Genomic DNA, 223605 nt, shown 5'->3' on the forward strand with positions numbered 1-223605 from the left:
TGCTAGTGGGTGTTTCTGGGCGGGGAGAGAGGGTAGTCAGGGGCATGGCCAATTGAACAAGTGTGCAGGAACCCTTCCAGTTTGAAGGAAGGCGGTTCCTCAAGCGTTTTCCTCCACAGTACCAGAAGAGGTCACTGCGGGCCCACTCCAGCTGTGTGGCGTTGTGCCAGTTGGTAACATTGATGTTTCTAGAACACCAGGAGGACGGTATCGAACCCATCTCTCTGTGAGATGAGTTACCTTTTTTAGTCAGACACGTGTAATTTCCCTTTACTGGAGTAAATATAGGGGGCAGCGTGTTGTTTGGCGCCGGGGGAAAGAGATGACTGAGAGTAGAACAGTTGGCGGGACTGGCTTCCATGTGTAAGCCATACATGCAATCAAAACCGGGTCGATCCGAGTCTATCAGTAGGGGGCCGGGGGTGGTGGTTTAAGGTGGGCCGGGGCTGACTGCAGACTATACAATTAGTGAGGTTTTGGGAACGGGCGGTAAAGTGGACCCATTTTAGCCATATGTTTTCATCAGTGTATCCAGTCTCTATTTCTACCACATCTTCAACGGTACTGGCGTCGTAATATTGTACCGCAGGGGAGCTGGGTGGGGATGGTAGTGGTGAGGTGGATTCAGGGGGAGAGCTCGTGGAGTCATCAGACAGGGAAGGGGAAGGCTGAGTTCTAGGGGAGGAGGAACGGACGTTTATCCTAACGATGCCCATTGGGTCAGCTCCTGTCATGTCTACTCCTAAAACAAAATAATAAGGACTTGTTGGTGCGGCTCTTTTAGTCAATTTGCTATAGTGGAGATGTTTAAGAGTCATTAAGAGACTATTGTCGGGGGAACCGGCAGGCGTGATCCTCCAGGTGAGGGTGATGTTTCTTTGGAGCTGTCCTAAGGGGTTTTGTGCATTGTATCTGTGGGTGTAACCCTTGGGGCCTGTGTTCCACAAAACGTGTTATCAAAGGTTTATCATTTTGCATTCATCTCTAAACCATTGTTTTTTATATATGATATCAGGAACCATATGAACATGTGATGTACAATGCCGAAAAGTAATTTTTCATTTCTAAGCATGTGATTGCTTCTAATATCAATGTGTGTGTGTCAGTGACATTTGGTGTGTCACTTTCATGTGTGTGTGGTGTGGGTGCGATACCATGTATCTCAGGCGTCGAATGAATCAGAGTTTCCACCGCTCTCTCCTGGCCCCCCCCTCATCAAATCTGCCTGAGCAGCTGCACCTCGTTCCTCCGGACACTCCCTCGCCCAATGTCCCCTCTTTCCACACCTGTAGCAGGTGTCTGCTGTTCTGTTCGTGGAGGAATACAGGGCGGAGGTGAACGGCTGGGGCTGAAGCCACTTCAGGTCTCTGAAGAGGGGCACAGTCGAGATCGTGGTCCACTCTGACACACTGAGGCACTGTAGGATACAAAGAAAACTTTTTCTGTGCAGATTTATCTGTTCGTTCACATTCATTGGCCATTTTATCACATTCATTCCCTTGGGTAGCACACTGCATTTGTAATGACAAAGAAACAGTTGCAGGTGTATGCTTTTTATGTAGATGCAATGAAGAGATGTGTGTGTGTGTGAAGAGTTGAACTGTGTGAGTGTGTGTGTGTGAACTATGTGTTGTGAGAACTACGTGTGTGGACTGAGGGAATATTAAAATCCCAGGAGATAAGACACAGACACATGCTGAAGGCCTCTTCGAGGTCTTGTTGGGGGAGATGAGCACAGTCTCAGATTTGTGGCTCTGATGTCATTTTGGCAGTTTACACAAGCAGAAATAGTATGCATAAGCAGAGATAATATTTAGTGTGGTATAATGATAAAATGTTTCCATTACATTCCTCCCTTTTGATCATAAAATGATCACAACATCAGATACAAAATTTACTTGCAAAATGTCAGCACATATTATATCTAAGGGTGAAAATCTCAAGTAAAATTCTTAAGTAGTCTTTATCTTCCAATTCTAAAAACAAAGAAAATTTAATAAATAAAGAATTTCTGTGTGGAAATTGCTTCTTCACTCCAAATTCGATCTCTATTCAGTTAAGGATATATCATTTCACAGTACCAATTTTGCTTGGATATGTGTAACAGTGCAAGGAACCCTCTAATTTTGTGCACTATAAAAAATATTATGGTTGGCGGTCTCGATAGCAAATTTAGTTGGATTATATTGTCATAACTCTAAAACCATTTTAGGAAAAATTATATTATAACATAATCATGCAAGTTCACCTTTTCAAAGAGCAATGAACATTATTCAGTCTGACATTTGAATTTGAATTTTAAAATATCCTTGTTTGAATAAAACATAAAGAAAACAAATAAAACAAACATCTAATAAAGACATAAAAAAACATAAAGAAAATAAATAAAACAAACATCTAATAAAACAATAAAAAACATAAAGAAAATAAACAACTCCAACTAAAATACCAGATAAGATGGACTCTCTAGTCCCATTAACGAAAATTGCTCTTGAATACATAAAAACATTTGACACAGGATATATGTTACCAGCTCAGTAAACTGCTTCTCTAATTGAATTGTTAAAATACAAAACATTCATATTGTACAATTACAAATTGTTGGGACAATTACTAACCGAACTTTTTACCTTCACAACCTTGGGATAAGAACAGTTTAATAATCTTATCAAATAGGAGCACTAAAATTGATTAAACAAAAGATGTGCTCAAACATAAAGTTAAACTGGGAATTAAATATCTGAATTCATTACAAAGTATTATATAGAATTTGTCACAAAAAAGTCAACAGTCCTGTCTTAATTATCTATGGAGTTAGAGCAACAGAAACACATTTATTAGAATTATAAGAATTCACTGCCTGATTACTAGAAATCACACTTGTAACCGAAATCATGGAAAGCAGTAGGGATTTGTCTCAGGTAGGAAAAAAACAAAACATTGATGGCCTCACCCACAGGGGTGAAGTCCTGCTATCTCCATCGTCATTTACATTATCTGCGTGTTTCTCTTTGCTCATATGGAACTCAGAGGTGCGTAGCTGAGTTTAAAGTAGAGTATACAAGCTTATATTTGGAAATAATCAAGACAAGACATACAGATAGACCCTCCTTTTGTGGTCAACGTATTACTTTAAGATTTTGAGGAGGAGTCGGCCAAATCAGTGGCTACTTCTCGTAAAGACCGAGAAGGTGGGTCAGTGGGTGCACAATGTGTGAGGTGGTGCCAAATTGCTCCTGTTTTTTCCTTTTAATCGGATCGCATGTGAGGTACACTCTGTTACCTCCCAAGGTCCTGTCCACCTAGGGTCAGGCCACTTTCTCTTGTGAACTTTGACCCTTACCCAATCACCCGGTCTTACTGGAACAGGAGTCTCCGTGGGGGTCTTGTCAGAACATCCAGCAGCCGCCTAGACCTTTGCAGACAAAACTTCAGTAAGATTAGTTAAAGCTTTCATGTAGTCAGTCAATTTCTCCTGACATACATCCAACCCGGGTCCATAACCAGTGTCTCGAGGAGGCCCTGGCATGGGCCGTCCTGTGAGAAGCTCATGTGGGGATAGATGGGTGACACCATTGGATGAACTTCTTATTGACATGAGCGCCAAGGGCAGTGCTTCAACCCACGACGAGTGAGGTGTTGTGACATGCTAGTGCTGTGACATGTTGCTGTAATGTGTGTGTATCTGTGTGGGTCGGGGTTGGTCGTGTTGGTATGTCAGGGGTGTGTATCTCTAACTGTAAAAAGTTCCCGTCGTCATTTGTCTCTTAGTGGAAAAAATTAAAAATAAATAAAAACACAAGCCAATCCAATGCTGTCAAACCAGTTGTAACCCGAGCTGTAATGTCCCTTGGTCTCCCCCAGGTGGCAGGCGTACACCGCTAGTTGTACGTTCTTTTATCCTTCACCAGATGGCGACCTCGCTCTATTTTTCTTATTTCGTTATTTATTCTGTCTCTGTCAGCCGGGTGACCTTCCTCTTGTTATCTCCTCCTAATTTGGTTCTCACTCGTTTTCCACACACACACTTTCATTCACATTTGTATCAAACTTAGTGCTGTGTCACCATAGTTCCTTTACATGAAGTTCATATTAGGACTACTCGGATCAGTTCCATTACCCACACATATTAGTTACCTTAAGTTCTTTAATCAATCTCCAAATCGCTATTGTTTAGTATTTAATAAATACCCACACATTCAGACCTCTTAAATCTTATATTTTTTATGTTGTCAGTTTTTTGGTCTCTGTCAGTCTTTTTATTCTAGTCAGTTACTTCATCTGTCAGTCCTCGTAACACGTTATGGTCCCGGCATCTTTTAATTTGTGCCCGATTCAAGCAACGGTGTGTCTGGCTAGTTAAGCTCCTCACTCGTCAGTGCCGGTAGCCCCTTCCTCCAGTTCACACCCTAATCCCAGATTAGGTTGCACGGATGCAATCTATTGCATGAATCGTCTGTCTTTTCTCCAATCTGAATTAGTTTTAAGGGTTCGTGCGTCACAGGGTGTGGCGCCCGTCCCGCGCAGGTCCTAGACCTCGCTTTGATCTTGTTTCTTCTGAGCCAAGACAGGGTCCCGGACCCCACACAAGGTCCCTGACCTTTCACAGGGTCCCAGACCTCTGTTTATTTTACATAGCCCCTCATTGCTTCCATAAAACACAGAACGGTATAGTTTACCTCCTTTTCTCCTCTCCGCACACTCACAATCTATATCAATGCCTATATAACTAATGCAGAATTTGTTTTAACAGGTTTCTGCTTACCTTTTAGTTTGGCGCCTTGTGAGTATGTAGAGAATCGATCGGAGCGGCCTCGACTTTGGGTTCTGGCCTTTCTGGTCAAAAGTTCCCTACAGGATCACGTCGGGGTCACCATATTTGTCGTGTTCTTTTTTCCTTAGGTAGAGATGGTAGAGTCGGTCTGGTTCAAAAAAGTATTTATTTAGAAGCAATGAACAGCTACTACATAGCTATGGGCACTCAACGTACAACCCGCAAGCCGCCTAATACCGCCAGGGAAGTCAAGAGTCGCCCCGAGCGGACGGTGGGTGCAATATTTATAATAATAGGTAGAACTTCAGCAGGAGGGGGAGTCACGTGGCTAGTGCACAGGCTGGTCCCAGCCTCAAGGCACTGGAATTCGCCAATGATGAGGAGCCGCTCCCAGTTTCGTCCCTCCTTTGACAGTAGCTGGGACAAATCTTCACATTCTGACAGTGTTTGGTTTGGTGTTTTAAAACAAGCCTTGAATCGGCTGACAGCTTGTGAGCTTTCAGTATGGCATGCGCATTTTCTAGACAAAACAACGCCTTTGCTATCTGTCCTTCAGACCCTAGTGGCCGCTGCTTGAATTCTTTCTAAGGGTATGTCACAGTTTTTTAAGAAAACAGTGCATTCATCTATGTGTGATTTTTGAAATAAAGCTAATGGAGTTTATGCTGTAATATAGTAAGTTAGGTATGAGAACAAGTTAAAGTACAGTGTATTGTCTGCCACAGATGTACAGTCTTCTCAAACAGGCATTATCAGACAGGTGCAAGACTGAACTGCGATGTGACGCACACACACACACACCAATCAACTTCAAGATTAAAACCAGCCAGCAACGGCTACTATCAGTCACTATGTGAAGGCCACACATTTTCCCACCTATTCAGATTCAGCCCAAACTGCCCCTGCCCCCACCCCTGTCTAACATACTGCACTTGTTTAGTTCAGTTTCATTGCCATCTTCACAGACACATATTCAAAGAAGAACATAGATTTTAGTCTTAACAATATTCAAAGGAAAACATAGATTTTAGTCTTAACACTCCTAAAATGAATGTTGGATATCTCATAATGATTGGAGCAACAGGTCTATCAACAGTGATAGAGAGATGCACTGTACAATTGCTATTTTTCATGATGTGGTTGAAGGGGATTTTTTAAGATTCATTTTTGTTGTTACCACACTGCCTGATAAATCTTATGGGTAAAGATTTGATGTGTTCATTGAGTAGTATGTTAAATTTAAACACCGCAGGGCATTAGAGGTAACTGGAGTCCAAATAACATCTGCATTTGTTAGATAGAGAAAGGGGGATTTGACACTAGCATATCAATGGGATGTCTAGACTCTTTTCTACTCTCTGGAAGTAACACCCTCTTGCGAAAGGCAGAGGCAGAGAGACTTCAGACAAATGTGAACATAGATGTTATTTACTCAGAGAAGCAAACTATTAAGTAAGAGCTAACTAAGTTTAAAAAGGTTATAGAGGATGTGAATTAAAGAAAGGATAAAGTAAGTTGGTTGTATTGAGATAGTAAACACTGTGTTGTCTTAGTAGGTTTGATAGACTCATTCGCTAGAGGTTTGTTAAAAATATCAACTTTTGATTATAATACTACTGGAGGGGAAAAGACATTTAATACCAATAAGATATTTTTAAAGAGGGTTAAAGGTTAATCGCAAACGATTTTCCATAGTGATAAATGAAATTAGGAATGTTGAACTCATTCCTGAATGTGGTAAATCTTTTGATAAAAAGTATTACGATTTTTAGTTTTGGTGTAAACATTAATGATATTCCTGAGTTGAAACAGGTACTGTCATGTTTGTGGACCGGGCACAAATATGTTTTGGGTCTGATCAAGGGATAAGACCCAAATAGAAAAGAATATCTGAATCCTCGTATGGAATATGTAAAGATTGTCTGTTAACACACTATTTTTTTTCCTGTAAGGAAAAACAAAGGAAGCAGAGCTTCAAACAATGTTTTAGAGTTTCGACAACTGCTGAGAGAGCTGTGATATTTGATGTGTGATATGTGACGCTGTGATATATGACTTTACTGGTGCCAATATGCTGATAGGATGATTTTGCTTGAGCAAAATACCTCCCACCTTTTAACAACCAGGTGGCTCAGATATGGGACAGTATTGCCTTAGATGATAGACATCACTATTTAGAGATGCAATGTTTTTAACTATGCGACTCTCTTCCCTACATCGGTAGGGAGAGCCAAATGATTGCGTAGCAGTTTTTCTTAACTAAAGAGAAAAAAGTTTTTTCTCCTAGTTTAGAATTAGATTTTAAGAGATAACCAGCTAATTATGCAGGAGTGATAGTTGTTTGGTGATAAGTTCAGCATCAAAGGATGCAGCAACTGAGATAACCAAGTGGGTTTACGACTGTGTGATACAATAGAGGCTAAACCACTCCCATCACACTATTGTGCATTGACTGAAGAATGCAAATATGCTAGGGACAAGAGTGTTAAGAGCAACACTAATAGCAGGTTTGCATGGGGGTGGCATGTGATTTTGGCCGAGTTGATTGAATAGGAGATTCATGAACCTATTTCACTTCACACTCATCTGTGTGCTGATAGATGCTGTGTTATTATGCAAACTGTATGCAGTCTGCAAATGAGGAGAGCGTATTAAAGATTTTTAATGATTGACTTAATGTAGGTTATAGGAGCTATAAACAAGGGTCAATCGCAATTAAATAATTTTTTTTAAGTATAAAGATTTAATTTAATAAATTAAGGAGTAAACTGTTGGTGGATAACAATTTGTTTGGTGGCTGACAGACTTATGATGTGGGTCACATGGATGATATTGTTTAACTTATGTATGTTTCTTCATTAGTTTGAATTGACACATGACTGTAGTCAGTGTGTCAAAAGGGAGGAATATAGATATAGATGTATTGGGTGTACAAAAACAACACTCTAAACAAAACTCAATAAAACTTTTTTTTTATCTGAGTCGTGTAATTGAATTACAATGAAAATAGGTAAAGAAATCCAGATTCCACAAAGTAAACAATCCACCACCAAACGAACAGTTGATCATTTATAGAGGGAATTGGATAAAGATTAAATTGAATTGAGTAAGTTAGATAAATAAATAAATACTGTCTTGTTCTTGTTGACATGTATGCTATGCAAGTAGAAGCTTTCCCCACATCTAGACAGGATTCTTCAGCAGTGGCGCAGACACTGCTCGGAGAACTCATTCCACATTGGGAAATTCCGAAAAGATGTCCACTGATAATGGTACACCATTTGTAAGCACAGCTTTAAGGATGCTGGTGAGTATGGGTATCGACACGAGGCAACATCGTGCCTATCATCCCGCCAGTGGCGGGCAGTGGAAAGAAACAAACAGTGGAAGGAGACAACAGCACATTGAAAAACGAACTGGTAGATATTGTGTAAACCTGTCCCCTGTACTCTTTAAAATCCACAGGCAGGTGATGGACTCCCTACCGAAATCCATAGAAAGGAAACTGCATGATCTAAAACCAGGAGACTGGATTGTGTTGAAGGACGTGAGAAGGAAACCAGGAGAGCACGTCGATGGAACGAGTGCAAACCAAGTGCCTCTCACCACACAGACGGAAGTGAAGGTCAACCTGGAGACATGCAAGCCATTGAAGGAGGATTTCCGGAGCCACGAGTGGATTCTACAGGACGGAGCGTGCGTTGTGTCAGTGTGCGAGCCTTCAGCCTTCAATTGTTTCGTGTTTGCAAGCAAGGAGAGGTGTGGAAATGATTAGGGCCACACATCTCTAATCTCAAGAAGAGGCAACACTTTGAAGAGGGGGTTGGCGAGGGGCACTGCTGATACAATAGCGCCGAAGGGGGAAAACAACGACACCTGATGGGACGACTGGGATGCAGTTCGAGGGAAAAGATGGTTTCCCTGTTCATGAACACCGTCATCGTCGTCCTGCCACCAATAATATGGCATGTGAAACCTTGGCAGGAAGAAAACCACGAAATATAACCTGAGCATCAAAGTCAGAACAAAAGGAGAACTCATGTTCGACTTCCCTGATGAACTGACAAAGCCTGGAGAATGCATGGTTTGAGACCATGAAAACATCAGAGACCCAAGCTCACTTACAGATTCAACTCATTGTGTGCAATCAAGAGATGAGAGTTCCACAGTGTGAGTGTCTCCAGATGACAGGTTTTGGAGGACTTGCCCCGGGGGGGAGCACTGTGAAGAACACACACAAACAGATGAGTTTGCTCTGGAGATGGAAGATTAACATCTTTAGAGGGGGGCTGGGTTTTCAACTCTTTCTCCCACTATCTAGGGTCAGGAATGACTCTGCATCACAGGATGGCTTTGAGAAAAGATGCTAGCCAAGAAGGTGTTTGTCACATAATCAGGACGAATTGTGGCACATACACAGTGAACATTTTTGACAATATGATGCATATCGTTTCAAATTTTTAAATGACCTATTGTCCAGAGAAAGAACAAGGACACTCAGATTCCTGAAGGGCGGAATTGATGGTCACGCCTACTTTTGAATGATTGCAAAATATGTTATTGAAGTTTGTTGAAACCTATTTGAATTTTCATGTGTGTACTAGTGTTGTTGAACTGTTGTATTGTCTTTTGAGTTTAAGACTATGGTTATTTCCTTAATCAAGTCTATGATTGGACGATATGTTCAACTTCCTGAAACTCATCTATCCGGGATGTTTCCCTTCCAGGATGATGAGATGGTATAAAGATGTATAAAGGATATTGAGCCTTTTAGGCTCAAAGGGGGAATTGTAATGGCAGATTTTGCATTTGTGTAATGTTTAATAGAAGAACAGATATGTATTTAGAAGAAGTAGATAACAAATGTGTTTCTGTGACTTACAAAAGTTGCAGAGGGGACTATAAGTGTTTATGGCCCCCACATGTGTGTCTTAGCAAATGCTTCACTGCAGGGGTTACTTAGTGTGTCTGATAGAGATGGGTGAGGGGAACTCTGCATTGTATACAGGACTGGAGTCTTTTGATGTTGTAGATCTAGATAGGGGATCTCGGAGACAGATTGTCTCACACCAGAAGGGCACACCAGGGGTCTGAGACGGAGATCTGAGACAGGAACTCTGCCCAACCTGGTCAGACATCAAGAGGCTGAAGAATACCTTTTGGCTCCTCGCGGGGAGGGGCTTCTGATTGTATAAGTGAAGTGATTCTCCTGTGCTCTGTGCTCATTCTATACACGTCACACTAGGTGGCTGTGTGGGGTGAGCCCACCTGCAGGTGTTTTGGTTGAACTTTCCTAGAGACAATGTTATGTGTGTATTATTATACAATAGAGTATGATTATTAAACAGAAACTGCCACCACAGACGTTGGTAGAGCTTGGAGGGCGAGGAGGTTTCCTTGGTGAGATGAGCTGGAAGCTGCACCTTTGTGCTCCTCTCGAAGAGTTGGATGGGAAGAGAAGATGTGAGCTGGAGAAGAGGCTCCACAGCCTTCCCTCCTGTAGAAGGATTGTAGGAAGAGGCAGGAACTGGCTCGACAGCCTTCTCTCCTTGGAGGGAGTGTAGAAAGAGAGTCAGAAGAGGGGCAAACCTGACTTTATATTGGCCCGGTGACCTCACAGGTCATGGGGTCCAGAGTGACCAATGGGAGTTGAAACCTGTGTCCCTGGGGGGGGTTTCCACCCCTCTGTGTGAAGTTGATGCCCTCTGGGACATTGAGTTCCTTGCTCTGGTTTTTAATGGCCCCTGGGAGACGGAGTCCTGGAGGGACATGCTGCTTCAGGCTTTGATGGCACATGTAGGCCGAAGTGTGGTTTCACACAAAACCATGGCCCAACACAGTAGTGCTGAACACTACGGAAGTCTTCCACACTGTTGGCTGTGTGGCGTTGACACAAATTCCAGCTCACGCATGGGAGAGCGAGCGGTCGCGCCCGAGCAACTGCTGCAGCCTCCCAGTCCCAACGATCCAGACAAATGGCCAAGGCCATGTAGGGAGACTTCCAGTGTCTTGTTACGACACAAAACCCAGGAAGCTCAATCGAGTCGCTCAAGCATGACGTTTCTGACTTAGAGGAACCATAACAAAACGCACGAATGTTTTTTTCCCCGAGTTTTGGGGTTGGTAGACATGCCAGATACCCACATTAACGTGTAGAAGCACTAACAAAGTGGAATTTGCATGCTATGTCCCCTTTAAGAAGCTGCATGAACAACCGTGCCCGTAATAAAAACGTAGAAGAAGAAGTGGGAACGGGAGGTTGTTATGAAATGTCTGTAGGAAGATTGCGAACAGAAAAGACGGAAAATACTTATAAATTGACCACCGGAAATCCAAAGGAACGGCACAGGCTTCATCTGAGAAGTGAAAGTGAGGCATCGTGAAATGGGACATGAGACAGAAATGAGGATAAACACCGTGTTGCCTCCAGTATTGAAAACTACTGAGAGTTTCTGACGCTGAAGTCTCCAGTTTTCTGTTGAACAGGTAATTTGCCACATCAATATAAATTCAATCTATTGTTTAATAGATTAGTTTTATTACTATGCACCATAAATACAATGTGTGTAGTCAGGCTGATGCTGTTATAGTAACATTTACATTGTTACAGTAGATTCATATTGTTAACTATTCATGCCAAAGATCATTGTAGTACCTGTAGTACCTGAGACATCCTAGGGGTATTTATTTGTTTAGTGAACTTCCCACCACCTCAGGATGTAAAATAATATATTTCAGGAGAAGACAACTGTCATGTATCACTTATTTTCTTACTGTTCTTTTACAGTTTCTGACCCTGATACATCAACTTCAATGAAAGAAAAAACTTTTTCAGATCCGGCTTTGATTAGCAATGGAGTTTTCACTGGAACACAGGCAAGTCAATGCATTGCAAAAAATTGCAATGTTTATTATCTGATGTTTTATAAACAAAAAGTTTTTATCTTCCATTCTTTCTTATTCTCTCTCCTTTCTGACTGCCATTTTACCATATCTATTTAAAAAAGTAAGTATTATAGTATTTGTTTGTTTCCACAGTTTGCATTTGCAATTGATCACTCACATGCACAGTCAATGTTCAAAGTTGTTAACATATATTAGATATTGAATGGTTGAAAACTGGGATTTCAGTTTCAGAAGACTACAATTTTTTAAAATAAAAATATGCATTTTTTAAAATAAAAATATGCATTTTTTTAAATAAAAATATGCATTTTTTTAAATATGCATAAAAGATGATTTTTTTATTAGTTTTTTTGTCATTCTTGTGGAATACAAACCCTGCAAGTCATACTCCTATTAGCATTGCTTTTGCAAAACTGGATATAAATTTCAAATATTATATTAATAAGTATTGTAACTGTTTTCAACAGGACCACAAATCCATGCAACTCTTGATGTGGAATGATCCAGATGGGAGGTCGCTATTCGTCCTTGAAAAGCAAAGCTGAATTATGGTGCCTTTCACGCACACCAACCTGTGTAAAAAAAATCAGTTTATGTATATAATATATATACAAAATAAATACAGCAAATATGTTTAACGTCCCTTTTATTATTGCATTTTCATTAGTGTAAACTCAATTGAACAAATATTTATTGTGGAAAATATGAATATATTCATTAAAAAATAAACAATTTCAAAGCAAATGTGTGACAATAGTAATAGAAAAACAATTAAATTAAAAAGTTACAACAGAAGTAATAGTAACCCTAATTATATCGTTATGCACCTAAATGCAGGGGTGTGAATACTTGTGGTACTGTATGAAAATTCCAGAGGGACAAATACAGCAGCTGGGGATAACAAGACCCAAATCCTGTCCTAAAGAGCCATGTTGCCAATAAATGAAATGCTGATATGCTGCGGTAACAGTGTTGTCATCCCCACGCTCTCTTCTAATATGGTCCAACACCGTAACATCCCCCTGGTACTGCCTGTGAATATGTAAACAACTTCTAGGCAGTACTGGGAGAAGTATGGTGGTAGACTCACAGTTTTCAGGATCCTGTCCACAGCATTTCCTCTGGCTGTCTGAAAGGTGTGTCCCTACAGTTCATAAGAACACCATGGCACTCCAGCAGAAGCCGGGTCACCATGTCTGCCGCTGTTGGCCCCTGTGCTGCTCCATGCTCTTCAATAAGTGTCTGAAAACATAAACAAAAGAGAAACTCAGATAAGGCTTTATTATTAGCTCTATATTATGTTGGTTATATGATAATGTCAGTTATTAGGGGTTGTAGGCTGTAATGTTTTGTATCCCATTTATGTAAAACAACAAAATATTCCTGTAACATACAGTATTCATGTAATTATTATTCAGTGGTGTTAAGTCAGTAACTGACATGCACTGCACAGCTTGTTACAGTTACATTAGTCAGTAAGATGTTAACACAGAGCTGTGGTATAAAAACACTGTGTTGTATTGATCTTGTTGATATCAAACAGAACACGGAGTAATAGAATAAAAACACAAACCTGTGTAGCTTCAGTCTGTTCCCTCTGGTTCATTCTCTCCTCCTCACTGCAGCAGCTGCAGGATCTCCCCCTCTTCTCTCGCTCACCTCAGTACAGCTCTCAGGTGTTTCAGTGTGTAAACGGAGAAGACAGGCGTCTCATGCTGATGCCGTCTCCCTGTTATCACGCTAAACGACTCTGTTTGCTAACGTTAGACCCTACATCAGTAATAAAGCACTACCACAGCGTGGTAACATATTTTCTACATGTAAACTACTGTTTACATACGAAATACACAGGTGACATTAGTAAATATATCGATCTATAGACAGGTGTAAAGTAACGGAGTTAAAGTACTCAGTTACAGTACTAAAGTAGTTTTTGGGAGGATCTATACTTTACTTGAGTATTTATATTCATCAGGACTTCCACTTTTAATCCACTACATTTTAAAGAAAAAATATATACTTTTACTCCGTTACATCGACATTGGACACCTCGTTACAAATTAAAATCTGAATATAAGTCCAATACTATTTGAACCTCAGTGCATAAAGGCTGCCTATCCGCAGCGCATCGCGGAGGTGCACGCAGAGCACAGGAACGCGGGAGCAGGCGCTGCACATCTGCGGCGGGAGCGAGCATTCAGCAGAGGATCGCGCTGAGCGAAGTCCGAGCAGTGTGTGGCGCAGAAGTAATTGAGAGCGGTCAGAGACTGGTATTGTTCAATGTTACGCACAACAGTTGATTGACATGTAGGTTTAGCCAATAGGAAGCCCCTATGTTGGTATGTTGTGGACCAATAGGATGAGGCTGTGAATGTGGGGTGCGGGGTCAGACACGGAGGTGGGGACCCGAATAAAGATGTCAACGTTAGTACACAGTCTGTCTCACGTGCATTATTAAGCAAACTCGACATGGTGTCAGAAGTGCTGTGTAGCTAAAGCAGGACATGTAAAAGGTCTACTACTGTAGGGGCGTAGGTAAAAGTTCGGAAGAAGTGTTCGGTGAAGTTAGATGAGTGATAACGAGCAGGACCGGGAAGCAGCTAACCTTAGCATGGCGGCTAACGCTCCCAGCGCTATGTTTAACATCCAGCCGCCGGAGCCCTTTGACTTTTCCAAGCCGAGCGACTGGACAAAATGGATTCGGAGATTTGAGAGATTCCGTCAGGCAAGCAACCTGTCTGCAAGCTCCGAAGACAACCAGGTTAACACCTTGATATACTGCATGGGAGACGAAGCAGATGACGTCTTGAGAGGCTTAAAACTAAGTGCTGCAGACCAGCATGAATACACAAAAGTGAGAGACGGATTTGAGTCTTTCTTCATTGTTAGAAAGAACATTGTATATGAGCACGCACGTTTTAACATGCGTAAACAGGAGGCAAATGAAACAGTTGACATTTTTGTAACTGCCCTACATGCATTAGCAGAGCACTGCAACTATGGGACATTGCATGACGAGCTAATCAGAGATAGGATAGTAGTGGGACTGGCTCTCCGAACGCATGCAAATGGAGAAGGATTTAAACCTGGAAAAAGCCATTAACATGGCAAGACAATCAGAGGAGATAAAAAAGCAACAAAACACACTGAGGAGTGATGCCAGTAGTGTAGTGCAGATGGATGCCGCAACTGTGGACAGAGTGTTTGAAGGCAGAAAGCAAAGAGAAAAGCCCAAGTTCAACAAATACAAAAGTGATGGAGCAAAGCCACACTTCAGCAGCCAAAGTAGAAATCCACATAGCTCCCAGTGCTACAAATGTGGTGGCCCACCCCATCCTAGACACGAGTGCCCTGCCAACGATGCAAAGTGTCATTCATGTGGAAAAAAAGGTAACTTTCAGCGTGTCTGTCGTGCAAGCGAAAACGTGGACGGTATTGAGATGGAGGAGGAGGATGAAAGTTTCTTCCTGGGTTCTGTGACGTCCGACAAAGCTGCATGGACCGCTAACATAGGAATAATGAACACCACAATCAAACTCGACACCGGAGCGGATGTCACAGCATATTTTCCGGTGCACAGCAACCTGTTCTCCAGAAAGCAGAGAGACCCTTGCTGGGTCCGGGACGGATCCCGCTGGATGTGTCAGGGTTCGCCAGACTGCAGCTGAGGAGTGGAGTCAAGCAGACCATGCAGAAGGGTTAGGGTTAGGTATGTGGTCAAAAATCTGAGCACGCCCTTGCTTGGATTTCCAGCCATCACAGCCCTTGGCCTGCTCAAACGTGTTGACAGCATAGATTTGGACTCTCTCAAGTCGACTTACCCTAGACTGTGCAGCGGGTTAGGTGAGGTGAAACGGGCAGAACGGGCGGTCCAGACGGTGAAAAATCTTCTTAAAAAAGCAGATGACCCCTACCTGGCTCTACTCGCTTATAGAGCCACTCCTCTTCAGAATGGATACAGCCCGGCTCAGCTTCTCATGGGCCGATGTTTACGCACCACGTTGCCAACTGTTCCCTCTCATCTGGACCCTACACTGCCTGACAGCAGCGCACTGGCTCGGAAGGAAAAGGAGAAGAGGATGTCAGATGCTGCACACTACAACAGGCGTCACCGTACAAAAATGCTCAGTGACTTGTCACCAGGAGAACGTGTATGGGTCACCGACGCTAAGACGTCTGGAACTGTGATCCAGAACCACTCTACTCCGAGGTCGTATTTGGTGGATCTACCTCAGGGGGTGGTGAGACGCAACCGCCTGCATCTGATACCTCTACAGACGCCTACACTAGAGAGGACTCCACCACAGCAGCACATGTCAGAGCAGGCTCCCATGTCACCTGCCGTGACACCTCCAGTCTCACCTGCAGAGACTCCCACTCTCAGATCTACGTCTGGGAGAGGCATCATTGAGCCCGCTAGGCTTAACTTGTGAACTGAAAAGAAGTGAAAGAAATTTCTGAAATATATGTTGACTTATTGTTGTGTTATGGTGTCATGGTTATGTGAAAGCTTAGTTGAAGCTAATAGGTGTAGTTAAAACACTTTATGTTACAACGTGAGAATTCAGGGAACAGCAGTTGTTTAATTAATGCACTTGTTTCATACAAGTTCCAATGCTCACTAAAGTGCCTAACATTGTTTTCCTTGCATGGTTCGAATGGTCTAAGGCAGGGGTATTCAACTAAAATTTAAAGAGGTCCAGTTAGAAGCAAAGGTCCGGAAGATCATAATGTCTAACTATTTAGTTTGATATATATTTAAGTAGCCTAGTAGTTGTATCAACATCTGCATGTACTAAATACCTGACTGTCAAATCAAATGAATTCAGTACGATTCAAAAACTTTTTGACAATATTTATTGTCACGTAACAAAGAACTGAACATATATGTATGATTGCAGATATGTATAATGTTCTCTCATTAACTAAATAAAAGTAAGGCTGCATTTCAAAATAAGACAAAATAAATAAAATGTGAAAATTGTGCATGTTCAAATAAAGGGCTTAACTTCAGAAAAATAAAATAAAGGGAGCAAAAGCTTGAATTTCCCTTTTTCTGTTTCACATCTTGACTCAAAAGTCTCAACCAATTTTACAGATAATAAATCTCAACACATCTTAACAATTGAACAGTTTTAGAATCACTTTCTTCCCCTCTTATATCCAACTCCCCCACTTTGTTCGTCTGTTTCTCTCCCTTTCTCCGTCTCACTCCTGTTTCTCAACTTTCTCCGTCTCACTCCTGTTTCTCTCCCTTTCTCCGTCTCACTCCTGTTTCTCAACTTTCTCCGGCTCACTCCTCTGTTTCTCAACTTTCTCCGGCTCACTCCTCTGTTTCTCTCCCTTTCTCCGTCTCACTCCTGTTTCTCAACTTTCTGTCTCACTCCTCTGTTTCTCTCCCTTCCTCCGTCTCACTCCTCTGTTTCTCTCCCTTTCTCCGTCTCACTCCTGTTTCTCAACTTTCTCCGTCTCACTCCTCTGTTTCTCTCCCTTTCTCCGTCTCACTCCTGTTTCTCAACTTTCTGTCTCACTCCTCTGTTTCTCTCCCTTCCTCCGTCTCACTCCTCTGTTTCTCTCCCTTTCTCCGTCTCACTCCTGTTTCTCCACTTTCTCTGTCTCACTCCTCTGTTTCTCTCCCTTTCTCCGTCTCACTCCTGTTTCTCTCCCTTCCTCCGTCTCACTCCTCTGTTTCTCTCCCTTTCTCCGTCTCACTCCTGTTTCTCTCCCTTTCTCCGTCTCACTCCTCTGTTTCTCTCCCTTTCTCCGTCTCACTCCTCTGTTTCTCAACCCTCTCCGTCTCACTCCTCTGTATCTCTCCCTTTCTCCGGCTCACTCCTCTGTTTCTCTCCCTGTATCTCTATCTTTCTTTTTCTTTCTACCATCTTTTCATGTGTAACTTGCCTCTAACTCTCTCATCTGTCCGCACTGTAGAGTCGCAATGTTTACCGCCTGGAATGCACAGACTTGATTGGCTGAGTGGTATCACATGGGATGGCTTAACTCGCATGCAATTGGTCTGTGCGTTTCCTCATCCGCTAAACCACTACCGTAAAGACTACAAACGCTGCGCCGGTTACAAATAGAAGCGCCCCGTCAGGTTTTAAATCATAACCTTCTGTTTTGGCTGTAGGTCCGGGTCCGTACGGGACGGCTTCTGGGTCCGGACCCGGACCGCGGTCCGCCTGTTAGTGACCTCTGGTCTAATGGAAACAACAGTTTACTCTTTGTTATCTTAAAAGGGAAGATGTGGTATTGTTCAATGTTACGCACAACAGTTGATTGACATGCAGGTTTAGCCAATAGGAAGCCCCTATGTTGGTATGTTGTGGACCAATAGGATGAGGCTGTGAATGTGGGGTGCGGGGTCAGACACGGAGGTGGGGACCCGAATAAAGATGTCAACGTTAGTACACAGTCTGTCTCACGCGCATTATTAAGCAAACTCGACAGAGACTGCTGTCTGTTTGTGCGTGTGCGTCCGTGAAAACCGTGAGTGTGCACTGTGTGTTATTAGTTGCTTCAGTTAAGTAGGTTAGAGTTCGTTATTAGTTAACATGCACTGCTGGGGCTGCACAGTCAGTGCAAGTGCAGCGCATTATCTGCGTCATTGTATTTCTGGGTTCCTTTTCTACTGTTTTATATTTATATCGGTGGGTTCCTCGCTAATATGTATATACGGGTAGATAAGGATATATATTGTTCATACGGATATGTGTGTAGTCTGCATGCATGTGCGTTTACGTAGTGTGTATGTTCAGCCTTCATGTTCTTTTGATTCTATAGTTGGCACTGTCTATCCCTTCCATAATTCTTATCATCGTTGTATTTTGTATCATTTCTTCTTGTAGAACCCCACGCATTCCCACCCATATTCTGCCCTGCCTTTCAAAGGCATATGTGGTACTGAGCTGTTGCAAAATTAAAGGACATTAAGAGAGAGAAGTCGACAGAGCCGTGTTTTAGCAAACACCGCCGGAGCGGAGCTGGAATCAGAACCGGCTAAAAAGAACAAGTTCCTCATATACAGTCCTTACATCCAACCCTCACCAACACTCATCTGGGGTTCAAAATTTGCAAAATTATACAGTATATGTATATTTTTTGTTATAGTTTTTCAGTCACCTGAAATAAAGATTGTTTTGTTTGTGTGTAGGCCTACTATGAAAAGCACTTTGCATTGTTAATTGTGGTACTTGTACTTTTACGTTTGATACTTAAGTACATTTCAACACCACATACTTTTGATACTTACTATGAGCTACTTTAAGAATTTGACTCAAGTCATTTTCTTACAGGTGACTTTAACTTTTATCGGAGTCACTTTCAGGTAAGATATCTGTACTTTTACTCAAGTATGGCTTTCAAGTACTTTATACACCACTGTCTATAGACTCCTCATCACTGGAGAGAAGACAGCTCAGTGAGGTCGTCTGGCGTTTTGACGCATTAGGGCAACCATAGCTCTCCTCACGCTCAGGAAGGGAGGGGTGAGTGAGGAGCACTCAGTTTGATATGATGTTACCTGCCCTTTACACACTGAACATAGTAATTGTAATTAAATTTCCTGCGGATTTGAAAACCTCAGTTAATTATAGGTGCATCATGTATATTATGCATAATGTCATCTAGACCGACCTTGCATCACACACATTTCCTTGTGGCCCAGTTGTCAATTCCCGGGAACTTGTAATGTGTTTGAACCAACTCAGATGAATCAGAGGCTTTTAAACTTTAACACCAATATCTCATAAGCTCCGATTCACTGTCCTCCACAATCCCCAAAATTTAATATTATGATTACAAACATGTATTAAATCTTTTCCCCTGATTAATCATGACAACCACAGTCAATCAGACTTATCAAGCCCAGGTGATCAGAACAGTAGAAAGACGACATGAGTGACCTTGATTCATCAGACAGGACAGGTTGTTCTGCTTTTAAATAGTATTAAGTTAAAATGTTAAATTACATTACATTTAATTAAAAGGGTCATCATGGTGGATTTGCTGACATGACCTCTGGAGGATGGCGGGACAATTTGGTCCAGACACCTTCCAGAGTTTGCCTTTCACAAATGCACATGCACACGAATGCAATAGGAGATTCTCCGCACATATGCGCTCACAACATAAATCTCCGGAGCATTCAGCTGAGGGGTGGCGCAGCATAAAGAGGCAGGATGTAACAGATTAATTCTGCAGCAGAGATCACGTGTTTCTGTTGATAGCACATCAACACCAGCATCGGGTCTTGACATCATTTTAGGTGCCTTCTACATGTATGGCACCTCTTTTTCATGAGGAGATGTTTATTTTATTTTTGTTTGTTTTCTGCGTCTGTTGCATGTTGTAAATGTCATCAACACACCCACTTGCTCACAGTGAATCCTTCGGAGGATCTTCTGCTGTGTTGTCACATCGGCTCTTCCAGACTTTCCGCTGACTTGTCTCACATTATCTCGTGTAAACTGTCAAAACGTAGTCTACTTATTCCAGAAGTCTGTCTGTCTGTCTTTGGCTCGCATCTATTGAGGACCATTCATCTCATCGGCTTAACGCTTGATATGTGTATTGTTAAAGGCCCAAGAAGATGCTGTGTCAAATTTGGTGCAATTTGGCCTTGTGATATGTTCAATATTAATAAACTTTGTATAAACAGGAAACTAGCATTCTGTAGCAGCAGCACCTGGGACTCATCAATTCTTCATGACAGCAATGATAACTGATTCTATAGTCCAGGGCTCTTTGTACTGAGTCTTGCTTCACTGAACTTGTGTGTGTTATAATGTAACACACACACACACACATTACCTCATCTCTACTCCAGAAACACTTATTTCATCATTACATTATCATACACATCAATTAAACTGCATTGTGTTTTTTCTGTATGTCCTTTCATTATGTACATATATCTGTGTCTTTTATATATCTTGTATAGCACTTTTATTGTCACTATTTCACACACAAAAAAACATGACATGTCAAGTGGTTTTCACGCATGGGTACACCCACTAAAGTGCAGCCCCTGCGGCATGTTTTACCAAAATGCATGGAAGTCATTGGGCATATGTATCATGCCCAGTTTTAGAACATAGGACAAGATGGTAAATATCCCTTTTATGTTTGAAGGTCTTCTGTGCAATAGATGTTAGCAGGTGTAAGTGGCCACCAGCGGATGTTAGGGACATAACTTCAGTTGTGCACCTTATCGTCATCAAGTATTTTGGCCTTGTAATCAATGATGCAGGTCGAACTTGATGGTATGATGAGGCTAAAGGTAAATCTGACTGGCTACTGGCTTGTATGGCAGAACTATTAAAGCCATGTGGCCCGCTCAGTAGATCAGAAATCATTACCTCTATGCCTTTTTAAACTAAACACTGAATATCCCTTGTATGTTCTACCATACTAATTAATGCCTACCACCAGTTGATGTTAGCGGATGTTATGGACATAATGCATGTTGCTTTTCCATTTTTGAGTTAATTTATTTGCAGTGGTGCTTTAGCCTGCTCTGAAGCAGCAGCAGCAGCAGCAGCTAAAGAGGTAATGGCTTTTTAGTTTTGTTATTATTATTATTTTGTTGGTTTATTTTTTGCAAAGGTCTTTATGTTCAACAAGACTGCTTGATATACAATATGTCTACTCAGATACTCTATCATAACTGACAATAATCCATCAATTAATTTACCTTGCATTATACTTCAAACTGTTTATTCTAATCAATGCTGTAAATACCCTTATCTTTCTGATGTTCTCCTCTACACGTGGCATCTATTGCATGTCTGTCCGTCCTGGGAGAGGGATCCTCACATGTGGCTCTCTCTGAGGTTTCTACATTTTTTTTTTGTAGTTCTTCCTTACTCTTGTTGTGGGTCAAGGGCAGAGGACGTCACACCTTGTTAAAGCCCTATGAGACAAATTGTGATTTGTGAATATTGGCTACACATATAACATTTGATTGATTGATTGATTGATTTGATGTCTTCAGACATCCTCTTCTAAGGCAGGCCGACCACAGGTTGATCAGACCTGAGTGCATGTCCCTAGCATCTTGGATCTTTCCTCCTGATCCAGAGCCGTTGGCTGCAGCGTTCTGAAGTATGTGATGTTTATTTTATGGTCTGGGGCAGGGTTTGTCCTTGGATCCCCAGATCATTGAGCAACCTAATGGTGGATGGCAAGGAAACCCCTACAGCCAACCTCCACAGGGCAGACTATTGCTTTCCAACCACGTTGCTCTGCCTTAAATGCCATATCTGCATACCGCAGCCTTTTCCTCTCATTTGCTTCATCAACAGCATCCTCCCAGTTCCAGGGTACTGTCAATGCTATTAAGTAGACGCGCAGGGTGTTGGACCAGAGTGTCAGGTCTGGTCTTAAGGTGGTAGTGACAATATGTGATGGGACTGTAAGCCGCAGGCCGGCGTCCAAAAACATATCCCAGTTCCGGGCTTGCTTCTCAATTGAGAGGGCCTCCTCCACTGACCATTACTGGTCAGTGGAGGAGGCCCTCTCAATTGAGAAGTGGCTTACGCATCTTTCAGATCCAGTTTTGTGCGGTTAAAAATGAGGCCCCTTATATGCTTAATTCTGCACAATTTGAAATCTCAGCATTTCCATCTTCCTTTCTCAGACTTTTATAGTTTATAGTTAAATGGACTATATTACTAGTATCATGCTAAATAGAACATTATTGTCAAGTTTATTTAAGTATTTCCTAAAGTATAAAACTAAGCTTAAAAATAGAATTTAAATTTTCTAACCCCTACATTGAGAAAATGCTTATCTTAATAATAAAAGACAACTGACCCAAGACTTCACTACTTGCTGTGGCTGAGGGGTGGCTCATAGAAAAGGTGCTGCACATTATTAATGTGTCTGTGAATGGGTGAATGGCACACTGTAAAGCGCTTTTACCATTTACTCATCTTTTATTTGCAGAAATTAAAATTAAATCAGATGGTCATCATCAGAACAATATTTCACATGTAATGTCTTCAAAAGCTATTGCAGTTTTGGAAACTTAAATGTCATTGTGGCAAAGGACCATGCCACAGGGCTCTCCCACACACAGCCAGAGACGGTTTGGTTGCTTTTCAGAATTTATTCCCTTCATACACACGTGATGAAACATAAAGTCCAAACCAAACATAAATCTCAGCACTTTCTGCTGGCGCCTCGGCTTTGCAGCTCTGTCTCTCAGTGTCTCTCCATGAGACTCAGTCCTGAGTGTCTTTTGTGTGTCTCTATGAGGCAGCTCCACTGCTGCCTTTTAAACCTGAGGATCAATCAGCTAACTGCTCTCACCTGTGCTGATTGATCCTCTGGTACAGGTGAAGGTGCTCTCCCAGCCACCTCCACAGTCATGTTTGAAATTATAGCTTTCATCCCATCAACCTTATTTATTAATTTATGAATGGCTCATGTTAAGCTTTGCCTGGTACACTACTTCTGATACATGTAATGTGATGTCATGATGCTGATTAATTTGTGATACTGATTAATTCAGTTACAATACAAATCTACTCTAAGCCAATTTGCTAACTGATTGCCTTTAGTCTAAACAACTGATAATAGGCTAACTAAACCATTAAAATATAATATTTCCATAAATTATGCAAAATGTAATGTTTCCAAACTTAGTATTGCAGTATTACCAGCAGGAGACATTAGATGTGTGACTTGATTTTGGTGAGAATACACAGTATTACAGTGAAGTTATTGAAACCCTAACCCTTTTGTAACATCTCTTTTCGGTTCTGCACTTTGTAGACGGTCCCTGCGCACTCGTCTCACAGCCGGCTGTACATAGAGACCAGTGTTCTGTGTCCAGCTCGGAGGACCGCTCATATTGATGTTGTCTACCTTACTACAGTGGGAAAGAGGCGGCGTTTGTGTTTTTACAACGTTTCGTTTATGACTTATTGATCCGAGTAATCTGACTTCCGGGTCACAGAAATCAAACAAATTAAACACAAAATCAGGTTCGGCACATGACCCGTTTTTCATTTCCTATTTTGGACCTGAGCAAAAAATCCAAACTATGAAAAACCAACCATTATTCGTTTTTTGGTATCACATTCAAAAATGAATAACGAAATAATGACTTGTTTTTTTATCTCCCGATTTTGGTTTTATAATTGAATATGAAAAGAAGGAATGATACAAGGATTCACGGACATAAGAAAACGGTCAGTTTTTCGTCTCTGTCTTCTAGTCATTTTATTTTTTGGTTATACTCAATAGAAGATAAAATCTAAAAAATGTTTTACTTCCGCTCAATCCCATTTGACCAGGAAAAATAAAAAAAATCCAATAACCACTCGTTATTGGTTTTTGAATACCCATTTCTGAACGGAAAATCCAATGACCGAAAGATACACGGACCCCCACACCCTGGCCAAGAACAGCTGTATTTTCTATCTTTCCCACAGAACATAAACGCATCATCAGATTCCCCCGTCTTCACGCCAGCGGCTTTACCTGTTCACACAGGTTAGGCACACAGGTACCTGCTCACACGAGTGTAGCGTTCACTAGTAAGTATGCGGAAGCAACATGTTTTTTATGAGATTAATGCTTAATTTGGAAATAGACAGCTTTTGCAGTGAATAGCGGAGGTGTAATGGAGGTCTAACGCTCATGACAGGGACACAGCTGCATGAATTATCCTGTATCACCGAGGTGTTGAAAGAAGTTTTCGCCTGTGAAAGAACTGTGCAACAACCTCCGACATGTTCTTCAAGACTCCCGAGGTAAGCACACTCTATTCATCTCCATTCATTTTACAAGTAAAACATATGACATGTTATTTTGGATTGTGGAGGTTAACAAACAGACCAGTTTACTTTACAAACTCATGTCAAACAGAAACGAGTTTTTACTCTTCTGTGTTTACCCTACAAACTTCGTGTGTGTGTGTGTGTGTGTGTGTGTGTGTGTGTGTGTGTGTGTGTGTGTGTGTGTGTGTGTGTGTGTGTGTGTGTGTGTGTGTGTGTGTGTGTGTGTGTGTGTGTGTGTGTGTGTGTGTGTGTGTTTATGATGATGTTAGATCATGACTCCGGATCGTTCCGTCACTTTAACCCTGGTGTCCTGACTGTGCGCGTCACGTTAAGTCTCGTGTTTTGTAGCAGGTTTTATGTGTCTCATAAACTGTAAAAGGGAATCAAAGAAACACAAAGTAAACATCTGTCCTGTACGTGTCCTAATAACTTGTGATCAGTTATTGTTAAAGTGTAAAGTGAGCGCAGGTCAGAGGGAGTGAGGAGGAAATAGAAAAGGGGCACAGGACTACCGGACCTTTAATGTGCGTCTGTTCTGATCCTGGAGCAGCGGTGTTATAATTATTCAGTGGAGTCCACGTCGCGATGCATCTAAGAGAAATGTCCACAGCTCTAGTGCTCAGCACTGTGCAGGACTAAGCATTCACGCCTCAGTTATTACAGCCCAGGTAAAAAAAAATGTTAAACTTCGTTACTCTGGCCGACTCGCCACAGAATAGTGTGTATGTTGTGGCTTCCTCCTCCGACGCCTTAAATTTCTGCTGTTGTGAGATTCTTGTGTTTTTTACCTTTTGGGGCCGTCTCTTATAACTTCAACTGTTCAGCACACGCTCTCTTCATGACAATCGGATGTCCTTATATGGAGAAATAGAGGCGTGGCAGTATGTTAATTGCAGAGTGACACGCGCGTGTCAATTTAGAATGATTCATATTCACAAACATATGCATGGTGGTAAGAACAAAATCTTCTGGTGCGCACGTGTCATGAATCCGGTGGCGATTTTGCTCGCGCACTTAGTAAGAACATTTCTGCGCACATGTTAGTAAATGTGGCCCAGTGTGTCTTGTGCTATAAACATTCTCAGCAATATTCAACAGTAATATTAGTATTTTCAGATGAGAGGAATTCACCGATCTCCCTTTGCAGCTCAAAAACAACATTCAGCACCGCCCCACATTAATGCCAGTGCACGTTGGAGTGAAGCAGTAACCCCTTGAACCTTGCGCCCATCTCGTTACACAAAATAGCGAACAGCCGGTGTTTTAAGGGCCGGGCTTTTATGAAATTCACTACTTGTATAATGTCCTTTAGTATCTGATGATAGTAAATTATGCCTTCAAGGCCCGCTCAGGAACGCCGGCTTGATGCTTGAACGTAGCCGACTGCATCACTAGGTGCTCTTCTTTTCTTTTAAAAAAGTCTACTGATTTATTAGCTTCTGCTGGGTGCTCTTGTCTCAGGTGTGGTTGAAGTTTAGATGGCTTTAAAGACTTGTTAGTGAGTTGGCGAGTCTCGATGCAGAGAACACAATTGGGCACATCACGGCTGTTCTTACTTGCCGCAGTAAAGCCATACTTTATGTATGATGGCTCATCCCGCCGAGTTTTAGATGCCAATGTGGTATTCCGTGGTTGTGGCTCATTTGCAGCTGAGTCATCTTCAGTCTGGTCGTCTGATGGTCTTTTTCTTTTAAACAATGTGTCCATTTTAGCCTTTAGCAGGAGGTAGCTAGCTAGTTTTCAGGCGCACAGCAACATTCTCATGTAGAGGCTGCTCGATTCTGATTGGCTTGAATGGTGTGTTTTTTATTTTTTATTAATATTACTGGCATTAGAAAAAAAAAAGATTGGCATCGAAGGACACATAGATTTCGATATTCAGTGATTAATAACATCTAAAAAACGTATATTAAATTTGTATTGGCACATTGTCCCACCTTTTTCCCCTTAAATTTTCCGTGACCCCCACTTTGAAAAACAGTGCTATGGAGCCACTTGTTACCCCTTGTTTTAACTCTGACGATGCAGTTTTAATTAACTGGCGGTATTTGTTTACATTTCAGCATACCAGAATGAATTACAGATGTTCAATTGACAACACTTGAACCCTAACCCCGAATCTTTGAACCTTCCACATATGTTTTGTTTCCTGTGTCACACATGTTAATTTTCGGCAATAGGAACTCCAGCAAGAATTAAAGTTATAAGCCAAATGCCTTTCACGGTGAGCTGTATTAATACAATGATTGTAAATTGTAAACTATTTGACACAGAAATGGTTTGACCACTGACGTCAATCATGTCAGGCCAAGATTGATCGGAGAATTGTATATTGTCATGATCTGTAAATAGGTCCGAAGTGGCATACATCAAGCTTAAAATACTCCACAAAGTATTCATTGTAGACATTTATTAAAGTCTGAAAGCCTGATTTTCAGAGTCGAGCTAAACCAAAGCTCTTGTAACTGGTGTTTGTGTTCTATGTGACAACTTAGCAGTGTGAAGTTGATCAGCAGCTTTTATCTCTCTACCCTGTTGCTTTATTTTGTTCTTGTTTGGAATGTAAGTCTGTTTACACATAGTTTTTTTACTGTATTTTGTCGAGCTGTGATGTTGGAATGTTGCAATTTGTGTTGTGATGAGTAGATGTTTGAGAAGATCATCAAAAGAAGCACATCATGTCATAGATCAAACTCTGTCTAAACAAATGTGAAGGATGTAGCTCACAGTAAATTTAAGATGCATGTCGAGAATAGCAAAACAATGCTATACAACTGCATACACAATCCGTTAAACACAAAATTACTTAATAGAGTGATTTGGCATATTTGGACAGTGGACTGTAGGTACTCCTTTAAATAATACTACAAGAGTTGACTGACAGAGGTTCAGTGGATAAAGCTCCCACAAAGCACACACACTCTTCTGACAGGAGAGAAAAAAGAAATACAAGGTAGTTCAATAACTTAGACGTTGAATAAGTGCTCCGGACGGGCCTATCCATTGTACGTTTGTCATGTTGACAATACATCCGACACAGTCGGCACATTGTCTGCTAACTATAACAAACAATGAGCAGAGAGTACATGAAAGCTTAATACATCCAATTAAAGAAGGTTCACTTACTTCACTCACAAAGATGCGTGAGCTTCCATCTTGTTGATGCGAGTGATGTTTTCACATTACCAGTGACATGACATGTGTTTGGTGTATGCATGGTAATGACCTCTATGTACACTCTTTAGCATAAAACAAAAGCAGTTTGCACAGAGCTGTATCAAGGACAATAAAGTATAAATTAATTAATACATGATTAAATGCAGAAATAAATAATTGAATTCATAGATAAATTTAAAAAATAAATACAGTTTGCAATGAAAAAGGCTATTTCTGTATTTCGACATTTAATTTATTTTTGTATCCATATGTTAATTAAATAGTTGGGCTTAACTCAGTTGAAAGCCTGATTGGTATTTGCGGTGTGATCATCGGTTCTAATACTGTCTTGTGTTGGCCAGTACACAGGAGCTTGACACAAAAGATGCCTTGACTTTATTTCTGGCGCGCGCAGCCTTGCACCGGTGACCCTACCGTGACTCTTAACATCAATCGGTGCGTGCAACGACCAGTCCATCAAGCATAAACATAGCCCAACCAGCCTTTATGATGAAGAAGAATACACTTGAAGATACCGGCTTAGCTCATGCTTCAGTGCTTTCAACACAATCCAGCCATCACTACTCAGGGGAAAGCTGGAAGGAGCTGGAGTGGAACGCCACTAGGCTGCATGGACCATCGACTACCTCACCGACCACAGACCACAGTGTGTGAGGCTTTGTGACTGTGTGTCAGATGTGGTAGTTTGCAGCACAGGAGCCCCACAAGGAACAGTGCTTTCTCGTTTCCTGTTAACCATATATACAGTGGGGCAAAAAAGTATTTAGTCAGCCACCAATTGTGCAAGTTCTCCCACTTAAAAATATGAGAGATGCCTGTAATTTTCATCATAGGTACACTTCAACTATGAGAGACAGAATGGGGGGAAAGAATCCAGGAAATCACATTGTAGGATTTTTAATGAATTAATTGGTAAATTCCTCGGTAAAATAAGTATTTGGTCACCTACAAACAAGCAAGATTTCTGGCTCTCACAGACCTGTAACTTCTTCAAGAGGCTCCTCTGTCCTCCATTCGTTACCTGTATTAATGGCACCTGTTTGAACTCGTTATCAGTATAAAAGACACCTGTCCACAACCTCAAACAGTCACAATCCAAACTCCACTATGGCCAAGACCAAAGAGCTGTCAAAGGACACCAGAAACAAAATTGTAGACCTGCACCAGGCTGGGAAGACTGAATCTGCAATAGGTAAGCAGCTTGGTGTGAAGAAATCAACTGTGGGAGCAATTATTAGAAAATGGAAGACATACAAGACCACTGATAATCTCCCTCGATCTGGGGCTCCACGCAAGATCTCACCCCGTGGGGTCAAAATGATCACAAGAACGGTGAACAAAAATCCCAGAACCACACGGGGGGACCTAGTGAATGACCTGCAGAGAGCTGGGACCAAAGTAACAAAGGCTACCATCAGTAACACACTACGCCGCCAGGGACTCAAATCCTGCAGTGCCAGACGTGTCCCCCTGCTTAAGCCAGTACATGTCCAGGCCTGTCTGAAGTTTGCTAGAGAGCATTTGGATGATCCAGAAGAGGATTGGGAGAATGTCATATGGTCAGATGAAACCAAAATATAACTTTTTGGTAAAACTCAACTCGTCGTGTTTGGAGGAGAAAGAATGACGAGTTGCATCCAAAGAACACCATACCTACTGTGAAGCATGGGGGTGGAAACATCATGCTTTGGGGCTGTTTTTCTGCAAGGGGACCAGGACGACTGATCCGTGTAAAGGAAAGAATGAATGGGGCCATGTATCGTGAGATTTTGAGTGAAAACCTCCTTCCATCAGCAAGGGCATTGAAGATGAAACGTGGCTGGGTCTTTCAGCATGACAATGATCCCAAACACACCGCCCGGGCAACGAAGGAGTGGCTTCGTAAGAAGCATTTCAAGGTCCTGGAGTGGCCTAGCCAGTCTCCAGATCTCAACCCCATAGAAAATCTGTGGAGGGAGTTGAAAGTCCGTGTTGCCCAGCGGCATGCCAAAAATGCCCAAAACATCACTGCTCTAGAGGAGATCTGCATGGAGGAATGGGCCAAAATACCAGCAACAGTGTGTGAAAAGCTTGTGAAGACTTACAGAAAACGTTTGACCTCTGTCATTGCCAACAAAGGGTATATAACAAAGTATTGAGATGAACTTTTGTTATTGACCAAATACTTATTTTCCACCATAATTTGCAAATAAATTCTTTAAAAAGCCTACAATGTGATTTCCTGGATTTTTTTTTCTCATTTGGTCTCTCATAGTTGAGGTATACCTATGATGAAAATTACAGGCCTCTCTCATCTTTTTAAGTGGGAGAACTTGCACAATTGGTGGCTGAGTAAATACTTTTTTGCCCCACTGTATATATATCAGACTTCAGACACATCACTAACAGCTGTCCTCTCCAGAAGTTCTCTGATGACACATGGTGATAGACCTTCGCAGGAAGTCACCCCAGACCACAAGGGGGAATGTCCAGGATGTGGGCATTGAGATCGTGAAGGACTACAGATACTGTACCTGGGTGTTTACCTCAACAACAAACTGGACTGGTCCACAAACACAGATGTCCTGTACAAGAGGGGCCATCTGTCGCTCCATCTGCTGAGGAGACTGAGGTCCTTCGGAGTGTGCAGGACACTATTTAGGACGTTCTATGACACTGTGGTGGCTTCCGCAGTGTTCTACGCCATTGTCTGCTGGTGGTGCAGATGCACTGAGAGGGACAGGAAAATACTTAATAAACTGGTTAGGAGAGCCAGCTCGGACTTGGACTGCCCTCTGGATCCCACTGAGAAGGGTGTGAGGAGGATGCTAGCAAAGCTGAATTCAATCATGGACAACAAGCTCTTTCAGCAGCAGACTGATCCACCCACAGTGCAAGAAGGAACGCTCCTTCATTTCAACTGCTGTCAGACTCTACAACACCACCCGGAATGTAAAATAAATGCTGCTCTGGTCATGTTACTTACTCTTTTTTGCACTATTTTTAAGAGAAAGCTAATTTTTGTTTATGTACAAATGTTTTTATTCTAATCTAATCTACTATAATCCAGTTGTAGTTTATACAGCTGATGGTGGATCAAAATGGTGGATCCTGATTGTGGTGGCAGCTGATCGTGGACTTTTTTTCAACAAGGCTTGATATAAAATATGCCTACTCACATACTCTAACATTACTGACAATAACTCATTACATTACATTTCATTTTGCTGACGCTTTTATCCCAAGCGACTTACAATAAGTGCATTTAACCATGAGGGTACAAACCCAGAACAACAAGAATCAAGAAAGTACAATTTTCTTCAAGAAAGTCAAACTACAAAGGGCTATAAGTAAGTGCCATATAAGTGCTACTAAAGTCTTTTTTTTTTGTTGTTTATTTTTTTATCCAAAGTATAGTCGGAAGAGATGTTTTTAGTCTGCGGTGGAAGATGTGTAGACTTTCTGCTGTACTGATGTCATTGGGGAGCTTGTTCCACCATTTAGGAGCCAGGACAGCAAACAGTCGTGATTTTGATGAGTGTTTGAGTGTTTGATCAGTGAGGGAGCAACAAGCCGATTGGCAGATGCAGAGTGGAGTGGATGGGCTGGGGTGTAACGTTTGACCATGTCCTGGATGTAGACTGGACCCGATCCGTTCGCAGCTCGCTACGCAAGTACGCAGTAGTGAGTGAATTTAGGTTGGTTAAAGACCAGTCGAGCTGCTGCATTCTGGATGAGCTGCAGAGGTCGGATGGCACTAGCAGGTAGACCTGCCAGGAGGGAGTTGCAATAGTCTAGGCGTGAGATGACCAGAGCCTGGACAAGAACCTGCACCGCCTTCTGAGTGAGAAGGGGACATATTCTCCTGATGTTGTGCAGCATGTATCAACAGGAACAGGTTTTTGCAGTAATGTTGGCAGTAACAGACAGTTGACTGTATGTACCCACCTGAATGACATGTACAATGAGCAAAGAACAGGCATGGGAGTTGTGTTCTTATAACCCCCCCCCCCCCCCCCCCCCCCCCCCCCCAATTGGGTATTTATTACCTTATTACCTTATTACCTCCTGATGGTTTATTAGGGTGGGAGACATCCTCTTCATGTCTCTGTGGTAGACCCCTGGAGTGACACCCCAAATGTGAGATCCCAACCATTTGCTCAGAGACACCATAAAGTTAAAGCTTCAAGAGGCCATAAATTCAAAGTCCCTGAGCAATAATCGTAAACCTAAAGTTAAACCTCGTTAAAGTTGCCTTTTCAGATAAACAATCTGGTCAATCTTCCACATACTTGTCTGTTCATGCAATCATCACATTCACAAATGCTAAATTTCCATTACAGACGCCAGTAGTGAGAGGACAAGGATCAGACACAGATCCTCTCCAAGTTACCCGGTAAGTGCAGTCGTTGAGGTAGGATGAGAGCGGGGAGAGAGTGGAGGCTGAGACACCCAGATCCTGAAGGGAGGAAATAAGGATCTGGTGGTTCACTGTGTCAAATGCAGCAGAAAGGTCTAGAAGGATGAGGACAGAGGAGAGAGAGGCTGCTCTTGCAGTGTGAAGTTGCTCAGAGACAGCAAGGAGGGCAGTCTCAGTTGAGTGGCCTGCCTTGAAACCAGACTGGTGAGGATCAAGAAGGTTGTTATGGTGAAGAGAGTTAGGGGAACAGCCAGTTGACAGGGAAGTGTTGATAAGATGGGTGAGAAAAGGAAGAAGGTCGGGAGCAATAGACTGGAGATTGTGAGATGGGGTCAAGGAGGCAGGTGGTTGGGCGGGCGGGGGGTTACAAAGGTAAGAACTTGATTGGGAGACAGGGGTGTGAAAGAGGAAAGCGAAGGGGATGAAGAGGAAGTTGATGGAAATGTAGTTCCAGAAGGTGGATTTGAAAATGAGGAGCGTATGTTATCTATCTTTTTTGTAAAGTAGTTGACAAAGTGGCTTGGTAGAAGGGTGGAAGGAGGAGGGGGACCGGGGGGGTCAAGGAGGTGGGAAAAGATGGAGAACAGCTATTTGGGGTTTGAAAATGAGGATTGAATTCTAGTTTGGTAAAAAAGAGCTTTTGGCTGCAGAAATAGAGGCTCAGAAATAGGAGAAAAGAGATTGATAAGTGAGCAGGTCATCAGGGTGTTTCGATTTTTGCCATTTTCTTTCTGATGCTCGCATAGTGGCTCTGTCGGCGCACATCGAGTCAGACAACCACGGAGCTGGGGAGGACTTGTGGACCTGTCGTGATGTAGGAGGACAGAGAGAATCAAGAGAGGAAGACAGAGTAGAAGGAGAGTCTCCTTAGAGTTAGGATGCATGAGTGAGAAATAATCAGTTGAAGGGAGGGCTGATAAAACACAGGAGGCCAGAGAGGAGGGAGAGAGGGAATGAATGTTGCGACGGACAGGTACAGAGTCTGTTGATGTGGTAGGGTTGTCAGATAGTGAGAGTGGGAGAGAGTGAGAAATATAGAAGTGGTCAGAGACATGAAGTGGGGTTACAGTGAGGTTAGATGTAGAGCAGTTTTTGGTGAAAATATAGTCAAGGTGGTTACCGGCTGTGTGAGTAGGAGGGAAAGGACTGAGTGAGAGAGCAAAGGAAGAAATAAAAGTAATAGGTCAGATGACTTCTCTGTCTGGATGTTGATAAAGGCATTTTGTACATCCTTCTATCTGAGCGATCCTAATCTCTTATCTACAGCAAGTATAACATTTTCCAAACAAATAAGGAATAAAGAAAAACAAATTCCTTTTCACAATGTTACTGTATTTTCTCAAAGTTTTAAACTTTAACACTAAACTACAGACGTGTGTAATGTGTGTCACCCACTTGATAGAACACAGCACATTTTTTATGTGTAAACCATATTCCCAAGAGTGCATAAACATCTTTAACTGCTACAACTGAATGCAACACAATCAGTCCTTAAAACAGCTTCCAATAAAAAAACACCAATAGATGTTCCACACTGGTTAAATGAAAATAATTCTGACTTGCAATTTGTAGGAAGTAAAGCAGGACCCAATGTCAGGAGAGCCCACCAAACATCCACTACTGTTAGAATCTGAAAAGAATACAAGTTTAAAAGAAAACAATTATTCTCCGGACAAAAATAGACAGTGTTTGACTGTGCCAAAGGGCTCTGAAATGCAAAAGTAAAAATGGCTTGCTTCCTCACCATTATATTTCAGTGTAAAAAATTATAATAAAAAGTTGCCAAATCCTAACAAAGGGAAAAAAATTGCCCTTTTGTTGCAAATACATTAGTTAAAGTGGAATCTGCTAATCTGTCAAGGCACTTTAATGCAAGAAGTACATTTTGTAACACATGAAACAATCTTCTGAAAGCAGCTAGTTAAATATCCCCTGGTTTACTGCTGGCATGTATTTTATAATGGCACTGAAATTAAAGGATAACAATGGCTTGGTTTTTCACTACAACATTTCACAGTAAGGAAAGTGCAAAAATCCAAACACACCAAAATCCTTATATAGGGGGAAAATAGACCTTTTGTAGCAGCTTCATTAGTTTAAGAGAAATCTGCAAATCTGACAAGGCACTTTAATGCAAGAGGTACATTTGGGAACACATGACCCCGGGAGAAACAATCTTCTGAAAAACAACAACATACAATATGTAAATACTGCAAAAAGCATACATAAAGGATGTGCAAGAGAGTTGCATAAGTGCATGTCCAAAATCCAGGATAAATGCAGTTAAAGAGCAACAATGGTCCATGTCAACAGCTGACTCACAGTCTGTTTTTGAGAGTGTGTTGTCGTCCAGCTCCATCACAACTTTCTGGAGCACATTTCGAAAGTGTACTTTAGTTCAGGAGGATAGTTCAGGTTCATCGCATACATTAGGCCAAATAACATGGCAGCAGCTAATGCAACGTTGTTCAGATCATGCAATATCTGCTGGCCTTCCAGGACAATCCCTATGTCCTCTGGTTGACTGGTGGCATAATGTTCGACAACGTATATTCCCACCGTGGTCTCCTCAATGGCTCCTTTGATGATAGCTCTGTCCTCTGCCTGCAGAGTGCACAGTCACAAAAAAAATACAATGAATATATACAGTGGAAATATTATTATAATTGTTTTACTTCAAGATCACTACCATATTGATATCTGATCAACTGGCTGGCTATTCCATATTGTTTCAATAACTACATATTTTAGTGCTCAACAAAATATCAAGATAAAATATATTATATATAAAAAATATATATATTATACTCACCACAAACTCTCTCACTACATTTACTGAGTCCTCAGTCCTTCTTTGATATCATGGATTTCAAGCAGTAAGCCAGCTCGACCGGGACAATAGCCTCAAATACATCATGAGCAACATCAGGAGGAAACCCAGAGACAACGTGAAAACGAGACAGATTTTGGGTTAAAACACACTCTCTTTTAACTCCAAAGCAATGGGCATTATTCTCAAGAGCTGCTTTCAAATTATCCGCATAAACCTCTTTAGTTCTTAGGCTAAAAGCACCAGATGCAACACAGTCAGACCTAATATCACAACCTTTTTGCAGTGCAAAACCGACAAAAGAAATCACCTGAAAAACTTTCAGTGAAGCCTGCAATACTGTGCGCCCCCAAGTTATCAGCAACAACACTCTGCACTGTACCTCTAAGAGACTTGCCTAACAAAGGGACATACACACCAAGGTCCCCCAGACATTTAAGATCTTGCAGAAAAGCTTCTAACACTTTGTCATAACCATATATTTTTACATTAACACTTTTGCAAAGTACTGCAAGAAAAATAGATGATAAAGATGAGTGAGAGCCAGGTGGCAGATTACCTAGTACCCAATAAGCACCACAAAGCTTATGTTTCTTCCGAGAGGTGCCTAGAGGTTGCGCGAGGCTCAATGTCAACTCGCTGATCAGATACTAGGAGTGGAGAGAAGGAGAGAGAACACGTATTCCCCTGTTATTGTCATTGGGAATTTAATAAGGGCAACTTAACTCACGAACTCCCCAAATACAAACAGTTAGTTAAATGCCCGACCAGAGGGGAGAATACTCTGGACCACTGCTACAGTAGCATCAGCAGGGCTTATCATGCAGTTTCCCGCGCTGCTCTGGGTCTATCCGACCACGCTCTTATTCATCTGATCCCGGCTTACAGACAGAAACTCAAACTTTCTAAACCTGCTGTGCTGAGATCTAAGAACTGGAGCAGCAGAGAAGCTGTGGAGGAGCTGCGTGATTGCCTGGACAACACAGACTGGGACATTTTTAGAACTTCTTCCAGCAGCCTGGATGAATTTACAGATGCTGTGACGTCATACATCAGCTTCTGTGAGGACAGATGTATTCTGTCGTGTTCTTTTTTCCTTAGGTAGAGATGGTAGAGTCGGTCTGGTTCAAAAAAGTATTTATTTAGAAGCAATGAACAGCTACTACATAGCTATGGGCACTCAACGTACAACCCGCAAGCCGCCTAATACCGCCAGGGAAGTCAAGAGTCGCCCCGAGCGGATGGTGGGTGCAATATTTATAATAATAGGTAGAACTTCAGCAGGAGGGGGAGTCACGTGGCTAGTGCACAGGCTGGTCCCAGCCTCAAGGCACTGGAATTCGCCAATGATGAGAAGCCGCTCCAGTTTCGTCCCTCCTTTGACAGTCGCTGGGACCAATCTTCACATTCTGACAGTGTTTGGTTTGGTGTTTTAAAACAAGCCTTGAATCGGCTGACAGCTTGTGAGCTTTCAGTATGGCATGCACATGTTCCTATCTGTCCTTCAGACCCTAGTGGCCGCTGCTTGAATTCTTTCTAAGGGTATGTCAGTATTTTTTAAGAAAACAGTGCATTCATCTATGTGTGATTTTTGGAATAAAGCTAATGGAGTTTATGCTGTAATATTGTAAGTTAGGTATTAGAACAAGTTAAAGTACAGTTTATTGTCTGCCACAGATGTACAGTCTTCTCAGACAGGCATTATCAGACAGGTGCAAGACTGAACTGCGATGTGACACACACACCCACACACAACAATCAACTTCAAGATTAAAACCCGCCAGCAACAGCTACTATCAGTCACTATGTGAAGGCCGCACATTTTCCCACCTATTCAGATTCAGCCCAAACTGCCCCTGCCCCCACCCCTGTCTAACATACTGCACTTGTTTAGTTCAGTTTCATTGCCATCTTCACAGACACATATTCAAAGAAGAACATAGATTTTAGTCTTAACAATATTCAAAGGAAAACATCGATTTTAGTCTTAACAAATCCCTCCTTTCACACCATTTCATGGTGTGAACAACTTACTGGGGATTATCCACGAACTCCCCAACCTCCATCACATCCAATGCAAACTCATCACTATCATCATCACCACTCAACAAAAGCAACTGATAGGGTGGGGGAGGGGGCTTGGTTTCCTTGGTCAGCGCCGTGGTGATGAGTCGGTTTAGCAAGGTCCTAAAGCAAGGGATGCAGCAGCAGCCACAGGTGACTAGGATAGCTGAAAAGATAGCTAGGGAGAGGAGGCAGGATGCAATTAGCCCTTTCCATTTGCCGAATGCAGTGTTCATCCAATTATCTAGGGGGTTGTTAATTCCAGAGTCTGCGGCCATGTCCTGTGCCATGGTGCGTAAGGCGGAGAGGGCCCTGGTCACCGAGCCATCAGGGGCAGTATTGTTGGGATAAATGTACAACAAGAACTTCCTATCATAGTGCACACCCCACCCTTTTCTGCCAGTAGGAGGTCTAGGGCCATTCGGTTCTGTGTGACCATAAGGGACGTAGGGGCGAGCTGTTCGGATAGGCCTGTTATGGCGTCTCGAGTAAGGTTGGTAAGGCGTTGGAAATTGAAATGGACGTAGTTAATGCGATCCACGTTTTTGTTGGGAGTTACCCATATCCAGATAGACACAAATCCCGCTGCAACTTGATCCACTAATTTATATTGGTCTGGAACACCCCGAGGAAACCCTATGGTGTCTATGTATGTGGGTGAGTCCCTCTTTAAGTCAAAATGCGTTGTTCTTCGTCGACGGGTGCTAGTGGGTGTTTCTGGGCGGGGAGAGAGGGTAGTCAGGGGCATGGCCAATTGAACAAGTGTGCAGGAAACCTTCCAGTTTGAAGGAAGGCGGTTCCTCAAGCGTTTTCCTCCACAGTACCAGAAGAGGTCACTGCGGGCCCACTCCAGCTGTGTGGCGTTGTGCCAGTTGGTAACATTGATGTTTCTAGAACACCAGGAGGACGGTATCGAACCCATCTCTCTGTGAGATGAGTTACCTTTTTTAGTCAGACACGTGTAATTTCCCTTTACTGGAGTAAATATAGGGGGCAGCGTGTTGTTTGGCGCCGGGGGAAAGAGATGACTGAGAGTAGAACAGTTGGCGGGACTGGCTTCCATGTGTAAGCCATACATGCAATCAAAACCGGGTCGATCCGAGTCTATCAGTAGGGGGCCGGGGGTGGGGGTTTAAGGTGGGCCGGGGCTGACTGCAGACTATACAATTAGTGAGGTTTTGGGAACGGGCGGTAAAGTGGACCCATTTTAGCCATATGTTTTCATCAGTGTATCCAGTCTCTATTTCTACCACATCTTCAACGGTACTGGCGTCGTAATATTGTACCGCAGGGGAGCTGGGTGGGGATGGTAGTGGTGAGGTGGATTCAGGGGGAGAGCTCGTGGAGTCATCAGACAGGGAAGGGGAAGGCTGAGTTCTAGGGGAGGAGGAACGGACGTTTATCCTAACGATGCCCATTGGGTCAGCTCCTGTCATGTCTACTCCTAAAACAAAATAATAAGGACTTGTTGGTGCGGCTCTTTTAGTCAATTTGCTATAGTGGAGATGTTTAAGAGTCATTAAGAGACTATTGTCGGGGGAACCGGCAGGCGTGATCCTCCAGGTGAGGGTGATGTTTCTTTGGTGCTGTCCTAAGGGGTTTTGTGCATTGTATCTGTGGGTGTAACCCTTGGGGCCTGTGTTCCACAAAACGTGTTATCAAAGGTTTATCATTTTGCATTCATCTCTAAACCATTGTTTTTTATATATGATATCAGGAACCATATGAACATGTGATGTACAATGCCGAAAAGTAATTTTTCATTTCTAAGCATGTGATTGCTTCTAATATCAATGTGTGTGTGTCAGTGACATTTGGTGTGTCACTTTCATGTGTGTGTGGTGTGGGTGCGATACCATGTATCTCAGGCGTCGAATGAATCAGAGTTTCCACCGCTCTCTCCTGGCCCCCCCCTCATCAAATCTGCCTGAGCAGCTGCACCTCGTTCCTCCGGACACTCCCTCGCCCAATGTCCCCTCTTTCCACACCTGTAGCAGGTGTCTGCTGTTCTGTTCGTGGAGGAATACAGGGCGGAGGTGAACGGCTGGGGCTGAAGCCACTTCAGGTCTCTGAAGAGGGGCACAGTCGAGATCGTGGTCCACTCTGACACACTGAGGCACTGTAGGATACAAAGAAAACTTTTTCTGTGCAGATTTATCTGTTCGTTCACATTCATTGGCCATTTTATCACATTCATTCCCTTGGGTAGCACACTGCATTTGTAATGACAAAGAAACAGTTGCAGGTGTATGCTTTTTATGTAGATGCAATGAAGAGATGTGTGTGTGTGTGAAGAGTTGAACTGTGTGAGTGTGTGTGTGTGAACTATGTGTTGTGAGAACTACGTGTGTGGACTGAGGGAATATTAAAATCCCAGGAGATAAGACACAGACACATGCTGAAGGCCTCTTCGAGGTCTTGTTGGGGGAGATGAGCACAGTCTCAGATTTGTGGCTCTGATGTCATTTTGGCAGTTTACACAAGCAGAAATAGTATGCATAAGCAGAGATAATATTTAGTGTGGTATAATGATAAAATGTTTCCATTACATTCCTCCCTTTTGATCATAAAATGATCACAACATCAGATACAAAATTTACTTGCAAAATGTCAGCACATATTATATCTAAGGGTGAAAATCTCAAGTAAAATTCTTAAGTAGTCTTTATCTTCCAATTCTAAAAACAAAGAAAATTAAATAAATAAAGAATTTCTGTGTGGAAATTGCTTCTTCACTCCAAATTCGATCTCTATTCAGTTAAGGATATATCATTTCACAGTACCAATTTTGCTTGGATATGTGTAACAGTGCAAGGAACCCTCTAATTTTGTGCACTATAAAAAATATTATGGTTGGCGGTCTCGATAGCAAATTTAGTTGGATTATATTGTCATAACTCTAAAACCATTTTAGGAAAAATTATATTATAACATAATCATGCAAGTTCACCTTTTCAAAGAGCAATGAACATTATTCAGTCTGACATTTGAATTTGAATTTTAAAATATCCTTGTTTGAATAAAACATAAAGAAAACAAATAAAACAAACATCTAATAAAGACATAAAAAAACATAAAGAAAATAAATAAAACAAACATCTAATAAAACAATAAAAAACATAAAGAAAATAAACAACTCCAACTAAAATACCAGATAAGATGGACTCTCTAGTCCCATTAACGAAAATTGCTCTTGAATACATAAAAACATTTGACACAGGATATATGTTACCAGCTCAGTAAACTGCTTCTCTAATTGAATTGTTAAAATACAAAACATTCATATTGTACAATTACAAATTGTTGGGACAATTACTAACCGAACTTTTTACCTTCACAACCTTGGGATAAGAACAGTTTAATAATCTTATCAAATAGGAGCACTAAAATTGATTAAACAAAAGATGTGCTCAAACATAAAGTTAAACTGGGAATTAAATATCTGAATTCATTACAAAGTATTATATAGAATTTGTCACAAAAAAGTCAACAGTTATCTATGGAGTTAGAGCAACAGAAACACATTTATTAGAATTATAAGAATTCACTGCCTGATTACTAGAAATCACACTTGTAACCGAAATCATGGAAAGCAGTAGGGATTTGTCTCAGGTAGGAAAAAAACAAAACATTGATGGCCTCACCCACAGGGGTGAAGTCCTGCTATCTCCATCGTCATTTACATTATCTGCGTGTTTCTCTTTGCTCATATGGAACTCAGAGGTGCGTAGCTGAGTTTAAAGTAGAGTATACAAGCTTATATTTGGAAATAATCAAGACAAGACATACAGATAGACCCTCCTTTTGTGGTCAACGTATTACTTTAAGATTTTGAGGAGGAGTCGGCCAAATCAGTGGCTACTTCTCGTAAAGACCGAGAAGGTGGGTCAGTGGGTGCACAATGTGTGAGGTGGTGCCAAATTGCTCCTGTTTTTTCCTTTTAATCGGATCGCATGTGAGGTACACTCTGTTACCTCCCAAGGTCCTGTCCACCTAGGGTCAGGCCACTTTCTCTTGTGAACTTTGACCCTTACCCAATCACCCGGTCTTACTGGAACAGGAGTCTCCGTGGGGGTCTTGTCAGAACATCCAGCAGCCGCCTAGACCTTTGCAGACAAAACTTCAGTAAGATTAGTTAAAGCTTTCATGTAGTCAGTCAATTTCTCCTGACATACATCCAACCCGGGTCCATAACCAGTGTCTCGAGGAGGCCCTGGCATGGGCCGTCCTGTGAGAAGCTCATGTGGGGATAGATGGGTGACACCATTGGATGAACTTCTTATTGACATGAGCGCCAAGGGCAGTGCTTCAACCCACGACGAGTGAGGTGTTGTGATATGCTAGTGCTGTGACATGTTGCTGTAATGTGTGTGTATCTGTGTGGGTCGGGGTTGGTCGTGTTGGTATGTCAGGGGTGTGTATCTCTAACTGTAAAAAGTTCCCGTCGTCATTTGTCTCTTAGTGGAAAAAATTAAAAATTAAAATTAAAAAATAAAAAATAAAAACACAAGCCAATCCAATGCTGTCAAACCAGTTGTAACCCGAGCTGTAATGTCCCTTGGTCTCCCCCAGGTGGCAGGCGTACACCGCTAGTTGTACGTTCTTTTATCCTTCACCAGATGGCGACCTCGTTCTATTTTTCTTATTTCGTTATTTATTCTGTCTCTGTCAGCCGGGTGACCTTCCTCTTGTTATCTCCTCCTAATTTGGTTCTCACTCGTTTTCCACACACACACTTTCATTCACATTTGTATCAAACTTAGTGCTGTGTCACCATAGTTCCTTTACATGAAGTTCATATTAGGACTACTCGGATCAGTTCCATTACCCACACATATTAGTTACCTTAAGTTCTTTAATCAATCTCCAAATCGCTATTGTTTAGTATTTAATAAATACCCACACATTCAGACCTCTTAAATCTTATATTTTTTATGTTGTCAGTTTTTTGGTCTCTGTCAGTCTTTTTATTCTAGTCAGTTACTTCATCTGTCAGTCCTCGTAACACGTTATGGTCCCGGCATCTTTTAATTTGTGCCCGATTCAAGCAACGGTGTGTCTGGCTAGTTAAGCTCCTCACTCGTCAGTGCCGGTAGCCCCTTCCTCCAGTTCACACCCTAATCCCAGATTAGGTTGCACGGATGCAATCTATTGCATGAATCGTCTGTCTTTTCTCCAATCTGAATTAGTTTTAAGGGTTCGTGCGTCACAGGGTGTGGCGCCCGTCCCGTGCAGGTCCTAGACCTCGCTTTGATCTTGTTTCTTCTGAGCCAAGACAGGGTCCCGGACCCCACACAAGGTCCCTGACCTTTCACAGGGTCCCAGACCTCTGTTTATTTTACATAGCCCCTCATTGCTTCCATAAAACACAGAACGGTATAGTTTACCTCCTTTTCTCCTCTCCGCACACTCACAATCTATATCAATGTCTATATAACTAATGCAGAATTTGTTTTAACAGGTTTCTGCTTACCTTTTAAGTTGGCGCCTTGTGAGTATGTAGAGAATCGATCGGAGCGGCCTCGACTTTGGGTTCCGGCCTTTCTGGTCAAAAGTTCCCTACAGGATCACGTCGGGGTCACCATATTTGTCGTGTTCTTTTTTCCTTAGGTAGAGATGGTAGAGTCGGTCTGGTTCAAGAAAGTATTTATTTAGAAGCAATGAACAGCTACTACATAGCTATGGGCACTCAACGTACAACCCGCAAGCCGCCTAATACCGCCAGGGAAGTCAAGAGTCGCCCCGAGCGGATGGTGGGTGCAATATTTATAATAATAGGTAGAACTTCAGCAGGAGGGGGAGTCACGTGGCTAGTGCACAGGCTGGTCCCAGCCTCAAGGCACTGGAATTCGCCAATGATGAGAAGCCGCTCCAGTTTCGTCCCTCCTTTGACAGTCGCTGGGACCAATCTTCACATTCTGACAGTGTTTGGTTTGGTGTTTTAAAACAAGCCTTGAATCGGCTGACAGCTTGTGAGCTTTCAGTATGGCATGCACATGTTCCTATCTGTCCTTCAGACCCTAGTGGCCGCTGCTTGAATTCTTTCTAAGGGTATGTCAGTATTTTTTAAGAAAACAGTGCATTCATCTATGTGTGATTTTTGGAATAAAGCTAATGGAGTTTATGCTGTAATATTGTAAGTTAGGTATTAGAACAAGTTAAAGTACAGTTTATTGTCTGCCACAGATGTACAGTCTTCTCAGACAGGCATTATCAGACAGGTGCAAGACTGAACTGCGATGTGACACACACACCCACACACAACAATCAACTTCAAGATTAAAACCAGCCAGCAACGGCTACTATCAGTCACTATGTGAAGGCCGCACATTTTCCCACCTATTCAGATTCAGCCCAAACTGCCCCTGCCCCCACCCCTGTCTAACATACTGCACTTGTTTAGTTCAGTTTCATTGCCATCTTCACAGACACATATTCAAAGAAGAACATAGATTTTAGTCTTAACAATATTCAAAGGAAAACATCGATTTTAGTCTTAACAATTCCAACACGCACCAGGGTGAGTTACAACAACGACAAGCCCTGGTTCACTGCAAAACTCAAACAGCTTCGTTTGGAGAAAGAGGTGGCCTTCAAGACTGGGGACAAGGATAGGTTCAGACTGGCTAAATACTCGTCTGGCAAGGAGGTTAAGGAGGCCAAACGACAGTATTCCAAGAAGCTGGAACAACAATTTGCAGCCAACGACTCCTCGTCAGTCTGGAAAGGCCTTCGGATGATCACCGGCTGCAAAACCAAATCCCCCCACTCTGTGGAAGACCTTCAACTTGCAAACGACCTGAATGACTTCTACTGCAGATTCGACAGACAATGGACCAGTTCTAACCCTACCCCACATTCCGAACCCCCCCCCCACAGCTATCACACCTCTTCTTCCCAGCCTGGACAAAGACACTACCCCCCCCCCCCCCACACACACACACACACACACACACAAAATGGTCCCAGACTGCCCCCTCCTCCCCATCACACCTCTCTCCATTCAGGAGAGAGATGTCAACAAACTACTGAAGAGACTGAACCCCCGCAAGGCAGCTGGATAAACTTGAATGCCTATTGGATTTAAGCATATCAGGTGATGTGTATTTGTGTAATGAGGGAGGGTGTGGCCTAAGGAGATCAACACCCTATATCAAGGAGTGCATAATTATTAGGCAGCTTCTTTTCCTCAGGCAAAATGGGCCAAAAAAAAGATTTTACTGACTCTGAAAAGTCAAAAATTGTAAAAAGTATTTCAGAGGGATGCAGCACTCTTGAAATTGCTAAGATATTGGGGCGTGATCACAGAACCATCAAACGTTTTGTTGCAAATAGTCAACAGGGTCGCAAGAAATGTGTTGAGAAAAAAAGACGCAAATTAACTCCCAAAGATTTGAGAAGAATCAAACGTGAAGCTACCAGGAACCCATTATCCTCCAGTGCTGTCATATTCCAGAACTGCAACCTACCTGGAGTGCCCAGAAGTACAAGGTGTTCAGTGCTCAGAGACATGGCCAAGGTAAGGAAGGCTGAAACCCGACCACCACTGAACAAGACACATAAGTTGAAACGTCAAGACTGGGCCAAGAAATATCTGAAGATAGATTTTTCAAAGGTTTTATGGACTGATGAGAGTGACTTGACGGACCAGATGGATGGGCCCGTGGCTGGATCAGTAACGGGCACAGAGCTCCACTTCGACTCAGATGTCAGCAAGGTGGAGGTGGGGTACTGGTATGGGCTGGTATTATTAAAGATGAGCTAGTTGGACCTTTCGGGGTTGAAGATGGACTCAAAATCAATTCCCAAACCTACTGCCAGTTTTTAGAAGACACTTTCTTCAAGCAGTGGTACAGGAAAAAGTCTGCATCTTTCAAGAAGACCATGATTTTTATGCAGGACAATGCTCCATCGCATGCATCAAGGTACTCCACTGCGTGGCTAGCCAGTAAAGGCCTTAAAGATGAAAGAATAATGACATGGCCCCCTTCCTCACCTGACCTAAACCCTATTGAGAACTTGTGGGCCCTTCTTAAACGGATTTACGGTGAAGGAAAACAGTACACCTCTCTGAACAGTGTCTGGGAGTCTGTGGTTGCTGCTGCACAAAAAGTTGATCGTCAACAGATCAAGAAACTGACAGAATCCATGAATGGAAGGCGTATTACTGTTATTGAAAAGAAGGGTGGCTATATTGGTCACTGATTTTTTTTTTAATGTCAGAAATGTTTATTTGTAAATGTTGAGTTGTTTGTTTATTATTCTCACTTTAACAGATGAAAATAAACAAGTGAGATGGGAAAAATTTCGTTTTTCATTTAGTTGCATAATAATTCTGCACACTAATAGTTGCCCAATAATTGTGCACACATAGATATTCTCCTAAGAAAGCCAAAACCTCACTTTTACTTTCTTAAATATTCAGGTTTGAGGTTTATTAACATTTTGGATTGACCGAGAGCACTGTAGTTGTTCATTAATAAAAAGAATCCTCAAAAATGCAACTTGCCTAATAATTGTGCACACAGTGTAGAGTGTGTCTGCGACTCTTATGAGACTTAAGGGTTCCATAAATACTGGTTTGAAAACTACAGCCAACAAACATGAAAGAGACTTTTTCATTTCCCCTCAGATGTGTGTTGATATGAACAAAGTACTCCCTTTCATAAGATAAATTCTTGCATTTACAAACGTGACAGCTGAAAGTAGCTAATTATTTTTGAGTCTGACTAACTTGTGTGGAATGCACTCTACTTTTTTTTTTTAATACTTTATTTACAATTTTCAGAAACATAAAGTGTTGACAGGACATAATTCAAAAACAAAAACAAAACATAGGGTAAAAACACATACCAAAAACAAACAAACAAACAGAAATTAAAAAAAAACAAGCTGCCAGACAGATTACTCAATTACATATATGGTCTTTTGGGAATGTTCTCACAATAGCCTCATCTCAGAGATAGGGCCAAGTAACATGAACAAGTGAACAGAGTAATATACTACATCAACTGATGTAGCCAGGTAGGTCAGAGTTGCTGTGGAGTTAAAGATATGTTGCACTGTGCCAAAGCAGGTCCCCATGTTCTCTCAAACCTTTTCTGTGTGTTGCCTTTGTGGAGACGCAGATTTTCCATTTGAATAACAGACAACATCTCCTTGAGCCAGTGTGTAAAGCAGGGTGGAGAAGTAGACTTCCAAGTCAAAAGAATAAGTTTCTTAGCGACCACCATCCCTAGATGTAGAGCAGTTTGTGTATCATAAGGAAGCTTAAGAGTCTCTGCAGAGCATCCAAGGATGGCCAGATCGTAGTTTGGCTGAATGTCTCCAGAATAGGCTTTTGAGAGCCACTGAAAAATTGTATTCCAAAAATTATACAGAGTAGGGCAAAACCAAAAAAGGTGCGCCAGTGAACCCTCAGCAGCGCCACATTTATCACATTGAGAAGAGACCGATGGGAAAATACGGTTTAGCTTTGTTTTTGAGTAGTGCAGTCTATGCAACACCTTGTACTGGATTAATCTGTAACGTGAATTTATAGAAGAATTAATCCGAGTCATTGCCACTTCCCAGAGCTCAGCTGATATATCTGAATTCAGGTCCCTAGCCCAGGCCTCCCTAATGAGGTCAGAAGAAACCTGATCAGCCAGACATTCTACAAATTTTGATACTAGATGCTTGGAGTCAGGAGGGAGCAAGAGAATTGAGTAAAAAGGAGAGGGTGAGTGGTGGTGGGGGACTTAAAGTCTTGACACTCTTCCTGAACGTAGTGCCTGGCTTGAAGATATCTAAAAAGATGTGAGTTTGGAAGATTAAACTTAGTTCTTAGTTGACTAAATGAAGCGAATTGGCCATCAATATACAAATCTAGGAAAGTTCTGATTCCCCTCTCTCTCCAAACTGCAAAAACCCCATCCAGTTGTCCAGGCTTGAATGTGTGGTTTTGGCAAATTGGTGCATGTATGGAGCCACTAGGGGCCCGGCGAGCCATTTTTATCTGGTTTAATATTCGCAAAGAATTCTTTAGGGTAAAGTTCTGTCGGATTGACTTGTCTATGAGGGTAGGGCTGGAAAACAAAAGTGCAGGAAGTGAGGAATTCTTAACAGCAGAGGCCTCAAGTTGTAGCCACAAAGGGTCCTTCTCTGCCTCTGCACCACTGCAATTCCAGTAAGTAAGAGCTCTGGAGTTAGCTGCCCAGTAGTATTGTTTCAGAATTGGCAAACCGAGACCACCTTTTTTAGTGGGCTTCTGTAGGTGAGGCTTGGATATCCTGTGTGATTTGTAACCCCATATGAAAGAGCCTATGATAGAATCGAGCTTCTTAAAAAAGGATGCATTTAAATATATGGGCAGGTTCTGAAAAAGATATAGAAACCTAGGTAAGCTTACCATTTTGACTGCGTTTACCCGTCCTATCATGGATAAGGGCAATATTCTCCAGGACTCAATATTTTCTTTGAGTTTTTCTATTGATTCTGTAAAGTTGCATTTAAAAATATGTTTTGGATCTCTCGTGAGCTTAAGGCCAAGATACGTGAAACGATCTTTCACTACACGGAAAGGCAGTTTTTCCAAAAAGTCGTTGGTGAATTTATCTACCAAAGGCATAAATTTGCTCTTTTTCCAATTTATGGTATAACCAGAAATACTCCCAAAGGAGTTTATATATTCAAGAAGGATGGGAATGGAGGATGCTGGGTTGCCAAGACAGACGAGAAGGTCATCAGCATACAGGGTCACACGGGTCTCAATACCTCCCAGTTTGATACCTTTAATGTCTTGATGTCCTCTAATTCCAATCGCCAGGGGCTCCAGCGCTATGTTAAATAGCAAGGGGGACAATGGGTCCCCTTGGCGAACACCACATTGCAAAGTGAACGGTTTGGATCTGTCCCCATTTGTAAGGATGAAGGATTTTGGATCTTTATATAATATTTTGACCCATTCTATGAATGTATCCCCAAATCCAAACTTCCTGAGAGTCTCAATTAGATAGGGCCACTCTATCATGTCAAACGCCTTGTGCGCATCTAAAGATAGTATAGCAGGGTTATCCTCTTTGTCATGAACAGCGTACATAACATTTAAAATTTTGCGGACATTACAAAAGGAGTACCTGTCTGGAACAAAACCTGTTTGGTCTGGGTGGATTATGCTTGCTATATGGTTTCCCAGCCTTTTTGCTAATACTTTTGTCATTATTTTCAAATCACAATTTAGCAGGGCAATGGGCCTGTAATTGCCAGGATCCGTTTCATCTTTATCTTTTTTTAATAGGACACAAATGTTTGCTTCGCTCAAGGAGGCTGGGAGCCTCTTGTTTTTAAAAGTATCGCAAATCATTCTCATTAATATAGGTGTGAGAGCATTTTGAAAAGCCTTGTAGAACTCTGGCCCAAACCCATCCGGTCCGGCCGCCTTTCCAGAAGGGAATGCTTTTATTGCCTCCTGTACCTCAGATGACGAGAAATCCAAGTCCAAATTTTCCCTGAAGGCGGCATCCAATTGTGGGAATTGAAGCGGTTCGAAGAAACGATCTAAGTCTTCCTGTGTAGCTGTCGATTTGGACGTGTAAATATCTGAGTAAAACTCCTGAAATCGATTGTTGATATCCTTCAAGTCAGTAAGCATCAGGCCAGATTTAGATTTAATTTTATAGATGGCTCGTTTCGCTTGTTCTCCCTTTAATTGTCTTGCCAATAACGTTTGTGGTTTGTCGCCAAACTCAAAGTGTCTCTGTTTAAGTTTGAGAAGTGTTTTACCAATCTGTTCCCCCAGAATGGAATTGTAGTCATATTTCAATTTATGAATATTATTATAATCTGTTTGGAGCAAAGAGCTTTTATAAACCTGTTCAGCAACCAGCAATTCTCCATCAATCTCCTCCAATCTATTTCTCCTAGCCCTTTTCAATGTAGCTTCATAAGAAATAATGTGGCCTCTAATATAAGCTTTAAGTGTTTCCCACAATGTTGAGTCACTCACCTCCCCGTTGTCATTGGTCTCAAGAAACTGTGAAATATTCGTTATGTGTTTTTTAAATGCTTGGTCTTGGAGTAAGAGGGGATTGAAACGCCAGGTATAGGCTTGTCTGGGGAGGGACATTCGGAGGTTCAACTCAACCGGACTATGGTCTGATATTATTATATTGTGATATTTGACATTGTCAGTATTGGAGATCAGTCTAGAGTCGACTAGAAAGTAGTCAATCCGTGTATAGGACTTGTGTACATTAGAATAAAAGGAATAATCACGATCAGATGGATGTTTCAGTCGCCAAATATCCACCACCTTCTTTGACATCATCAAATTATTGAGAGTTTTAACAGCCACAATATTGGGGGGAGGAGCTGAGGATAGTCTGTCCAGATATGGGTCAAGATAACAATTAAAGTCACCTCCGATCATTATATGGCTCAAGTCATTATCAGGAATTAAATTGAACAATTTACGTTCATTTATATATCCAGTTAGGATTAAAAACCTGCCATTTGGATCAATTATGGATGACTGAAAACGGAAAGGTATAGTCTTACGGAAAAGGATGGCCACGCCTCTAGCCTTAGATGTGAAAGGAGAATGATAGACCTGTGAGATCCAGTTGGCCCTCAGTTTCCTGTGCTGAGTGGCTTTAACATGCGTTTCTTGTAAGAAAATGATGTCGGATTTCATTGTCTTTAAGTGTGCAAATACTTTACCACGCTTAACCGGGTGACCTAAACCACGAACGTTCCAGGAGAGCAAGGATATAGAATCAAGCATATTACTCATTTATGATACCTTCAAAACAGGACATTGAATATCGACCAACAAAATAATAATTACGTTATAAGCGAACACAAACTTAGCACTCAGCCTGGCAGGCAGCATCAACAAACAAAAAATACAATTAACAGTTAACAAGTACATGAACAAAACCCCCACCCAATGCTTCCCCAAACGAAGCAGAGTTACCCTCATCCACATCTGGGACCACCGGCTGAAAAAGCAGGGAGAAATTCTCCAAAACACAGCCCCTCGTTGGCACACACGGTACAGAACAGATTAAACATTAAGAAAAGAAAAACAATCGCCGTTGTAACAATTCAGTGACCATGGAACGTACTCTACGTTTGCATTTCGCATAGTAGCCTTTCAAAGTTTTTGCTCAATGAAGTTCTTCGCTTCAGCCGGGTCGTTAAATACCTTCACTTGCCCCTGATGATGAACGTGGAGTTTGGCAGTGAACCGCAGCGAGTGCCGGATCTCCTTCTCTCTCAGCAGCTGTTGTACTGCACGGAAGCCCCGCCGTTGCTCCATCACCTCCGCTGTATAGTCGGGAAAAATCAAGATTCGGTTTCCTTCGTATTCCATTGACTGCTGTCTCCCGAGCCGCAGAATCTTTTCCTTCTCCTGTGCGAGGTGCACCCGTGCTATTATCGTGCGGGGTCGAGAGCCTTCTGATGGTCTGGGCTGTGGTGTGCGGTGCGCCCTGTCGATGACTACCGAAGTTGTTAGCGAAGTTAGCGAAGTTGTCTTCCCCCAGCAACTTGGGAATCAGATTGGAGACAAATTCGGTTGGCCTCCCTTTCTCTTCACCTTCTGGGATGCCAACAATCTTAATGTTTTGGCGCCTGGACCTCCCTTCTAGATCACACAGCTTGGCCCTTAGTGTTTTGTTTTCCCGCTGTAACTCAGTGACTGAAGTTTCCACGGCGTGAATGCGCTGCTCGTGGTCTGCGGCTTGATTCTCGGTGGCGGACAGCCTCTCCGTGAGCACTTGCTGGGCAGACAAAAGACTCTGGAAACTCTGTTCGAACTTGTCGAACCGTTCGTTAAAGGACTGCAGGAGCTTGTTTGACAGTTTTTGCCAGATAGGTGGGAGCTCATCCTCCTCCTCGAGCAGTGACATGTCTCTGGGTTTCTTGCTAGCGAGGTCACGGCTAGCGGTAGCTCCGGCTCGTGCAGTTTTAAGTGACATTTTAACGTCCGTTTTCGGTGGAGGAAAAGATAAACTGACTGCGAAGATTCTTAGAGCAAAAACGTAGAGTCTAGCATTAAAGAGGCGATTATATCAGTAGAACTGTGTGAGCCTCGAGAAAACACGTCTACACTGCACTCATCTCACTAGCGCCCCCTGCACTCTACTTTGATGTACAATTAAAGCATTCCAAGTCTTAAATGTGCATGGACATTTTGAATATGTACAAGGATAGCGAATGGTGCGCCCAAAATGTGGATGATTGAGTTTATAATGGTTAAGTAGTGCAGACCTACTTGCAACAGCAACTGAACACCCCTTACGCCGGGTTCACACAGGACGTGGAAGCGCAGCGCCACGGCGCGCCGCGCCAAGGAAAGCCAGGCGCCTCCTTTCCGCCCCCCTGTTGCACAATTGTGCCGTTCACATAGGCTCCGATGCGCCACGCAGCGCCAAGGGCGCCTCGCGCCCTGCACCGATGGTTTCGGCATCGAGTCTATTTTTTCCGCTTGCCGCGAGCGTATCGTGCCAGGAAACACACTGAAAAATGATTTTAAACGATATAAATGGCATATTTTATATGACATAAATTATCAAATATGCATTCCCATACTTTGTATTCCCCTTCTGTTGTCCTGGAGTTTTAATTTTCACAATTTTCACAATCACATAATTAAATGTCCCCCTCTGCCCATCCACTACAGTCATATAGATAGAAAGAGAGAGACAGAGAGAGAGACACAGAGAGGGGGTGGGGTGGGGGTGGCTATAGGGTTGCGTAGTCACTTGTGACTACCTCATTTACCCCCAACACCCGACATTGCACGGAGCAAACAGCGGAGAAATTCTTGAAGATGGATGACATAAAGTTGATAATTGAAGTGGAGAAGTACAGGGAGGATCGCAGGATGACCGGCGCGGAGAAATGCGTGTCCTGTGTGAACTGCCAGGCGGCTGCGCTCCGCGTCCTGTGTGAACCCGGCTTTACACTGCCACATTCACTGGAGAGAGGGAGAGAAAGAGAGAGAGAAAACATTTAAACACACACACACACATTATCTTATATTAATTTGACCTAATAAATCAGAAAATATGTAAACTCCTGCAATGTTAGCAGACAGTATGCAAAATGTTATAGATTAATATTCAGAAATTGACAGCAACATTGTCATACCAAGGTATTTTGAATGTCTTCAAAATCAGGTTTACATAAGTCCAGTCAATCAATAATAGCATTTGAATACTCACCATTTACTACAGAGCCTGTGGGACAATGCTCAAAGGAACCGTCAACCGTCTCTGCACCAATTACCTATCAAGGAAAAATACATTTTAAAATGATTTTACTATTCACACTAGGGCTGCACAAAAACATGCGATATGCGATAGTGTTGTTTAATAACTCAATGACGATATGACTTGCAATAAATAAGCATCAACAGTCCCGGGAGAAGGCGCACAGCCCGGCCACAGCGCCACCAAGTCCGTGGCAGACACCATGGAGCCATACACAGCTCCACTAAGTCCACTTACAGTGTTAATTTGGAGTCTTTCATACATGTTTGGAACGTGACATTTTTTTTCAATTTTCAATTTCTACATTTTTAACAGTTTTTAGCGGCTCTGCTCCCCTGTGTCTTTGTCATTCGTGTTGTGCGCTATGCCAACAGCGTCAAACCAAACGGAGCGACACCATCTTCTCCGACTCTACATACATTTACTAAATGTTACGGACTTAATCTGTATACATTTTCACACTATAAAAACACATATATATTGATGCACATATTTCAAGAAATATTAACACACATATATGAGTGTCACGGCATTAGCCTAGCTAACGCCAGTAAATGGTAACGTTAGCTATCCTTTGAACACTCAAATCAACATGGATTTATACATATTGCTCAACATTACTGGCAAATAAACCCTTTGAATTTACTTTAAAAAATCATGGAAAGTATTTCCACATGATTAAATGGGTTTCTTTCAGTATCAAGCAATTCTGTTGGTCTAACATAATGTTCTTAGGTTGGGTTAGTGCAATTTCTTACAGTTGATTCAATTTAGTTAGTTGAATTAGATCCAACTTGATTTAATAGTTAGTTGAATTAGGTATAACTTAATTTAATAGAGTTGATCCAACTGATATCAAATTAATTAAATTTAAACTATTAAATGGAGTTAATTTATCTCCAAAAAATTAAGTTGGCCCAACAGAATTGCTTAGTGCTAAAAGAAAGCCATTAAATCACATGGAAATACTTTCCATGATCTAATTAAATCAATTCAAATAGCTGTTAAGTGTAAACAATGTGAACAGTAACAAAACAAAATTATATGTTTTAAAGGATGGAAACAAGAAAAGACAAACTGTGGATGAGGCAATCAAATTGTATTTCTTCAAAAACACAATGTTTAACACTTTCAGGTGCTTGTAAACAACATTAAAAAAATACTTTCTCTTAAAATCAACACATTGCTTCCCTTATTATTCAAAGTGCAAACAGAAAGACATTGTTAACACTTTCAGGTGCTCATAAATATAAAAATATACTTTTCTTTTTTGAGAAATTGAAAAACGTCCAAACAGAATGGATCTTAGTACTAACAACATAAAGAAGCAAATCTACAAAAGTATTCAGTGATTATCTGAACAGTAAAGTGGTGTTAAGAAATGGGGCGCTGCCTAGTAGCCATCACATATTACAGGATTCCATTAGAATTATCGTGGCCGAGGGAGCGGTCAGAGATTGAAAGTTTTGGAAAGTTCTGACTCAACAAATTTCTAAATTGTTTTAAAATGAACGGGGAACCCCCCCGACCCTATTTGAGCCGATCAAGGCTTAAGATTGATCTGTACCCCACTCAATCAGGACTGACAAGGTCGCAGACCAGATTTTTCTGTCGATTGTTGGGAGGGGCCAATAGGGCGTACAATAACCTTGCAGTGTGAGGCCAGCATTAGACTCCCATTCCCCTTGAAACATTTCACACTCCACTTAAACATCAGTACAACATATTTAGAATGTTAACAGTGAACAATTACATTATCAGAAACGGAGGTTCAATGAATTCTAGAGCCTGCTCAGTGTCAAGACTGGAAAATTGAGAACATTTTAAACAAAACACCGCTTCACTTATTTTTAAGTGCCAACAAAATGCTACTTTACCTTGGTAAAAAAACATAACATTTCACAGTTAGGCACATTTTGACATATGGGCAATCAAAAACATTGTTGAAGAAAAAAAATAAACTTTAGAGAATCATTGAAAACCTTCTTACACTCTGAGTATTTTAACTTCAATTATGTTTTGATTGAACAAGATTTTTACTCATCGTCAGTCACCTATATAAAGCAATCACCAGGTGTTTTTCCTAAGGTGAGGATGAGCTAAGTCATGTACCTTGTGTGGTTATTAACGGGAAAGCAATGTTTTGAGAGCTTGCACTTTTGTGGAAAGTTTGTTTCCATCTTGTTTCATAATGATCTTCTGCAGAGCTTCAAAGGTGTATTTTAGCTCTCTGGGGTAGCTCAGGTTTAAAGCATAAACGAGTGCAAGCAACATTGCCACTGCAAAAGGCACATACCTCAATTCATCCAACACCTTTACACCCTCCAGAATAATTCCGACATCATCTGGGTCCTCACTGGGCCCTGCACTGTGGTGTCAAATGACGAAGATTCCAAAGACCGTCTCTGCCAGACTGCTTTCATCATCGCTCTGTAATTAATAAAAAAAGAAATTAATAAGAGAAATAATATTTCATTATGTGCATTATATTCCATATTTTATAGCACGTGTCATTTTTACACTATTAATGTAAAACAGCTATCACCAACTATCTTCAAATAAACTAAGTAAATACATTCCAAATGTTTTTAGAGCTGATATTTTGAAAGTTTTAAGGGCAATGTGAATTCAAAGGAAAATTAACCATGATCATCCTCATAGTGAAGATTAAGTTAAATCAACATACTTTTGTCGTGTTCTTTGATCCTTAGGTATGAGAAGAGTCGGTCTTGGTTTGGTTCAAAAAGTATTTATTTAGAAGCAATGAAAAGGTACAGCATAGCTATGGGCACTCAATGCACAGCCTCGGCTTTAGTCAGTAGCTCGGGGTAGTCAAGAGTCGCCCCGAACGGACGACAGGTGCAATATTTATAATAGTTGGTAGAAGGCGTGGTCCCAGCATCTTGGAACTGGAATCCACCAATGATGAGGAGCCGCTCCCAGGTTCGTCCCTCCTTTGATAGTAACTGGGCAAATCTATACATTCTGACAGTGTTAAGTTTTGTGTATTAAAAACAAGCCTTTATCCGGCTGAAGCTTTATGAGTCTTTAGTAGTTTTGCAGATATGGTGTTGTTGGAGTGAGAAACATTGTGTTTCTGTTTTATCGGCTGTATGTTCTGTGTGCGTAAGCATGCGTATTCATCAGACAAGACAATGCCTTTCCTATCTGGCCTTCAGAAGCTGGGGCAGCTGCTTGATTTCTTTCTAAGGCATATGTCACAGTGCCTTAATGAGCACAGTGCATTCATGTATGTGTGATGTTGAATAAAGCTAAAGGAATACTCTAATATATATAAAGGTTTATGTATGAGAACAAGTTTAAGTACAGTGTTATTGTATGCCACGGATTACAGTCCTAACACATAACAAAACATTAATTCTTTCTGTTAAGGTACAAACATGGTGCGTGTAAAATCGATCCTTTTCGGGGCTATAGTGTCTAATTATATTATTAAAATCCTAACAAATCCCTCCTTTCACACCATTTTATGGTGTGAACAACTTACTGGGGATCATCCACGAACTCCCCAACCTCCATCTCATCCAATGCAAACTCATCACTATCATCATCATCATCATCATCATCACCACTCAACAAAGGCAACTGATAGGGTGGGGGATGGGGCATGTTTTCCTTGGTCAGAGCCGTGGTGGTGAGTCTGTTGAGCAAGGTCCTAAAGCAAGGGATGCAGCAGCAGCCACAGGTGACTAGGATAGCTGCAAAGATAGCTAGGGAGAGGAGGCAGGATGCAATCAGCCCTTTCCATTTGCCGAATGCAGTGTTCATCCAATTATCTAGGGGGTTGTTAATTCCAGAGTCTGCGGCCATGTTCTGTGCCATGGTGCGTAAGGCGGAGAGAGCCCTGGTCACAAGCCATCAGGGGCTGTATTGCTGGGGATAAATGTACAACAAGAACTTCCTATCATAGTGCACACACCACCCTTGGTGCCAGTAGGAGGTCTAGGGCCATTCGGTTCTGTGTGACCATAAGGTTGGTGAGGCGTTGGAGATTGAAATGGACGTAGTTAATGCGATCCACGTTTTTGTTGGGAGTTACCCATATCCAGATAGACTCAAATCCCGCTGCAATTTGATCCGCTAATTTATATTGGTCTGGAACACCCCGAGGAAACCCTATGGCATCTATGTATGTGGGTGAGTCCCTATTTAAGTCAAAATGCGTTGTTCTTCGTCGGCGGGTGCTAGTGGGTTGTCCTGGGCGGGGAGAGAGGATAGTCAGGGGCATGGCCAATTGAACAAGTGTGCAGGAACCCTTCCAGTTTGAAGGAAGGCGGTTCCTCAAACGTTTTCCTCCACAGTACCAGAAGAGGTCACTGCAGGCCCACTCCAGCTGTGTGGCGTTGTGCCAGTCGGTAACATTGATGTTTCTAGAACACCAGGAGGACGGTATTGAACCCATCTCTCTGTGAGATGAGTTACCTTCTTTAGTCAGACACGTGTAATTTCCCTTTACTGAAGTAAATATAGGGGGCAGCGTGTTGTTTGGCGCCGGGGGAAAGAGATGACTGAGAGTAGAACAGTTGGCGGGACTGGCTTCCATGTGTAAGCCATACATGCAATCAAAACCGGGTCGATCCGAGTCTATCAGTAGGGGGGCCGGGGTGGTGGTTAAGGTGGGCCGGGGCTGACTGCAGACTATACAATTAGTGAGGTTTTGGGAACGGGCGGTAAAGTGGACCCATTTTAGCCATATGTTTTCATCAGTGTATCCAGTCTCTATTTCTACCACATCTTCAACGGTACTGGCGTCGTAATATTGTACCGCAGGGGAGCTGGGTGGGGATGGTAGTGGTGAGGTGGATTCAGGGGGAGAGTTCGTGGAGCTAGTAGTAGAGTTATCAGACGGGGAAGGGGAAGGCTGAGTTCTAGGGGAGGAGGAACAGACGTCTACCCTAACGATGCCCATGGGGTCAGCTCCTGTCATGTCTACTCCTAAAACAAAATAATAAGGCAGTGCGGCTTTTTTAGTCAATTTGTTATAGTGGAGATGTTTAAGAGTCTTTAAGAGACTATTGTCGGGGGAGCCGGCAGACGTGATCCTCCGGGTGAGGGTGATGTTTCTTTGGAGCTGTCCTAAGGGGTTTTGTGCATTGTATCTGTGGGTGTAACCTCTGGGGCCTGTGTTCCACAAAACGTGTTATCAAAGGTTTATCATTTTGCATTCATCTCTAAACCATTGTTTTTTATATGTGATATCAGGAACCATATGAACATGTGATGTATAATGCAGAAAAGTAATTTTCCATTTCTAAGCATGTGATTGCTTCTAATATCAATGTGTGTGTGTCAGTGACATTTGGTGTGTCACTTTCATGTATGTGTGGTGTGGGTGCGATACCATGTATCTCAGGCGTCGAATGAATCAGAGTTTCCACCGCTCTCTCCTGGCCCCCCTCCTCAAATCTGCCTGAGCAGCTGCACCTCGTTCCTCCGGACACTCCCTCGCCCAATGTCCCCTCTTTCCACACCTGTAGCAGGTGTCTGCTGTTCTGTTCGTGGAGGAATACAGGGCGGAGGTGAACGGCTGGGGCTGAAGCCACTTCAGGTCTCTGAAGAGGGGCACAGTCGAGATCGTGGTCCACTCTGACACACTGAGGCACTGTGGGATACAAAGAAAACTTTTTCTGTGCAGATTTATCTGTTCGTTCACATTCATTGGCCATTTTATCACATTCATTCCCTTGGGTAGCACACTGCATTTGTAATGACAAAGAAACAGTTGCAGGTGTATGCTTTTTATGTAGATGCAATGAAGAGATGTGTGTGTGTGTGAAGAGTTGAACTGTGTGAGTGTGTGTGTGTGAACTATGTGTTGTGAGAACTACGTGTGTGGACTGAGGGAATATTAAAATCCCAGGAGATAAGACACAGACACATGCTGAAGGCCTCTTCGAGGTCTTGTTGGGGGAGATGAGCACAGTCTCAGATTTGTGGCTCTGATGTCATTTTGGCAGTTACACAAGCAGAATAGTATGCATAAGCAGAGATAATATTTAGTGTGGTATAATGGTAAAAGATTTTCATTACATTCCTCCTTTTTGATCATAAAATGATCACAACATCAGATACAAAATTTACTTGCAAAATGTCAGCACAAATTATATCTAAGGGTGAAAATCTCAAGTAAAATTCTTAAGTAGTCTTTATCTTCCAATTCTAAAAACAAAGAAAATTAAATAAATAAATAATTTCTGTGTGGAAATTGCTTCTTCACTCCAAATTCGATCTCTATTCAGTTAAGGATATATCATTTCACAGTACCAATTTTGCTTGGATATGTGCAAGGAACCCTCTAATTTTGTGCACTAAAAAAAATATTATGGTTGGCGGTCTCGATAGCAAATTTTGTTGGATTATATATTGTCATAACTCTAAAACCATTTTAGGAAAAATTATATTATAACATAATCATGCAAGTTCACCTTTTCAAAGAGCAATGAACATTATTCAGTCTGATATTTGAATTTTGAAATATTAAAATATCCTTGTTGAATAAAACATAAACAAAACAAATAAAACAAACATCTAATAAAACAATGAAAAAAAACATAAATAAAATAAACAACTCCAACTAAAATACCAGATAAGATGGACTCTCTAGTCCCATTAACGAGAATTGCTCTTGAATACATAAAAACATTTGACACAGGATATATGTTACCAGCTCAGTAAACTGCTTCTCTAATTGAATTGTTAAAATACAAAACATTCATTTTGTACAATTACAAAATTATTGGGACAATTACTAACTGAACTTTTTACCTTCACAACCTTGGGATAAGAACAGTTTAATAATCTTATCAAATAGGAGCACTAAAATTGATTAAACAAAAGATGTGCTCAAATATAAAGTTAAACTGGGAATTAAATATTTGAATTCATTACAAAGTATTATATAGAATTCGTCACAAAAAAATCAACAGTCCTGTAAATCATTTAGAATGTCTTAATTATCTATGGAGTTAAAGCAACAGAAACACAATTACTAGAATTATAAAAATTCACTGCCTGATTACTAGAAATCACACTTGTAACCGAAATCATGGAAAGCAGTAGGGATTTGTCTCAGGTAGAAAAAAAATTTGATGGCCTCACCCACAGGGGTGAAGTCCTGCTATCTCCATCGTCATTTACATTATCTGCGTGTTTCTCTTTGCTCATATGGAACTCAGAGGTGCGTAGCTGAGTTTAAAGTAGAGTATACAAGCTTATATTTGGAAATAATCAAGACAAGACATACAGATAGATCCTCCTTTTGTGGTCAACGTATTACTTTAAGATTTTGAGGAGGAGTCGGCCAAATCAGTGGCTACTTCTCGTAAAGACCGAGAAGGTGGGTCAGTGGGTACACAATGTGTGAGGTGGTGCCAAATTGCTCCTGTTTTTCCTTTTACTCGGATCGCATGTGAGGTACACTCTGTTACCTCCCAAGGTCCTGTCCACCTAGGGTCGGGCCACTTTCTCTTGTGAACCTTGACCCTAACCCAATCACCCGGTTTTACTGGAACAGGAGTATCCGTGGGGGTCTCGTCAGAACGTCCGGCAGCCGCCTGGACCTGTGCAGACAACTTCAGTAAAGTTAGTTAAGGCTTTCATGTAGTCAGTCAATTTCTCCTGACATACATCCAACCCGGGTCCATACCCAGGGTCTCGAGGAGGCCCTGGCATGGGCCGTCCTGTGAGAAGCTCATGTGGGGATAGTTGACACCATGTGACACCATTGGATGAACTTCTTATTGACATGAGCGCCAAGGGCAGTGCTTCAACCCACGACGAGTGAGGTGTTGTGACATGCTAGTGCTGTGACATGTTGCTGTAATGTGTGTGTATCTGTGTGGGTCGGGGTTGGTCGTGTTGGTATGTCAGGGGTGTGTATCTCTAACTGTAAAAAGTTCCCGTCGTCATTTGTCTCTTAGTGGAAAAAATTAAAAATTTAAATTAAAAATTAAAAAATAAAAAATAAAAAATAAAAACAAAAAACACAAGCCAATCCAATGATGTCAAACCAGTTGTAACCTGAGCTGTAATGTCCTTTGGTCTCCCCCAGGTGGCGTCCTTGTTTTATCCCTAGCTGTAATACCCTTTATCAGCCCCCAGATGGCAGGCGTACACCGCTAGTTGTACTTTCTTTTATCCGCCACCAGATGGTGACCTCACTCTATTTTTCTTATTTCCTTATTTATTCTGTCTCTGTCAGCCGGGTGACCTTCCTCTTGTTATCTCCTCCTAATTTGGTTCTCTCTCGTTTTCCACACACACACTTTCATTCACACTTGTATCAGACTTAGTGCTGTGTCACCATAGTTCCTTTACATGAAGTTCATATTAGGACTACTCAGATCAGTTCCATTACCCACACGTATTAGTTACCTTAAGTTCTTTAATCAATCTCCAAAACGCTATTGTTTAGTATTTAGTAAATACCCACACATTCAGACCTCTTAAATCTTATATTTTTTATATTGTCAGTTTTTTGGTCTCTGTCAGTCTTTTTATTCTAGTCAGTCTTTTCATCTGTCAGTCCTCGCAATATGTTATGGCCTCGGCGTCTTTTTAATTTGTGCCCGATTCAAGCAACGGTGTGTCTGGCTAGTTAAGCTCCTCACTCGTCAGTGCCGGTAGCCCCTTCCTCCAGTTCACACCCTAATCCCAGATTTGGTTGCACGGATGCAATCTATTGCATGAATCGTCTGTCTTTTCTCCAATCTGAATTAGTTTTAAGGGTTCGTGCGTCACAGACTTTTTAAGTGTGGCGCCCGTCCCACGCAGGTCCCAGACCTCGCTTTTTATCTTGTTTCTTTTGTGCCAAGACAGGGTCCCAGACCCCTCACAAGGTCCCAGACCTTTCATATGGTCCCAGCCCTTTCACAGGGTCCCAGACCTCTGTTTAGTACTTTTATTTTACATACCCTTTCATTGCTTCCATAAAACACCGAACTTTATTATTTTACCTCCTTTCTCCTCTCCGCACACTCACAATCTATATCAATGCCTATATAACTAATGCAGAATTTGTTTTAACAGGTTTCTGCTTACCTTTTAGTTTGGCGCCCGTGAGTATGTGGAGAATCGATCGGAGCGGCCTCGACCTTTGGGTCTCCGGTCTTTCTGGTCAAAACTTCTCTTCAGGATCACGTCGGGGTCACCAATTTTTGTCGTGTTCTTTGATCCTTAGGTATGAGAAGAGTCGGTCTTGGTTTGGTTCAAAAAGTATTTATTTAGAAGCAATGAAAAGGTACAGCATAGCTATGGGCACTCAATGCACAACTTCAGCTTTAGTCAGTAGCTCGGGGTAGTCAAGAGTCGCCCCGAACGGACGACAGGTGCAATATTTATAATAGTTGGTAGAAGGCGTGGTCCCAGCATCTTGGAACTGGAATCCACCAATGATGAGGAGCCGCTCCCAGGTTCGTCCCTCCTTTGATAGTAACTGGGCAAATCTTCACATTCTGACAGTGTTAAGTTTTGTGTATTAAAAACAAGCCTTTATCCGGCTGAAGCTTTTTGAGTCTTTAGTAGTTTTGCAGATACGGTGTTGTTGGAGCTTGAATAAAGCTAAAGGAATACTGTAATATATATAAAGGTTTATGTATGAGAACAAGTTTAAGTACAGTGTATTGTATGCCACGGATTACAGTCCTAACACATAACAAAACATTAATTCTTTCTGTTAAGGTACAAACATGGTGCGTGTAAAATCGATCCTTTTCGGGGCTATAGTGTCTAATTATATTATTAAAATCCTAACAATACCAGGTACTCTCTCACCAGCTTCTCTGGATCTTCATTCAAGTAGACACAAAGACCTTTCAGTATGCATTCTCTTTTGACATCAATGCTGTCAGTCTAAGTATGCAGATTAGAGAGAATATGAGAAAAAATTAAGAAAAAACACATTCGGAAAACCATCTTGACCAACCAGTATAGTTGCTTTCACACACCTGATGCAAGATTCACAGGTCATCACAACATGAAAAGATGTAGATATGTATGCAGTAATTATTATAAATAAATAATTTTAACTCTTTGACCCCCCTCACATATTTAACATATTGGAGACAAATCTTTACTATGTCTTCATACAATATACATTCTCTTTTAAAGCATTGTACAGTTAGAGAAATATATTTACTACATACAATAATTAAAGCCTAGTAGTACTACTTGTCCATGTGCACAAACCCACCAATTATACCAACTGTATTTTTTTTCATATTTATCAAATTCTATGGGATTTTTTTGGCAGTTCATCTGCCTCAAACATTGCCTCCTATCAGGGATTATTATATCTCATACCTGGACTTCCAGGATAAGTGTGAGAAATGAATTTGTTTCATTCATTGTTTTTAATTTTTCAAGCTGAAGCAAGCATACACCTTTTCTCAACTAAATGCATGCATCCGTTTAATGTTAAATTTACAAATGTACAAGAGGTTATTTGAGTGTCTCTCAGTCACTTTTCCATTATTATACCTCAGTCATGGGTACCATGATGCTTCTGATCTGTCTCCCTTGAACTCCGCCTTTCTTGGTTAGGTCTGCAGAGTTAGCATCCAGCTCAGAGAAGAACCTTGACTCTAAATGGATTGTTGTGATTCTCTTCAATTCCACACACACCTACAAATTGAGAAAAAGAAAAAAAAAAGACAAAATTAAGTTTGGCTATTTTGATTTCACTGGTACATGTTTGATTTAGCAGGTCAGACAAGGGGATGTTCCTTCACACAGTCATTTACTTACCTCACGCACATGGAAGAGAGCCGGCCACCTCATTTTGAAATCAGCTGTCATTGGTGCCTCCCAAACTACTTCTTGCCTCCTGTAAGCAAAGGTTTTGTCCATCATTTTCGCCACATTCTCCTCATTGTTTCTTTTCTTCACTTCTGAGAGGAGGGCCACTCTTAGTCCTTCTTGTGTCTCGGCTGTTTCACCAGACGGATATGCAGGGCAGTAATTCGCTTCTGCTTTTTTTGGCCTCTTCACACCATAGGCAGGACTGCATTTGCCATCAGGTTTGTGGGGAAGGGCATTTACTGTGACTTCTGGGCAGCCAAGCCGCCTGAGCTTTGTTCGGTAGTTACCAAGTTTATATTTCAAGCTCGTCTTCCAGCCGCCAAATCCAGTGACTGAGCCTGGCTCTTTCAAACATGGATGTGCTGATACAAGAGCTTCAGCTACCTCCTCAAACTCACGGTCGGAGAGGTACACTTTGTACTTGACAATAGTTTCAGTTAAGCCATCAAGAATGGCTTTTAGTTGGGTATCAGGACTTAACAAAGTTCCAGTTTCTTTGAAAGCAGTGTTGGCCCTTTCCAGCTGCAGCTCAGCATCATAGGAGAACCGAGGAACATTGAAGATAATGGGCCATCCAGAGGATCTGCAGGAAGTGGACTCCAGTGAAGACAGTATTTCTGCATCATGTGAGCTACCAGAAGAAAGGGACGAGGAGTCATCTGGAGATCGAAAGGTGGCAGCAGCAGCTGGGTAGGGAGGGGGCAGAGAGCCATCATGCTGGACAGATGCAAAGGAATCAAATATGACCTTGAGGGTACTTTTGTCCTGGACATTTGACATTGAGAGCAAGTTGGTGAATTCATTCCCAAACTCATAATCCATGAATTGAAGCCTGGAGTCCCCTTCTACTCCACACTGCTGCTTTATTTGGTGTGCGAGGTCACTGATAGACTCTGGTATCCCACCTGGAAGGATCAATCTCTGGGAATTATTTTCTCCCAGAATGATTCAGAGCTTCACTAGATCAGCCATTTCACCAAAGTCTGCAAATGAGGAAAGAGAAGATAAGCCTAAAATTGGTCAGAACTTGAACAAAGCCATTTGACATTTAATATAAAGATTAACATACCTTATGTGATAATATGTCTTTTTAATGTCCCCAATCTGAGAGGTCCAACAAAGTAGTCGGTCAAAGGGCAGTCATCAGCCAGTTCACGAAGCTCAATCAAAACCGTTTCTCTAGCTGGACATGCACTCAGCTCAAAGGCTCTGAAATATTCCCTGTACCATCCAAAAAGCCTTCTTACAATGAAACACAGTTTCTCCTGCACAACACAAATCTGAACTATCTCTCCGAAATCAGGCAGGCAACTTGAGCGACTATCATTCCATTTCTGAAATTTACACCTTTGCTTGACACACACTTAGTAAGGTGGACTTCAGTCGTACCAGGGAATTTCTGCTCAATAGTCAACTACTACTTGTTTCAAAACATCAACAGAAAAGGTTGAGACATTTGTTACTTCTAGGGCAGTTTTTTCGAAACTAGACGATCTCAAATGATGTGAAATCATGAGCTGATGCTTAACAGCTAGCGAGAGGGGCACATATTTAAAGCAATTGGTGTGTTGTGCAACCTGCTTAAAAAAACTGTGCTTAGCCTCAAATCGCATGGTCCAGTGTCCCACAAGAGGACCAAACATCCTGATCAGCTGGGGATAGTGCTCCAAATAATGATGTTTTGGAAGGAGCTGCAGGTCAGGGAACAGTTCTTGGTATTTTTGTCTGTGCTCTGAAATTTTGCCCTCAAGATAGGCAATGGACTCATCAGTATGTGCTGGAACAATGACAAGCTCTACAATGTCTTTCAAGTCCAACAGTATTTGCTGAGCCATTTCACCCTCAGGCACAAGATGCCCAATTATGAATGGGAGTAGTTGCAAAAGAGCCCAGTTTTCACGAGCATTGCCACCAATTGTTTTCCTTGTTGAAAACGTGTGGGATCACATGTGGCTTGTTGGTCTTGTCTCCCCACTTGTAAGGGAAATGCAAGATGGACTGGTTGAAGGCTTCAAGACTAAAATATTTTTGGGATATCAGCAATGCCAAGCACCGTGCAAGCTCTACCGGCACCATGCCCTCGAAAACATCATGCATAACATCTGGGGGATAACCTGTGAGAACACTGAAGTGGGAAAGAGTTTTGGTGATAACACAATGGCTTTTCACTCCGAAACAACTTGCACTGTTCTCCTGAGCTGATTTCACATGAGAGTCATGGAGTTCCCTTGTTCGGAGACTAAATGCACCCAACTTTACATCGTTTGTTTGGATGTCTTTTCTTGTTCCTGTGCAAAATCGACAGATATACCCACCAGAAAAGCTCTCATTGAAACCAGCTAAACTGTGAGCACCCAGGTTATCTGCTGCAACAACCTGAATCGTTCCTTTAAAACATCTTCCGAGCAACGGAATGAAAACTCCTTCTTCCTCCAGAGTTTTCATATCTCGAAGCAGAGGATGTAAGACATTGTCAAAACCATGCTTTTTCACATCATCAGATTTATACAGGACTGCCAAGTAAATTGAGGAAAGTGATGAATGTGAACCTGGAGGCAAATTACTCAAGCTCCAGTAGATTCCACAAAGCTTATGTTTCCTGCGTGAAGTACCCAGGGGATTGTAGATCTCAAAGTCATCTACATATAAAGTTATCAAGATTCTCAACTCATCCCCGGACAGAAACTGTTCTCCTGGAAGTGAGAACCATCCTGAGATGATTTGTAAGTTTGCTGCTCAGTATGCTGCCTATTAGTCTGCTGTGCTTTGTGGTTTTCAACTACCCTGTCCACAACATCGCTTCTATCAAAGAGCTGCTGCAAAGACTTCAGTACAGGCACATATTGAAAACTTTGTTTTTCCTTGGCATCAAATATGTACTCAATGGGCTCTACAACCTTAAAGTGTTTTTTATAATACTGGTTGCGAAGATAAGATGTGCTCAGGGGCCCATCTTTCCCTATGGCTTTGAGCAAGGGGTTAGATGGGCACAGAGCAGTGGCTACTTCAGTTAACACATCTATATCAGTTGTGGTACTATGTTTCTGAAATACACTCAAGAACGTTAATGGAGAGAGGCAATGTTGCTGAACTTGACAAGTAATGCAGTTCCTCTAAAAACTCATCCACTTTTCTGCTTGGCACATGTGCAAAATGCTCCAACTTGAGCAATGCTGCAGGTAAATTTTGCTCAGTTACTTCAGGGAAGTTCTTGTTTAAATCCACATCACTACTTGAACATGCAGGGTCTGCTTCAACTGCAGAGTCATTTAGATGATATGCATCTTCCTCTGGACTATCAGAGGAAACTGGATTGGTTGTAACTACACCTGGCCTGAAATTTTTCAAGGTATGTGGGTTGTGCTTTCTGTTTTTGTGAGAGTGAAAGGTTCCATATACATTTGTTTTAAAACTGCAACCAATAAACATACAACAGTTTCATTGCTCTTCAAATGAGTGCCAATGTTTATGAAATAATCTCTTTCAGTAGATAGACTGCTGCAAGTGCAAAACATACATCTGAATGTTGACAGTTCCAGCAGCTCCTGGGAATTTTGTTTAGGATGGACTCTACTTAAATGAATATGCATAGCATTCCATGTCTTAAAAGTACATGGGCAGTTTGTGTGTGGGCACGGGTAGCACTGCCTTTGACTCTAAGGTCTAAGATGTTTCAGTAGGACATATCTAGAAGATGTAGATTTTCTACACAGCTTACAATTCCACATTTACCCCACATCAAATTTTTGACGATGGACCTGCAGTCTAAATGACCTACAAATTGACAAAGGTATCTGCTGCTCTAGCTAACAAAAAAACACAAGGGAATTTGGTAGATATACTTTAGCTGGACCCTTACAGACGTCAAAAAGTAAAATAAAAAATAAACTTTATGATGGCCCCCTTTACCTGCATTCACAGACAGGTTGGACAACAGACACAGGAGCAGTCGGACAGGACGCTCTTGTGTACAGTACAGCACACTTTGGCATTCACAAATTTCTGTAATAAATTTAGAGAGATTGATCAGTTAACATGAAGTTATTAAATAATTAGAAAAACACATCGCGCACATAAACACACACACACAGGCGAGAGCTAGATGCAGAGGTCGAAAAGGGTGAGTGTAAGGAGGAGATAGGGAGAAATGGAAACAGACGAAGGGAGGAAGAGAGAGACAAAAGGCTAATGCAAAGCAGAAGAAAATATAAATACTTAAACATACTACATAGACATTTTAATTTACCAGGCAAGTAACTGTTCCTGTGTAGTTATTATAATTATATCAGCAGGTTGAATAACAGAGCAGGAGCTGGCAACAATGATCCATCTGATTCACCATTAAAACAGAGAAGAAAAAGAGAAGAGCTGATGTTTAGTTTTGCGGACAACATTTCACAGTGTCATATTCTCTGGTTAAAAGTGTTCAGATGCATTAGTTTATTTTTTTGCTAATGGATCATAGAGGCTGGAAAGACAAACCGGAAAAAACATGTCATTATACAGATGTAGACAAATTCCAGTATAAAGAACACAATGTTGCTAGAAAACGCAACGTTTGTGGACGTCCCGCTTCACGTGTCTGCATGAATGAGTCACGTGTTCCGCCATGCTCGACTCGTATTTATATCAACTCGTTAAATAGTCACACTGTCCCAATGCACTAACGTTACTCACTATTTCTGCCAGCAAATGTTCCTTCGTGATAAAATAAGCCGAGTGTTGCTGTAATGGAGCTCTGCTCACATGTACCGGTAGATTCTGATACTCTGATAATAAAACATCAGAGTATCAACATTGCAATTTTCAATTCATTAACTTGCCTGTGTTCCAGTGGAAACTCCATTGCTAAACAAAGCCGGATCTTCAAGTTTTTTTTTTATTAAGTTGATGTATCAGGGTCAGAAAGCTGTAAAAGAACAGTAAGAAAATAAGTGATACATGACAGTTGTCTTCTCCTGTAATAAATTATTTTACATCCTGAGGTGGTGGGAAGTTCACTAAACAAAATGAATACATCTAGGATGTCTCAACAAGTACTACAATGATCTTTGGCATGAATAGTTAACAATATGAATCTACTGTAACAATGTAAATGTTACTATAACAGCATCAGCCTGAATACACACATTGTATTTCTGGTGCATAGTAATAAAACTAATCTATCAAACAACAGATTGAATTTATATTGATGTGGCAAATTACCTGTTCAACAGAAAACTGGAGACTTAAGTGTCAGAAACTCTTTGTCTCTCAGTAGTTTTCCATCCTGGAGACAATACGGTGTTCATCCTCATTTCTGTCTCATTTCCCCTTTCAAGACGCCTCACTTTAACTTTCACTTTCACTTCTCAGATGAAGCCTGTGCCATTCCTTTGGATTTTCCGTCTTTCGATTTTCCGTCTTTTCTGTTCGCAAACTTCCTACAGACCTTTCATAACAACCTCCCGGTACCACTTCTTCTTCTCCGTTTTTTTACGGCCACGGTTGTTCATGCAGCTTATTCAGTAAACAAAAGCATACTCAGTGTCTACACTCCAGACCAGCTGACCCGTTTGTGCCTTCCGGGCATCTGTAGCAATATAACGATCCAAAATGGCGATGGGGGGACCCTCTCGAATGGAGATATTACGAATTCATAATACTTTTTCTATTGAAATAAAACGCTACGGTTTTTATTTTAGTCTCACTACAGAGTTAATATAACTTAGATATGAGGATTATTATGAGGGTGGCATTTGCAAGAGAACACAAAAATTGGTATCAGATGACAGCAGGTTCACACTGAGCACATGTGACAGGCGTGAAAGAGTCTGGAGACGCCGTGGTGAACATTATACTACCTGTAACATCATCCAGCATGACCGGTTTGGTGGTGGGTCAGTGATGGTCTGGGGAGGCATATCCTTGGAGGGTCGCACAGACCTCCATGTCATAGCCAACGGCACCTTGACTGCTTTCAGACCGCACGCTGGTGCAGTGAGTTCCTCCTGGTGCAGGACAATGCCCGGCCTCATGTGGCCAGAGGCAGTTCCTGGATGCCGAAGGCATTGATGCCATTGACTGGCCCTCACGTTTCCCTGACCTAAATCCAATGGAGAGCCTATGGGACGTTATGTATCGGTGCATCCAATGCCGCCAGATACAATCACAGACTTTCGAGGAGCTCACTGATGCCCTGATCCGGGTCTGGGAGGAAATCCTCCGGGACAACATATGCTGACTCATCAGGAGCATGCCCAGACGTTCTTGGGAGTGCATACAGGCACGCCGAGGCATTACACAACTACTAAGTCACATTATGAGTTGCCATGATCAAATTCACGTAAGTTGGATCAGCCTGGGATTTCAATTTTGTACTTTGATTTTCAGTGTGGCTTTGAATCCAGCCCTCAATGGGTTAATGATTTTGGTCTCCATTGACCGTTGTGACCTCATTTTCTTCTCAACTAATTATACAATGTACATTACTGTGTATACATGTATATATATATAAAATGTCCCTCTCTAGCCCTCTTGTGGTGGTGAGTATGTCTTCTTCCTCAAGCTCGGGTCCTCTACAGGACTTTTGCATTTTCTTAGCTGTTCTTAGGACTGCACTCATCTGCACATAAACTTCAGATGTGGGTCAGTTTGGGGGTCAAAGCCCCTAATGCTCTACTACCACGGGGACCATATATATATATATATATAATTATTTATTTTCATATTGTGGAGGGATACCAGATTACTGAGTCAAGTCAACTCAATTCAGTTTTTGTGAATAGCACCAAATCATAACCAATGTATCTCAAGGATCTTTTCATTTAGACACCATGCTCTCTATAGACCATACTCTTATAGTATTATTTAGAGACACAACTAGTCCCCCATGAGCAGCTCTGGTGGGCTTTGTAACTTAGGAATTACATTCTAATTTCTTAAATTCTATTGTGGATTTTACATGGAGCCAATGAAAAGAAGCTATTAAAGGAGTTATACAATGCCTATAAAAAGTATTCACCCCCCTTGGATGTTTCACCCTTTTGTTGCTTTTATACATGAAATCATGGTCAATATAATTTGGCTTTTTTGACAAGAATTTGCAAAAAAAGCTTCTTTCATGTCAAAGTGAAAACAGATTTTTACAAACTAATGTCAATTAATTAAAAATATATAGTGTAAAATAAGTGTTTGCATAAATATTCACCCCCTTTAAAGTGACTGACCTAATTCAACAGAGGTCCAGCTAGTTGATGCCAGCAGTGTCACAATTAGTGAAATGGAGATCACCTGAGTGTAGTTGATGTGTGTCAAGTGATTGTAGTATAAAAACACCTGTGTCTGGGTGGTCCAGTCTCTGGTTCATCAGGATTCCTGCTACAATTGCAACATGAAGACAAAAGAACACTCCAAGCAACTCAGAGAAAAGATCATTGAAAAGTATAAGTCAGGAGATGGCTACAAAAAGATTTCCAACTCACTGGACATCCCACAGAGTTCAGTTAAATCCATCATTAAGAAATGGAAGGAGTATGGCACTTGTTTAAATCTGCCTAGAGCTGGCCGTCCTCACAAACTGAGTGACCGGGCAAGAAGAAGACTGCTGAGGGAGGCCACCAAGACACCTACGACCACTCTGAAGGAGTTAAAAGCTTCAGTGGCTCAGATGGGAGAGACTGTACATACAACAACTGTTGCCCGGGTTCTTCACCAGTCGAAGCTGTATGGGAGAGTGGCAAAGAGAAAGCCACTGTTGAAAAAAGCTCATATGAAATCTCCCCTGGAGTTCGCCCAAAGGCATGTGGGAGACTCCAAGGTCAATTGGAAGAAGGTTCTTTGGTCTGATGAGACAAAAATTTAGCTTTTTGGCCATCAGACTAGACTCTATGTTTGGCGAACACCAAACACTGCACATCACCACAAACACACCATCTCCACCGTGAAGCATGGTGGTGGCAGCATCATGCTCTGGGGATGTTTCTCAGCAGCAGGCCCTGGAAGGCTTGTAAAGGTAGAGGGGAACATGAATGCAGAAAAATATCGCCAAATCCTGGAGGATAATCTGACTCAGTCTGCAAGAGAACTACGACTTGGGAGAAGATTTATTTTCCAGCAAGACAACGACCCCAAGCATACAGCAAAAGCTACACAGAAATGGTTCAAAGACAACAAGGTGAATGTTCTGGAGTGGCCAAGTCAAAGCCAAGATCTCAATCCAATCGAGAATTTGTGGCTGGAATTGAAAAGAGCTGTTCACGCCCGATCCCCGAGCAACCTGACAGAGCTTGAGCTGTTTTGCAAGGAAGAATGGAGAAAAATTGCAGTGTCCAGATGTGCCAGCCTGATTGAGACATATCCACACAGACTCAGTGCTGTGATTGCAGCCAAAGGTGCATCTACCAAATACTGACCTGAAGGGGGTGAATATTTATGCAATCATTTACTTTAACTTATATATTTTTAATTAAGTGACATTATTTTGTAAAAATCTGTTTTCACTTTGATATTAAAGAGGTTTTTTTTGCAAATTCTTGTCAAAAAAGCCAAATTATATTGACCATGATTTCATGTATAAAAGCAACAAAAGGGTGAAACATCCAAGGGCGGTGAATACTTTTTATAGGCATTGTATGATCACTTTTTGTTGTTCTTGTAAGTAGTCGTGCTGCAGCATTTTTGATCAGCTTGAGAGTCCTTAGAGACTTGGTGGGGCAGCCTGATAATAAAGAGTCACAATTATTCAGCATCGAAGTAATAAATACATGGACAAATTTGTTTGCATCTGTTTTGACCGGATGTGCTTGATTTTTGCAACGTTATGTAGGTGTTTTATGTGGAAGTTACATCGCATATCCTCATTAAGTATAACTTTATCTATACTAACTACTGTATATTATTTGATAATGTGTTCCTGAGGTGTTTGTGGCCAAGTAGAATTCATGAGACTTACATTGTTATTTCTGCAGCTTTGTATTGGACATTGTGAATTTACTGGAAGATGGGACTTCTTTGGTGATAGAACACCAGATGTAGATATGCCATCGAGAATGATGCAAAGAAGACATGGAGCATTTGGTTGAAAATATTTATGCAGTGACTCCCCAAAGCATATTTTCTAATACATTTATAGTGACAAGTATTGTCAATTACCATGATATTTAAAAAGGAACCATCTATGTAATGTTATTAATACAAATATTATATTACCATGTTTGCCTATATAATCCAGTGCCTCTTAAATAATTTCCGTCAGGGTTATGGTTATTAATGGCAGATGTTAGGCCTTGTTGATGTTTTGTTTAAGCACAAGTTTGTATAAGTTCAAGAAGAATTTGACTGAGAGCATTATTATTTTCAAATCTTCTGTAAATATTGTGATAATATCATTATTTTGGCAATAGGAACTATATGTTGTCTGATATCCAAACAGCCATACATCATAAATCCTTTAATTGAATGATAAAATCATATTTTTATGTGTACTATTTCCAATGATATATAATTGTATTCATCCATATTCTTTAATTAAATTGGAATCATTCATTTTAAGCCATTTAGGCAACATCTTTTCTGTAATCTTTAATTTTTGTCTATCTTATTTCTCCCCTTCTCCTGTGTATAAATCACACTTAGAAAATATGTTATGAGAAATCACATGTTTATCTTGTCCTATAATCTTTCAAGTAGGCTACATTGAATTGCATTATAAAAGTAAAAAAAATCTGTTTAGTTCCATTTATATGGCACTTACATATAGCACTTGTAGTTTGGCTTTTTTGAAGCAAATTGTACTTACTTGATTCTTGTTGTTCTTGGTTTGTACCTTCATGGTTGAATGCACTTATGGTAAGTCGCTTTGTATAATAGCGTCATTATAGGATTTCATTTTTGCATCTGTCTCATGTTAGAAGCGTCATCAACCCCGCAACTCGCTTGCAGTGAATCCAGCAGGGGATTCCCTGCTGTGTTCACACATTGACTTCTTCTGGATTTGTACGGACTTTATACTAGGAGGTCAAGCAGATAAAGTCCATCGAAATTACTGAGTGTCTCCCTCAGACATTTGCGTTCACACATACACCTCCTCCGTAGAAAATACAGAGGATCTGCAGAGTCCAGTGCATGTCTGAAAGCAGCTATAGACACAACGAAATGCTTTTCCTGTACGGTATGTGTAGTTATAATGTTTACCTTATGTGCGTTTCAGGAAGGCTTTGAGCTATGGGACAGACAAAAGGATGGAACTGAGCCTTTACTTTCTTCAATGGTAAGAATCTACAGATTTTCTCTTTCCCCTTCTAATGCATTAACAAGATATCTAAAGACAGACAGAAAGCATTAAACAGTCTGAAGACAGACCGTAAACACACTAAACACTGACAGTTATAGATTTTGAACTAAGGGCAGACTAAAACCAGACCACTTATAGAATGATGGCAGACTAAAGCCACACATTGAACACATTGTAAACGGACTGAAGACAGACAATGTGTTGACTATAGAAGGACTCGGGACAACCTGAAAAAAGATTGTGGATTCTTGTTTACAGACTATGAACCAACTAAAGACAGACAGTGGACAGACTAGGGTCAGTGTAAACAGACTGAAGACAAAGAGTGGAGAAATGGGGTACAGTTGAAAACAGACTTTGGATAGACTGACGACAAACTGAAGTTATTATCTGAACTAAACAAATTAAGGAAAAACGGACAGAACACTGAAAACCAACAATGGTTCCTTTATTCCTCTACATGACACTGTGGTCTGGGTGAGACAAAATGTTTTTTAATTCATTATCAGGGATCAACTTTTCCAGGAAGCTGACCTGTGAGACGACTTTCTTGCCTACATGTGTATTGAAATTACCAGAGTCCCCCCCCACCCCGCCGATGTCGACAGAAATATCACCTTAGCATAGGGGGTGAGGAGATTAGCTATTGGGATTCTGGTTGAAAGGATCACTTTGTATTGTAAATTAGCCTTTCCAGGACTCCCTAAATTGCATTCACCTTTTGTCCTCACGCAGACCCTTTGTTCGACTCAATCCACAATCTATTGTTTTAGTTTTACCTCGATGTGATGGCATAAAAGTCTCTCCTAATTGACAAGTAGATAGAATTGTGTTGCCTTCCTTCGATGCTGTCTCCACTGCGCAGTGAATAAAACTAATTTGAACCAGTGGGGGAGCACCTATCTCCGGCAGTAAACACGGAATCTGCTGAAGAGCCTTATCATCGCTTTCTCTGATACGTCCACATATAGCCAACGTCACAGTGCAGATCGTCAGCATAATGCACACCTAACAGCTAATCTGGCACGCCCCAAACTAAGATATCGGAAGCCGATCTGAGAAGACTTCGGTTAGCAAAATTGGCATGTCGAGGAGAGGCTGTATTCTGTGTGAAGGGAAGTTTTCTCTGTATTTACTTCAAACAATGATAAATTGAAGCGACAGAGAGTGATTAAAATATATTTTTCAACACTTAACAATACTAGCCCAACCTGTTATTTTGGTCACCTCACTTCACTGAGTACTGCTTCCTGAATAGCTTGCAGGTCACTCCTGGCTTTTACAATCATTTAGTCCTGAAAAATATGTCAGTTCAAACTTGGGCCAATCTGGACATACTGGAGTTACAGGGGAGTCTGGAACTTAACATTTCAAAAACCAAGGATATGGTCATCGATTTCAGAAAACTTGCACACACACGAAGACACTTTTATCAAAGGTCAGACTGGGGAATGTGTGGAATCGTATAAATACCTTTGGACTATTGTTGAGTCCAAACTGAACTTTGAAGCAAACAGTGAAGCTTTGTGCAAAAAGGGTTACCAGCGTTTGTACTGTTTAAGGAAAATGTCCTATTTTAATATTGACAAAACCATGCTGACACTTTTTTATCATGCTTTTATTGAGTCTGTTTTATCTTTTTCTTTGGGGTCATGGTTTGGTAACCTGTCTTTACACCAGACAGCTACAGAGGATAGCCAGCTCCATTACCAATGATGACTCGCATCCTCTACATGGGGAATTTTAACTTCTACCCTCTGATTGAAGGTTTACAGCCCCAAGGGGTAAAACAAAACGGCACAGAAATAGTTTTGTTCCATCTGCAATTGTTCACTTGAAAGGGTTATCGCCACATTTGCACTATTGTCCCTATCCAGTTTTCTATTGATAGCAATGCATTTGAGCACTTTTCATCATGGTTTTTGTGGTCTTGTCTTCTGTCTGTGTGTTTATAATTTTGTACTGTTTTGGATGGATGCCTTCTCTTTTTATTGCTGCAAAACAAATCTACCTATGGGTACAAATAAAGTAACCTAAACCTTATCACAACCTGTAAATATGCTTTATTACAGGGGTGGTGAACCTTTTTGCCAATCGAGGGCCATTTTAATTATGTGTGCTTTGTGGTCCACACACCACTAGGCAATGCATTACACATATTACTATTCTGTATACTGCTTATAATTATTATGTGTATGTAACACATAATAAGTATGTAACTATCTGGGGGGGTATTTTTTAAATCCAGCCTCTCATAGAGGGAAAGATGACTCTGTTACCAGAAAACCCAAAAGGAGGCTGGATTTTCAAAATAATAGACACACAGACTCCTCTATTCACCTCTCTCTCTCTCTGTCTTTCTGGGTTTCTCAAAAATACTTCCTCAAACAAATCCTCACTTCTTGTGGTGCCATGCATGGCTTGCAAAGACAGCAATTCATACCTTGTGTCAAACTCAGCAATAATCCCACAGACAAAAATGGCTAGTTGAGTGGTATTTGTTATGTCTGTTGTTTCATTGCAGGCCAGAGAGAAAAACTGAAAATATTTTTTCTATATCTTCTGCTATATTAGAAATCCGTTCTTTAGCATGTTAAGAGCTGTCATGACGCTCAACATTAGCCTTTTTCATTACAGCGAGCGCATCTCCACAAACTAGGCACACTGGCTTGCCTTTCACTTCCAAAAATTTATAATCGTTTGTCCATTTCTCTTGGAAAGGGAAAAAGTAATTGTCATGTTAGTTAGTTTATATTTTATTTATTTTTGTATCTATGAATTTCCTCGCGGGCCAGATTAAACTGTATTGCGGGCCGCATACGGCCCGGAGGCCCGGTTGCTCCCCACTCCTGCTTTATTACCTGTTAGACTTGAAACAAATAATTTGTATGGCCCATATTCACAAATCACAATTTGTCTCATAGGGTTTTAACAAGGTGGGACATCCTCTGCCCTTAAACCTCAACAAGAGTAAGGAACAACTACAAAAAAAAAAATTTAACAGGGGAAAAAGAAGGTAGAAACCTCAGAGAGGGCCACATGTGAGGGATCCCTCTCCCAGGACGGACAGAAGTGCAATAGATGCCACGTGTAATGGAGAACATCAGAAAGATAAGGCTATTTACAGCATTGATTAGAAAACACACTTTGTAGCATAATGGAAGGTAAATGAATTGATGGATTATTTCTACACAAATTAAAACACAATGTTAATTATGTGGTGTGGGTGTGTGTGTGAGTGAGTGAGTGAGTGAGTGAGTGAGTGAGTGAGTGAGAGAGAGAGAGAGAGAGAGAGAGAGAGAGAGAGAGAGAGAGAGAGAGAGGAGTGCTCGCTCCGTGTGCATCTAGCCGGGCATGGCGCACTCTGACTCGGCCAGTGGAGCTCGTCTAATCTTGAGCCGCCTGGCTGTCACTCACTCACTCGGCTTGTGGAGAGGAGCGCTTGCTCCGTGTGCGTCTAGCTGGCAGGAACAAATATTTAATATTAATATAAAAAATATGGTGGTCTGAGCCATCAACACAGCTGGTAAAATAACCTGGCCAAAGGAGGAGATAGAGACCACTGATATCAAGACAAGGAAGCTCCTAACAAAGTATGGAGGATTTCACCCCAAGTCCTGGTTAGCCCGCTCTATCTGACCATTAGTTTGTGGGTGGTATCCGGAAGAGAGACTTGCCTTGGCCCCCAGCACCCGACAAAAGGCCTTCCGCACTTGAGATGAGAACCCGGTCTGATCCGATGTCCAAGGGGATTCAATGCAACCAGAAAACATGGAGGGTGAGGAGATCTGCAGTTTCTGTGGCTGAGGGCAGTTTAGGGAGGACAAAATGGACAGCCTTGGAAAACCAGTCAACAATGGTTAATATTGTGGTGTTACCTTGTGAAGGTGGCAGACCAATAACAAAGTCCACAGCTATGTGAGACCAGGGTCTGCTGGGGACAGGTAAGGGGGCGCAGGAGGCCGGCTGGAGGCTGATGGGAAGCCTTGCTGCAGGCACAGACGGAGCAGGCGGACACAAATGCACGGCTGTCTTGAGACATGGACCGGACCAGAATCTCTGCCGGACGAAGGTGAGGGTGCGATGAAAGCCTGGGTGACAGGCGAGTTTGGAGGACTGCCCCCACTGGATGACCCTGGGACCTGGCTGACTCAGGCACAAAGAGAGTGTTAGGTTGGCCGTTACCTGGGTCAGAGTGTGAGCGTTGGGCCTCCCTTACCAGGGTTTCCACCTCCCATGTGGCTGCTCCAACCACACAGGAGGGGGGAAGGATGGTCTCAGGCTCAATGTTTGACTTCTCCAGGATGGTAAGCGTGTAGTTGAAGCGGCCTAGAAACGGGGCCCAGCGAGGCTGGCAAGAATTCTAAAGAAATACTTAAAGATTTTGAGGGCTCCATTCATTTAGGTGCACCAGCACATAATTTACGTGCACCCCAAGGTTTTTCACTGCACCTTTTGGCCCGCAATAATACACTTGTTATACATTTTCTTGACAGTTCCATATTATTGGTAATTTATTAACTAGGGCTGGGTATCACCACTGATTTCCTAAATTGATTTGATTCCGATTTACAAGGTTTCGTTTCGATTTCAGATTAGATTAAACAACGATTCAGTTCATGATATTTCATTGTATTTTGCCTGGATATAAAGTAAGGCTTCAAACTGAACAAGGAAACCTTTGACTTAGTGCATTATTAAAAATATTCAGGTAGGCCTGTCACAATAACAAATTTTGTTGAACTGTACTTTATTTAGTTATAATAAATAACGATAAATTACATTATTTTCATCATTGTAAAACCATTTTAAACCACTGACAATCAAAATGTAATAGCATAATCATGCAAGTACACCCTTTCAAATAGCAATAAAGTTGATTTTAAAGAATATTCAGTCTGACATTTGAATTAGAATTAAAAATATTAAAATATCCTTAATAAATAAAACATAAACCGCACACAACCAAAACAATATATAAAACAAACTCTCTGGCTCTGTTAACAAAAATTGCTCTTGAATAACAATTAAACATTTGGCAAAGGTTATATGTTACCAGCTCGGTAAACCAGATGGGATGATTAAGAAGAGCTTTTAGCCTTGTATTGTATAAGGTTAGCCAGCGTTTCCTCTAGGATCTTGTGTGTGTACATGTCTCACGAACCAAAATGGTTGCACTCTGGAGCCCAGCTTCATGTGTTGTTCAGTCATAAGTGTACATTAATCACTGGCAGTGTTTTGTGTTTGAACAGCCCACCCACAGGACATTTGATTACGTACTAGTTGCCCACAAGGAGGACGATGACACCCATCAAAAAGCTCAGAGACAAAGGGCCTTCATCGAGCAGCTTGAGAAGAAAAGCATCACCGTTACTGTGAGTCTTTTAAAAATACTGTGACTTGACATGCTATTTAATATTATAAATGACTGTAAGAATCGAAGATAACCAATTCATGTGTTGTGTGTCTTTATCTGTTAGAGGATTGTTCATGATGACAAAGTATTTTTCGGCTTGCGTGCTCCAAGTGAGATGTTTGAAGACTACCAGTATCTCCTAAAGGTCTCTGACTCTTGCAACTGGTGTGGAGATGTGAGCAGGGCTGTCACCCAGGCTACCAGGTAACAATTGTATATGTAAGATATAGATAAATGCTCAATGAGCACTTCATTAGGAACCCCACAGTAACACTAGGTAGTTCCTGTCTATTCTGGATTCCACCAGATGTTGGATACATTCTTTTGAGATTTAACATAACATAATTTCTGCAGATTTGTCAACTGCACATTTAAGCTGAACTCATTGTCATGAAACCAGTTTGAGTTGTCAGTTCCTTTGTGACATGGAGCATTATCAAGCTGAAAGAAGCCATTGGAATATGGTAAATTGTGGCCCAAAAGTGCTCATGTCTTGTGTCAACAAGACAAGTTCGTAAATGGTTTCATGTAGTTTTTCCTTACACTTGTTGAGGGTTAAGGGCAGAGGATGTCACACCTTGTTAAAGCCCTATGAGACAAATTGTGATTTGTGAATATGGGCTATACAAATAAAATTTGATTGATTGATTGATACCAAATTCTAATCCTTCTATCTGCAGCCTCACTTGAAATCCAGATTCAACAGACCATGCTACATTGTCCTGTCTTCAATTGTTAAACTTTAGTGAGCCTGTGTCCACTGCAGCCTCAGATTTCTGTTCTCAGCTGACATAAGTGGAACCTATGTTCTTACCATTACTTCCATGGCTGCAGCATGACTGTATGCCAGGATCAGGTGCCCCAACTGCTTAGGTAGGCCTGGACACCTTAGGCCTGCCCATAACGCTGATGCTGCCTCATACTATTTTCAACTCACTATAACGTGTTTGAAGTATATGAATATAGACTTTTCTAAAATCCTCATAATTCCATTCAGAGGCGGGAAATATGGATCCAGCCGAAATGTGTTTCACAAAAAATGTCTAGTTTTGTTCCTCAGGCAGCAATGTTTGCATTGTAACACGTGAAAAGTGACAAATATTTAGACATTTTTTGACATAAAAGCAGAATGTATAGAATATAGTGAGCATACAATGCAGGTGAGAAATAGAGAAGTCTGACAGTTGAGGCTGTGCATTTGGGCATTGAAAAAGGCTTTGTCAGTAGTATTCAGCACCATAGAAGCCCAACACACTTGGGTTTTGTCTGAAAAGACCAAAACCATGAGGTTGGAAGGGGAGCAAAGATATACAGACAAATGTTGGAAAAAAGAATGTAGATGGATGGTGTTACATACGTGTTACATACAGTGGGTTGCTGATGAACTCTTCTTCTTTTGGCGGCTGTGGCTTAGCAGGTAGAGTGGGTGAGCGGTGATTCGAGCCCTGGCACCTCCATTTCATGTGCCAAAGTGTCCTTGTGCAAGACACTGAACCCCAAATTGCGTCTGATGGTTGTGCCAGCTGTTTGTGAGTGATGGGAAGTGCTGCACAGATGTGCTGTATGAATGTGTGTAGGAATGGCTGAAGTGCTCAGCAAGACTCTTGTTGAGGGTTAAGGGCAAAGGATGTCACACCCTGTTAAAGCCCTATGAGACAAATTGTGATTTGTGAATATGGGCTATACAAATAAAATTTGATTGATTGATTGATTGATAGAAAAGCACAACATAAAAACTTTTTAATGTTTCTACAGAATCAGAATTGTCCATTTCATTCTTCATCAGACCTTTATCAACACAGGGGGTGAGTGTGATATAATCTGTGGCTATGTTAACCACTGGCAAATATAACAATATTTCATACATGCAGACTTTTAGGTAACCATGAATATTTTTAAATAATGAAGAGATTTGACACACGATGTGATATAGAACATTATTGCCATGCTGTGTTTTCTTCTCTCAGAGAACTTGAAGGAGCTGCTGATGAAAGATGTTTTTGAAACTATATTCTGCCTTCACGAGGTGAGTTAACCTTTAAGAAAATTGCTGCTGTCCCAATGTCCCAACGTGACTCCTTTATTGAGTCAAAAGTGTTGCTCAATGCTCGACTACCAAGTATCTGAACATGAGACCAGATAAAGAACCAAACTCATCTTGGTGAAATGTTTGTGCCAAAGATGCTCAGTGTACACTACAAAGAAAAGCAAGTCTGAGCATAAAATATGACATGTTGATTAAATAATTAATTAAAAACATTACTAATATTTAATATTATCTGACATAACAGCTAGCACCCGCTAAATCTGACACACAAGCTACTTCATCCAAATATAGATTTTCATTATTCACGTTTGTGCCATCAAAATGAACACACAAAATATTTACAGACTGAAAAAAAAATCATGATCAGATTTTGGCATGGTGATGTGAAACTTCTTTGTTCATCATTATATCCTGTAGGCTGTACTTTGATTTTCTTTTCCATTATTCTCAGAGAAAGAAGCAGCAACAACTGAAGAGAGAGTGGGCTCGATGGTCGGGTCTGTTTACAGGACAACCAGTTAACGACATCAAGTCAGTGAATCAATGGCAATATTATATTTCCTGTTTTGGCAGGGTGGGGCATGCAGTTTTCTTGACTTTGATGGGAGACCCACATTGTCACCATTAAATAATGCGTCTCTAAGGTGTTTAGGGCCAAGTATTAGAACCTCTGTTTTATCTGAGTTTAATTGAGTAAAATTGGGCCGAGTACAGAACCCTGTGGAACACCGTGGTTAACTTTGATGTGCACAGATGACTCATCATTAATTTGCACAAATTGGAATCGATCTGAAAAATAGGATTGGAACAAGTTTAGGGCGGTTCCTTTAATGCCAATTAACTGTTCTAGTCTCTGTAATAAAATTTGATAATCGATAGGGTCGAATGCTGCACTAAGATCTAACAGGACGAGGACAGACACTCTCATGATTATTCTCCCCTTTGTTTCATACAGGGTAAATCAAAGACAAAAGTTTAGTGTAAACTAATATGTCCCTTGCAAAGGTCACCTGCCGAGTTGTGCATTTAAATAGTCCTTGTTTTGGGGGGAGAACCCCACGCCCTGCAAATTATGCATGTTTCCAAGTTTGTTACCATAATAACTAGTCTACCAATGTTGCACTATTTCATTCATATGAAAAGTGACAGAATTACTTTTATGTAGAATGAAAAATAATGTTTTTTTGCTGCCTTTTGTGAGTCATTTCTGGATCACTTGGCCATCTCAGGAAATCTGTGTTCATCTTCCATCTGATAGAAAAAGTGTGAGTGGTTGCTGTCCTCAGCCCCTCAGAATTAGGGCAAAAGAGGGGGAAACTTCAACTTTATCAGTGAGTAATGTACCAGTCTCTGGTCTGTTGATGTATTTGTTTGTGTGTGTTTTCCCCTCCAGATGTTACTTTGGAGAGAAGGTGGCTCTGTACTACCTGTGGCTAGGCTGGTACACCAAGCTGCTGGTTCCAGCTGCTGCTCTGGGTGTTGTGGTGTTCCTATATGGACTTGCCTTTTTCAACACCAACCCTCTCATGTGAGTTAGCTACATAGATGTAAGAATATGTGGTTAATGGTCCTGAACTGTAGAAAACTGTATTTGTAAAGGTCCTTTTAAAGGCATTTAAAAATGTGTTACTTTAAGTTTGTCTAGTGGTAGTATCAAAGAATACCTGGCCTATTTGATGAGCAACCCTCTAATCTTGATCTGTGTGTGTCTTCAGTAAGGAAGTGTGTAACTCCAGCATCATCATGTGTCCTCGCTGTGACAACAGGTGTAAGGTGTGGCAACTGTCAGACACCTGCGGCTATGCTAAGGTGAACTGATCTCTTTTCCGACATTCTAGTCTGGTCATCTGTTCTCTTCAATCAGTTCTGTAAGTTCACAGTAGAATGAGGCAACGGCAGGTGGCTTAAGAGAACACCTATATACAGTCTATTGCAGGGGCTGCCAACCCATCAACCTTTGGGAAGTTTAAAGTAGATCACAAAGCATTAGGAACCAAATAATACATACATATGTACATATCAAGTGTGTGTGTGTGTGTGGCTAAATGATAAATGGTCTGTATTTATATAGCGCTATTCTAGTCTCGATGACCACTCAAAGCGCTTTACAGTACAGTTTGCCATTCACACATTCATACAGTGTATCTATGGGCAGCACTTATTTTTCTATGAGGGGCAATTCGGGGTTCAGCGTCTTGCCCAAGGACACTTCGGCCTGCAAATGGGAAAGACTGGCATCAAACCGCCGACCTTCTGGTTGGAGCTTGACCACTCTACCCCCCAGGAAATGACTCAAGCTAAATTTCATTTCATTTAAAAAAAATATATATACTTTGTTTAACAAAAATAGCTACTGATTCAACAGAAACTAAAATGTCAAACACCTAGATTAATTACACTAGTAATGACATAAAATGTACACTTATGCAGGGTAATGAGGACAGGCTTACCAATGCTGGCAGGGCATGGTAAGCCTGCCCTGCCCTAACCCTAACCCTCCCAAAAATGTGAAGGGTCCATAAGGCCCACAGCACCTGTCGAACAAGAAGAAAAGAGAGTTAAAAAACAGCATAAGTTCTAGACGCCAAAAATCAATATTGAAAATGAAATCACAAAAGAATACATATCCAGGAAAATGCTAAATTACCAAATTCAATAAACAAAATTAACAATACAAATCAAAGCAAGATAATGTCAATGTACACAAACCAAGAAAAAAATTAATTGAAGACAAATTAATACAGCTAACTATTTAATAACAGTTCGTGTCCTTTAAGGGTTGATCCATAGAAATCAAAAGAGCCAAAGAGCCAAAAAAGGCACATAAACAGATTTAGTAGATGATAATGAAATAAATAGCTAACGTTTTTAAGGATAAACTCACACATACCACCTTGACACCCTCACGGAGAACCGGATGGTGAGAGCCTCAAAGGCCGTGAGTGGAGACCATTATGCACATGATTAAGGAGGAGAAACGGCAGAGTGCATTACCTGTACGGAGAGGATCGTGTACCATGAAGGCTGCCACACCAAACAAAGGCTCTGCCATGCCGAAAAAACGTCACGACTAACAAAAGGCTCTTCCACACCATGCTGCAGCCACCACGGGAGATGAGTGGAAACGGAAGGGATAGACAGACTGACGTATGGCCACACCTGTATATAAAATGGCGCATGGCGCTGTTGGGACATGGTTTTTGTGAGACCAAAGTTCGGCCTATATGTGCAGTCAAAAGCCTGAAGCCGCATGTCCCTTTGTTCCGGAGAAAACCAGACCCTCCGGAACTCAGTCTCCCAAGGGGCATCAACGTCACACAGAGGTGTGAAAAAAACCCCAGGGACACTCTGGGCCCCATGACCTGTGAGGTCACCGGGCCAATTTAAGGCCTGTTCCCCATTTCTTCTATCTCTTTCTACAATCCTTCCGAGGGGAGAAGGCTGTCTAGCCTCTTTCCATCCGCCTCTTCAAGAGGAGCACACCGCTCTTTCCCTGCAACTTCATGGAGGAGAGTTGCAGCTTCCAGCTCATCTCACCAAGGAAACCTCCTCGCAATCCAAGCTCTAAAAACCTCTAAGCAGCGACGCGATGTCCTGCAGGAGAACTTCAACCAGCAACTGAGCTGCACAGCTCAACAGAACCACGAAGGCAGGAGCCACACAACCAGCCAGACGACGTCACAGGACTGCGAACTGTACAGCAACTTCTCCTTTCCCCTTTCCACGGATGGGTAACACAACTGGGCTTAATAATTATACTAGGCTAAGCAAAGACTGTTTATTCGATTCTGTGTGATGTTTATAAGTTTGATTTGTGGGGTTGTAATATTTTGGTTATAAGTTATTGGAAAGTAATGTTAGTTTGTTATGCTCTTCACAGTCTCTCGTTGCATCCACTCTAGTAACTTTCTCTAATTTGGCACATACACAGACACATGCATATCCCTTCACCTAATTAGCTCTGACCCCCGCTACATGTCGTAAACATTCCAATGGGGGGAGGGTGTTATCTTTTTGGAGTTCATTCCACAAGCAGGGTAGCCAAATGCTGTCCCCTAATATTCAGCACGCCATCCAGTCCTCCACACTTGCGTGTTTCCAAACACCCCCACTGCGAAATCCCCCTCTTCCTCTATTGTACCCTCTTAGGATATCACTTCCCATTCTAACCCCCCCTTCTGTTCTCCTCCTGTACTCCCCTTTAGCACATCCCCTGGCCACTGTTGGTCACCACCAACAAACCTCCCCCTCTCCTACACAACACTCTGACTCTCCCGTTTGGTTTGGTGGGCCTACGGCTACCCAGCCTACAACCTTTCCAAATAATCCCAATGAGTTTAAGACCAGAAAATGTCTTGGATTGATTATTTAAACATCAGAAGTCTACTCCAGCACCAATAACTAGATCAAACATTAGTCCCTCTCACAGTGTGTGTGTGTGTGTGTTGGCATTCATACCAAATCTTATTTTTGTTTCCATTTTACATTCTGTCACTGTGCCTCAATGTTTTGAATTCATCGGCCTTAATGTACCCAGGGCTATTGATCATTGAATTCAGTTAATTTCCCTGTGTACCAACTCTGAAATAATAGTTGATGTATAATGCTTCTAAAGGAGGTCTCTTCCTGTCTCATTTTATACCCATTAATAAATGGGCCTATCAGGCCTAATTTGAAGAACCCCTTAAAATAAATTCTGATTGATATCATTTTTTCTAATAGGAGTGACAAAATCCTTGCAAGTGGTGTTTTTGAAATAGGAAAATTAAATTAAAGAAATTTCAATGAACAAGCTTGCGTTAATGACCATTTTTTTACAAAAATGTTCCTCTCTGTTGTTAATAATCATAATAATAAAATGTAATAATCATACCTACCCATGTCAAGTCTGCTGATACCTCATATGTGATCCAGGTGACATCTGTGGTGGAGACCCTTGTACGAATACTGACCATCCTTTTATTCATTTTAAAATGCATCCTCTTGATATCATGCCTCTCAGTTAACTTTAGATTCTCGTGAAGATACATTTTTTTCTTTGTCTTTCTGCTCTGTTAATTGCTGAGCAGATAACTCACATTTCCAACCTTTCTCTTTCTACTGGTGTTGTACTTAGAGCTTGGAAAAACTGCTTTTGTGGTCCCTTTTCCCAAGGTGGAAATAAATAATTATAGACCAATATCCAAATTGTCTCGCTTAGCTAAAATTCTAGAGTCAGGTCTATGCACAGCACAATTTCTGCAATCCCATTAGTCATGAACGACATTGTCATAGCATTAGATGTGAAAAAACATGTTCATCCAGAGATTTTATCAGTAACAAAGGGTGTACCTCAATTCTCGATTCTTTTCACAATCTATATTAATAAAAATGTTTCATCCCTAACCTATTGCCACACATTTATATGTGAATGACGCAATATTGTATTGTATTGCAGGTTCAGCTGAGTTAGCTGTGGAGAACCTGCAACAGTCCTTAAATATTCAGCATATAACACTTGCTGATCCTAAACTTGTTTTTAATTAACATAAAACTACATTTATGTTATTCTATTGAGCAAGAGATTTGTATTAAAAAGACCTATGCATCTCTACTGTATCAAGCTCAAACATGTCAGAATACAACATTTTTGATATATGGATAGACGACAAAGTTACCTCCAAATATCATATTGACAATCTTGTCAACAGGCTACGACACAAAAATCGTTTCTTATACAGAAATATTGCTAACTTTCCTATTTGCTGTCGGTAAAGGATTGTTTAAGCTTTGTTTTTTTCTGATTTCGACGATGTGATTTAAATGCATGTCTCTGCCTCTAAACTCAAGCCTTTGGATGCTGTTTATCGTTCTGCTCTGCTCTGTTTATCACTGGAGATGTTAATAGCACTCATCATGGAAACCTGTATAAAAAAGTTAAATGTGAGATGGTGAGATGTGATAAGCATATGTTTTATACGTATATGCAAGGCACTTTTTAGGACGTTACCAGCTTCTTTCTCTTAAATGCTACATTGGTCCTTCGGGCAATATCAACCCATTCAAATGAATGGCTTTCATTGCAGGCCCCTCGCTGTTGTTCAGAGCTTGGCAGAAATGCTTTTAGTGTCTTTGTGGCCACTGCTTAGTACTGTCTTAAAAATTAGTACCCCCTTGGGGAATTTAAATCCATGGTTGATAGCCATTTAGTTTTATCTTCATTGTGTTTTACTTGATTCAAACTGCTTTATGGTCTGTATTTTTATGCATCATATTTATATACTGTGTTGATTTATTCACTACATCTGTATTTTGTTGTATACTGTCACTCGACATCATTGAAAATGAGGTCCTCCCTCAATGATTCTTCGAGCATAAATAAAGGTTAATTTAATAACAAAAGCAGTCATTGGAAACATCTACACGAATGTTGTTCAGAGTAAGGTGCAGGTGGACATGGATATATAATAATGTAACTAGTTGAACTGGGTTTTGTGATATTCATTTTGGGTCTATGAGGTAGACAATGAGTCTTTCAAACTTTAATATTTGTCTTGGTGCAACCAGGATTCAGTCTCACAGAATAAATCGGATTGATGATCAGGTGTAAAAGGTTTTGAGATGTTACAACCAATACCATCTCTTAATGTAATTAGGTGTATCAACAAGAATGTGATATGTATATTATGGGACTGCATCATTAACATGATATATAGTGATTTTTAAAATTTGATGAGCCACCAAGGATTAGAGTTAAGGCCAGCTAGGTATGGATCCTAGTGATGGAGAAAGTCATAAAAAATAAAATACTAAAAAATAAAATCTAAATACACCTGAAGGTCTCTAAAAAAACTCTAAAAAATTGAGTTCAGAGTAACCTAATATTTAATACTCCAGATTTAATCTTTTTATTTTTGGGATCCGTCGTATTGATTGTTCTCGTCGTATTGAAGCATGTAAGACTGCAGCAATTATTGTGAACAATAATTGAAAATTATGTCCTCGGTACACCCTGCTTCTTGCACAGTGTACTGAGATTGGCTCTAGCCCACTTCAAAGGATAAATGCATTAAAGATTAACACAATCAACATCGTACATAGATTAATCATTTATCATCATATGATATCAATGAAGTCATTATGAAATGTCATTATTGCTACATAAAAAACTTGCCATTGCCTGATTGGGGTATACACAGCGTGTGCAGGGTATGCATTGCCACTCTGATGCTTTTCATTTATATTATGTTTATATCCACACAGGTCAGTCATCTATTTGACAATGACGGCACTGTGGCGTTTGCTATGTTCATGGCAATCTGGGGTAAGTCCTCTGCTCCAATTTGAGTTATTCTGATATCTAATATGTTGTAATGGCATGTCCAATGTTATGAATGGTTATGAATGACACAATACAATGTGATCTTTTGTTACTCTTCAACTGTTTTATATCTGTGTTTTCAGCTACTCTGTTCCTGGAGCTTTGGAAGAGACATAGAGCCAGACATGTTTCTCAGTGGAATGTCCATGACTGGTGTGAAGATGAGGTACTGTACCTCTTTTTTCTCACAGATACTGTATCTTTGTTTAAAGACAAATTTGTATCTGAGAAGAGATACTGTTTTGTTATCTGTAGTGTTACCTGAGATCTAGGATACCTCAGCCTACGAATATAATGACAGACTTCCAAAAATCTGAAACAGTTTTAAAGATGATCGTTGAACCTAAGTCTCTTAGAAGCATACCATCAATTAAAGAAAAACATTTTGTGAAACTATTACTATGAATTGGTAATGTGAACTCAAAACCACAAGCAGTAAAAATATCCATAAATTGCCTCTGTGGGTTTAATAATCAAGATTCAAGAGTTTATTGTCATATGCACAACGATAACATTAAGCAGTCGCTTGCAATGAAATGCTTGGGTCACAGGCTCTCTTATAACAATGCTCAATCAAAATTTAAGATTTAAAATAGAATATACATATCTAAAATATATATATACACCTAAAGAAAAAAGAAAAACAATAGTGCAAGTGTGTGCAATAGTGCAAATATGCAATAGTGCAAATATGCTAAGGTGCAGAGTTATGACAGATTGGAGGAGTTTAAAAGTCTTATGGCCTGGGGGATGAAACTGTCTCTGAGCCTGGTGGTGCGGGCCCGGATGCTGCGGTACCGTCGGCCAGACGGCAGCAGGCAGAACAGTTTATGGCTGGGGTGATAGGGATCTTTAATGATCCGGTTGGCCTTCTTCCTACACCGCTGGGTGTAGAGGTCATCCATGGATGGTAGCTCCGTCCTGGTGATGTGCTGGGCAGACTTCACCACCTTCTGTAAAGCCTTATGGTTGAGGGCGGTGCAGCTGCCGTACCAGGCGGTGATGCAGCCAGTCAGGATGCTCTCTATGGTGCACCTGTAGAAGTTGCAGAGAATCCTGGCTTCCATGTTGAGCCTCCGCAGCCTGCGGAGGAAGAAGAGCCGCTGTCTGGCCGTCTTCCTGATGGAGTCTGTGTGGTTGGTCCAGGTCAGGTCATCACTGATGTGGACCCCGAGGAACCTGAAGCTGCTGACTCGCTCCACCGTAGTCCCGTTGATGGAGAGGGGGGCGTGTTCTACTCCTTGTCTCTTCCTGTAGTCCACGATCAGCTCCTTCATTTTGCTGACGTTGAGGTGGAGGTTGTTGTCCTGGCACCAAGATGTCAGGGCTCTGACCTCCTCTCTGTAGGCCTTCTCATCGTCGCCGGTGATCAGGCCTATGACAGTCGTGTCATCAGCAAACTTAATGATGGTGTTGGAGCTGTGGGTGGCCATGCAGTCATGCGTGAACAGGGAGTACAGGAGAGGACTGAGCACACAGCCCTGGGGGGCACCGGTGTTTAGAGTCAGGGTGGAGGATGTGGTGCTGCCTATCCGCACCACCTGTGGTCTGCCCGTCAGGACGTTCAGAATCCAGTCACGGAGGGCGATGTTGAGCCCAAGGTCTCTGAGCTTGGTGACGAGCTTCAGGGGCACGATGGTATTGAATGCTGAACTGTAGTCAATGAACAGCATTCTCACATATGTGTCCCTCTGGTCCAGGTGGGAGAGGGCAGTGTGAAGGGTGAGGGAGATGGCATCTGCAGTCGACCTGTTTTTTGGGGGACAGGGACAATGATGGTCTCCTTGAAACATGCGGGGACTACAGACTGGAGCAGTGACAGGTTGAAAATGTCTGTGAAAACATTTGCCAGCTGATCTGCACACACCTTGAGAGCTCGGCCAGGAATGCCATCAGGTCCAGGTGCCTTGCGTGTGTTGATCCGGTTAAGTGATCTCCACACATCTGCCCTGGATATTACTGGGGGGCAGCGGTCCTCCTGGGCCTCTTGGATCTCCACAGCTGGGGAGTTGCTCTCAAAGCGTGCATAAAAGGTGTTCAGATCCTCTGGGAGAGATGCAGACACCACATCCGCACTGCTGGTCTTTGCTTTGTAGTCAGAGATGGTTTTGAGTCCAGCCCACATGTCCCTTGTGTTGGAGCCCTTGTAGTGAGACTCCACCTTGTCCCTGTAAAGTCTCTTGGCACTGCTAATAGCACTCCGGAGCGTGTACCTGGACTTCCTGTACTCCTCCAGATCACCTGAGATGTAGGCATCAGTCCGTGCTTTGAGTTTTGCATGGACGTCACCATTAATCCAGGGCTTCTGGTTTGGGAATGTTTGTACAGTAATCCTGGGTACGACGTCATCGATGCATTTGCTGATGTAGCAGATGACCGCGTCCGTGTACGTGTTGATGTTGTCATCCTGGAACACGCACCACTCCGTAATGCTGAAACAGTCCCGTAGAGCCGAGTCTGATTGGTCGGTCCACCGCTGAATGGTCCGAGTCACCGGTCTGTCACGTTTGAGTTTCTGCCTATAGGAAGGCAGCAGCAGAACTGAGACGTGATCCGATTTGCCGAATGGGGGGCGGGGGAGGGCCTTATACGCATCCCGGAAGGGAGTGTAAACATGGTCGAGCGGGTTCACTCCCCGCGTAGGACAGCTGATGTGTTAGTGGTATCGCGGCAGGACTTTCCTCATCTTGGCGTTGTTAAAATCACCGGCCACAATAAACGCAGCCTCGGGCCGTGATGTCTCTGCCCTGTCGATAACCGCATGCAGCTCGTCCAGTGCCTGATTAGTGTCGGCATGTGGCGGAATGTACACCGCTGTAATAACGACCGATGTAAACTCCCTCGGGATGTAATAAGGTCGGCATCTGATCATGAGGTGCTCCAGGTCCGGAGAACAGTCCGAAGAAATAATCTCCTCATCTGAGCACCACAGATTGTTCACCATGCAGCAGACACCTCCTCCCTTGCTCTTCCCCGAGTTTGTTGTCCGGTCCTGGCGGTGAATGGAGACCCCCTCGGGAACAATGGCGGAGTCATTGGGGGTGAATATTTGTGCAATCATTTACTTTACCTTATATATTTTTAATTAATTGACATTATTTAGTAAAAAAAATTTTTCACTTTGATATTAAAGAGTTTTTTTGCAAATTCTTGTCAAAAAAGCCAAATTATATTGACCATGATTTCATGTATAAAAGCAACAAAAGGGTGAAACATCCAAGAGGGGTGAATACTTTTTATAGGCATTGTACCTCTGCACCACTGAGTGAAACTATCCTGATTTGCATTTGTAAAGCTCACAGCATTGTCATTTTCATGTGAAAGCATCCCCTAGGCCTAGGAGCAGGGGGGTCACCTGCAAACATTCTCAGGCTTGTAAAACTGCCAGAAACTGGAACCCCGCGTCAATTCCTGGCAGTTTTCTGTGCTGCCTGCAGATTCCTGTGAACAGCCGTTAACCTGAAATTCAGGAAAACAGGAAATGATGCAATTTGCTTACCGTAGCACTTCAGCACGTCCAGAGGGATGTGAGAGTATAATGTGGCATTATGAAATAGAAGTCCCATGAAATAAATAAATGTGGCATTATGAAATATAAGTCCCATGAAATAATTAAATGTGGCATTTTTGAAATAAAAGTGACATTTTGAAAAACATCATTTTGAAATAAGTAATTGTATATATATATTTATTTAAGTAAATGGATTCAGTTATATATTTATATTATGCTATGTTTATATATTTATTGCCATATATTTTTATTTAAGGGTTTATTTTATAGCCTTATTTATTTATTTATTAAATATTTACTCAAACGTCATTCCATAAGATTGCTAATAAGAAGCTTAAACATAAGTGGAAGTCGCAATAGGCAAAAGCGAGGAATGGTGACTGAGTTGAGTGGAACAAAAAATATACATGTGCTCTTCTTACAAGAAACACATAGTTCACTTGATAATGAAGTAGAGTGGGGAATGACCTGGGTATTTATTTATAAAACAGTGCGTAGGGTTCATACTCATAAGTGTAAGTTCGCTCAAATCCGATTTATAAAACTGTGCGGACGCACACCTGAACGCAATGTTCAAATTATATATCACAGTCCACCTGGAAACGGTCATACGTGGAGCTGCCTCCAAGTCATTCAACCATAAATGGTCAATGCTAAGCACCTCATGAATATTAACTTTTCCTGCTGACCAATGGGTTTCCACGGTGAATCATGGGGTCAAGCGATGAGAAGAGGAAGCAAAACATTCTGACACCGACTTCACCTCCACCTCACTGACAAACATGTTGATGAGTGATTTTATGGTTCAGCAGTGATGTCATTAGTAAAGAAAGTATACTGATACACTGCTGCTGATGATGATGATGATAATACAACGAGTGAGAGGGAGTATGATAGAAAGAACAGTGCCTGAAATAAAAAATAAAATAAAATTCAAACATCTAGCCAAAAAAATAATCACTTCACGCTGTCATACTGTGAGGCAATGCCTGTTGGTATTTTAATCATCCAAAACAGCAGGATTATTAAATTCAGAGCAGCTGTGATGTCCTCAATCTATATAATTTAACAGAATTATTATTATATACTTGTTTTGTACTGGGATTGTGAAATACTGGACTCAATTCAGCACAAAGATCAAAGATCTATAGAATCTATATCAGGTGATCAGTCATCATCATGGGACAAAAACTCCTTCCGATCGCTGAACATTCGTTTCCTCCTCATCCTTCCATTCGTGGTAGGATGACACTCTTATTTTTGTGAGTGATCTCCAGCGCGCTCTGTGCGCCTAATGGCACAGTCACATTCACTGCAGCAATATCACAAACACTCGTCCTTGATGATACACGCACAGTGTTAGAATATATTAAAAACTATTAATGACTTTGTTCTGCTGTTTAATGGTACCTGAATGTAATTTTCTGTAATTTGTTTTATATATTTTCAATTGAAGGTTCTTATTAAGCAAGCACAAATAACGCTGTTGGTTTTAATGTTAATGATGAAGTGGATCAATAATCTTCTTCAGTTCACGTCTGCATCGGCAATTTGCCATCTCCAAAATGTTTGTATGCTGGGGTCAGAGTTTGCGTGGAAGTGCGCAAATTCTCCTTTCAAGTTTGTTTATATAAATAACGTTTGCCTGTAATGTAGAAGAGGGCAGAATCCAAATATTTCAGGCAACAATTTGAGATATATCTTTTGTTTTCATAAAAGTGTATGCTCAAAACTCTAGTGTTTGTCGTTTGAGTTTGTTTAAAAAACTTGATGTTTTGCAGTTCAATAGTAGCTCCATTACAGTAGTGGGGATACTGGAACTGCACCCACATCCTGCAGTAGACAGAAACTCAGGAGAGCCTCATCCAGCGTCAGCCTCATTTCTGTCCAGTGTTGTCGCACAAAATGACCTCACTGATGTTTTGAGAAAACTCAATCCAACATCCAGACAATAAACATGGGTTAGAGCTGTTCAGGGTAATGTGAGGGCTGCCAGGTTAGATAGGATTGATCTGAACCAAACATATAACAACTGGTTATTTAGATCTACTATATTACTTGTTGGTTTCTCACATGACCATCTGGTAATAGTAGATTTACCGAATCTGCTATTAAAGATTTCTGTCAAGGAAGATTTTGAAAGCTTAGCTTGATGGTGGGAGGTGAGAAAAACACAGATTTAAATTTTCTGTCAGCAATACACAAAATGCTTACGCATCTGCATCCCGGCCAACACACCCACAAGAGGCACTCACTTGGGACTCAATGGGAAGGATGTTAGAGCATGTCCCTTCGTCAATTGGGTGGCACTGGAGAATGCTTGCTGATTATGTCTCACGATTCAGCTCCAAGGTCTGGAGTCGGCTCTGAAAAAATTCAGGTCAGCTTCCCTGACTAATTTTGAGGTGGATCAAACGAAACAGCTAGGCGTAGCATGTCAAAGTATAAAACATGATACTTCCTTTCACAGCTAGGGGCCCTGTAACTAATATAGTATATTTGTATAAAGATGTGTTCAGGGACACCAAAATGTAAAACATTACATTTCCTGTTACAGTTAGGGGGCACTATGACTAATATAAAATATTATCATATGGATCTTTTCAGGGTGGGACCTTTGTTGTATGTGTGAAGTTAGAAGCAAATTAGACAATATACATTGACGTTATAAGCACTTCCTCTTTTCAGGCGAATTATCGAAAATTTGCGCCACCTCACGGCCATGCCCCCAGATGAAAACTCTCTGAAAATATAACTTTTAATCATAAAGTCACTAGCATGACATATACCAAATGTGAAGTTGATCGGATGAAATCTGTAGGAGTAGGATTTTTTAGATGCCAAAAATCAAGCCAAATTTGCATTTTCAATCCAAAATGGCCAACTTCCTTTTGGGTGTGGCCAAGGGTAGCGAGAGGATTTTTTGTGCATCTTGGCATAACAAACATTTATGCTAATTTACATTTCTTTAGGCGAAAGTAAATGACGAGAAAGCCCCTCGCTGAAAATTTGTACCAGGCATTATCGAGACATTTTTGGTTGCACTGTTTCTGAGCACCTGACCTGAGGGGCCTGTGAAATTTGGTGAGTTTTCGAGTATGTTGAGTTTCCCCAAAAATGTGTGTATGGACGCTGTTGTACATTAGTCTGACGTACTGTGTCCCTGAACGCACCATTATGGACAATTTGTTTTTAATAACAGACATTATTGATATATCTAAGTTCCACATGTTAGACCTTGGCCTTCTTTCTATAGATCAGAAGATGGTTTTTGATAGGATTGATCACTGTTATTTGTTTAAAACACGTAAAGGTTTTGGAGAGCTCTCATGAGAGCTGGACTCAGTAATATAGTATATTTATGATCAGGAGGACAGTGGAATACGCCTGCCACTTTGACTCAGGAGACTAAGTTTAAGTCTCTTTGCCTAATGGAGCAGCACTCTGTGGAGGATCAACCAACTATGGGGCAGGCTTTCCCATCTTTAACTATTCATGGAGGGGCAGGAAGAAGACAACAGGGCTCTTCTGTCTTTTAAAACACCCGTTCTGAAGGACTTCTCGAGAACATCAAGGAAAGACTTGTAAGCAGTCGCTGTAAAGGTCCTAAAGAGAACATCATTAACCGGTGTACAGGAATAAAGGTGGTTGGAGGTCTCTGTACAAATCCCCAATAGAGAAACGCACGGCGGATCTGCAGTGGAGGGTGATACATGGGGCTGTGGCTACGAACAGACATATGGCACATATAGACCCTAGGGCAGGGAATCACTGTACAGTGCAGATGTTTGTCCTTGGTTAGCTTCCCGATAGGCCAGGCTCTCTCTCAAACCAGCACCAAGCATCAGGCACACACACAATTATTTGGGAGGCATTTTGTAGTTCTTTCTTCTCTTGCTGTAGTTTTTCCACCTGTTTCTCCAAGCTAGCCAGCCTATCACTGTTGGTGTGGGCTTCCTCCTTACCAGTGAGACAAGGTTCACATTTGTCAAGTTTTTTGCAAAGCGCATCCAGAGATTCGTTTATGGGTGCGAGGGAAGTTTGCATTTCGAAGGAGATGGCAGTGCAGTAATTCCTTAGCTCAGATTGAAGTGTGGAAATAGACAAGACCCACTCTGTCTCAGGGGCCAGATTGTCCCTGTTAATAGCTAACATGTTAGCTTGAGTCATAGTTTACCCTTTCTGCATAACTGCTTTGTTTTTCTCTGACATATCTGGGACTGTAGCTGTCTTAAATCTTGCTTACTTCACTCCAGTTCAAAGTTCTTACGGGTGGTGGTGTATTATGGACATATACACGTCATCTATTGCACTTCTGTTGGTCCTGGGAGAGGGATCCCTCACATGTGACTCTCTCTGAGGTTTCTATGTTCTTTTCCCCTGTTAATAGGATTTTTTGGTAGTTATTCCTTACTCTTGTTGAGGGTTAAGGACAGAGGATGTTGTACCCTCATGGTTGACATGGTTTTCTATGCTACTATAATTTTTTGTATATATTTAGACAAATATATAACATATATACTAACACACACACACACACACACACACACCTACACCTACACACACACAATAACCGGTGACAAGGACTTAGTTTCAGTGTACCTACAATTCCCTCCTTTCACATTTGAGGGAGGGCTGTCTGTATCATGTATTGATAAAGATCTATCAGCAAACAACAAACTAGTAGAATGAAAACTTATAAGGAGCCTACAATCAAAATGATGCAGTTACTGTGGCAGGACACTACAGGCAAAACCATTGTTTTTTCATGTACTGGTAAATTTTGAGATTTGGGTCTATTTTGCTTCCATTTCACATGTTTATTTTATCCTCTGTCTGTTTGTATCAGTAGATTTCTCCAAGATAACAAGATAATCTGCATTTAAACATAACAAGTAAAATAGCCATTAAAAGTCATCACTGGGAAAGTTCTGTATCACCACTCAGCTCCACACAAGCGAAGAAAAACCACCACACCTGGGACAGGAGCTGGGAGTTGGGAGGTGCTGCCTGTCTGACGACACAGTGATGACTGGGTGCTCACTAGAGATGTGCACCTTGAATAGCCTCACGATTCGATCACGATTCAGCAGTTAACGATTCAAATGCACCTCGATGCATTTCAATGTATCACATCCACAATTGCCTATATTACTGCACATAGCTGCTTTTTCACAAGTGAATGTCAGTTAATAAAATCTTTCAGATATGAACAAAATTTTTATTTAAAAAGTGTTTTAAAGGGGACATAGCATGCAAATTCCACCTTGTTAGTGCTTCTACACGTTAATGTGGGTATCTGGCATGTCTACCAACCCAAAAACTCTGGGGAAAAAACACTCGCGCGTTTTGTTATGGTTCCTCTAAGTCAGAAACGTCATGCTTGAGCGACTCGATTGAGCTTCCTGGGTTTTGTGTCGTAACAAGGAACTGGAAGTCTCCCTACATGGTCTTGGCCCACCCCCCACCTCATCCCCCCCCGTCCCCCCACACTCATTACGCCGGGTTTACACCGGAGGCAGCGAGGCTGCGAGGCAGCGCAGCGCCGTTCCCAAGCGCGCAGCCGCCTGGCTGTTCACACGGGACGAGCATTTCTCCGCTGGTCAGCCCGCAATTCACTCACATGTGGCATTTGTCTGGATCGTTGGGACTGGGAGGCTGCAGCAGCTGCTCGGGCGCGACCGCTCGCTCTCCCATGCGTGAGCTGGAATTTGTGTCAGCGCCACACAGCCAGCAGTGTGGAAGACTTCCGCAGTGTTCAGCACTACTGTACGCCGGGTTACAGTAGTTACGCCGGGTTAACACCGGACGCGGAAGTGCCGCTGCGAGGCAGCGCAGCGCCGTTCTCAAGCGCGCAGCCGCCTGGCTGTTCACACGGGACGTGCATTTCTCCGCGCTGGTCAGCCCCATAGACTGTATATATAAGGTCAGCCCGCGATTCTGCTTTCTCCGCTTGTTGTTGTACCCGTTGAATGTCGGGGTTCAGGGGTAAATGATGGTCTTCATAGCCCCCCCCCCCACCCCTCTCTTTCTCTCTCTATCTATCTGCTTGTGTGCTTGTAGTGGATGGGCAGAGGGGGACATTTAATTATGTGATTGGGAAAATTAAAACTCCAGGACAACAGAAGGGGAATACAAAGTATGGGATGCATATTTGATAATTTATATCATATAAAATATGTAATTTATATCGTTTAAAATCATGGGGGGAGAGGGGGAGGGGGGAGCTGGCTCATTAGCATTTAAAGGAACAGGCACTCAAAACAGGTCACTCTGTGGAGGGCTGTTTTATACAGGGTAAAAAGGGTGCTGTTTTAAATGATCCTTGTGGTATTTTGACCAAAGTATGTTACAGACATTTCATTAAGACCCCAAGGAACCATATCAACTTGTGGTAAAATGGGCATGCTATGTCCCCTTTAAAAGCTATTATAGACTATTACTGTTATTACACGTGTGCTGTAATTTACAAAGTAAGGTTTGAAATTCAAAAATCAGACGACAACAGTAAGTCGATGACAGTGGTCAGTGCTCTCCACACTGATTTGAAATTCATTCAGTTTAGACTTGTGTGCTGCACCTAAGGCTTTAAAGGACAAACTCTGATTATAGCCTTTACTGTTTAAGGTTGCCTAAACCTGGCCCCCCTTGGCTGCACCACTGTACTGAGGTGCGTTACTCAGCTGGTCAACAAGTGACTCTGCTCCTCTGATGTTTTGCAATCACTCACTCTTAGAACTGATCTTTATAAAAAACTACTTAATTTATATTTATGTTGCTGGATAAATGGTGCGTCGCTTCTTCTGCAACAATGAAGTTAAAACACATCACTGTGTCTTAACCCTGATGTCCTGGTTGTATGCGTCACATTACGTCTCACGTTGTGTAGCAGATTCAAATATGTGTCTCAAACTCTAGAGCGAATCAAACCAACACAAAGTAAACATCAGTCCTGTACGTGTCCTCATAACTTGTGATCAGTGATGGTGTTTATTGTTAAAATGTAAAATTAACGCAGGTCAGCGGGGTTGTGAGAAGGAGGCAGACTCCAACACATACAGGATGACCAGACCTTGAGTGTGCGTCTGTCCTTGTCCTGAAGCAGCGGTGGTTATAATTATTCAGTGGTGGGACATCACTAAAAACAACATCAATAGATTATGTTCTGTCTCTGCATCGATGCAGAGTCGTCCGTGTCGCGATTCATCTAGGAATCAAGAAATGTCCACAACTCTAGTGCTCACTACTGTGCAGGAATCATGAAGGGAGGGAGGGTAGAGAGGCATCATAACTCAACAAAGTCTAATCTACCGACCTGATATTTAGATTTTTTATTCAATCAATATATTTGTTTGACAGGGAAGCTGTGCGCAAACAGAATTTAATTATATATTAATTTATAATGCTGACCTAGTTGATTAGACATTTGCTGTTCACTCTTGATGACTGATAAGTGTCTTATTTTTTATGTTTTAATGACGGTTTTATTGATGGTTTTTACAAGCTCTCAGTTTTCTGTTGTTATTTGTATGAATTTAATGTATTTATGTATTTAATGTCTTTCTTTCTTGTGCATGTGTTTCTTGTGAGTTTTTTATTTTTGCCGGGCTGCAAAACAAATGCAAGACAATAAAGTGGAAATTCGACCAACCCAGGGGCATAAAAGGTGCCCCCCTGCACTCCAAAATCTCATTCCCCTTAACAGATAACGCCTGCTCTAGTTCTCCTTGTAAAGTGCAGACATGATGTATGTATAGGATTGCTACAGGTCATTGTTGTGCTGAACTCTGGAACAAGTACCCATCTTTATTTGGCTGCATTCACTCTTCCGTGTGATCACTCTCCAGATTAAACATTTACTACATCAAAAATGCAAAAAAATGTCGAAATAAAAACTGATCTAAAGCATGTTTTCACTCATTATGGATTACTGTGTGCTAACTAGTGGGCAAATATGGCATTTTTATCCATTTATTATCCAATATACTACACAGTGAAGTAAAAGGGTCTGTTTACTCCACTGAAGCCACTGTGTTTTAATGTAATGTATTACATGACTGTACATTTGTGTTCAAGTTTCAGTTTTCTTGTTTTTAAATGGTAAGAAGATTGCAATTATGCTGCGTTTTTCTAGGCATAACGACAACTAAAAGCTTTGTATAGTATGATTCACATTCACTTAACTGCATATTCACACAGTGATTCTGTACTTCTGTAATGCTTCTTTGTCTTTAATACTTCACACACAATTAGCACTGCTGTCAGGGTCTGTCCACTCAGCAACAGCAACCCCCATGGTTTTTATTTTTAGAATAATTGTTCCTGTTTACATTTTCATACATTTAATTATGTAATGTAATATCTAATTATAAAGATACAAAACTGATAAGAAATATCGATTTTGACAATGCATGAAATGTCAACATCAATATCTTGAGTAAATGGTACATTGCCTGTATGTAGTGCTTTTCCAGTTTGATCAACCACTCAAAGTGCTTTACAGCACAGGCCACATCCACCCATTCACACACACAGCACTTTTATAGACATGGCTTTTTCTATCACTCCCCAGTCATAAACTGTGTGTGTGTGTGTCTGTGTGTGTATTTGTGTTAACAGGAAGAGCTGATTCTGGAAATAGTCAACAATCCAAACTGTACGCCCAAACAGTTCAGACACTCCTACCTGCGCAGCACTTTGGTCCTCATCCTGGTAACTCTAATGGTAAGACACATTTGCACACACAAACTGTGACAGCCATGTCTCTATGCTGTCCAGGATATCTGAATACTGCCATAGATTAACTCACTCTACACAAACCTCCAGCATTCAATTTACTTCTGTTTTATTGAGCACATCCACTATGAAGAGAGCAATCCAAATAAGAGGTTGCATGGAGAACACACACATCCACTGCCAACAATCACCCATCCTGTTAAGTGGGCATCAATTCCATCAGGTCAAGAGAGGGACTTGATGGAATTGAAACCAACAAACAAAAGAAAGTAAACATTCTCATTAAAGCTGTAAGTACCACAACTCAAAAGCTTCTTGATTTGTCATTGGGATAGTTTAGATGTCTTGTCACACCCAGGCCAAACAACCCCCTCAGATTCCACATTTTTGGCCTTGGTGTGTGTACCAAATTTTGTGAGTTTTCAAACATACTAGATCCCTAGAAAACAGCTTCCTGTTTCATAGTAAATAATATGTTGGCATTGCAACAATGTTCAATGTTTTTAAAAATGTATTTATATGTTTTACTCTGGAGCATCATCATTGTTTTAGGAGTGCGTGCGTGCGTGCGTGCGTGCGTGCGTGCGTGCGTGCGTGCGTGCGCCGGGTACCGGATTATTGCACACGGATTGTTAATGTCACATCACTTTTCACATGTATCTACACCATAGAAGCAGTAAAGACAGCAAGGAAACTGCGACAGCAAAAAGACAAGACCTTACAAAATTAGAGAGTAATCTAAGAGTGTCCACAATGTGTAGGCAGTCAGTAACTGTGGAGAGAAAAAAACTCCTTTAAATTGGGATAAACCTCTCCCATGGAAGTCACTAAAAGTGGGACAGTCTGAAACCCTACCCAGATGCCATCCTATCTGGACCTGGCCCTAGAACCGATAATTATGAATTCCTTAAATTTTGACAGACCATTTCTATTTTAACCGGTTTAGCAGCCCAGGAAACTCACAGACCAATTGTACATCATATCCCGTGACACCACGCACCCAATCCAAATATATCAATTCCAAGACCAGGAACAGTTGTGTACCATCAGCAGCTCTCAGCTCTGACAGACTAGTCGTTATAATGAAAACAACGAGAGTGATTATTATGGATGTACAGATGTTATTAATGATAACAGCAACAAATCATATAATATTAATAGTTGTTGTTGTCTGAATCCTGACACTCTGTAGTCAGAAATACCTGCAGAAGGAGACAGAGAGAAAGAGACAGACAGAGAGAGAAAGCGAAAGAGTGAGGGAGACTGTGGGAGGGAAAAAACAAAAAAATTGTGACAAGTAGTAAAATAAATATATGTAGGGGCAGAGAGACAGAAATAATTGCTCAGTGCATGATGGGAGTTCCCCCAGCAGTCTAGGTCTATAGCAGCATAACTAAGGTATGGTTCAGGACTCATTTGATCAAGCCCTATCTATAGGCTTTAACAAAAAGGGAAGTTTTAAGTCTAACGTTATATGTAGAACTAAACTCCTAACTGTTTCAAAGAGTCATAAAACTGGCACAATATATAACTGGAACTAAGCTCACTAGGGACCATTTACAAAACCTGCTCTCTGCCGGGCCACACAATTATAAGTGACTCATCTCACACAGGTCAATCAACTTGATAAGGGCAGTTGATATCGACTTAATGAAACAGAGTGTGGAACCTGCTCCATTACAATGCATTAAAAAAGTGAGCATACCACATATCACCATAAAGAGACAGGTTGTCTCTTTTCAGTGTCCTGAGAAAATACAGCTACTTCTATGCTTTCTTTAACAGAGCAGTGGCATTCAGGGTCCATGTGAGGTCCTGGGAGATTTGTGTGCCTAGAATTTTGAAATGACTCTCTCTCCATTATACTGCTAGTAATGGAGCAGGTTCCACACTCGGTTTCCTTAAGTTGATTATCAACTCCTGCCATCATCAACTTTTAGTGGTACACTATTCTGTCAATCTGCAGACTTCATCTCTGTAGGCAGGATCATCACCATTGTGTATCAGCACAATCACAGTGGTGTCATCTACAAACTTTACAATATTGTTTGTGTTGTGGGTTGCATATTGGTCTGTGAGCGTTTGGTCAGAAAGTCCTTTCCATCGCCTGGTCCAGCCGTTTGGTCTCCATTCTGCTGGGGAAGTCCAAAAGGAGCATCCTTACATACAGTGGGGCAAAAACGTATTTAGTCAGCCACCAATTGTGCAAGTTCTTCCACTTAAAAAGATGAGAGATGCCTGTAATTTTCATCATAGGTACACTTCAACTATGAGAGACAGAATGGGGGGAAAGAATCCAGGAAATCACATTGTAGGATTTTTAATGAATTAATTGGTAAATTCCTCGGTAAAATAAGTATTTGGTCACCTACAAACAAGCAGGATTTGTGGCTCTCACAGACCTGTAACTTCTTCAAGAGGCTCCTCTGTCCTCCACTCCTTACCTGTATTAATGGCACCTGTTTGAACTCGTTATCAGTATAAAAGACACCTGTCCACAACCTCAAACAGTCACAATCCAAACTCCACTATGGCCAAGACCAAAGAGCTGTCAAAGGACACCAGAAACAAAATTGTAGACCTGCACCAGGCTGGGAAGACTGAATCTGCAATAGGTAAGCAGCTTGGTGTGAAGAAATCAACTGTGGGAGCAATTATTAGAAAATGGAAGACATACAAGACCACTGATAATCTCCCTCGATCTGGGGCTCCACGCAAGATCTCACCCCGTGGGGTCAAAATGATCACAAGAACGGTGAACAAAAATCCCAGAACCACACGGGGGGACCTAGTGAATGACCTGCAGAGAGCTGGGACCAAAGTAACAAAGGCTACCATCAGTAACACACTACGCCGCCAGGGACTCAAATCCTGCAGTGCCAGACGTGTCCCCCTGCTTAAGCCAGTACATGTTGAGAGCATTTGGATGATCCAGAAGAGGATTGGGAGAATGTCATATGGTCAGATGAAACCAAAATAGAACTTTTTGGTAAAAACTCAACTCGTCGTGTTTGGAGGAGAAAGAATGCCGAGTTGCATCCAAAGAACACCATACCTACTGTGAAGCATGGGGGTGGAAACATCATGCTTTGGGGCTGTTTTTCTGCAAGGGGACCAGGACGACTGATCCGTGTAAAGGAAAGAATGAATGGGGCCATGTATCGTGAGATTTTGAGTGAAAACCTCCTTCCATCAGCAAGGGCATTGAAGATGAAACGTGGCTGGGTCTTTCAGCATGACAATGATCCCAAACACACCGCCCGGTCAACGAAGGAGTGGCTTCGTAAGAAGCATTTCAAGGTCCTGGAGTGGCCTAGCCAGTCTCCAGATCTCAACCCCATAGAAAATCTGTGGAGGGAGTTGAAAGTCTGTGTTGCCCAGCGACATGCCAAAAATGCCCAAAACATCACTGCTCTAGAGGAGATCTGCATGGAGGAATGGGCCAAAATGCCAGCAACAGTGTGTGAAAAGCTTGTGAAGACTTACAGAAAACGTTTGACTTCTGTCATTGCCAACAAAGGGTATATAACAAAGTATTGAGATGAACTTTTGTTATTGACCAAATACTTATTTTCCACCATAATTTGCAAATAAATTCTTTAAAAATCCTACAATGTGATTTCCTGGATTTTTTTTTTCTCATTTTGTCTCTCATAGTTGAGGTATACCTATGATGAAAATTACAGGCCTCTCTCATCTTTTTAAGTGGGAGAACTTGCACAATTGGTGGCTGACTAAATACTTTTTTGCCCCACTGTATGTCCCATGGAGCTCCAGATGGGAGATGGGGGTGTGCAGAGGTGTGTTGATGATGTCCCCTGTCCACTCTAAGCTGTTGCCTTAATAGGCGAACTGTCACTGGTCCAGGGTGGGTGGATGTGCTGATTTATATGACGTTAGTACCATCCTCTCAAAGCTTCATTACAGTGGGGGTGAGAGCTACAAGTCAGTGAGGCTGTATGTGCGTTCAAAACAGTCCTGGAGTTAAGAGGAAGCCCCCTCAGACCATGCTTTCATGATTCTCACACAAGGCTCTATTTTCCTAGTGAGTGGTTTGTATGCACGGATGATAGATGATCAGACAACCCTTTGTGGTGGAGGGAGACTATATCCTTCCCTTCCCCGTGCTGTAGACATGATCCATTTTGTTTAGGCCTCTCATTGGATATGTTACTTGTTGGTGGAATTTAGGGAGGACAGGGCAGTGGTGTGATGTCAGAGCAAGCAAATCAAGCAGTGCTTGACCTTTTAAATCAAAAAACTTATAAATAAGATGAAATAAGAAGTCCTTTAAGTGGAGGCAATGTCTCTAACATGTGATCCCAGAACAGTATTGTTACCCTGTTCACACCTGGTATTAACATGGGTTTTTTGTGATTGTGGTAATTGACGTTGCCACCGAGGTCTACCCACAGCGGCTAGAGACGAACCACTCACTCTTTAGCATTTATAAATAGCTATTATTATAATAATAATAATGATAGTTGAGTAGTGTTTGATCTGGATCCAGCAGCTGTGGAGTCAGAGATACCCGCAGAATTAGGAGAGTGCTCAGTGCATAATGGGAGTTCCCAGTCGTTTAGGCCTATATCAGCAAGTTAAGGGATGGTTCAGGGCTAATCTGAACCAGCCTTAATTTAAAGTTTATCAAAGAGGAAAGTCTAACCATAAATGTAGAGATGGTATCTGCCTCCCGGACCTGCCCCCATTCTACTCTTGAGCTGCTTGCAGACATGCACTGGACTCCAGACATCCATCTTTTTTAAATGTGCTAGTCAAATGACATGTCCTGGTCAAACATAACTTCCTAACAGTTCCTTACAGTAGAGCTGCAGGCCAGGCTAATGCCATCCAAGGCAACTATCTGGTCAGATAATGTTTTTCTGAGGTACAATTTTCATTTTGTCAGTTTTGTCTGAATTTAGTTGTAAAGATTATCGGTCTTCCAGGCCTTTATGTCTTGAACACATTCCTGTAAAAGAGTCCTATATTCAGTTGTGTTAAATGCAGAACTAAGATCCAGCAGGGCGAGAATAGAGACAAGTCCATTGTCTGAGACAATGAAAAGGTCGTTGGTGACCTTTAACGTTTTATGATGGATTATAAATTCTGACAGAAAGTCTTTCAATCAAGCCATATCTGTGCAAATAATTACATAACAGGTTACCACTTTGTGGGCATGGTGGTGGCTCAGAGGGCACCTCCACCTGCACCAGGGGATTAATAAAAACAGCTGAGGGCTGTTTGGCTGATTAATCCTCTGGTTTAAAGGCTACCAGAGAGGAGACACACATGGGAAAGACACAGGAGACACAGTGTCAAATGTTGTATGTAATGAGGCTGCTGTACTATTAACAAAATCAATAACTTGTGTGGAAGTATAGTTGTGATAACTGTTGTGTACTGTGATGTACTGACACATGGCAATGGAGTAAATAGGCTATCAAAGAAATTCTTTGATAGTTTGTGATGTTTTTGTTCAACTTCAGTGTAGTTGGAAATTGTGAATTCAACAAAAAATGGACTTGGGATTGTGGAGAAATATTCAATTATCAAATTTTCAGTGTCTATTCCATATGTAAGAACAATATCAAGAGTGTGATTAAACAGTGGGTGGGTTTATTTACATGTTGAATAAAACCAATTGAATCTATTATTTTATTAAATGCTGAATTAAGGCTATCATTCGCAACATCTACATGAATGATGAAATCACCTACTGTTTTGACTTTATCTGTGGTATTAGGACTAACTTAGATAAAAAGTCTTCCTAAAAAATGTATGGGTGCACATAGATATATAATAACTACCATAACTGTTTTTTGTCATTTCTGGCTCGGGTGTATGAAGCTAAGAATGATGCTTTCAAAGGAAATTTCAATGGTTGGGTGCCAGAAAGTTTCTATAGGGTTTTAAGGATCTAACTGCCCTAAAAGAAGTGCTGGGACTGCAACTCTGCCTCCTGGTATCAATTCTGGACTGTCATAGTTTTGGCTGTCTAAGAAAATCAGTCAGATTTCTGGATATGAGAGTTGCTCCATCCAAATTGGGATGAATGATGCCTCTCCTAATCAGACCACATATGAAGCTCACATTGTTTTCTGAACACCCCATTGACAGCTGGCAGTGAAAGGATGACAGTGCCTGTACATCTCATCACTGGTCAGATTAGGCAGGGGCCCGAGGAAAACTAATTTTTTTGCATAGATAAACACCACTCAATAATATTTCTTGTGACGACCGTCTGACGTGAATAACAACTTTACCATAACTGCATTTATCCTTAGCCAGCAGTTTAATATATCATTCTACCGTTCTGGCCCCAGGAATGTATTTATCCATGGTCGCCGGTGTCGGAAATTTAGCATTCATCAAAACAGAACTGCCGATAACCTAGGTTGGCCTCTCAGTATGTCTTTCTTCTCTCGACTCTTGCACTAGTGTTTTAGAAAATTCAGCTCTTTATGGGTGTTTGATGCCTAATCTCTCTGCGCCAACGCTGATGATCAGGGTGCACATCAACTGGAGTCTCTGATCCACTTCCCTGATCAAATCTCTGGATCTTGAGTTTCGCTACCTGCTCCTGCATTTGCCACCAGCTACACTCCGTCAATCAGATCTTGGGATCCTAATTAACAGTTTGCGCTATCTACTCCTGCTGCTCCCACTCCCGTCACTTCTGCCTAGCATCACTATGCTTTAACTCAACAATTATATCCAGTCAGATTCTTGCACTGGACTGCCAAGATCCCAGTTTACAGTCCTGAACTTCATTATAGAGCATCACATCTCACCCATCTGATCTCAGGATCCTGAGTTGCAGGCAGTTATGCCGGCTACCTACTCCTGCTAGCATCACTTTTCACTTTCCTTAGCCTCTTAGCTAAGCTAACAAAACATCATGCCATCTATGCCTTGTGACTGTGCTTTACTTAAGAAAGCAAATATAAACATGGTAACCTTAAGGAGGACATCCACCGGCTTTCGGATGAACTGCGGAACAGAGACTCAGACTCTTAAGCAGTTTTATTGAAGAATAGAACAATATACTCCAGGCATACATGCCTGACACAGTTCTCTGGGACCCCTCCACCTGTCCCAAGCTTTTATCCTGCTCTACTCCAAACCACCAGTCGTCTTGGGCTGAACACATAGTCCGCTGTCATAAGAGGGGCTCTGGTGGGGCAGAATCAACTTAATCCCAAAATTAAACTGGCCCCCATTTTCTCTTGCATTATTAACAGCTGGCAAATTTTTCTTAAGCATTCTCATCTCTCTCTTCTGTGCCCCATATACCTGAAACCGAACATCTGGTGAACTCCTTTATTGACCTGGATTCAGTTGCCCCAATCAGATCAGTCTCAAAACTGCCTCCATGGTTTAATGACACCACCCATGCTTATTTCAAAACTGCTCTTGTTGAACCACTCAAACCCCACCTCGACCCTTCCACTCAATAAATACAGACCTGTTTATGTGACGGTTCTGTACAAAGCTGGGACTCAGTTGCAAAAGGAAGCACGGGAGACAAAAAATAAAGTACAAAATAAAACTTTACTTTAGCAATCCAGAGGTCATACATGGGTAGGCAGTCAGAGAAGCAAACAAGTCCATTCAGGGAAAAGGCACAAAATCCAAAGTCGGTAATCCAGGCAGAGTCCAAAACCAGGTAAGCAAACACACAGAACTTAACGCTGGAGAGCATGAACACACGAAGGAGACAATGACAATCTGGCAGAGGGTGAGGGGAAACACAGGGTATAAATAGAGAAAGCTTAATGACAAACAAGGTACAGGTGTGTGGGGAAACCAACAGGAAGTAGAACTAGACCCTAGACACAAGAACCCAGACAACAAAATAAAACAGGAAGTGAATACAAACAGACAGACTGAACAGATTATTACAGTTTATGACCGGCTCAGTCTCATCCCCCTTTAAACATGCGGTGAACTAGCACCATTTACCAAATGCTAGAAATCACGGTGTGGTCTGAGCTTCATACCCCACATAAAGAAGGTTGTACAATTGTGCTTTTATCATTTAAGAAACATAGCCAAGGTTATGTCTTTTATTTCACATTGTTGGAGATAAAAAGTCCAGCAGAGGGCCAGATTCTAAGTTCAGACTTCTATTCCAATACGTAAACTGGAGACCCAATAGTGTTCAAAATAATTCACTGGAGATGATCAAAGTAAAAAAATAATGGTGTAATACGTCTGTATCCCCATACGTCTGTATCCCCATACACTAGATATGGGGAATCATCAGGATTTCCAGACTGTTTTCTTGACTCCATTATGTTTAGGAGACTTTAGACTGCATTTTGTAAAACTGAGTATATGTTACCACACTAGATACATTTGTAGTACAGGGTATATTGTATTTTTACCACAGAGCATATTTATTAAGAGCATTCCACAAACAGAGTAAATATTAAACAAACATTTTCCACAACATTTCCCAGCTAATTATAAACTTTAAAGAGTAGAACATATTGTTCTAGCGAACTGCTACCAGAGGTTTCTGTTGGCCAGTGACAACAGTAGTCACCGTGACGATGGCTAATGCAACTCACAGGTTCAAACATGTGCATCTAAAATCATGTTGGCAACATGGATGCTGTATTAATAATTTTTGAAGTGAACAAGAAGCAATCTTACAAAGTGGAATAACATTTAAAACACACGCAGTGGGCCATTTCATTTATGGTTTGAGCAAGCTATAGTAAAAACATTTTAACTAACTATGGAGCCAGTCTTGCTATACTTCACACAATAAATTCCCTTTAACACAAGTGAATATGGTTCAAACATTCAGTGTATTTGAGTATATATTTTTGGTGTGATGTTCAATACTTGATAATAATGCAGGATAATAATAATAAATTTTATTTAAAGGCACCTTTCAGAGCACTCAAGGTCACCTTACACGGCAGATAAAAAACTCAACAACATAAGAAACAATGTATCAAAAACATCAATAAAACATATAAAATTAAATGAACAGTGAATAAAAAATGAAAGACAATCAAACTGAAAAAGCCTGTTTACAAGTGATTTAAAAATGGAGACTGAGTCAGTGTTGGGAATGTCTGGTGGGAGGGAGTTCCAGAGGCGGGGGGCAGAGCGGCTGAAGGATCTAGAGCCCATGGTTGACAAACGGGCAGGTTGTACAGTGAGGTGAATGGAAGAAGAAGATCTGAGGGTGCGGGAGGGTGTGTCGATGTGCAGGAGTTCAGAAAAGTATGGTGGCCTTAAAGGTGAGGAGCAGAATCTTAAAAACAATGCGGTATTTGACCGGGAGCCAATGAAGCTGCTGAATAGATGAGGATAGATGTGTTGAAATCAGTGCTCATAATGTAGAGGACAGTGCTTACACAAACACGTTGTGTCAAATTGTAGGGTGCTGCGTGTATATATCATTGTGAGAGGACTTACCGTGGTGTCAGTAGTGATCAATGTGTTAGAGTATAGGTACTTTATGATTCTTTTGCATGCAAGCTAGTTCCACGCAGCCATCTGTAACTGTCGAGGACGTTGATGCAGACCCTCAAGCTGTGGGCCAGAAGGTCATTATCGCACTCCAATTCATCCACTTTGATTAGGAGCTGCCTGATTAGGAGCCGCCTGTGCTGTTGACGTCTTCTGATTCATCCTTGCTTGGTAGCAGGCCTAATCGTCCTCTCCCTTATGGAACGGTACTCATGGGCCTCTGCTGGTGAGGAGTTGGATATCAGCACACGGAACTCCTGTGTATTTAGAGCGGAGGGGCCATTTAGGCCAAAAACACGGTGTAAATGACCTCGTTTTGAGTTGATGTTATGTTTTTCGGTTTTATTAGGTCTGAATAAGGACTCACCATTGACTTTAATTGTATTGGATTCTGCCCTAACAAAGTTTACCCCTGAAACTCCAGAAGTGTTTTGTGAACTCAAACACTTCGGGGTAAACTATCCCTTTAAAGCTTCTTCTGGTCCTCCTTACTTGTGGAGCTGGGGGTCCAAATACTGTTACTTGTTGCCCTGTCAGCATAATAGGTGTACATATTGGTTCTGGGTCGCTGCTCGTGTGGTCGACCGGCCAACTCATAGAGCAATATTTTGTAACCTACATTGTTTTTAACATTTGTTTATTGTTTTTTCATACTTAATGTGTGTTCCTCATCTTGTTGTGTAAACACAGGATAGAGTGTGTGTGTTTTTATAACTTTTGTCCGCCTACTTTTAACTAACCGCAACTTTCTTACGCTCGTCTACATCCAGCTCAGCGTTTCTCTCTCTCTTTGTTTACTACAACTGTGACTGCAGGATTACAGCACATTGCATTCTATGTAATGAAACACTGGTGCTCTACAGTTGTCGTGAGGGAGGAACTGTGCACTCCGGACATCGAGCTCCTGGCACTCTCTCTTAGCCCCTTCTATCTCCCAAGAGAATTTCCACAGCTTTTTCTCATTCTGGTCTACATACACCCCAGAGCCAGTGCAGCGCTCCCACCCTCGGCTCTGCCCACCACCACACAATTCTGCTTGCCCCAGCATACACTCCGGTCATAAGTAGGGCAAAGAAGGTGACTAAAACCATTAAGCAGGGGGAGCAGTGACAGCATTTCAACATTACATGGATTCTTCGAAACCACTGACTGGAACACCCTCGTAGCCCCCTCCAACAACATCAATGTGCAAGTGGACTCTGTTTCATCATACATCTCCTGTGTATACAGCATCATCCCCAGCAAAACGATCACTTTCTTCTCAAACAATAATACCAAAGATCTCAAAGACATCGTCAACAGGAAGAAAACAGTCTTCTTCACTGGCACCGGAACGGAAAAAAGGAGGTCAACAAAGAGGTCAAACGTGCCATCAAATCTGCCAAATGGAATGACAATTTACATACAGAGCAGGTAAAGACGTTGATGATGCAAAAAATGTCATCATGGACACTGTTGTGTAAAATCTGCTGGTCAATGGTCAACTCATCAGTGAAGAAAGTGTTCAGGAGCCATTTGATGTCTTATGCTGAAATATTTATTGAAGCTTGGCAAGGAGAAAATCTGAATCCATCAATACAACATCTGTGCATGATGTCTGTTTTTCTTGTGGTCCCACTTTAAACCCCTACTGATCATTTAATCTATGGGTCTGCTAGTTCCTAAACAATTCAATGTATTTTCTAGTTCTGGATTTTCTAGTGCCTGCCTACGCAGTCTCATATTTATGGTGTCTAGGGAGTGACACTGTGGACCTTTGCCAAGCTCTCGCACTTATCCAAAAACGATAGCCACATGCACTATGCCTTAGCGAGAGTAGACAGTGTCTTCTGAAAATTCCATAACAGACACTGTGCACAACGTCTGGAGCACCCCGACACCTAAGTCAGACTCCTCTTTGCAGACTTCTCCTCTGCATTTAACACCCTGCATTCTCATATCCTGGCTGACAAACCTTCCTCCCGCTTCCATCTAGACATCCAACTCATCCTGTGGATACTACACTTTCTCACCAACAGATCGCACAGAATCCTAGTCAACAACATCCTATACGATTTCCGTTTCAACTCCACTGGCTCCCCTCAGGGCTGTGTGCTCTCACCACTGCTCTTCAACCTCTACACTGATGACTGCAGATCCACACAGACCAACTGTCACCTGGTTAAATATGCAGATGACACAGTTCTCCTGTCACTGCTATCAGGCCCCTTAAAGCACCACGAACCAATTCTGCAGGAGTTTGTGGAGTGGTGTGACAGCTCTTGCTTGGAACTGAACCTCAGCAAAACCAAAGAGATGGTTGTCACCTTTTCAAACAGGCTGAGGGAACTAGCAACAGTAGCCACCACCAGAATCCACGGGGACCCAATAGAGCGTGTTGAAGTGTACAAGTACCTGGGCACCATCTTTGACTGCCAACTGAAATTCTCTTCCAACGCCAAGGAGATTCTCAGAAGATGTGAGCAGCGTCAATACCTCCTAAGGAAGCTCATTTCCTTCAGTGTCAGTAGGGACATCCTCCAGACTTTCTATTACTCTATCATTGAGAGAATCATCACATTCTCTATCACCTGCTGGTTTCACTCCACCAGCCTCCAGAACAGGAACAGGTTGCAGAGAACCATCACAGTCTGCTCTAAGATCATCAGGTTTCCACTGAGATCACTCACCAACATCTATGAGAAGCAGACACGGAGGTTAGCATATCAGATTCTCTTCGACCCAGGACATGCTGTCTTCTCAGCATTTAAATGGCTCCCCTCAGGACATCGGCTTCGCTGCCCTGGGTGCAGGACTCAGAGGAGAAGGGCAACCTTTGCTCCCAGGGCTGTTCAACTCCTCAACTCCAAACACCCCCCAACCCCCACCCAAACACACACACTGAAGTCACATACTCTTTTTGCACTCCCCCCACCCTCACACTCTCAGGCTACTGAACTTTTTTCACATAAAGCTATCATACACTAACTCGTCTGCTTTAAATTTACTATATTTATTGATCGAGTATATATCTGCTGTATATATATTTATTTATAAGCTAAAATAATTATTCATCTGCTGCTAATATCCTGTACATATATTCTTCATATCAGTATTCACCTTAATCAATCAATCAATCAAATTGAATTTGTATAGCCTATATTCACAAATCACAATTTGTCTCATAGTGCTTTAACAAGGTGTGACATCCTCTGCCCTTAACCCTCAACAAGAGTAAGGAAAAACTACTTTAAAAAAAACTTTTAACAGGGTAAAAAGAACGTAGAAACCTCAGAGAGAGCCACATGTGAGGATCCCTCTCCCAGGATGGACAGAAGTGCAATAGATGTCAAGTGTAAAGGAAAACATCAGAAAGATAAGGGTATTTACAGCATTGATTAGAATAAACACTTTGTAGGAAGGTAAATTAATTGATGGATTATTGCCAGTAATGGTAGAGTATCTGAGGAGACATATTGTATATCAAGCAGTCTTGTTGTAATCATAGTCCATGGTCAGCAGCCACAACGATCAGGATCCACCATGTGGCGGCTGTGGCTGAGGGGTAGAGCGGTCGTCCTCCAACTTGAAGGTCGGCAGTTCGATCCCCAGTCTTCCCCGTCTGCATGCTGAAGTGTCCTTGGGTCCCCGAATTGCCCCTTATAGAACCAAAAAGTGCTGCTAATAGATGCACTGTATGAATGTGTGTGTGAATGGGTGAATGTATAACTGTACTGTAAACAGCTTTGAGTGGTCATCAAGACTAGAAAAGCTCTATATAAATACAAAACCATGAACCATTTACCACGATCGGATGCCAACATAATCCACAATCATTGTCCACTGCTGCCATCAGGATCCACCATCAGCTGCCACCTCGATCGTGGTCCACCACCACTATCAGATGCCAACACGATACAGGATCTGCCATTATTATCACGATCAGCCAGCACGATACAGGATCCGCCATTACGATCATGATCTCTGATACGCAATTCATGATGTGGCCGCAGCCCTGGATCTGTGGACGAAAAGGCAAAGGGACTCCGGGGAAGAAGTCAAGTCTGTAACATGTATTGATGAGATATTAATTTCTTTGATGTGATAAGGAGGGGGGAGAGGAAGGAGAAGCTGGGAAGAGAAGCTCTGTGTGTCATGTGTCCCCCGACATTCTAGACCTATAGCAGTATAACTAAGAGCAGGTCTAAGACGAGCCTGGACCAGCTCTAACTATAAGCTTTATCAAAAAGGAAGGTTTTAAGCCTACTCTTAAATGTACAGATGCTGTCTGCCTCCCGAACTGAAAGTGGGAGATGATTCCATAGGAGAGGGGCTTGATAGCTGAAAGCTCTGGTTCCTACTCTACTTTTAGAGACTTTAGGGACGACAAGTAAGCCTGAATTGTGGGAGCGCAGTGTTCTAGTGGGTTGATAAGGTACTATCAGCTCTTTAATGTATAATGGTGCCATATTATTCAGGGCCTTGAAGGTGAGGAGGAGAATTTTAAATTATATTCTAGATTTAACCGGAAGCCAGTGTAGTGAAGCTAATATAGGAGAAATGTGGTCTCTTTTCCTGGTTCTTGTCAGGACACGTGCTGCAGCATTTTGGACAAGCTGCAGAGTCTTTAACGACTTACTGCTGGAGCCTGATAATAAGGAATTACAATAATCAAGTCTGGATGTAACAAAGGCGTGGACTAGTTTTTCTGCATCTTTTTGAGAAAGGACATGTCTGAGATTTAAAGGACAAATCAGGATCGAAGATCACTCCCAAGTTCCTGACTGTTTCATTGGAAGCAAGGGCAATGTCGTCTAGCACAGCTATATCATTAGATAATGTATCTCTATGGTGTTTAGGGCCAAGTATTTGAACCTCTGTTTTATCTGAGTTTAAAAAGAGAAAATTGTGGGTCATCCAGGTTTTTATGTCCTTGAGACATGCTTGGAGTTTAGTTAATTGATTATTGAGTTGAATTCTAAGCCATTTTGGCTTTAGTGGCCATTTTGACCATTTTAGACATGTTTACTTTGACGAACTTGTCCTAGGGCTTTCATCAGATCAACTTCAAATTCTGTGAATGTCATCTCAACAAGATGGAGATATAAACTACCTCGGTATATACGATTTCATCACACGGTGTGACCGTGGCGTGGCGTAAAATTTTGAGGATTCGCCAAAAATGAGGGATTTATTATAACTCCTCTGTGCATTGTTCTATCAGCCTCAAACCTCATTCACACATTCACAGTCCCGCCCCTAACAGCTCCATTTGTCAATATTAACTTTGGGTCATAGCGCCACCTGCTGGCGACAGGAAGTGACATGTTTCATACTTAATAAGTATCAAATGCATGAAATAAATAATGCATGAAAAGGGAGATTCTGTCACAGCACAGTAAATTGCATTGGACATGCAGGTTAACGACATAAATTGAATTGGGGTTCCAGTTTCTGGCAGTTTTACAAGCCTGAGAAGCTTGGCAGTTGACCCCCCTGCTCCTAGGTCAAGGGGAGGCTTTCATATCCGGAAATACGAATGTGATCTCCATCCCAAGATATTTAAAGCCCTTGTGGACAATTCTAAATGGGAAATGTGATGCAGGGATAACAGAGGCTGTTTGATTGAGAGGAAACAGTTAGCTTTTTTCTAAATTGATTTTATAGCCTGAGAGTTTCCCAAATTGAGCTAAGGTGTTGAGAATGGAGGGAACAGATTTCAAAGGGTCTTAAACAAATAAGAGAATATTGTCAGCGTAAAGAGATAATTTGTGCAGAAAGTCCCCACGCCCAGGAAGACTTTGGATTGTCAAAGGGCACTGGCCAGGGGTTCAACGGCGATGGCGAACAGTAGAGGGGATAGATTGCAGCCCTGGTGTGTGCCTCTGCCAAGAGGGAAATACTCAGATTTCTGTCCATTAGTAATATTACCATTTCAGGGGGGTGGGAAGGGGGAGAGTAAACGATATGGAAAAGCCTTCTAAGATTTGAGCTCGATTGCCTATTTAAAATGACGGCAAAGAACGATTTGGTGCATTACCGCCTCCAGCTGGAGTCTGGAGTGTGGACACATAGACTGTGAGTGTGTGTTTGTTTAATGAAGAAGCTGCAGTAAGGACCGTGCCCGTAAAAACAACGTAGAAGAAGAAGTGGGATCGGAAGGTTGTTATGAAAGGTCGGTAGGAAGTTTGCGAACAGAAAATACGTTGAATGGAGAAAAATACTACAGAAAAACCAAAGGAGCGGACGTCATCTGAGAAGTGAAATTTTTTGTTTTTCAAACCTATATTTATTGTTTTTTACAGAGAAACAGAACAGGACAGTAAGACAAGAGATAAACATATGTATAAATCAAACAATAGCAATGAGAACACATTGCATCAAACCCCCCCACCCCCCTCCCATACTGGTTGAAAAGGGTAATAATAATAGTAAAATTAAAATTCTTGATACTGGTAGCTAACAAAATTATGGGAGTGTTAATATATATATATTTTCATCATTTGAGACCACAAAATTGTCGACCCATTCTGGTGAGGACATTTAAAGCATGTATGGCGAATATTGGGGTTAAAGTGATTCAACCTGGCTGGAGTGATGTACTGCCGAGTCAGCCATTTGTATTGTAGGAGTTTGGAATGTGTGTTTACAGTTTGGGTTTTAACCGAGGAGATAAGATTTGTATTCCAGGCTCATAAAATATTCTTTGAAGAATCTTTGGACCCGCTAACAAACAAGTTGTATAGCATGGACACCTGTCTCCTGGCTTCTAAATACTTAACAGTGATGTCTTCAAAGATTGCATAGGGGGAAGTGTCAAACTATTATACTGCTTGGACATAATATAACTTCTGGTCTGGAGATACTCGAAAAAGTGCTTTTTAGGAATACCATATTTGGTTTTTAGATCTTCAAATGAAATTTCTTATCGTTGTATAAATCAGAAAGTTTAGTTATACCTTTGGAGGACCAAAGTTTGAAACCCGGGTCTGCTCTGCCTTGGTGAAAGTCATCATTACCGAAAATTGGCTAGAATTGAGATAATTGCTTTGTCTCACCCAAATATGCAAGGTCATTATGCCAAATCATTATCGTATTTTTCAAAAAGGTTTTTTGGGTATTTTAAAGTAGCTTTTTCTTATCTGCTGATTATATATACAAATTTAATGGCACTGCCATCGCCTAGGATTCCACACTGACCCACGCTGGGGCTAGTCACTCACAAAGTTAAACATACCTGCCCTAATTTGCGCTGCCCAAAAATACCATAAGAGATTTGGTAATTGTAGTCCACCTATCTAGAAATGGTAAATACAGCAAGGAAAGTCTCAGTGTTGTGCGTTTGTTGTTCTAAACAAAATTTAAGAAGGTTTTCTTAAGCAATTGAAAAAAGGAGGGAGGTGGAGAGAGTGGAATTGACTGGAAGAGATATAAAAATGTACTTTATATTTTCATTTTAAGAATATTATTGTGTTCAATTAGGGATATGGGTAGTTTGGTCCATCTATTTATTATCAATCATCAATCAAATTTTATTTGTATAGCCCATATTCACAAATCACAATTTGTCTCATAGGGCTTTAACAAGGTGTGACATCCTCTGCCCTCAACCCTCAACAAGAGTAAGGAAAAACTACTTAAAAACCCCTTTAACAGGGTAAAAAGAAGGTAGAAACCTCAGAGAGAGCCACATGTGAGGGATCCCTCTCCCAGGACGGACAGAAGTACAATAGATGTCAAGTGTAAAGGAGAACATCACCAAGATAAAGGTTTTAGCAGCATTGATAAGGGTAAACATTTTGAAGCATAACTGAAGGTCAGTGAATTGGTGGATTAATGTCATTAATGGTCGAGTATCTGAGGAGAAATACTATGTATCGAGCAGTCCTGCTGCAATCATATTAGCTGTATAACTGCATCTACGAGGGGGTTATTGCTGGCTGCGATACTTTCATCAATAGTAGGGGTAATTTTGTTAGTTTCGATACAACAAATGGAGTATGGATTGGGGGATTATGCCTCTCATTTTCTGTCAGGAACATTATCACTGATTTATCATTGTTTATTTTATAACCTGAAAAGGTGCCAACGGTTCCTATCATGTCCAGTTTGGAGCAGAATTAAATTATGTCATCCGCGTACAATGCTTTTCGATGTTCTATGTTTCCTACTTTAATTCCTGTTATATCAGCATGCTTGCGAATTGCCATGGCTAGTGGCTCAATAGTCAGGACAAACAGTAGAGGGGAGAGGGGGTATCCCTGCCTCGTTCCTCCGTTAAGTTTAAAGGGCGCTGAGATAATGCGATTGGTTAGTATTTCAGCTTGTGGGTTGGAATACAGAAGCTGAGCCCTTCTGAGAAATCTCCCATCTATACCAAATCTCTTCAGGACGTCAAAGAGGTATTGCCACTCTATCCTGTTGAAGGCCTTCTTTGCATCCAACGACAAGACAGAGTGGTCAGGGAGGCCACACTTTTCAAAGAGAATATTAACCGCCCTTCGTGTATTGTGGAATCCCTGTCGTCCCTGCACAAATCCATTCTGGTCCGAATGAACCATCTGGGGTAGAACTGTATCCAATCTCCTCGCCAGAGCTATACATAGAATTTTAGGTCATTATTTAGAAGAGAAATTGGTTGGTATTTTTCCGGGTTTCAGTAGCAATGAAATTATTGCTGTGTTAAGCGAAGGGGAGAGAGATCCCTTATCAAATTATTCTTTGTCCATATCAAGCAGGGGTGGTACTAATTTAGATTTGAAAATTGTATATATTTCAATTGGAATTGCATCTGGTCCATGTGTTTTGCCTCCCTTCAAGCTAGATATAGCCTCAGATATTTCTTGGGTCCCAAGGTTATGGTCCAATCGGTCTAAGGATTCTTTATCTAGGCTGTCAAATTGAGTGTGTCCCAAAAACTTTTTTGCATATTTGGGGCTGAATCTATATATTCAGAGCTATATAAGTTCTGATAGAAGCATTGAAAAGTGTAAATTATTTCCCCTGGGTCTGAAGCTAGCTCCCTTTTATGTGTTATAATAGATTTTATTGCCCTCTTAGCCTGAGTCTGCTTAATTTGCCAGGCCAGCAGCTTACCAGCCCTCTCCCCCTGTTCATAATACAATTGTCTCAATCTCATCAAGCTTTTATTTTGCTTATTCGTGGACAAAACATTATATTTTGCTCCCAGTTTGTGAAGTTCCATAATTAGTAGACGACAGGGATCTAGAAAATGTTTTGTCTAGTTTCCTTAATTGTTTTTTCAAGTTTATTCATTTCTAATCTATGAGATTTATGTTTAAAGCTTGTAAAACTTATCATTTGGCCTCTCAGAAAGGCTTTAAAGGCTTCCCACCTCACAGAGGCAGACGTCTGATCAGTATTTTTCTCAAAATAATAATCTATTTGTGTTTCAATGTACTCTATAAAGCTTGGGTCCCTAAGCCAAAATAACTGTAATCGCCATCTACGGGGATATGATGACATGTGAGGTTGAGGCGTGATCTGAGGTTAGTATGCTATCATACCAACATTTGGACATTTTTGGAATCAAATCGGCTTAGACCAAATAATAATCAATTCAAGAAAAACTCTGATAAGTACTGGACTAACAGGAAAATGTTCGCTGACTGGAGTGTTTACTTCTCCACACATCTACCAGATGAAATTCTTTCATACACTGAAGTAGTTCTTTCCTAGTCCAAGAGTGAGAGGTGTCAACCCCGTTGGATCTATCCAGTTCTGGTTGGAGTATACTATGATAAATTGGCCCGCCGGAGCAGCCAACCTCAGGAAAAGTATTTCTCGAATATATATTAACCAGATTTAGTTTTACAGAAAGGATTTTGCATTCAATAATGAGATATCTGCCAAATCGGTCCTAAGTCACATTTATAAACTGAAAGGGCACGGTTTTGTGTATGAGAGTTATTTCCCGACGTGAGTTTGAGCTGAAAGAGGCTGAAAACAAGGCAGTAGTGTAGGCAGTAAAACCAAGCAGAATCAAAATTTAACGTGAACTATAATTACGTAGTGCCACAAAGAACAGCAGTTATAAAACAACAGAGTTACTCATGTGACCAACGTGGTGTCGATTAGGGATGAGCAAGTACACAATTATCTGTATCTGTTCAACCAACTAAATTATCTGTATCCGAATCCGTACTCGGAAGTGGGCGTGGCCTAACCGAAAGTTGGTATTTTAAGCCTGACATGGATATGGGTTGATCAGAAGTTGCTATATTTAGGCCCAATCCATTTCACCCCTTGGCCCTACCCCTTTGTTGTCTCAATACCTGTTCGGACGGAGGGGTAGTAGGGCCAAGTGGTAGGGCTCTATACCCCTCCAAACGGAGATTTTTCAGACCCTCACTCCAAACGTAGGGGTACCCAGAATGCCTTGAGAATCACCGGCAAGCTGGGAAAGAGACCCACAAATTTAGAATTTTCTCCATTAATAAGGATTTTAAAATTACGATAATGATTGGTTTAATATCAATTCAATGTATTATGGTCACTTTTTTCACAACAACCTTAATACAAAAGATTGCGATCGCACTAGCGTTAGCATACTAGTGATCTTTTTTTTGCATGATAGTCCCGTATTTTCACATAGTTTGAAGACACACGATGCACTTGATTGATCCTGCGTATAGCAGCGATGTTACTGAACTTAACTGCTCCTCTAATAGCAAAGCATCCTGGCAGGTTAGCATACAGACCACTGCTAGCAAACTGAAGCTGTGTGCTTTTGATTCATATGGGAAATAATGCAGAGCATCCAAGCTTTTCAATCTCAAATGTCATTGATTCACTTGCATTAGCATAGATGTTAGTTGGATATTATAGGTTTGTCACTTTAGTAACTGCTATCATTAGCAAAGGGTTATTTAAGATCTCAACAATGTTATTAAAATGATATCCCCGGCAAAACTGTCTCGTCTGTGTACATCGACGACTTCAGATGACATGTCGGGTTTCCTCGACGACTACTGATGATGTAACGGCTTCTTGAAGGGCTGTCCCAATTCTTAGGGGAAGATTTCCACCAGTACCCCTTGTGACTCTGTTTCAAGCGGCAAGATAACCCTCAAAAACAAGGGGTAGGGGTAGGGCCAAGGGGTGAAATGGGATTGGGCCTTATTGTTTATTAGAAAACTATTTACAGAACAGCCTTAGAATTGAGATGAGTGATTTATAAGTTTTTTATAAACTTCAGTGAATAAACTTCAGTGAATCAATGAACACAACACATGCAGTATAAAGAAGTATCAAGTAAAAAATAATAAAATCAATTTTAACAGTGTGATGTTTGTGTGTGTGACTGATCACAGGGCTTTTTTCACTACCTGTCGTAGTGTTTTTTTTGGGGGGGGGTGTGCTGTAACTTTTATTTCTACACAATGTTAATTATGTGGTGTGGGTGGGTGTGTGGTGAGTGAGTGAGTGAGTGAGAGAAAGGAGCGCTCGGTATATGTGCGTCTAGCCGGGCTGGGTGCACTCTGACTCGGTCATAGATAACAATGTTACAAATTAGCATCACTGTGGACAGAGTTGTTGTGACAACGACAAGATTGTGTTGCGTGGCGCTGCTGGCGGTGAACTTTTTATAGGCTCTGTGTAGGGGAAGAGCTCTGTGTGTGGCTGGCCTATCAAGGCATGATGTGGACACAGCTATCCAATGAGGATTTTCATTGATCACGAGTAACGATATTGACACATTTTACTCGTATGGTACTCGTGCTCGTAAAAGTACATTATCTGTACCGGATACTCGTTTCATCCGAGTATTCGGCTCAACCCTAGTCATTAGTGACTTTTGCGAGGGCTGTCTTCGTGCTATGATGAACTCTAAACCCTGATTGAAAGCTCAACTTAAATATTCAGGATCTCTCCCTCGTCTCTCGCTCACCTCAGTACAGCTCTGTTTCAGTGTGTAAACGGAATAAACACGTGTCTCCTGCTAACTCCATCTCCCTGTTATCAGGCTATACGAGTCTGTTTGCTACCGTTAGCCCGCATTAGCATTGTTAGCCCACATTAGCATTAAGCTAATTCAGCTAGCTACCGTCATAATGCACTACCACAGCGTGGTAACATATTTTCAACATGTAGATTATCAACTACTGTTTGCATACGAAATACACAGGTAATATTAGGAAATATATATCGATCTATATCATCCTCGTCACTGGAGATAAGTCGGCTCGTTGAGGTCGTCCGGTGTTTTGATGCATGAGGGCCACTGAGCTTTCCTCACGCTCAGGAAGGAAGGGGGGAGTGAGGAGTACTGAGGTTGATGCGATGTTACCAGGATGTTACACACTGAACCTTTAAAAGTCTCCCATAGGGTAGAGAGGGAAATTTCTGGAGAGGCATTGGTTTCACGAAAGAAATTAAATTGAGAAGAAGCGAAACAAATTCTTCATTAGCTAGGAGGAGGGGGTTAAGTCTCCAATTGCGTGATTGTCTATGGCAGTTGGGTAATGCTACATGAAACAAAACTGCACCATGATCTGATATTGTGATGCTGTGATAAGAGCATCACAATATCAGTGCTAACGTTTCCCAGTAATCTATTATCTAAAAGAAAATACTCAACGCGTGTATGAATGAGTGTATGAAAGATGGGTATTTGACAAAAAGGAAAATGCTTTTTTATTATTAAATTTAAATCTCCAAATATCAGAAACACCATTCTGAGCAATGCAATCATTGACAACTTGGCAGATTTGGTGAGGGATCGGTCCTTGTTTGATTATCTGTCTAAAACAGTCGCCTCCTATTATCAAATTGTAATTGCCGGCAACCTGGCCACTTGTAAAGTTTAGCTACTACCAGATGAAAGCAAATACAGTAGGCAAAACAGCGGCAGTAATAACAGAGGAGTGTTAAATATACATATAAAACAGCAGACATAGCTGTGGTTTGGTCTGTGTGTATATGTTGTGCATGTCCCTGTGCCTGTATCTGTCTAGTTGCGTGTGTGTGTGTAGGTGTAACCGGTCTGTCCTTTATGTCGTATGCTCTGCGTTGTGTATCAGTTTATGAAGTCGAAGACCGGGACTTGATTTTCGGCACAGGACTTTTATTGCTGTTCAGAGTTTCAGCAGAAGAAAAGAAACAGCATTGGTCATTTGTCTTCAGTACATGCCGCTCTCGGCCAGCTCCAGTGCATTCTTAGTACATTTACAAATCTTGCCTAATAAAAACAAAAAGGCCTATATCAGAAATAATAAATGCAAAAATACATAAGTATTCATAAAAATAAATAGCAAAACTATAATTTACAATTGTCTTTGAATGTATCACATTCACTCATACCACAGTCACACATCATGAAAAGATTCACATTTTCTATTTACAACAAGAGTCCTATGCAACAAAACATACCTGTTCAGAGTTTCAGCAGAAGAAAAGAAACAGCATTGGTCATTTGTCTTCAGTACATGCCTAACATAAAAAAATATACGATTCAACAGGCATACTTCAGGACACAAAATGGCGAATGCCAACGCACATGCACAGAAACACATGTTTGCTAGCTCGCTAAAACACTCTGAACTAACTCACAAATGAAAATGAACCAAAAATAAATGAAACGACTCGACTGCTATGATATTACAAGCAAATGAATCATTCTAAACACTTACATATGTCTTCAGCTTAGAAATTTACACATTAGTGTCGCTCTGTACAAAATACGTACCGCTCTCGGCCAGCTCCAGTGCATTCTGGCGAGAGCCGGGAAAATAAACACAATGTCCGCCCACGACCAATAGAGGGCGCCAAACCCATGTAAAACACCCAATACAATAAACAGCAATAATTAACAAAAACTGAGGGATTTTTGGTGGAATGCAATATTAGTTTTAATACCTGCTACATTCACCCCTCCTGAATTACACCAAAATCCTGATTGCGTACCTAACAGGATAAAACATGTACAACAGAGACAACTGACATCCTGTCAAAACTGGAACGGGTCCACCTAAAGAGTACAATCTTTATCTTCAGCTGTATAAGCTACCTGGTAACCAGGTTCAGAGAAATAAAAAGGGTGATCAAATCTCTCATAGAACAGTATGGTGCCTTGTACACCAAACCACCCGACCTACTGAGTCCCAAAGCGTACATGTTAGAAAATAAACACATTAATTACAGTATCTCAAACCAATAAGATAAACTGAAAAAAAAATAAACAAAACAACCCCTCTAAAACAGGGTAAGAAGAGACTGTGATCTCTTACTGATGGAATCTGCCAACCCCCTAAAGGTGAATGGCGTCTGAGCCATTGTGTCTACCAAACGGTTAACTCTCTTAACAACTCTGCCAGCACGTGTCCTAACTACACCTTGTGTGTCTAGTGGTGTGTATGCTTGGCTATTTTGGTTGTGTTCGATGTCAACTGTCGGTACTGCAAGAAAACTGTCACTATCTGTGGCAACGTCAACATCAGTCTGTAGTCTGAGAGAGTTGCGAGTGTCGCCGTCTTTGTGACTTATTTCTCCACTCCCAACTTCAGCATCTTCCTGACATGGTTGATTGATGTGTGTTTCATCACCAACCCAGGATTTGCGACTGCTGGCATCCCCTGTTCCACTCAGCACCCAAGCACTCGTCCTATCCTCTGAATCCTCCTCCCCCAAAGAGCTGACAAGACCCACTGAATTAGACTGCTCTTCAGAATCATCAAATGAGCTCTGAGCTTCAGTCATATCTCCCTCAGCAGATTCAATGGGCAGGAAACTGATATCAAGGATAAGATTGCGATGCACTACTCTTGTGTTCCCCTCATCATCTTCCAGCTTGTATATATGAGTCTGTGGGTTTTTGTCTATGACAGTATATACTGTCGCCGCCCACTTGTCTGCAAGCTTCTTCTTTGCTCTCTCACCTTTGTTGGCGAGGAGTACTCTGTCACCCTTGTTCAGGTAAGTTCCTTTGACTTTTTGATTGTAACCCCTGGCCTGTTTTTCCTGCTCTTTGATGCAATGTTTTTGCGCAATAGTTACTGCCTCTTGGAGATGGGACATGAGTGTATTCACATAGCTGCTGTAGTCAACAACCACAGGGTCCTGTAACACTTGTTTGAACATGACATCAACAGGGAGTCTCGGAACACGGCCGAACATGAGATGGAAGGGAGCATATCCAGTCGTCTCATGCACCGTTGCATTATATGCAAAAGTTAGAGTCTGTATTTGTTGGGGCCACTTGGCCTTCTCTCTCAATGGCAACGAACGAAGCATATTACCCAGAGTCCTGTTGAATCTCTCAGTTCCTCCATTCCCCATTGGGTGGTATGCCGTAGTGTGCGACTTGGAGACTCCTGATAACCCGAGTAGTTCCGCTATCAGCTCACTTTCAAAATTGGCCCCTTGATCTGTGTGGATGCGCTCTGGAAATCCATAGACACAAAAGATGTTATCCCATAACCTTTTAGCAACCTGCTTTGCTATCTGATTTTCGCATGGAAATGCGTGGGCCAACTTTGTGAAGTGATCTGTCAAAACGAGAACATCCACTGAACACTGTTTGCTGTCTTCTGTGCTCCAAAAATCCAAACACACTAACTCCATAGGAGCTGAGGTCCTGATACTTGCGAGAGGAGCTCTGGCGGATGGATCAGGTGTCTTAGCCAGGATGCACCTCTGACAGCATTTGACGTAATCTTTTATCTGATGCTCCATCCTAGGCCAAAAGAATCGCTGTCTTGTCAGCTGAATTGTTCTTGCCTGTCCCTGATATCCAGCTAAATCATGCACACCCCGCAAGGCCTTTTCTACCAGACATCGAGGTAAAACAAACTGGTGTCTCTTTTGTTTACTTAAGGGATCCTTGGTAACACGGTAAAGCACTCCATCAAGAACTTTAAGTCTCTCCCACTGCTTGATGAGCACCAAGGCCCCTGTGTCTAAACCGACTCTCTCCCTCCTTGAGGGTCTCCTTTTCCGACTCAGAAACGGCAGAACTTTTGAGATGCTAGGGTCCAGCTCTTGGCTTTGTTGGAGCTCCTCCAGGGAGAAGGTAGGTAACAGGTCGTGTCCTGGTGGTACGAGGTGCTGAACAGACTGGACTAACTGAGCTGCTCTACACTCTGTGGCAGCATCCCATTGGTCATGAGCATCAAGAAGTGCTTTCACAACTCTGTTACATGAGAGTGGGAGAGGATGAGACTGATCTGCATACCCTGGTGTGGATCTCTTTGTCTGGAAACACTGTACCTTTAGACGAAAGGCATCTTGAACCCCATCTTCCCCAACTTCATCAGATTCAGTAAGTAGACTGTCATAACACTCTGTGATAAGCCTCTGACCAACTGTCCTAGCGAACGGATCCCGGCTAAGGGCATCAGCCACTATGTTCTTGGTTCCTGCAATGTGCTTTAGATTGAATGTGTATGGAGCGAGCTTGGCAACCCAGCGCTGTTCGCAGGCGTCAAGTTTGGGTTTGGTCATTATGTATGTGAGTGGATTGTTGTCTGTCCACACCGTGAAAGAAGTGCCTTTTAGCCAATGGCTGAACTTTTCACACACACTCCACTTAAGCACCAAAAACTCTAGCCTGTGAGCTGGATACCTCTTTTGGGAACTGCTCATGGTCTTACTTGCGAAAGCTATGGGTCGTGCTTTACTTTCACCAACTGGTATTTGTGACAATACTGCACCAAGCCCGTCCAAGTAAGCATCGATTGACAGAATCAGTGGGCGTGAGAAATCAGGGTGGGCAAGAACCACGCAGTTCAATAGATTCTCCTTCAGACTGACTAAAGAAATGTCACATTCTGGAGTCCAGTCATCGTGTTTAAGTTTCCTGTATGTCCCCGCATTTTCCTTTACTTTCGCTTTTCCTCTTCTCTTCTGTCCAGCAGTGAGAGCAAAGAGTGGTTTAGCGATGGAAGAGCAATTGGGGATATAATGCTGGTAATAAAATACCATCCCCAAAAAGGATCTGATCCTCCGCACTGAAGGTGTACACCCATCATCTTCCATGAGATCAGCTTTGGACATCTTAGATATGACTTCGACCTTTGCCGGATCCACAGCCACCCCACTGCCATCTATGATATGGCCCAAAAACTTGACAGATGCTTGCATCAAGTGGCACTTTTTAGGACTTAACTTGAGGTTGTGGTCTCGCAGTCGTTGGAAGACAATCTCCAGTCTCTGTAAAGTCTCCCCCTCAGTTGGTGCAAAAACGAGCAGGTCATCCAAGTAGCATAAAAGGCTGCTGAAGTTGAGATCACCGAATATACTCAGCATCATGCGCATGAATGACGCAGGACTATTGCACAGTCCCTGCGGCATCCTGTTATACTCGTGTAGGCCTAGTGGCGTAGTGAAAGCTGTGTATTTCTTGTCCACTTCAGCCATTGGGATGTTATAAAAGCCAGATGTCAAATCCATTGTGCTGAAAAAGGTGTTTCCTCCCAAAGCAGCCAAACAATCTGATTGATGTGGGAGCGGGTGGGCATCCTTTAATGTTCTCGCATTCAGCCAAACGGAAATTGGTGCAGATCCTCAAACTTCCATCTTTTTTCCATACCAGCACCAATGGTGAGGCATAATCACTCACAGATTTCCGTATGATCCCCTGCTCTTCCATTTCTGTCAGAACCTGTCGTAGTATCTGATACTGAGCAGGTGGAACTCTCCGATAAGGAAGGCGAAACGGACGATCATCGGTAAGTCGGATCCGATGGACAAAGCCCTTTGTCTCACCACAGTCCAATGCATGCTTTGAGAAGACGTCATTGTAGCGCTCAAGTAACTGAACTAACTTTTCTTTCCCCTTGTGGTCAGTATGACATGATTTTATGTCAAAGTTGCTAAGACCAACATCTTGCAGTCTCTGTTCAAGGTCTGAAAGATTGGTGGAAGTGGAGTGTTCTTCAGGGGCAGTTTTTTCAACCTTGCTAGAGCCTTGGAAGACCTCAAAATCCTCAACAGCCAAGCAGGGGGACACGTCGGCAAGCTTACAGTTTCTTCTTAGCCTAATGGGTCTATCAGACAGATTGGTGACCTTCATGGGGACCCACCTGTCACCCCACAGCGGTGTCACAACGCGGCCAACCATGATGTTTCGCGGCATTGATTTGGATGAAGTGGGTTCAACAATAACAGTACTTCCTGGTGACATAGGTGTATCTTTAGGTAGCTTGCCCCAAACAAGGTGTTCTTGCCTCGCCAGAAGAATGACAGACTGCTTGAGCTTGACTGTGCCAATCTTGTTTGGCAGCTCCTCACCCCTCCAACGGGATGTGTTTGCCATGAGGTCCAAGAACTGCTCACACTCAGGAGATGATGAGAGACTGTCATTGGTGATGAGCCGCCAATAATCATCACTGTTTTTCAACTGGTGCATAAGGAACTTTATCACATTTGTGCAAATGATAAGGTCGTCTCGCTGACCTGGTGCCACAAGAGCTGGAACAATGCAACTCTCCCCATACACTTTCAGTTCAACCTCGTACATACATTTTGGTTTCGTGAGTTTTCCTCCACACCCTACTAAAACCACTTCTTCGTCCATTTGTTTAGGTTCTGACAATATGTTTTCTTTGAGCATCTTTTTCTCTGCTTCCTCACTGAATGTACAGGCCATGGAACCCGAGTCTAGCATTCCTCTCATCTGGAATTTATTATTTACACTGACTGGAGCGTAGAACAGTTCATCGTATGGTTCAACTCTTTGTGTGTTCTGAGCTATCACTTTCACACCAACTGGTGCTGTACTGCACGCCTTCACAAAACACTGTTCAAGTCCATTGTCACTTTTGAGGGTTTGTTTACTGTCACCCACACATCCCCTCCCCAAATGTGAGTCGATTAGTTTAAAGGCTGCTGCTCTCGAGGTGAGTTTGTGACCTGATGCTCCTGTCTGAAATTGTTATTCGGACAGTTCCTCTTAATGTGGCCAGGCTTGAAACAAGACAAACACAAGCGCTCGTATCTACAGTGAGCAAGAGTGGAGTGCTCAACAGACTTGCAAACCCTGCAGAATTTCTTTTGTAACTGGTCAGGTGAGTGCTGTCTAACTTCTGCCTGATTGTTTTGAGCAAGTGTACGGTCGAGGAGGCCAATGAGAGTCTTAATGCAATTGTCATCAATCTGAGCGTTAGGTGTGGCACTCACTTCCAACTGGACAGGAGGCGACACTGCGCAGCTGGCTGAAGCTGACACATCGACTGCAGTTGTTTGAACATGAGCTGTCACATTTCTAGCTGGCGTAGGGCAACTTGGCTCGGTAAATAACTTTTCCTTCAGTTCAATTTGATAACGATCAACCTGCTCCTGTATTTCACTAGCAGTCCACTTGTCTGGTGCTTTGAACTTTAACACTGCAGCAAGAGAGGGATCTGGACAATACTTTACAAACATCATGGTCACCTCTCGACTGGGATCATCAATGTGTCGTCCTTGTCTCCTCAAGCCTTCCTCAGCTGCGTCGACAGCCTTGTTAAGGCGGATCCAATATTCAACTGGGTTCTCTCCTGTTACAGGCACTGTGCTATAGAAGTCAGCAAGAGGCATACTTGAACATGTTGCATCACCGAAATGTTGTTTCAGTATATTCGTTATCACTTTTGGGTTCTCATGGGGTTTCAGTGATGGGTTGCTACGTAGGGTTATCTTCACTACGTCTTTAGCTTTACCCATTAGCTTGGATAAAATCTCTTCATACTGCGCCTCAAGTCGTACACCCCTCTTTCTCAAATATGTGTCCATAAGCTCCTCCCACTCATTTACAGAATGCTTGTCTGAACCATCTCCTCTAAAAACAGGAGGCTCTCTCACATCGGACTGCATGACTAACTTCACACCAGTCAGGTTAAGAGCTGAGTCAGTGAGTGTCTGGCCTGCACCTGAGTTCTGAACTTGTGCGCCCTCATCTGCCTTAACCTCCCCCTTTAACTGAGCTGATAGAGTCTGTCCCACTTGCTGGGCGATGTGTGTGATGAGATGATTTAAAGCTGGGTCACTAATGTCTGGAATTGCTGAAGGCATTTCAGCGGGTCTATTGGTAGGGTATAGACTATTAGATAATCTGGTGGAGCTAAAGGCTGGTGAGCCCACATTGCCTGGAACTCTAACTGGAGTATTACACAGCTCACTTAAAAGTCTTCCCCTCCCAGAAGTAAGACCAGATCACCAGTAGGAACATATTCTCCCCTTCCCACATTGTATGTCATTTTCTTCTGATTAAACACTTAGGCGAGTGCCAAAAAAATAATAACTGAGAATGTTCTTTCACATTAGGCAATGAAAAGAAAAAGAAAATACAATGGGCAACAAATAATTTTTTTTTCCCAAGTGAAATACAAAAATAAAACGGAATCCCAATGTGACAATGTCACTTCAGTGCAAACTTAAGAAAAAAAACCTTGGGATGGCATTCAGCAACCTCCGGTGACCAAGCTGGTGTTGATCCACGATGGATCCGGGTCACGGCACCAATGTAACCGGTCTGTCCTTTGTGTCGTATGCTCTGCGTTGTGTCAGTTTATGAAGTCGAAGACCGGGACTTGATTTTCGGCACAGGACTTTTATTGCTGTTCAGAGTTTCAGCAGAAGAAAAGAAACAGCATTGGTCATTTGTCTTCAGTACATGCCTAACATAAAAAAATATACGATTCAACAGGCGTACTTCAGGACACAAAATGGCGAATGCCAACGCACATGCACAGAAACATAACACAGCTCGCTAAAACACTCTGAACTAACTCACAAATGAAAATGAACCAAAAATAAATGAAACGGCTCGACTGCTATGATATTACAAACAAATGAATCATTCTAAACACTTACATATGTCTTCAGCTTAGAAATTTACACATTAGTGTCGCGCTGTACAAAATACGTACCGCTCTCGGCCAGCTCCAGTGCATTCTGGCGAGAGCCGGGAAAATAAACACAATGTCCGCCCACGACCAATAGAGGGCGCCAAACCCATGTAAAACACCCAATACAATAAACAGCAATAATTAACAAAAACTGAGGGATTTTTGGTGGAATGCAATATTAGTTTTAATACCTGCTACATAGGCGTCTGTGCGTATGCCTCTGTGCCTTAGTTCCTTGAAAATTAATAAGAAAAGTCTTACATAAAATATTAATATTAATAATTATAATAATGATGATAATAATAGACTGTGAAGGATGTGGCTGTTTTAGAACCACTAGCAGGTTTACATAGACAAACGAGTGGCAGCACTAGAAGAGAGATGTTATATATGTGACGGGTTCCAAATATGTCCTTATTTTCATCAGTCAGTGTGTTTTTTTTAGCATGCCCATGTGTAAGAGTGCATTCATTATATCACTGGGAACAGTGAAAGTGTAAAAAAAATAAAAATAGTTACGAAAATCTGAGGTAAAAACTGTGACCTGAGATCAGTTTTACACTCTAGTTTGTCAATCTAACGTTAACCTATGTGTCCACAAAATAAAGAAGGAGCAGAACGATCCTCTCGGTAAATACCTTTCAATGTGATCGCACTAGTGACCGAATAGTTTTCATACAGTATTTTATAGAGTTGACAAAGAGAGGAACTTAGCTTGGTTGTCATTTATAACCGTTGCGTACGCACAAAACGGGGCCTGAAACATGCGTACGCCACTTGTCACGCAAATGTTGGGATTTATTAAAACAAACGACGGGAAAATGTGTGCATTTCCACACAAACTCTGACCCATGCATAGGTGGCGATGCAGACGTGAGGTGGTGAACTGAAGCCAGAATATTGATCCACTTCATCATTGACATGAACACCAACAGCTCTAGTTGTGCTCTTGCGAGATATCGGTTTCACACAAACCTTTTAATTGCAAAATAGATGCCATTAAACAGCAAATTACACAGCCGAGTCATTAATAGTTTTTAATAATATCTTCCAACACTGTGTGTGTATCATCAAATCGCTGCAGTGAACGTGACTGTGCCATCAGGTGCATAGAGCGCACTGGAGATCACTCACAAAAAATAAAGAAAACCTATTCACTCTCCAAATAAGATCCCAGAGTGGAGGTTAGGATCCACTGATGTGAGGTAATCGGTCCGATTGCTCTAAATAAATAAACACTGCCGTGACACCCGTGCGTAATGCTGAAATGAGGGTTCAGTGATCACAAAAAATGTTTGTACCATGATGATGAATGATCAGCTGATATACTGTATATTCTAAAGATCTGTGATCTGTGATCTTTGTGCTGAAATGAGTCCAGTATCACAAAGAGCGACCGACTGAACCGAACCATCCCAGCAGAAACACAAGCATATAATACTAATTCTGTTAAATTATATAGATTGAGGACATCACAGTGTCTCTGAATTTAATAATCCTGCAGTTTTGGATGATTAAAATACGAACATGAGATACAAAAAGTTCCCTCAAATTCTGAGAGTGTGTTTATTTTGCCTACACCTTTGAATTGGATCTTTTTTTATTTCAGGCTCCGTTCTTTCTATCGTACTCACTCTCACTCACTGTATAATCCGCAGCAGTGTATCAGTGTATTTTCTTTATTAATCACATCACTGCTGTCCCATAAAATCGCTCTTCATCTCCACCTCACTAACAAACACTTCGATGTCAGTGTCAGAAAGTTCCGCTTCCTCGCTGCACTCTGTCATGAGTCACGTAGGAAACCCATTGGTCAGCAGGATAATTTAATATTCATGAGGTGCTTTCCATTGACCATTTATGGTTGAATGTGGGCATGTAGAGGGCGGAGTATGAGGCAGATCCAAGTTCGAACATTTCCAGGTGGACTGTGATTTATAAAGTGAACATTGCATTCAGGTGTGCGTGCGCGCGGTTTTATAAATCGTAATTTTCTTTTGCGTACGACATTTCTGGCATTTGTGCGCACGTACACTTTAGTATGAATCCCACGCACTGTTTTATAAATGAGACTCTTGGTCTGCTGTTTCGAAGAAAGTTGGAAACGTCTCCGGGAGAAGAAAAAGTAAGTTTCTCACCGTTCTTGTCGATGATTTGGAGCTTGGCAGGAAAAAACATCCTGTACGCAATTACAGCACACCTCAGCTGCGACTTGACTGTGAGATAAGCTGCTCTTTTCTTGGGGACCTCAGAGCTGTAGTCGGGGTAGATGTGTATTTCAAATCCGCGGAAATAGAGAGTTCCAGCTTCCCTCGCTAGCCTCAGGATATGCTCCTTGGTCTGGTAGTGATGGAACGGAGTGATGAATGGCGCGGGGGCCATCCTGTCTCTTACAGGGGATGGCAATTCGGTGGGCTCTGTCGACAACTGGAGGAGTTGGAAAGGTCTCTGCGCCAAACGTCCCCTTCAGGAACACCTCCATGAAAACGGTTGGTTGCAAGCCCTTAGCTTTTTCAGGTAAGCCGGTCATGCGGAATGTTGTTGCATCTCGATTGAATTTCACGATCATCCTGTTTTAAGTTTGAGGGCTTTGTTTTCTTTAGACAGGGCCAAGCAGGAGGATTGAGGCTTGGTAGTCTTGTCTCCATGTCGTTTAGTGACGTTTCCATATGTTGAATTGTCTGGTCGTGCCGGCCGATGGTTGCTCGGTCAGCAGAGAGTTGGTCAGAAAGTTTGGCGATAATGCGGTCCTCCATGGATTTGAGAAATTACTCCATGTCAGCTAGTGTTAGCGGCGCATTGCTATTTGCCTGCTGCACGTTTGGTCACGTTGTATTCCGTCGTCTTTACTATTTTAAGAAGACTGCTCGTCTGTTGGTTGATTTGTTTTTTTAGTTGGTCTTCCTATGTTTATTAGTCTTCCGCACAGGTTTGCACAGGTTAACTATGACACTGAAGCATATATGGTGGGATATAGACAGCCATGCATGTAGTTTAGTGCTGCTACAGTCATGGCTGTTTATGTCCCACCCGATGCTAATCCTAGCATAGCACTAGGTTACCTGCTTAGTGCTATTAACTCACAACATTACATTTGCATTACATTTCATTTAGCGGACGCTTTTATCCAAAGTGACTTACAATAACTGCATTCAACCATGAGGGTACAAACCCAGAACAACAAGAATCAAGAAAGTACAATTTTCTTCAAGAAAGCCAAACTACAAAGTGCTATAAGTAAGTGCCATTTAAGTGCTACTAAATCACTACTTTTTAAGCAAAACATTTTATTCAAGGTATAGTCGGAAGAGATGTGTTTTTAGTTTGCGGCGGAAGATATCAAGACTTTCTGCTGTCCTGATGACATTGGGGAGCTCGTTCCACCATTTAGGAGCCAGGACAGCAAACAGTCGTGATTTTGTTGAGTGAACGGGCTGGGGTGTAAGGTTTGACCATGTCCTGGATGTAGACTGGACCCGATCCGTTTGCAGCACGGTAAGCAAGTACTAATGTTTTGAAACGGATGCAGGCAGCCACTGGTAACCAGTGAAGGGAGCGGAGTAGTGTGAGTGAATTTAGGTTGGTTAAAGACCAGTCGAGCTGCTGCATTCTGGATGAGCTGCAGAGGTCAGAGGTCAGATGGCACTAGCAGGTAGACCTGCCAGGAGGGAGTTACAATAGTCTAGGCGTGAGATGACCAGGGCCTGGACCAGAACCTGCACCGCCTTCTGAGTGAGAAGGGGACGTATTCTCCTGATGTTGTGCAGCATGTATCTACAGGAACGGGTTGTTGCAGTAATGTTGGCATTAAGGGATAGTTGACTGTTGAGTGTCACACCCAGGTTCCTAGCAGTCTGGGTGGGGGTTAGCACGGAGTTGTTAAAGGTAATAGTCAGGTCATGGGTGGGAGTGCCTTTCCCTGGAAGGAAAAGTAGTTCAGTCTTATCAAGGTTAATTTTCAGGTGGTGTGTGGACATCCACTGAGAGATGTCAGTCAGACAGGCAGAGATTCGTGCTGCTACCTGTGTTTCAGATTGGGGAAAAGAGAGGATTAGTTGGGTGCATAGCTATGGTAGGAAAAGCCATGTGAGTGAATGACAGAGCCGAGAGAGTTGGTGTACAGAGGGAAGAGGAGGGGACCCAGGACGGAACCTTGAGGGACCCCAGTAGTGAGAGGACAAGGTTCAGACACAGATCCTCTCCAAGTTACCCGGTAAGTGCGGTCGTTGAGGTAGGATGAGAGCAGGGAGAGAGCAGAGCCTGAGACACCCAGGTCCTGAAGGGAGGAACTAAGGATCTGGTGGTTCACTGTATCAAATTCAGCAGAAAGGTCTAGAAGGATGAGGGCAGAGGAGAGAGAGGCTGCTCTAGCAGTGTGAAGTTGCTCAGAGACAGCAAGGAGGGCAGTCTCAGTTGAGTGGCCTGCTTTGAAACCAGACTGGTGAGGGTCAAGAAGGTTGTTATGGTGGAGATAGGAGGAGAGTTGATTAAAGATAGCCCACTCGAGAGTTTTGGAAAGAAAGGGAAGAAGAGAGACCGGTCGGTAGTTGTTTACTTCAGACGGGTTAAGGGGGGGTTTCTTCAGGAGAGGGTTAACTCTTGCCTCCTTCAGAGAGTTAGGGAAACAGCTAGTTGGCAGGGAAGTGTTGATAAGATGGGTGAGAAAAGGAAGAAGGTCAGGAGCAATAGACTGGAGAAGGTGAGATGGGATGGGGTGAAGGAGGCAGGTGGTTAGGCGGGCGGGGGTTAGAACTTGATTGGGAGACAGGGCTGTGAAAGAGGAAAGTGAAAGGAATGAAGATGAAGTTGATGGAAATGTAGTTACAGAAGGTGGATTTGAAAATGAGGAGCGTATGTCATCTATCTTTTTTGTAAGGTAGTTGACAAAGTGGCTTGGTAGAAGGGTGGAAGGATGAAGGGGACTGGGGGGGTCAAGGAGGTGGGAAAAGAAGGAGAAGAGTTTTTTGGGGGTTAGAAAATGAGGATTGAAATTCTAGTTTGGTAAAAAAGAGCTTTTGGCTGCGGAAATAGAGGGAGAGAAGAGATTGATAAGTGAGCAGGTTGTAAGGGTGTTTAGATTTGCGCCATTTCTGATGCTCACATAGTGGCTCTGTCGGCGCGCACCGAGTCAGAAAACCACGGAGCTGGGGAGGACTTGCAGACCTGTCGTGACGTAAGAGGATCAAGAGACGTGAGAGAATCAAGAGAAGAGGACAGAGTAAAACAGTGAGTGTCTGTGGCAGAGTTAGGATGCGTGAGTGAGAAAGAGTCAGTTGAAGGGAGGGCTGATAAAACAGAGGAGGGGAGAGAGGGAGCGAATGTTGCGACGGACAGAGTCTGTTGATGTGGTAGGGTCAGAGACATAAAGTGGGGTTACAGTGAGGTTAGATGTAGAGCAGTTTCTGGTGAAAATATAGTCAATGTGGTTACCAGCTTTGTGAGTAGGAGGGGAAGGACTGAGTGAGAGAGCAAAGGAAGAAAGTAAAAGTAGTAGGTCAGATTACTTCTCTGTCTGGATGTTGAAGTCACCCAGAAGGACAAGTGGAGGGCCATTTTCTGGGAAGTTTGATAGGAGGATGTCTAATTCTTCCAAGAAATCTCCCAAAGCACCTGGTGGAAGGTAGAGAACAACAATGGTTAATTGTACCAGATGAGTAACTGTCACAGCATGAAATTCAAAAGACAGTGGGGTAAAATGTGGCAGCGGGAAGAGAGAAAAGCTCCATTTGGGGGAGATGAGTAAACCTGCACCACCGCCCCTACCAGTGGATCTGGGTGTGTGGGTGAAAGAGAAGGCAGATGAGAGAGCAGCTGAGGTGGATGTGTTGGCCGGTGTGATCCAAGTCTCAGTGAGAGCAAGGAAGTCAAGCGATTGCTGGGTAGCAAAGCCAGAGATGAAGTCCGTCTTGCGGGTAGCTGACTGGCAGTTCCAGAGGCCCCCTGTGAAAAGGTGTTGGGTATGTGTGGAACGGGTGGGATAGATAAGAGGGGAAAGGTTATGGTAATGATGTGAACGAGTGCGAGGCCTTTAGTATCTACGAGTAGATATGTAAACTCCTCAACTCGTTTACTTTCCAATATGTTACAAATTGTTTTTTCTAATCAATGTTGTAAATACAGTTATTTTGCTGATGTTTTCAGTTACACGTGGCATCTATTGCACTTCTGTCCGTCTTGGGAGGGATCCCTCACATGTATTACATTTTACAATTTAACAATAAGAAGTCCCTTATTTATTAGTCCAGAAATGGGGAAATTTGTAATATTACAGCAGCAAAAAGACATCAGCAGTAGTAAGTAGAAACATAGATAGACTCTTTTCTTTTCAGACTCCCAGACTTAACTTGCACTTTTCTGACCGCAATTCAAAAAACTCACTTTGATCGTGTGCCTAGACTATATATAGATCGCGTGCGGCAAAGACTAAACCATTTGTTTGCAGGGGTGAGAGAGGTGATATCAGGAAGCCTATTTGGATACAAATTTCAGTAAATCAATCGATTTAATTAGCCAGTTTGCACCATTTTCCTTTTAGAAATTAAATTAATAAGATTAATTAAAACATTTTAATAAAAAAAAATCATTCAGGCGTTTTAGGTACCCCTTCCCCTTTGGGGTCATGGGAAGTCAGTTACACTTTTCACCCCACTATGACGCCCCTGACCAGGGGGGACAACACACTAGACAAAGTCTACTCAAACATCAAGAAAGGTTTTAGATCAACAGTACTACCCCACTTAGGCCAGTCAGACCACTTATCCATACTTCTGACACCAGCATACACCCCCCTCAGAAAACAAGCTCAACCCACCACAAAGACTGTTCAGACCTGGCCCGAAGGTGCATCTGCTCAGCTTGATTGCTTTGAAAGGACCAATTGGGTCATTTTTGAGGACCAAGACCTGGAGCAATACACATCATTAAGAACTGTGTTGATAATGTCACTGTCAACAAAGTCATCTGGGTGTACCCCAACCAGAAACCTTGAATGACAAAGGAAGTTAAATCTCTCCTCAAACACCGGGACACAGCCTTCAGATCTGGCGACAGATCCCTGTACAGCACTGCCAGAGCCAACCTGAAGAGAGGCATCAGGTAGCAAAAGCAGACGATAAAAACAAGTTCAAAGACCACTTCAACACCAACAACCCACGACGCATCTGGCAGGGGATCCAGCAAATCACCAACTGCAGGAGCAGCAGCCCAACGGTTGGTGGCGATGCCTCGCTGGCAGAGGAGCTTAACTGTTTCTTTGCTCGCTTTGAGGTGAAGTCAACAGGGACTAATTCAATCTGCCTCACCCTCACTCTGCAGGAGCATGATGTGAGGCGTGTGCTCAGAGCCATGAACCCATGGAAAGCTGCCGGCACTGATCGCATGACAGGAAGGGTCCTGAAGGAATGTGCGGACCAGCTCTCCAAGGTCTTCACAAAAATCTTCAACCTGTCCCTGAGCAAATCCATCATCCCACCTTGCCTGAAGTCTTCCACAATCATTCCACTGCCAAAGAAGATCGCCATCGGCAGGCTCAACCACTACCATCCAGTCGCACTCACTCCAGCCATCATGAAGTGCCTTGAGAGATTGGTTCTGCAACACATCAAAACATGCCTCCCACAGACTGTGGATCCAAACCAGTTTGCCTACAGAGCTAACAGGTCTACTGAAGACGCAATCACCACTGCTCTTCACACCGCAGTGACTCACCTCGAACACCAGGGGAGCTATGTGAGGATGCTATTCGTAGACTTCAGCTCTGCATTCAACACCGTCATCCCGGGAAGACTGGTCACAAAACTGAAAGACCTCGAACTCCCACCAACCACCTGCAATTGGATTAAAGACTTTTTGACAAACCACCCTCAGACTGTGATAATAGGCCCACACCTCTCCTCCACCCTCATCCTTAGCACCGGAGCCCCCCAGGGCCGTGTGCTGAGTCCCTCCTCTACTTCCTCTACACCCACAACTTCGTCCCCACCAGGCGTGGACTGGCCATCAGGACATTTCTAGGTGGCCTGACACTCGTTCTGGCCTGCCGACTTCAGAGCAACCTTCGAGCAATGCGCGCTGCTCAGCGGACTTTGAGTGCACCGCAGCGCGCTGTGATGAACGCTGAACTCAGGCCCAATCAGAGTGTTCAGAGAGCAGCGTAGTGGAAAGCCCTGCGTGCCCGTGCACTGAACCCAGCAGAGATCTCAGTGCGAGCCGCGTTCTGAAAGTGACATCAGTCAAAATGGACCGCAGTCAGCAGCAGAAGAGGAAAGATGGAGCAGAGAGAGAGAGGATGTGAAAAAGAAAAGCCTTGGCTGCAGAAGCAGCAAAATACAGTAAAATTACAGACATGTTCGCCAGTAAGGGAGCAGCAGGTTAGTCAAAAACACTTAATAAAACAGACACACACGACATACTCAGTATAGCTAGCCAACTATCATTAAATAAGTTCCACTTTGTGGAAGCTAATGGAAATCCAGAAATGATTTTTAAAAATTGTGTTTGAAGTTTAAAAAAAGCTAAAAAGCTCAATCTTAGAATATGACAAGCTAACACAATCATTTAGTGATGGAGATACAATATTTTTCTAGTCCCAAATTTGACCAGCTATTCAGATTTTCAGTTTTATGGACTGTACTGTATGTTAGGTCTTAGTGTTCCCTAAACTACAATATCAATGTTATTGTCTCTAGTCTTAAGCATATAAAAATAGGCATTGGGTGAATTTGAATAGCGGGCTAAACTGGACATCAGTGAGTGAAAGTTGTAATCTAAAACTTTACCTATTTACATTGTTGTAGGTTATGTTAAATCTCTCTCTCTCTCTCTCTCTCTCTCTCTCTCTCTGTGTGTGTGTCTGAAGTGTTTGATACTTTTGATATGCTTGATTCTTGAAAATAAATATGAGCATTTGAATATTTGAGCTGTATGTGCTATCAAATTTGATTGATCCGAATTTGAGGGTTCACCCAGAGCTATAGTATACCTTGAAAACTTAGTATTCAGATAGATTACTTGTTGGTCAGTCACATTTATTGGGGTATTTTGTAATATGCATAAATTTCCTCCCAGAGGCCAAATTCATGACTAGTCTGGTACCCATTACATCAACAGATAGGTTTAACCTTTATTTATGCCACCCCTTCAGCATTGCATCGCTCATCCAATGGAAGACTGTCCACTTTAACACCTTCTGGGCTCAGGGTCAATGTTTGGTCATGTTCATTTGATCTGACATAGATAAGTTCAGTCAATTAACAAAATTACAGTTATTGTCCCTATTTCCCATAATGTTATTCTTTTAGCTTTTCTATCCGTATGTCTTTGATGGCCCTTCATCTGGATCCGAGTCCTGCCCCTTCTGACTTTAAGTCCGGCTTGTGATTTCATCGTCTGTGTATGAGTTGCCCGTCTGGCAGCCAGTCTCTGGGATCACCTTTCTCCCTGTGGGCTTTGGATCCTCTAACTTCTCGTAGGCAGTGTCCCCTGACCCTTCCAGCCCAGGGTACGGCATTCGTCTGAATGCTTCAAGTGTTTTTTCTTGGTCGTCTGCTCTGCAGCAGAGGTTGAGATGGAACCAAACATTCTTACCTTTGACTTTCAAGCCCGTTGAGGTTGCTAAGATGACTTTATAGGGGCCTTCTCGTTTGGGTTGGTCCCACTTTCTTTTGCACACTTTTTTGGACACCTTCATGTGTCCCTATAAGATATGGTACAGGCTGGCACGTGCACACAGACATCAAAGGGGGCTTTTTTAAATAAATGAATATTATATTCCTGTTTGCGCACACAGCTTCCCTGTCAAACAAATATATTGATTGAATAAAAAATCTAAATATCAGGTCGGTACATTAGACTTTGTCAAGTTCCGATGCCTCTCTACCCTCCCTCCCTCCACGACTCCTGCGCAGTGGTGAGCACTAGAGTTGTGAACATTTCTTAATTCCTAGATGCATCGCGACCCGGACAACTCTGTATCAATGCAGAGACAGAACATAATTTATTGATGTTGTTTTTAGCGATGTCTCACCACTGAGTAATTATAGTCACCGCTGCTTCAGGACCAGGAAAGAAGCACATTAAAGGTCATGTGTCAGAGTCTCCTGTTGGATTCTGCTTCCTCCACACAATCTCGCTGACCTGCGCTCACTTTACACTCTAACAATAATCACTGAACACAAGTTATTAGACAACGTACAGGACTGAGATACATGTTTAAACCTGCTACATCACATGATACATAACGTGACGAGCACAACCAGGACATCAGGGTTAAGACACAGCGCTGTGTTTTAACTTCATTGTTGCAGAAAAAGCGACGCACCGTTTATCCAGGAACAGAAATATGAGTAAGTGTGAGTGATTGGAAAACATCAAAGGAGCAGAGTCACTTGTTGACCATCGGAGTAATGTGCCTCAGTGCAGTGGTGCTGCCAAGGGGGGCCAGGTGGGGCCACCTTGATACAGTAAAGGCTATAATCAGAGTTTGTCCTTTAAAGCCTTAGGTGCAGCACACAAGTCTAAACTGAATGAATGTCAATCAGTGCGGAGAACACTGACCACTGTCATAGACTTACTGTTGTAGTCTTATTTTTGATTTGCAAAAATTATTTTACAGCACACTTGTAATAACAGTAATAGTCTAATATTTTTTAAAGCACTTTCTTAATAAAAAGAAATAGTTGACTGCTGAATCGTAATCGAAACGTGAAGCTATTGAAGGTGCACACCTCTAGTGAGCACAGAAGTCATCACTGTGTTGTCAGACAGGCAGCACCTCCCAGCTCCTGTCCCAGTTGTGTGGACCTGAATGATGATGAACAAAAGACTAAGCTACCAGTGCCTCGAGTTTACAGCTAATTAGCCAAAAGACAAAAACAACTTATGTCTTGCTAATGTACATGCATGAGCTAATAGCTAAGCAATAGCTAATGTACTGCACTTAAGGGGAGACATTACAGGTGAATACAGTAAAATTTGTATCTAATGATCTCATCACATTCACCACCTTGATATGCAAAGTAGACGTTAACTAATTAAAAGACGCTAATTTGCATACACATGTCAATTGGCACTGCAGGTGAATAGGATCAAATATTTTACTAATACATCACCACAGAACTTTCCCGGTTATTGACTTACATCAAGACAGTATTTTCCCCTGGAATGTTATGTTTAGGGTTAGGGTTATGTTGCAGATTAGCTTGTTTGGTGAATTTAGAGAAATCTACAGATACAAACAGACAGAGGGTAGAACAAACACCATCTAAATGTGTATTTTTTGAAGTTTTCTTTCCATTAGAGTGAAAGAAGACATGGAAGCAAAATAGACCATAATATCAAAATTGACCAGTACATAAAAAAACAATGTTTTTGCCTGTAGTGTCCTGCCACAGTATCTGCATCATTTTGATTGTAGGTTCCTCATCTAATAACTATTAATTCTACTAGTTTGTTGTTTGCTGATAGATCTTTATCAATCCATGATACAGACAGCCCTCCCTCAAATGTGAAAGGAGGGAATTATAGGTATACTGAAACTAAGTCCTTGTCACCAGATATTGAATGTGTGTTATTCTAAATATATACTAGAAACTATAGTAGCATAGAATACATGCACATTGTGGCATAGTTACCTTTGGTGTTCCCTGCTCTCGTGATAAACCTAGTGAATACTTAAGAAGAAATTGTCTCTGTGTGAACTGTTGAGTATTTAACAATTGTGTTAGTGTTAAGGTATAAAAATAAATTGCTGTCTGAGATGTGCTACTATATTTAACTTCTTGTTTAAATTTTTTAATTTTTTTTTTTTATAATTATGAGAAGAGCCCTTTTTCTCAATTGAGTCTCTGCCCCCCAAAATGTCTGTACATGTCCCTGTACAGTCTTTGGTTACAACATTGTTGTCGGAGAACTCAGTGTTTCAGCCAGCATGTTTACTTAATCTCTGATGACATGTCATGGTCATTTTATGTTGTAGTTACAGTAAATAAAGTATATATATCTCCTTTAAATGATTTTATACTACAAAAGCACAAAAAAACATACTTTTAGGATTTATTTACAGCAGAAGAAGAGGCAGCATTTCAGTGTGTGTTTATTTGTGTTCCAGCTGATGCTCATCATCGGGCTTGCCCACCTTCTGGTTGTGTTTCGAGTGGTGGCCGCTGCCTTGTTGTCTGAGGGCAGCTGGGAGTTTATCAGAGACCACGCCAACACCGTTGCCATGATGCTGGGAGCTGTGCTGCACTATGTCACCATTCAGATCATGACTCGGGTACGTTTTCTTTGACAATATTCAAACCTAGGAAAATTAATAAAATATATTTTCTACCCTTCTCAACAAGAAGACTAATCACTGGTTATGGATTAACTATAATACAATGGTTAGAACATGTTAAATCAACCTAATTAGTTTGAAAAAGATCACAATGTGATTTACCGTATTCGCAAGTCTTAATAATGTTTTGGTTTTGTATTAAATCATCCTGATTATATTCAGGGATCCAGATTGGTAGGTGATTCTCAAGAGTGTATTTGTGAGTTTTGTGAACAACTTCAGGATCAGTTAATAGTCAGAGATGAGCCAGAAATCGTTGATGCTTTAAACTCATTTTCTATAAGATTACACAAATAACTTAGACGGCTCCAAAGACCAATCTCCATCCAGCAACTCTATACGCACACTCTGTGCTATGAAAAGCTGTGGAAGCTTGTCTGTTACCCTTCAAACCCTCATTAACTCTGTGGTGGAAAGTTTTGGGACATTAGATTGGTTAAACAATGTAATTTTCCTAAAATTGTATCAAATATTCATGGGCAGGATTCTGTTTTGTGAACAAAAAAGAAATCTATTAAACCATGCATCAACATCCTGCAGCTCTGCTTTAGAGCGTCTACAGGGTTCACAAATATTTATCCAACTGAATTTGCACAATTCTTATCAATTGATTACAATTAAGGAGGGGAATTAGTGAAAGACAACATTTAACACCCCTATGGGCCAATTTGAGTACTGGAACATGCTGTTCCAGATTAGTCACAACCTTCTGACAGAAAACTGTTACCACATTTTGTGGGTTTGGCTTTTGCTTTATAGATGGGTTATCCAGAATTTCAGTTACTCCATCCTAGTCCAGACTCACTTCTTTAGTTACTAATTAATTACTGTTTGCTAAGTCTCATGAGGCAGAGACGGCAGTTATCCCCCAGGTAACAGGCTCCAAATTACATCCATAGGCCTTTTTCTTAGAAAAAGGGGTGGTTGATTGTCAAGTGAGGCCCAAAACTTGAGACAAAGAGGAGAGACAAAACTAGGAGGAGAATTGAGGACTCTGGTCTGACACAATGTCTTGAAGGCCATGAAGCATGAATGCAAGAAGGACCAGGAGTTCTGCAGTCTTGGAGGTAGGAGATAACTTGGAAAAGCAGGAATGTACTACTTTAGAAAAATGAGCCACTCTTGCCAGGATGCTTGTGGTACCTTCAGATGGAGGCACACCGGTGACACAATCCACAGCAATATGGGACCAGTGGTGACTGAGAATAGGAAGGGGAAATAGAAGACCAGCTGGACATAAGAATTAAGTTGAGACATTAAGTGGCCAAGACCATCTCAATCTGCTGCTTTGTAGACTCAACATTCTGGTGTATTGTGGAAGGATGGTGTATGGTACTTTGTGCTGTCGCCCCAAGTTATAGTAAAATTTCCTGTTTAAAACAGAAAGACATGTCCTGAGAAAAGATGTTTTAAGTTTATACAGAGGTAACATTTAACCACAGTTACTCACAGAAATAAACAGCAAAAGAGATTTTATTGAAAATCAAAATCAAACAAACAGGACTGAAGTATAATAACGGGAGAAATATAGGTGGAGAAAACATTTGAATTTATGATCATGATTTTGTGACTTTAAGTTCAATATGTTTGTTGTTCTCTGTGACTCCTGACTAGACAGATGTGACGGAATAGAAATCAGGAGCTCAGACAAATGTGAGATATACATCACTACTGGATCGTGTCAGTCGTGAGATTACAACATATGGTAATTTTATTTTATATTTGCGTGGGTGTGTCCACGTGCGACTACAATGTTGGGACACTTTAAATGATGCTGCTGCAATGAATTGTGGTACAACATTTTGTCATTTCTTTTTTATAAAAGATGGTCCGGTGTTGTCTATGCGAACAGCTAGGGTGCAATGAAGCTTCAGAGAATTCGAACAGCTGTTGTTATGGTGGCTGCTAAAATACTACCGTGTCATTTCACTCAGTTTAAAAGGTAATCAAAATGAACTATTCGATTTCACCCAGGGAAAAATCCTGGAGTCACAGCAGAACCATGACAGTTTCTACTAGAGGTTTGTAGGTAGTTGCAATCTCTGTAGCAAATTAAGGTTCGTAAGCTCAGCGGAGAGCCATACAGAGAGCTCTATAAACTAAAAAAATAGTAAGTAATGGATTTGTAGTACACATTTTTTGTTCATCTCATATATTATATTATAGAAAGGTGAAGTTAGTGCAAGTGTTAGCTGTCTTTTATCCTGTGTCCAGATGTGCCGATATAAAATAATTCTCAACTCAACATGATATGCAGTGATTTGACTAAACACGGCTAACAATATATGCTGGTTTGCTGCCTGTGTGTCAGCTAGAATGCCACTCCTGGAAAGTTACAAGAGTGTAACTGGCAAATGTACTGTAATATAATTTTGAACTTACTCTCCAACACTCCTCGACTATACAGGACAGATGCACAATAAAACACATCTCTTAATTGTTAAATGTTTTCAGTTCATTCATTGTCAGCTGAACCTCACAGGCAACAAACATTCTTTCCAGTTTTTCAACTCACAGGAAGATCAGACCTCTGGGGAAACAGGAAGAGGGACACTTTAGAAGACCAGCTGTTATATGTGAATATAACACCTGGTCTTCTAAAGTGTGACCTACCAATAATGTATTAATCATAAAACATTTAATGTCTTTGTGTGTTTTGTTGTCTCTATTCCACCTGTAGGTAAACCGATGGATTTCTCTCAAGCTTTGTGACATGGGTGAGAATGAAGTTAGTTACTTTATTCACTATCTTGTGCTGGAAGTAGGCAACTAGTGAGTATACAATACAGTGCAATGCAAAAATAAAGAAATGATTGCAAATCCTGTTGTTTTCCCCATAAATGTTAAACAATTAAATCTGGAATATGTGAATACAAATCTGACTTGTTGGATTTTAGACCATACCAAATCATTATGCATCAGTTACATTATTGTACTTTTCTATATTCTGTGTGTGTGTGTTTGTGTGTTTATGTGTGGGTTTTCAGAGAAGACAAACTCGTTTGCTGCCACAGAGAGGAGCTTCACAGTTAAGATGTTCACCTTCCAGTTCTTCACCCTCTTCTCTTCACTCTTCTATGTGGCCTTCTTCCTGGGCAGGTAGACTACTCAGTCTGTAACTGCTGTTAATGTAGAGTATTATGTATTAACCACTGAACCACAAGGACATGAAAATATAATATACCAAAGAAAAATGTATCTGTCACTTATACACTGTATTCTGTGACCCCTCAGATTTTGTGACCTGTGGCAGTGCAGCAATAATTTGATCTTCAGCTTACATTAACTGATTCATCCAGAAAGATTAGCCATTTGTCAAATTAATATTATTTCCATCTCTTGTTTTTTTTCTCTAGCTGTAGCACATCCCTCCACCAGACTAGGTGATACAATCCATTTGTAGAGTCCATATACCTGAGATGACATGAGTTGGAATAAATGTGCCAACTGAGGGTTTCCAGTAGGGTGTCATAATGTAATAGGATTTTAGCAGATGTTAGCAGACATGACACCCTCTTCTAAGGCAGGCCCACCACAGGCTGATCAGGCCTGGGTTTGTCCCTAACATCTTGAGGTTGTGATGGAAATTTGACCTGTTGAGACTTCTGAAATAAAGAGATTAGAGAATCATAGTCTTTTAAGGATACCTTAGGAAGTTCAGACAATCATACAGCATGCGAAGAGCATTCTGCAGAGGGAATGACAAAGAAACAGTTGCAGGCGTGTGCTTTTTGTGCAGATGCAGTGAAGAGATGGGTGTGTGTGAAGAGTTGAACTGTGTGTGTGTGTGTGTGTGTGTGTGTGTGTGTGTGTGAGAACTATGTGTGTGTGTATGTATGTGAACTATGTGTGTGTGTATGTATGTGAACTATGTGTGTGAACTGAGTGAATAGTAAAATAAGACACAGACACATGCTGAAGGCCTCCTGGCCAAGCCAAAATCCAGACACAGGCTGAAGGATTCTTCGAGGTCTTGGTGGGAGGAGACAAGCCCAGTCAGATTTGTGGCTCTGATGTCATCTTAACAGTGTCACAAGGAGAAATAGTATGCATAAGCAGCGATAATATATAGTGTGGTATAATGGTAAAATTTTCCATTACAAGGTCCAGCTGGGATGTTTCCTCCTGATCCAGAGCCTAGTGGTGGATGTTGAAACAAAACCCCTGCAGCCAACCTTAAGAGAGCAAACTATTTACCCCCAGCCATGTTGCTTTGCCTCAAATGCCATCTCCTCGTACCACAGCAGGGTACTGTTAATTCTATAAAGTGGATGACGCACAAGGTGTTGAACCAGAGTACCAGGTGTGGTCTTAGTGTAATGGTGACAATGTGTGATGGGACTGTAAGCCGCTGGCCCACATCCACCAGCATTTCCCAATTTTGGGCTTGCTCCAACTGACCACTCCTGGTCAGAGGACGAGGCCTTCTCTGTCCCTGTTCCCCTTCTCGGACAAAAAGTGTCCTTGGAACTGTGTTTGATGTTTTGGAAGGCAAGGCATTCTCTTTGCTTAGATTGTTGAAGCCAGGCATTGAGTACTTGGTTGTGTCTCCACGTATACCTACCTTGGGAGAGACTTAGTTTAGAACCAGTGAGAATGTGTCTGAGGGTAGCTGGAGTTGAGCACGGCGGACAGGCTGGATCTTCATTCAGCCAGCGCTGGAGGTTTTTATGTTTTAAGACATTTAGAGGCAGAGTCAGGATTATATAAAATATTATCAGACACATGCAACATATGTCACACAGTACAGCCCTGATACTTCACCCTTCCACCATGCAGCCAAATCCAAAACAATTGAAGTAACTTGTGATCACGTAAAACAAAAAACAGAAAACGCCTCCATACTGCTCCTGTGGTCTCATCCAAGTGTCCATCAATCAATCAATCAATCAAATTTTATTTGTATAGCCCATATTCACAAATCACAATTTGTCTCATAGGGCTTTAACATGGTGTGACATCCTCTGCCCTTAACCCTCAACAAGAGTAAGGAAAAACTACTTAAAAACCCTTTTAACAGAGTAAAAAGAACGTAGAAACCTCAGAGAGAGCCACATGTGAGGGATCCCTCTCCCAGGACGGACAGAAGTGCAATGGATGTCAAGTGTAAAGGAGATAAGCCCCGGCATTCAAATTCGACTCGCAACAGCGTCATTTACACCATATTTTAAGCCTAAATTTCTGCTACCGGAAGTAGCAATGCTAGTCAAAGTAGCTATGCTACCGTGCACCTCGCGCACGCCCTTGGGTGAGAGCTTGTGTGCGGTGTGCGTATTCGAGCTTGAATGCAGCTTCAGAGGAGGATATCAGAGGACATTTAGGCTAGAAACATGGTATAAATTACGCTGTTTCGAGTTGAATATGACTGTCGGGGTTTACGGACACTTGGATTACACCAAAGGAGCAGTATGGAGACATTTTATGTTTTTTGTCTGTTTTTTTTTTTTCATTTAAAGAAGGAGTCACCAGTTACTTCAATTGTATTGGATTTGGCTGCAATGCTGTTTACCCCTGAAACTCAAACACTTCACCCACCCCTACATCAGCATAGTGGTTAGTAGATAATTATTGAACAATATATATTGATCCCCAAATAATGATCTATACTTTTCTTAAATAAGTCAAATCTTTCTTCATAAAGGTGCACATTCATTCATTGATGCAGCCCGTCCTGACTACGCTCGCAGTTTTCCTTCCTGTCTCTCGCACTGACACGCAGACACACACCGACACATGCACTTACACACCCAAAAGTGTCAAACACATCTGTTAACTCAGCGGGTTAAAAACAACATCATTTTTAAACTTAGGCAATGTATTGAGAGCCGGAGGAGGTGCACTGCCGATCCTGTCGGCAGTGCGAATGATGAGTAAATTACTGACAGAGCCTGTAAGAAACGGAAAAAAACATCCAGCCATTACAGATGGACGATGGCATCATCCATCAGTCCAACCATAATGATAACAGCAAAGCAGAGACTGGACCAGGAGCTGGGGGTTGTTCAGGGTAGAGTCCACAGATCTAGATAAGTGTTTTATCTAAAGATGAATTCCGGTTAGCAGGAGTGAGACGGAGGCAGGAGGCAGGCATGACCTATCTATAGCTGAGTCGACGATCTTGTAGCGTGGTGGCGTTAAAGCCCAGTATTTGCAGCAGCATAACCTGTACTGTAAGCATTGCTCAGTCTTAGGTTTAGAGATTTAAAATTTTGATCGTTAATGTGTAAATGATGTTCTCTCACAGAATAAATGGCCATCCAGGAAATTATGTACGTATTGCTCGCTGGAGACTGGAGGAGGTAAGGAGATTTATGTGTTATTCAGATGTGTATACAGCTTGTCTACATCATAATACTAATTCTCAGATGTGTTTTGTGTGTCATGTAGTGCCATCCTAGTGGTTGTTTGACAGACCTTTTCATCCAGATGGCTGTGATCATGCTGCTCAAACAGATTCTGAACAACATCTTTGAGTTCACAGTGCCGTGAGTGTGCAGTGTTTTCATTTAAATTGTATCTATTTAAGGCAGCCGCTGTTGATGAGTTATTGTCCAGACTAGAGACTGTAAACAAAGTCCGAAATGTTCTGGATATCGGTACTGCCATCTTGTGCTGGTGATGTTATTTGAGCTTGAGCAATCGCAAGCCAGACTCAATTGTCAATTATAATGTTTCTACCCGTTTTTTAGCTTAAAATATCAATTTAAGACCAAACTTACTGGAAAAACGAACACTTGATTATAGATTAGCTTTTAAAACTACCTAAAATTAAAGAAACCATCTTTGGAAAAAGTTTATTTTACTTGTACTTTGACTTTTCAGGTTGGCCCATGTTTCATCTGTTAGTATGCAGGAGGTGGGGTTTATTAATTATACTGCAGCCAGCCACCCGGGGTCGACCGAGATTTTTTGGCTTCACTTTTGACTAGCTGTCATTTTGTCCATCTTTATATAAAATTGATTATCCTGAGCCGAGTAGCGTTGCATCACATTGATCTAATTTTGTAGACATGTCATACCACCATTTATGTGTCTTCCAGCTGGCTGAAGAGCTGTCTGAGCAGAAACACAGCAAAGAAGCTGGAGAGGAAATGTGGTCAGTGTTACAGGAAAGCTTGCCATGATGTACAGGGATCTGTTGAACCGTGTGACATCTGCAAACTTCGGGACTGGCTGCGTAATTATCATCTGGCCAACACAGACGCCTTTGGCTTGTTCAATGAGTTCCTAGAAATGGGTAGGTCCATGGTCTCTGACAATTTAACATGATAATCCAGCATCACTAACAGTGTCCTGACAGCACCAAACATGTCAGCATTATAGTTATTGTTATCAATACTATACCACAAAGATTAGTGTTTCTCAATTTGGAGCTCTTTCCTTTCCTAACCTAGTTTTCCTGTCCTTTTTTTCTGTGTTTTTCTGTTTATTCTCCATACACAATGGAAACCGTGTACACCATGTTTGCTGTGGCTTTTCTTCTGTTCACCCTGTTTTGCTGTATCACATCAGTGGTGTCTTGGACAGTGCGAGAAGGAAACACTGCATACCTGTCCTCATGACCAACATAGGGAATGTAAGATCTCTCCCCAATAAGATTGACGAGTTAGCGCTGTTGATCCAAGAGAGGGATAACAAGCAGTGTGGCATCATGCTGTTTCAAGAGACAGTGTTGAATGTGCTGGATAGATTCTAGCTGATATGGGCAGACAAGACAGCGGAGAAGTGTGTGTGTTGATGATACATTGTGTACATCACTGTTAAATGAGAACACTGTTGTAAGAACATTGGATCGTTAGCAGTTAGCCTGTCTACTGCAGGAATTTTCACGTTATCCCGATAGCAGTGCATGTTCCTCCGTCTGCTTAAGCTGATGCAGCCTGTGCTGTTTTACACTCCTCTTCAGGCTCTCCTTGTCTCTGGTGATTTCAATCATGCTAGCAGGGGCTGGCTCAAACTGGCTCCAAGAAATCTCTGGCTCCATAGACTGCCATTCAAAAAACGCCAATTTCTCTGTCTCATTCGCTAGATACTCTCCTTATTATCAGAGATCTTGTGGTCCAACTGAAAATAATATCATAATTAAATAGATATTAGAGCTCAAAAAGCTGTCTGTCTGATTGATACACAGATTCTCGGATGATTTTCAGGCAGCAGCTTAGAGAGAGAATCACCGGAGGTTTAGCTTTATTTACATCGTGTTCACTCATTCTCTGACATTTAATCTTATTCTGTAGGTAGTAGTTGCTGCAGAAGGTTTTTAAACCAACACTTTTATTGTTAGTTTGTTTTTATTAGGGCCCAAGCACTCACAGGGCGAGGACCATATTTCTTTAGCTTCGCTTATTAGTTTTTAGTTCACCGGGATTAAGGCCTTTTCTTCAGTAACAACAGACCCAGAGGAGCTGATGTCTCCAGTTTGTTCGGTGAGTAAATTATTGTTTTATTAACATCTTCACGTGTCCTCTGTGCTCCACAAAAGTGACTGTGTGTTTCTGTGTGTTCTGACCAGAGAAGATGAAACTATTAGCATGTAAATTACCGTCCCAGTGTATGTGAATTGCAATGATAACCAACCAAGCTAGCTAGTTAGCCGATAGCTTTGCTATGCTGGGCCTCCCAGTTCCCTCAGGGCTTCTATCCTGTGCTAACCAGGTGTTAAAGTTAAGCTCGATAAAAAGATAAATTTAACCAACGATTAATATTGATGATGTTTGTTTTGTTTCTGCCACATCTGACTCAGTTTAAATTATGTAAGCTGCATTAATGTGACTTTTTAAAAGTCCATGAGGATAACGTGATAGTTCATAAAGTTTAGATAACTTATATGTGGTTAAACTGTAGCATAAAGTTCTGTGTTCTGTTGTGATTACCTGCTGTATGTCTAAATTGAATCAGTTAAAAAGTCGTGTGTGAGTCTTTTTATTTATGTAGTGAAGCTGTCAGATTATACAGACTGTGTTGGAAAACCAGACAGTCAGTTCACTACCCAGTAAGTTTAATGATTTCTCCTGGGTTGTGGATGTTGGATTTCTTGGTGCCAGTGTCTTTATTTCTACTTAAATCTGATTAATTCTTGTATTCTGATGTGCTGATGTCTGATTGTTAACAACTAATTCATTAATTATTCATAATTATGTTTCTATTTCTCTGTGCTGACATGATTTTGTATATTTTTTTATGTGAATCTACCAGAGGCTGAAGAACTGAAGCTTTAGATGATGATGACGTGAAACAACTGGACGTCATCCAACGATCAAAATGACTGGTGTCAAAAGAAGGGAAGACCTCATGTATGGAGCAGCATATTTGGTGCCATTCTTCAGGATGTGGAAGAGAGCCTGGATAACATCTTTAATTCTTTAATGAGATGTGATGATGATGTCAATAAACCAGTTTCCTCTGAGACAGACCAACAGAACTTTATCTTTAATTTTCTATATTCTCAGGTTCAGTTTCTTACCTTTTACTTCATTTCTGCTGTTTTTAGAGGTGGTAGTAACATTATTTAAGCATAATTAGAAAATTATTATACTATTAAACTAGTATCAGTAAATGGATCAACTTCAGCAGTTAAAACCTTCACAGGTAAGTGTTTACCAATGTGACATGAAGACTCTTAAATCGTAAACAGCTGGAACTGTCCAACCGACGTTCACCTGCCTCAGTGCGCATGCGCAACGGTGTATGCAGCCTGTAACAGTTGCTCCTGCTCTTTTTGTTATATTTTCCTACTTTTTGTCTTTTTCCTTTGACATATTTGATTTGTCTTTTTTAAGTAACATATTTAAGTTGCGTCCTCTCTAAACATGTTTGTGAGGAGAGTTTTGGTCTGTTTTTTCATGGTGGAACTACTCGTTTTGTTCTGCCACTCGACTGGACTGCACTGTCCCAACAAGGACTGTCTGCTGTTACCCAAATAACAAGCCATGGGTAACACAAGACATCAAAGCCATCCTTAACGAGAAGAAGAGGACTTTCAGAGGTGGCAACAGGAAGGAGCTGAGGACTATTCAGAGTGACCTAGAAATCAAGATCAAGGATGCAAAAGACAGCTACAGGAGGAAGCTGGAGGGGAAACTCCAGCAGAACAACATGAGGGTGGTCTGGTGTGGAATGAAGATCATCACTGGCTTCAGACCAGCTAGCGGCAGAGGAGCTGAGGGCAGCTTGGACGTGGCCAATGAATTTATTTAATAATCAATTTTTTAACAGATCATCCCCCCCCCCCCTCCTCCTTACACCTCCTCTGGCTCACAAGCTGGCTGTCTTCTTCCTGGTGACTCCAACACCCCTCCTCCCCAGCCTGCATCCTCTAAAGTGTCCTTCATTACATTTCATTTAGCTGACGCTTTTATCCAAAGCGACTTACAATAAGTGCAATCTACCATGATGGTACAAACCCAGATCAACAAGAATCAAGAAGGTACAATTTTCTTTAAGAAAGCCAAACTACAAAGTGCTATATGTAAGTGCCATATAAGTGCTACTAAAGCGCTACTTTTTACTTTATTTTATTTTATTGTTTTTATTCAAGGTATAGTCGGAAAAAATGTGTAGACTTTCTGCTGTCCTTATGTCATTGGTAAGCTCGTTCCACCATTTAGGAACCAGGACAGCAAACAGTCATGATTTTGTTGAGTAGTTAGCTCACAGTGAGGGAGCAACAAGCCGATTGGCAGATGCAGAGCAGAGTGGACGGGCTTCACACCTCACCATGTTAGAAGACAGCTGAGGAAACTCCACTCAGGCAAGGCTGCGGACCCCGATGGTGTCAGCCCCAAGATGCTCAAAGCCTGTGCCCCCAGCTCTGTGGAGTGCTTCACCGTGTCTTTAAAATGAACCTGAGTCTTCAGAGGGTCCCTGTGCTGTGGAAGACGTCCTGCCTTGTTCCTGTGCCGAAGACGCCACGTCCCAGTGGCTCCAAGGACTACAGACCGGTGGCGCTGATGTCCCACATCATGAAGACCCTGGAGAGACTCATCCTGGAGCAGCTCTGGCCCATGGTCAGGCCACACTTGGATCCCCTCCAGTTCGCCTACCAGCCCCGGCTAGGAGTTGAGGACGCCATCATCTACCTGCTGAATCGAGACTACGTGCACCTGGACAAGCCGGCTAGCACTGTGAGGGTCATGTTTTTTTACTTCTCCAGTGCTTTCAACACAATCAGGCAAGCTCTACTGGGCGAGAAACTCACAGCGATGCAGGTGAATGCCCCGTCGTGTCCTGGATTGTGAACTAACAGACCACAGTATGTGCGCTTGCAGCACTGTGTGTCTGACAGAGTGGTCAGTAACACCGGGGCTCCACAGGGAACGGTCCTCTCTCCCTTCCTCTTCACCCTGCAATAGTTGGATGTATCAGCGTGGACATTGTGGAGAATTACAAATACTGTACCTGGGAGTGTTTTTAGACCATAAGCTGGACAGGGTTAAGAACACTGATGCCCTCTACAAGAAGGGCCAGATCCCCTATTTCCTGAGGAGACTGAGGTCCTTCAACATCTGCCAGACTATGCTGACGATGTTTTATGAGACTGTGGTGGCCAGTGCTCTCCTGTTTGCTGTTGTGTGCTGGGGCAGCAGACTGAGGGTTGCGGACGCCAACACACTCAACCAACTGATCCGCAAGGCCAGTGTTGGATCAAGGTAAACATGATCTTCACTGTAGAAATATTAATCTCTAGTGCTTAATAGTTATTGCGTATCATTTACAGTAGATATGTTAGAATTGAGAAAGCACAATAGTAAAGTAGTATTTCATATAAACCTTACAGCACTTGATGCAGTCGTCTGTTTACTTTAAGAGTAAAGTCCAAAACCTGGAGGAACACAAGCTGCTCTTACATTTAAAATGTTTAACAGTGTGTAGTTTAACCTAAATGATAGTAATGGAGGAAAGATGCAAACAGTCCAGGAGATGTTATTTATCAGGAGACACACAGTTCAAGTAGGAGCTCAGTTTTGACGACTCTTCAAGTTCTACGGATTAAAAAATATTTTACAAAACACTATTTAATGCTAACTTCAGCTACAACTCATTACTTCTCTGAAATATGTGGACATGTGCACATCTGGCTTTTCAGATGACTTACTCATAATGAACTTTACCTCAGATGATGAAGCTGTGTAAGCAGCTAGTTTTTCAGCACAGTCGGGAGCTCTGTGTTGTCAGTAGCCGGTGTAGATAGGCATGTTTACAGTCCTCGAGTTGAGAGGTCAGAGGTGAGACCCAGCTCCTCCTTTTTGTCCAAATATGGCAGCGTCCTGCTCAGCCTGGCTCCAAATCGCCAAAATGACGCTGATCAAATTAGCAGTTCACAAACCAATGGGTGACGTCACGTTAGGTTGCCACTTGGGTTTGACTCTGTCAGCTTGTCTGAGATTGTCTTCATGGAATGTGGCTGCTTCATGTAGACCAGTGCTGTCCAGCTCAATCACAGAGAGGGCCAAAATTTAAAACTGGGACTACGTCGAGGGCCAAACAGGGTCAACATTTATTAAACAGGATAGACAGGATATTGGATAAAGTGCAAAAAGAAAACATATTTAGGTAGGCTACATCCTTCTTTTATGAACATGTGTCAGAGCCAGATGTTTGGCATCTTTTCTTGGCTGCCAGTTCATTAATGTTTGGGGTCCTGTGTGGGTTTTTGTTCATCTTCATCACAGAGAAAAGCGTGTGTGTGAACTTGATGTGACAGGTACTGGGATCTCTGGAACACGGGAAAAATAATTTGATAACACCAAATACTCGGCAGGTGAGGAGGGGCGCTCGCTCCATGTGTGTCTAGCCGGGCATTGCGCACCGTGGCTCGTTCAATGGAGCCCATGCACGCCGCCTGGCTCTCTGTCCTGCGGGGCTTTGTGCACTCTGGCTCGGCTAGTGGAGTCCACGCATGCTGCCTGGCTCTCTGGCTAGAGCGAGGTGGACAGAGAAAGAGGGAATAAAAAATATAAAGCCTGAGAGACACGGTGAACTTGACGGGGCAGGCACTGGTATCTCAGGATAGCTGGAAAAATAATTTCATATCAACAAATGCTCGACGAGTGAGTAGAGTGGAAAGGAGCGCTCGCTCGCTCTGTGTGCGTCTAGCCGGGCATTGCGCACCGTGGCGCAGCGTATTTTACAATTGACCACGGTTACATTCCCAACGGTTAGTATTACAGTGTGAAATTTAAATTATAATTATAACCGAGGTTGATTACCACGGTGTAAAGCTCATTGTAAAAACTGTCCAGCATCAACCACAGTGAGTAACAGCGTCCCACACACAGGCGTGTTTGCACAGCATGCGACTTGAGTTTGTTATGTGCAGATGTGAAGTTTACTTGGTGTTTTTTGATTTGCTTGAGAGTTTACACGTATTTAAACACATTGGGAAAATACAACCTAGTGAGAATGCTATGTGTGGGTCTGGCTCCAGCTACTGTGAGGCCATCCCTCCCCCAGAGGCACATTGGGTTAAAGGGGAAATATATATCCTAGTGAAGTTGCAATGTGTAGACCAGGCCTATTCAACTAGCGGTCCCAGGGCCGGATACGGCCCGTTTGAATTTAACTATGGCCCGCAAGACTGCCTGCAAATCAGTATAGCTTGGTAAGAAAAAATAAAACTAACGGACATGCCTCTTATATACTTTGAGACATCTAATCCAGAGCCATTGAGTTTCACTGTTGCCTCAACCAAACCTGTATGGTTACGTCTTTATGTTACGCACCTGTGTTGGTTGCCGCAAACCACTCCTCACTTGCGCTCTGGTCTGGCTGCCCACTGAAACACCTGCGCGAGCTGACGCTACCAATAAGCTGCGAAATGTCTCTCTCAAAGCCGAAGCGTCGTAAAGTTGACTGTGAAAACCGCCAATTCCAAAGTGAATGGACTGAAAAGTATTTATTTACTTTGCCAGCCGTAATGAGCAATAAACCAATGTGTTTATTGTGCAGCGAATCCATTGCTGTGATGAAAGAATACAATGTGAAGAGGCACTACAAGTCGAATCATGGCTCATTTTCGAACAGTTTTCCCGAGGGCTCGGATGAACGGAGGAGAAAAGTAAACGGACTGTTAGCATCTTTTCAACGAGGTCAGTGTGCCCTTAGTCGCTTTTGCACGGAACAAGAGAGAGCCATGATAGCATCTCTACGCGTAGCCTGGACACTAACCAGACAGAAGAGTCCCTTTACCGAGTCGGAGACTGTTAAAGACTGCATGCTTGCAGTTATTGATGAAATGATTGTTGACGAAAAGTGAAGGAAGCGTCACTTCATCCATTAAAAAAGTGCCTCTCTCGGACACATCAACTCTCCGCAGAGTGGAGCTACTGGCAACGGATGTCGCAGGGAAGCTTTTGGAAAACCTTCGAAAAGCAGAGTTTATGTCTATCGCTGTGGATGAATCGACTGACTGTACCGACATGGCCCAGCTGTGCATATATGTGAGGTTTTATGATGGAGTGCGCTTTCGGGAGGAACTACTGGGGCTCGTTCCGCTGGAGGGACACACTACAGGTGAAGTGATTTTTCAAAAGATTGTCACGTTTGTTAATGAGCATGAACTGGATTTACAAAAAGTCTGCTTGTTGGTTACGGATGGAGCTCCAGCTATGACCGGTAGAGTGAAAGGGCTGGTGGCCAGGTTGGCAGCCGTAGCCCCGCATATGCAGTTTTTACACTGCATCATTCATCAGGCTGTACTGTGCGCAAAGCTCAGCGGCGATCTGAAAAACACCATGGACACTGTTATGAACATTGTGAATTTCATCTGCTCAACCTCCAGCCTTCAACATCACCTCTTCCGTATGTGGCTTGCTGACGCATCTGCAGAGCACACTGACTTGCTGGTTCATAGTGATGTCAGGTGGCTCAGCAAAGGAAAGGTTTTGGACCGTTTCTGTGAACTCCACCAGGAGATTTTGTCTTTCCTTCGCACGTGTAAACACAAACGGGCAGCACACTTCTTGGAGCGCATGTTGGATGAACAGTTTATGGCAGAAGTCCACTTTCTGTGTGACATTTTTGGACACTTGAACACTTTGAATCTGGAAGTTCAGGGGCGGGAAAAGTCTATCGCTGATTTGGTTGAGAGGCTGTGCGCCTTCAAAACAAAGTTAACGATTTTCACGTCAGACCTAATGGCAGAAAGGTTTCTGCACTTGGGGCACACATAACGCCAGTCATGACAAACTTTATGAGAAAACTTCACTGAGAGATTCCAAGGCTTCAGTATTCCTATTGAGGTACTGCAGTTTGCTCGTGACCCATTCTCCATCAAACCTGAGGCAGACTTCTGTGTAAAAGCAAAAGAGGTAATGCATTGCATTGATGAGAGCATCCTTCAGATGGAAATGGTTGATGTCCAGTCCTCATTTGCTTTAAAGCAGCACTTGCTGTCTGAGGGTGCAGTGAACTTTTGGTGTAACCATGTTAGCCAATACCAGTACCCCGCAATCAGGAAAGTGGCGCTGCTAATACTAACAATGTTTGGATCCACCTAGACGTGTGAGTCTAGCTTTTCTCACATGAATGCAATTAAAACAAGGGCACGTTGCTCCATGACCAATGAAAAGCTACACGAGTGTCTCAGGGTTGCCCTTACTACTTATGAGCCAAACTAAGTTGAAATTGCCAAATCAAGGCAATGTAATTTCTCTCACTGAGTCAAACAGGCTCAAAACAACAGAGGTCTGATAAGTAAGGTAGTTGTGTAGTAGTAAAATACCCTGACTGAGGCATGTGATGCTATCAAACTGAAAATGCACAGACTACAAATCTGTTTTATGGTTCAGCAGGCTCCCTTTTGGTTTGTCTGGAGTTTTAGTTTTTACCTTTAACAAATATGGACATGAACCTGCTATACGCACCTTATTTTTGGCTTGTTTATGATAATATCATGAGTCGGCCCATTTTTTGTTAATCTGGTGGATGCTGTTTTACCAGATTCATCTGGCTGTTTGTGTTTATGGACCTGCAAAGCACCTTATTTCTGCTTGGAAATGTTGTTGAAAGCTTATTTACTATTATTGTGATGGATACTGTTTCAAGATGTTCAGTTTACATTATGCATTTTGGGATATGGACCTGCTTTAACTACCTAATTTCTGCATGGAATTGTTTTTGATAGTTTCCTGAACAGGCTCATTTATTGTTAATCTGATATCTGAATACTATTATACTATTTTCAAATTGTTTTCTACATTTGTGGTTATGGACATGTCAGAAAAACACTGTCTCATTTTTTGTTCATGTTTTTTATGTAACTTTTGCACTTCTGTATCAAAGCTTGATAGCCTCCTTGTGTTTTGGAATGGAATGACAGTCTGTAACTGATTATATAAAGTGAAAGAAAAGAGATGTGTGTGTGACTGTTTACCTGTGGAAATATACATTACTGTTTTTCATTTTTAGCCATTAATTGATCAATATTCTGTGTGGCCCTCACACCCCCCGTGATTTTCTTATTTGGCCCACTTGCTGCTGAAGTTGAATAGCCCTGGTGTGGACCTTACATCACTCATCGTGAGGCCGTTCCCCCCAAAGGCAGTCTAGCTGTCGGGGAATATACCTAGTGAACTTTGATTTCCTGCCAGCACATGGGCAACAAAGAAACCGAAATTGAACACTTCAAACCTACCTGATATGCACCAATATCATTAAACTGCAAAGCATATACATATTATTCAATCAAATTTTTGCTTGTATAGCCCATATTCGCAAAACACGATTTGTCTCATATGGCATAACGAGGTGCGACATCCTCTGTCCTTAACCCTCAACAAGAGTGAGGAAAAACTACCAAAAACCCTATTAACAGCGGGAAAAACGTAGAAACCTCAGAGAAAGCCACATGAACACGAGTGGGATAGATGCCACGAACAGGGTGCAGTGAATCATCGGATATGCAACAATGGCATTAGGCAGCGGAGAGTACATATTAAAGCATCAAGGGTGAAGCAACTGATGATCTTTGACATCAATATTCCTTCTTGTGGAGCCTGATGTGGCACGGTAAGCATGGATGATGGAGCACTGCAGTCGTAGCTGTGCCACTTCTTACGGAGTGAGGTGAATAGCAGTCAGGTGTTAGATCTCAGCATGGGTTTTCAACCATTGTTGGTGAGCAGGGGGGCCAACAGATGGGTTAGGGAGCATGCAAGTGTTTCATCATAAAGGAGAAAGAACAGAAAGAAGTATTATTCTTAGCAATGATAATTCAAATTTCTTGACAAGATTTATTAGTCTTTGAGTGCTTGGAAATGTTGTGTACATGTGTTCTTCTAAGGTTTGAGAAGGTAAGGTCAGGTAGATGATTAAATAAGAATGCCCTTGGCAGGATTGCAGGCAAGACTGCTTCCATCATCGTATCAATGATAGCACTCTGCCTTACCTTGATGACTTAGTAATACTGAGATAGAAAACCAAACTAAACGTTTCATAAGAGGCTTTTATAGATTATATCTATTGTAGTAGCATTGATGCTTGAAAAAATAATTTGTTCCTTGATCTATCTACTGCTCTGTAGGAATCAGATGACGACAATGAGAAAAAGACCATTGGGTTTGGTTGGCCAGAGATTAATGTAGAATCCCCCAAGACCAATAGAAGAGGCTGGATCAAAAGAACTGTGGGAACATGAACACTCACTCTTATCGTTAGAATGGCCACCACAAACAAATCTGCTCTATCTGACTATCGAGACTTATACTTAGATATTCCAAATTGTGGAAGGGCATGGACTCTCTAAGAGAGGTACACAACTATGAAGATGCTGCTGGCAAGGGGGACGAGACAAGGTCAATAACTAGGAAGTCATCCAAACAGTTGAAGAGAAACAAGCTTAACACATCTGAGAGGCTGATGAAGAAGAAAGGGGTACTTTGGCAACCATATTTGAACAATATTTATACCAAAATAGCATTGTGACATAACTTGAAAGGCATCTGTAATGTGCCTTTACCAACAACTCACAGCAATGCTAGTGTAGGCATATAACAAAGAAAAGCTTTGAGATATTTAATTATTTATGTATATACAATTTTATTTTATTGTTATTATTATTTAAATATTACATTATATGAAAAAAATTATATGAAAAAAATCATACCTGCCACTTTAAGGATGATATAGAGGAGAGAACACTGGATTTAGAGAGATGAGGTTTCAAGGTGGAAAGTTCTTACAGTGCAGTTCTTGGATGGAGAGGGGCAGGTCGGGAGAAAAGAACCACAGATGGAACAGGTTAGGGTGTTATGCCCGGTAAATTGCCGTCTGATTAGGAGCAGTTACATTATGGCCCGATCTAGTCTACATTATAGATATATATGTACATTTTCTGAATATTAATGGCTGCAGGGCTAGACAACATGACCGAAAGAAAGGAAAAGATAGATCAATTAGTATCTTTAATATTATTATAATCATCATTAATTGGCTCTAACGACAGGGTATATATGTATTTTATTTATTATCTAAATAATAGAGCCTTAAACTAAATGTCTATTGTTTATATTCTTTTAAAAGTGTCCATGGCTCTCGTAAATCATTGTCTCTGTAATGCTCACACAGGGCTGAGGCTGCACGTTCCATGATTATTAGCACTATTAAGGCAGTTCTGAAGGCAAAAGGGGGTCCAACCCGGTACTAGCAAGGTGTACCTAATAAAGTGGCCGGCGAGTGTATAAATATATATATACGGATTACCTAGAATTTGATTCCTTTGGGAATCAGGAATTGTTGCTGAAGGAGGCAGGAGCCTCCAACCTATGGCTGGAGCTGGGAATACGGCTCACATGATCCTGTGGGAGTGACATCACCAAGACGTTTTGAGTCAAGAAGTAGTCGAAGACTTCCTCTTGGTAGAGGCCTGATGAATGAATATTGCGGGCACACAGCTCTTCCAGGATAGAGAGGTTGTTTGTGGGATCTATGGTGCAGACGCTGGACATCTGATTCACACTCTGAGTGAATCTCGAGGTACTGAGCCCAAGTTTCGGGAATAAAAAGCGGACTTCTTCCCCTAAGGAACTGGACTTATTCGGATTGAAAGAAGAGCGAACCATTGAGGTACAATGATCACATTGTCAAAAGCTGAAACGCTGAAGCAACTGGCAGCAATACTGACGCAGCAGAGGGGTGAGCAAAGGGAGTGATGGGAAATTTTCTCTGCTGAAATAGACCACCTAATAAGGTGGGTGTGTATTATAGATAATTGTGGAGAGTGAGGTATGTCACGTGTAGTGGAACGCCAGGCCTCTAGGAGGCACATCACTTCTTGAATGCATCTAACCAGGGAAGAAGAACGAAAAAAAATGTAAGCTTTACGCTCCAGACTTGCTGGTGTCATTGTCCTGTTATTAAAAAACGATGTTCAAGACATTACATTATACATTGTGTCAGAAGGTTGGCGAGACGAATCCCGACGAAGAAAAAGAGGACCAGCCGTGACTGATGCTACAACGCTGCTAAGCTAAGTGAGCCTGCTAGCTCGTTGACTCGTCTTTGAGAAAGAGGAGAAATAAAGAGAACGTGGACCAGATATTTGCGATACCACCCCCGGGAGACTTCAACTTTGATGAGCCAAGCAGTTGGAGTCAATGGCAACAACGCTTTGAGTGATTCAGAGTGGCTTCAGGAGTAGCAGAAAACCGTGAGGAGTACCAGATCCACTCGCTGCTGTATATCACGGGAGAGAAAAGTGACGACGTGTTGAATATGTCTGATGATCAGAGGAAGAAGTATGAAGATGTGTATCAAGCCTTGGGTGAGCACTTTATTGGACAAGAAAATGTAATATATTAGAGAGCCAAGTTTAAAAGCAGATATCAACAGCCAGGTGAATCAGCAGAAAACTTTATCACTGATGTTTACAAGCTCGCGGAGCATTGTCAATATGGCGTCCTGCTGAAAGAAATGATCAGAGATCAGATCGTAGTGGGAATCAGAAACACAAACCTCTCCGAAAAATTATAGTTAGATCCAAATCTCACCTTAGCAAAAACAATAACACAAGTCAGACAAAATGAGGAAGTCCAGAAACAGCAACCAGTGATTAGACGAGAAAATGCTGAAACCAAATAAGCAAATGTGGATGCAATAGCTGCACAAAAACAGGGAAAGCTGCAAAAGATGTGGAAAAATCCCTTAGCATGCATGGAAGCAGTGCCCAGCTAGAGAGGTGGAGTGTAGAAAAAGGCCACTATGCAGCAGTGTGTAGGACAGTATAGGGAGTGAAAGCAATTGAAGAAAATTGCGAAAAAGCAGAATGTGCATTCATGGGACCCATTCAAATTCAGAAGCAAGACAGTATCTGGAAACAGGATATACAGTTGAACGGAGAATGGATTAACTTTAAATTAGATACAGGACTGGTAGTCACAGCCATACCAGAATCCATGTATTCAAAAGCCAGAGATGGTAATCTCCACAATGCACAGCGAATAATAAGTGGTCCCAACAACCATCCACTGACTGTACTGTGCACGTTCAAAGCAAGTCTGGAAAAGGAAAGAAGAGCAGGAAGTATATTTAGTGAAGGATTTGGTGATGCCACTTTTAGGTGTTGCAGCAATCCATGCTATGGGAAAAAAGTTCAATACAATGTTCTCAACAGTGTTCACAGGCTTTGGGAAGCTGCAAGGTAGCTATAAGATAGAGTTAGCAGAGGGGGAAAACCCATATTCACTGTCTGCTCCTGGACGTGTAGCACTACCTCTTCTGGACAAAGTGAAGTCAGAGCTCAAAAGGATGGAAAACATGGGAGTCATCCGACAAATTCAAGAGCCCACCGAGTGGTGTGCAGCAATGGTGGTTGTGCCAAAACTCAATGGAAACATTAGGATCTGCATAGACCTAACAAGACTCAATGAAAGTGTGCGTCGAGAGATACACATACTCCTAGCTGTGGATGACACTCTTGTAAAGCTATATGAAGCAGTAGTGTTCTCCAAACTGGACGCTACATCAGGATTTTGTTCTACAATACACCTACTGGTGCTACTTGGACATGTCTTCAGTGATGAGCCCAAGGTCATAGGGTGTTTCGGGTCTTTAATCATCAGGCACCCTCGCCCGGGCAACCCAGCCGGGGTTATGAGACCCCGACTTGTGTCCAAGTGGCTGCACCATGGATCCCCCCTCCGGATCCATAACCATCGTGAAGCCTTTTCAGCAGCTTCCAGGATGGTCTTCTGCACTGCAGTATTTTTACTCCAAGGAGTTTCAGTGTCTTTATGAGAGTGGCCAGCAAAGCTCTGGCAACCAACTTCGACTTGCTCGCAGGCATTGCTCCGGCATTCTAGGACAAGATCTGTGTATTTTGCCCTTTTTCATAGGCTTCTTCGAATTCGGTCTTCCCAGGGGACGGTAAGATCTAAAAGGACGACTTGCTTTGTAGACACTGATGTTAACATCATGTCTGGGCGGAGCGAAGTGGTTGCAATGTTTCCTAGGTTGACTTGGAGCTGCCAGTCCCGTGCCATGGCAAGAAGCCCTCCTGCAGAGCTAGGCTGATGGTGGGCCTTCTCCCTAGCACTGATGAATCTGATGGACTTTTTTGGGGGCGTGCTGGTTCTTGCTGCTTTGGATCGCTGTGCTGATTGTGTCTGCCAAGGACCTTAGGACCTGGTCATGGCACCAGCGGTATCGCCCTTCCCCCAAGGCCTTTGGACAGCAACTGAGAATGTGTTCCAATGTGCCCCTGGCACAGTTGACATACTGGTGGTTTGCCATGGCCCAGCAATGCAGGTTGGCTGGATTAAGGAGAACGTCATATACTGATTGGATAAGAATCTTGATGTGCCATGCTCCTGTTCTCCAGAGCTCAGTCTAGGTGATCATGCTAAGTTCTTCCTGCTCCCATCTAGTCCAGGTGCCTTGCTTGTACATGCCAACCATCTTGCTATAATGCATCATTATATGGCCTTGGAGGAGTGCTAATGCAGCAACATCTAGATGGAGAATACAGACCAGAGGTGTACATATCCAGAAGCCTGACACCCACTCAAGAAAGAGGCCCTTGCCGTAACCTAGGCATGCGAGCGACTGAGCGCCTATCTCCTGGGGTTGGACTTCACTGTGCGTACAGACCAGAAGCCTATGATCTCCTTGTTAGGCTCCCGACCACTCAATGACTTACCTCCAAGAATACAAGAATACTCATAAGGCTGAGGATGATGAGATTCAGGTACAAAATCACTCACATTCCAGGGAAACAGCTGGTGGCAGCTGATCAATCAATCAAATTTTATTTGTATAGCCCATATTCACAAATCACAATTTGTCTCATAGGGCTTTAACAAGGTGTGACATCATCTGCCCTTAACCCTCAACAAGAGTAAGGAAAACTACAAAAAAAACTTTTAACAGGGAAAAAAGAACAGAATAGATGCCACATGTAATAGAACAGAATAGATGCCACATGTAATGGAGAACATAAGAAAAAAACAGGGTTTACAGCACTGAATAGAAGAAACAGTTTGTAGCATAATGGAGGTTAATGAATTGATGGATTATTGTCAGTAATGGTAGAGTATCTGAGTAGACATATTGTATATCAAGCAGTCTTGTTATAATCATAGCAAACGATCAGCAGCCTCCACAATCAGGATCAACCATCACGATCGGATGCCACCATAGTCCACCATAATGATCCACTGCCGCCATTAGTATCCACCATCAGCTGCCACCTCGACCATGGTCCACCACCATTATCAGAGGCCTACACGATACAGGATCTGCCATTACGATCACGATCTCTGATATGCGATCCACCATCATAATCCACGATGTGGTTGCAGTCGGGGCCCTCGATCTGCAAACGATAAGGCATAGGGACTCCGGTGAAGAAGTAAAGTCAGTAACATGTATTGATGAGACATTCATTTCTTTGATGTGATAAGGAGGGAGAATAGGAAGGAGAAGCTGGGAAGAGAAGCTCCACGTTCCCCCGACATTCTAGGCCTATAGCAGCATAACTAAGAGCAGGTCTAAGACAAGCCTGGACCATCTCTAACTATAAGCTTTATCATTAAAGAAGGTTTTAAGCCTACTCTTAAACGTACAGATGGTGTCTGCCTCCCGAACTGAAAGTGGGAGATGATTCCTCAGGAGAGGAGCTTGATAGCTGAAAGCTCTGGCTCCTGCTCTGCTTTTAGAGACTTTAGGGACGACAAGTAAGCCTGAATTCTGGGAGCACAGTGCTTTTGTAGGTTGATATGGTACTATGAGCTCTTTAAGGTATGATGGTGCCATATTATTAAGGGCCTTGTAGGTGAGTGACTCTGCTAGTAAGGAATTACAATAATCAAGTCTGGATGTAACAAAGGCGTGGACTAGTTTTTCTGCATCTTTTTGAGACAGGACATGTTTGATCTTTGAGATGTTACATAAGTGAAAGATGGCGGTCCTAGAAATTAGTTTTAAGTGAGAATCAAAGGAAAAATCGGGATTAAAGATGACTCCCAATTTCCTGACTGTTTCATTGGAAGCAAGGGGAATGTCATCTAGCGCAGCTATATCATTAGATGATGTTTCTCAAAGGTGTTTAGGGCCAAGTATTCAAAAATCTGTTTTATCCAAGTTTAATAAGAGAAAATTGCCTGTCTGCCTTACAGGATGTTGTCTAGAATGGTGTAAAAAGCCCCCTTAGATCCTCTTGTGAGTCCAGAGTGGGAGCATATGCACTCACAATCTGGCCATCTGGTTGCTGTCCAGCTTTAGCTGAACTGTCATTCACTTCCTCTGGAGTTTGTCTTTCACATATAAGACGGTGGTGCTCAGAGACACCTCAGGTCCAGGATGAATGGGTTAATACAAAAATCTACAGCAATAACAGGAGTAGGGATGTCACGATATAAAATTTCCGTGCCACGATTATTGTCAGGAGAAATATCACGGTTTCACGTTTTTCACGATTATCAATACTATTGAAGGAAAAAGACACGCGACAATCAATATATAGCTAATAATATTGCTAATGAACTAAAATATTTATTATTATCATCAACTATATCCAGTTAGTTTTTAGTGTCACGTTTGGGTATTTAAAAATAATTAATGCAAGCCATTTTATTTAGTTGCCTTATTGTTGAAGGTTGGTCAGTGAATTTGTGTTTCTGTCATCATAAGCAGTGTATCTGTATGGGACTTTTATTGTGAAGGGTCACCAACGGAAGTTGTTCTGTTTTGGGAAGGAAATGTTAAATAGTTGTGAAAAAAATAGATTTCTTTGTGTCCTTATTATACTATTACCTCTCAGTATGTAAAGTATACATATATATTCGGGCTGTCAAAATTAACGCGTTAACTCGGGATGATTAATTTGTGGAATTAACGCGTTCATTTTTTAAACGCATTAATGCATGTGTGGTATGCCCCAAAATATTTGATTTAATTACTTTAATAGTAATTTTTGCAACTGTAATATACGTGATAGTCACGTGGGTGAATGTTTCATATGCATTATGGAGAGATCAGTAAATGACAGCAGCACTCAGGTGGAACGGTTGGCACGGGAGCAGTTGCACCCCGTACTGTCTCTTTGGGGGAAACTTCCGCCCACATGCCAGATGCAGTCTGGATGATGAACTGAATGCTCCGTGTCTTTATTGCTGCTGCATTCATGCTGTATTTTACAGACATACTTTGTTGCTGTGGTACCAATCCTGGGACCCGTAACAAATTTTGGGGGCTCGTCCGGGATCTCTCTCCATAAGAATCATCAAGGGGAGCAGATCCAGTGATATCAGAACCACGAGGCCAAGGCGAGGTGACGTGATTACAGCCATGACAACAGCTGGTGGGTGTCCACGAGGGGAGATCAGAGTCCAAGGAGGGTCTTCATTCTTCCAAGGGAAACGCACTGCTGTTTCATCACACACATCATGTCCACCGCACGCAAAGAACTCGTATGGAACATCAAAAAGAACTTGTTCAAACTCTCGGGCAGCGACGTATACTGGCTGGCACGGGACATCGCAACTGACAATCAAAGTACACCCGATCTGAAGTCCACAGATGAAGAAGGTTGTGTTGATTATATCCTTGACTATATGAACTCTGATACTTTACTCAGTTTTGAGGATGGGGGAATGAGTCAGTTGTTAATGTTGAACGATTTGGTACGTGAGATAATTAATGATCGTAATACAGTTGTCATTGCAAATGGGGTAACTCAAGAACATGAGACACTCACAACTACATCAGATAACATCGTAGATCAAACTCCATGGTCACATTACGCTACCAGTGATATGTCAAACACCAGACACGATACTGCTACTCCAGCAGCCACAGTCCAGAACATACAGGACACTAACCATAGCACAGACACCACCAGTCAAAGTGTGGACCAGCTCCAAGTAATGCATAATGAGCTAGGCAAGAGGCTACAATACTACAAAGATATAGCAAATGCAGCACATCACAGTCTAGGTGAGCCCATGCCACACCAACTGCCACGTCATATCCCAGCTACGTTCGATACTGAGAAGATGGTTTCTTTAAAGGACCTCTCCCATCTCCAGCGTAGGGAGTTTAAGATACATGGGGGGCAGATTGGGGACCAAAGCTCTGACATCACATATAGCAGTATCTGTAAGCAGATAGACGAGGGAGTCAGGGAGGGTTTCACAGGGACAGAAGTGATCCGAGCTGTGCTGAGGATAGTTAAACCAGGTGCCTTCAAAGACATGCTCACCCATAAAGATGACATCACAATCGGTGAACTCAAGGGCTTCCTCAGGCCTCATCTTGGTGAGAAGGCCAGTACGGAACTGTTCCAGGAACTAATGTGTGCAAAACAAAGTGAACAAGAACCGCCTCAACAGTTTCTGTATCGCATGATTGGACTCAAACAGAAAATCCTCTTTCAGTCAAAGCAGGCCAACACAGACATTCACTATGACCCGAAAACCATCCAGGAAGTTTTCCTTCACACCATCTACCAGGGCCTAGGGTCTAAACACACGGATATCAGACAACAGTTGAGACCACTCCTCTCGAACAATCAAGTGACTGATGAAGACATTGTCAGTCAAGTTATGAAGATTCTCAGTGACGAAAATGAGCACCAGCGCAGGCTAGGTTATGGTCTCCGACAGAAAGCAACACATTCACACAGTGTGCGAGTGGATGATATAGAGCAAACTGTGCACAAGAAAGAACACCAGACAATACAACAGCTCAGTGCTCAGGTTGAGACTCTGACCAACATGGTTGCAGCTTTAATGGACCAGCAAATGACAGCTATGCACATAACCCACCCAAAGTCTGTACCTGTCCAAGTGCTTGGTCAAGCACACTGTCCTCTTACATCCATTCCCAGAAAAATTCCTCCCTCCACACCAGGCCAACCCTCTCTCACAAGGAAGGGTAAAATACCCATCTGTACCAACTGTCTACACCAGGGCTTAGAGAACTGTAACCACTGTTTTGTATGTGGGGACCCAGGACATCGGGCTGTTGGCTGCTTAAAAAGAGCCAGGCAGCAGGGAAACGAGAACCGACCTCTGTTGAGGGACAACCAGCGGCCGTTCCAGAATTCCAGTCCCACCCAATAACCCCCATGTGTAAGCAGCGTTACTCAAAACGCCAAAGATGTGACAAGAGAGCTGGTGACACTTTCCCCCAAGAAACACCAGAAACCCCTGACATGACTATACGCACAGCACCACTGATAGGCAGAAAATGTTTGCTCAAATGTTTTATCAGTGGCTATGCAGCTACAGTGTTGTTTGATTCTGGCTCACAAGTAAGCATCATTGACAGGTCGTGGAGAGAGACATTTATCCCCAACTACCCAGCACGACCACTAGAAGAGCTCCTTGACCAAGGGGAAAGCCTTAATGTATATGCTGCCAATGGACAGTCAATTCCATATGACGGATGGGTGGAGCTTACAGTCAACCTCACTGGAAACGACAATCCAAACCTTGCAATTCAGGTCCCCTTCCTGGTCAGCCAGCTCAGTCTCCCCCAGCCTTTATTAGGAGCTAATGTTCTCCAGGAAATAATAAATGGACAAGAGTCTTCGACTGATGCACACGCCACTATTATAGGTCTCCTTCGAAGAGCCCTTGGAGTGGAAGAAGAACAAGCCGAAGCGATGGTTAATTTCATTCAGGCCCAAAAGACACCAGACCACAGTTTGGCAACAATCAGAGTAGGCAGGGAAGATGTGACTATCCCAGCTGGAAAAACATTACGTGTACGGTGCAGAGTACCACCTAGCTTCAACGCCTCTGACTCTGTTGTCCTATATGAATCCCCAGAAGAAAGTACTAGCTTAGAACAGCTGAGTGTGGGGGAAGGCCTCTTAGAGATCAGTAAGAACAGGTGGCCTCTTGTTCATGTGCCCATCTCCAATCACACTAAGCATGAAATCACCCTCCCAAAGAGAACTCTGTTGGGCTCCATCGAACATGTAACGAAAGTTATAGAGATGGGTGAGACAATGACACCACAGGTTACAACAGTAAGGGCTGACGTCCATAAAGTCACCGCTCCCAGGGTTCCCACAAATGAGCCGTGGCTACCACCCGTTGACCTCAGTCATCTTACTCTAGAGCAACAACATCTAGTTGAGGAGATGCTACATGAGGAGGCAGCAGCATTTGCCCAAGACAGCAGTGATATTGGATGCATCCCCTCTCTCCAGATGTCAGTCCGGCTCAGCGATGACATTCCCTTCCAGAAAGCTTATACTTCCATTCCTAAGCCACTTTAAAAGGAAGTAAAAGAATACATCCAGGAGTTGTTAATGAAAGGATGGATTGTAAAGTCTAAGTCGCCATATGCCGCCCCTATTGTTTGTGTCAGGAAAAAAGATGGATCATTGCGCCTTTGTATTGACTACCGACTGCTTAACAAAAAGACTGTGCCAGACAGACATCCCCTTCCCCGTATTCAGGACTTGATTGACTCGCTTGGGGGCTATAGCTGGTTTTCCATCTTAGACCAGGGCAAAGCCTACCACCAAGGCTTTATGGCCGAAGGTTCGAGACATCTCACTGCCTTCAGGACCCCTTGGGGTTTATACGAATGGGTCAGAATACCGTTCGGGTTGTCAAATGCACCAGCAGCCTTCCAAAGAAGCATGGAGGAAATGCTTGAGACGCTGAGGGATGAGTGTTGCATCCCTTATCACGATGATGTCCTCTGCTTCTCGAGGTCAATTGAAGAGCATGTTGAGGTGCTGCGCCGTGTACTCCAAGCCCTACAGTGCCACGGGGTTAAGTTGAGGCCAGAAAAGTGTGAGTTATTCCGCAACAAGGTCAGGTACGTTGGTAGGCTGGTGTCTGCAAATGGAGTGAGAGTGGATCCAAAAGATGTTGAGGCAGTTCAAGCATTGAAGGAGAAAACTCCACGGACAGTAGGAGATGTTCGGAGGCTGCTAGGTTTCCTTAGCTATTACCGAGCATACGTACAAGACTTCTCACGTATAGCAAGACCACTATATGAGCTGCTCCAGGTAAAGCCCAATTCGCCACAACCCAAGCCTGTCAGGGGGAAAACAAAGGGCCCTCAACTGCTTTCACGTACCCCAGTGGAATGGAATAATCAACACCAGCAGATTCTTGAGCACCTCATAAACATTCTAACAAACCCACCAGTGCTAGGGTACCCAGACTTCAACCAACCCTTTATACTTCACACCGATGCCTCTCAACAAGGTCTGGGAGCAATCCTCTACCAGAACCAGGACGGGAAGATGAGGGTGATTGGTTATGGGTCTCGCACGTTGACACCAGCAGAGCAGAGTTACCATCTCCACAGTGGTAAGCTTGAGTTCTTAGCCTTAAAGTGGGCAGTTTGTGATAAATTTAGGGACTACCTGTTTTATGCCCCTCACTTCACTATCTTCACCGATAACAATCCCTTGACTTACGTAATGAGCACGGCTAAGCTTAATGCAGTAGGACATCGCTGGGTTGGTCAGCTTTCAGACTTTCACTTTGAAATAAGATACAAGCCAGGTAAACTGAATATTGATGCAGATACCCTTTCTCGTTGTCCCCATGATATCAATGCCTACATGAGTCAGTGTTCAGAGGGATTGTCAGAGGAGGCAGTGTGCGCCACCTGCGAGGGTGCTAGAACAGCCCAGCAGGGGGAAGTAGCATGGGTAGCCAGCCTTAACATCACCTCTCAACAACAGACACACACAGAACCTTTCCCTGTAATTGACCATAATGAACTGGTAGACGAGCAGCGAAAAGTTCCTGTCCTTGGGAAAATGTATGAGTTAAAAGAGAATGACACAGAACTGACTGACGACAGACGCAGGTCTTTGGACAAACACACAAGAAAACTCTCAAGAGAGTGGAGCAGGCTGTATATAGAGAATGGCCTCCTATACAGGAAAAGACTTGGTCGCAAACAGCTAGTCTTGCCAGCCACCTATAGACAGACAGCCCTCAGGCACTTGCACGACAACATGGGACATGTTGGTGTCGAGAGAGTACTTAGTCTTGCAAGAGAGCATTTTTATTGGCCTTTTATGAGTAAGGACATTGAAGAGTACATCACCAGGAAGTGTCAGAGTATAAAGCGGAAAAAGCCAGCTTTAAATGACAGAGCACCTATGGGAAGTGTAACATCCAACTCGCCTCTTGAGCTCGTCTGTATAGACTTTCTTCACCTTGAGACCAGCCGGGGTGGATACGAGTATATCCTGGTGGTAGTTGATCACTTTACTAGGTTTGCCCAAGCATACCCCACCAGAAACAAGGCCGGCAAAACTGCTGCTGACAAGATTTTTAATGACTTCGTCCCTCGGTTTGGATACCCTTCTAAACTGCACCATGATCAGGGCCGGGAGTTTGAAAATGAACTGTTCAGAGCTCTCAGACAATTGTCCGGTGTGAACCATTCCAGGACCTCCCCTTATCATCCACAAGGCAACCCTGCAGAGAGGTTCAATAGAACTCTGTTGCAAATGCTTAGAACCCTAGGTGAGAAAGAGAAAGAGAGCTGGAAGGATCACCTGCCACATGTCATTCATGCATATAATTGTACCAAGCACGAGTCGACAGGCTACTCGCCATATTTTCTGTTATATGGTCACCATCCACATCTTCCCGTTGACCTTCTCTTCGGGTTGGTGGCAGAGGAAGAAACAAAAACACCAACAGGGTACGCAGAAAAATGGGCAGAGAAAATGGTCGAGGCATACAGGATAGCGAGCACAAACAGCCAGCAGTCAAGTGCTAAAGGCAAACATTATTATGATAGAAGGAACAGAGGTGTGACTCTTCAGCCAGGTGACCGGGTCCTTGTTCGCAATGTTTCCCAAAGAGGAGGTCCATGCAAACTGAAGTCCTATTGGGAAAAGACAATCTACATCGTCACAGAACAGCTTGGTGATAACCCAGTCTATAAAGTGAGTCCTGAGACAGGGGGCCGGCCCATCCGCACTCTCCACCGAAACTTGTTGCTTCAAGTAAATGACTTACCTGTAGAGCAACCAACCTCTGTCGCACCTGCAAAGTCACAAAGGAGAAAGGGAACCTCAAAACCCTTGAGAACAAGTGAAAAGACGCAGAACCATGACACAACAGACTCAGATGACGAAGAGGAAAGACCACGGTATTGGCTACGGATGCCAAGGGAAGTATTAAGAGTTAGAAATGACATACCGCACCAAAGAGTCAGCTGTGAGACCCAAAACCACCCTGAGCAGATCGGAGCTTACCTGGAGGAACCTGTTCTCGATGAGCCTGCATCTGAAAGGGGAAGTGTCGTTGAGGAAGCACAAGGACAAGATGACAGAGTGCCGTGCACTGAGGAACACCAGCCTTACAATGAGCAGGAGCAGTCTCAGGCTTATGACTCAAACATAGAGGTCCAAGGGACTCAGCCTACATTGAGGAGGTCTACTAGAGACAGACGCCCTGGCCAGATGTTCACTTACACCTCCCTGGGTCAACCAACTTACCAGCTACGTGTCACTGTGAATGCAATAGGGACTCAGCCCAAAGTTTACACTCACCAGTATCCACAGTCTTACTTACAACCATTTCATTCCACACCTATCATTCATCCTACATACTTGCCAATCATCTATCCTATCCACTGTTATTGAATGATTGATAGACACTGTACATTTACATATGTTTATCATTACTAATGTGCCTTCAGATTTTGAGTAATTATAAGCTTTGTATTTGATGTTTCGAATGTTATTGTGAGTTATTGAAAATTGTGTTACTAATAGCAAGTGTCGGGAGCCACTTTTTGTTTGTGGGGGAGTGTGTGGTATGCCCCAAAATATTTGATTTAATTACTTTAATAGTAATTTTTGCAACTGTAATATACGTGATAGTCACGTGGGTGAATGTTTCATATGCATTATGGAGAGATCAGTAAATGACAGCAGCACTCAGGTGGAACGGTTGGCACGGGAGCAGTTGCACCCCGTACTGTCTCTTTGGGGGAAACTTCCGCCCACATGCCAGATGCAGTCTGGATGATGAACTGAATGCTCCGTGTCTTTATTGCTGCTGCATTCATGCTGTATTTTACAGACATACTTTGTTGCTGTGGTACCAATCCTGGGACCCGTAACACATGCGCAGAAGGACCGCGTCCATGTACCCATACCCGCCCCCTCTCACTCGCTCAGAGCGACACACGCAGTGAGATCAGAACTCGTTCATCCTCTCAACTGCTGTCACACAGATGTCCCTAATTTTTTTTGCCATTCTAGATAGAGTTGCTGAACTGGCTGCAGTGCTGTCATCCATCATGTAAATCTTTCATAAGCGCAAAACATTTTTTTATTTCAATGCTAAAAAAATTCAACAATTCTATGCATGCATATATGTGGTTTATGCAAATTGGGGGGGAAAGTATACCTATGTAGTGAACCAATGGTATGTATTCAGCTATTAAAGGCTATTAGGCTACTGAAGGAGACCTTTGAATGACTGAAGATCGACTTGTGCCTGACAGAGATTTGTTTTGCCCTTGCCCCTATGCACTTCTTGTTCCTACAGATCCTATTTAAAAAGAATAGTAACATAAGACAGGCCTACTGTTTTCAGCTTCTTTAGCCTTGTGAATCTGCCCATTGTTTGTGATACATTTGCTTCGATTTGGTTTAAATAAGACATCCAGCAAAGTTATGATCTTATCCGCAAAATAAATAACATTCCCGCTTTCATTGCGTCGTCAACATGGGACAAGCTAAGGAACGTTTACTTAGAATCAGCAGTGTGAAAGTAAGTCGTTTTTCTTTACTCTTGTTGAGAGTTAAGGGCAGAGGATGTCACACCTTGTTAAAGCCCTATGAGACAAATTGTGATTTGTGAATATGGGCTATACAAATAAAATTTGATTGATTGATTGATTGAAATGGAAAACTTCAACGGAAAAGGCATCTGGACCCAGGGTAAAAAGAATGCCAACATTCAGATGGAAACATTGGCAGAGAGGCCCGTCAGTGGCACTAGGGGTGAGTATGTTTTTTGTTTTGTTTTGTTTTGTTTGCTGGTACAATTACTGCCCTGGGACAGGCGCAGGCAAACATGTCACCTCAGTAGTAGAGCGAACGTACTACTATGTAATGTTACTTAATGTCTTGGGATTTCATAGGAAACAAAATATATTGTCTATTGTTTAATACCCCAATATACCTGTGAATTATCGGTATTATGACAAAGACAAAGTTGTGAAAATGGCTCTCCTTTTCTAGCCGATGTATGCTTCGTGAGCGGGGGGATGTTAGATAGCAAAGCTACTCTGATCCAAACACCTTTATTGGAAATGCATGGCGCCGTTGCGCTTGTGTCGCGGCACAAAAAAGTAAACAACACATTTTACTTCTATTAGGTGTGTCCATGCACAGCTGGCAGACAAAATGAGATCCCATGAGTTGGAGATGTGGAAGCTGAGGGCAGAGTGGCAAAAGGAGAATGATGAGCTGACCGAAGAAAAAGATAACTTGAAAGAGCAGTTGGCATCAGGTAAGTCACAGTGTGTAGTCAAATTATAGTACAGTTGGTTCTTATTAGAATAGTTAGTTTCTAGTTTATTGTCATATACTGAAATAATGCAAGATCATTCAGGAATGAAATTCTTCATCTCAGAGCCATCTCACTTTACATTACTCAAAGAAAGAGGGTTAGTGAAACGTCTGAAGCATGGAATCATAGCATGGAAGCATGGGTGGGAGGAAGGATTCACTTGATGAGAATAATTTAATACATTAGAGACATTAAAAAACTCAAGAACTAATCAGTAAGAGGTGGATGTGTGCGTGTGGGTGTGTGTGTGTGTGTATATGTTGTGTTGGGAGTGGGGTTAGGGTTGGGGGCTTGTGTGCATGAGTGTGTGTGTATGTGTTGGGCAGGGGGCAGATGATGAGTTTATGAGTTTAGCTTTGCATGCTAGTAGGGTATGCATGCAAACATGTTTTGCTTTGTGCCATGTGCTGTGTGCCTTATGTTTGTAGTACTGTATATCTGTTTTGACAGCTCTTAAGAAGAATACAGGCAGTTCCAACCAGGCAATTCCCTTGTCATCAGATTTGTCTTGTGACAGCTCATTGAAATCTTGTCTTGATTATATGTCTGACTCCTCCTCTAACACATCCTCATAATAGAAGAAGAAGAAGAAGAAGAAGAAGAAGAAGAAGAAGAAGGGGAAAGGGAAAAAGTATGGGAAGGAGTCAAAGAAAATGGATCCAAAGACACATCAGAGAGGAGAAAATGCTACTTTAGTCCCTTTGCATTCACTTGTTTTTCCTCCTACCTAACTTTGCTCTAAGCTATAATTGTTCCTCTCCTGGCTGGTCCTACATGATGTGACATTGATGACAATGATTGTTGTTTGTACAAGTATGTAAATGTTACAATCGGCAGGGTTTCCACGATAAAAAGAGCAGAACCGCTTTCTCTTTGATAAGTCTATTTCCCCCAAAATATAGACAAAACAAATCAAACATTCATTTCACAGCCATTACCAGACGGTCGAAAACTGTTTGCTTCTTACCAGGAACACCTGTGTCAAGTAACCCCCCTGATTATATCAACCTCTTGCCTCATTGACAGCAGCACTACTCCCCTCTGGTGGTGAGAGGTTTAACAAAACAAAACAATAACAAAATGGCTCTTACATCTACATTTAGGTCTCTTAGAGGTTACATTGATTGAAGTGCTTGACTTATAAGCCTACTTTTACTGTAGTGTATGGTTGTGTAAAGAGTATGTGTGCAAGTATAATATAAAAAAGACAGTGGATAACATTGCAGCCCAATAACCAGAACAGGTGGTGTCCTGGTACAAAAAAATGTGTCTGCTGCTTTCAAGCATGTCGGGGTGGACTGGAACACCGTGGTCGGCAATTCTCCAATCGCGGAGCTGTTCGTTGCTGCACCTGGCTAGTATAAGTCAGATGAAACTCAGTGTGTTGGCCACACAGCGCACCACGGCAGCTCAGGAGAACCGAGAAATAGAGGAAAGAATCACTGCCTATAAGGCGTCTGGAAAGCTGCTGCCCCTAAAAAAATAGAGCTGTCATGCTGGGGTAGGAGAGTAGGCTGACCTAGGATCTAGTAAATTTGCTGCCGTTAAATCATTGTAATTACCAAGTCCTGGCATAGATCAGCACTGAAACGGTTTCAAATGTTTCAAATGTATTGTAAATGTAACTGTTTACTTGTTGAAAGTATATGTTATAAGTATATGTTATAAAGATCTTGATAAAGATTTTTGTAATTAAGATTTTTTCTTTTATATCTTTTTTATAAAGATTGCAGAGATTTATTTCAATTTTACTGTACAGTGGTACAGTTGTGTTTTCTGTGTGAGGCTGTTTTCTGGAGTTTCATTGCAATAAATAATTGTATATTCTATATTACTTTGGCGGATCATGTGTTGAGTGTATGTAATTTTCTGTCTCAAATATTGCATTTTGCAATAAATAGGTTCTGTATCACTTTGTATTGTGTTTGTTTCCTTTTTCACTTGAGAAGAAACGGGGACTTTTTTGAGTCACCAGGTACTGCTGGCCTTTCAATCTCATTTGGTTGACCTTCCATGTAAAGTGCCTTGAGATAATGTATATTATGATTTGATTTAATTAACTCACTAACCATTGGTGCATATGTAACAGTGTAAATAATTCACTTGTGTTTATTGTTAAATTCCTGTTAAACTTGATAGCAGCAGAGCAATATAGAGAACGTCACACATATCCAACTCCATGTATAAATGCTCCATGTATTTTCCCTTTCTAAATGATCTTATTAACTATTTACAACTCCTAAATAACTGATTTGTATTTTATATAATATTTGATTTAGAAAAGGTTAGTAAATCATCTACAAAGTATGAAAATTTAATTATTTTATCTTATTTTAGATGAACTTATTAATCAAGAATAAAAATGTACTGTAGTGTTTATGAATTACTTACTCATGTCTACTAATGTAGGAACAGTACTTTATACATTATGAATTCACTAGTTACTAATGCTTCATACTGTGTAGTTATTATAAAGTGCTACCTAGTCATCTTCTTGTGTTATATTCATCTTTTGACTTAAAACCCAAATTTCTCTGCACTACAGCTCTCCAATTCAGTTTCACCACCATATTTGTGGCTGCGTTTCCCCTGGCCCCGCTCCTGGCTCTAATCAACAACATCTTCGAGATCCGACTAGACGCCATCAAGATGGTACGCCTTGAACGCCGGCTGGTTCCCAGGAAGACCAATGACATTGGTGAGCTGGGTATCTGTTTATATTGGTGAGAAGGCTATTTGTGGAGCAGACTGATTCAATATTATACATCACTGAATCATTTCAATAATAACATTGGCTGTCAAAAGTCTGTTTACCATTTAAATGGCCTTACAATGTATTTGTCATTCACCTATTTTCCTAAACTGAAATATTTTATCATATATATGTGTTCAGATATTGACTGATGTTGTCTGAGAATGCCAGTGTACCTGATTTTTGAGAGGTAGTAAATAATTGTGAAGGATAATCAAGGATTAGAACAAAGTACTTTGTTTCAGTCACACCAGAAGAAAAGTGACAGGCTAAACCAAAAATGTAAACAATAATTAGAATGTATGATGTGGAGAAACACATCAATCATTATATAATATGTATGTTATGTTATTGCAGGATGTTGCATTACATAATATTCTATTCATAAAACCTGATTTGGACTATCTGACCTTTGCTAAATACTGTTTGTTGAGGAGCAACAGTAATGTTCACAACAGCAAAGTTACTATGAACTAGAAACAAATGTCCAATATTCCTGAGTCATGATTATAAAGAGAAGGAACACAGACACAAGTCAATATTAATCCTCTGTTCTTCTATCTTCTGTCCATTTCATTTATATGCACAGAACTCTTGAACTATTGTCATCATTTAAGTTTGACTGTCAGAGGTCCCCGAACCTGTGTGAAAATAGTTATTTTGTTTTTACCGTAGGATCCTTTTTCCATGACTTTTCAATGACAGTTGAAGTATGTCATGACTTAATGTTTGCTTTGCCTACCTCAGCTTCATGAAACATAATCAATAATCAGAGCACTGTATGCCTGTAACAGTACTGTCTTCTTACAGGTTTATTTGTTTTACAGTACTTTCCTCTGTCTGCAGGTGTTTGGACGAAGGTGTTGGAGGCCATCGGTGTGTTGGCGGTGATTGCTAATGGCCTTGTCATTGGAGTGACATCAGACTTTATTCCACGCCTTGTCTATCATTACCACTATGGCCCATGTGCTAATGGAAGCTCTCACACACAGTTAGTTATGTTTCAGCTTAACACCTGATCACACATCTGCAGAGTTGTTTCTGTGTTGTGACTTTTGTTTTGTTTTCTTGTTACAGCTGCATGCAGGGCTACATTAATGACACTCTGTCCACGGCCTTTCTCAGTCACTTTGCAGTTCGAAAGGACTTTGTTGATACTCAGATGAGGACAGATATTGGCTTTAATGTTACACAGTGCAGGTAAAATGACCTTACTCTTACTCTGCTCTGATCAAACATACAGAGGAGGAAATCACAAATGTGATTAACAGGACAAACTGTCTCATGTGTGCAGCTATAGAGACTACAGAAGTGATGAGGACTACACACTGACTTCTCAGTTCTGGTTAGTCTTGGCAGTGCGTTTTGCCTTTGTCATCCTGTTCGAGGTTTGTACTCCAGATGTGGGTGAGGCAAAGTTGTTCATCTTAATCAGTGAAGCCAGTTTAATCGTCCTGTGTTTTTTTGCAGCATGTTGTGGTGGTTTGTAAGTTTGTTGCAGCCTGGTTTGTCCCCAACAGTCCCATGCAGGTAAAAAATGATCGTCTACATGACAAACTGGCTCGGCTAAAGGAGGAAATCCGGTAAGTGAATAGTACCACAAAAGTCATAATGAAGCTAAAGCTGTGAAAACATGGTCAGAACATCTCATATAGCTGTTCGAAGTAACCAGCAGCTTACAGATATCATAGCGAATGCACTGTGAACAAAGACTGAATGGGGTGATAGAAGATTAGAACCACACCATTTTATTGAACTGTATTTTGCGCATGTCTTTTTGTTTTATTTCAGAGAATTGAAACGTAGGAGATCGACTGATGTCTGAACCTTCCACAGATGTAACCAAATCTGCTCTAGCTGACTAGTCTGCTCGAAAAGTGAAATAAAAAGATGAATTATTATTATTATTGTTATTTTGAATAAAAATTTTAGTTTGGAAAAGCATTAAATTCACATTTGTCATTTTACAGTCTTAATATCGCTGCAAACACTTTCACATAGCATAGTGTCCATTTGAAAAAAACTTTTGTAAAATTTGCATTACAGTTTGGCTCCTCCAAAGTTTTTCTTTTATAACATTAACTTTAATATTCACAAATGAACATGGGAAGCTTTCACCTTAAGTTAAACAGAGGGGTTTTAATCATTTATTTTGTTACATTAAACAAAGTCTGACCTAATGAGTTTAATGTATTCAGTCCACAAATCTTTCTGTTTGGACTTTGAGGGAGAATGAAAGCTTTTCCATGATATATATTTCATATGTTATTTCTATCCATTAATCAATAGTGGGGGGCTCTGAATTTAGCCACTTCCCAGTGATGGCCTTTTTGCTTACAGCCAGAAGTATTTTTTTATCACTGGTATTACGTCCCTCAAATGGGATGTCACAATGTATACATTATCACATCTGAAAGGAATGTCAATTCTAAATACATTATTAATATGTCTATAGATTTCCTGCCAATAAGGAACAATAATCTGGCAACTCAAGAAAATATGGTTGGCCTCATTTATCCCACATAGTCTCCAACATCTAAAATCAGCCCCCAATGGCATTTTTGCATGGGTGTTATGAAAAGACCAACCAACCAAATTCTCGCCATGTATTTGAACTAGTTGAGATCCATTGTATTTGACAAGTTTCTCTCCTTCTCCCATTTCTCTTTAATACATACTGTATTCTCTGAGAATGCTGCATAATGTCATTGTACAATTTGGAGATTGCCATATTGAAGATTTGGATGTCAACAAAAATCTTTTCATAATTCCTGTCTCTGTTAATTCTAAAGCTATGCCCAGGTTCTGATTGAAATGGTGCCAACAATTTAAATATCTGTTTTAATAATTTTGTTCCAAACCATGCTTTTTATGCCCCCTTGTGGACAAATGTATAATAATTAGTAAGTCATTATAACGAGGGTCTTCCTATTAATTTACTTTCGCCGAAGTAATGAAATTTAGCACACTTGTATATCATGCCAAGACACACAAAAGGGGCTAAGAGTTGCCACTCTTAGCAACACCCAACAGGAAGATAGCAATTTTGGCTTGAACGTGCAAATTTGGCATGATTTTTGGTGTTTTCACACATGCTACAAAATCAACTTCACATTTTGAATGTCATGTTAGGGACTTTCCGATTAAAGCTATACTTTCGGTGAGTTTTCGATAATTTCGATAATTCGCCAGAAAACAGATAGCGTTTATAACATCTATGTTTATTGTCCAATCCGCCTCAAACTTCATATGTACAACAAGATGGGGAAGGCTGGGTTCGAACCGTCGACCTTCCGCTTCCCAGGTTCGGTGTGTAGGAGTTGGTGACATCTACTGGTGAAATTGCATGTTGCAGCTGAATATCCTTCACCTCAAACTCCCCTTCCAAACATGAAAGAGAACCTGTGGTAGCCTTCAGTTGTCATAAAAACTCATAAGGTGTTTAGTTTGTCCAGTCTGGGCTACTGTAAAAAAACATGGCAGCCTCTGTAGAGAGGACCCGCTCCAGATATAAAGGTCCCTTTCAAGGGTAAAGAAAACAACAATTAGTACAATTTAGATAAAACAACACTAGTGAAAACATCACTAGCATTATTTTATATTCAATTTCTGCCAATGCACTTGCACCTTGGTGGTCCAATCACGCCATGCCTATCATCTCACCACTCGAGAGAAGCAGTGTTGTGTATTAACACCGTTCATATTTTTTTTGAACGATGAACTGAAAGAATCAGTTTACATATGATGAACGTGAACATAAATTTTTTAAATCATCATCGTATCTCAGGGGTAAACTTTGTAAGAGCAGAATTCAATACAATTGAAGTTAACAGAAAAACCATAACATGCCTCCATACTGTTCGTGTGGTGTCATTCAAGTGTCCGCAAGCCCAGACATTCATATTCGATATGAAACGAGGACGTTTTAAGCCTAAATGTCTGCTGATATCTTCAGACGATGTGCATTTAGGGACCGTCGGAAATGCTAAGTGTCTGCTAGCTTAGCCACTACTGGTGGACTTTTGGGCTTAAAACACAGTGTAAATGACCTCCTTTCAAGTCGAAGTAGCTGAGTATCCCTTTAATTTTCTCAAAGTTTCCACAGTAAATTATTTGAAACTTGACATAGTGTTTGTCATCCTGAACAAGAGTAAAATTCTTCGTCATCTCTTAAGGATTTAAATTAAATACTATTTAATAGGAGCAAGTTATTATGGAGCGAGTGCCATAATAAAATAGTACCTGACTTTCCCTTTAATTTTCTTTAAATTTCTCTAGTAAAATGAAACTTAACATACAGATAGAGAGGGTCAACATGAACAAGAGTGAAAATTCTTCGTCACCTCTTAATTTATTTCTTTATAACATGTAATAGGAGCAAGTTGTGAGTGCCATAATAAAAAAGTAGCTGACTTTCCCTTTAACTTTCTCAATGTTTCTCCAGTAAATTATATGAACCTTGACTTGTTTCCCCATTTCAAGCATTTTCCTGCATTCTGAGCAGCTCTGTGATTGAGAAATTCAACATCTTAACCATTGTTTGAAATGGAGCCTTATTTCACCATTTCAAGTGTCTTCCAACATTATGACTGACTCAGTGATTAAGAAACTCAACATATTAACCATTGTTGCAAATTTTGCTTAATTTCACCATTTCAAGTGTTTTCCAACATTATCATTAACTCTGTGAAAAGATATTTTCACTTTCTAAAGAGGAAACCCTTAAACGTCCAGTGTGTGAGATTTAGGTGAAAGGGATCTATTCGCAGAAAATGAATACAAAATAATCCAAATTATGTTTTCACAAGCGTTTCATCTAAATGGTATCAGTTGTTGTTTTCTTTACCGTAGAATGGGCCCTTTTTATTTAAAGACTTTACATTTCATCTGAGGGGGTCCTCTCCATGGAGGCCGCCATGTGTTTTACAGTAGCCCAAACTGGACAAACTAAACACCTTTTGAGTTTTAATGACAACTGAAGGCTACCACAGGTTCTCTTTCATGTTTGGAAGGGGAGGGTGAGAGGAGGGGTATTCAGCTGCAACATGTAACTTCACCACTAGATGTCACTAAGGATGCTGCTGCTTAGGAACTTATTCCCATTGTCAGGACTGTCAGGACACTCTCCAAATAGAGCATTTGCAGAGAGAAAGCATGCTGGCAATTCCGGGGGCCTGACAACATTGCACAGCTGCTTTCACAGGAGGCAGGAAGCGCTCTTCTTTGTCACATCTGTCCATGTGATGGTCTCTTTGACCTAATTTATTATAATTACCATTATCATATATGCTTAATAAAACATGTCACATTCTTGATAGAAATATTTGACTTTGCTGCATATAAAGTTGCAACAAAACTGAAAAGAAGGGAACACCTTGCTCCCACTTGGTGAATTTGCACTCAACCTTCCTTCGTAAGTGCGAATCGCTTGGATACCCAGTAATATGATCATTAGAGAGCACTTTATATAGGTCTCTGAGTCGATGCAGTTCTTAGTAATGGTGTCAACTCAGAGACTGTGCCATTTGGACTTCATGTTGAAGTTATACACAAGCAGTCACACACCTGACCCACAAACTCTCTTTAGCACCAGCTCTGATCCCCTTGATCGACCTTATATCACCTTTGTGTTGCATGATGGGAAATTATGCAAATCAACGAGGCAGCCTGATTGGTTCGCTGAACGCGTAAGAACAATATGCTCAGATCATACGTGTCTGGAATTAGTAAATAGATAAATAAAAAGATTGATTAAATATTAATTGTTAAATGGAGCATATACTGTATGTAAACTGTGTTGTTAAATCCTGTATGTTGTATGTTGCCTTTAAGTAAAAACCTTGTTTCACTTGATGTCATCTTTATCTGCTTATTTTCAATATGTATTAATAGGCCAAATAGGGTTTAAATTCACTCTTGAATGCAACAGTGTGATAGTTCTGATTAAAATATGCTCTCAGGGTATCATTGCATACTGTATTATACTAATATTACATACTATACTTCCTCCACATGATTTTGTGGCAGAGTGAAATGATGTTGAATTTAAAAAATGTTGCAATCTGAATTCAGTGAATTACAACTATTTGACACCGGATCCAGGATCTGTATCGCTTACTTCAACAATGCAAATGGGGCACAGGAATCATTTATGGATCTTTATAAAAATTATAGTTCATATTTAGGGACAGTTAAAAAATAATTCAATATTTATAAAACAACCGAGGAAAAGATTTCCCCATCTGCGCTAACCCTGGTTACAGGGCCACAGTTCTAGCACTCTAAGCTCAAAGCAGAATGTGAGGGGTATGTGTGAGACCTGTTGTCCATTTCACAACCAGGCAGGAGTTCATCACCCTGGTGGGTGGCATCCCCACCATACATCCCCCTGCTCGGGCTGTGTCACTGTCCTGTCTCTGATTGGTCGAAATTTTATGGGTCCAACTTCAAACTCTGCAGTTGATGTGGAGGCCAGGTAAATGGCTCAAGGTTTGAATTTTCAGTGAAAAAACGCTTTTGTTTGTAAGCTGTAAAAGGGCTCGAAACAAGACTAAAAGACTAGAAAAGATCTCAATGAATGCAGACCATTTACCATTTCATTTCATTTCAAATGGAGCAGTGTGTCACGTGTATTGTCTTGTATTTAATTTCATATTACAAATATGAAAGACTATTATTTATATTATAATAATATCGTATTTGTAATTGTGATAATAGTTAGTTTGTGATTATGTCATTTTTACTCAGCTAATACACTATCATGATCTCTTATACAACTATAAACATACTATTATTAGGGCCCGAGCACCGAAGGTGAGAGGCCCTATTGAAATTGAAAGGATTATTAGGGCCCGAGCACCGAAGGTGAGAGGCCCTATTGAAATTGAAAGGATTTTTATAATTATTAGGGCCCGAGCACCGAAGGTGAGAGGCCCTATTCAAATTGAAAAGATTATTATTATTATTATTATTATTATTATTAGGGCCCGAGCACCTATGGTGGGAGGCCCTATTGAAATTGTAAGGATTTTTATTATTAGGGCCCGAGCACCTCCGGTGGGAGGCCCTATTTTATTTCGAAGGATTTGTATTTCCCTTTTGGGGCTTTTTCAGGGCCTAGACATGCTCAAATCGTTACCAAAGTTTGCAGGGAATTCAAAACCCCAAAAAGTAATTGTATTCTGGAGTAATTTGAAATGGGCGTGGAAAAATGGCTCAACAGCGCCATCTAAGGAAAAGCCCCTCAGTTAGCTTTCACCGATCTTCACAAAAATCGTAGCCCAGGTGTATCATGACCAGACAAACAAAAAAGGTCGGAGGTGCAATTGGAAAAAAGCAACAGGAAGCCCGCCATTTTGACTTTAGTGGCCATATTGGCCATTTTCCACATTTTTACTTTGATGTACTTGTCCCAGGGCTTTCATCAGATCAACTTCATATGGAGATGCGTGTCATCACAACAAGATGGAGATAAAAACTACCTCAAAGATCGATTTTTCGTCACATGGTGTGACCGTGGCGTGGCCTCAAATTTTGATTACACGCCATCAAAACACGAGGTTCTGTATCTCGGACATACATGGTCCAATCGAATCCAAACTAGACATGTAAGACAAGAGTCCCGGCCTGATGACATCTACACAGAAATTATGACTTCAAATCACAGCGCCCCCTGGTGGAAACAGGAAATGTCTTGTTTTTGGCAAGTCTTATACTTGGAGGTATTCTTCCTCAGCCACTGCCTGCAGCCATGTCAAACCTGTGTCAAATGGGTCTTAAGACTTTGTTAATTAAGGCATAAGATTACTGTGTCTTTTCGTCAAACGCCATAATAGTGGCGTGGCGTCAAAGTTCATCAACTCGCCGTGACACACGAAATTACTATAACTTCGGTGTTGGAGGTTCAACCTCCCTCAAACTACATTTGTGTAACAACAGCCCCCCCCTGCAGACATTCAGATGGTTTTAAGGAATGGGCGTGGCAAAATAACTGACTAGCGCCCCCTCGGTGCTTGCGAGGTTGCATTTAGGCCATGAATTGTCCTTTTTCCATTTTGCCGTGGAATATGGGCTGCCACATATGGAGTGGTGTATGCTGGAAGCCTGTCCACATCCTCCGCTGCAACAAGGTCGGAGTCTGGATAGAGGTTAGGGACGGCTGGAGCTGCTGCCTGCGCCCTCTGCAGCGGTAGCAGCTGAGTGTCCGACTGGTCATCAGGCTGCACCACTGCTGGCTGTGGTTGTTCTCTTGGTGGAGCTGAGTCCAGATCAGGGTGTAGTCGGAGACACTGAGACTTGGAGATTAGGTCAGTCCCTGATATTCACTTCAGTTAAACAACATTCATACGCTCCCCAATCCGGCACATTGCAGTTTAGTTTTGAGTTGCTATAACTGATTTAAACTCAGACTTCCCATGCTCGGAAAAACCACAGTCATCCTCTCTATTCTTAAACCTATTTTCTCAAATAGGTTGTCTCAGCAGTTGTGAACCCGACTCTTATTTTTTATCAATTTAAACTCTGGTAATGTAATTATTTTTCCATCTTTAAATCTAAATGTGGATGCTTAGGATACTGAATACCTGACCAATAGAATGTAGAAACCTTAAAGGTTTAGTGTGCAGAATGTACAGGCAGCATAATGTTCCCCATGTGTTCAGTGTGAACCTGCTCTTCAGCTTTTAGTTAGTTACTGGTTGGTACATATGCCACCATATGGTACACTACTGATATTTCTGTGAAGAGCTCGTATTGTTCAGGTTTTAACTTCTTGGCTTGTGTGATGCTGCGCTAAATCAACTTGCAACACAATCAGAATCAGATTTAGTGTCACTTCTATAACATTCACTCAGCATACACAGGAATGATGAAGAAGAAAATGCCTTTCTCCACAGATCAGTCATACATAGTAAAAACTGACATTTTGAAAAAAGCAATAGAAAAAAGGACTCAGAAGTCATTTGTATTTGGAGTTGACAAAGTGCTTTGTTATATATATGCTTAATACAAACCATAAAACAAAATGGCAGATCCCAACTTTGGTGCTGACACAGATCAGATAGTGACATTCATCACTTCTCCAAATGAAAAATATGTGAATTTTATTCACAATTTATCTTATGTCATTTGTTTTTCAACTGCAGAACAAATGCCTGACAATGCACAAAGTATTATACAATGGACATGAAGGGTAACGTATTGCATAAGGAACTAAGTGAAGCAGTTTATTAGGTACACCAAGCTAAAACTAATACAATCCAACACCAACAGCCCTAAAACATGTCCTACCTTCATGAAATGTACAATATTTATATAATATATGGCATTTTGCATGGGACTGCATTAGTTCCACTCAGTGTACCTAGGCATTGGTTATTAAATTAGGCATTGCTGTATTTCAAATAAACACATTTTCAAGGTACAACTGGAATTGAAGATCTCTCACCTAAGATGGAGCACAAAAATAAGGGAGCATCAAAATTCTATGATTATATTTATATACATTTCCAAAGTTGGAGGGCCTTAAAATATGTTGGGAAAGGGACTTTGATTATGTGATCCCAGAAGATAACTGTAAAAAAACTTCTTTGTGTCATGGTATTGTCATAGATTAAACAGAGTATTTTGGACTGATTACCGCCATCTACTGAGTTGGTGCACCGTTCCTAGAGGTACTGCAATACAAGGTCGATCCAAGTGGATTCAAGATTCAAGATTCAAGAGTTTATTGTCAAATGCACAACAATTACATTAAGCAGTCGCTGGCAATGAAATGCTTGGGTCACAGGCTCTCTTATAGCAATGCTCCGAATATTACAAGCAAAAAAATATTGAATAAAATAATAGAAAATAGAATATCAAAAATTTAAAATAGAAAATAAAATATATACAGTATATCTAAATATATATATACACCTAAAGAAAAAAAACAATAGTGCAATTATGTGCAATAGTGCGAATATGCTAAGGTGCTGGTTTAGTGGAGTTATTGCAGATTGGAGGAGTTTAAAAGTCTTATGGCCTGGGGGATGAAACTGTCTCTGAGCCTGGTGGTGCGGGCCCGGATGCTGCGGTACCGTCGGCCAGACGGCAGCAGGCAAAACAGTTTATGGTTTCCTTTGATCTATTAGTCACATCATAGTCCTTTAACCCCCTTTGTTTGAATTTTTTAAACCTCCTTTGCTTCAATTCCTTTAACCCCCTTTGCTTCAATTCCTTTAAACTCCTTTGCTTCAATTCCCTTTCTATTCTTTAAAGATGCTCTTTATCTCAGAAAAATAAGAAGTGAAGAATCAGTCTGCACTAACCAGCGAATTGGTAGAACAAAGAAGATAAGAGATTTTTCATGAGAATTTGGAAAACACATCTTGAACAGCGAAAATAACAATTCGTAACACACATTGAAACAAACAACAGTCGCAATGGAGATCACTCAGAGAGTGAAACAAATGGATATAAAGGTAGAGACTGTCCGCCCGTACTTCAAGTCCTTTTTTACGAAGATCACTGCAGAGCAGTGGGAGCTGTTGAAGTCATGCAAACCGGATGAAGCTACAACATTTATGTTGGCAGATCTTCTGCTGAAGTTAATGACGACCGTTTCAAATGCCATTGCAAAGCGATGTCCCGATGCACCCTTGTCTGAGGAAGAAGTTCGGTCCATTCTGGGCGACACTCTCAACGACAGTCTTTCACCAGGCACAACAAAGTCTAAGAGTTTGGATAAGCTCACAGACTTGGTTGTAGAGGAGGTGACGAAGACTGTCAACTCCACCTTGTCTGCAAGCTCCACCTGTGTGAGCTCTGAGAAGCCTATACCAACCCGCCTCATTAACCCCGCTAAAGTCCAGAAGATGATCTGTTATGCCTGCGAGACGTTAAAGGCAGATGCAAAAATCCAACTCTTGCTCGAGTGTCAATCGCGCAGGCGAAGTCGGGCCATTTCCTCAGAGGAACAGGACGCTTCAGATGATCCCATTCGGATGTGTAGGACCTCTTCAAGCTCCCACTCTTCAGGAGTCAGCTCCAAGTCAGGTAGTTCCTCAGAGGGAGGTTCAACAACAAGCAGTATGGACAGTGGGAAGATGCTTGTCCAGGAAACAATCAACAATAGTTTGACTGACATCACAGACTTCTTTAATGAGTTCAATGACAGCCTCTTTCTCAATTCATCGTTTTCTCCAGAGATTGATATGGCTTTAGATGAAATTATTGAGTCAATCAATAAGGAAAGCAAAAATGGAAAGGAATCTCCACAGCCAAACCTCTCAATCAGTAAAGGAATGAGGACGATCAATAGTCTTTTCATAAAGACTTTTGCCACAGCAGGGACGCTTCAAATACTGACAGGGGTCGCGAAAAAATTCAAGGAGGAGACCAAAGTCAATAGGAGGCTGACGATACAGTCATTGATGGCTAGTATTGACGCTGTGCTTCTGGAGAAGGAGAAGCCGGGAGGTGGAAATGAAAGTTCTGCATTCCAAACACTGAAAAAGCCTCCATCTGAAAAGGTTCTTGAATTCACAAAACAGCTTTCAGATCTCATCTATGCGCACATCGCACCTGGAAGGAATTCAGACATTAGTTCAGGTCCAGTGAAAAAGGTGGCTGTTCCTAAGGCACACAGGGGCATATATGCAGACATTCAGACCAGGGTGTTTTGTTTTCTGTCCTTGATAAGCTGGTGGCTGAACAACCAAGTTAACTGCCACACAAAAAGGGTGTCAGAGGCTTTTATGGCCATCGACTCACTGGAAACAAACAAGCAGTCATCATCATCAGAGGTCAGCAGCATTGAGGAGAAAACATCGAAGCAGTCAACATCATCAGAGGTCAGCAGCGGAGGGAATGAAAGACCAAAGAAGTCAACACCAGCAGTGTTCAACAGAATTGAGGAGAAAGGATCGAAGCAGTCATCATCATCAGAGGTCAGCAGCATTGAGGAGAAAACATCGAAGCAGTCAACATCATCAGAGGTCAGCAGCGGAGGGAATGAAAGACCAAAGAAGTCAACACCAGCAGTGTTCAACAGAATTGAGGAGAAAGGATCGAAGCAGTCAACATCATCAGAGGTCAGCAGCAGTGGGAAGAAAAGATCGAAGCGGTCAACACCAGCAGTGGTCAGCAGCATTGAGGAGAAAAGATCGAAGCAGTCAACATCATCAGAGGTCAGCAGCAGTGGGAAGAAAAGATCGAAGCAGTCAACACCAGCAGTGGTCAGCAGCATTGAGGAGAAAAGATCGATGCAGTCAACATCATCAGAGGTCAGCAAAGAAAAGGAGAACTCAGCATCATCAGACAGCAACTCCAGGGAGAAGATTGCAAAGATGCTGGCAGCAGACAGATGTAAAATGTATGTCAGTGTTCTCTTGGACCAGCTCATCACACGAATCTATAATAAGGCAAAGGTGACCCGGACTGATGTCGACCTAACAGACACAAGTCATCATCTGCTGGAGAGAATATGGGCCGAGGTCAAAGACATTGACTCAACTTTCAACACCAACACAATCCTTGATGAGGTCATTTTCAAGGAGTTGTGTAAGAAGTGGCCTTGTCCAGAGATGCTATTGGTTTCCTTTCTTTTAAGAGATCCAGAACTTGAGATATCAATTAGCTCCTCTTTGAAAAGACGCCTGTGCAAAAAGCCTGGCGTCTTCTCCTCTTTCAGAGCAGGCTTCTCTTCCTTCTTCCGGAGATAAAAGGTGGATGATGTTATTCCGATAGCTTCACTTTCAAATTTAAATATGTTTTCTCCAGGTGCTCCTGTTATCCCCACATTTATAAAAATGAATAAAATGTATAAAATGGAATTATTTGCTCTCAGTATTTATTCCACTCAGACTTAAGTCTTGTTGTGGCTTTTCTCCAGGTGCTCCGGTTCCCTCCCATATTTAAAACAATTATTAAAAGATTCAAAATCGAATCATTTGCTCTCAGGATTTATTCCACTGAGACTAAAGTTTTGCTGTTTTACAAGCTGAAAATTCACTGTTTCACAGGTGCAAGTTTAGTTTCTTCCTTTAATTCATCAGCCATCAGCACCTTCAGCTGAACTTAGCTCCAACAAGCTGTATAAGGCAGAGTAGAGTGACCTCATTATGGCTGGTGATCAAATAGCGATAGTAAGCATCTAACTGTCAGATATTTTCAGAATAAGACACAGTTGCTGCTGACTATCACCGTAAATCGATACAGTGTTACTTGATTGTGTTTGTCTTAATTTTGAAGGAAATTTGAGATCTCAACTAATTCAATTTTGGAGTTAAATTTCTGCAGGAAGAAGGAAATATTACAACTGCAACATGTTTTTTATATCTCACTTATGTAAAAAGCAACAAGAGTTTATATGATTTAATATATAGGAGAAGATGTAGAATATCCCTTGTACGTCTGAAGGTCTTCTGCACAAATTACCACAAAAAAAACATTAGATGTTAGCAGGTGTTAGGGGCCACCAGCGGATGTTAGGGACATAACTTCAGTTGTGCACCTTAGCGTCATCAGGTGTTTAGGCCTTTTAATCACAAGACATCCTCTTTTAAGGCAGGCCCACCACAGGTTGATCAGACCTGGATGCAATTACCATATAGATAGTTAGCTAAGTTGAAGGATAGGGGGTTTTTGACAGTGTAGAGGTTGGCGAAATTCACTTATGCAACATTAATGAAAAAACATTTGTGAAAGAAAAACATTTATTATGAATATAATAAAGTATAAAAACACAAATTACTAACGGTCTAATTGCTAAACAAAGATAGGTATGTGCGTGTGTCTGTGTGAGTCAGCGTGCTTTCAAGATGGTCACTGGCCAAAGAGATAACACCCGTCCCCCACCTATTGGAATGTTTACGACCTGTAGAGATAATGAGATGAAGAGTTATGCGTGTGTCTGTGTGTGTGCCAAATTAGAGGAAGTTACTAGATTGGATGCAACGAAAGACTGTGAAGAGCATAACAGACCAACATTACTTTCTCAATAACTTGTACCCAAAATATCACAACACCACAAATCAAACTTATAAACCTCACACAGAATCTAATAAACAGTCTTGCTTAGCCTAGTATAATTATTAAGCCCAGTTGTGTTACCAGTCCGTGGAAAGGGGAAAAAGGAAGTTGCTGTGCAGTTCGCAGTTTTGTGTCGTCTTGCTGGTTTCTGTTGAGTTCAGTTCAGTTGCTGGCTGAAGTTTGCAAGCAGGACATCGAGTCGCCGCTAGGACGTTGGTAGAGCTTGGAGGGCGAGGAGGTTTCCTTGGTGAGATGAGCTGGAAGCTGCACCTTTGTGCTCCTCTCGAAGAGTTGGATGGGAAGAGAAGATGTGAGCTGGAGAAGATGCTCCACAGCCTTCCCTCCTGTAGAAGGATTGTAGGAAGAGGCAGGAACTGGCTCGACAGCCTTCTCTCCTTGGAGGGAGTGTAGAAAGAGAGACAGAAGAAGCTGGAGAACCTAGCTTATATTGGCCCGGTGACCTCACAGGTCATGGGGTCCAGAGTGACCAATGGGAGTTGAAACCTGTGTCCCTGGGGGGGGTTTCCACCCCTCTGTGTGAAGTTGATGCCCTCTGGGACATTGAGTTCCTTGCTCTGGTTTTTAATGGCCCCTGGGAGACGGAGTCCTGGAGGGACATGCTGCTTCAGGCTTTGATGGCACATGTAGGCCGAAGTGTGGTTTCACACAAAACCATGGCCCAACACTGAATAAATTTAACTTTTAACATTCTTTAGTTTTCAACATGATTCTAAGCTGACTTCATGTTATCATTTGATGCAGTGTTAATCTTTAAACTCTGATGTTGGACAACAGACTGCAAATATGAAGAGGAAAAATCGGACATTAGCTTTAGAGAACAAACAAATTCAGATTAAATCCTATAATTCCACAGGCAGACACTGGTTATTTCGTTGATTTACTTTCACAAAAAGACCCAATGAAATACATTGTTTATTTACATGGAAACATAACATTTTATAAGTTTTAGATCTTTTTCAGAAAGGCACTTGATCAAATTCTTGTTGCAAATTATCAACAAGATTAAGGAAAATTCTATTCGGTAAAAGGCACATAAAAAAAAAAAACACACGAGGAAAAGACATGGAGGGTGTAAACAAACACGAACAGACCATTTTCAAACTTTGAATCACAGACAAAATGGCAATCACGACTCTATCCCAACACAGTGATGAAAAGTTGTATTTCTGATGATGGTTTAAGAACTTCAATGTAAAGTTAAAGGTGCGAGGAGTATTAAAGGGCCCTCGCTCCTTGGATAGATCAGCACATGTAGGTGAAACAATGGATTCTACTTCTAATCTACAAAACTTCTGCTTTGTAAATGGAGAACGAGACGGTGTGTAACATTTCAAGTAGAGTGACAACGGAATGGGCAGAAAGAGACAAAGATACTAGCAATATGAGAATTCATTATTATTCTAACCCAAATGAATTGGCTTTTTGAGAGCTTTAACATGCTCAAAAGGTTATGAAACTTTGCTGAAAATTAGAAAGTGGTGAAAATGTACGTATTCTGGAGTAATTTGAAAATGGGCGTGGCAAAATGTCTCAACAGCGCCACCTGGAACGCGGCCCCTAGATTTCCCTTTGACCGATCTTCACAAAAAACGTAGGCCAGGTGTATGGTGACCAAGACATTGATAATGTAGGCATAACATTACTGTGACTTTTCGTCAAACGCCATAATAGTGGCGTGGCGTCAAAGTTCATCAACTCGCCGTGACACACGAAATTACTATAACTTCGGTGTTGGAGGTTCAACCTCCCTCAAACTACATTTGTGTAACAACAGCCCCCCCCTGCAGACATTCAGATGGTTTTAAGGAATGGGCGTGGCAAAATAACTGACTAGCGCCCCCTCTGTGCTTGCGAGGTTGCATTTAGGCCATGAATTGTCCTTTTTCCATTTTGCCGTGGAATATGGGCTGCCACATATGGAGTGGTGTATGCTGGAAGCCTGTCCACATCCTCCGCTGCAACAAGGTCGGAGTCTGGATAGAGGTTAGGGACGGCTGGAGCTGCTGCCTGCGCCCTCTGCAGCGGTAGCAGCTGAGTGTCCGACTGGTCATCAGGCTGCACCACTGCTGGCTGTGGTTGTTCTCTTGGTGGAGCTGAGTCCAGATCAGGGTGTAGTCGGAGACACTGAGACTTGGAGATTAGGTCAGTCCCTGATATTCACTTCAGTTAAACAACATTCATACGCTCCCCAATCCGGCACATTGCAGTTTAGTTTTGAGTTGCTATAACTGATTTAAACTCAGACTTCCCATGCTCGGAAAAACCACAGTCATCCTCTCTATTCTTAAACCTATTTTCTCAAATAGGTTGTCTCAGCAGTTGTGAACCCGACTCTTATTTTTTATCAATTTAAACTCTGGTAATGTAATTATTTTTCCATCTTTAAATCTAAATGTGGATGCTTAGGATACTGAATACCTGACCAATAGAATGTAGAAACCTTAAAGGTTTAGTGTGCAGAATGTACAGGCAGCATAATGTTCCCCATGTGTTCAGTGTGAACCTGCTCTTCAGCTTTTAGTTAGTTACTGGTTGGTACATATGCCACCATATGGTACACTACTGATATTTCTGTGAAGAGCTCGTATTGTTCAGGTTTTAACTTCTTGGCTTGTGTGATGCTGCGCTAAATCAACTTGCAACACAATCAGAATCAGATTTAGTGTCACTTCTATAACATTCACTCAGCATACACAGGAATGATGAAGAAGAAAATGCCTTTCTCCACAGATCAGTCATACATAGTAAAAACTGACATTTTGAAAAAAGCAATAGAAAAAAGGACTCAGAAGTCATTTGTATTTGGAGTTGACAAAGTGCTTTGTTATATATATGCTTAATACAAACCATAAAACAAAATGGCAGATCCCAACTTTGGTGCTGACACAGATCAGATAGTGACATTCATCACTTCTCCAAATGAAAAATATGTGAATTTTATTCACAATTTATCTTATGTCATTTGTTTTTCAACTGCAGAACAAATGCCTGACAATGCACAAAGTATTATACAATGGACATGAAGGGTAACGTATTGCATAAGGAACTAAGTGAAGCAGTTTATTAGGTACACCAAGCTAAAACTAATACAATCCAACACCAACAGCCCTAAAACATGTCCTACCTTCATGAAATGTACAATATTTATATAATATATGGCATTTTGTATGGGACTGCATTAGTTCCACTCAGTGTACCTAGGCATTGGTTATTAAATTAGGCATTGCTGTATTTCAAATAAACACATTTTCAAGGTACAACTGGAATTGAAGATCTCTCACCTAAGATGGAGCACAAAAATAAGGGAGCATCAAAATTCTATGATTATATTTATATACATTTCCAAAGTTGGAGGGCCTTAAAATATGTTGGGAAAGGGACTTTGATTATGTGATCCCAGAAGATAACTGTAAAAAAACTTCTTTGTGTCATGGTATTGTCATAGATTAAACAGAGTATTTTGGACTGATTACCGCCATCTACTGAGTTGGTGCACCGTTCCTAGAGGTACTGCAATACAAGGTCGATCCAAGTGGATTCAAGATTCAAGATTCAAGAGTTTATTGTCAAATGCACAACAATTACATTAAGCAGTCGCTGGCAATGAAATGCTTGGGTCACAGGCTCTCTTATAGCAATGCTCCGAATATTACAAGCAAAAAAATATTGAATAAAATAATAGAAAATAGAATATCAAAAATTTAAAATAGAAAATAAAATATATACAGTATATCTAAATATATATATACACCTAAAGAAAAAAAACAATAGTGCAATTATGTGCAATAGTGCAAATATGCTAAGGTGCTGGTTTAGTGGAGTTATTGCAGATTGGAAGAGTTTAAAAGTCTTATGGCCTGGGGGATGAAACTGTCTCTGAGCCTGGTGGTGCGGGCCCGGATGCTGCGGTACCGTCGGCCAGACGGCAGCAGGCAAAACAGTTTATGGTTTCCTTTGATCTATTAGTCACATCATAGTCCTTTAACCCCCTTTGTTTGAATTTCTTAAACCTCCTTTGCTTCAATTCCTTTAACCCCCTTTGCTTCAATTCCTTTAACCCCCTTTGCTTCAATTCCTTTAAACTCCTTTGCTTCAATTCCCTTTCTATTCTTTAAAGATGCTCTTTATCTCAGAAAAATAAGAAGTGAAGAATCAGTCTGCACTAACCAGCGAATTGGTAGAACAAAGAAGATAAGAGATTTTTCATGAGAATTTGGAAAACACATCTTGAACAGCGAAAATAACAATTCGTAACACACGTTGAAACAAACAACAGTCGCAATGGAGATCACTCAGAGAGTGAAACAAATGGATATAAAGGTAGAGACTGTCCGCCCGTACTTCGAGTCCTTTTTTACGAAGATCACTGCAGAGCAGTGGGAGCTGTTGAAGTCATGCAAACCGGATGAAGCTACAACATTTATGTTGGCAGATCTTCTGCTGAAGTTAATGACGACCGTTTCAAATGCCATTGCAAAGCGATGTCCCGATGCACCCTTGTCTGAGGAAGAAGTTCGGTCCATTCTGGGCGACACTCTCAACGACAGTCTTTCACCAGGCACAACAAAGTCTAAGAGTTTGGATAAGCTCACAGACTTGGTTGTAGAGGAGGTGACGAAGACTGTCAACTCCACCTTGTCTGCAAGCTCCACCTGTGTGAGCTCTGAGAAGCCTATACCAACCCGCCTCATTAACCCCGCTAAAGTCCAGAAGATGATCTGTTATGCCTGCGAGACGTTAAAGGCAGATGCAAAAATCCAACTCTTGCTCGAGTGTCAATCGCGCAGGCGAAGTCGGGCCATTTCCTCAGAGGAACAGGACGCTTCAGATGATCCCATTCGGATGTGTAGGACCTCTTCAAGCTCCCACTCTTCAGGAGTCAGCTCCAAGTCAGGTAGTTCCTCAGAGGGAGGTTCAACAACAAGCAGTATGGACAGTGGGAAGATGCTTGTCCAGGAAACAATCAACAATAGTTTGACTGACATCACAGACTTCTTTAATGAGTTCAATGACAGCCTCTTTCTCAATTCATCGTTTTCTCCAGAGATTGATATGGCTTTAGATGAAATTATTGAGTCAATCAATAAGGAAAGCAAAAATGGAAAGGAATCTCCACAGCCAAACCTCTCAATCAGTAAAGGAATGAGGACGATCAATAGTCTTTTCATAAAGACTTTTGCCACAGCAGGGACGCTTCAAATACTGACAGGGGTCGCGAAAAAATTCAAGGAGGAGACCAAAGTCAATAGGAGGCTGACGATACAGTCATTGATGGCTAGTATTGACGCTGTGCTTCTGGAGAAGGAGAAGCCGGGAGGTGGAAATGAAAGTTCTGCATTCCAAACACTGAAAAAGCCTCCATCTGAAAAGGTTCTTGAATTCACAAAACAGCTTTCAGATCTCATCTATGCGCACATCGCACCTGGAAGGAATTCAGACATTAGTTCAGGTCCAGTGAAAAGGGTGGCTGTTCCTGATGCACACAGGGGCATATATGCAGACATTCAGACCAGGGTGTTTTGTTTTCTGTCCTTGATAAGCTGGTGGCTGAACAACCAAGTTAACTGCCACACAAAAAGGGTGTCAGAGGCTTTTATGGCCATCGACTCACTGGAAACAAACAAGCAGTCATCATCATCAGAGGTCAGCAGCATTGAGGAGAAAACATCGAAGCAGTCAACATCATCAGAGGTCAGCAGCGGAGGGAATGAAAGACCGAAGAAGTCAACACCAGCAGTGTTCAACAGAACTGAGGAGAAAGGATCGAAGCAGACGTCATCATCAGAGGTCAGCAGCAGTGGGAAGAAAAGATCGAAGCAGTCAACACCAGCAGTGGTCAGCAGCATTGAGGAGAAAAGATCGAAGCAGTCAACATCATCAGAGGTCAGCAGCAGTGGGAAGAAAAGATCGAAGCAGTCAACACCAGCAGTGGTCAGCAGCATTGAGGAGAAAAGATCGATGCAGTCAACACCAGCAGTGGTCAGCAGCATTGAGGAGAAAAGATCGATGCAGTCAACATCATCAGAGGTCAGCAAAGAAAAGGAGAACTCAGCATCATCAGACAGCAACTCCAGGGAGAAGATTGCAAAGATGCTGGCAGCAGACAGATGTAAAATGTATGTCAGTGTTCTCTTGGACCAGCTCATCACACGAATCTATAATAAGGCAAAGGTGACCCGGACTGATGTCGACCTAACAGACACAAGTCATCATCTGCTGGAGAGAATATGGGCCGAGGTCAAAGACATTGACTCAACTTTCAACCCCAACACAATCCTTGATGAGGTCATTTTCAAGGAGTTGTGTAAGAAGTGGCCTTGTCCAGAGATGCTATTGGTTTCCTTTCTTTTAAGAGATCCAGAACTTGAGATATCAATTAGCTCCTCTTTGAAAAGACGCCTGTGCAAAAAGCCTGGCGTCTTCTCCTCTTTCAGAGCAGGCTTCTCTTCCTTCTTCCGGAGATAAAAGGTGGATGATGTTATTCCGATAGCTTCACTTTCAAATTTAAATATGTTTTCTCCAGGTGCTCCTGTTATCCCCACATTTATAAAAATGAATAAAATGTATAAAATGGAATTATTTGCTCTCAGTATTTATTCCACTCAGACTTAAGTCTTGTTGTGGCTTTTCTCCAGGTGCTCCGGTTCCCTCCCATATTTAAAACAATTATTAAAAGATTCAAAATCGAATCATTTGCTCTCAGGATTTATTCCACTGAGACTAAAGTTTTGCTGTTTTACAAGCTGAAAATTCACTGTTTCACAGGTGCAAGTTTAGTTTCTTCCTTTAATTCATCAGCCATCAGCACCTTCAGCTGAACTTAGCTCCAACAAGCTGTATAAGGCAGAGTAGAGTGACCTCATTATGGCTGGTGATCAAATAGCGATAGTAAGCATCTAACTGTCAGATATTTTCAGAATAAGACACAGTTGCTGCTGACTATCACCGTAAATCGATACAGTGTTACTTGATTGTGTTTGTCTTAACTTTGAAGGAAATTTGAGATCTCAACTAATTCAATTTTGGAGTTAAATTTCTGCAGGAAGAAGGAAATATTACAACTGCAACATGTTTTTTATATCTCACTTATGTAAAAAGCAACAAGAGTTTATATGATTTAATATATAGGATAAGATGTAGAATATCCCTTGTACGTCTGAAGGTCTTCTGCACAAATTACCACAAAAAAAACATTAGATGTTAGCAGGTGTTAGGGGCCACCAGCGGATGTTAGGGACATAACTTCAGTTGTGCACCTTAGCGTCATCAAGTGTTTTGACCTTCTGATCAATGATACAGGCCGAACTTGAGGGTATGCTGAGGATAAAGGTAAATCTGACTGGCTGCTGGGTATTATGGCAGTACTATGAAAGCCATGTGGCTGCTCAGTAGATCAGACATCATTACCTCTTTAGCCTTTTTAAACTAAACTCTGTACCATTTTAGAACATAGGACAAGATGGAGAATATTCCTTGTACGTTCGACCTCAGCAATTAATGCCTATTGCCAGTTGATGTTAGCGGATGTTAGTGACCACCAGCGGATGTTAGGGACATATCTTCAGTTGAGTACCTTAGCGTCATCAGGTGTTTAGGCCTTTTAATCACAAGACATCCTCTTTTAAGGCAGGCCCACCACAGGTTGATCAGACCTGGGTGCATGTCCCTCGCATATTGGGGCCCAGTTGGGATCTTTCCTCCTGATCCAGAGCCATTGGCTGCAGCGTTCTGCAGTGTGTGATGTTTCTTTTATGGTCCGGCGCAGGGCTTGTCGATGGATCTCCAGATCTTTGTGCAACCTAATGGTGCAGCCACCCTCCACAGGGCAAGCTATTGCTTTCCAGCCACATTGCTGTGCCTCAAATGCAAGGTCTGCATACCACAGCCTTTTCCTCTCATTTGCTTCATCAACATTATCCACCTAGGGTACTGTCACTTCTAAAAAGTAGACGATGCACAGGGTATTAGACCAGATTATCAGGTCAGGTCTTAGGGTGGTAGTGACAATATGTGATGGGACTGTAAGTCGCTGGCCCACATCCACCAGCATCTCCCAGTCTCGGACTTGCTCCAACTGACCACTACTGGCCAGTGGAGGAGGCCCTGTCTTTCCCTGTTCCCTCTCGCGGATAAATGTTGTCCTTTAAACTGCATTCGATGTTTTGGATGGCAAGGCATTGGTAGCAGTTCACTTAGTTTCTAGTGTTGCTGCAAGGCATTATCTGGTTGTGTATCAATGTATACCTACCTTAGGAGATACTTATTTTACAACCAGTGAGGATGTGCCTGACCCTAGCGTAATAATGTTAGTTAGTTGTCTCTATATGAATCCATTCATGACACAAAATGACTCGAGTGAAACTGATCTGACTTAAATGATCTGATTATTTTACAACCGTAGACCATACAACAATTGACAGTCTGAAATAAAAGATATCAAACTGAACAAATTTAACTTTTAACATTCTTTATTTTTCAACATGATTCTAAGCTGACTTCATGTTATCATTTGATGCAGTGTTAACCTTTAAACTCTGATGTTGGACAACATACTGCAAATGTGAAGAGGAAAAATCGGACATTAGCTTTAGAGAACAAACAAATTCAGATTAAATCCTGTAATTCCACAGGCAGACACTGGTTATTTCGTTGATTTACATTCACAAAAAGAGCCAATGAAATACATTGTTTATTTACATGGAAACATAACATTTTATAAGTTTTAGATCTTTTTCAGAAAGGCACTTGATCAAATTCTTGTTGCAAATTATCAACAAGATTAAGGAAAATTCTATTTGGTAAAAGGCACATAAAAAAAAAAACACACGAGGAAAAGACATGGAGGGTGTAAACAAACACGAACAGACCATTGTCAAACTTTGAATCACAGACAAAATTGCAATCACGACTCTATCCCAACACAGTGATGAAAAGTTGTATTTCTGATGATGGTTTAAGAACTTCAATGTAAAGTTAAAGGTGCGAGGAGTATTAAAGGGCCCTCGCTCCTTGGATAGATCAGCACATGTAGGTGAAACAATGGATTCTACTTCTAATCTACAAAACTTCTGCTTTGTAAATGCATTTTTACTTTGACGAACTTGTCCCAGGGCTTTCATCTGATCAACTTCAAATTGAGATGAGTGTCATCACAACAAGATGGAGATAAAAACTAACTCAAAGATCGATTTTTCATCACACGGTGTGACTGTGGCGTGGCATCAAAGTTTGATTACACGCCATCAAAACATGAGGTTCTGTACTTCGGACATACAAAGTCCAATCGACTCCAAACTAGACATCTAAGACAAGAATCTTGGCCTGATGACATCTACACAGAAATCATTTCTTAAAATCACAGCGCCACCTGCTGGCTACAGGAAGTGCCATGTTTTATACTTTGATGCACTGCTCCTGGCTGCTTAACAATATACAGCTCAAATGAGCTGAGACAAGTCATTGGACCATGGTCAGAATTATGACATTTACTCAAACCGTGTAAACATTGCGGTGCGGCGAAGGATCATCCTTCGCCAAAGGACACGATGTTGTCATAACTCCAGTGTGCATAGTCCTATCACTGCCAAACTTCTGTCACATGATTAGAGTCCAAGCCTGAACAGCTCTATGTGTCAATATTTCCTCAGTGTCATAGCGCCACCTACTGATTCGCCATGAAACAGGAAGTACTTTGTAAATCCACCCTGCAGTATCCAACCGGCTCCGAACTACTGACCTATGATCACAATCCTGACCTGAACACATCCATATATTAGTATTAGTTCAGGGTCATAGCGCCACCTACTGATCAGTGTGAAAATTAAGTTGTTGTAACATTGTCCAATTGACACAAAATTGCTCACGCTACATCAGAGCCCCTACTTGAAGAGATATATTAGTCTGTAGGTAATAATAGTGATGGCGCCACCTACTGGCAACAGGAAGTAAGCTTTGTTTTACAACTATCATTCGATTTACATAAAATGTTCACAGTGTGATGTGCAATTGATAGCGTGGACCGTAATGAGCAATTAGCAGGCAAGGATCGACATCGCTCGACGGACGCAGGAAGTGAAGCGCTTGTCCTTGCCGCAGTGCGCAAAACGCGTGCAATGCGGAGATGTGCGCTTGGTCATTGATCGCTCTCTCCACCGACCGCAACAGGCTTCAACGTGCGTGTGCTCGGGCCCGTCAGTGCTACAACGTAGCCCTAGTTTATTATTATTATTCAGGCAAAAGAAGGTGCTTTTTGAGGCCTTTAACATGCTCAAAAATATTCTAAAGTTTGCAGAAAGTTAAAAAGTGGTGAAAATGTACGTATTCTGGAGTATTTGGAAATGGGCGTGGCAAAATGGCTCAACAGCGCCACCTGGAACACAGCCCCTAGGTTTCCCTATGACCGATCTTCACAAAAATCGTAGCCCAGGTGTATCGTGATCAGTCATACAAAAAAGTCTGTTAGTGCATTCTGAAAAACGCAAGAGGAAGCCCGCCATTTTGACTTTAGTGGCCATTTTGGCCATATTCCACATTTTTACTTTGATGTACTTGTCCTAGGGCTTTTATCTGATCAACTTCAAATTGAGATGAGTGTCATCACAACAAGACGGAGATAAAAAATAACCCAAAGATCGATTTTTCGTCACACGGTGTGACCATGGCGTGGCATCAAAGTTTGATTACACGCCATCAAAACACGAGGTTCTGTACCTCGGACATACATGGACCATGAATCCTTTGATCTAATTAAACTTCTACAAGGTTTAAATTCACCTAAGAGTAATAAAAAACAGGGTTAGGAACTTAGAATCATGTTGAAAACTAAAGAATGTTGAAAGTTAAATTGGTTCAGTTTGATATCTTTTATTTCAGACTGTCAATTGTTGTATGGTCTACGGTTGTAAAATAATCAGATCATTTAAGTCAGATCAGTTTCACTCGAGTCATTTTGTGTCATGAATGGATTCATATAGAGACAACTAACTAACATTATTACGCTAGGGTCAGGCACATCCTCACTGGTTGTAAAATAAGTATCTCCTAAGGTAGGTATACGTTGATACACAACCAGATAATGCCTTGCAGCAACACTAGAAACTAATGCCTTGCCATCCAAAACAAAAAAAAACTGGAAAGCAATAGCTTGCCCTGTGGAGGTTGGCTGCACCATTAGGTTGCACAAAGATCTGGAGATACATCGACAAGCCCTGCGCCGGACCATAAAAGAAACATCACACACTGCAGAACGCTGCAGCCAATGGCTCTGGATCAGGAGGAAAGATCCTAACTGGGCCCCAATATGCTAGGGACATGCACCCAGGTCTGATCAACCTGTGGTGGGTGTCGAGGCAAAAATGATGAATTTTGCCCAAGAAAAACTTCAAGTCCCATAATGCACCACCAGCAGGCCAGTGCAGGCTGCTCATTATGACTTGAGTTGGGACACCTGCGGATGAGGACTCTCAGCAAACGTCTCAGCAGAGAGAGAGAGAGAGGCAGGAGAGAGGATTCAGCTCATGGTACATCAAAGAAGCCACTGGTACTGTAGCAAGACTTTTATTTTGATGATTTAATATTGGAAGCGCTGCTATCGTCATGAATGTTAGGATGTCTTGTTTGACGAATGATGATGATGGCGCCTCGAACGGCCTCCTCGGTGTGTTGGTGCGCACTTTTTTGTTTGTTTTTAGTCTTTAACTCAGTTAATTGCGACTCAACTCGGATTATTTTCACGATGGACGAGCTACTTAACATCAGGGACACAACACCATCTGATTTCTTTCCCAACTTTCTCGCCTCTTCCGTGGATTTAGTGGATTTACTTATCAAAGGTGCCGTGGTCCTCGGTCACGCAGCGAGACTGAGGCGGAGACGGAGAGGAAAGCGCGCTGGGGCCCTGGTGCGCTTCAGGGAGAGAGGATTACGCTCGCCTCTCCCGAGTATACTCCTCTCCAATGTCCGCTCACTGTGCAATAAGATGGACGAACTGCGCCTTCTCATCAGGACAAATAGAGACTTTTCCCTTTCTTCTGTTTTGTGTTTTACGGAATCGTGGCTGACGGAATCTACACCGGACTCTGCCGCACAGCTGACCGGCTTTCAGCTGTTACGCGCGGACCGCGACCCGATCCTCTCACGCAAAGCAAAAGGCGGAGGGATTTGTTTCTATATAAACCATGGCTGGTGCAGCGACGTGAAAGTGATTTTACAATCCTGTTCTCCTGACCTGGAATCTTTTTTCATCACCCGCAGACCGTTTTACTCTCCCCGTGAATTCACTTCTTTTATCCTGGCCGGAGTTTACATCCCACCGCAAGCTGACGTGCGCGAGGCTCAGCGTCAACTCGCTGATCAGATACTAGGAGTGGAGAGAAGGAGAGAGAACACGTACTCCCCTGTTATTGTCATTGGGGACTTTAATAAGGGCAACTTAACTCACGCACTCCCCAAATACAAACAGTTTGTTAAATGCCCGACCAGAGGGGAGAATACTCTGGACCACTGCTACAGTACCATCAGCAGGGCTTATCATGCAGTTTCCCGCGCTGCTCTGGGTCTATCCGACCACGCGCTTATTCATCTGATCCCGGCTTACAGACAGAAACTCAAACTTTCTAAACCTGCTGTGCTGAGGTCTAAGAACTGGAGCAGCAGTGAAGCTGTGGAGGAGCTGCGTGATTGCCTGGACAACACAGACTGGGACATTTTTAGAACTTCTTCCAACAGCCTGGACGAATTTACAGATGCTGTGACGTCATACATCAGCTTCTGTGAGGACAGATGTATTCCAACACGCACCAGGGTGAGTTACAACAACGACAAGCCCTGGTTCACAGCAAAACTCAAACAGCTTCGTTTGGAGAAAGAGGTGGCCTTCAAGACTGGGGACAGGATAGGTTCAGACTGGCTAAATACTTGTTTGGCAAGGAGATTAAGGAGGCCAAACGACAGTATTCAAAGAAGCTGGAACAACAATTTGCAGCCAACGACTCCTCGTCAGTCTGGAAAGGCCTTCGGGTGATCACCGGCTGCAAAACCAAATCCCCCCACTCTGTGGAAGACCTTCAACTTGCAAACGACCTGAATGAGTTCTACTGCAGATTCGACAGACAATGGACCAGTTCTAACCCTACCCCACATTCTGAACCCCCCCCCCCCACAGCTATCACACCTCTTCTTCCCAGCCTGGACAAAGACACTTCCCCCCCCCCCACACAAAATGGTCCCAGACTGCCCCCTCCCCCCCATCACACCTCTCTCCATTCAGGAGAGAGATGTCAACAAACTACTGAAGAGACTGAACCCCCGCAAGGCAGCTGGACCAGACGCTGTCTCCCCCTCCACACTCAGGTACTGTGCGGACCAGCTGTCTCCAGTGTTCACGGACATCTTCAACACCTCACTGGCTGAATGCGTGGTACCTGCCTGCCTCAAAACATCCACCATCATCCCCGTTCCCAAAAAGCAGAGGATCACAGACCTTAATGACTACAGACCAGTCGCCCTGACCTCTGTAGTAATGAAGACCTTTGAGCGCCTCGTGCTGACCCACCTCAAGGCCATAACCAACCACCTCCTCGACCCACTGCAGTTTGCCTACAGAGCCAACAGGTCTGTAGACGACGCAGTCAACATGGGACTCCACTTCATCCTCCAGCACCTTGACTCCCCCGGCACCTACGCCAGGATCCTGTTTGTGGACTTCAGCTCCGCATTCAACACTATCGCCCCAGCTCTTCTCCGAGACAAGTTGACACAGCTGAGCGTGCCTGAGCCCACCTGCAGGTGGATCACTGACTTCCTGACAGACAGGAAGCAGCGCGTGAGGCTGGGCAAGCTTGTCTCTGAGCCCCGGACCATCAGCACTGGAGCCCCACAAGGTTGTGTGCTCTCCCCTCTACTCTTCTCCCTCTACACCAACAACTGCATCTCCAGCCACCCCTCTGTCAAACTCCTGAAGTTTGCAGACGACACAACCCTAATTGGATTAATCTCCAATGGGGACGAGGCCGCCTACAGAGAGGAAGTTGACAGCCTGGCTTCCTGGTGCAGCCAGAACTTCCTGGAGCTGAACGCTTCGAAAACTGTAGAGATGATAGCAGACTTCAGGAGGAGCCCAGCCCAAACCGCCCCCCTCACCATGTGCGATTCCCCAGTTAAAACAGTGGAGTCTTTCAGATTCCTGGGGACCATAATTGCACAGGACCTGAGGTGGGCTGAGAACATCATCACCAAGAAGGCCCAGCAGAGGATGTTCTTCCTGCGGCAACTGAAGAAATTCAACATGCCGCAGAAAGTGATGGTCGAGTTCTACACGGCCATCATTGAGTCCATCCTCACTGCATCAATCACCGTCTGGTTCGCTGCCTCCACTGCCAAGGACAAGGGCAGACTGCAGCGGATCATTCGGTCAGCTGAGAAGGTCATCGGCTGTGACCTGCCGGCTCTCCTACACCTGTTCCACTCCAGGACCAGGAAGAGAGCAGGCAAGATCATTGCTGATCCTTCCCATCCCGGCCACCACCTATTCCAGAGACTCCCATCTGGAAAAAGGTTCCGGGCCATCAAGACCAAAACCTCGCGCCACCTGAACAGTTTTTTCCCCATGGCAGTGGGGCTCACAAACAAGCCCCCTGCATCACACTGACTCTGCCCCCCCCCCCGCACCAATCACTGCACCTTAGCACCGCACGTGCCTATTGTTTTTTCTGTATATATTGTTGTTTTATGTCCGATTTGTTATGTCCAAAGGCACCAACCACACCAAGGCAATTTCCTGTATATGTAAATATACTTGGCAATAAAAAGAATTCTGATTCTGATTCTGATGTCTTGTTTGACGAATTGTGAAATAAGAACCAGCAGCACACAGCACACAGGCACAGCATACAGGCACAGCATACAGGCTTCATGCATATAAGTTTGGCTTTTTGTTTAAGTGTACTTAGTTATTTGTTCAATTTATATAGGTGTTTGAATACTGTTTATATTCATTCATTTACGTACACTGTAAAAACATATTTACTTTATTTATTGAATTGAAGTTGTTTGAAAAATATTTGTATAACTTCTTGTTCTTTTTGTGTTTTGAAGGTTTTCAACCTGATGAACCAACCAGCAAACAATGAACAAATAAGGCAAAATAAACATTGAGCTGTGTTGAAAAGAGTTGTCCCATGCGTCCTTTGGGGGTAATGTACCAGGCCATTGCAAGTTGGGCAGGAGTTGAAGGAAAAAAACCTAGGAACTTGACAGTGTTAAAAAATATGTTAAAAACGTCAAAATGTTGCTAGAAAGCAAATAAAAACTCAGTTTTGTATGTCGTCCAAAATACGAGAAAAAAAATGAAAAAAAGTCATATTTGGTATTTCGTCCAAAATATGAGAAAAAAAAATGAAAAAAAGTCATACTTTGGTATGTCGTCCAAAATATATTAAAAACGTCAAAATGTCACTAGAAAGCACCTAAAAACACAGTTTTGTATATCGTCCAAAATATGAGAAAAAAAATGAAAAAAAGTCATATTTGGTATGTCGTCCAAAATATGTTAAAAACGTCAAAATGTCGCTAGAAAGCACCTAAAAACAGTTTTGTAAATCGTCCAAAATATGAGAAAAAAAAGTCATACTTTGGTATGTCGTCCAAAATATGTTAAAAACGTCAAAAAGTCACTAGAAAGCACCTAAAAACAGTTTTGTATTTCAGCCAAAATGAGAAAAAAAATGAAAAAAAGTCATACTTTGGTATGTCGTCCAAAATATGTTAAAAACGTCAAAAAGTCTCTAGAAAGCACCTAAAAACACAGTTTTGTATTTTGTCCAAAATATGAGAAAAAAAATGAAAAAAAGTCATACTTTGGTATGACGTCCAAAATATGTTAAAAACGTCAAAAAGTCACTAGAAAGCACCTAAAAACACAGTTTTGTATTTCGTCAAAAATATGAGAAGAAAATAAGTCAACCAGAAGTAAAAAAACAACCTCTAACTGTTGTCTCAGCTGCTGACTGCACAGACGGCCTGTACTGAATGGACACTGAAAAGGGCCACTGTCTGGGCCCCTTAGCAGCGAGAGGTCTGAAATTCTGGATGAGCTCTCCCCTGCGGCCCTTGGTGGCTCAGCCCAGTTTTCAAAGTTCTGCCAGTTACAGGTCCAAAGATGATCCCAGAGGCCAGTTGATCCTGAAATCCACACAGGTGCAGTTCGGGCCCCGAGCCACGCAGGGGCCCCAGATTCGCAGCAGAGCTTAAGCTTGGCACACAGGAGGTGCATGAAAAATCTGGTGGCTCTACCTCAACCAGAAGTTAAAAAAAAACCTCTAACGTTTGTCTCAGCTGCTGACTGCACAGACGGCCTGTACTGAATCGACACTGAAAAGGTTCACTGTCTGGGCCCCTTAGCAGCGAGAGGTCTGAAATTTTGGATGAGCTCTCCCCTGCGGCCCTTGGCTGCTCAGCCCGGTTTTCAAAGTTCTGCCAGTTACAGGTCCAAAGATGATGCCAGAGGCCAGTTGATCCTGAAATCCACACAGGTGCAGTTTGGTCCCTGAACCACCCAGGGACGCCATATTCGCAGCAGAGCTTAAGCTTGGCACCCAGGATGTGCATGAAAAATCTGGTGGCTCTAACTCAACCAGAAGTAAAAAAAAAAACCTCTAACTGTTGTCTCAGCTGCTGACTGCACAGACGGCCTGTACTGAATGGACACTGAAAAGGGCCACTGTCTGGGCCCCTTAGCAGCGAGAGGTCTGAAATTTTGGATGAGCTCTCCTCTGCGGCCCTTGGTGGCTCAGCCCGGTTTTCAAAGTTCTGCCAGTTAAAGGTCCAAAGATGATCCCAGAGGCCAGTTGATCCTGAAATCCACACAGGTGCAGTTCGGGTTCCGAGCCACGCAGGGGCCCCAGATTCGCAGCAGAGCTTAAGCTCGGCACCCAGGAGGTGCATGAAAAATCTGGTGGCTCTACCTCAACCAGAAGTAAAGAAAAACCTGTAACTTTTGTCTCAGCTGCTGACTGCACAGACGGCCTGTACTGAATGGACACTGAAAAGGGCCACTGTCTGGGCCCCTTAGCAGCGAGAGGTCTGAAATTTTGGATGAGCTCTCAACTGTGGCCCTTGGTGGCTCAGCCCGGTTTTCAAAGTTCTGCCAGTTACAGGTCCAAAGATGATGCCAGAGGCCAGTTGATCCTGAAATCCACACAGGTGCAGTTCGGTCCCGGAACCACCCAGGGATCCCATATTCGCAGCACAGCTTAGGCTTGGCACACAGGAGGTGCATGAAAAATCTGGTGGCTCTACCTCAACCAGAAGTAAAAAAAAAACATCTAACTTTTGTCTCAGCTGCTGACTGCACAGACGGCCTGTACTGAATGGACACTGAACAGGGCCACTGTCTGGGCCCCTTAGCAGCGAGAGGTCTGCAATTTTGGATGAGCTCTCCCCTGCGGCCCTTGGTGGCTCAACCCGGTTTTCAAAGTTCTGCCAGTTACAGGTCCAAAGATGATCCCAGAGGCCAGTTGATCCTGAAATCCACACAGGTGCAGTTCGGGCCCCGAGCCACGCAGGGGCCCCAGATTCGCAGCAGAGCTTAAGCTCGGCACCCAGGAGGGGCATGACAAATCTGGTGGCTCTAGCTCAACCAGAAGTAAAAAAAAACACCTCTAACTTTTGTCTCAGCTGCTGACTGCACAGACGGCCTGTACTGAATGGAGACTGAAAAGGGCCACTGTCTGGGCCCCTTAGCAGCGAGAGGTCTGAAATTTTGGATGAGCTCTCCCCTGCGGCCCTTGGTGGCTCAGCCCGGTTTTCAAAGTTCTGCCAGTTACAGGTCCAAAGATGATCCCAGAGGCCAGTTGATCCTGAAATCCACACAGGTGCAGTTCGGGTCCCGAGCCACGCAGGGGCCCCAGATTCGCAGCAGAGCTTAAGCTCGGCACCCAGGAGGTGCATGAAAAATCTGGTGGCTCTACCTCAACCAGAAGTAAAAAAAAAACCTCTAACTTTTGTCTCAGCTGCTGACTGCACAGACGGCCTGTACTGAATGGACACTGAAAAGGGCCACTGTCTGGGCCCCTTAGCAGCGAGAGGTCTGAAATTTTGGATGAGCTCTCCCCTGCGGCCCTTGGTGGCTCAGCCCGGTTTTCAAAGTTCTGCCAGTTACAGGTCCAAAGATGATGCCAGAGGCCAGTTGATCCTGAAATCCACACAGGTGCAGTTCGGTCCCCGAACCACCCAGGGATCCCATATTCGCAGCACAGCTTAAGCTTGGCACACAGGAGGTGCATGAAAAATCTGGTGGCTCTACCTCAACCAGAAGTTAAAAAAAACCTCTAACTGTTGTCTCAGCTGCTGACTGCACAGACGGCCTGTACTGAATGGACACTGAAAAGGGCCACTGTCTGGGCCCCTTAGCAGCGAGAGGTCTGAAATTTTGGATAAGCTCTCCCCTGCGGCCCTTGGTGGCTCAGCCCGGTTTTCAAAGTTCTGCCAGTTACAGGTCCAAAGATGATGCCAGAGGCCAGTTGATCCTGAAATCCACACAAGTGCAGTTCGGTCCCCGAACCACCCAGGGATCCCATATTCGCAGCACAGCTTAGGCTTTGCACACAGGAGGTGCATGAAAAATCTGGTGGCTCTACCTCAACCAGAAGTAACAAAAAAACCTCTAACTGTTGTCTCAGCTGCTGACTACACAGACGGCCTGTACTGAATGGACACTGAAAAGGGCCTCTGTCTGGGCCCCTTAGCAGCGAGAAGTCTGAAATTTTGGATGAGCTCTCCCCTACGGCCCTTGGTGGCTCAGCCCGGTTTTCAAAGTTCTGCCAGTTACAGGTCCAAAGATGATGCCAGAGGCCAGTTGATCCTGAAATCCACACAGGTGCAGTTCGGTCACCGAACCACCCAGGGATCCCATATTCGCAGCACAGCTTAGGCTTGGCACACAGGAGGTGTATTAAAAATCTGGTGGCTCTACCTCAACCAGAAGTAAAAAAAAACCCTCTAACTGTTGTCTCAGCTGCTGACTACACAGACGGCCTGTACTGAATGGAGACTGAAAAGGGCCACTGTCTGGGCCCCTTAGCAGCGAGAAGTCTGAAATTTTAGATGAGCTCTCCCCTGCGGCCCTTGGTGGCTCAGCCCGGTTTTCAAAGTTCTGCCAGTTACAGGTCCAAAGATGATGCCAGAGGCCAGTTGATCCTGAAATCCACACAAGTGCAGTTCGGTCCCTGAACCACCCAGGGATCCCATATTCGCAGCACAGCTTAAGCTCGGCACCCAGGAGGTGCATGAAAAATCTGGTGGCTCTAGCTCAACCAGAAGTAAAAAAAACACCTCTAACTTTTGTCTCAGCTGCTGACTGCACAGACGGCCTGTACTGAATGGACACTGAAAAGGGCCACTGTCTGGGCCCCTTAGCAGCGAGAAGTCTGAAATTTTGGATGAGCTCTCCCCTGCGGCCCTTGGTGGCTCAGCCCGGTTTTCAAAGTTCTGCCAGTTACAGGTCCAAAGATGATGCCAGAGGCCAGTTGATCCTGAAATCCACACAGGTGCAGTTCGGTCCCTGAACCACCCAGGGACGCTATATTCGCAGCAGAGCTTAAGGCCGGCACCCAGGAGGTGCATGAAAAATTTGGTGGCTCTACCTCAACGAGAAGTAAAAAAAAAACCTCTAACTGTTGTCTCAGCTGCTGACTGCACAGACGGCCTGTACTGAATGGACACTGAAAAGGGCCACTGTCTGGGCCCCTTAGCAGCGAGAAGTCTGAAATTTTGGATGAGCTCTCCCCTGCGGCCCTTGGTGGCTCAGCCCGGTTTTCAAAGTTCTGCCAGTTACAGGTCCAAAGATGATGCCAGAGGCCAGTTGATCCTGAAATCCACACAGGTGCAGTTCGGTCCCTGAACCACCCAGGGATGCCATATTTGCAGCAGAGCTTAAGCCTGGCACCCAGGAGGTGCATGAAAAATCTGGTGGCTCTAACTCAACCAGAAGTAAAAAAAAAACCTCTATCTTTTGTCTCAGTTGCTGACTGCACAGACGGCCTGTACTGAATGGACACTGAAAAGGGCCACTGTCTGGGCCCCTTAGCAGCGAGAGGTCTGAAATTTTGGATGAGCTTTCCCCTGTGGCCCTTGGTGGCTCAGCCCGGTTTTCAAAGTTCTGCCAGTTACAGGTCCAAAGATGATGCCAGAGGCCAGTTGATCCTGAAATCCACACAGGTGCAGTTCGGTCCCTGAACCACCCAGGGACGCTATATTCGCAGCAGAGCTTAAGGCCGGCACCCAGGAGGAGCATGAAAAATCTGGTGGCTCTACCTCAACCAGAAGTAAAAAAAAAACCTCTAACTGTTGTCTCAGCTGCTGACTACACAGACGGCCTGTACTGAATGGACACTGAAAAGGGCCACTGTCTGGGCCCCTTAGCAGCGAGAGGTCTGAAATTTTGGATGAGCTCTCCCCTACGGCCCTTGGTGGCTCAGCCCGGTTTTCAAAGTTCTGCCAGTTACAGGTCCAAAGATGATGCCAGAGGCCAGTTGATCCTGAAATCCACACAGCTGCAGTTCGGTCCCTGAACCACCCAGGGACGCTATATTCGCAGCAGAGCTTAAGGCCGGCATCCAGGAGGAGCATGAAAAATCTGGTGGCTCTACCTCAACCAGAAGTAAAAAAAAAACCTCTAACTGTTGTCTCAGCTGCTGACTACACAGACGGCCTGTACTGAATGGACACTGAAAAGGGCCTCTGTCTGGGCCCCTTAGCAGCGAGAGGTCTGAAATTTTGGATGAGCTCTCCCCTGCGGCCCTTGGCTGCTCAGCCCGGTTTTCAAAGTTCTGCCAGTTACAGGTCCAAAGATGATGCCAGAGGCCAGTTGATCCTGAAATCCACACAGGTGCAGTTCGGGCCCCAAGCCACGCAGGGGCCCCAGATTCGCAGCAGAGCTTAAGCTCGGCACCCAGGAGGTGCATGAAAAATCTGGTGGCTCTAGCTCAACCAGAAGTAAAAAAAACACCTCTAACTTTTGTCTCAGCTGCTGACTGCACAGACGGCCTGTACTGAATGGACACTGAAAAGGGCCACTGTCTGGGCCCCTTAGCAGCGAGAGGTCTGAAATTTTGGATGAGCTCTCCCCTGCGGCCCTTGGTGGCTCAGCCCGGTTTTCAAAGTTCTGCCAGTTACAGGTCCAAAGATGATGCCAGAGGCCAGTTGATCCTGAAATCCACACAGGTGCAGTTCGGTCCCTGAACCACCCAGGGACGCTATATTCGCAGCAGAGCTTAAGGCCGGCACCCAGGAGGTGCATGAAAAATCTGGTGGCTCTACCTCAACCAGAAGTAAAAAAAAAACCTCTAACTGTTGTCTCAGCTGCTGACTGCACAGACGGCCTGTACTGAATGGACACTGAAAAGGGCCACTGTCTGGGCCCCTTAGCAGCGAGAGGTCTGAAATTTTGGATGAGCTTTCCCCTGTGGCCCTTGGTGGCTCAGCCCGGTTTTCAAAGTTCTGCAAGTTACAGGTCCAAAGATGATGCCAGAGGCCAGTTGATCCTGAAATCCACACAGGTGCAGTTCGGTCCCTGAACCACCCAGGGACGCTATATTCGCAGCAGAGCTTAAGGCCGGCACCCAGGAGGAGCATGAAAAATCTGGTGGCTCTACCTCAACCAGAAGTAAAAAAAAAACCTCTAACTGTTGTCTCAGCTGCTGACTACACAGACGGCCTGTACTGAATGGACACTGAAAAGGGCCACTGTCTGGGCCCCTTAGCAGCGAGAGGTCTGAAATTTTGGATGAGCTCTCCCCTACGGCCCTTGGTGGCTCAGCCCGGTTTTCAAAGTTCTGCCAGTTACAGGTCCAAAGATGATGCCAGAGGCCAGTTGATCCTGAAATCCACACAGGTGCAGTTCGGTCCCTGAACCACCCAGGGATGCCATATTTGCAGCAGAGCTTAAGCCTGACACCCAGGAGGTGCATGAAAAATCAGGGGGCTCTAGCTCAACCGGAAGTAAAAAAAAAAATTCTAACTTTTGTCTCAGTTGCTGACTGCACAGACGGCCTGTACTGAATGGACACTGAAAAGGGCCACTGTCTGGGCCCCTTAGCAGCGAGAGGTCTGAAATTTTGGATGAGCTATCCCCTGCGACCCTTGGTGGCTCAGCCCGGTTTTCAAAGTTCTGCCAGTTACAGGTCCAAAGATGATGCCAGAGGCCAGTTGATCCTGAAATCCACACAGGTGCAGTTCGGTCCCTGAACCACCCAGGGACGCTATATTCGCAGCAGAGCTTAAGGCCGGCACCCAGGAGGAGCATGAAAAATCTGGTGGCTCTACCTCAACCAGAAGTAAAAAAAAAACCTCTAACTGTTGTCTCAGCTGCTGACTACACAGACGGCCTGTACTGAATGGACACTGAAAAGGGCCACTGTCTGGGCCCCTTAGCAGCGAGAGGTCTGAAATTTTGGATGAGCTCTCCCGTACGGCCCTTGGTGGCTCAGCCCGGTTTTCAAAGTTCTGCCAGTTACAGGTCCAAAGATGATGCCAGAGGCCAGTTGATCCTGAAATCCACACAGGTGCAGTTCGGTCCCTGAACCACCCAGGGATGCCATATTTGCAGCAGAGCTTAAGCCTGGCACCCAGGAGGTGCATGAAAAATATGGTGGCTCTAACTCAACCAGAAGTAAAAAAAAAACCTCTATCTTTTGTCTCAGTTGCTGACTGCACAGACGGCCTGTACTGAATGGACACTGAAAAGGGCCACTGTCTGGGCCCCTTAGCAGCGAGGGGTCTGAAATTTTGGATGAGCTTTCCCCTGTGGCCCTTGGTGGCTCAGCCCGGTTTTCAAAGTTCTGCCAATTACAGGTCCAAAGATGATGCCAGAGGCCAGTTGATCCTGAAATCCACACAGGTGCAGTTCGGTCCCTGAACCACCCAGGGACGCTATATTCGCAGCAGAGCTTAAGGCCGGCACCCAGGAGGAGCATGAAAAATCTGGTGGCTCTACCTCAACCAGAAGTAAAAAAAAAACCTCTAACTGTTGTCTCAGCTGCTGACTACACAGACGGCCTGTACTGAATGGACACTGAAAAGGGCCACTGTCTGGGCCCCTTAGCAGCGAGAGGTCTGAAATTTTGGATGAGCTCTCCCCTACGGCCCTTGGTGGCTCAGCCCGGTTTTCAAAGTTCTGCCAGTTACAGGTCCAAAGATGATGCCAGAGGCCAGTTGATCCTGAAATCCAAACAGGTTCAGTTCGGTCCCTGAACCACCCAGGGATGCCATATTTGCAGCAGAGCTTAAGCCTGACACCCAGGAGGTGCATGAAAAATCAGGGGGCTCTAGCTCAACCGGAAGTAAAAAAAAAAATTCTAACTTTTGTCTCAGTTGCTGACTGCACAGACGGCCTGTACTGAATGGACAATGAAAAGGGCCACTGTCTGGGCCCCTTAACAGCGAGAGGTCTGAAATTTTGGATGAGCTATCCCCTGCGACCCTTGGTGGCTCAGCCCGGTTTTCAAAGTTCTGCCAGTTACAGGTCCAAAGATGATGCCAGAGGCCAGTTGATCCTGAAATCCACACAGGTGCAGTTCGGTCCCTGAACCACCCAGGGACGCTATATTCGCAGCAGAGCTTAAGGCCGGCATCCAGGAGGAGCATGAAAAATCTGGTGGCTCTACCTCAACCAGAAGTAAAAAAAAAACCTCTAACTGTTGTCTCAGCTGCTGACTACACAGACGGCCTGTACTGAATGGACACTGAAAAGGGCCTCTGTCTGGGCCCCTTAGCAGCGAGAGGTCTGAAATTTTGGATGAGCTCTCCCCTACGGCCCTTGGTGGCTCAGCCCGGTTTTCAAAGTTCTGCCAGTTACAGGTCCAAAGATGATGCCAGAGGCCAGTTGATCCTGAAATCCACACAGGTGCAGTTCGGTCCCTGAACCACCCAGGGACGCCATATTTGCAGCAGAGCTTAAGCCTGGCACCCAGGAGGTGCATGAAAAATCATGGTGGCTCTAGCTCAACCGGAAGTAAAAAAAAAAATTCTAACGTTTGTCTCAGTTGCTGACTGCACAGACGGCCTGTACTGAATGGACACTGAAAAGGGCCACTGTCTGGGCCCCTTAGCAGCGAGAGGTCTGAAATTTTGGATGAGCTTTCCCCTGCGGCCCTTGGTGGCTCAGCCCGGTTTTCAAAGTTCTGCCAATTACAGGTCCAAAGATGATGCCAGAGGCCAGTTGATCCTGAAATCCACACAGGTGCAGTTCGGTCCCTGAACCACCCAGGGACGCTATATTCGCAGCAGAGCTTAAGGCCGGCACCCAGGAGGAGCATGAAAAATCTGGTGGCTCTACCTCAACCAGAAGTAAAAAAAAAACCTCTAACTGTTGTCTCAGCTGCTGACTACACAGACGGCCTGTACTGAATGGACACTGAAAAGGGCCTCTGTCTGGGCCCCTTAGCAGCGAGAGGTCTGAAATTTTGGATGAGCTCTCCCCTGCGGCCCTTGGCTGCTCAGCCCGGTTTTCAAAGTTCTGCCAGTTACAGGTCCAAAGATGATGCCAGAGGCCAGTTGATCCTGAAATCCACACAGGTGCAGTTCGGGCCCCGAGCCACGCAGGGGCCCCATATTCGCAGCAGAGCTTAAGCTCGGCACCCAGGAGGTGCATGAAAAATCTGATGGCTCTAGCTCAACCAGAAGTAAAAAAAACACCTCTAACTTTTGTCTCAGCTGCTGACTGCACAGACGGCCTGTACTGAATGGACACTGAAAAGGGCCACTGTCTGGGCCCCTTAGCAGCGAGAGGTCTGAAATTTTGGATGAGCTCTCCCCTGCGGCCCTTGGTGGCTCAGCCCGGTTTTCAAAGTTCTGCCAGTTACAGGTCCAAAGATGATGCCAGAGGCCAGTTGATCCTGAAATCCACACAGGTGCAGTTCGGTCCCCGAACCACCCAGGGACCCATATTCGCAGCACAGCTTAAGCTTGGCACACAGGAGGTGCATGAAAAATCTGGTGGCTCTAGCTCAACCGGAAGTAAAAAAAAAAATTCTAACTGTTGTCTCAGTTGCTGACTGCACAGACGGCCTGTACTGAATGGACACTGAAAAGGGCCACTGTCTGGGCCCCTTAGCAGCGAGAGGTCTGAAATTTTGGATGAGCTCTCCCCTGCGGCCCTTGGTGGCTCAGCCCGGTTTTCAAAGTTCTGCCAGTTACAGGTCCAAAGATGATGCCAGAGGCCAGTTGATCCTGAAATCCACACAGGTGCAGTTCGGTCCCTGAACCACCCAGGGACGCTATATTCGCAGCAGAGCTTAAGGCCGGCACCCAGGAGGAGCATGAAAAATCTGGTGGCTCTAGCTCAACCAGAAGTAAAAAAAAAACCTCTAACTGTTGTCTCAGCTGCTGACTGCACAGACGGCCTGTACTGAATGGACACTGAAAAGGGCCACTGTCTGGGCCCCTTAGCAGCGAGAGGTCTGAAATTTTGGATGAGCTCTCCCCTGCGGCCCTTGGTGGCTCAGCCCGGTTTTCAAAGTTCTGCCAGTTACAGGTCCAAAGATGATGCCAGAGGCCAGTTGATCCTGAAATCCACACAGGTGCAGTTCGGTCCCTGAACCACCCAGGGACGCTATATTCGCAGCAGAGCTTAAGGCCGGCACCCAGGAGGAGCATGAAAAATCTGGTGGCTCTACCTCAACCAGAAGTAAAAAAAAAACCTCTAACTGTTGTCTCAGCTGCTGACTACACAGACGGCCTGTACTGAATGGACACTGAAAAGGGCCACTGTCTGGGCCCCTTAGCAGCGAGAGGTCTGAAATTTTGGATGAGCTCTCCCCTGCGGCCCTTGGTGGCTCAGCCCGGTTTTCAAAGTTCTGCCAGTTACAGGTCCAAAGATGATGCCAGAGGCCAGTTGATCCTGAAATCCACACAGGTGCAGTTCGGTCCCCGAACCACCCAGGGACCCATATTCGCAGCAGAGCTTAAGCTTGGCACACAGGAGGTGCATGAAAAATCTGGTGGCTCTACCTCAACCAGAAGTAAAAAAAAAACCTCTAACTTTTGTCTCAGCTGCTGACTGCACAGACGGCCTGTACTGAATGGACACTGAAAAGGGCCACTGTCTGGGCCCCTTAGCAGCGAGAGGTCTGAAATTTTGGATGAGCTCTCCCCTGCGGCCCTTGGTGGCTCAGCCCGGTTTTCAAAGTTCTGCCAGTTACAGGTCCAAAGATGATGCCAGAGGCCAGTTGATCCTGAAATCCACACAGGTGCAGTTCGGTCCCTGAACCACCCAGGGACGCTATATTCGCAGCAGAGCTTAAGGCCTGGCACCCAGGAGGTGCATGAAAAATCTGGTGGCTCTACCTCAACCAGAAGTAAAAAAAAAACCTCTAACTGTTGTCTCAGCTGCTGACTGCACAGACGGCCTGTACTGAATGGACACTGAAAAGGGCCACTGTCTGGGCCCCTTAGCAGCGAGAGGTCTGAAATTTTGGATGAGCTCTCCCCTACGGCCCTTGGTGGCTCAGCCCGGTTTTCAAAGTTCTGCCAGTTACAGGTCCAAAGATGATGCCAGAGGCCAGTTGATCCTGAAATCCACACAGGTGCAGTTCGGTCCCTGAACCACCCAGGGACGCCATATTCGCAGCAGAGCTTAAGCCTGGCACCCAGGAGGTGCATGAAAAATCTGGTGGCTCTACCTCAACCAGAAGTAAAAAAAAAACCTCTAACTGTTTGTCTCAGCTGCTGACTGCACAGACGGCCTGTACTGAATGGACACTGAAAAGGGCCACTGTCTGGGCCCCTTAGCAGCGAGAGGTCTGAAATTTTGGATGAGCTCTCCCCTGCGGCCCTTGGTGGCTCAGCCCGGTTTTCAAAGTTCTGCCAGTTACAGGTCCAAAGATGATGCCAGAGGCCAGTTGATCCTGAAATCCACACAGGTGCAGTTCGGTCCCTGAACCACCCAGGGACGCTATATTCGCAGCAGAGCTTAAGGCCTGGCACCCAGGAGGTGCATGAAAAATCTGGTGGCTCTACCTCAACCAGAAGTAAAAAAAAAACCTCTAACTGTTGTCTCAGCTGCTGACTGCACAGACGGCCTGTACTGAATGGACACTGAAAAGGGCCACTGTCTGGGCCCCTTAGCAGCGAGAGGTCTGAAATTTTGGATGAGCTCTCCCCTGCGGCCCTTGGTGGCTCAGCCCGGTTTTCAAAGTTCTGCCAGTTACAGGTCCAAAGATGATGCCAGAGGCCAGTTGATCCTGAAATCCACACAGGTGCAGTTCGGTCCCTGAACCACCCAGGGACGCCATATTCGCAGCAGAGCTTAAGGCCGGCACCCAGGAGGTGCATGAAAAATCTGGTGGCTCTACCTCAACCAGAAGTAAAAAAAAAACCTCTAACTGTTGTCTCAGCTGCTGACTGCACAGACGGCCTGTACTGAATGGACACTGAAAAGGGCCACTGTCTGGGCCCCTTAGCAGCGAGAGGTCTGAAATTTTGGATGAGCTCTCCCCTGCGGCCCTTGGTGGCTCAGCCCGGTTTTCAAAGTTCTGCCAGTTACAGGTCCAAAGATGATGCCAGAGGCCAGTTGATCCTGAAATCCACACAGGTGCAGTTCGGTCCCTGAACCACCCAGGGACGCCATATTCGCAGCAGAGCTTAAGCCTGGCACCCAGGAGGTGCATGAAAAATCTGGTGGCTCTAGCTCAACCAGAAGTAAAAAAAAAACCTCTAACTTTTGTCTCAGTTGCTGACTGCACAGACGGCCTGTACTGAATGGACACTGAAAAGGGCCACTGTCTGGGCCCCTTAGCAGCGAGAGGTCTGAAATTTTGGATGAGCTCTCCCCTGCGGCCCTTGGTGGCTCAGCCCGGTTTTCAAAGTTCTGCCAGTTACAGGTCCAAAGATGATGCCAGAGGCCAGTTGATCCTGAAATCCACACAGGTGCAGTTCGGTCCCTGAACCACCCAGGGACGCTATATTCGCAGCAGAGCTTAAGGCTTGGCACCCAGGAGGTGCATGAAAAATCTGGTGGCTCTACCTCAACCAGAAGTAAAAAAAAAACCTCTAACTGTTGTCTCAGCTGCTGACTACACAGACGGCCTGTACTGAATGGACACTGAAAAGGGCCACTGTCTGGGCCCCTTAGCAGCGAGAGGTCTGAAATTTTGGATGAGCTCTCCCCTACGGCCCTTGGTGGCTCAGCCCGGTTTTCAAAGTTCTGCCAGTTACAGGTCCAAAGATGATGCCAGAGGCCAGTTGATCCTGAAATCCACACAGGTGCAGTTCGGTCCCTGAACCACCCAGGGACGCCATATTTCGCAGCAGAGCTTAAGCCTGGCACCCAGGAGGTGCATGAAAAATCTGGTGGCTCTACCTCAACCAGAAGTAAAAAAAAAACCTCTAACTGTTGTCTCAGCTGCTGACTGCACAGACGGCCTGTACTGAATGGACACTGAAAAGGGCCACTGTCTGGGCCCCTTAGCAGCGAGAGGTCTGAAATTTTGGATGAGCTCTCCCCTGCGGCCCTTGGTGGCTCAGCCCGGTTTTCAAAGTTCTGCCAGTTACAGGTCCAAAGATGATGCCAGAGGCCAGTTGATCCTGAAATCCACACAGGTGCAGTTCGGTCCCTGAACCACCCAGGGACGCTATATTCGCAGCAGAGCTTAAGGCCTGGCACCCAGGAGGAGCATGAAAAATCTGGTGGCTCTACCTCAACCAGAAGTAAAAAAAAAACCTCTAACTGTTGTCTCAGCTGCTGACTGCACAGACGGCCTGTACTGAATGGACACTGAAAAGGGCCACTGTCTGGGCCCCTTAGCAGCGAGAGGTCTGAAATTTTGGATGAGCTCTCCCCTGCGGCCCTTGGTGGCTCAGCCCGGTTTTCAAAGTTCTGCCAGTTACAGGTCCAAAGATGATGCCAGAGGCCAGTTGATCCTGAAATCCACACAGGTGCAGTTCGGTCCCCGAACCACCCAGGGACCCCATATTCGCAGCAGAGCTTAAGCTCGGCACCCAGGAGGTGCATGAAAAATCTGGTGGCTCTACCTCAACCAGAAGTAAAAAAAAAACCTCTAACTGTTGTCTCAGCTGCTGACTGCACAGACGGCCTGTACTGAATGGACACTGAAAAGGGCCACTGTCTGGGCCCCTTAGCAGCGAGAGGTCTGAAATTTTGGATGAGCTCTCCCCTGCGGCCCTTGGTGGCTCAGCCCGGTTTTCAAAGTTCTGCCAGTTACAGGTCCAAAGATGATGCCAGAGGCCAGTTGATCCTGAAATCCACACAGGTGCAGTTCGGTCCCCGAACCACCCAGGGATCCCATATTCGCAGCAGAGCTTAAGCCTGGCACCCAGGAGGTGCATGAAAAATCTGGTGGCTCTACCTCAACCAGAAGTAAAAAAAAAACCTCTAACTGTTGTCTCAGCTGCTGACTGCACAGACGGCCTGTACTGAATGGACACTGAAAAGGGCCACTGTCTGGGCCCCTTAGCAGCGAGAGGTCTGAAATTTTGGATGAGCTCTCCCCTACGGCCCTTGGTGGCTCAGCCCGGTTTTCAAAGTTCTGCCAGTTACAGGTCCAAAGATGATGCCAGAGGCCAGTTGATCCTGAAATCCACACAGGTGCAGTTCGGTCCCTGAACCACCCAGGGACGCCATATTCGCAGCACAGCTTAGGCTTGGCACCCAGGAGGTGCATGAAAAATCTGGTGGCTCTACCTCAACCAGAAGTAAAAAAAAAACCTCTAACTGTTGTCTCAGCTGCTGACTGCACAGACGGCCTGTACTGAATGGACACTGAAAAGGGCCACTGTCTGGGCCCCTTAGCAGCGAGAGGTCTGAAATTTTGGATGAGCTCTCCCCTGCGGCCCTTGGTGGCTCAGCCCGGTTTTCAAAGTTCTGCCAGTTACAGGTCCAAAGATGATGCCAGAGGCCAGTTGATCCTGAAATCCACACAGGTGCAGTTCGGTCCCTGAACCACCCAGGGACGCTATATTCGCAGCAGAGCTTAAGGCCGGCACCCAGGAGGTGCATGAAAAATCTGGTGGCTCTACCTCAACCAGAAGTAAAAAAAAAACCTCTAACTGTTGTCTCAGCTGCTGACTGCACAGACGGCCTGTACTGAATGGACACTGAAAAGGGCCACTGTCTGGGCCCCTTAGCAGCGAGAGGTCTGAAATTTTGGATGAGCTCTCCCCTACGGCCCTTGGTGGCTCAGCCCGGTTTTCAAAGTTCTGCCAGTTACAGGTCCAAAGATGATGCCAGAGGCCAGTTGATCCTGAAATCCACACAGGTGCAGTTCGGTCCCTGAACCACCCAGGGACGCCATATTCGCAGCAGAGCTTAAGCCTGGCACCCAGGAGGTGCATGAAAAATCTGGTGGCTCTAGCTCAACCAGAAGTAAAAAAAAAACCTCTAACTTTTGTCTCAGCTGCTGACTGCACAGACGGCCTGTACTGAATGGACACTGAAAAGGGCCACTGTCTGGGCCCCTTAGCAGCGAGAGGTCTGAAATTTTGGATGAGCTCTCCCCTGCGGCCCTTGGTGGCTCAGCCCGGTTTTCAAAGTTCTGCCAGTTACAGGTCCAAAGATGATGCCAGAGGCCAGTTGATCCTGAAATCCACACAGGTGCAGTTCGGTCCCTGAACCACCCAGGGACCCCATATTCGCAGCAGAGCTTAAGGCCGGCACCCAGGAGGTGCATGAAAAATCTGGTGGCTCTACCTCAACCAGAAGTAAAAAAAAAACCTCTAACTGTTGTCTCAGCTGCTGACTGCACAGACGGCCTGTACTGAATGGACACTGAAAAGGGCCACTGT

At 42.6% G+C, this 223605-nt stretch overlaps 1 protein-coding gene and 4 long non-coding RNA genes across 8 annotated transcripts; 2 read left to right on the plus strand and 3 right to left on the minus strand.

Annotated features, from left to right (window-relative positions):
* The first annotated feature begins 24175 nt into the window (after window positions 1-24175).
* On the plus strand, window positions 24176-181422 carry LOC117759412 (anoctamin-9-like). 4 transcript variants are annotated; one of them, XM_034581526.1, is made up of 25 exons: window positions 24177-24225; window positions 24336-24441; window positions 73203-73262; window positions 78539-78661; window positions 78767-78906; window positions 80458-80507; window positions 80670-80728; window positions 81201-81280; window positions 82143-82277; window positions 82465-82558; window positions 87992-88052; window positions 88193-88275; window positions 100240-100344; window positions 142780-142944; window positions 145688-145724; window positions 145995-146106; window positions 149252-149306; window positions 149395-149492; window positions 150048-150244; window positions 178573-178725; window positions 179626-179770; window positions 179857-179979; window positions 180074-180167; window positions 180250-180362; window positions 180571-181422. In XM_034581526.1, the coding sequence occupies exons 2-25, from the start codon at window positions 24421-24423 to the stop codon at window positions 180602-180604; spliced, it is 2337 nt and encodes a 778-aa protein (XP_034437417.1). In that variant the 5' UTR covers window positions 24177-24225; window positions 24336-24420; the 3' UTR covers window positions 180605-181422. The 4 variants fall into 4 exon arrangements, with proteins under 4 accessions (XP_034437416.1, XP_034437418.1, XP_034437419.1 ...); XM_034581525.1 differs by having other exon boundaries at window positions 24176-24441; XM_034581527.1 differs by having other exon boundaries at window positions 24176-24441; window positions 150048-150103.
* Window positions 35686-43606, minus strand: LOC117759454. The gene is made up of 3 exons (XR_004613472.1): window positions 43449-43606; window positions 41480-41484; window positions 35686-35952 (listed from the first exon to the last, which is right to left on the minus strand). It is a non-coding gene; the product is annotated as an uncharacterized LOC117759454 (long non-coding RNA).
* Window positions 45809-67426, plus strand: LOC117759465. Its single transcript, XR_004613483.1, has 3 exons — window positions 45809-45972; window positions 61493-61501; window positions 67415-67426. It is a non-coding gene; the product is annotated as an uncharacterized LOC117759465 (long non-coding RNA).
* LOC117759463 lies at window positions 83484-102787 on the minus strand. The gene is made up of 3 exons (XR_004613481.1): window positions 102521-102787; window positions 92210-92216; window positions 83484-83493 (listed from the first exon to the last, which is right to left on the minus strand). It is a non-coding gene; the product is annotated as an uncharacterized LOC117759463 (long non-coding RNA).
* Window positions 122900-130524, minus strand: LOC117759455. The gene is made up of 3 exons (XR_004613473.1): window positions 130439-130524; window positions 127865-127868; window positions 122900-123266 (listed from the first exon to the last, which is right to left on the minus strand). It is a non-coding gene; the product is annotated as an uncharacterized LOC117759455 (long non-coding RNA).
* Window positions 181423-223605: the final 42183 nt, after the last annotated feature.

The sequence above is a fragment of the Hippoglossus hippoglossus genome, chromosome 3, assembly GCF_009819705.1.
Source record: "Hippoglossus hippoglossus isolate fHipHip1 chromosome 3, fHipHip1.pri, whole genome shotgun sequence".
Classification (NCBI taxonomy): Eukaryota; Metazoa; Chordata; class Actinopteri; order Pleuronectiformes; family Pleuronectidae; genus Hippoglossus; species Hippoglossus hippoglossus.

What these genes read in the sequence shown, in the direction of transcription:
- LOC117759412 (XM_034581525.1), top strand. Translation starts at nt 24,421, where the DNA reads ATGTTCTTCAAGACTCCCGAG. An exon ending in TGTTCTTCAAGACTCCCGAG is followed by an intron (nt 24,442 to 73,202) that starts GTAAGCACACTC and finishes TGTGCGTTTCAG; the next exon opens with GAAGGCTTTGAGCTATGGGA. An exon ending in TTTAATGTTACACAGTGCAG is followed by an intron (nt 179,980 to 180,073) that starts GTAAAATGACCT and finishes TCATGTGTGCAG; the next exon opens with CTATAGAGACTACAGAAGTG.